The sequence below is a fragment of the Dama dama genome, chromosome 11 (genome assembly GCF_033118175.1).
Source record: "Dama dama isolate Ldn47 chromosome 11, ASM3311817v1, whole genome shotgun sequence".
Taxonomy (NCBI): domain Eukaryota; kingdom Metazoa; phylum Chordata; class Mammalia; order Artiodactyla; family Cervidae; genus Dama; species Dama dama.
Genome location: NC_083691.1, coordinates 62968241 through 63256598, shown reverse-complemented (window position 1 = coordinate 63256598; position 288358 = coordinate 62968241). Strand labels below are relative to the sequence as shown.

Sequence of the window (288358 nt, the reverse complement as noted above, 5' to 3'; positions counted from 1 at the left end):
CTCCTTGATGCATTTATGCTAATCTGATGAACCTTTCAAACTATTTATGTTTATAACCTCCAAGCTATTGAGTTAAACCATATGACATTACTATTTTTTTTTTAAAGGATGGTTGAATATTAGAAACTTTATAGCACTCAGTCTTATTTCACAGATAAAAAAGTAGAGTTGCAAATAATGACTCATTTGGTAAAAATAACAGAGCTGCTAGCATCTCAAAACTGGTATTTTTTTTTTTTTTCAGGGGTTTGTAGATAAAGGAGAATTTTATGAGGTTCATGAATATTGTCTATTAAAATGCCATTGCCCTTGGGATTTCTAATTTTTAGAGCTTTATCACTAATCATATCTGTATGTGAGTCATTTATTCCACTTCTTTCCCAGAGAGTAAAATTTAGTGGGTAAGAGGATGATGAAAGGAAATGAACACCAATGTCCAAGAGGAAAAGAAGGGGTGTTGCTGAGGAAGAAGTAAAGGCACACATGGGGGGGGGATGCTGCAGGGGGGAGAGAGAGAGAAAGAGAGAGAGAGAATACGCAAAACTACAGGGAACACAGCCAGCAATTCATGAGAGTTGAGTGGAATTTTCCTGAAATATTGTTGTCTCTGTAGATGTACCACTTGTTTTATGTGGATTAATAGTCATCAGAATCAATATACTCTAAGTGATGTAAGTGAATTTTAACATTCCTTCATTTAACAGATTCCTAGTGTGAACCATATTTAATGATCAGCCTAAAATTGGAAATAGATATTTATTGCGGGGCTCTGAGTTATGAGTTCATTTTGTAATTGAGTTGGGACAAAGATATGATTACAGTTTGTTCATTATATGCACTATGGCTTAAATAATGCTTCTGAAAATGCATGCATGTAGATGAAACTGCATCTGTGCATCTAAGGAAAAAGAAATCCTGTCCTTTTTGTTCCAGGGTATTGAGAAAGTGGGTTTGCAGATTGATTTTGGCAGTTAATAAAAGTAAAGAGTTACAATATTGTATTGTACTCTAAAAATTAGAGAGCGTAGAGCCGCTTAATTACAAGTGGCCAGTTTTTCAGCTTTATATTTCTATGCTTGTTATGAAATCAGTAGGAATTATTTTTCTGATTTTTCTAGTTCTAAATGTGCCAAGAAAACAATAGCCCTACCCTTTAGTGCTGACATTAATAAATCATAATTGTGTTCTCAATGGTGAAAGTATACAGTATCCTTAAGAGTTCCCATGAAATGAGTATGAATATTGTCCCCATTTCTCAGATGGGGAAGTTGAAGTTCAGTGAAACTGACCTGCTGTGAAATGGCAGGGATGAGATTAGAGTCTGAATCTAACACTGATTCCCATGTGTTCCCCTTTCACAGATGGAGAGAGGAAAGAGGGAAGAACTTTCCACACTCGGGCTTTTTTGAACACCAGTGAATTTCGTGCTCTTGTAACAGGGAAGCTCTTGCCAAAGTTCAGAGAGAGCCTTCAGATTCTGACTACCAGAGCTCTCTAACTTTGAATTTGCTGCTGAAGAATGGCTATTGTACCCTGCCTTCATGGCAGATTGGAACTTATATTGGCATGCTGTCCTTCTGTTTAAATGAGTCATGGCTCTGTGCCTTTTCTTATCTAGGGAAATATCACATTATTAACCAGGGGCACCGAGGGATGTATATGAGAACTAGTGGTACAGATGTATATAGATGGTATTTCCCAGTGGTCTGCTGTGAGAACCTATTCCAGTGTATTGTGGACTTTCAAGCTGCATTAACACGGAAACTCTGTTCACTGTATTCCTTCTGTCCACAAGGGAGGAAAGTGTGTAGGGAAAGAAGTTCAATTTCTCTTTTTCTGTAGCCATAAAATGATGTTTTTTCACATTTTGATAAGGAATATCAGTCTTTGCAATTGAGAAAATTCTGTTAGAATTGTTGAAATAATTGCACTTCTTGGGCAGTTATATGAAGAAGGCTCATTTAAAAGCACATCTTTGGGTGTTTATCTAAAACAGAATTTCCTACTACCCTGTCGCTAGGAGGAGGGCAGTGCTGTGACTGGTGGTTGGCTGATTCGTGAGGGCTGAAAGCTCCTTCCTCGTCTAACATTTTCATCACAGGAAGAGTGAAAGAACCAAGAGGGACTGTAATAAGGGTGTAGGAATTATGGGAGATAGTTTTCCAAACGATCTTATAATGAAGCTACTCTAATTATGCAGAGGAAATATGTTTATAATACCAATGAATAATAAAAGTCTTTATTAGATGCTACAGTTGGGTTATCAGTTGTATACATATTTCCACCAGCATTTAATTTGGGGGAAAAGAAGAAGGACTAACAGAAGTCCACATTTCAATTATATATTTTAAATAGTCACTTAAAAATTGGTCTTTGAATGAGTTTCCACATGTCCTGCCTGGGTTTTTTTGTTTGTTTGTTTGGTTTTTCCCACCCAGCAAAAAAAAAGGAGTATTATAGACCTTATAAAGAAAACTACACCCGAAGTAAATGTATCAGAGTATTAGAGGGAGTAAAAAGACATACCCTTTTTATTGTTGTTTCTAGAACCAAGTTCAGTTTTGGTTCAAGTTAGGAGAGCAGTCATGAAGGAACAGCTATCAAAAAGGTTCTCTATCGTTGTCTTTTCTCTGGCTCCTTGGTCATGATGAAATGACCCTGCTTGAGTGCATTGAAGTTTTTGGTACTGAAATACAGTGTAAGTGATCCATTTTGCCTGTCACAAACCAATATTCATTGCAAGTCTTCAGTGTTTTAGGTGCAATTCAGAATGTAATAGTGAGAAAGACTAGGAACCTCAAGGAAGTTGCAATCTAAAGGCAATCTGTCCTTCAAAGGCGGAGTGTTCTGCCAGGTGAAGTGCCTGCCTCCTCCTCTGGGGAGAGTGTCTTTCATCTTGGCATCATCCAGTGAGAAGTCCCTGACCTTAACTATTAGCTTTATAGAACAATTTGAAGATGAGGAAAGTCTTCAGAATTCTTTTCTAATTTAATATATCCATTTGACTTGTGGAAGATCAGAATTTGTTTCTTTACTTCTGTTGTTTTTGCTTGGAAGAATTGTGGAAGAATTGTGCTTGCATTCAGAATGCTGAAAACGGACCAACTTCTGCTACAGCAAATAATTCAGATGGAAAGTCAAACCGAGAAATTGGTGCTGCAGTGAGCGAGGTAGCCGAGAGGGAGGCAATCAGGACTTGTTATCGTCTTCTTGAACATAAACACTCTTAAGTTATTTCATTCCTCATTGCCTGTGTTCTGGTTTTGGAGGACCCGAGGAGGTGAGGAGACAAGAGCTACCCTTTCTGCTTTTCATACAGTCTCATACAGATGTTTCTGCCCATGGTCTCAATTTCTGGTTATTTCCATGATTCTCAGTGCTATAATACCTCAGGGCCCCGATCACACTTGTACAAGTTCTTGATGCCTCGTTTTGCAATGGAGCTTCTGAGTGACAGCTTGTTTGAGAGTACTGCTGTGGCCAGGAAACAAATAAATAAGCCCTTGAAGAAGCTCCTCAATTCTCATTCTATTTTAATTGTAAAATGCAATTTAAAACAACTAATTTTGAAAACATTTTTACATTTCTATGATCTTCTTAAAAAACATTTCCATTTACAAAAAGGGTCACTTTCCAATCAGGCTGGCATACATGTACATACATACTGATGTGATAATCTGATGTTTATCACACATAGACTTTTAGAATCCTACCATTTTTCTGTTATGACATAAAATATAACACTCACAGTATACATTCTGTGAATGATAGATCCTGATAGATTCTTATATTGTATTTGATAGAGGCGGCACTAACAAGATAGTATTAGGGTTATTTTATGCATTTCATAATATCAACTAATACTTAATACATTTTATTTTATTTTAGCTTAGGTTATAATTTCAGACTTCCTTCTTTCAACATGAAAATGCAACAACTTTTTTGCTAATAAAGTGAAAGCACAAGTCCTAGTGCAGACAAGTATAGGCTGTCTTGCATGTGTGTATTCTGTTGCAAGCTTTGCTTTTTGAATATAAACTAGTGCTGCTAAATATTAAGATAGTTCATTTATGCTATATACTTATCCGATGATGGAAACCATGGAATCATTTCATGGAGAAGTGTTTGTTTAACTACTGGAGGTTATCCCACTGGCAAGTTCACCCTTATTTGATAATAATGAAACATAAGTTTTATGTGTTTGCTTGAGTAAGATTGCCATCTGGTAAATAATATGTTTTGTGAGTGTTTATAACAATCATGGTTTAAGCCAAAATTGACTTATCATGATTGCTACAAATAACACTGGAGTGTCCTAACTGGTTTGATTTTTTTTTTTCTTTGTTGAATTGAGAAAATGTATTTTATGAAGCTTCCTGCATTTATTTTAAAAGTATTCTGTGGGATTTAAAGCTTGAGTTTTCAAAAGCAATAATTACAGCTGATTACTATCTCCATACAGTACTTTTGCTCTAAAGTAGAAAAAAAAAAGATTGTTTATATAGCAGCATAAGTATTGTTTTTTATATATATATATATATATATATATATATACACACACACACACACACACACTTGGTTTCGCCTTCAACAAGTTAGAAGTTTATTTCTTTATGAATTGAAGAACACTAAACATTTTCCCTTGATAGGGTAGTGTGTTAAGAAAGGTGGCTAACAGAGCAACCAGGAGGGTCTTGGTATATTATTTCTTAGGCAATAATAGCATTATAAGCAATTGTGGAAATGGTCTCTAACCCATTATCTCTTCTTAGAAAGAAGAAATTTCTGATAGAAAAAAATTTATTCTCAGTCTAAGTGAAGCTAAGATTGTCTTTTCTCCCTGTAACATGTGAGACTAGCTTTTCTGGTTTTCACGGGATTAATTTTTAACATATCGGTTCAATTTGGAAACGTCAAGTTGAAATTCAGTGACTTGTTCTTGAAAATGTCAATTAAAAGCTTTAACTAGTTGCTTTGCATATCAAAAAGAATCCAAAAAATGAATATTTTGATTATAAATTTGAGGTGAGTTTAGAAAGGGAGTCCATAGTTGGTTAGCAAGTTTTGGTTAGAAGTTCAGGAGTTTGATTCGTCACACTCATCAATTATTTTTACTCTTTTCCAAGGTGCTTGCTCCTTGGAAGAAAAGCTACGACCAACCTAGACAGCATATTAAAAAGCAGAGACATTACTTTGCCAACAAAGGTCCATCTAGTCAAAGCTGTGGTTTTTCCAGTGGTCATGTATGGATGTGAGATTTGGACTATAAAGAAAGCTGAGTGCTGAAAAATTGATGCTTTTGAACTGTGATATTGGAGAAGACTCTTGAGAGTCCCTTGGGCTGCAAGGAGATCCAACCAGTCCATCCTAAAAGAGATCAGTCCTGAATATTCATTGGAAGGACTGATGCTAAAGCTGAAACTCCAATACTTTGGCCACCTGATGTGAAGAGCTGACTCATTGGAAAATACCCTGATGCTGAGAAAGACTGAAGGCTGGAGGAGAAGGGGATGACAGAGGATGAGGTGGTTGGATGGTATCACCGACGTGATGAATATGAGTGTGAGTAGGCTCCAGGAGTTGGTGATGGACAGGGAAGCCTGGCATGCTGCAGTTCATGGGGTTGCAAAGAGTCGGACGTGACTGAATTGAACTGAACTAAAGGCCAAGGTTATGGCGTTTAGCTACTGTTGGGTCTCTTGCTTTTGGACATTGTGACCTGAGAGAGAACTGAGTCTGAGTATAATTAGATCAACAAAAAGCTATATTGTTTTCTTTTTATCTTTTTTTTTTATATTTGGAAGAGTCTTTATTTTATCTTCATTAAAATGGCATTCATCTTTACAAACAGTATGTGTAGATATTTTCCTTGATTCTGTCTTCATTCCGCCTCTCTAATCTTTTCGTTTAGGAAGTTCATTTCCATTTACAGGTTCAACTTTCACTTATATATGGAAATGAACTTCCTAAAGAACTTCCACAATGCAGGTGGATTCTTTATCATCTGAGCCATCAGGGAAGCCCAATATATATGAAAGAACAGTCATTTTCAGTATGGAGTTCAAGCCCCTACCATAGCTGGTAAAGAATCCACCTGCAGTGTGGAAGACCTAGGTTCAACCCCTGGGTTGGGAACATCCCCTGGAGAAGGGAAAGGCTACCCACTCCAGTATTCTGTCTGGAGAATTCCATGGACTGTATAGTCCATGGGGTTGCAAAAAGTCAGACACAATTGAGCAACTTTTACTCACTTCACCATAGCACAAAAGAACCATTGCGATCTGACTCTGCCAACAGGCCAACATCATTTTACACTATCTCCTTAAAGCCATTTGTCCTCCAGGAATTCTGAACCTCCAGCACCTTGAAGGATGGGTCGTGGTGTCTTTCACCTTCATAACTTTGCACATGCCACTTCTTTTGCACGGAATGCTCTCACTTGCATGCTTCTGGCTTAGCTTGTGGTTACTCATTCTTCAAGTCTCAACATGGGCCATCCATTTACTCTTGAACTGGGGAAGGTATCCATCCTCCAAGCCTTATGGCATTCTGGGCATAGCTCTGACACAAGAGTTATCATATCAATTCAGTAATTTACCTATTTGTCTGTCTTACCTGCTCGTGAACTTCTTGCTGATAGTGGTGTGTTTATCCACATTTTCCTGTCTTCTGGGACAGTGGTTGGCACAAGACAGCTCTTCAGTGAACCAACATAATGTTTCACCATAAGGTTTTTGTTTTTGCTCTTTGTTCTTTGAGTTGTCTTCTTCTTGGCTTGATATAATTCAAATCATCTTCATGACAACATTTATGACCTATTTGAACACTCTTTCCTTCCTGTTACACAGTGTATGTCTTAACTCAGGGTGAAGCATGGGCTGGCGTGGGGCAGAACTGCCTTATAGCCAGGATCCTTAGGGTGGGCCCGCCACCGCTTTGAGGTCTGATTTCTTCATCTATAAATTGAGATATTAACACTAGCCTCCACAAAGTTACAGGAGGCATTACAGGTGATGATACAGGAGAAAATATGTATAAAGGTCCTAACACTATTGGTATGAATAAATCTTTCTACCCTTAACATAGTGTCCAAATATAGATGATTTCTGTCTTTGAGAAGATGATAAGGAACATATTTCAAAATGAAAAAATTCATCTAGGAACTTGATCAGTGTCTTTGCTAGAGATAAATTTATACTTTTGGAAAAAATAGAAAATCATTACAGCACATAATCATTTTTGATATCTTTTGTCTCTAGTCTTCCTAATGATTTTGCGAGGTATGTCTTATTTATCCCATCTTGCAGGATAAGAAACTGGGGTTCATAGAGATTGAACAGCTATCAGTGAGCATCAAGATTTTTAAAACCGTTGATATCCTTGAATCACAATTACACTATGGGACTCCATCCTAAAGAAACAAAATCAAAGGTGCATACAAAGATATATGTATTTGACTATTTACCATGGGTTTATTTGTAATTACATGAAATTAGGAAAAAACTCCTGATTTAAAGCAAGTATTTAAACTTAGTATGGCACTTTCCTAAAAGCAAAGACTTAAATCCTTATTCATTAATACTCCAACTCCAATAAATTTGCTTCTTAAAATGTTTTTAAAATGAATATTATATTTTTCTAAAATTTTATTCATATGTATATTTAAAAACTGAAGGTCAAAATTGCATTAATTTTTTTTCTATGCCTGGTCTAGCCAATTTTTTTATATTTACTGATCTAACTTCTTTTTTCCAGAGTTTTATAAGGATTTCTGCTACTTTTTGTATTGGAAATTTTAGGCAAATTCAAACTAGAAGTGTGAATTTCAGCAAAAGAAAAGCCATTATTAGAAAAGGGAGTCACTTATAGTATTCCAAAATAAACCTATCATTTCTGCAGAGTAGAACAGTTTACTTAGCCAATGAGGGTATAAATAGTTGCATATCTGATAGACTACTGTCTCCTCTAGATTTAATACACAGCACCCAGCCGCTGTCGGCTGATGATTTTACTCCTGCACACTCAAATATTAACTAAACCAAATGATAGATTTTTAGCTTCTGTTGATAGAAGTTGTACAAAGTGGCTTGAATACCTGAGATAAAAGACACTCATGTTTTTTCCATTTCCAAGTAAACCTAATTGTTTATAAACACTGTCCCAAATAGTGGTGTTAAAAAATGTTTGATGTCAGAGGAAAATGCATGTAAAGAGACACATGTTAGAAAAATGATATAATGCAATAAACTGGATTTTTCAAACCACCCAGTGTTCTATAACATAGAATTAAATCCTCACTCCCTCCTAAAGGCTCTTCAGACTTTGCTATTAGAAAATGTTAACTTTTCTTATTTCTTACATTTTTTTTCTGTAGATCCAATACATCTGAAATGTATTAAACTTTTTGATCTATAGCAAATCGAGTGTTCTTTATGTTACAGGCGATTTGAAAAACTGATTTTTCAACTTTTTAAAATGATAGATTTTGACACTGATCTCTGAAAAATCCATCCTTTTGCTTGCTTGGTTAACACCACCACAGAAAAAAAAAAAAGCACTCAAAAAATCCTGAGGTGAGGTCATCTGGAGAGGGGCGCGCTTAGGGCAGCCTTGCTCTGCCTGGGCATCCAGAGCTGTGTGATTAAAAAGCAATTTGTGCCATGTCTCCTTCACACTAATAACCATTCCACGTGAAAGCTCTCCAGGAATAAATGTGCCATGGTAAAAAGTTGAGTCAATTTTACATTTTCAAAAATCCAGCACAACAATACACATAAAAAATAGTGAACATGTAACATTTAGTGAATCCTGTGCAAAGAGAACAGCCTACTTTGGTGGTTAGCTTCTGAGTTAGGAAGCCTGAGTTTTGCCTCATTGATCTTGGACATTGCTTATTTTTTTATATTTTATTTCCCCTTTGTAAAAATATGGGGAAATGATCATTCTCAACTTGTAAGGTTGATCGAGGGTATAATGTCAGTGCTATCTCAGAAAATATCTTAATAGTTTCCGAAAGTCTGATTAAATAAATACAGGATATTACTAATAGCATGAAAGTAAAGAGTTATGATAACTGTTTGATACTAGATTTCAGAAAAGAAAGTCATAGACAGATAATTTGGACTTAAATTTGCCCCTTAAAGTAGAATGTCAGCCTTTATCTGAACCAAAAATAAAGGTCAATGTTGAATTGTCATAAGGTTGTCAGACAGGGTGAAGAGAGGGTTTTAATTCTGCCTCTATTAGGTGCGTCTCCTTTGGAAAGTTTTTTAAACTCTTATACCTCAGGTTCCTGTTATGTAAAAATTAGGCTTTGAGCAGATTATATCAAAGACTCAGTTTTAAAATTCTATCCGTAGCAGAATCATAATTTATACCCCTTTGGGAATGTTTTATTTGACATCTTTTTAGGTAATAAAAGCTGATGAAACATTTTAAGTGACATGTTGCAAGAAACTTGATCTAATTGAAAACTAGCCTCTAAAAAAGCATGTGTGTAGGGGTGGAAGTGTGGGAAGGGTTGGTACTACTATGTGTAGGGTAAAACGCTCTTGTATTCCTAGTAGAACATATAAAACCCACTTTAACAAACTAGTAGGAATGTCAAAACATTGTTTTTTATATAACCAATGATGATTAAAAATGTAAATGATTTAATGTAAGAAACTTGATTTAATTGAAACTAACAATGACAAAAGGAGGATGGATCCTAACACCAAATCAAATGTGAAGCCCTTGAAACTCTCATTCAAACTGGAGATTCTTGTGAAGGTAAACTTAGATCTGCCCTATGACCTAGCAACACAAGAGAAATGGAGAGTTACCTCTACAAGAAAAGATTTGTATAGAACAGTTAATAACTGCTTTATTCACAATAGTCCCAAACTGAAGCAATCCAAATGCCCACAAGTAGGAGAATAGGTAATTGTGAGACATTCATACAATGAAATACTGTCCAGCAATACTGAGTCATGGATTCAACAACATGGATGAAACCCAAAAATATTGTGTTGAGTGAAAGGAGCCTGCCATGATAACATATGTTCTGTTACATGAAGTTGAAGGACGAGCAAAGCTATGGGGGAATGATTGATTGAAAGGAGACACAAAGGAACGTTCTTGGGTGATAAAAATGATATGTTTCTCCATTGGGACAATGGTTATACAATGAGTACATTTATCAAAACAAATCAAATTGTACTCTTAAACGATTTGTGCAGTTGACCATATGTAAATTTTACCTGAGTCAAAAAATAAGGAATTTGGGGGGAGGCTTTTATGGTAAGTAGAAAAGTTGACAATGGGAGGATTAAGGGCCTACCTTATAGAAAACAAAAGGATGTTAGTGGTTTATGGGCAGGAAAGTAGATATTATTTACAGCAATGATTGGAAGAGATGAATTCACTTAGTTCTCAAGTGGAGAGTGTTCTAAGTTTAGACAAGTAGCAGTCTGTAGTTATTTCACTCTGCCCTTTGTGCTGACAGGAAAAAAGAAAAAGGAGAAGGGAAATGTCTTCTTTCTGGTATGTTCTTCTTCATAGTCAGAACTTCAGATAACATAAGCACCAGTTCAAGTTTGGAAAATAGAGACGTTTCCTATTCTGAAAGACTGGATTTGTTCTATATTGTTATTATAAAGGCCCCCAAGTTTAGTTTCTATACTTAGTAGAAAACCACAAGAAAGTTGTTAGATAAAACAAGAGGATGAAAATTTACCAGAGAGCAGCTAGCAATTGAGATGTGGCCCAAGCAACCAGCAACTAATCACTGTTCCCTTCCTCTTGCATTTTTGGAAGTGGATGCAGAGTCCTAGGCTTGCCTTTTTCTTAATTTATTTTATTGAAGTATAGTTGATTTACAATGTTGTGTTAATTTCTGCTGTACAGCCAAGCAATTCAGTTATATATTTATGTATTTTCTTATTCAGAGCCCTAAGTTTTAATTGTGTGTTACCTGAGTATCCATGAAAGTGTATGCTTATTAGCATAGCTCTGCTAGAATGCATTTTCTCTGAGCATCTAGGCTGCTGTTGATCAGTATGTTTTGTTATTATTAGGGTGGGAAGTGGGTGGAGAAGTTCATTTGTGACTGATGGGTCAACTCAAACATAAACAGATTTCAACTCCAGGTTATGATGCATAATACATATTTCTTTCATTAATAATCAGTTCAGTAACTTGAATCAGATTTCATAGAATGTAACTTCACAAAACACAAAATCACTGTGTATTCTGTCTTGATTAATCTGCTATAAATCAGCCTGAAAACTCTATTTTGATGTAGATTAAAAACTACCTTCAACAAGTCAACTTCAGACTAGTAAATTAATCGTTCATATAAAGGGGAGACTTGGGTGATTTATAGAGTTCCTTTGAAACACAGAATAGTACTTTAAAGGAGCTATTAAAAATCACTTTTATAGAGAGAAAGTCTCAATATCTTCCTGGGCATATGTCATTGTTTCATTAAAAATGCTTTTCTTTGAATAGCTTTTTGCTCATGTGTTATAAGATTACAGTTTAAACTACAAACAAAATCATATTTATCTCACAAAGTAACTTGTTTATTAAAAAGACATCTAATTTGTGATTTTAATTACTGTTTCCAAATATTTGAAGGCCTGTCATGTAGAAAAAGGAGAAGTAGTTTTCTAGATTGTTCTAGTGGGCAGCCCTTCTAAATGGTAGAAGACAGGGAGATTTCCAGTGAAACGAAAGCATTTGTAATATTTAGAGAATCAAAGTAGGTGAGTTTCCTGAAATAAACATTATCACCAAAGATGTAAAGCCTCTGATGTTAGGTGACTGTGATTCTATCAGAAACAGCACATAGGGAATTCTGACAGGTGTGAGAATCCCAACTCCAGATCTCTCCATCCATTCCCAGCAACTAAAGGCAATGTATATATATACATATATATATATATATATATAAATACATATACCTGCTTGATAGACATGGGTATGTTTAAATGCTACTTCCTTTAAAAATGAACTTCTTTGGAAAAACAGTCTCTAACATTGCCATAGAATGACAGCACTGGATATAGAAGGGATAATGGTTTAACATATACTCCCTTCATCAAACATGATATTCTTGATAAGTGGTAATTCAGCCTTTTTTTTTTCCATTTATTTTTATTAGTTGGAGGCTAATTACTTTACAATATTGAAGTGGGTTTTGTCATACATTGACATGAATCAGCCATGGAGTTACACGTATTCCCCATCCCGATCCCCTCTCCCACCTCCCTCTCCACCCGATTCCTCTGGGTCTTCCCAGTGCACCAGGCCCGAGCACTTGTCTCATGCATCCAGCCTTTTTTTTCAATAGCACCAGGAACTTAGAACTGGTTGTTTCACGAGATAATACACTTCAATTTTTTATAATTCTAATTGTTAATAATTTCTCTTTGTACTAGGCCAGCAGTTCTCCACGTGTCTTCTGGGGATTCAGGGAGTTCCTAAAATCTTCTTGGCCCTCAGGGTCAAAAACTGCTTTCATAATAATACAGAGACATTATTTGTGTTTTTAATTTTTATCTTTCCACAGGAGTACAATGGAGTTTTTCAGTGACATGTGACGTTGTAATAGACTGAATGCAGAAGCAGATATGAAATCTGACTGTCTGCTATTGACCCAGACATTAAAAAAGAGTTGGAAAAAATGAAAAATAATTCCACTTTCCTATTAAGTTATTTTTGTCTTAGAAAGCAGCCGTTTTTCATTCAAAATATTATTTATGTTTACATGTAATAGGTTTATTATTTTTTAAATGAATGAATATTTTTTCAATTTCTCATTTTACTTTCAAATATAATTACCAAAAAATATAGCACAGATAAAGCTCTTCAGTTCAGTTCAGTTCAGTCGCTCAGTCGTGTCTGACTTTTTGCGACCCCATGAATCGCAGCACACCAGGCCTCCCTGTCCATCACCAACTCCTGGAGTTTACTCAAACCCATGTCCATTGAGTTGGTGATGCCATCCAAACATCTCATCCTCTGTCGTCCCCTTCTCCTCCTGCCCACAATCCCTCCTAGCATCAGGGTCTTTTCCAATGAGTCAACTCTTCGCATGAGGTGGCCAAAGTACTGGAGTTTCAGCTTCAGCATCAGTCCTTCCAATGAACACCCAGGACTGATCTCCTTTAGGATGAACTGGTTGGATCTCCTTTTAGTCCAAGGGACTCTCAAGAGTCTTCTCCAACACCACAGTTCTAAAGCATCAGTTTTTCGGCACTCAGCTTTCTTTATAGTCCAACTCTCACATCCATACATGACCACTGGAAAAACCATAGCCTTGACTAGACGGACCTTTGTTGGCAAAGTAATGTCTCTGCTTTTTAATATGCTATCTAGGTTGGTCATCACTTTCCTTCCAAGGAGTAAGCGTCTTTTAATTTCATGGCTGCAGTCACCATCTGCAGTGATTTTGGAACCCCAGAAAATAAAGTCAGCCACTGTTTCCACTGTCTCCCCATCTATTTCCCATGAAGTGATGGGACCAGATGCCATGATCTTAATTTTCTGAATGTTAAGCTATAAAGCTCTTAGGAGTCCGCAATATTTTCTGAGTGTCAAAAGGTTCCGAGATCAATAAGTTTGGCAGCTACTTGTTGCTTTTTAGTCACTAAGTCATATCCAGCTCTTCTGTGACACTCTGGACCTTAGCCCACCAGGCTCCTCTATCCACGGGATTTCCCAGGCAAGAATAATAAAGTGGGTTGCTATTTCCTTCTCCAGGGGATCTTCTGGACCCAGGGACTGAACTTGCATCTCCTGCATTGGCAGGCAGGTTTTGTTGTTGTTGTTGTTGTTGTTTTTACCACTGAACCACCTGGGAAGCCCCTGCCAAGTCAAAGATGGCTTCCCTCTAATGTTTACTCATGGAACTTAGATTTACATAGGAAACATTCAATGTAAGTTTGATCTGAGAGCCTTTCAAATGCATGAAGACACTGTGTTAATCTCCCTTTCTACCTGTCCCTTCTGCAGATAAAGGGCCATCAGTTCCTTTAGTCATTATACAGAGCATATGATTTTGAGTTTCCACATTCTTTGATAGCTCTTTTTTTAATGTATTTTATTGAGTGATATATCATCTTAAATATAGCTCTCAGAAATGTGCAAAATATTGTAGGCCATACTTTTAATAGTAGAGTGGGGCCATCATCATTATTATTGGAATTTTGCTGCTATTCATGCTGCTTAAGATTGAATTAACATTTTTTGGCAGCTAAATCATGATTTTTTTTTTTTTTTTTATTAGTTGGAGGCCAATCACTTCACAACATTTCAGTGGGTTTTGTCATACATTGATATGAATCAGCCATGGATTTACACGTATTCCCCATCCCGATCCCCGCTCCCACCTCCCTCTCCACCCGATTCCTCTGGGTCTTCCCAGTGCACCAGGCCGGAGCACTTGTCTCGTGCATCCCACCTGGGCTGGTGATCTGTTTCACCATAGATAGTATACATGCTGTTCTTTTGAAATATCCCACCCTCACCTTCTCCCACAGAGTTCAAAAGTCTGTTCTGTATTTCTGTGTCTCTTTTTCTGTTTTGCATATAGGGTTATCGTTACCATCTTTCTAAATTCCATATATATGTGTTAGTATGCTGTAATGTTCTTTATCTTTCTGGCTTACTTCACTCTGTATAAGGGGCTCCAGCTTCATCCATCTCATTAGGACTGGTTCAAATGAATTCTTTTTAATGGCTGAGTAATATTCCATGATGTATAAATCATGATTTTTGATGCACATGGAGCTTACAGCTAACTAGGACTCTTAAATGCTTTTCAGTCAAGTCACCACTTCTAGGCCACACTTGCTAAATCTTTTACTTTTTGGAATAATTTTCTTTTTTATCCAGTGGAAGTTTTCACTCCCTATCAAGTTGAATTTTACTTAATTCAATCCTTAATTACAATAGGCTGGGATAGTTCCTAGACCTCCGTTGTGTTCTTTGATGTATTAGTTTCTTCATCTTTGAGGCTTCCAAATACTCAGTAAATAGTATCAACATGAATCAAATAATTCATCCTGAGCAAAAAAAGAGAAAGAGTTCTATGGTTCATTACTATAGACCTTCCTTCATTTTGAAGATATTTTTCCTCTTTAGAATCATCAGCACTTTCTTAAAGGATGGCCAAAATATGAATTGAGAGTTCTTTTGGTGTCCTGAGCAACGTAACTCCTACAAGCCATATAGTTATTGACAACCTCCAGGTGCTACTAACTCTCACCCAGCTCTCCACTTACCCTGAACTTTGCATATCCACTTCAATGTATTTACCCTTTTCTATGGGCTTCCCAGGTGGTGCAGTGGTGAAGAATCTGACTGCCAGTGTTGGAGATGCAAGAGACATGGGTTCAGTCCTGGGTTGCCTAGATCCCTTGGAAGAGGAGATGACAGCCCACTCCGGTATTCTTACCTGGAGAATTCCATGGATAGAGGAACCTAGAGGGTTGTAGTCTATGGGGTCACAAAGAGTCAGACATGACTATATAATAACTTACTATTTTTGACAGAGAAATTAAGAAGAGAAAAAAAGTTGAATGGCTTTATTTTTTCTATCATCATTTATTTTATACCTCGTTTCAAGTAGATCTTCTAACACTTTTCATCTTCCTCTTGCTCTAGATATAGCTTTAAGAGACTTCCTGTTGTCATTAGCGTTTCTCACAAGTCTCCACACTGTTTGAGCTTTCTACACATGGATTTGATCCCTGGGTTGGGAAGATCCCCTGGAGGAGGAAATGGCAACCCACTCTAGTATTCTTGCCGGGAAAATCCCATGGATAGAGGAGCCTTGTGGTCTACAGTCCATGTGGGTCACAAAGAATCAGAAATGACTGAACATGCATGCAATCAAATGATATTCCTTCTTTCTAGAAGGTTCTCTGTTCACCATTAGTGATTTATCTTCCTTTAATCTATTGTGTGAACTTTTACAGAATCTGTAGTTGTCGGATTGCTCCCTGAGCAGCCATGTGACCTGTTTAGACATCTCTCCCATCCATACTGTCAGAATTTTGGTTATAAAAGTATCTCTATTGTCTTGAGCAGCTTTTGCCTTTATGAGTCTCTAGCCTGAGATCTTGCTTATCTTTCTGTGTAACACTTTGAAGTCACCTTTTCTACAGTCTGTGGTACCAACATGACTCTGCTTGGCTCTTTCTAACTTTGGCTTCTTGGACTCTGAATTAGCATGGTCACTTTAAAAACACCTAATGTTCCCAGACTGTAAGTTCTTAAATTTTTATGACATTTAAATGCCACATTTATTTTCAACATTAATTTCTTACCACCACAAATATATTTGTCTTGTCTCTGAGGTAGAAAGCAAGTGTTTTATTTCCATCGCATGTTTGTTTGGTATTAGTACAACTTACCATGTGCTGAATGTCCTACATGTATTTGTTGTCAGAGTGCCAACTTTTTCAAATGTAATTTATTTCAATTAGAAAGTATTTTCTTAGTGTATCCAAGTCCCCAGTATTTTATTAAAGTAAAACTAAGAAAAATATAAGACCTGGTCCCTGTCTTCAAATAATATGCCTATGAAGGAAAGGTGGTATAACAAAACAAAAAATAATATGAAGTAATCAATGTGATGATGTATTAATTTATTTAGCCATTTGTGTAGCAGTAACTTATTGAGCATCTAGTTTAATTTCTTTGATAGGCACCTGGAATGCAAAGATGAATAAAATACAGGACTCGTCCTTGAGATCTATTTCCAATGGGAGTGATGAGAGTGGGGAATGCATATGATTACAAGATGGTATGGAGAAAGCCAAGAGATATGTACACACTGGTCACCATGATAATACAAAGAAAGAAGAAACCAGTGTGGCTTGTACCCCTCGGAGTAAAAGGGCAGGAGTTTCAATCCTGGATTGGCTTTCACTAAACAGCAAGAGGGAGAACAGAGATCTTCATAAAGGGAACAAAGCAAAGAAAGTAGGTAAGCAAAGACAACTGAGCAATTCCACGTGTTTTAGTGTTTGCTCTGCATATTTGGGAGCAAGGACTGGAAGTGAGTGATGAAAATCAGGGATTTAAAATTGAGTGTTTACCAATCAGAATGGTCATCATTAAAAAATCTACATAAAATAAATGCTGGAGAGGATGTGGAGAAAACCCTCTTGCACTGTTGTTGGGAAGTTAATTGATGTAGCCACTACAGAGGACAGTGTGGATATTCCTTAAAAAACTTATGGTGCCAACAATCCCACTGCTGGGCATATACTCTGATAAAACCATAATTGAAAAAGACACATGTACTCCAGTGTTCATTGAAGCACTATTTACAATAGCCAGGACATGGAAGCAACCTAGGTGTCCATCAGTGGATGAATGGATAAAAAAGATTTGGTACATATATACAATGGAACATTACTTGGCCATAAAAGGAATGAATTTGAGTCTGTTCTAGTGAGGTGATGAGCCTAGAGCCTGTTCTACAAAGTGAAGTAAGTCAGAAAGAGAAAAACAGATATTGTATAATAAGGCATATATATGTAACCTAGAAAAAATGGTATTGATGAACCTATTTGTAGAGAAGGAATGGAGATGCAGATATGGAGAACAGACTTGTGGACACAGTGAGGGAAGGAGAGAGTAGAAGGAATGCAGAATGTAGCATAGACATATGTACTCTACCACGTAAAACAGATAACTGGTGAGAAGTTGCTATATAACACAGGGGGCCCAGCCAGGTGCTCTGTGATGACCTAGAGGGGTGGGATGGCGGGGGAGGCTAAAGAGGCAGGTGGCATATGTATAATCGTTGCTAATTTATGTTATTGTATAGAAGAAACTACCACCACGTTGTTAAGCAATTTTCCTCCAATTAAAAGATAAATTTAAAAAGTAGAGTGTTTAATCCAATGGTTTTCAAATCGTACTCTCTGGAACCTTTAGGGACAATGGGATGGGGACTGTAGAACACAAAAAAAGATAGTCTGCAGTGCTGTGGGCTTCTTGGCACCCCCTGTGCCCCACCCCACTTCCACAGGGACAGCTCCTCTTTTGTTTGCCTTAGCTACTAAGTTTTTGAGTCAGCGTTCCTTGAAAGAATTGTTCTGGAGAGTTAAAAAATGAAGTCCATAGCAATGGACAAAGGAGAAATTCTGAGTGTTTAAACAGAAGGGCAATGTGATTATCCTAGAGGTAGAAAGAATAGATAGGAAGGTGGCCATTGCATTTACATGTTCACTCTTTCAAAATGTATTTATTGCACACTAACCATGCACAAAGTGAGGCTGTGATCCAGGACTGTAAGAATCCAGAAGTACAGAGAGAGGCTTGGATTGATAGTTTCATCATGGAAGCAGGACTTGAGGTAGTTCTTGAATGAATCATGTGTAGGAGATGAGGAGGGCTGAGGTTTTTAATTTCTTTTCCCCTCCTTGTAAGCATTTTGTTTTGATATAATTTCAAACTTTTAGAAAACTTGCATGTTACTTATTCTTATTAAGTCATAGAGAATGCCACTTAGGAACATAGACAATTTCTTATAGTGATATATAAGATCTGCTATATTTATGTTTCTATGAAATATTTCCATTTCTTTAATGATGGAGATAAGGATAATTATTGATTCTTGATTAATTCATGCTATGAGCTTTTAGAATCTGAATGCTCAAGTAAAAAATTATTTTTAACCAAGATAAATATGATCCTTTCCATCTCAGTCACTGGACCCTATAGTTGACCTTAATGTAAAGGCCTGATCTGAGCCTGTACCTTGCTTCCTGGTCCGGGTGTACAAGGACCACAGATAGACATCAAGGGCTTCTAAGATTTGCATGTTGAGCTTGACATGGGTTGGGTTATAAGATCCCACATATCCATGGCACTGATGGAACTGAAAATAAACCTGAGAGGCTAATTGAATAACTGGGATTCTGTCTAGAGGAAGGAGTTAACTGAGAGTCCTTTGGGTCTCATCATGTGCCAGGCAATTTGCTCATCCCTTTTCTTGTATTACTTCATTAATTCTCAGGGCAAATGAATGAAGGAAGAACTCTTATTAGTCTCAGTTTTTACATGAAGAAACTGCAACTCAGTTGTTCTGTAACTTAGCAAGACCACAGGTAGTTGTAACAGAGCTGAGATTCAACCAGAGATGGTCATACTCCAAAGACCATACATACTCTTCACAACTAATGTTGTATCATCTCCTGGTTTGAAGCACAGGCTCAGAACAGGGATTTGGTCAGAAACTCCTCTGGGAGAGACTGCTGAGAACTTGACAGCCTTACCCATTTATCTCAGCTGCAGACTGTCACAGCCCTGTCCCTTGGGGTTTGCCTTGCGCTGCTGCTCTATCAGTTAGGAATTGTGTTCTGCTGATAGTAATGGAGATGGGAATGCCTGCGACCTAATAAGTTAGAAGTTTTCCACTCCTGTGAGGGAAGCCTGTAAGCCTGTAAGAGAGAGGATTGGGGTGGTTGGGCAGACTTCCCAGGGGCAGCAGGACCAGGATTTCCTTATATGTTTGTGTTCCACCATCTTTAGTACCTGTCAGTAGGATGATGGTGACTGAATCTCTAGGTGTCATAGCCAGGAAGGAAGGGAGAAGCAAAAAGGGTCTCTATCTGTCAAGTCATGGGAAAGCCTTCTTTGGTAGCTTCTCATTGGCTACAGCATAGTCACAGAATCACATCTAGACGCAAAACGGACTGGGAAATAGAATCTTCTACCTGAGCCCACTCTGCCTTTCTAAATAGGTGCAAGATGATTCCAATAAAAGAAGGAGGGTGTGGATATTAAGTGGACAGGACATTCTCTCTGGCACGTCTTCCTACTGTGAAGTTCACCCAGTTTATTGCTTGGTTCAGAAGGTGTCCATAGCCTGCCAGGCTCCTCTGTCCATGGATTTCTCCAGGCAAGAATACTGGAATGGGTAGCCATTTCCTTCTCCAGGGGATCTTCCTGTCCAGGGATCAAACCTGGGTCACCTGCATTGCAGGCAGATTCTTTACCATCTGAGCCATCACGCAAGCTCTACTGGGTTCAGAAGTGTCCTGTGAAATGTGTGCTGGATCTCTACTCTGGTTTAAGTGCTAAAAATGGACCTAGTGAATTGCAACATATTTTCATAGTCTTGTTCAGGAAATGAACGGCCATTCTCTTTAATTCTGTGTCTGAAGAGTTGGAACCTGATTAGGAATATTATTTTATAGATGTTCTTTGAATCTTTGACCACAGTGGTTCTAAGGGGACAGATAGGCAACTCTTGTCCCCAGCGTATGAGTTACAAATGTGAAGCCAAAGAGATTGACTCGTTTTTTTCAGAGCTGAGGCTAGGCACTGTGGCCTGTTCGAGCAAGCAACTGACTTAGTAGTTGTTTTTGTAGTTCATCTTTTTCTTATGTTTGCAGGTGATTCAGTCAAAAGCATAACTTTTCAGGGATGGAGGAAGACTCAAGATTCTTATTTTGAGAAGAAATTATCCGAAAAAAGCCATACCAAAACAGTGCACCTAAATTGTAACTTTTCAAATATTATCTTTGAGAACGTACATTTTATTTTTTTATTTTTTTTTTTTGTCTTTTTTTTTTTCTTTATTATTATTATTTTTTTTTTTCCCAGTGGGTTTTGTCATACATTGATATGAATCAGCCATGGATTTACATGTATTCCCAATCCCGATCCCCCCTCCCACCTCCCTCTCCACCCAATTCCTCTGGGTCTTCCCAGTGCACCAGGCCGGAGCACTTGTCTCATACATCCCACCTGGGCTGGTGATCTGTTTCACCATAGATAGTATACATGCTGTTCTTTTGAAATATCCCACCCTCACATTCTCCCACAAAGTTCAAAAGTCTGTTCTGTATTTCTGTGTCTCTTTTTCTGTTTTGCATATAGGGTTATCGTTATCACCTTTCTAAATTCCATATATATGTGTTAGTATGCTGTAATGAGAACGTACATTTTAAATGTTTACAAGTAAACATTCATCTTTACAGCCAGCACACACCCACCTCTAGCACACGCCCACCAAACACCCTCAATAACCCCACAATTGTGCAAATCACAATTTATATAAAATGTTAAGTACTAAGTTCAGTGTATTAGAAATAGCTAAGACATGCTGCAGCAACAAACAGCCCTCAAATTTCAGTGCTTTAATACAATCAAAGTGTTGTCACTGTTGTTTTCTTACACAAAGTCCACTGCAGATCTGTATTCTCCAGGGAGACCCAGTGGTTCTGCAGCTTAGGAGGACTAATGCTCCAGTTTGCCATTACTGCACTGCCAGGGACACATGGCCTCCTTCCACAAGGCAGGGACAGAGGGATTCTGGAGACCTCAGAAGTGAAACACAGAACTATAGCTCACTTGTCTTCCTGTAGATCTAGTCATGTGGCTTGCCTTATTGCAAATTAGCTGAGAAGTGAATTTTCTGAGTTCCTGGAAGGAAAAAAAAAGAATTATGATGAAAACTAATAATGGGACAGTGGTTTAAAGTTGTCTGATGAACACCATCTTTCAGCTCTGCCAGTGTTTTTCTCTGTTTATTGAGGCCCTTTGTGCATCTGAGATCAAGACCAAATGGCCCTGCATCTCTCTTGCCAAGTCTCTTTCTGTTCAGCCCCGATAGAGATTGGGAAGTTCAGGAATACCATCAAACAGCAGCAATCAATGTGCCATGTAAATGTGGGATCTGAGAGTGACATGTAATTGTGAAGCAGGTCCTCAGTAGGTAATTTTGATTGAGTGTTGGATGAATGAGTGGATTGTTCTTGGAAACATCCTTCAAGTTCAGGCGTTGTAATCAGATATCATTTCTAGTGACTTACCTTAGGCATCTATTCTATATTTGTTTTTTAGCAGAGTCCAGTTGAAATTTCATGTGAAAATGATAAACTGAAAATCCCTCTCACTCTTTGGGCTGACTCTTTCTTCAGATTACTCCTAGGCAGAGTGTCACCAACAAAAGAGAAGGAAAAATCCATCACCTAAGAGGGATAGTGTATTTTGTGAGCTATTGTCTACATTTGGGACATCTAACATTTTCCTAGTCCTCTTCTTCAGTGGTTGTAGTCCATTAACAGCAGGGTTTTCTATGTCCCTTTATGTTTTCCTCTTTAAAAAAATGGGAATTTTGAGGTGTTACAGGTAAGAGTTTTTCTCCAGAATGTTGGAATTATGTACCATAAAGTTCCAAAGACTGCTGAATCCTTGGCTCTTGAGTTATAATGTTGAAAATAAAACAAAAAAAGTGGCATATCACTGGATAGCAGGTGGTATATTTTTGTAACACAGATGGAAAAGAAAACTAAGATGAGATTTTGGTCGAGAGTATCCAGAGGAATAGACTTCTGAGCATGTATGTGGATTTCCCAAGTAGGGATATACATGCAATGTTGATTCTGTGTTGTTCAGCACCATTTAAGGAAGAGGCATCCATTACCTATTATGGGTAATGAATAAAAATAGTGGCCATGATACCATTGAGTTCTAACTGTATTTTCACCTCAGTAAGACTGGTAAGCACCTAGCCCAAGTGGGTGTGTGTGTGTGTGTGTGTGTGTGTGTGTGTGTGTGGTAAGCACCTAGCCCAAGTGGGGTGTGTGTGTGTGTGTGTGTGTGTGTGTGTGTGTGTGAGAGAGAGAGAGAGAGAGAGAGAGAGAAATGGAGATGAGTGTATCAGGAAGGAAAAAGACATCACTGAATACTGTCTGCCACAAGTAGTAAGAACTAATGAGGAAGACTGCTAACAAATTGAACAGGAAAAAAAAATCTTTCTTACCATAGATGGCAAGTCCAGCTTTTCCTTATTTTGTTTTTGCAAGAGAAGAAATGATCTTGTTATTACTTGATCGATCTTGGCCAAGTTCTTAGATACATTTCTCCCATTTTTGAAAACTAAAGTCTCTTTGTTCTCAGTTTGAAAGGGGCTTCCTTCCCTTTCTTTTGTTGGCCCACTCCTCTGTGTTTCTGCAGTGTGAAACCACCAATGTGACTGCAATAGCTTGGTCACACAAGTGGGCAGATGAGGGACAGACACGGGAGCAGATTGTCCCAGGCGGCTACTTTTCTGTTGACTTGGACACAATTCTAGGGGGGAAAATCTTTTAAAATAAATTCCTCTGTTTAAATCTTCAGAGTTTCTGGGACAGGAGGCAGAGACTTGGCAATGTGCTGGTAATGTGTTTTAGCCAGGATGGTCTTCAGAAATATGCTTGAGAATTATTAACTTGTCTGGGCATAATTTAACAGTATTTACTGTCTGTTCCTCTGAGTCACTGCACAATCTGTACTGTCCCTGGGATATTTAGACCTTCCTGGCCTGGTCTATTTTGTCATGTAATGATATATAAAGATACAACCATTCTTAAAGTGCAAGCTTGTACCCTGTCGTGGTGTGACCTCTTTAAGTTAATTTTTATGCATCAAAGCTATTTGACATTTACCCAAACAAATTCAAGTCTCTTGGAGAGTGGGCTTTTTTTTTTTTTAATGACAAAACACCGTTGATCTGACAGCTTGCTCTCCAGGGAAGAGATATTGTGGGTAGCTTTAAAGCCTTAATGCTTCCAAAGTCCTTTTCTACCACTAGTCCCAAAGCAGTGTGTCTGGAGCCGGGGCAGTGCAGCTTGCCATGGCTGGCAGCTGGGAGTTTGACAGTGTTATGAAGAATTGCAACTGTTGATCAGTGAATTGTTACGGTGTTGATGACAGCGCTGCAAATTAATTCTGAAATTAACTGAGGGGACATGAAGAGGTCCCACTGCTTATCTGAGAGAAGGAGGGCAGGGTAAAAATTATCAGCAGAGCTGAGTAAGGAACACATTCAGAAAATTGTGTCTAGTAGTCAAGGTGGTGGGTACAGTTTGCCAGTCTTTGGGAGAGGCACTCGCCTCCAGAAAACTGGAGACACATATGAAAGAGTTATGACTGAATGTTTTCAGTACTTTGTTATTTTAGAAATGATTTATTGAACTCATTGCATCTTAGAAAGGAAGAATTAATAGGTTGCTATTTTCCTTCTGTTTCAAAATTAATCCAATATTTTATAAAAGTGAAATACTTTTTCAGAGTTTCTCTCATTCCTCCTGTCTCCCTTCACAGTTTGGTTGAAGGCTGTTTTTTTTTCTCCCCTAGTTGAAAATACCTTCCGGTGCTCGGTGTTATTTTGGTTCCGTGTGCAACACGCTGTATACCTAAAACCAGAGATATCCTTCACCAGTTTGGAGTAGCCATTAGCATATGCTTTTCCCAAGGTTTCGTGTACTTATTCTGAGCATGTGCCTTTTACAATGCAGAACACAAGAGACTTGTTTTGTAAGATTAATGAAGGTCACCAAAATTCTCAAAAGTATTCTGATAATTAAGGCTTTGTTTATCAAAAACAAGTTATATTAAGAGCAAAAAGATTCATGGTAATTATTCATAATCTTAACAATTCAAGTGTAGCCACCTCATTTGTGCATTTAATTCTTCTTGTTAATGTTTTGCATAAATCTGCATAATTACTTGAGTTGCCTGTTGTAATTTTGACAGCTACTCAGTTCATGTGCACTAAAGTATATCAAAAGCTTGATGTGCTGAATATTTATAATTTTACGTATGTTCTTGGGATAATATTTTTTCAACAATATTTTTAGTTTTTATAAAATTGACACGGTATACTTGGAAACTTTGCCAAACGTAGCTCTCTAAAATAGAGAACTCATGAGGGAAATAAACTAACATTTAAAGGTATAGAACCCACTCTGGGCAAATTTTTTCGGTAATCCAGATGAATTATGCCTGTCATGAATTATTTCTCTCCCTTGATTTCTCTCTGTCTTTCTTATACATGTATACACACATACACATGCACACACGAACACTGCATGAAATCCTCATATTATTTTTTTTAATGGAAACCTTTTATAGTTAGAGAAATGAAGTTTTTCTTTTTCTTTTTTTGTAATTCTTTTGTAGGAATGAAAATAGAGATGCTTAACTAGTATTCTTCCCTGATGGGTAATGGTAGCCATATAATAAATAAATAAATAAATAAATAAAGTAAACCCAAGAACAACCTGTGAGCAAGTGTAAACTTGCACTGTCCCCTAAATTCTCTTATGGGGTGGGGAGGAGGCCAGGATCCATTTCCTTATGAAGTCATTTAAATGAAGAAAACATCTGAGGCAACGTGTGTTTTCTTACTATGAGGATTTTCCAAGTGACATGAGATGTCCAGGAAATAGCCATTCCTAACCAATGCAGTCACAGGGAAATAACAGTAGTGAGAGAAACCCATCAATAAAGTGTTATTATGCTTCTTCCAAACTCCTGGTGGGGAAAGGATTTTATGGATTGAGAAAATTCTAACCTCGTCCAGATAAATGGAAGCAGGAATGATTTCAGAATGATAGCAGATGTTGTGGTTGTTTGTAAATATCCCCGTGCTTGTGAAATATTGAGACATTTCAAGCCTAGATCTTAGACGAAATTTTATTGTTTTTGCTCAGATATACTTGAGGGAGTTTCATCAGTCAGCTGAAGTTGTATAATTGATTATGCTGATATCAGAATTGAAATAAGATTTTAAAACAAGGTAAGCTTGAAATTCTTGTCACTGGCATTCTCACAGATGATTTTCAAGTATCTCTGAGGTTCTGGTTTGCATGAAAACACTCTGGATTCTTTAGAATGTCTGAATTTAAGACTCATTCTTCGGTGTAAAAAATTCTGAAGAGGCTGAGACTTTCAGGTTGCAGTCTATAACATCTGCATACTTTATTAAATAGAAGATGGCATTCATTGGACAGCAATTTAATAATTTATCTGATGTTTATAGATATTATTCTAAGAGTTGATGTACAATAATATTTATCAGCTATGTACATTGATTGGCATTTTAACTTATAATGTTTTTTTTCCAAATGTGATGTAAATTTATCAGTTTTCTAGTATTAAACATTTTCAGTATTTTGAGTTATCATGATTTAAATAAGGAAACCAAAGAATGAAAATGATTGCTCAAGAGAATAAAGATCTTATTTATTAAAGCTCATCTCCTGTGAGATGGACATATGAATTCTAGAAGAAACTCCCATACAAATAAATTGCACTAGTAGCAGAGTTTTTGTTGTTACTGTTTTTTTAAATACTTCTCAATGCACTGAAAAATACCATTCAAATTTAGTGAATATACGGGAGGGGGGCTGTTAAATACACTACCATTATGGGGTTATTTTGCAGAAAAAAAAAAAGGGGGATTCTGAAGGTGACCAAATATCAGACAAACTTTTTGGAGTCTTTTCCTATATATTTATAGGTGTTTCTGTGTATTTGTGATGTACCTGTTTACGAATGTGTGCATGTGTGTAACACGCATGTGTACATGCAAATTGTGTATTGGCACACACACACGGAATTGATTAAAGTTAAAAATGTAGCTGTGTGCTTATATTTTTCACTTTAATGAACATTCAGATGTTAAGTGAAAAATTAAAAGGTGGTTATATTTAGCTGTAGCTGGATACTCCATGTATGTTGCACCCAGTAGGAAATGCACATAAAACCAGTGAAAGAGCCTCCACATTGCAGCTATATGCATTAATTAAAAGAAGTTTGTTAAACTAAATCTGAAAAAAAACTTCTTTAATTGTGTTTACCCAAAAGCCTTTTCTTCCTAATTTAAATAGCATAAACATCTGGACTAAAGCAATATTAGAATCATGGCAGTAGTCAAGCAAATCTTGTGGAAAATAATGAAATTAGATCCCTGGTGTTGTGACAGAGTAAGGGCAGGATACATCAGTTCGATGTTAATAAAATTTCCATGAATGACTGAATACAATTAAGAAATTGTCAGTTGCGGCAATGAACTTTTGTAGCTCATAGATGTTTGCATCATTTGATTATGCTGGCAATTTAAAATTGTTTGTTAGTGTCTGTGTTGGGATATTAATTATGACCTTTATTACAGCCCACAATTAAACTAGTCATATAGCAACAAGCACTCGGTGTTGCGATACTAAAGGGCCTGAACTATTTAGAAAGAGGTCTGCTGTGTTTGGGCCACCGATGCCCTTTCAAACTGGAAATGATTTTTAAAAGATGCAGTAGCTGAGAAACTGCAACAACTGGAATGAGTAAGCCCTTTAATACAAGAATTTCTTTTTAATAGTGTTTTAACAGTTTTAATTACTAACAACATCTGTAAAACTGGAAAAAAAAGGCATTTTTAACTGTGACTCCAAGATAAGCTTTCTCTGTTTCAGGAAGAGAAAACAATTATTCATTGGTTAATTAGCTGTAAACAACTTTTAAAAGATACATCCATTATATATGTAATTATTTGAAAAAAGGCTTTAATGTTATTTGTACTAATGCATAATTATTACTGCTTGCTAAAAGGATTAACAGCACTTAGATGACCACTATTATTGAGGAGAATCCAGGGAAGAAATGAGATTAACTTCAGGAAGGAATGTGTTATGATGAATCAGATAGGAATTTTTTTGTTTTGTTTCTTTTCTCTTTCTTCTACCCTTTTGTAGAGGTAATGTGGAGTCACGTTACATTTTCAGAAACAATGTATTTCTGACTCAAGGAACAGTAGTTTTTCATCTTTATTTTTATGACACATAAAGAAAATATCTCACCAGACAAGAATGTATTCTTAGGCTTCCACTGCTGCTATGACTTATTTATTTATTTTAACTCTGAGAGCTCTTTAAAAAAATAAAACAAAACAACGTAAATTATATTTTAAACCTGTGGTTATTAAAAACAAAGTAGTTGCTGATAAAGCCTTGAGCTATTTAGAGGCACGTGGGCTCCTGGCAGCCTTTGTATTGTATTCATTAGAGCTTGTGTCTTGTTCCTCCTGGCGTGTTTGAAAATTCACAGTCATTGGTAGAAAGTAAGCACAACAGAAACAAAAGAGTCAAGTCTGATGTTTGAATTTCTGTTGATGAAGTTCATTGTCGACTTGCTTCTAGGGCTCAGTGATTTTGGCTGATACAGAAGAATTTGGATGTTCCAAAATCAGATTTGGGGTTTGGGCCCTTTTCCTCTCCTCTTTTTATTTAGCTTCCTTTTTTCATTACCTTTAATTGGTTACTTGATACCATTATTAAAAAGACTCAAAGTTGTGTGTTTCATTCTGCAGTGATGTTGATAAAGATATTCCATAGCTTGAGGGCAAACTCAGGCTTTTGTACTTGTTGCTACTGTATGTTATAATTAACTCAGCTTAGGTGGTCCAAACACTTGGCATGGACTCCCTTACCACAGATGTCTGGATTTGATTCCATTCAAAAGCCCTCTCTTTTAGACAGAATTGAAGTTCTGGGACTCTGGTTTCAAGATTTGCAAACCTAAATTTCCCAGAATGCCAGTTAAAATCTCAGTGATAGTGTCATCTTCTTTTTCTCCTTAAGACAAGGAAGCTAAATATTTCCTGGGGGAAGCCACTGTGAAATGAGACCTTGCCTGGAGCCCTGTGTAGAGAGGAAAACTCTTGCATATTACTGAATAATACAGTTTTTGCCTCAAAGTTCTTGACCAAGTTTTCTACTCAGAACTGAGACTATGAGTTAGGGTCCTTGGGAGTCTCTTCAGCATCTATTGGAGAGCAATAGTATTTTGAATTTGAAAATTTTTAACATTTGGCATAAATGTCCTATCTATAAGCAATGGAGTATTTTTCTTGGTTGATGGGGAGCAGATTTATTTGGGCTGTCATATTGGCCAAAGGATCTAAGCTGGCTCTCCTGGTTTGAGAGGACATACATGTGACATTCTTTCAGTGGCCATTTCAATATGAGTATACATGACTACTAGCTAATCTGCTGGGTTATCAGATCCCTCCTCTTAGTTTCTCCCTTGTCTTCATCATGTGTCCTAAATATTTGAAAGAGGGAAGGATATCAGGAAAATTCACCTATACAACCTATTCATTTCTTATGTATTTTTAAAATTCCAAATCAAAACACAGCCCAGGACTTTTGACATAGAGGGGGTTCTAAATGGATGCCGTAGCACTGCTATTTTTGTTAGTTAACAGGGAAATTATTACGTTTTTAGGGATTTGTGAATTTAAGCATAGATGATTACTTCGAACGTTGGAGTTTTGCAAATGGAAGCTGTGTTGCTCAATTTACTAATTTATTTTGTGATCTGTGACTAAAATGAGTAAAAATGCAAATAGTACAATAGGCCCTTTCCATTTTATCACCAGATCAGTTTACTGATGGGAGGATCAGAGTCACTAAACACTCCAACACTCTTGTGATTCCTAAGTAGTTGGGCATTAAAAGCAGCGAAAGTGAAGACGATGGAAAGATTGCAGTGCTTCACACAGGGAGGTTTAAATGAAATCTAGTTATTTATTTTAGGTTTAAAATGAAGAGTCTCCAGCTCAGTTTTATTGGCCATTGTGACAGCACAAACAGGTCTGTTCCCCATCACATGCGACAATAAACCGCATTGCTGGGAGGTGGCAAACTCACGCAAAAAGGAAAGCATTTGGCAAAGGCTGAGTGAATAATGCTGCTAGCTTAAAGAGACCCTCTTAAATGCCTTTGTATGTTATCTGTGTACAACTTTTAGTGCTTAAAAACTGAAAATCACGTTTTTGTTTCTTCTTTCACATTTTGTAGGGCTCAAGTAAATTTCTGTTAATATTTATGACATTAAAATGATGGATGAAAACACATTCTTTCATATGTACATAGTAGTATTTTCAACAAAGCTAGGTCATCAAGGGAACAGTAAACAAAGGAAACCTAACGCAAACCAGTGCATTGTTATACATTTAGAAATACAGTGGGTCAAATGAAATCTTAATGTGATATAATCAGCCTTTAACATGGGATTTATTCTGAAAATCTGGTAGAGGGAGTGTGAAATTCCCAGTGGCTGTACATAGATTGAAGATGCCTTTAAGCAGAAATGATGGGAGATGAATTCCCAATGTAAAGAGATCAACAGCCCAGATTCATCATTTCCCAACACTTCATAATATGAAAAGGCCTGATATGGCATGAAAGTCGATTTGTTTAGCATTGTCTCTTCCAAATGTCTCTTCCTTAAAAATTATTTAATTAGACTAAGTGATGTAGCTCATCTGTGAAATAGGTCAGGGATTGAGTTGCAAGAAGTCCTCACTTGCAGGTCTGCAGTGCCTTACCCAAAGCCCCAGAGGACAGATGTATTTCTACATTCAGAAATGTTGTTTTAGAAAGGTAATATGGTGCCTATACTGCAGATTCTGCAATACCTCTAGCTGAGTCTGGGGCCGCACCCTGTAATCGAACAGTTCATATTTCTGCATTGAAGTGTATGAATATTCACACTCAGTGGAATAAGTAAAGACTGGAAATAATCTCCTTGAAATTAGTTCAGGTCTAGTTTTGCTACCATGTGAGTTATGAAAAACCTTTCACAGTTGCAAATGGGAGATTGTGGGTCAGTATTTCTATAACTCACTTGAGCATTCCAGTTATTTTTGCATGTCAGAGTTTTAATTTTCATTTCACTTGGGTCATAACATATTTGCTATAATGAAACAAGCAAATAGGGACAAATAAGGTGAGAACCTTACTAGTAGATCGAATGTTTTGTTTGTAATAAAAGTTCAACAAATATGTATTGATTAATAAATATGAATTAATAAATATGTTAAATATGAATAATAAATATGTGCTGGGTGCTCAGGTTTATGCTAGAGCTAGGTTTATGCATAAACCTAGGTTTAGGTTTATGCTAGAAGCTTGATCTTTGCCCTCAAAGAATTTGTAATGAATTTAGTCACCTGTGACATTTTCTGTCTCTCTTACACACACACACGGTCACACACACACACACACACACACAGTCACACACACACACACAAACTCACACATAGAATAATATCAGGAGGTATATTGTTATTGTTTAGTTACTAAATCGTGTCCTACTCTTTTGTGACCCCAAGAACTATGGCCTACCAGGCTCCTCTGTCCATGGGATTTCCCAGGCAAGAATATGAGTGAGTTTTATTTTCTTCTCCAGGGGATCTTCCCAACCCAATAATTGAATTTGCATCTCCTGCATTTCCAGGTAGATGCTTTACCACTTTTTTTTTTTTAACCATTCTTTAGATTTAGAGCCACCAGGAAAGACCCTCAAGAGGTATATAAACAAGGACTGTACTGAATGTTCCAGAGAATGCATGCTTTAAATCTGCAATGGCAAATAGATTTCAAATCACCTGCCAGATCTGATTGATTGGCAGTGGCTGTGTCCTGTGGAATATGGAGACTTCCCAGATGAGTCTGGGATTAGCTGCAGAGTCTCCTTATTGATTATTGATATGTGCCATAGTAGTAGGAAAGTGGCACAACAACAGACATACCATGTATTTTCCATCTCTCCACATCCAGGTCATCAAAACCAGGAAGGATTTTTTTAACTGGGATGTTTTGTTACTGTTATTGTTGTACAGATATAATAATAATAGTAATTATTATTATTTAATCATTTCATGAAAAATTTTAAAAATGCCATGATAATTATTTTCAAAAATTGAAGAGCATATTCATGGAGACATGTGGTTGTAATCTGAAAACTCTTTAAATAATATCTTTACTTTTTTGTGCAGAGTTCTGATGTGGTAATTTTCTGTGAGTATGGAACAATAAAATTTGATGTAACAAATTAGATTATAGTCATATTGATTATTAATTGAGAATCTCTTCAGCTTAACTTTTTCAAAAATTTTGTTTTGTTCTAATATAATTAATAAAAATGTAGTCATGCTGATTAAATGTAAACTTCTCTTCCAAGAAACAATCCATTTGCGGTTGTTAATCTTTTTTATTTCTTTTTCTCTTCCCTTTGTTTTTTTCAGGAGCCTTATTTGCACTTGCTGTATTGGGATAGGAAGACTTTAAAATCTTATTGCTAAGATGTTTGGCTCCTTAGTTCGCTTTCTGAAATGTTTAATTATGACAAGAGTAGAATATTGGAAAAGACCTCATTCCAATGTGATTATTATGAAATATACATATATGCATTTGCATATATATGATGTATGTTGTGTATGTATAAGTGTGTGTGTATAAAAATGTTAAACATTAATTAAAAGCAAGGGTGTAACCTTCCATGGAACTTTCCTCTGCTTCTCTTACCCCAAGCAATCTCATATGACCTAATCATAGAAAAACGTGTCAGATTTCTCCTAGCTCTGGTGTTTGACCTCTTCCCTTAAGAATTGGGTTTTGACATAAGCTTTCTCCAGTTCTGACTGTAATATCTTGAGATCTACTTGAGAGATTTTTTTTTTCTCTCTTGAAATTGTATTCTCAGGTTGAGAAGGGAAGGGATTCTTTTAGTCTTGTAAATTATTTCATTTTTCACAGAACCCTGGTAAATTCTGTGGTGATATAATTTTATATCATTAACAAATAGTGAACTGAATATTTTTAAATGAATTCTGAGAAGTTCAAAGTTCCCTGCTGCTTGTGTGAAAGGTTAGGCCATCACATTTAAAACAAGACAAAATGGAATAATAGAGGAGCCACAGGCATCTTTTATTTCTATATCTTTGGGAAACAGCAGCAGGGATCAAACAGTTTAGCTATGACAGTGCCCTCCTAACCTGCCATATTCCTCCTTGGGGATGAGAATGGACAATCCAAGGGACCGAAAATGTGCTCATCCGGTGTCTTTTGAACATCAAACTGGGCAATCTTATCTATACGCTAGGGAAGCCGATTCATGGCTGGCCAGAGAATGGCAATGCAGGCAACCGAATGAAATGGATTATAAAATTTGATTGTTATAACAAATTGAACTTAAATTTTCCCCTAGTGCATTCAATACTGAACTGGGAAATAGTGATCAGATAGTGTGGAATTGTGTATTATTTTTGCCAAAAAAGTAGAATATTGACTCATGTACAAAAGACTTTTGAAAGAAATAGAAAAATAAAACTACCATTTTTTTCCAGATATCAACTAACAAATAGATTTTATAATCAGTGTAATGCATTGATTTTATTTTAAAGGTATGAAGTAGATACTATTCTCAAATTCACCCTGACTCAATGGTTCACTGTGGTAGATATGTATAAAGAAAATAATAAATAACTATGTTTCTTATTTTTAAAATAGTGAGTAAAGTGATACTCATCTTAAATTCTTTGTTTTGAGTCTATTTCAGATTCATAAAAATTATATTGGACAATTTAAAGCATATGCAAATGTAAGTAAAATAACACCTCTATAAGATAAACACGAGGAGTATAATTGACCTTATAGTTTAAATAATAAATCAGGTAAAACAAAGATTTGGAGTTAAGTAGTTAACTTGATTTAAGGTGTGTGTGTGTGTGTTTGGGGCTTCCCTGGTGGCTTAGACGGTAAAGAATCTGCCTGCCATGGATGAGACTCAGGTTCGATGCCTGGGTTGAGGATATCCCCTTGAAAGGAGAATGGCTACCCACTCCAGTATTCTTGCCTGGAGAATTCCAAGGACAGAGGAGCCTGGCAGGCTACGGTGTGTTTTATTTTGCTAGATGCCTATAGTACCTAAAAACAGGATCCTGTCTAGGAAGCTTCTACCTACATAGAAGCTGTCCATTTTCCCTCATGTTCAGAGTGCATCGTGGTCTAACGGCTCTCCCAGCCTCTCCTATCATCCTGTCTCATCATCTGTTTCTCAGAGAACCCAGACTAACACAGTCCTTTTAGTTTATCCTGTTCTTTTTGAATTTTAATTATGTGTCAGCCTTATTTCTATCAACTTCAACAGACAGTAAGCAATGAGGTGCTCAGTAAATATTTAATGAATTCATGAATGAATGGACGACTTATAAAGCAGGATTCATAGATCATGAAATTCAAATATGATGTGGTTTTTGTCAACTATGTGCTGCCTGTTTTACATAGCTTCTGTTCTTAAAATGTTTTGACATCTAAAGGTTTTAATGATTTTCAAACCTGAATACTCTTTGGGAGTCACCAGGGCTAGGACCATATCCTTGCATTTTAGTTGTTGACTATTCATTTACAACCAACTCATATTTCTGAAACACTTGTAACTACTACTGGCTGGGAGATGTAGAGACTAACAAAAATGGATAAAAATAGTGCTTGCTTTCAAGATGCTTACTGTCTGAATTGACCAGAGACAAAATTTGCAAACAGCTAAAACCTATTAGCAATTAGGCAGACTAAATATGTATGAGATTTGAAACTCAGAACCTTTAAATGTATAGCCAGAAGCATTCACAGGTAATTGGTCCACCAGCATGCAGAGACAATATGGCTAGGTTCCACAGTTTTCCCAATGAAATGAAATTCTGCAAGCTGCCCACTTGGTTTCCCAAGTTTGTGGATTTCCAATTAGTAATATAGAATACTTGTGTCTTGAATAGAGAGTGCAGACTCGGTCATTACTATCCATTCTTGCTATTCAGAGTTTTGTTGACAGTCTAGTAGCATTAGCATCATCTCAGACCTAGCTTCAGAATCCTTGTTTTTAACAAGGGATGCACATGTGTGTTAAAGTTTGAAAAGCAATGCCTTGGAGTCTAATCCTTAGACTATTACATCTCTAGGGTGAACTTAGATCATGGTGGTTCACAAATTGACAGGAATCTCAGATGGGATGTACTGGATTCCAAACCTTATGATCAATCCTTCTTCATTAAAGGCTATTTATTTACTTTCTATACTCTGCATTGTTACCAAAAAGATTAAGGCAGACTACAAAATATATGTAATATAGTACTTCAAAGAGAATAATAATAGTAACAACAAAAATAATGGTATTATTGGAAATAAAGATAAAGGGAAAATATGATAAGAGAAAGAAGTCACGGGAGAAGGAGGTACACAGACTCCATGCACAGAGATCCAGTGTCCATGTCTTCTTTCACAATAAAAAAGATAATTGAATGAGGTGGGAATTATGCTAGTCAATACCACCTGTATAGTATTCCCTTGAGATAGTCTTCCAAAATTTAGTGCCAGGGAAACCTTCATCTAATTTGAAGAACTGCTGTGTTCCTGTCTTTATGATGATAAAACTTATATAAATTATCATGTTTCTTTCTTTCCTTAACTGCCAGGGAGCACAGGGCCAAATTTTATGACAATCATGGAAACTATTTTAAACTTTACAACTGGAATATTTCCCTTTTCTTTCTTATAATACTTAAGACCATTTAAATCTTATTGTATATATAGAAAATGTATGTAATATTTTAACGCAGTTCACATCACTTTTGGATAGGATTTTTGGTAATGAATAATGACTATTGTTCAAAAAAGCAGAGACTTTTTTTTGCCAACAAAGGTCCATCTAGTCAAGGCCATGGTTTTTCCAGTAGTCACGTATGGATGTGAGAGTTGGACTATAAAGAAAGCTGAGTGCCAAAGAATTGATACTTTTGAACTGTGGTGTTGGAGAAGACTCTTGAGAGTCTCTTGGACTGCAAGGAGATCCAACCAGTCCATCCTAAAGGAGATCAGTCCCGAGTATTCATTGGAAGGACAGATGTTGAAGCTGAGACTCCAATACTTTGGCCACCTGATGCAAAGAGCTGACTCATTTGAAAAGACCCTGATGTTGGGGAAGATTGAAGGTGGGAGGAGAAGGGGACGACAGAAGATGAGATGGTTGGATGGCATCGCTGACTCAATGGACATGAGTTTGGGTGGACTCCGGGAGTTGGTGATGGACAGGGAGTCCTGGCGTGCTTCAGTCCATGGGGTCACAAAGAGTCGGACACAACTGAGTAACTGAACTGAACTGAAGAACTATTGTATCAACATCTAATCATTCAGCATATTTTGTTTATATTCTGTGTGATGTAAGAAATGATGAATGATGACTTTTCTGTACCACTAAGCCAAGTGTGTTGCTCACATCCTGTTAACCAAACCCTAATTCAGTTGGTTTGAGCACTGAGGCATGAGCCTTGAAAGGTGAGTTCTAAGAGAGAGGATATGATCAAGGAATGAAAATGTTGCCAGCTATACATAAAGAAATGAATGAATGCAAAGTTGAACAAATTGAGACATATAGTTGTGTACAATACCCACTAATTAATCTTTATGGATCAACTCCCATGGTGTGCTTATGTCCAACCCACAGAGGTTGGATGGCACCAGCTGAGTCTGCCATTTTCAGTGTAAAAAAGGGGGTACATCCACCAACCAGATTAGAGTCCTACAAGTGGTTATCTCTCCCGCATAAAGATGTGTTCTTATGGGTGGCTGTGGCCGTGGCCATGGGCAGAGGGAGTTAGACTACCGAGTACTGTGCCCAGTTGCAATCCCATCCTTCTTAATACTTGAACATTGCCATTAAACTTCCATTCATTTAAGCATTTGGGTCTAAATTAAATATAGATTGAGCAACGTCATTATTTTCACTATTTTTTCTGTGTTCACTCTTTGGATCAATGAGATGTTTGTGATAGATTTTGTGGTATAGAGAGGGGATTCAGGTTGAAAAAGCTTGAGGGCTTTGGAGAAAAAAGGAGAGTGGTGAAGGAGGTGGTATTGAGAGATAGGAGGAGGAGAAATGAGAATTTTCTTATTAAGTACTTTCTGACCTTCCAGACCAGACAGTGTTAGTAGGTTTCTCTTATTTACCTATTTCTTATTTATTTATTTGTTTGTTTTTTTTTTTTTGTTTGCAAGGCGGTTGTTTGTCAGATGGACAGAGGATTTTTCAGAAAGAATCTCAACAACCTCAATACAGATCTACTTTCCTTATATCCATATATTTCCGACTCAGTTCTGTAAGTTAAGTTCTGGGAATCAGTCTTCATTTTAGATTTTTTTTTTTTTGCTAGTAGCCAATTGTGTTAAACAATCATGTAATTGAAACTATATTTTTTAAAACCTGTAAATAATTCAATTTTGTTTTCCCTAGTATTGACCCTTAAAGAATACTAATTTCAAAATATTAATAATACAATACACAAAATAATAATAATGCAACACACATCAAAACCATGAGTTTAAGATCACATGTGTGATCTGTGAAAAGGATATACAGTGTTTTCCTGTATACTTTTTATGTGAATAATTACTAATGTGTTCCCGTGGACAGAGGAGCCTGATAAGCTATTGTCCATGGGGTTGCAAGAGTCACACATGACTTAGTGACTAAACTACCACCATCACATAATAAATACTGAGTAATTTGGCTTTATTTTTATTCTACTACATTGTAATGATCTTTTATTTTCAATGTAGAATTTTCATTAAATGTCAGTATGTTATTAAAGTCCCAGTATTAACATCGTTAATGCATGTTTCGTGATGTTCAGGTTTCTTGAAAGTTGTGAATACAACTGTAAGCCAAATCTATACAGAAATCTTACAACTATTGTTATTTCCACTGTTGAATAATATTTGTTTTATAATTGATGGTTGTCAAACTGTCATGTTTTGCCTTGTTATACCTTGAATGTTTTTCGGTTTTCATTAATTTTTGTAGTATTGACACCCTACTCTCTCATTTTGTTAATGATGAAATGAAATAAGATAATCTTTATTTAATTATGTCTTATTGGACAATCTGGGCTGCACAGTGGAAACACCTGGGGGAGCTTTTAAAAATCCAATAGTCCATGGCACACCCCAGATTAAGTTAGAATCTCTGGGGTTTGGACCCAGGTATCGGAATTTTTTAAACTTCCCCAACTGGTTTGGGGAACCAGTAGATGGGACAGAAAAGCATATTTGCTCTGAACCACTTCTGATGGCCCCTGGTAGATTCTGCAAAAGATTCCATGCCTCAGGCTTCATGCCCATTTGGTGTGTTTCTGTCCTGCTTCCTAAATCAATTTCAAGCCAATAATAGTTTGAAACAGTGTAGAAGACAGAGGATGTATTTTAGAACAAGTTTTACCTAACAGAGTCATTGAGTTCTTACAGTACATGGAATTCCAAGCTTCGGGTCTGTTTGCAGGCATAATTGATTGCATCTGAAGTTCATTATCAGTGCTCTGTTTATGAAATACCCAAATAAGCATTCCACTGAATTAACATTCAGCACTCAAATTGAGTCTGCTATTCAGAGATCATGTTTGTGAACCCACAGGGCAGGCATATATATAGGAAAGAAAATAGAAGCAGATACATAGATTTATATATAGCACTTTTCCTGGAAGCCCAGAAGAATTGGTTAGTCTAGGTTGGTGCTAAGAGCCCTCAGATTGGGGGCAGAACCCTGAACTTTCCCTCTACCTCTGTGTCTGCTTCTGCCTGAAGATTTTGTCATCTTTATTGTGCAGACAGTTAAAAATGTAAAATCAGGTGAGATTGATTTCTCCTCTCTTCACCGCCCACATTTTTTTTTTTTTAAGTGCAGAATCTCTGGATAAATATCCTTAAGTAAGAAAGTTTAAGTGCCTCCCCTGACAGTTACAAATAATTTTATACAATAGGCAGACAGACAAATTGTGCTGATCGTCTGTGTTTCTTTAAAAAAAAAAAAAAAGAGGAGAGAGGGAGAGAAAGTCTGGCCTGGAGACTAGAGTAAATCACAAAAGTGATCTCAAGTGAACAGAGATAGATTTCTGGAATACGGTGTGCAATGAAACCACTGACCTCTTATACACGGGTTCATGTCTTTTTCTACAGAAACAGATGGGTAATAGCATAATGCCGAAATCATGCTCTACATAATATGGACCTAGTGATTGCAGACCTGATTGCTTGCCATATGGTTGCTGAAGGGTTGAAGAGAAAATGGGATGATATGCAAACCCTTAAAAGCAACATTTTTATTGAATGGCCATTACATTAAAACCCAAACTCTGCAAATGAAGGCAAGAACTGTGGTGAATAATGATGAAATAACGAAGTGATAAAAGTAGCAGCCGCGTCGTATGTATTTGGTTTTCGATATGCAAACTCAGGGCAGACTTATTTTTGTCCTTTTGCCTAGTGTTATTATGAGCATTAGGAGGTGAGGTGGTGGGACATAAATGCCTTTAGGGCGGAAATACTGTATCTGTGGAGCATTGCCACATTCACTAGGTCAGAGAAAGAAGAGAATAATCACTTGTCCCAGAGGAACTGAATTTGACTCAAAAGCTACCTGCAGTACGTGCCTAACCTCTGTGAGGTTCAGTCTATCAGCAAGAAGCTCATAGTAAAAGCCTGGTTGAGAGTCCAGTGTGATAATGCAAAATGAAGATGCTTGTTTACTTTTTGCCTTTGAATTTCCTCCTGCAGATTTTGCTGCTGCCTCACTGTTGGCAAGCAGGTGGATGAGGAAAGGTGGATGCGGTTTCCCAGAGTGTATTACAGTTCAGCTAGGCAGCTGTGATCTGTTTTGCTCTGAGTTTTGTTTTTATTGGGTTATCAAGAACAGATAGGATTTTTTTTTCTTCTTTAAAGAAATGTATTTTATTAGTTGGCTTCACATTTGCATACACTTCATTTCCTGTCTCCTTAATGAATGTTTTTCAATCATGTAAAAATCATAAGAATTTGCGTTCTTAGAAATGGAACTCAAATCCATTAAACTAAACCCACTAAGAGCGTGTGGAGGGTAATGAGGTGAGAGGTAAAAATTCAGTCCTTCAGTGAGAAATCCGAAGCATCTAATTTTATTTTAGCATGTCAGAGCTACTGATCAGGATCAAACCTCCAAACTTAGTATATATTATTTTGTTCATAAATGTATGGGGATTTGGAGAATTATATTTCCCAGTGCTTACCTAAGAAGGGTTAGTCTTCAAGAAATATGTTTTTTTTTTTAAGCCCACAAATAGCAACTTGCTGTGAATTAACTTCTTATTAAACTCTATTTTTTCAGTTCCTAAGTGGTAAACTGTAGAGTAAGCAGTCAGAGTAGTTGTTTTTGCTTTCCTTACATCTCATTTCTTCTGAACAAGTCTTCTGCTTTAATTCATATTTTCAGAAGCAGAAAAGTCCCATGAGAGTTTTCAAGTTCAAATTGGAAAGGGTTTGAGGCCTGTTGTATAAACATTGTACTTGCCCATTGTTTATAAAAAGTTTATTGGAGGAAGAGGTTGATGGCTAATATGAGGTTTGAGGCTGTTCTTTGGTTTATCTTGATTCTTGTCCTTAGTGTAAGTATTATTAACAGTTGATTTGTCATGTTGGAACTGTTAGATCCACTCTCAAGCGTAGTGATAGCTTAGTTCAGGGCTTCTCACACTGGAGGGCCAGTTAAAGCACAAAGCCCTGCACCCCTCCCCTAGAATTTCTGATTCAGTGGATCTCTACAGGGTGGATTGTAACTGGCATTTCTAACAATTTCCCAGTTGCTATTTTATGCTACTGATCCCTGAGATGATGCCCTGAGAACAACTGGTTATGTTTTTAGCATCTAGGGTTCATGCAGAAAGCTTAGCACCATAAAAATTACTGATTTGAGCATGGAAAGAGTATTGTGTTGTTGTTTAGTTGCTAAATCACGTCCGACTCTTTTGCTCCAACTCTTGTGATCCCATGGACCATAGCCCATCAGGCTTCTCTGTCCATGGGATTTTCCAGGCAAGAATACTGGAGTGGGTTACCATGTCCCTTTCCAGGGGATCTTCCTGATTCAAGGATTGAACCTGGGTCTTCTGCATTGCAGGCAGATTCTTTACCACTGAGCCACCAGGGAAGCCCAGAAAGAGTTTTGCAAAACTTCAATTTATTTGATGTTTTAAACCTAACAGCCTGCACACCTAAGGCAACTAATGAAGCCACACTGAGCAGGAACAAGATGACTTTGTCCCAAGTAGGAGGGAGGTAGAGGTAGAGTCACGTTAGCCCCCATGAGCTGGAACCACGTTTCCTCACTGCTGAAAGCAATCAGCCAGGTCTGCATCCTGTTATCACTTAGGTTTGGTAGCTGAGAACTGTGCACCTTTGAAATCTCATTTGCTTTTGCAGGAACAGTAAGAATTTCTATAGCAGTGCTCAAGGGATTCCGTCCACTTAAATGAATCCTGGCATTTCATCAGCCTCATTGTTTTTATTACTTTCTTTGTCCTAAAGACATAGGACAAGCATAGTATAGTATTTAAGACATTTTATGTATCGCAAAAGAGTCTTCCTCCACCCAGTGATGAGGAGCATTTTCTTCCTGCCTCACCTCAAAAGCTGATTTTTATACAGCTTGACTAGTGTCATATCTCCCATGTGGCAGAAATAAGTTTTGCATAACTTTTAAGAGCCCAGGCTGACCTATTTAACAGATACCCGGTGCTACATAATGTATTTAGGTCAAGTATTGTGTTTGAGCTCGTCATCACTCTTGTACCAGGCTTGCTCTCTGTGAAAACCTCAGGTATATCACAGATACAGATGTAGGCCAAGAGATGTTGCCTGATATCAAAATGTAATAAATCTCTATATAACGTAATTATCATGTCACCCAATCCTACCACCAGAGTTAAAAAGGAATCTAAGATTTTAATGAAATATCTGCCCTACTGGTTTTACTTGAAGGCATTCACGATGCTGCTATTAACACGGTGCTGTGACTGGGAACCTGGAAAGCTTCAGTGCAGTTAAAATGCTTTTGAATGTCATTTCTATTTGGAATGCTTTTCTTTGAAAATTAAAAGAAAATGGTGGTCTGCTATCATTTGGAGGTAACTTCTTACTGACGTGGAATGATTAAGTTTTGACACATGTCTCTCAGGGTTGGGTTTTTTCCCTAGCAGAGATTTCTCAGGTAAAGGTTGAAGCCTGAATATGGGCAGTGTCATTATCCTAATATGTTGGAAGATGAATCCATCCATCTTATAACAATACCTCATTGCCTCCGAGGATCTTAAATTGTATAAAAGTACATGGAAATTTGAAATGAGATGTTGAGAAAATGCAATTCAAAATTTTTTCAAAGCTAGCTTTTAACATGCATTTATCTGATACATTCCTTCTGTATAAATGGAGAGTGTTGATGATTTTTTTTTTTTTTAAAGAATTGGTACAAATAATTTTTTTTTTTTTTTTTTTTTTTTTTTTTTGGTTTTCATGCTGCTCTTCCTATCCTCTGAGATACTTAAACACATGTTTTAGGCTTCAGGTCAACCACATCTGGAGAGGATAAGAAGAAAAGCTTCTAATTTAATTCTTTAACTTTGGTATGGAAGACACTATTATTCCCATTTTCTTGCTCACAAACTAAGATCCACTTGCCTCTGAGTGTAAGTCCATTATCTACCATAGGTTGGAAATCAGCTCTCCTGCCTCATCCTGTAGTTATACCTTGGCTGTAGTACCAAGGCTGTAAAATCAGTGGGTCTCAACCCTGGCTGCACATTAGAGTCATCTGGGGAGCTTTTGGAAAAAAAAAAAAACAAAACAAAACCAGTGCCTGTGCCCCACCCTAACCCATTAACTCAGCATCCCTGGGGACAAGACCTGGGCAAGGATTTTTTTTTAAAGCTCCAAGGTGATTCCAATTGTACAGCCAGGGTTGAGAACCACAGTTTAAAATGAAACAACATATAAGATCACATATGTTGTTTAAACAATGCATATGTTGTTTAAAATTAAACAACATATACATTATTAGCGACTGAACAACAACAGCAACACAAGATCACCCTCGTCTATATAGGAATCCCCTTTCAGCATCCACAACTCTAGTCATAAATGGCTATTCTTAAACAAGTGAAAATTCATTATATACATGGAAGGAAAGAGCATCCGTGGTGTGAAATTCCTTTTTGTAACCTGCTTACACAGAGAAGAAGGTGCTTGGCTAAGGCTTCAGAGCAGTAGCTCTGACCAAGAGTAATGAACATGAAGACCATGACCGCACTGGGTGGCTTTCCCTTGCCTTTGATTTAGAACGAGAACCAGTGAGACAGGACACGAACGCACAAAGCCAGACAAGGGCCTCAGCCACTCTCTGCCCTCATCATCACCTATAAAATGGTGATAGGAATAGGGTGGCTCTGAGACTTAAATTAAAAATATTGACATACCGAAGGCATGAAAAAAGTGTTTTAAGATAAACAGTTAACAGTCAGACTTTCTGCTTTTAGGCCAAATGATGAAACTGTAAATTTGTCTCTCATTACTTTTGTTTCTGTCTACCAACGGGATAGATTAAAATGGATTTCAATAGGTAATTTTATGCATCTTAAAACTAGATGTAAGTGACCTTTAAATGAGCTGTTCCTGGGTTTATTTGGGTGTCTCAATTATCACAGCTACTTGAGAAATGAATTCCTCCTCATTTTTCACTTTCTAGTACTATTTTTCCTGGGTGAGTATGATGTTATTGCAGCTTAATATTGTATTGCAGTAATTATGGGAGAAGACCTTTTTGGGAATAGGGCACATGTTCAAGAATTTTCCCCTGGAGAAGGGCATGGCAACCCACTCCAGTATTCTTGCTGGAGAATCCAATGGACAGAGGAGTCTGGCGGGCTACAATCCATAGGGTAGCAAAGAGTCAGACATGACTGAGCAACTGAGCACACCTGTCAAGAGTTTTACTTTGTGACTAGTGGTCTTGGTCTAGCGAATGGGGGATTCTTTGTGAGAGAGACTCTTCCCAATCCCATCCACTGCTCTTGATCATCTTACTTTGGTTTTAGAAACCTGTACATTTTTGTATGTAGGAAGTAAATACGTATTTATTCTGTGTATCTTTTCTTTACTGTGTTTTTTTGTTATTGAGATTTGAGCACATTACTTATTAAATGTTATTAATTACATCATTACTTACCCATCATTTATCAACCCTTGGTGGTGGTGTTGCTCAGTTGCTAAGTTGTGTCTGACTCTTTGTGGACTCCATGGATTGCTGCACACTAGTCTTCTCTGTCCTTCACTTCTCCTGGGGTTTGCTCAAATTCATGTCCATTGAGTCAGTGATTCTATCTCACCATTTCATCCTTGCCACCCCCTTCTTTTGCCTTCAAGCTTTCCAGAAACAGGGTCTTTTCCAATGAGTTGACCTGAATCATTAATAATTTATCACCTGCATATTTTACTTTACTGGTAATTTATCATCTTTTCTTTTGAAAGTATTAGTAAATTTACTGGCACTTTCAAAATAAAAGAAATCTAGCAAATTTTATTGACCTTATTACATTATTAGTTTTGTGTATGTGTGCATGTGTAAAATGCAGCTTTTACATGGCTTATTTCTAATGTTCTGGTCTACAGTCCGATAAATTGGTAGATTTATTATTTTTAAAAGTGCAGTTAAATGGCGTGTGCAATTTTTTTCCCTTAAAGAATGAGGTTTAATTTTCTTTTATGATCGTGACAAGATTTTTACAAATACAGATGCTTTTACATCATTTCATTTAGATAATTTATAGTAATATGCTCCTTTACTCTATAATCTCTTAATTTGGAAGAAAAAGCTACATCTAAGTGAAATGGGTACTTTGAGACTTAGACATTCAAAAGCATTTCCTAAATATCAAACTTGTTTTCATGTAACTGTACTGACGACCCCAGTCTGAGAATCCATATATTAATTTATGGGATGCTATTGCATTAAACCTTTCAGGCTTAGAGTAGGAAAAAACTCTACCATTACAGGAGAAGAGGCATTCCATGTGGTACTCCTTCCTACTCTTCTCTTTGTCCCATTCCCAAGGCTGCATCTAGGAGTCTTCACTTTGATTAACAGCCTTTCTTAGGAAGTGGGAGGCAGAGACTAAGATGCTAAACTCTCTCTGAAGTGTGTGCTAAATGATTCACAACAGTGTGAATGAATCAATTTCTGCAAGCATTCATAACCTTTTAAATATGTAGTCTGCCAAATCTTTGTTGGGTTACATTCAATAAAAAAAAAAAAAGCACCTTTCTCCCTAGCGCCTCTTTCTACATAACCCCCCAGCATGCAAAGTATTCCTTTGTGTATTGGCTTCATTTTACTTGCCCCGGAGATAAACAATGTTTTGGAGAATGATCTAACATTAATATGTCTTTATATTTAAATGTCTTGAGGTCTGCCTCTTTTATTTTTATCATCACTATTACTATTGGGGTTCATTTTAGTGGTCCCAAATATTTATTTTAAGAAAGTGCCAGAAATTAGAGAAATTGAGTTTGGGCTCATCTCTGTTGGTGCACAAATACGTGTGATTCTAAGAGGGATTACCTTGTCCCAAATGAAAGTGAATTATCTTTTTCTGAGGAAAAATAAGTCAGCAACAAATTTATAGTTTACACTTAGCTAATCGTGTATTTAGGGCTTCCCTGGTGGCTTAGCTGTAAAGAATCCTCCTGCCAATGCAGGAGACAGGGGTTCAGTCCCTGGGTTGAGAAGATCCTCTGGAGAAGAGAATGGCAACCCATTCCATTATTCTTGCCTGGGAAGAGCCATGGACAGAGGAGCCTGGCAGGCTACAGTCCACGGGGTTGCAAAAGAGTTGGACATGACTTAGCTACTAAACAACAAAACCATGCCTTTAGGCAAAGGTTACTCCATTTTTAAATGAGCAAAGAATGAGAGTCCGTTCTCAAAACTTATCTGAGACCCAAATCTCCTCTCCAGATGGTATGATTTAATGGACATGTTAATTGCTCAGTCATATTTGACTGTGACCCCATGCACTGTAACCTGCCTGTCTCCTCTGTCTGTGGGATTTTCCAGGCAAGAATACTGGAGTGGGTTGCCATTTCCTTCTCCAGGGGATCTTCCCAACCCAGCAATTGAGCCCACAGCTCCTGTGTCTCTTGCACTGCAGGCGGAGTCTTTACCGTCTGAGCCTCGAGGGAATGCCCAGAGGGTCCCTGTCTATGTCAAGGCAGTTAGTGGCTGTATTTCAAGGACAGCAACATCAACGCTGAGGAGCTGTCTTTTATTCTGACTGGTGATGTTTTCTCCTCATATGGGAGTACCTTTCATGGTAGGCATTATGGTTTTAAATCAAGGAATTGGGTGATAACTTATGTATAAGTTAGGAACAGTCAAGCCTACCGTAATCCAGTTGTCTAGGCTCGAAAAGAGGTTTAGTAGAAGGGAGATTATAAACAACATACAAAAATGGTTCAAAGACTAGTGTTCACCAGAACTGATGGTTTCAAGGTCTGGTCTTCAGACACCTGCATCAGAATTACCTAGAGTACTTCCTAAACAGAGATTCCTGGCCTGTCCTCAGATCTACTGAATCCAAGATTCCTGGGGTGAGGGCCAGAAACTATATTCACCAGGCTCCCTGGGTTAAACTATTTTCAAAGTTGAAAACACCGTTGTTGCATTTGCCCATTCTCTTTGCTGTCTCTATTAATTTTTGCAAATAATCTTTCAATCGCATTGCACAAAAAGGATATTTGTTCTGAGGAAGGGAAGATGAGCTATTAGGTAGTTATCTTTATAGGGAAAGAGCAAGAAAGATTGAATATTAAATGCAAATTATTTTTTAAAAATTACTCATGAAAATGAAAGGATGTTCATTAAGAAAAAAAATTGAAGCCATATTAACTCATGAAAGTTTGTGGTTTGAGCCTGATATCTTCATATTCTCCCCAAGGTCATCCCACTCTCTCTTTCCTCCCCCTTCTTCTGTATCAAACTATCATGAAGTGTCTTAGAATTTGTGATCTGAAAGTTACTGAAGAAAAGTTTTCTTTTTGTGGCAAGTAGTCATCATATTAAGTAGCACCAGGGGGTTTTAGAGAGAAGACTCAGGGAATCTCACCTAGACATAAACAATGGAGACTATCAATGCATTGTATAAGAATACAAGATACCATGTATTTATGTTGGAGTGCAAGAGCAATCTGATTATATTTTGAAAAGAAATCTGAAAGTTTGTTGGTTTCTCAGTAATATACAGTTTTCTTTTTTCTTTTTCATTTCACAACTTACACAGATGTGAATTAGAGTTGGTTTCTTGCAGTCAGCAGGGCTATTTCCTATTAGATGAGAAGTGGAAGTTAGTGATTGGCTAAGCTGTGACACTTTGATGGGGTTTGGAAGGGAACGTCTGAATTGCTGGTAGGTTACTATTCATGTAATAAGGGAGTATTCTGTTTCCCCCCCCCCGCCCCCCCCCCCCCCCACATCCACACCAGGTGAGGGCTTCTTTGTATCTCCCATGCATACTACTGTGGTCAAATTATAAACTACCCCCATCAGTACCATATGGATTTTATTCTTTGAACAATCAAGGCCAAGAAGCCCAGAAATCACATCTAGTGGCCTCCGTGTGTGTCCTGGTTATTTTCGTGTGCACTGATCATTTTATGGGTGAGACTGGGTGAAGTTGCTGTCACTTACCTGTTAGCAGCATGAGTCATCCTTCCATTAAGGTAGAGGAAGACAGTGGCAGCTTGAAATCTTGGGTCAGATCTCCTAGCAGCAGAGCCCAAGGTCAATATGCACTCAAGAGGAGAGAGGAGTGAGGAAGCGTCACAGGGCATGTGGCTTCAGCTAGAGGGTAGCTTCAACTTACCCCACAAAGTTGATGTCCCTCACTTCAAAGGAGCTGGCTTTACTCCATGTCAGGCAGTCCTTGTATGCGTTGGAAGGGAGGAGGTTCGAACCTCTCTGGTAAAGTGGATCCTGAAGGCTGAGGACAGTTCTGCAGTAAAGAGGGCAGCTGAGGATCTTGAGCAGCTAATACTCCCAGCAGTTGGGATAGGGCTGCCGCCGGGGGACAGGGGTCTGGGTGGAGTAACAACAGCATCCATCTTTTGCTTTTTGTCTCTTACCTTTCCAATTCCTGCTTTACTCTGCATTCACCATGCTAGCATTCTCCATGCTAGCATTCTCTTCAGAAACCATCGAAGACTCCTCTCTGCCCAGAGAGTGAGTGAAGTGAAGTCTCTCAGTCGTGTCCGACTCTTTGCCACCCCATGGACACCAGGCTCCTCCATCCATGGGATTTTCTAGGCAAGAGTACTGGAGTGGGTTGCCATTTCCTTCTCCAGGGAATTTCCCGACCCAGGGATCGAACCTAGGTCTCCTGCATTGTAGACAGACGCTTTACCGTCTGAGCCACCGGAGAACACACTCTCAACTTTCTATTGTTCCCATCTTTTTTATATCCAGTCTTTGTCTCATGGCTCTTGCTACTCTCCCTGGAAAAACAATCCAGCTTGTCCTGCACATGTTTCACGAATCCTTCCTCTCCTCTCTACCTGATATACTTCCTTGCTCATCTCACCTCCAATGCTTTCTTACTTATACCTAGAATTTAGAGTCAACAGAACTGTGGAGTCCCCATTCGAATCCATTTTTCTTTGGGTGAGTTATTTTGCATCTTTGACTCTTCACCTCTACATGGGGCCTTTTGGTTCATAAACTGAAGTGTGATTTTGCATTTTAAAGCTTTTTAGTGCATTCATGGTCAGTTGTTCAGTTGTGTCCAACTCTTTGCAATGCTGTGGTCTGTAACCCGCCAGGCTCCTCTGTCCATTTTCCAGGCAAGAATACTGGAGTAGGTTGCCATTTCCTTTTCTAGGGAGTGTGAGAGGAATCCTTTCCTTTTCCATTTTCAACCCAGGATCAAAGCCACGTCTCCTGAATTGGTGGGCAGATTTTTACCACTGTGCCACCTGGGAAGCCCCTCTTGCCCACTTGCCCGTAGGGCCCACTTAATAAAGGAATCTACCCATAAAGACTACGGTGCTGCCCCTGTCTCATCAACTTTCTTGTATTTATTGTGTTAACTGTTTGGTATTTATCATAACTACACTTGAATTATGAAAGTGAAAGAGGAGAGTGAAAAAGCTATCTTAAAGCTCAACATTCAGAAAACTAAGATCATGGCATCCGGTCCCATCACTTCATGGCAGATAGATGGGGAAACAGTGGAAACAGTGGCTGACTTTATTTTTCTGGGGTTCCAAAATCACTGCAGATGGTGATTGCATCCATGAAATTAAAAGATGCTTACTCCTTGGAAGGAAAGTTATGACCAACCTAGATAGCATATTAAAAAGCAGAGACATTACTTTGCCAACAAAGGTCCATCTAGTAAAGGCTATGGTTTTTCCAGTGGTCATGTATGGATGTGAGAGTTGGACTATAAAGAAAGCTGAGCGCTGAAGAATTGATGCTTTTGAACTGTGATGTTGGAGAAGACTCTTGAGAGTCCCTTGGAGTACAAGGAGATCCAACCAGTCAATCCTAAAGGAAATCAGTCCTGAATGTTCATTGGAAGGACTGATGCTGAAGCTGAAACTTCAATACCTTGGCCACCTGATGTGAAGAACTGACTCACTAGAAAAGACCCTGATGCTGGGAGGAATTGAGGGCAGGAGGAGAAGGGGATGACAGAGGATGAGATGGCAGGATGGCATCACTGACTTGATGAACATGGGTTTGAGTAAACTCCGGGAGTTGGTGATGGACAGGGAGGCCTGGTGTGCTGCGATTCATGGGGTCACAAAGAGCCAGACACGACTGAGCGACTGAACTGAACTGAGCACTTGGATTATGTTGCTGTGTTACCTTTGACACACCATCTTCTTTACTAGCCTGTGAGCTTTCCAAAGGCAGGTACCATTGCTTGACCAACCTCTACAATGGCTGACACAGGGAGTTCCCTGGAGGTTTGTAGATTAACATGCTTGATACTGGCAACTTGTGTCTGGACCACAAAAGTGTAGAAAGCAAGAGAGTTTTAAGCCTGTATGATTACAGTTGAAAAATCCAAGTAAGTTTAGGTCTGTAGTTCAAACAGAAGCTTAGAAGCTGATTGTGATATATAATGAATAGTGATGAAAAGCTCACCAGAAAATGGAACTTTTTATGGATGCAAGGGACCTCTAATCCAACTATGTGTAAGAAATGAATGGTTCTAGTAACTGATATATTAGGCAAGAAGTCACAAAAAAGTAATCTCCCAAATACTCGCTCTGTTCACATTTATCAAATTACAGCCAAATACAATATGCTTTTAAAAACATTTTCAATTTCCTTAGAATCTTTCTTTGCGTTAGTATTGTATACCCTTCTTTCAAAACTGGAATATTTAGTTAAGATATCTGATTGAAACTATGTGCCAAAATGATTAGAATCAGTAGGCTAATTATAAAAGGCAGTGGTATTAGGAATTATTATTTATTCTGTTCCTGGTGGCTAGAGTTTATTGTTTTTTAAGTGTATTCCATCATGCCGTAAGGATTTTCACAGACAACACTTCTTAGCAAGTCTGACTTTCATGACCTCACTCCATGCACTGGGCTTGTACAAGTGGCTATTGAATACCAGCCAAAATGATCCACTTTTTACCACAAGATGGAAAACTTCAATCAATATGGTTCTATCTTGAAATATCTGTTTTCTGCTACTGGTAAAATACCAATGACATATAAGGTAGTAAGCATTCATTGAACACTTTAAGATAAGTAGTTCAGACTTTAAAAATCTGAAACTTGGGATGGTGCTGAGAAAAATACAAGTGGACCATATCACAGTAAACTAAACTTACTCATTTTTCTCCTTTACCTCACACCATAACTCTAAATACAGAGATGGGGAGAAAAAGAAATTGTGAGTCCTAGAAGAATGTCTAATTAGCCTGACTATTCCTACTGTAGTTGACAATTTATCTCCTTTTAAAACAATCCATGGTTTATGTGTGTTTCTCAGCTGAAACTTGGAGATGAGAAAAGATAGAATATTTGGAATGTCATACACAAGAAAGCATTTCTGTCAAACACATTATTGAAGCTGGAAAAAAAAAATGAAATTGAAACAAAGAACACCTGCTACTTTAACTCATTTTAAAAAAGCATAATGCTCTTTACTTGCTGACTGGAAATATTGTATTTTCAGAGAAGAGAAAGTGCTAATCTAAATGGGAAAAAAACATAATGATTCACTATGCAATGAAATGAAATAAAAAATATTTTATATTGAGTATTTCAGTTTGTGGAAGGTTAGGTAGTTTGTATAAAAATGTTTTACTCATCAGGTGGTGAATATTTCTCACAAATTGCAATAAAGAGAATAAATCGGCTTGTCACTAAAGATTTCTTTTTATTGACATCTTTAGCTTGTCTTCATGCCAGTAATTAAATTGCTAATTATGTGTTTCTGTTACTGTGGTCATGCTTTTATTGCATAATTGCTTCAAGTTTTGCTCAAATCACTAACAATATTTATTTAACCTTTTTGTGCATTAGATAAATTTTAATATATAAAAGCTTTGGAACGAGTTCATTGACTCTGTTTTGATTAGCAAAATCAAAGGAATTCTAACCTTTCTTATAGTTACATGGGTTGGGTCACATTTTCAATGAGTTGCTGATAATTATTAATTCAAGCAGTAGCAATCACTGAAAGACCAACTGAAATAGAAGAGAAAAAAATACAAAGAAAACTTTTCAAAAACCCAGTGTCCATTCCAGGGAAATAAAATGATCTTTCTTACAGTAATCAGAAATATAAAATTAATAATTTGATCCTTCATATGTGCCTGGAGTTTTACAACAGATATTTGATTAAATTGTGGCTAATTCAGTTACTGAACTTCCCCTCTCCTTTTGAATGTAGGCATCATTTTTGTCAGTGTTTCAATGTATTCATAATTTTTCCCATTTGTTTATTTTATGCAAACCATAAGAGACATTTTTCTCAGTGAAGATTGCCTCTTTATTTTATTTTGAAATATTTGTATATTTATTTCATTAAATGAGATAATGCTTTTTCTTATTAACATAATTTCCAGTACATTAAACATATTTCTCCACAGACAGAAGAGAGGAATCAAATTAAATGACAGCTAAATCACTTGCAGCAATTTCAACTGTTAAAAGAAATAAGTGTTTCTGTTTTCTTTGTGATCACAAGATGTGCTGTAAAGGGAAATGAAATACTAAAGAAAGAAAGGAAAACATAAAGAAATAATGACTGACTTATTGCAGTAATACCACTGAGAGAAGAAAAATTCACTACAAATAAAAGGAAAAATAATATAGTGGATTTGAAAGTTACCAAAATTCATTTCTTATTGATGAGTTCAGTGGAAGCCTAATACTAAGTAAACTGATGAAAAAAAAATCAATGCAATAAACTATGAATGATGAAAGTTGAAATAAATACTTTGCGTATAGAGGACCATTATTCTAAATGTCTTTAATTTTTTAATAATTCATATCCTTATGTTTATAAAAAAGGAGTTATTGCTTGGTGGACTCAAAAGCCATGTAAAAAGCATCTACCAGAATCTCATATTTAGTAATAAGTCCAAATGATATTGGTGACCTTATGGTTTTTAGTCTCATGTCCTGACTTTGACAAAAGTGCATTAGGAGTGGTGAACCTGACTTTTAAAAAATGGTGCTGATAAACGATGCTGGTGCATTTATGCAGCATACTTTCTCCATCAGGGATAAACTGCTTTCCAAAAAGACAATTTTTGAGATACTTAGTTCACAAACATACTGTACAGTATGCTTGTGAATATGTTGGGAAACAGCGATGACACTTTGAAAAAATTCCTTCTTGCCCCTCACTTAACCATATGCTTGCATATGTTTGTCTTGTCTTTATATATGTGACTTTATACTGGCCAATTTGTTAATGTGTTCAAACCAGAACATACAGGTTACCTGGATCTGTGTATTTGCAAGTGAGATTATCCATTTGTTTTCTCACATTTCATACATCATTAAAAAAAAAAAAGAACTAGTTAATTTGATGAATTCAATCAGAAAGTAGTCAATTCAGTATGGGGGAGAAAAATCATTGGAGCCACTTCTCCTGAACTGATTTTGACTGAATTCACCTTCTCACACAGTTGATCTTAAAGCCTTCTCAGACTCCTCTCTCTCCTCGTTGTCGTGTCCCCCAGTGAGTTTGCACCCTGATCCCTCCCTCTCTCTCTTCCCTTTTAGGCCTCCCCTCTGTCTTCCTTCTGCCTTTCCCTGTTCTTCTTCCCTCAGACGTGCTGAGAAAAGCTTCTCCACCTGCCCCCTGCCCTCTGTCCGCTCCCACCACACACAAAGCTTCCCCTGTCCCACTGGTGGGGGTGGTGGGGGGGGAGAATGGAGATAAAGATTCTAAGGATAGTTTTTCTGTTTTTGAATTACAGAGATTTGGAACTATTGCTTTGCTGGAAACATCTGGCTGCCGGTCTAGAACATGACTCCAGGTAATAAATGTGACTTTTCCACTCCTAGAGACCTCTTCTTCCCAAAGGTTCTCAGGTCTCTCTGCTCAGGATACACTTTCCGATCATCCTTGGGATTGTTTTCTTCTCAGCCCTGCATCCTTGTGAGGGTGTAGCATCCTTTTGCTAATCTGAAGCTGGTGCTTAGTCTCTGTAGCTGTGAATGCAATTGTGAGGCCGGTTCTATATACACACCAACAAATTAAAATTGGATCTTGGAAAACACCCTTCTCCTCAGAGTCATATCAAGCAGTGTGGAGCTGCAGAGCCAGCGGTCTTCTAAGGGGAAGGGAGGGCTGGCACAGGGACGGGGCTCTGTGGATGTTCAGGAATCCTTTTGTGTGCCTACTTTGGAAATACTTCTTATCTTTCATTTAGAATGCGGGGGAAAAGGCAAAAGTGCAGGCCACATGCACAAGATTTTGAATTATGCATTAAGCTGATAATGCCCCAGAATGCAAGCTTATGTCAATAAATAGCTAGGCTGGTGGGAGGAAGGAGGTCACTTCACCTGTGCTGAGGGTACCACATAGGGAGAGCTCTACGGGAGGCCCGGGCAAAGGGTGAAAGGAAGTTCACGCGCTTTTAGCTTGCTCCGACGAAGAAGCAAGAAGAGTAAGTTAATATTGAAATTATTGTTTAATGCTTATTTACTTTTAAATTGGTTTAGCCAGGATAACAAGACTGTTTCCAGCGTGGGCCCTATGTGTGCATGTATGCATTTGTGGCAGGGTTAGCCCTTCTGTGGAATCTTACGTAAAGAGATTCTGTCTAGGGGAGAAATTCATTTGGTTGCTTTAATGGGACCTATAAACTCTTTAAAAAGGCAAGATTTTTCGAGACGAAATTTGGCAAAATACATAATGAAACACTCAGGGTTTTGTTTCAGCGGATATCCCTTCCTGATTAATATGTAGCCAAAAAGCAAAAGTTAGGCTAGTGGAAGAAGCAGAAGGATTAAAAGAATGCTGTAAATTATTTTCTGACCCATGATGCAGCACTTCCCAATGATGATGGAGATGAATTCATTCATCCTTGCATTGCTCCTTGTGCTTTAGTAAAGTGCATCCACAGATATGACCATTTTCTACTATGAGAAATTAGTACATGTGGTGCATGTACACAGACACACACACAATTTTTTAAAAAATATTTGGCTTTATCTCCCAAGTGTCTGGGAGCAGGTACCTTAGGATATGAACACTGAACCTTTGCCTTTTTCCTCACCAAAAAAGAGAGAAGAAATTACATGTGAATTTCATCATTTTCCTACTTTTAAACAGTAATTTGCAGCCCCGGGTTCTGCTAATCATAAGCTGGTGCTTAGTCTCTGTAGCTGTGAATGCATTTGTGAGGCTGGTTCTATATGCACACATGCATATATACACACACCAACAAATTAAAAACGGATCTGGGAAAACACCCTTCTCCTCAGAGAGTCATATCAAGCAGTGTTTAAATTAAATAATTTGCAGAGTGTGGGGAATAAAGCTTTTGTAGCAGTATCTGGAGATTATCTTCCCTTGGGAAATTCTTGCCATTTAGTCCAATCTGGTGCATGCCAATGAGACGCACAGGCTGCACACAGTGGTAGATAGATTTTATTTTCCATCTAAATTATATTCATTTCTTTGGGTTATTTGCCATTTTGTGTTCCTGTTGAAAAATTAAAAAAAAAAAAAAAAAAAAGGAGGCAAACCTCTTGTGAAAGGTTGAGGTCATTAAGATCCAAACAAAAGCGAGGAAAGGTTATTAGCAGCAATGAGGGGAGGCTGACTTCTCCTGGAGTAAAGCCAGTTTTCCCACAGCTCCTAGGGGAATATGGCTGTGATCCAGAGGAGAACGTTCCAGCACAGGTCAGTGTTTGATTTTGCTCCCAGCACCATTGACTGATGGCAAAAGAGGAGACATTGCTGTGATGAGGTAATGTGAGTGGGAAACCACAAGTAGAAGAAATGAGTTGATTTCTTGTTACTTATCCTGTTCAACCAATATGTAATCTGAACTGGATGCTATAGAGAAGTTCACCATTTAGAACCTCACACTGTGTCTCTAGTTAACTCATTTCTCTATGGTCTGATATTTCTAGCCTAATCAGCACACCTATCCAACCTGTGGAGAAGTAAAACAAGGCATGATGAATAAAGTCTTAACAGAAGGGGAGAGAGAGAGAGGGAGAGAGAGGCAGAAAGGGAGAAAGTATCTGCCTATCTATGTATCTATGTCCGGGGAATTAAAAAATCCTGGTTATGAAAATTAGGGTATTTTCAAGTGAAAATAGTTATTTTCCCCAGGCTTAAGATTGTTTTTGTATCCTTCAGATTTCCACTTTACTCCTTTAAATTCTTGCAACTTATTAGTAGCCTCTGTAGAAGCCATGAGTTAAATTCCCAGTGAATCTTACATTCTGGTCCACTGTTTCTTTGACAAAAATACTGGTGTTAGTTTGCTAGGTCTGCCGTAACAAAATATCACACAAACTGGGTGGCTTTGACAGTGAAGATTTGTTTTCTCACCAGCTTTGGAGGCTGGAGATCTGAGATCAAGGAGTCGGCAGACTTGCTTTCTTCTGAGGCCTCCCTCCTTGGCTTGTAGACGGCCGTCTTCTCCCTGGGTCCTCACGTGATTGTCTCTCTGATTGTGCATGTGTGGGTTGTCTTTTTGTGTCTAAAGTTTTCTTAAAAGGACACCAGACACACTGAATTAGTATTCAGTCCTGTCCAACTCTGGACAACAGGATGACTCATGACATGGACTATATCCTGCCAGTCTCCTCTGTCCTTGGCTTTTCCAGGCAAGAATACTGGAGTGGGTTGTCATTTCCTACTCTAAGGGATCTTCCTGACCCAGGGACCGAACCTATGTCTCCTGCATCTACTGAATTGTCAGGCAGATTCTTTACCCCTGCACTACCTGGGCTTCCTGTATTGAATCAGCGCCCACCTTAAAGTATTCATTTTAACTTAATCACTCTTTTAAAGACCTTATTTCCAAATGTGAGTATATTCTGAAAACTTTAGGGCTTAGGTGTATAAATTTGGGAGTGCTCAGTTCAGTGTATGACAACTAGACTCCCAGTACATTTGATATTTAAATGATCATTTTTTTCATTTATTTCTGTGAGCTTATTTAGAGATTAGTTTACCCAACCTTCATTGTCTTATGCATTTTTATTATAACTGATTGAAAGTAATTTATTACAACTAACATAAGAGGTTGTATTTTGTTGTTTTAAGAAGTGAGGGCTGGAGAGAGAGAAAAGCTTATTTAAGAAAACAAATCTTGCTTGAATTTTTTAAAAAGGGAAGTCCTCTCTTTTCCATGCAAGAATAGCGGCAGGGCAGACCTGGAGGTTAAGAGGGCAGGTTTTTGAGTCTGCTCCACTATGTACTAACTGTGACCTTCAGCCTGGTTCTTAGCCACCCTGTGTCTCTCACTGATTTCTCCTCTGTATGTTGTGGATAGTAAATAGAACTGTCTCAAAGGATGGGAGGATAACTGAGATAATGCATGTAAAGTGCCTAGCATGTTGCCTGTCTCAGGGTAACTATAGTTATGAACTGAATATTTTTGTCTTTCCCAAATTCATATGTTGAGGCCCTAACCCCCAATATGATGGTGTTAAGAGGTGGGGTCTTTGGGAGGTAGTTAGGTTTAGATTAGATCATAAGAGTTGGACCTTTATGATAGGATTAGTGCCCTTAGAAGCAGAGAGAGAGATTTCTCTCTCAAGGAGTGTCACAGAGGAAAGGCTGTATGAAGACATAAGCTAGAAAGTGGCTCGTTACAATCCAGGAATTGGGTCCTCACTAGACACTAAATCTGCCTGGACTTTGATCTCCAACTTCTAGTCTCTGGAACTATGAGAAATAAATTTCTGTTTATTAATCCACCCAGTCTACATTTAGTTCCCCTAAGAGACTAAAACAGTGTTTGATAAATATTTATCTAGTAAAGAATCTGCCTGCAATGCAATGGACCTGGGTTCAATCCCTGGGTTGGAAAGATCCCCTGGAGAAAGGAATGGCTACCCTTTCCAGTATTCTGGCCTGGAGAATTCCATGGACTGTAGTCCATGTGGTTGCAAAGAGTTGGACACGACTGAGCAACTTTCACTAATAATATTATTTATATATAAATATTTAATATTATATATCTGAAAATCATAATAACCACAGATACTTATAAAATGCTACACTGAGCACTGTTACTGGACAAATTTAATACCTTTCTTGAATCTTCTCTGATTACAGACTTTGATCCTGCTTTTAGAGGTGGAGCTAGGAGCAATTCTTTGTAACAGTTTCTAAGTGGACTTTGATAGAGAGTTGGACTCAAAAAGTGTGCATAAAGCAGGAGCAGGCTTTAATGTTACTTTTTGTCCTTCCCAAAGATCCTTGGCAGAAAAGGAGAGTAATGAATCAGAAGGACAATGGAAAAAGGGGACTGGCATCTTCCAATAGTGTGAGGCTTTTCAGAAACCTGGCCTTTTTTCCCCTGGAGAGCCTCTGCTTCTGCAACATGAGGGACACAGACCAGGGGTATGTCCTCTGGTCTCTCCCAGGGACAAGCCACCAGGCCCTCCATCTGTCATTGGAGATAGTGGCTCAGCCTCCCTGTGCAAGAGTTCTAGACACATCAGGGGCCACCAGACATTCATGACTGGGCTGTGTGACAGACGTTACCCACAAGTCTTTTATAAATACATAGTTATGTGCCAGACATGTTCTTTGATTCTGCAAGTATGGCCAGCAGCTCTCGAAATTCTCCACTGTAATCCATGTGCACCAGCCAGCACTTGGCTCTTACAGCCCTCGGGACTCGACTACTTTAGAAATTGCACGATGACCAACAAAATCAAAGTACCTATCATTTTCACATTGGCATTTCCTTAAGAAACTCTTGGCTCCATGAAGGAAATTTTCCTATGAAAACATTCATCAAGACACAGCCCTTAGTTTTGAGGGAAATTTGGGAAGTAGAAAGACACTTTGAATTGAATACAAAAACCAGGTGTTTGAGCTATGTTAAAGTAGTAATGCTAATGAAACTAACAGCTGATGTTGATTGAGCATTTACTCTGTGGGTGACACCATGCTAGGCTCTTGTCTTTCTTGTCATTTAATTTTGCCACAGTCCTTGAGATGTTTTATTATCTCAAGTTTACAGATAAATAATGCAGTCAAAAGGTTTGCCAGGATGCAAACCATGACTCCATTGCAATCTATGGCAGTGATTGCTGTATTTGGATGGTATAAAGAATCATGGGAGAGTTTTTTTTTTTTTAAATAAAAGCATATTTTCAGATTGTACATAAAAATAAATTCCAGAGATATTAAAAATCTAAACTTTAGACATCATAAAAATATGAGATAATTTTTTATGCTTATCAATTGGGAAAGAATATTCTAAGTAATAAAAAAGCCTCTGTGTATTTACATTATACAAAATTGAAAGTTAGCTTTTTAGAAAGTAATAAGAAAAAGATAAATCTCACAGTATAAAAATACATATAGGATATAAACAGGCAATTCTTAGAAGAAATGAGCATGGCTAATAAACATGTGAAATGAAGCTGAGAATGAAAATTAAGAGTGAGACATCATTTTAAATGCAATATATTGGTAAAATATTAAGCTATGAAAAATATTTAGCATCAGTGAGTTGTGGAGAAATGGGCCCTCTTGTAATTTCTGTGGATGAGAGTAGAAAATGATATAGTTTTTTGGAAGGACAAATTTTCAGGATCCATGAAAATTTTAAGTTCACATATCTTTGATACAGAAATTCCATTTCTAATCTATAGTGGAAAACAACTTCATGTAAATAAAAATACATATATATATATATATATATATGTATATGTGCTTAGTCACTCAGTTGTGTCTGACTCTTTGCAACCCCATGGACTGTAGCCTGCCAGGCTTCTCTGTCCATGGGGATTCTCCAGGCAAGAATACTGGAGTGGGATGCCAAGCCCTCCTCCAGGGGATCTTCCCAGCCTAGGGATCAAACCCAGGTCTCCCGCAGTGCAGGTAGATTCTTTACCATTTTGGTAAAACTAATAAGTTAGGAACAATAGTAAAAGTACAGTAAAGGCTACAAATAATTATGATAATTTATACTATGAAATACTATATAGCTAAACAATAAGAAAAATAGATTTGGATAGATCTATATATAAATCAGAATTACATAAAATGAAAAAGTCAATTCACAGAACAATATATGTAGTCCGATTTTGATCATGTAAAATACAGACACAAATCAATTTGAAATGAATACATAAAGGATAAGAGGCTCAAAAGAGTGACATAGGAAGATTCTGAACTCACTTCCTCCCATAGACACACTGAGTTTACAGCTACCTATGAAACAATTCTCTCTTAAAAAAAAAAACAAAACAAAAAACCTTAAAGGCTGGCTGAGTGATGACGCCACATTGGGCAAATGACAAGAAAACCGCATGAAAGGGTGGGAGAGGCTGGGACACAATCTCACTGTAAATGATGTGGTAAAGACTAAAATAAAGATTGTAAAGATACATCTGTATTTAACAATAACTAACTCTGTGAGAACAGATGCTGAAGGATAGCAGGAACATTCTTTCATATTTTTATTTGCATTGATACAGCATGTACTGATTTTTAGCTATAAACATATGTTTTTTAATTTATATATTTGTAAAGTGACTCCCTAAAGTTATTGAAAATATTATTGACTTGAAAAATTCTACATTCATAGATGAAAAGATAGACATGAATAAAAAGATGGGTCACAGAAATGGTGGCTTTACAGATGATAGGTTTTCTTTAAGCTTTTTCATACTTTATTTTCCATATATTCTCACTAATGTAGTGAGTACATTATGCTCCACCCAAAGTATATTGAATAAAAATCTCAAAGATTGGGACCCAGAGATGGGCACAGCTCCTGAGATAAACCTGGTAGTCAACTGCGTTTGAGAGGAACCCACAAAGGTTACATATCTCTAAACAATTTCAAGGCAACATGGACCTTAGAATTTAAATGTGCTCAGAAAGACTGATTTCACTTAGATTTTGCTTCTAGGTAAATTCTGGAGAACATAATTGTTTCCTTTCCATTTCATGAATACTGATTCAGTTGCTTTTTACTTCCAGATTCTCCATCTACTGTGTGGTGATGCTATTACTTTGGTGAGTTTTCCACACTTGCTGAATATCCTATACCTCATGCTGCTATTTATATTAACTACATATGTTTGCTGCTCTAATTCTAAACTCAACACTTCTGACTATGTATTTAATTGCTTACAGAATAACCAGTGGAGTGGTTTTAGAAAACCCGTGACTCATTCTCCACCTCTTTTCTCTTACCCCTTCTTATTTTCTTTTTTGTTTGAAATATGTCACTTTCTCAGGTTATTGAGCTCTTAGAAAAGAGACAAGATTACTTTTCATATATGAGCGCCCTCTTTTTCCTGTATCTCTCATTGGAAAGGAAGAGCCAGATGTGTGTCTTTTTCAAAGAATATTGAATTAATCTACATAACTTACAATCATGTCTGCCTGCCATCATGTCTTTCTGACACGCCAGTGTGCACACCAAATGTTTGTCCACTTAGCAATGAGACACTTATTTTTGTATTCCCAGATCTATTGAAGTTTGCTTAAGGATGCAGTTTCCTCCTGTCTCAACTATGGCATAGGATCAATTTTCCCTTGTGCGGTCACTAGTTCCGTTGCCTTTTACCTTTGTGTATTTCTTATCTTGGAGGTCAAATGATGACTGGACTGTTATATCCTCCAAAGGCTACTATAGTAGTACTCTTTGGAGACAAAATAAAGTATAACTTTGTGTCTTGTCTGTATCTATCTTGAGATCCTTTTTCACATTCCACATTTTGGAAGCTCATGAAGCTGAAGTTCCTAACCTCTTGCTTACAACATGTACCCCTGGCTAAGTTTCTCTTGCTACAAGAATAGCTACAAGAATGAGAATTATCATAAAGGGGGAGAAAGCGCTTCAATAATTAGGATTCATATACAACTTGAGCATTTTATTAATTACACATTGTAATCACATGGCTAGTCACAAAACCAATCGTGCAAGTCTGTATTTAGAGATTTGTAGACAGAAGACTTAACGTAAACATAGAAATGTTAAGCCTACTCAACTGTAACCTGCAAAGAAGATAACAAGAAGGATTCTGTTCTCTGTATGATTTGTGAACAATGCTAAGTAAATATTCATCATTAATATATAATAACTGTTGCTTTTGGCAGTTCACTTTTCATTTAATTTGATAATGTGTCCAGTAAATGAAGTGGTACAGGCTACAGTGTTTTACCAACACAATTGCATATTTTCAATCATTGTTAAATGAAGGCAGCTCAAGGCAAAGCTTTAACCCCCACTAGTTTTGTGTGTGATAAAAAGAGAAGGCGCTATCAATCTTTATTGTCTGTCTCACTTACTGTAATTGCATTCAATAGTCCACTGATTCTGTTGTCTGTGCTAATGTCAGGAACAGAGGAGAGCCAGATGCTCAGACTTGATCATATGCATCCAGTGGCCACTTTGATAAGTTGGCAGCAAGTCACTGGGTTTGATGATAAATTGTTAACGCTATAGATTATGAACAGCTGAACACTGCAAGTGTACATGGAGGAAACTTCTTACCTTGTTTTAAATCTGGCACCATGATGCTAGCTAAAGGGCATGTCATGTATTATTCAAATGCATCTTGCACTGGAAATGTGCCAATGACTCATTGTATCCCTATGAATAGTAAAAAAAACAACAACAACAAAAATCCACAGTGATTTGAACATGACATTAATGGTCCCAGGATTATGAAAAGCATTTTGAAATGCTGTTTAATAGTTTTGATTATCTAATTCAACAAGAAGAAAGCTTCTGAGTTTTATTCATGTTTAATCCATATTAAATCATGCTCTTCCTGGTCATTTCTGTTATATTAGCTGACAATGAGGATGTTTTCTAAAAACAAACTGGTTTTTCATTAGTTAAAACCCATGGCAGTTTGCTTGTGAAGGGACCTAAATTGGAGCTGGGGGCAAGCAGTGTGTTGAAATTTTGGCCAAGATTCTGTTTGACAGAGATGCTGCTACCTCTGAGAAATGTGATATAGGCCATTTATACAGAATATATAATAGATCTTGTTTCTCTTGAGCCCATATGACAGTTCTAAAAGTTCAGGTCATGGTTCGTAAGTCATTGGATACCTATTAAAGTTTTAAAAAGCTGAGATGACTGGGAACCATACAAAAGTATTATACTGGAGAATGTGAGCTGTTGACCACATTTTAATGGAAAATTCTAAGTACAGCCAGATGAAGAATATTTCTTTATCTTTGGAGGATTTGCTCTTGAAGTCTCTGATCTTATATGGTTCATTTTTCCCTAAAATAAACACATGTAAGAAATGCTGTTGGATTTAAGGATGGGGACCAAAAAGGTCTCTCGGCTAATTGGTATGTTTCCTTTTATTAGATACTAGAAATTTTGTAATCTAAGGTGTCTTCCTTTTTGCTGGTGCTGCCAGGAAACTCAAAAACTCAATTATAGTCACCCTTTTAGCTGAGTTTTCAGCCTTGATGATCTGTGACTATCTCCTTAATTCTTTTCTTGTTACTTTTACCTTGGTTTTCATGTCTGTCTCTAATGGCAGGATGAGTTTGGATAGAAGAGAAAAGGAAGGAGGGAACAAACTTTAATAAGAGGTTTAAAGGAGTCCAGAGGTATTTAATTGTGTCACCAGTATAAGGACTGAGTTTCTAGGAATGACCAGTGTGGAATTCTAGCTGATACTGGGAAAGTCACTTCTACCTGTCTTATGGTCAGAATTCCTCATCTTTAAAAAAAGAAAAAAAATTGGATATAATAAAAGTGTTTAATTCATAAGATCTGGTGAGGGTTAAATTAATATAAAGCAAGTGTTTAATTAACAGCAACTATTATTGTGAAAATCTTTATGTGAACTCTAGAAGGTAAATATAGTCCTTTGCTGTTCAGTTATTAAGTCATGCCTGACTCTTTGCTACCCCATAGATTGCAGCACACCAGGCTTCCCTGCCCTCCACTATCTCTCAGAGTTTGCTCAAATTCATATATACTGAGTCAGTGATGCTATCTAATATAACCCAAATAGAGTTTATTTTTGATGGCATCTGAAATTGAGTTCAAGCCTTAAGGTAATCTTCCCCATGATTTGGTATACTACATATTAAATCCTGCCTTAAGCAAGCTAATGTATGAGAATCTTGGTTTACTCATTTGATTAAGAAATGTACTTTTCATTCATAAAAGATGTTTATCTTCGTAAAATTATGTTAGTGTTCTTAAAGGTGTCAGGCTTTTCTGTGAGAATAAGTTATTTAAATTTATACAAGTTTACAAGAACATATTATTGGTCTAAAGTAAGATACGGCTCCCCTTAGCTCATCGCTTGAGAAAGAGTTCCACCCACATGAACCTTCTCCTTCCTTGTGTATCTCTAGAATTATCACTCATCTTCGGCTGATTGCTCGTTTTAGTTTGCTCCAGTCACTGGGACTACTTCTTCCTGGGCTTCCCTCCTTCAGCTCTCCCCTGCTGAGTCCTATTTGCCAGCATGCCCAGGGGCATGGGCTTCTAGCTCCCTGCTCACTCCACCTACACTCCCTTGTGTATTCGTCTAGTCCAGAGGCTCTAGAGTCCATTCTAGACACTGATGGCTCCAGACTTCTCATCTCCATTGTGACTCCTTTCCTGGCCCTTCAGCTCACTTATCCAACTACCTATTTGACATCTTACCTTCCATGCAAGTTCAGTTCAGTTCAGTCACTCACTTGTGTCCAACTCTTTGCGACCCCATGGACTGCAGCATGCCAGGTCTTCCTGTCTATCACAAACTCCTGGAGTTTACTCATACTCACGTCCATCGAGTCGGTGATGCCATCCAACCATCTCATCCTCTGTCGTCCCCATCTCCTCCCGCCTTCAATCTTTCCCAGCATCAGGGTCTTTTCCAGTGTCAGTTCTTCGCATCAAGTGGCCAAAGGATTGGAGTTTCAGCTTCAGCATCAGTCCTTCCAATGAATATTCAGGACTGATTTCCTTTAGGATGGACTGGTTGGATCTCCTTGCAGTCCAAGCGATTCTCAGGTCTTCAACACCACAGTTCAAAAGCATCAGTTCTTTGGCACTCAACTTTCTTTATAGTCCAACTCTCACATCCATACATGACTACTGGAAAAACCATAGCTTTGACTAGATGGAACTTTGTTGACAAAGTAATGTCTCTGCTTTTTAATATGCTTTCTAGGTTGATCATAGCTTTTCTTCCAAAGGAGCAAATGTCTTTTAATTTCATGGCTTGTTTAATTTCCATGTAAACAAGCATCCAAAACCTAGCTTGATTTTTTTTCCCCCTGAGGCCACCTTATTCTTGTCATTCTTATTTCAGTAAGTATCACCACCGTGTGAAATTGCTTAAGCCAAAACTTAGTTATCATCCTTTCTTCCTCTCTTTCTTCACCCATCACAGTCAACCAGGAAGTCCTGCTGGGTGTGTCTCTGGAAAATACCTGATTCCTTCCCCACCTTAGCCTCTAAGCCTAAGTAAGCTGCCAGCCCCACTTATCCCACTGCAGAAGCCCTCTGGTCTCTCTGCTTCTTTTTTTTTCTCCACTGATTGTCATTATCTGATTACTTTATTCTTTATTTGCTGATTTTCTGTATTCCACTACTAACATATAAACTTCATGAGAACACAAATATTTTTGTCTCATTTATCCATGAGCACTGTGTTCAGCATGGTGGTTCAGGCTCTGGGATCAGATTCACTTGGCTTGGATCCTGCCACTGATGTCCACTGCTCTGGGATTTCACAATTGCTTCATCCTGTGTGGCTCAGTTTTTCCAAGTGAAAATGGAGACTGTGTTAATGTCAGCTCAGACTATGTTGTGGGGAATAAAGGATACCATACGTGTGAAATATTTATGACAGGCCTGGCACTCTATTTTCCTACTCAGAATAATACTTCTACACTATTGATACTTAATAAGTATGTGAATAACATAGGAAAATATACATACTGATATTCTAATGTTTAATTGATTCATATTTTGAATATTATCTCCTTTACTATTAATTTATGAAAAGATCTTATAATAATTTTTCTGACCTCAGTATTTAAATATTTATAATGTTTAACCCAATAACCTATAATTAACAATTATGTTGTCATTTAAATTTCTAAAGTTGATATATTAAATCTTGATACATTAGTCAATAATTTTGGGAAATAAGCTTACTCATGATAAATGATGAAATCACTTGGCTATTTTGATTATTAGAATTTTGAAGATTGATAACTACTTTCTCTTCATATGTGTTACTTATTTGGGAAAATTAGAAAATATAGTTGGACAAAATGAAAAAATATAAAAATAGTTTATAATTCCTTATTTTTTATATCTGCTTGTACTTCCAGATTTCTCTGTATACTGTCATTGTATTATGTTTGATGCTAGCTGTTGGAAAATAATTAATCTGAGGAGTAATCCTAGGGGAATCACTTGTATTGCTATTATTAACTGCATTGCTTTTTTGAAATTAATTTTATTGCTGTTTGCTGTATGTACATAGAACAATTAATTTTTAAACTATATCCTAAGACCTTGGTAAACTTACTTAGTAGCTGTATTATAAAATTTTATATGTGTACAATTATGTTATCTAGACAAAGACTGTTTTACCTAACTCATTCCAATTTTATGCTTTTTATTTCTTTATCTTGTCTTATTACATTATATAGATCCTCAAGTAAAATGCAGTAGTGAGATGAGAAACCTTTGTCTTTTGTTCCAGTCTTAGAAAATGTTGAGTACTTCTTATGAAATGTGATCCTAGTTGTGAGTTTTTAGCTGTTACCCAGTCTCAGATTGAGATAGTTCCCTTTTCTCCATAGTTTCCTGAGAGTTTTTGTTGTGAACAGATGTTATGTTTTGTCAATTTTTTCTCCCTACATCTATTGGATGATGGTATGTTTCTTCTTTCTTGTTCTGTTAAGATGATGAATTTTATTGACTTATTTTCAAATTTGAAACTGGCCTTCAGTGTGTTACTTATGTGCATGTGTGCTTAATCATGTCCAAATCTTTGCGACCCCATTCTCTGTAGCTGACCAGGCTCTTCTGTCCATGGGATTTTCCAGGCAAGAACACTGGAGTGGGTTTCCATTTCCTTCTCCAGGGATCTTTCTGACCCAAGGATTAAACTCCTGTCTCTTGCTTCTCCTGCGTTGACAGGCAGATTCTACCACTGCGCCACCTTATGAGATATTATCATACCCACTTGATTATGATGTATCTTTTTAATATATTTGTTGGATTCAGTTTGCTAATGTGTTGTAATGGATTCTTGTGTGTTTATTCATGATAAGTATCAGTCTGGAGTGTTGTGGTTTTGTTTTTATTTTTTTCCTGAGAATATCCTTATCAGGTTTTGATATCAAAATTCTCTTGGTTCATAAAATGAGTTAGAATATCTCTTCACTTATTTATAAAAAGAATTTGTATAAGATAGTTACAACTTCTTATAAAAATATTTGGCACCATTCGCCATTTAAACCAGCTGGGTTTGGAGTTCTCTTTGTTGGAAAGGTTTCAGTAAAAATATTAATTTTTTTAGTTACTATGGGGCTATGCAGATTTTATTTCTTTAGTGTCACTTTTGGAAAATTGTATTTTATAAGAAATTTAACCATTTTGTATAAATTCTTGAATTTTTAAGCATATATTCATACCTAATATTTCCTTCCATTCAGTTCAGTTCAGTCACTCAGTCATGTCCAACTCTTTGAGACCCCATGGACTGCAGCATGCCAGGCCTCACAGTCCATCACCAATTCCTGGAGTCCACCCAAACTCATGTCCATTGAGTTGGTGATGCCATTCAACCATCTCATCCTCTGTCATCCCCTTCTCCTCCCGCCTTCATCTTTCCCAGCATCAGGATCTTTTCCAATGAGTCAGCTGTTCGTATCAGGTGGCCAGAGTATTGGAGTTTCAGCTTCAGCATCTGTCCTTTCCAGTGAACACTCAGGACTGATCTTTAGGATGGACTGGTTGGATCTCCTTGCAGCCCAAGGGACTCTTTTTTTTTTTTTCCAAGGGACTCTTAAGAGTCTTCTCCAACACCATAGTTCAAAAGCATCAATTCTTCGGTGCTCAGCTTTCTTTATAGTCCAACTCTCACATCCATACATGACTACTGGAAAAACCATAGCCTTGACTTTTGTTGGCAAAATAATCTCTGCTTTTTAATATGCTGTCTAGGTTGGTCATAACTTTCCTTCTAAGGAGTAAGCGTCTTTTAATTTCATGGCTGCAGTCACCATCTGCAGTGATTTTGGAGTCCAAAAAAATAAAGTCGGCCACTCTTTCCACTGTTTCCCCATTTATTTGCCATGAAGTGATGGGACCGGATGCCATGATCTTAGTTTTCTGAATGTTGAGTTTTAAGCTAACTTTTTCACTCTCCTCCTTCACTTTCATCAAGAGGCTCTTTAGTTCTTCTTCCCTTTCTGCCATAAAGGTGATGTAATCTGCATATCTGAGGTTACTGATATTTCTCCTTGCAATCTTGATTCTAGCTTGTGCTTCTTCCAGCCCAGCGTTTCTCATGATGTACTCTGCATGTAAGTTGAATAAACAGGGTGACAATATACAGCCTTGATGTACTCCTTTTCCTATTTGGAACCAGTCTGTTGTTCCATGTCCAGTTCTAACTGTTGCTTCCTGACCTGCATACAGGTTTCTCAAGAGGCAGGTCAGGTGGTCTGGTATTCCCATCTCTTTCAGAATTTTCAACAGTTTATTGAGATCCACACAGTCAAAGGCTTTGGCATAGTCAATAAAGCAGAAATAGATGTTTTTCTGGAACTGTCTTTCTTTTTCAGTGATCCAGCGGATGTTGGCAATTTGATCTCTGGCTCCTCTCCCTTTTCTAAAACTGTCTTGAACATCTGGAAGTTCACAGTTCATGTATTGCTGAAGCCTGGCTTGTAGAATTTTGAGCATTACTGTACTAGCATGTGAGATGAGTATAATTGTGCGGTAATTTGAGCATTCTTTGGCACTGCCTTTCTTTGAGATTGGAATGAAAACTGACCTTTTCCAGTCTTGTGACCATTGCTGAGTTTTCCAAATTTGCTGCCATATTGAGTGCAGCACTTTCACAGCCTCATCTTTTAGGATTTGAAATAACTCAACTGGAATTCAATGACCTCCTTAATAAACATCTATTATCTGTAGAATTTATAGAAATATTCCCACTTTCACTTCTGATATTGGTATTTTGTATTCTCTTTTTCTTAATCAGTTTTGATAGGTTTATCAATTTTATTATCTTTTAAAAATTATATTTGGGTTTGTCACTTTTTTCTGTGACTTATTATTTTTCTATTTTATTAATTATTGCCTTCATCTTTTAAATTTTCTTCTTTCTACTTGGGTTTAATTCAATTCCCTTCTTTTTCTAACATGACTGAGCAGCTAAGTACAAGCACAGCAAGATACAAACTTGGATCACTGATTTTATAACTATTTTTGTGCCTTTCTAAATACTTTCAGTTTCTTTTTAACCACTGCCTAAAAGCATGTACTAGGGACTTCTCTGGTTGCTCAGATGGCAAGCAGTCTGCCTGTAATGCAGGAGAGCTGGGTTCAGTCCCTGGGTTGTGAAGATCTCCTGGAGAAGGAAATGGTGACCCCCTCCAGTATTCTTGCCTGAGAAATCCCATGGACACAGGAGTGTGTCAGGCTACAGTCCGTGGGGGTCACAAAGAGTTGGACACGACTAAGCGACTTCACTTTCAGTTTCAAGCCATGTACTACAACTATTGATATGTTGGATTGTCATTAGTATTCAGTTTGAATATTTTCTAATTTCTTTTGGTGATTTTTTCTTTGATCCACAGGTCAAAGCAGTGTATTATTTAATTTTTAAATATTTAGTGAGTTTTTGGCTACTTTATTTTTAGTGATTCCAGGTTTTAATCCAATGTCAGAAAAACTGCTCTGTAAGATTTCAATACTTTAAAATTTATTTAGATTTATTTATGGTCCACTGTATACATGAAAAGAATGATATTCTACAAATGTTAATTGCATCAACTATGGAAGACCTAAATTACATATCCTTATAGAATTTTGTCTACTTGCTCTGTCAGTTATTGAAAGAGGTGTCAAAATCTACAATTTTAAGACCATGTATATTTCTCTGTTTTTCTCAGGGTTTGTTTTTGGTATTTCAAAGCTCTGCTTACTAGGTACATACAATTTGTCATGCCATGACTTCTTGATAAATTGATCTCTGGCTCATTATGTAGTGCCCCTTTTTATTTCCGGTAATACTTTTTGAATTGAAGTCTTAACTTGCCTAGTATTGTTGTAGCTACAGCCTTTCTTCTGAAGCTTAGGGCCCTTTCTCCTCTTTCTGTCAGTGTGTGTTAAAAACCAAGGCCCCGTATTTCCAAGAAACAGCTCCATGCTGACCTCCATATAACCCTTCCCAGGGTTGGGCATGAGCTTTCTGTTCTAGTTTTTAGGTTTTTCTCCAGTTCTGGCACTGCATACTTGGTTAACTTTCTTGCTCAATTATGTATTAAAAGGATGTTTGGGGAATTCACTGGCGATCTAGTGGTTAGGACTCTGCACTTCCACTGCAGGGGGCATGGGTTCAATCCCTGGTCAGGCAGCTAAGATCCTACCTGCAGTGGCACACCTGAAAAAAAAAAAAAAAAAAAGGTTGTTTGTTGTGTTTCATACAGCATTTCTAGACATTTGTAGCAGAAAGAGCTTATCTTGTCTGCTGTATCGATGAAATTAGGAGGTTCACTGCACCTTTAATTGTACAATTACTTTTTTTAATATTTGAATTTAATTTTCAGTTCTTTAAAAATAAATGTAAAGAACAGTAAGAACTATAGCTGTTATTTAGATATTGAGGTTTCTGATAATGAAGATTGTAATGGAAGCTCATGAAGTATTTTCAGTATTTCAAAGTTCCTGGTATAATTTATTTTATATGACAAAATTGGACAAAAATGCTTGCATGTTAACTAGCATGTCTTGTCTCTTGCTTTTCACTACGATCATATTATCTCAGTATGATAACAATGGTTATATAGTGTTGGTCAGAAACTCCAGCTCTTGATGACATTTTAGACTGAGACATTTTCATTACACCAAATACTGATGAGAGTATTTCAGATATTCTCAGTATTCATTGAGGTGAGAATTTAGCACAGTCCCTTTCTCAACATTTCTCACATTTTCTCCATACTTTCCATTTAGTAATTCAGCACAATAGTTTGTAGTTTTTGCTTTTGATATGACTAACCTCTTATTTATACTGCATGTTGTTCTGTTGCCCTCACCACACATTTTCATGGTAAAAATCCATCTTTTCTATAAAACATAAACACATAACCACTGGGAAAAGTGAAATAAAAGTAGTCTTTGATTATGTGAATATTTTGATCCTATAGCTTTCTGGATCTAAGATGTGAGCAAGATGTGCTTATTGCCAAAATTCACTTGGGAATGTGGATCTCCATCCTTCCATTCTAGACTAATAAGATTATATTTGGTAATTGTGCCGTGTGTCAGAGATGAAATTCTAATAGTCACAGCTATGGAGCACGGATAGGGAGTGTTTGCATTTTATAAAATTTTGTTCTAGAACCAGAAGGCAAAATAATGAGTATCTTTCTGTAAAATGAGCCTTGCTCTAAGCATTTGGATTTGAGAATCCCATAGACAGAGGAGCCTGGCAGGCTACAATCGCACAGAGTTGGACACAACTGAAACAACTTACCACAGCACAGCGCAGCTATTTGGTTAGTACTAAAGTATAATTAGAAGGCTAATTTGCTAATCATGTTTCTCAACTATAGATATAGTTGTAGAGACATAAGCTTTCTACTCTGGAAAGGTCATGAAGGCTAGCTCCTTGTTTGAAAGTTAAATCTCCTCTACAGTATTCCTGCCAAGTACTTGTCAAATCTGGAATTCAGCTCTTGTTCTGTAGCTGTGTAACCAGTGACATAAGATATCCTGACTCATGGAGACCAATTGCACCTCCTGGGATAATAAATAAGCTTCTCTCCACGTGATGCATTCTTGTATCTCACTTTTTCTGAATCTTCATGCTCCTGACTCTGAGTTACTATCCCATGCAGCCCAGGACAATCAAAACCAAACCCCAGTGCTTCTTCAGTTTTCACACACACCAAAAACATCCATTGCTTTTAAGCATTTCATCATTTTATGCATGTACATGTATGTGTTATCGTGGAGGAGAAGTCACATCATGTAGTCTTTAGGGTCTGTTGACAGTTTCTTTTCTACTCTTTAATTCTCTCCCCATTCACTTGAGGTAAAGGCAGGTTTCATTAAGAAAACTTGTGTTCACATTCACTGTCATTCTTGTCTCTAGTTCTGTTCTAGTTTATTAAAGAGTTACTTTCAACAAAGACCATGCTCATCCTGAAAGGAATTCTGGGGAATAGTTTTCTCTCTCATCACAGGTAATAATTATCTTTAAAAATGATATTGAATGTCTATCTATGTGAAAGTTTTAGTCACTCAGTTGTGTCCGACTCTTTGCGACCCCGTGGACTGTAGCCCACCAGGCTTCTCTGTCCATGGACTTCTCCCACTGGAGTGGGTAGCCATTTCCTTCTTAGGAGATCTTCCCAACTCAGGAATCAAACCCACGTCTTCTGCAATGGGGGCAGATTCTTTACCATCTGAGCCACTAAGTTGCCTGCTGGTTATGAATTCTTAAAAAATTGTGGTAAGAATTGATAAATGTGTTTAATAATAAAAATGCTGGGAATGTGGATTGAGGTCCAGGATGGGGGGTTTACATAGGGATAATCATAGCAGGGATATCAACAAGTAAAAGAAAATAATTTGTTTGCAGGTTAGGTTGTGATGAACTATTGTGAAGTGAATACTTTTGTGTTATACTCAAGTAAGTAGAGAATCAGTAGCTAAAACATATTGCCAGATACCTAGTCATTATTTCCTTCCTTAATGGATGCATTAGACTAATCTGTAACGAGCACATTTGCCTTCTAGATAGGAAGTGCTCAAAGTACTTTAAGACATGAAGTGAGTGACTACTACAAGTAAACACTGCCCTGCCCGGCATGACTGCTCATGTGGTTTTAAAAGTGCTTAGAAAACAGATCAGCTTCTAAAGTGCACATATTTCCCTTGACAAATTTTTCTAACACAGAAAGAAAAAACAGTAGCATCTTACTTAAAGTGTAAATTAGTTTGATTTCTAAATTACTGTAAATGCACTTTACTAGCGTGTGAGATGAATGCAATTGTGCAGTAGTTTGAGCATTCTTTGGCATTGCCTTTTTTTGGGATTGGAATGAAAATTGACCTTTTCCAGTCCTGTGGCCACTGCTGAGTTTTCCAAATTTGCTGGAATAGTGAATGCAGCACTTTCACAGCATCATCTTCCAGGATTTGAAATAGCTCAACTGGAATTCTATCACCTCCACTAGCTTTGTTCGTAGTGATGCTTCCTACAACCCACTTGATTTCACATTCCAGGATGCCTGGCTCTAGGTGAGTGATCACACCATCGTGATTATCCTGGTTGTGAAGATCTTTTTTGTACAGTTCTTCTGTGTATTCTTGCCACCTCTTCTTAATATCTTCTGCTTCTGTTAGGTCCATACCATTTCTGTCCTTTATTGAGCCCATCTTTGCATGAAATGTTCTCTTGGTATCTCTAATTTTCTTGAAGAGATCTCTAGTCTTTCTCATTCTATTGTTTTCCTCTATTTCTTTGCATTGATCACTGAGGCAGGCTTTCTTATCTCTCCTTGCTATTCTTTGGAACTCTGCATTCAAATGGGTATATCTTTCCTTTTCTCCTTTGCTTTTCACTTCTTTTCACAGCTATTTGTAAGGCCTCCTCAGACAGCCATTTTGCTTTTTTGCATTTCTTTTTTCTTGGGGATGGTCTTGATTCCTGTCTCCTGTACAATGTCACGAACCTCTGTTCATAGTTCATCAGGCACTCTGTTAGATCTAGTCCTTTAAATCTGTTTCTCACTTCCACTGTGTAGTCATAAGGTGCACAATTGCACTGATCTCACACGCTAGTAAAGTAATGCTCAAAATTCTCCAAGCTAGGCTTCAGCAATACATGAACTGTGAACTTCCAGATATTCAAGACAGTTTTAGAAAAGGCAGAGGGGCCAGAGGTCAAATTGCCAACATCTGCTGGATCGTTGAAAAAGAAAGACAGTTTCAGGAAAACATCTATTTCTGGTTTATTGACTATGCCAAAGCCTTTGACTGTGTTGATCTCAATAAACTGTTGAAAATTCTGAAAGAGATGGGAATACCAGACCACCTGACCTGCCTCTTGAGAAACCTGTATGCAGGTCAGGAAGCAACAGTTAGAACTGGATACGGAACAACAGACTGGTTCCAAATAGGAAAAGGAGTACGTCAAGGCTGTATATTGTCACCCTGTTTATTCAACTTACATGCAGAGTACATCATGAGAAACCCTGGGCTGGAAGAAGAACAAGTTGGAATCAAGACTGCCAGGAGAAATATCAATAACCTCAGATATGCAGATGACACCACCCTTATGGCAGAAAGGGAAGAAGAACTAAAGAGCCTCTTGATGAAAGTGAAAGAGGAGAGTGAAAAAGTTGGCTTAAAACTCAACATTCAGAAAACTAAGATCATGGCATCCGGTCCCATCACTTCATGGCAAATACATGGGGAAACAGTGGAAACAGTGCCTGACTATTTTTTTGGGCTCCAAAATCACTGCAGATGGTGATTGTTGCCATGAAAGTAAAAAATGCTTACTCTTTGGAAGGAAAGTTATGACCAACCTAGACAGCATATTAAAAAGCAGAGACATTGCTTTGTCAACCAAGGTCTGTCTAGTCAAGGCTTTGGGTTTTCCAGTGGTCATGTATGGATGTGAGAGTTGGACTATAAAGAAAGCTGAGCACTGAAGAACTGATGCTTTTGAACTGTGGTGTTGGAGAAGACTCTTGAGAGTCCCTTGGACTACAAGGAGATCCAACCAGTCCATCCTAAAGGAGATCAGTCCTGGGCGTTCATTGATAGGACTGATGTTTAAGCTGAAACTCCAGTACTTTGGCCATCTGATGTGAAGAGCTGATTCATTTGAAAAGACCCTGATGCTGGAAAAGATTGAGGGCAGGAGGAGAAGGGGACGACAGAGGATGAGATGGTTGGATGGCATCACCAACTCAATGGACATGGGTTTGGGTTGACTCAGGGGGTTGGTGATAGACAGGGAGGCCTGGCGTGCGGCGGTTCATGGGGTTGCAAAGTGTCGGACACGACTGAGCGATTGAACTTAACCTAACTGATAAATAACACTATTAAATCTTACTACCACAATTAGTATTTTTGTTCAGAGTTGTGCAGAATTTTTAGAACTTTTACATTTGAAAAGAAAAGAGACATTTGTGTTTGTTTCACCTCTTGACAATGCTTTTCTTTCACCTATCTGTGCATCCGTTTTCTTCATCCTTTCTTTTGGTTTTTCAATGGTGTTGATAAAAATATCTTTAGATCTTACTTAAAAGTACAATGCCTACCTGTTAATAACAAGGATAACTGGAAGCAAACTCGCCTAGTGATTCTTAAGACAATGTCTCCAAGAATTGTGTGGTTATTTTACCTGGATAGGTTTTTCTTAGTTCTTTTCATAGGTAGTATATTGTTCTGGAGACACATTCTCTCCAAATACTGACAAACAAACAAACAAGTGAAAAATAAACAAAACAAATGAAGAAAAACCAGATAAATCCAGAGCTATGCCATGCATGCCAAAACTAAATTTTCATAGTGAAATGGGTGACATATTAAAAAAATAGGAGTTAATAAGAAAGCTATACATTTATAAGAGAGAAGAAATACTGGGAAGGGTAAACTTTTGGTGCTGCAAAAATGAGTGAAATATCCCCAGCTTGTTGATCCTTAAGTGTCTGTAGTGGCAGCAGTGGTGGTTGGGGTTTTAGAGAATATTTACGTCATTAGGGTGTTGTAAGTGACTTGCTGCAGCATGTTGCACAGGGACCGGAACCTAATAAACACTTTATATGTTCGCATATGTATCCCTGTCCATCTTTTTGATTGAAAACAATCCTAGTGTAAAATACTAGTCTACTCTGCTCAATCAGTATGAATATATTTATAGTCATGAGAATTATTTAATTTGTTTGATAATCTCATGTTTTGTTTATACTGAAAAATCATTAACTAAGAGACAGAGAAAACAGAAAAGTGGTTTGTTAAATTCATATTACCTACTGTTCTTTCTTTTCTCCTGTATTTTCTTCAAATTAATCAATTAAAATGCACAGATGTTCAATTAAAACTATAAAAATTTTCCATGGCTACAGATGTTTTGAAGCTGCATTGTTGAAAATTTAACATTTCAAGTAATGATTCCCTCTCAGAAGAAATTAAATTAATGACTCTTTGCTAGATTATTTTCCATTTGATAAATTAAACAAAATTAGAGAAAAAAACCCGAGACTTACACTGTATGCTACATTTATTAATTAGCATGATAGGCTAACAAATATTAATATGAAAAGATGACAAAATGGAAAATGTGTCTTATTTTTCAAGTGAAATACCTTCAGGACTGCAGTTTATCTTATCAGCAAATGGTTATATGGTATAAATTATTAAAATTTACACCTGTAAATAGCAGACAAGTGACACATTTTGTCATTCCATGTAAAAGAGATGGTAGAGATGTGATTATTCAGGACTAATATAACATTTTTCTTCAGAGCTTTGTCCACCCCATGCATGATAGACAGTGACCCTTAAATAATTAAGTAGAAAAATAGGATTTTTTTCTTGGCTGTGTTGCTTTATCTACAAGAGAATTGATTTCTTTTTTTCCTTATTTCCAATTTGTTTAATTTTTGAAGGTCTGCCTACTTATTTATTTATTTATTTATTTTTCTTATGTTAAAACTAGTACCTGCTCATTACATTGGTCAGGGTCCTCTGGAGAAACAGACCAATAGGGGACACACACACACACACACACACACACACACACACATGCATATATATAGAGAGAGTGGGAGATGAAGAGAGATTTATTTTATGGAATTGGCTCACATCATTGTAGGTACTGGAACTTCTGAAACTTGTAGGGTGAACTAGCAGGCTGGAAACTCAGGCAGGAACTGATGTTGCTACCTTGAGTCCAAAATCCACAGGGCAGGCCAGGCAGACTGGTAAGTCAGGCAGGTTTTCTACATTTCAGTCTTGAGAAAGAACTTTTTTCTTAGAGAAACCATAGTCTTTGCTCTTCAACTGATTGGATGAGGCCCACATGCATTATGGAGAGTAATCTGCTTTATTTGAAGCCTATGAATTATATATATTAATCATATTTTTGAAAAAATACCTTCACAGCAATACTAGACTAATGTTTGACCAAAACTGGTCACAATAGCCTAGCTGAGTTGACATATAAAATTGCCCATAACACTCATTAAAGAAATTCTAAAAAAGAAATTTTAAAGAAATTAGAAAAAAAAAAAGACCTGAAAATGATGTTAGAAAAGCACTTAAAATCAACCCCCTACAAAGAATTTCTGCTACATTTCAATGAACACCCTGAGTCTTCCTCTTGTGTTTATATACCTTTTGTTCTTCCAAAGTTAAGAAAATAGTGCTTATTCTACTTCATAACTTTTTATTTTCTTAAGAGAACAAACATTTTCTTAGTACATTACGATTATTTATTCTGGAATTCATATGTAATAGCTGTAGTATAATTAATTTAAGGACTCGTTGGACCCTTAGGTCTTCCATTTTAGAAGGACATTATATCTTTTCACACTTACCCTTTGAACATATTACTAAACATGCATTTGCTAGATAAAAATATGCACATTTTAGAACTTTGTGCATGCGTTGCTAAATTGCCTTCCAGAAATGTTATACCAGTTTGCATTCCTAATGGCAGTATTTCAGAGGTCTCTTTCTCTCCCTCTTTTAAATATTAGGTGTTGGAATGAAAAATATCCCAATCCAAAAGATTAAAAAAAGACATTTCATTGTTTTGTAACTTGAACTTTCTTAATTACTGCTGATGTTGAATGAATTTCTTAAATTTATTGAAATTTGTAGTTCTTTGTGAATTGTCTGAAAAGTGAAAGTCGCTCAGTCGTGTCCAACTCTTTGCGACCCCATGGACTATACAGTCTATGGAATTCTCCAGGCCAGAATACTGGCATGGGTAGCCTTTCCCTTCTCCAGGGGATCTTCCTAACCCGGGGATCGAACCCAGACCTCCCACATTGCAGGCAGATTGTTTACCAGCTGCGCCTCTAGGAAATCCCAAGAATATTGGAGTGGGTAGCCTATCCCTTCTCCAGGGGATCTTCCCAACCCAGGAATCGAACCAGGGTCTCCTGCATTGCAGGTGGATTCTTTACCGGTTGAGCTACCAGGGAATCCCTGTGAATTGTCTATTTGCTTGATTTCCCCTAAGTTGCTTGTCATTTTCTTTCTATAAAAAGCTATATATAATATATAAATTTTGTAATTTTTTGCAAAATTTCCCCAAGTTAATCATTTGCCTTTTAATTTTTATTAAAATTTTTCATTTACTGACATTTTTGTTTTTCTTTTGTGTAGCAAACCCACCAGTATTTTCTGTTATAGCATGCTTTTTGTTTCATATATTATAGTTTTTCTAGCCCCAGAATGTATGCCTTCTGGGTTACTATCTTTTTCCCCTTCTTTTAAATGCTGAAGTTCACTTTAATATATGGTGTGAGACAGGGATTATTTTTAAATTTATGATTGTGTTTAAAATGCAACTTTTTATGTCCTTTTAAACATGAGAGATATTTAGACTTAAAAGGTTAGAAAGGAACAACTTATACACTTCACATCTGGTAGATCCAACATAGATCACAATGGCTCTGTGGCATTATTTGGTTTTCTGTCATAAAGCAGAGTTAAATGTAACAGTACTTGCCTGAGGCTTTCATATGTGTGAATGTGTATGTACAAGAGCATGAAAAAAACATGCCTATGGGATGACAATTATGATTCTAGGACCCATTTCCAGTGTGGAAATGGTTAGCTCACTAGCCACAAAGTTTTCACAGACTTGAAAATTTTTCTTCATGAACAATCCTGTATCTTTTAGTCAATGATCATACTTGGAGGAGGAAATGGCAACCCACTCCAGTATTCTTGCATGGAGAATCTCATGGACAGAGGAGCCTGGAGGTCTACAGTCCATGGGGTCAGAAAGAGCTGAGTGTGACTCAGCAACTGAGCATATGCAATAATCACACTAACTCATTGAACACTAGACTACATGTTTTAACTGCAGGGATATGTGTCAAGGCAGGATATGTCCAGGGGCAATAGACTACCAATGAGCAAATCTTGTAATCAATGAATAATTTGAGACAGAAAGTTTATGACAACACTCCCTAGTACAGTGTTCTTTGTGGCCCAAATATAGTTATCACTGTTGTGTGCGTGTTTGTGTATGTCCCCATAGGAAATGTCTTCCATTTATTCTTTACAAAATTGTATATTATTGGGTAAACTGTCTGTAAGACACCATAGTGACTGAGATAAATCTTATAATAGAAATTTTTTTCCACATCTTAAAAACTCTCATCACTCTCATTTTCAATTTTTCATCACTAGATGTGGGAAAAGAAATAGTGACAGGAAATTTCAAATGAGCCATTTGAAGAGTCATCCTTTGCATGATTTCCAGAAACAGACTTAGTATTTTACCAATAAATTTCGTGGATTCACCAATTTACATTAGATCAGTAGTCTCTCTTTTTGAGGTTACTTTTCAGCGTTATCTTATAGTTTCTTTTTTTCTTTAAAATATTTTTAATTGAAGTATAGTTAATTTATAATATTGTGTTGGTCTTAGGTTAGTTATATGTACAAATATGTATATAATTATATTATTTTTTCCTTGATTTTTTTCATTATAGTTTATTATAAGATATTGAATATATTAATAGTTCTCTATGCTATACAGTTGGAGAAGGCAATGGCGCCCCACTCCAGTACTCTTGCCTGGAAAATCCCATGGATGGAGGAGCCTGGTAGGCTGCAGTCCATGGGGTCGCGAAGAGTCAGACATGACTGAGCGACTTCACTTTCACTTTTCACTTTTATGCACTGGAGAAGGAAATGGCAACCCACTCTAGCGTTCTTGCCTGGAGAATCCCAGGGATGGGGTCGCACAGAGTCGGACACGACTGAAGTGACTTAGCAGTAGCAGTAGCATGCTATACAGTAAATCCTGTTGTTTATCAGTTTATTTTTAATGTAGTGGAATTCCTTACTAATATTTGTAGATTTTGATTGTGTATTGCATTGTTTTAGACTTGAAATTTCTAGGAGATGGGGCTTGGGATTTTACATTTTCTTAAGCTCCCCATATGATTTATTTTATTGAAAATTTGAGAAGCATTAGACTGTTGTTTTGAGGTTTAGAATTAGTTTCTTCAGGAAATTTGTCATGAAATTTTATGAAAAGATAAATAAAAGGGCCTAACATAGTGGCAACCATGATGTAGTCATTGCATACTTATGTATTAAATTATGTATTTAATCTGGATATCAAAAATATTAGTAAACTGATATGTACTTGGTTCCACACTTTTGGCTGTTTCTAAGGAAGCTTTCATTTAAATACATACATTTTGCAGCGTATGCTTTATGTTACTAATCTCTATGAACATAACATTTAGAGGACAATGTTTATTGACTTTTTAGTGTGAATAGCTCATCAGTCTGTTAAAGACTCAATATTCTGAATATCCCAGGCACATAAATATCCACAAGTACTACTTGCATTAAGTAACAGAATCACCATATATTTGCACAGCTGCTAAGTGGTTGTCTTAAAATTAAAAAAAAAAGTTCAGGTGTATGGAATTATTCAAATTATGTTAATATTCAGAGGTTTATACCAAAATAAGAAGATGCCACCTTGTGGTATAAAAAGATTATTTAGCATGTATGTAATATGTAGTTGACAGATCTTTCAAATAACATGTGGTTGATAAATCTATTTGAATAAATGTGAAAAGAAGCTAAAATGCTCATGCTCATAATCAAATGTTTTAATTCAGTAACTACATCACAAATAGAAAGATCTCATGGGGAAAATTATGTGGAAGTGTATTGCTTTATAAAAGCAGTGTCTATCAGCAGTGTACAATAGCCACATAGAAATTAAAAAGGAGCATTTCAGTAATATTTAATATGATAAAATAAACTCAGAACATATATGTTTAAATTAACTTTGTGTTCCTTTTTTAAGAACAACTGCTATATTTTGTTCCTTTAGGTATAAATAGTAACATTATGGTTTAATTTTAATGAGTTTAAAGATAATGTTTTGACTCTGAATAATGTTTATTCATGTTGTAATGATGATTTGTTAAAAAGACAAAGATTATTTTAGATGAATTATGGTCTATGGCATTTTCCTAGATGGTAGTTCATTGTATCAAATTACCCTAGAATTTTTGGGATGAATTAATCTTGGAAACCATGTAATCCAATAGCCCCTATTTTATAGGTTGTAAACTGAGGTGCAGAGATGCTATTTGAGTTATCCAGGAGCTTCTTCTTCCTCAGAGATTGACTTTCTTCATCCTGTGCTCTTTGTACTTCCCATTTTGCATTTGAATTGGTGTCTTATATTGAACAGCTTTGTTTCTCAGAGAAAGAATAGAAGAGAACACATTTCTCTCCTCTGAACCTTTCATTAAATGTTTATTCTGTTGCATTTCTCTATAAGCATTTTTATATTGCCATTTTCTCCTCTTATTAGAATACTTAATATAGTTCCAAATAGTGCATAATTGAAAACAGTTTATCATATCCATTTTTATTTATTAGTGTAATAGTATGCCTGCAATCTGGTGGCAGGAAAGTACTGCACTATTTTACTGTAATTTATCCCATTTTAAATGTTCATGTGGGTCTATGAAATTGCATAATACTTTTCAGAAAAACATTCTCTGAGTGTGTGCTGGGAAAAACCTCAAACATCAGAATTCATTTAGAAAATTTTGTGGGAACAATATTGTGGGATATTCCAAATTTCAAAGTTAAATGGATCAATCAGCTGGTCATTTTAAAGATTTTGAAAATTTGTGCATATGTGAGAGCTCACCAAGATCTTGTCCATAGACAGTTATCCATGACAAATGACAAAAGAAGGTACCAGAGATTCTTGCTATTGAAATTTTAGAGGAGCAAGAACAACTGGGTTTCTGGATTTATAAGGAAAAGCGTCACAGATAGAATTATATTTAAATGGAATATTGAGGACAAAGAATTCAGATAATTAGGTTGTAGTGGGGGTGGACATATTAGGGAGAAATGGTGTGCCCTAAGACTCTTTTTCTTTAGGACATAGAGAATAGAAATTTTCTTAGAGATTTAAGGTGGAGGGGCACTTTAAAAGCTAAGACAATTGAGGATATTAAATGATGAACTGAAAATATTTAGCATTTTTTCTGTATTTATTGAAAGCCATGGTAATTTTTGGTAAGACCTAGTTTCCCCCACAGTAAGTATCTTCCACCAGGAAGCTTCCATAAGCCATTTATCGTTATCCCTCAAAGGGGAGACGGAATGAAAACCACAGTCACAGAAAGCTAATCAAACCGATCACATGGACCACAGCCTTGTCTAACTCAATGAAACTATGAGCCATGCCACGTAGGGCCACCCAAAACGGATGGGTCATGGTGGAGATTGCTGACAAAACGTGGTCCACTGGATAAGGTAATGGCAAACCACTACAATATTCTTGCCTTGAGAACCCCACGAACAATATGAAAAGGCAAAAAGATATGACGCTGAAAGATGAACTCCCCGCTTTGGTAGGTGCCCAATATACCACTGGAGAAGAGTGGAGAAATAACACCAGAAAGAATGAAGAGACGGAGCCAAAGTGAAAACAACATCCAGTTGTGGATGTGACTGGTTATGGAAGTAAAGTCTGATGCTGTAAGAACAATATTGCATAGGAACCTGGAATGTTAGGTCCGTGAATCAAGGTAAATTGAAAGTGGTCAACCAGGAGATGGCAAGAGTGAACATCGACATTTTAGGGTCAGTGAATTAAAATGGACTGGAATGGGTGAATTTAACTCAGGTTATATTTACTACTGTGGGCAAGAATCCCTTAGAAGAAATGGAGTAGCCCTCATAGTCAACAAGAGTCCAAAATGCAGTACTTGGGTGCAAGCTCAAAAATGACAGAATGATCTCTGTTTGTTTCCAAAGCAAACCATTCAATATCACAGTAATCCAAGTCTATGCCCAATCACTAATGCCAAAGAAGCTGAAGCTGAATGGTTCTATGAAGACCTACAAGACTTTCTAGAATTAATGCCCCCAAAAGATGTCCTTTTCATTATAGGAGACTGGAATGCAAGAGTAGGAAGTTAAGAGATAGCTCGAGTATCAGGCAAATTTGGCCTTAGAGTACAAAATGAAGCAGGTCAAAGGCTAACAGAGTTTTGCCAAGAGAACTCACTGGTCATAGCAAACACTCTCTTCCAATAACACAAGGGAAGACTCTACACAAGGACATCACCAGATGGTCAATACCAAAATAATATTGATTGTGTTCTTTGAAGCCAAAGATGGAGAAGCTCTATAAAGTCAGCAAAAACAAGACCAGGAGCTGACTGTGGCTCAGATCATGAACACCTTATTGCCAAATTCAGACTTAAATTGAAGAAAGAGAGTAGGGAAAACCACTAGACCATTCAGGTATGACCTAAATCAAATCACTTATGATTATACAGTGGAAGTAAGAAATAGATTCAAGGGATTAGATCTGATAGAGTGCCTGAAGAACTATGGATAAACATCCGTGACATTATACAGGAGGCAGTGATCAAGACCATCGCCAAGAAAAAGAAATGCAAAAAGGCAAATGGTTGTCTTAGGAGGCCTTATAAACAGCTATGAAAAGAAGAGAAGTGAAAGCATAGGAGTAAAGGAAGATACACCCATTTGGATGCAGAGTTCCAAAGAATAGCACGGAGAGATAAGAAAGCCTGCCTCAAAGAGATGAGGAAAACAATAGAATGGGCAAGACTAGGGATCTCTTCAAGAAAATTAGTGATACCAAGGGAAGATTTCATGCACAGATGGGCTCAATAAAGGACAGAAATGGTATGGACCTATGAGAAGCAGAAGATATTAAGAAGAGGTGGCAAGAATACACAGAAGAACTGTACAAAAAAAGATCTTCACTACCCAGATAACCACGATGGTGTGATCACTCACCTAGAGCCAGACTTCCTGGAATGCAAAGTCAAGTGGGCCTTAGAAAGCATCACTACGAACAAAGCTAGTGGAGGTGATGGAATTCCAGTTGAGTTATTTCAGATCCTAAAAGATGATGCTGTGAAAGTGCTGCACTCAATATGCCAGCAAATCTGGAAGACTTAGCAGTGGCCACAGAACTGGAAAAGGTCAGTTTTCATTCCAATCCCAAAGAAAGGCAATGCCAAAGAATGTTCAAACTACCACACAATTGCACTCATCTCATATGCTAGCAAAGTAATGCTCAAAATTCTCCAAGCCAGCCTTAAACAGTACATGAACTGTGAACTTCCAGATATTCAAGCTGGACTTAGAAAAGGCAGAGGAACCAGAGATCAAATTGCCAAAATCTGCTGGATCATTGAAAAAGCAAGAGAGTTCCAGAAAAACATCTACTTTTGCTATATTGACTACACCAAAGCCTTTGACTGTGTGGATCACAATAAACTGTGGAAAATTTTGAAAGAGATGGGAATACCTGACCACCTGACCTGCCTCTTGAGAAATCTGTATGCAGGTCAGGAAGCAACAGTTAGAACTGGACATGGAACAACAGACTGGTTCCAAATTGGGAAATGAGCATGTCAAGGCTGTATATTGTCACCCTGTTTATTTAAATTATATGCAGTTTATATCATGCAAAATACCAGGCTGGATGAAGCACAAGCTGGAATCAAGATTGCAGGGAGAAATATCAATAACCTCAGATATGCAGATAACACCACCCTTATGGCAGAAAGCAAAGAACTAAAGAGCCCCTTGATGAAAGTGAAAGAGGAGAGTGAAAAAGTTGGCTTAAAACTCAACATTCAGAAAACTAAGATCATGGCATCTGGTCTCATCACTTCATGGCAGATAGATGGGGAAACAATGGAAACAGTGAGAGACTTTATTTTTGGGGGCTCCAAAATCATTGCAGCTGTGAAATTAAAAAGATACTTGCTCCTTGGAAGAAAAGTATGACCAACCTAGACAGCATATTAAAAAGCAGAGACATTACTTTACCAACAAAGGTCCATCTAGTCAAAGCTATGGTTTTTCCAGTAGTCATGTATGGATGTGAGAGTTAGACTATAAGAAAGCTGAGTGCTGAAGAATTGATGCTTCTCAACTGTGGTGTTGGAGCAAACTCTTGAGAGTCCCTTGGACTGCAAGGAGATCCAACCTGTCAGTCTTAAGGGAAATCAGTCCTGAACATTCATTGGAAGGACTAAGGCTGAAGTTGAAACTCCAGTCCTTTGGCCACCTAATGCGAAGAACTGACTCATTGAAAAAGACCCTGATACTGGGAAGGATTGGGGGCGGGAGGAGAAGGGGACGACAGGTGATGAGATGGTTGGATGGCATCACCGACACAATGGAAATGAGTTTGAGTAGGCTACAGAAGTTGGTGATGGAAATGGAAGCCTGGTGTGCTGCAGTCCATGGGGTTGCAATGAGTCGGACACAGCTGAGCGACTGAACTACACTAATAAGACATTATGAAATGCAGTGATATTTATATTTTAGGATATATATGTGTGTAAGTATGTGTGTGTTTGTATGTGTGTATGTATATATACAGATATACTCTTAGCTACACTTTTCTGTATTATTTCTGCTTCTAATAATTTTTTGAGCTTCCCCCTATGAATTAGTATCTTATCAATCTTTAAATATGCTATACATAGATTCTTCAAAAGCAAACTCTGCTTTTAGAGTAAGCAACTCAATACATATATCTATCAACTATTCTATCAATTCTTCATGTTACTATTGTTTTAATTATAATAGTCCAGTTCTCCATTGTGAAATTTTTCATGATCAGCCAAGATGTATTAAAATCTATTATGACAACTTCTTTCCCTTTTTCATCTTATGTTTGTCTCCTTGTTTTACATTTGAATGTTTTATTTGACATGTAAGGTTTCATGGCTGCTATATTTTTCTCATAACTTTTATCAATATAAAATACTGTACTTTCATCCCATTTTATGTTTCTTACCTTCAAAGCTGCATTATCCTGTTAGCATTGCCACCTTTACTTTCATTTAATTTGTATCTGCTTGAGAAATCTCTACTCACTTTTTTATTTTTAGCATTTACCTGCACTTCCAAATTAGATCTATCATAGTAGCAGCATACAGAGTGTGTCTTTTCAGTCAAACTGGTCGTTTTCCAGCTATTTCCAATTTTTTTCAAAAGTGATAAGTTGTTCTTTTTTGTGACTATCTTCCTTTTTATGTTTTATTTCGTTCAGCTTTTGCATTTCTGTACTTTTTGTTGCCTTTGTTTTGTTTGCTATTGTTTTCATGAATTATGCTTTCATCTTCTGTAATTATTAGTGAAGTGGATATCTTGATACTGTCACTACTCGTTTTTCAAAATATCCAACTTGCATTTTTCTAAGTATTACAGTGTAGAAAGAGGGACTTCTCCATCAATCCAGTGGTTAAAACCATGTGCTTCCAATGCAGGGGTTGCAGATTCAATCCCTGGTGGGGGAACTAAGATCCCACGTTCTGTGTGGTACGGCAAAACAAAAGTATAGAAAGAAACAATATCTTGTGTTTATCCAAAGCAAATGCTGTTATAGACCCTTCCCCATCCCCTATTCTCTCTTTGTTCCTATCCAAAGGGATGATGGACTTTGACGGTTAGCATTAAATTATTTTTATATCAGATATATTCTTTTGTAAGTATTTTTTTTAATTTGCATTTAGACTTGAAAATATATATTTGCAACAGTGATGTAAGGCTAACAGATTTTTAAATTGTTTCAGAGCTCATCACTAAATTGTATATCCTAGCTTTCCTATTCATGAGGTTTTTAATTTTAATTCAAGTTTTAGTAGTCTTTTCATCCCACTTTCTTTTCCTTTTGCCTCAAATGTTCCTTATTTTTATGGTATATTGAGGCTGGCTTACAGTTTCCTAAAATTGTTTCCTGGTTTTTATAAGAGAGAGAAATATCTAAAACATGAGTGATATTTTCTTGTTTTACCGTATTTAATCACAGGTCCTTTGTTGTTTTATTTCTCTTACATTCACTCAAATGAGAACTTTTTTCCAGATTCATTACCTTCCATTTCTCCCACCTTGCACCTTTATCCATACTGTTGGATACTTTAACATGTTCATTTTGCTTCCTAATTTCTAATGCCCATGAACATTTACATAGTGTATTCCTGCCGCCTTCTCCTGACTGCACCACCCACCCCAAAATAATGGAGTTAACTGAAACTATAACCTTCAGGATTCATCGAGGGCAGTATTCTTGCAGTTCTTTCTACCACACTTCATTTGTGAGTACAGTATCTCCCAGGATGCAACGTGCTGTAATTATCCTCCCACCCCTTTTCCTCAACTATTATTTTCTGAGAGTTTTTCCTATCTGGGTAGCATAAAAACATGAGTGAACAGGAAGGGAATATAATATTCTGTCTGCCTGAAAATCAGCACCCATTTTGAACAGAATGGCTGTTCAGTTTCCTGTTTATTAAGGGATCTGAATCTCTGAGCTGAGCTGTGCAACAGACAATGGGAACCTAAAAAAATTACCCACTGCTCTTTCAAGGTGGTAGACTTTTCTGTTCTATGAGGTGATGCTTGGATAGGCCACTGACTGTTTTCTCACTCTTGATGCATCAGCCTTATAATCACTCTGAATTTTTCCCAGATTTCTGGCACTGAGTTTCCTGTCAGTCTTATTAGAGTTTTTCATTTTCATATGTATGTTATTGACAATTGGGAGAGGCAGTGCCAGGGGATGGTGGCCAGATGCCATTTTATACCAGAAGTCTTCTATTATCTACTTTTAATAGTTATAAATAATGAGTGCATTTGTTGGAAGTACTGTCACTCATTCCAGCAAACCCTGGGACCAATTTTCTCAGCAATTGATTAAATTCAACACCTACTATGTGCATTTTCAAAAATATGCCCAATAGTAGAAATAAGAAATAGTTTTTGCTCTAGAGTATTTTGACTAGGACTTATAATCTACCCAGGTGGCACAGTGGTAAAGAATCTGCTTGCAATGCAGGAGACCAGGGTTCAGTCTCTGGTTCAAGAAGATCCCTTGGCGAAGGGAATGGCAACCCACTCCAGTGTTCTTGCCTGGAGAATTCCATGGACAGAGGAGCCTGGTAGGCTACAGTCCATGCGGTCACAAAGAGTTGGACACAACTGAACTACTAACATACACATACATATAATAAAGTTAAATTGAAAGGTCTGTAGTACAACAGAGTCAAAACAGTTTTTCACCTTGGGAAATTAGAAAGGCTATTCAGAGAAGATGGATACAGAGAAGTGAATCTTGGGAGGTATGAATAGATAGTCAGAGGCTGGGTAAGGAAGTCAGGCATCCTGAGCAAAAGAAGAAATAGAAAGTGAAGATAGGGTGCAGGTGATGAAGCTGAAGAGGTTTGTGAGACCATCATTTGTGTGGATGGTGGATTGAATGAGGATGGCTCAACGATGGGAAAATTGATATTAGAGCAGTTAAAATCAGCTAGGCAAATAAAGATGGGAGAATGAAGTCAAACCGCAGCAGCAGAATTGGAGAGGAAATGGCCGATTTACAAGTCTGAAGTGGAGAGGGAGAGGAGGAAGGAGTGCATAGTTTGAAGACTCGATCTTCTGATCTGCCAATCATGTACAGGCACATGTGTGATGCAGTGGCTAAAATGATTGTATGTATGAATTAGCCATTTCCATCATTTACTGATCAACTTTTTGCTTGCTTTAAGTTATCACTCATGTGTTTGTGTTGTGATCAAGTAAACCTACTTATTTTAACATGCTCTCTTTGCAGTAGTACTAATATCTTTCTTATTGTGCCAAATAGTTACATTTCTAGTGATGGGAAAGCTAAAGCATAAATTGGATTTGGCATAAATCTTGAGGAATCCCTGAGAAGACTAGTTGGGTAACTAATCCTATTTTTATTTCCCAACTAACATCCTTTTCACGAGAATTATCTACTTTCGTGCTCTAAAGTCCTATAACTCTCTGAAAGCTTGTGATCATTTACAAATTAAAGTGGATGGCATTTTGTACCTTTGTTATATTTGCAATGAGTCCTAATTTCAATGAATATATTTCTTTATCTACTTCATATAGGTGTGATTAAAATGAATCATGAGAGACAACGTAGAATTATTTCCCTAAAGTTTTGGGGAAGCTAATAATCTATTCAGAGAACCAAATGGTATTATCCAAGTGAAAATACTATTTATCCCCCAAAGGAATTTATACTTATTACCCACAATTCAGTTAGATTTGATTTTCATGTTTGAATTTCTTCCCCAATATCATTTCTCTTTTATTCAAGTGAAAAAAATTCTTAAGCTGTATTACTGAGAACTTTACTACTAATGGAAAAGTAAACAGTAAAACAAAAATCCTTAATATATATTAGAATTATTCCAACGACTTAAAGTACTCATTTATAAGCTTGTGATATATTTGTAGGTTTCTAAAGCTAGGAATGAAATCTCCACTTGCTTCAGTCAAATAATTTTTAGTGAGGTACTAGAAATGTATATATATATATATATATATATATATAGATATAGATATATATATATATGTAAACCAGATTTAATAGTATGGTAATGTGCATCATGAGAAATGGCATTCTTCTCACATTCTCACTAGAGGGATAAAGATTTTTAGAAAATACTTAAACTTGAACTGTGATATTCAGTCCAGAAATTAAGACTAAAATGTTTAGTGATGCACTTGTATTAATTTAAAAATGTAAGTTTTTATCCAATATATAGTCTTTGTTTTCAAATATTTAAAAACTCTAATAAAGATTCTAACCCAGTTGTAATCAGCTACCATCTATATGCAGAGGACGGCTTGCATTTTTCTCTTTGCATTGAGAGGCAATCCTTAAAGCACTGAAGACCAAGCTGTACTTGAAAATGGCTGAGATTTACTTGTGCTTAGATCTTTTCTGTTCCTCCTCAATTTTCAAGACATGCTTTCATTTGATAAGGATGCGTTGGAATCTGAATTTTAACATGTAGTTGTGTGCATTTAGGCATGCAAATATACACATGTATATTATTTTGCTTTTACAGTAATTATTTTCACTTATGAAATTCCAAATTCTATGTTAAATATTGAATATTTTGGTTAAGTGACAGCTTGTGCTAGCTTTAGGATATTCCTGCTTGATAATTATTCATGAGAAGAACAGCTGAAAACAAACTAGTTATACACCTTGGCAAATTACTGTGATTGTAATTCTGTGAAATTTCCCCATGGCCATGTGACTTTATTATAAGTACTCTAACAGTGCAGATGTCCAGAATGTTGTCGTTGTCACAAACGTTATTCCTGTATTCAAAGTTTTTGAATTACTCTTTACTGCTTTGGAGAAAACGTGAGGGAGGAGATGAGACATGCAATATGTATGATAGAGCATATGCAACTCTTTTCAGCGCCCACCCTCCCTTGGTTTGGAGTGGGCACGGTGCTTATATACCACGTTCCTGTAAAATACAGAAACAGTGGCATTTTTGTGAAATATAGATATGATGAAAACACTTCCTATTAAATGTTAAGAAAAAGGAAAAATAGCCCCAATTTATCATCCTTCAAAAAAAATTCAGCCGAAAATCAAATGTTATTTCCCTACTCTCCTTCTCCCTTTCAGTTCCTTCCCCATATGGTTCCTGAAATGTTCCTCCATTTAAATGGATTTTAAAGCTCATTCCTTATAGTTCCTAGAGCATTCATTGCTTTTGAGAAAAAAAAAGAAAAACATTTTAGCATGTGCTATTTTTGTTATTCTAATTAGCAAAAACAGCTGGTCCTGTGCAGCTCAGACTGTAGTCTTTTTCAACACATTGTTCAGATTTTTTTTTTTTCTCCTCTTCTGTCAAGCTACAGGCTACCACCTCTCCTCTTCCCACACAAATCAACCCCCAAAACACCTGCACACACAACCTTAAATATCACCTACATCTGCCGTGAAAGGAAAAGGAAACAGCCTCTTCTTCCTGGTGGCTTGGCAGGGCCCACAGACCAGATTATACAGAAGGTGAACCAAAGTCATTCTCAAGGTACTCACCTCCCCATTGATTTTTACATTCCCTAAGCACTTTGTTGTCTCAAAAGTACAGCTGTCTTATAGTTTTTTTGTCTTCTTTCTTTTTTCCCCCTCAACTCTTGGCGAATGGAAGTAGCCTCTTACAGAATCAGAGGTTGAAAAATTGAATAATCAAACCTTACTCACAATTTGGTATCTATCAAAGGCATGTGACTGCCAATGATCATTGAAGCTGATCAAAGTCACACTCTGTTGCCATGGCAACGAATCCCCATTTTGTTTATGTGGAGGGGTACGCACCACAGGAGAATCATGCTGAGACGAATTAAATTTGTGTTGTTGAGAAATTAACATGTGGGGTGTTTAGGAGTGAGTTGAGTGGGTGCTTATCAATGTGATTTTTTTCTTCACAAGGGAGGTGATGAGGACAAAACACTATCTATGGAGGGTGTCATTGTGGAAGATTCCAACAAAATACTGGAATGTCTCAATAGTGCATTTCTAAGGTGAAGCACAGATGTGAGGTGATAGTTTTTATTTGGTTTTGTCACTGACACATTTTGTGAGCTTAAGTATTTCCAGACTCTTTGGTTCATCTTCTGTTTTACAAATTTAAAAAAAAAAAAAAAAAGATTGCAAGAGCATGCCTCTTTCAAGGTTTAAATTTGTTTATTCTGTGAGCTAGAAACAATTCTTAATCCAATACCACTAATCTGCAAAGGAATTTCTAGTATGATTAGTCTGTTTTAATTTTCACTGATTCTAGAACCTACCTTAGCCAAACCTAGGGGTTGAATTAAGCTCTTTGAGTTTTAGTTTGGAAGATAGTACCTAGTCATGAAGTTGATATGTCATTAAAAATTTTTTTCCCCTGATTTTTGGCACTTCATGCTGTTTCAAAAAATTTTTTAATTCTTATTGATGTATTTATTTATTTACTTATAGTTGATTTACAATATTGTGTGAGACTCAGGTGTACAGCAAAGTGATTTAGTTATATATATGTGTGTATATATACACACACATGTGTATATTCATTTTCAGATTCTTTACCATTATAAGATATTGAATATAAATCCCTGTGCTATAAAGTAGGTCCTAATGGTTATCTATTTTATATATAGTGTTATCTATCTGTTAATCCCTAATGCTGAAGCAGAAACTCCAGTACTTTGGCCGCCTCATGTGAAGAGTTGACTTCAGGAAAAGACCCTGATGCTGGGAGGCATTGGGGGCAGGAGGAGAAGGGGATGACAGAGGATGAGATGGCTGGATGGCATCACCGAACTCCGGGAGCTGGTGATGAACAGGGAGGCCTGACGTGCTGCGATTCATGGGGTTGCAAAGAGTCGGACACGACTGAGCGACCGAACTGATTTGAACTGATCTGTTAATCCCATACTCTTATTTTATCCCTCCCCCTCCTTTTCTCCTTTGGTAACTGTAAGTTTGCTTTCTATGTCCCCGAGTCTGTTTGTAATATTTTATAACAAATTATAGTCTGTTTTTTGAAGGAAACACAATAGAGGTGGGTTATTTTAATTTTTTATCACCTTGGAACACTAGCATTCCTTGCCACTTGGCCCGTGGAGAATCCATGCCTGATTCTCCTGCCATTTCCTCTTACTCAACCTTCTGCTTCATGTAGCCTCCATGTCAAAAGCTCGCCCCATAATCCTTATCCATGTGAAGCTATCATTTTCCTCATCTCCTCCAGAAGCCACTGGGAACTGTTTACTAATATTTTCTGAAACAAACAAGAATATCATGTGTCCAAATACTGGTTTCTTTCAGTTGCACTTGCTGTTTTGGCTTTCTGCCTCTTTATACTTCTCTCATTATTATTCAAAATATGAATTCCGCAAATATTTGAAGTCACTGCCTCTTTCAAGGCTGTTCTGACATGTAAGATGCAATCCCAGTCTGGGAGTTTATAATCTTGTTACAAGAAAGGGAAAGAAACCAACACTCACTGACAGTCTCTTCCCTGTCAGCACCCTTGCTCAGCACTTGATGCATTTATACCTTGTTAAATCTTTACAGACACTGGTGATGAGCAATACCCTTTTTATTCAAGTGCAGAAACTGAATCTTGGAGGGATTAGGCAGCTTGTATAGGGACATCTAATGGCCGATTGCCCCTGAGGTTTAGAGTTCATGATACATGTTTTTTGTTTTGTTTTTTTCCACTTCGAGTGTTAAGACAGATATACATCAGTACCACACAAGATGCAAAGAAATGAATATATTACATGAGTGTTAATGACAGTTCCTGCTTCAGAAGTGAAAAATAAGAAGAGACCTCTTCTATCCAAGATGGTTAGTGAGGGTATAATTCTGAGAAGGTGGAAGCTTTTGAGTAAGGCCTTGAGAAATGCAGCATTTACTGGGTGAAGAGAACAGAGAAGCTGTGTGACTTGCCCTCTGTCACTGTAGGTCCAGGCTCAGAACAAACAGGGATAAAATCTTCATGGGTTTTTGTTTTTGTGTTCCTCTGCCTTCCCCGTGAATAATGTTCATTCATAATTTCCAGCTGGGGGGGGGGGGTTGCTGCTTTTTTATTTTTAATACCTTAATTGCTTATCCAAAAAAAAAAAAAAGGTATTCTAGGGTAGGATATGGTGGATGATGTATTCCTATTTTATTGAGCTATAAGGCCCTCGGAACACATAAGCTTTGTTGGTCAAATTAGAGTCAATAAAGAACTGGTACAGACAGCCTTCTACAATTCTGTATTGTATATGCTAATCAAGGATACTGAGAAATGAGATTCAGACAGAATCGTTAACCATCATTTTACTATTTGCTTCAAATCTTTCTCCTACCAAGTTTGTATGACCCGCTAACATTACAGTGAGTCTCTTTTCTGATTGCTGGAGGTGTTATTTAGAAAAAACAGAATCTGGAATTAGAAAATATGCCAAATTATCTGTTAGAGATCGTTAAGGCAGGAACTGAGGGGTCATAGGTTTCTATACCAGCCACTTAGGGGTGCACCTCTTTGAAGGCAGTGAGTGGTCTTTCTAATTCCTCATTTCCTCATCTCTACACAAAGAATGATAGCAACGTGATTATCACTAGAATAATGAAGTATTGAGTCGTTCCCGTGTCATCTTTAACTGAGTTCATATTAATTCACTACAAGAGCTTTACTGAGGTCATTTTGTTAAGAAAATCATCTTGTCCCCCAAAGAGGTCCAATGTGCATTCCTCTCCTTGGAGAAGCAAGAGGCTTCACACTTCCTGTTTCCTTCACTCAGTGGTGTGTGGAGGCCTCCCGTGGAGAGCTTTGTGCATGTCCAGACTCTATCATCTGGTGGGAACCTTTCTCCCACAGGAAGTTTTTGTGTGTGTGTGTGTGTGTGTAAGACTTCAGGGAAAATATATTCAGGATATTTTTCTCTTTAAAAAAAAAAACCACCAATATTTATTTATTTGACTCCACCGGGTCTTAGTTGAGGCATGCGTGATCTTCGTTGTGGCATGTGGAATCTTTAGTCATGGCATGTGGGCTCTAGTTTGCTGACCAGGGATCGAACCCAAGCCCCAGGAGTCTTTAGCCCCTGGGCCACCAGGGTAATCCCTGGAGATTTTTTTCTTGAAGTATATCCTTGGAGGCATCTTCCCCTCCCCTGCTGCCCTCCCTCTCCCACCCTAAATCTCATCCTCAGAATAAAAGCAAAGTGACTAAACTGAGGAATATGGAATTATTTAACCAAAGGTGTTACATAACCTTATTATGTGCTGGTCAAATGTGTTTAAAATACTTAACTCATTTATTTGGTTAAGAGGAAAAGACAATCTGGTCAGTGCCTTCCAGGAAGTGAGTTAAGCAGCTGGCAAACAATGCCTGTGTTGTTATTATGGTTATCTGACTAGGAAGAAAAGGTTTTCACAGCACAGTCCAAACCACCATCTGAGTGGGATTCAGGCTGTTTCAGCCTTATCTAAAGAAGCTGGAAGAATGTCTCCCACTACTTCAGTGTGCTTTTTTTGCACACTTTGGGGAATTTTGAAAATGTTCCTGTCAAAAGCTTCAAGAGGCTGTTGCAGGGTAAAACCTTTAGAGACTGCAGCTCTACAGTTACTAGTTAACTTCATCCCCGCCTAATCCCATTCCCCCCAAAGAGCCTTGTGGAATTTTGAGGTTTCAAAACGGACCTGCAGGCTGGATGGCGAGGTGAGGGGGATTCAGGAGCAGGGGCCTCTAGCTTAGTCCCCTTGTGTGTTATTTGGACCTGAGGAGTGTGCAGGGATGTGACAATAGAATTGTGAATCTAGCTCATAGCTTTGGCACCATACTGTTCCTTCCTGAGGTGGGTCATCTAATTAACAGAGGCATCAGCCCTTCTCTGTTCTTGCTAGGAGACCTGCCACAAATTTCAGCTTAATCAACTTTCACTCCATTGGTGCACATCCAAAGAGTACTGGGACTTCAATAATTGCTCAATTGTTAAAAAATTGTTAAATATATTTTGTGTAGAAATGAAGTTTCTAGAAATGCATTCACCTCATCAGAATCTAAGCTTATGTTCCTGGGCAATTCTGTCCACCCCTAAGTTTCTGAGTGGCTTTTTCACCCAGTGCTGTTTTTATCCAGTGGAGAGGAACAAATACATAAAAGAAATCTCAATTTGTTAAAGCCCCATATTATGGTGTAATGACTGGATTCGACAATGAACCAACTTTTGAATTTTAGTGCGTGGTAAATGAACGGATTGGAAGCTGCTGCTTTTAAAAACGGGCTCCTTCTGTTCCTCTGTTCTAAATTTTATACTAGAAGGAAAGTTATTTTGCAGGTATAGTCCTTTGCCTGGAGGTTGTTTTTAATTTACTTGAAATGGTGGTTTCTCTTCCCTCTTTCCATTAAAGCTTTCTTTCTATTCAATTCTAGAGCATTGAAAAACCGTAGCAAGTATTTAGATCCTTTGTGATTTTCAGGTTTTATGTATATATTCAACCTGTAGTAAGCCAGCAAGTGTTTCCCTTCCCAGGAAAGGAGAAAATATTTTCTAAAAGTAAATGAAAACTTCAGTGGGGCTTAATGAATTTCATGAAGCCTTGGGAAAACAAGAGACCACAGATGACTTTCCATTTTCTTCTGTTCTTTTCTCTTCCCTTCCCTCTTTCTTTTTCCAATGCAAAAAAACAGATTAACTATTAAATATATCAGAACCTCAGCAGAAGATTCTGGTTTCACTAATCAAAGCAGCAAGGTACACACAGACAATATGACATGAAAGACAGATTACAAAAAACAAAGTCAAAAGCCCAAATGAAACCTGCTTGTTCTTACCCTACTCTACAAACTACAGGGATGCACCCTCTCCATTGGTTTTCCTGGGGGATGAGAAGCAGACAGGGTTAACTTTTCCCAGCCTTTTTGTAAAGCAGTAGTAGCCTCCCTCTGCCTTCCTGGCTGCAAATTTGAGGGATGGAAGTAACAGTCCATAGACCTGGAGAAGAGGAAATAATTCACATTAATTGATTTTATTTGATTTATTAGAAAAATACAAAAGTTCACAGTCTTATTTACATAGTGTAACTGTCACTTATCTTTCTGTTGAGAGGTAGTATCATTAGAGAAAAACTTACAAGAAAAGACAGTTGCCTTGGAATTTAGTCCTTGGTTCCTTAGTAGTTGTATAACCTGATGGGATTCTGATTCCTCTGGCCTTCACTTGTCTGATCTATGTGATGGGAATAACATTTTATGGACCAGAAAGTAGAAACTGAGAAAAGATAAGGCCTTAATGTTCCATCCAGATATGTGTGCTGTTTTTATGATGAACAGGTAGCACTAATATTCTCATGCCTTAGCTAAGAGTCAGAATTTCTCATGTGCGATGATAAAATGGGGCTTCATGCTAGGCAGTGAAGTAAGAGGAGTGGGAAAAGCCCTAATGATTATCTAGCCTTATCTCAAAAGGTATTTCAAAACTCTTAGAAAAGCAAAAAGGGATTTTTTTTTTTGGACAGTTGTTAAATTATTGAGGGTACCAGATTAACTCTGTATATTGCTGGTTTACTGGGTTGGTTATTGTTGTCTGTCTCTTTCTGGCTTCCTATAAGTATATATGTAGAACAAAACCTCATTTATTTCTCAAGTTATTATAGCTAACTTTTAACTATCTAGCATGGACTTGACATATTTTTGACATGCTAATCAATTGTACTAAGGGTTTAAAATAACTTGTTCATCTCACTTGTTTCTTTTCATTTTTCCCCTGCTCATGAAACATACAATCCAGCCGGACACTTAGGAAACAACAAGATGCCTAATTACCATTCCAGTTACTATGGCTGCATAACAAATTATCCCTGAATTTACTGGCATAAAACAATTATTTATTAGGCTTATTGATTCTGTGGGTCAGAGATTTAATCAGGGCACAGTGGGGACAGTTCGCCTCCACTCCACTCATGTCTAGCAGTTGGTGGTTACTGTAGGCTGAAACTTTGCTGAAACAATTGATCAGAACACCTACGTGTGACCTCTCCATGTGGTATGTATTGCTGTTCAGTTGTTAAGTCGTTTCTGACCCTTTGTGATCCCATGGATTGCAGCACTCCAGGCTCCTCTGTCCTCCACTGTCTCCCAGAGTTTGCTCAGATTCATGTCCATTGAGTCGGTGATGGTATCTAACCATCTCAATCCACTGCTACCCCCTTTGTCCTGTTGCCTTCAGTCTTTCCCAGCATCAGGGTCTTTTCCAAGGAGTTGGATCATTGCATCAGGTGGCCAAAGTATAGGAGCTTCAGTTTCAGCATCAGTCCTTCCATTGAATATTTAGGGTTGATTTCCTTTAGGACTGACTGGTTTGATATCCTTAAAGTCCAAGGGATTCTCAAGTCTTCTCTCTAGCAACACAATATGAAAGCATCAATTCTTCGGTGCTCAGGCTTTCTTTATGGTCCAACTCTCACATCCATACATGACTACTGGACAAACCATATATGTGCTGCTGCTGCTGCTAAGTCGCTTCAGTCGTGTCCGACTCTTTGCGACCCCATGGACTGTAGCCTACCAGGCTCCTCCGTCCATGGGATTTTCCAGGCAAGATTACCGGAGTGGGGAGCCATTGCCTTCTCTGAACCATATGTGTAGGCCTCCTGAAAGCATGCTGAGAGAAACCTGGGCAGAAGCTGTATCCTTTTGAGTTGGGTGGTCATATAACATCTCTTCTTTCCACTAGGTTGATCTGAGCAGTCATAAGCCTAACAAGTTAAAGGGAAGGGGAAACAGACTCCATCTCTTCATAACGAGTGAGAAGATTCTGAAAGAGAATGTAAGATTCTGAAAGATTCTGAAAGAGAATGACTTCAAATATTGCTGTTGTCACTTCTGGAAAAAGCAATCTGCTATAGTTACTGTCCCCTCAACATTGAAAGTTGTAAAATATATACAGCTAAGTAAATACCCAAAGCAAAAAATAAACTCCCTTTAAACCTAGTGCCTTGTTTCATGTTATGGGTTGGAGAGGTTTCTCTTGGGGAGAAAGGAAGAGGAAAAAGTTATAAGCTGAGATTCATCTGGAACAATTAGATTGCTTGTAAATTCTAAAGTAAATTATTACCAAAATTCAGTACATATAGCAAAACCACATTGCAACACCAAATTTAAATGCTTTTGGATGGATTTTCTTTCTGGGTTATTCAGTATGTCAATTTTACTCTATGGGACTGGATATTCTAGTTGTTGACTTGTCTTCATCTAGCTAAAGATGGTCCTGGAAATGGTGTTTTGAAAGGAAAGGAATAGGGTAACCATCTTGCACCTCTAGACAGGCTTCTAACTCTCTGCTAACTTTTGATAGTCTTCACTGAGCTCAGAAATAATCTTTGAATTATTCACTCACTCATTCATTGTTTCATTCAACACACATTTGTTGCATACCTAGTACTGTCAAAGCAGGCTAAATATTATTTGTTCTGTCAAACACAAAGATTGATAATAAATAGTGTCCACTTTCAATGGTAATCATAGCCATCGTTTATTAAGCACTTATTATATGCCTCTCATTGTGTCAACACTACATACAATATTATTCATCCTCATAGCATGAATTAAGGCAGGCATAATTATCACCCATTTTACAGGTGAGCAAAGAATTTCGTAAAGCCAATTTCTTGCTTAAGTTTGTACAGCTATTTGGTAAAAAATCTTGATATCACACTCAGCTTTGTTGGACTGAAAAGCCTGTTTTTCTCCAATTAGACTAAACTGCATCTTCCAAGGACTTAGTGGGGTGGGGGAAAGGAAATTGATTTATAAATAATTAACGTGCTTCCCTGTGGCTCAGATGATAAAGAATCTGCCTGCAATGTGGAAGACCTAGGTTCAATGCCTGGGTTGGGAAGATGCCCTGGAGGAGGGCATGGCAACCCACTCCTGTATTCTTGCCTGAAGAATCCCCATGGACAGAGGAGCCTGGCCATCTACACCCCTTGGGGTCGCAAAGAGTCAGACACGACTGAGCGACTAAACACACATAAATAATTACAATCCAAGGTGAAATTTGATAAGTATCACAAAAGCTGTGGAGTTAGGAGGACCTTTTTTTGTTTGTTTATTTTGAGGAATAATTAGTGGGAACATCATGGAAATGGTTGCAATAGGACTTGAAGGCTTTTAATACGTAGAGATGGGGATAAAGGAAAAAACCTTGAGAAAATGTAATCGGAGTATATAGAGCATGGTGACATTTGGGGAATAGCAAATCATGCAATTTAGAGAAATCCATGTTTGATTATTAAGGAGTTAGAAGACTGTAAGTGTAGCTTGAGTTTTTGATGTAAAATCATACATGGCAGCTAATGGAAGTTGGACTATCAGTTCAGTAAATAATGGTGAACAGTTGAAAGCATTAGAGTAGAGGAATGACGTGAACAGAGTGGGACATTAGGAGAAGGAATATGACTCGATTACCTCGGATGGCTGGAAAGAGTTTGGAGACAGCAGCACTAGGAGATTTGCAATAATCTGGAATTTGGTGATGAAAGCAAAGATGATATTGCCAATGGGAGTTATAAAGAAAGAGTAAAATGTATTGGCATTTCCCAAAAACACTATCTAAAAGTCTCGAACCAAGAGAAGAGTCATTTGTTATACCTGTATTCCTCACCAACTGACCAGTTGCTCAATTAAAGCACATTTGCCTCTTCTCTTGAATTATCCCTTTTTATTTTATGAATTCATAGTCTTCAGGGGCCCCCACTGAGTACCTGCCTCTAATTTGGAAATGTGTTGTCATGGCTCCTGTTGAGACTGTTCTGCATTTGGAAGTTCGTTTTCTATTCTGTTTCTTTTGATTAAATGCTTTTCTGTCACGCTTCTTACAAGTCATATGCCCTGAATACAAAGTCAGAAAATAATATGAGCAGCCCTGTAATCACAGAATAGCTGGTCAGTGTTGTTTGGAGCAAGAGGCATGAAGGGATAACAGTGAACATTGCAAGCAATTTTGTAGAAGAGGTTTATCCAATTTTTGCCCCTGAAAGAGTTCAGAATTTTTTTTTTTAAAGAAATGATGTGCCTGGTTCATTCTGTTAACATTTCTCTGTCCCTATACCCCTCAAGGTAGGTCTGTGCACATTGAGAGGTTAATATTAATATTGCCTTTTTACAGCTGAATTATCTGGCTCTAGAACCATTCACAGATTCTATTAAAGACCCCTATGGAGGATTGCTTCTTCAAATAGGCATTTTAATTCACCCGGGTACAATAAGGTGTTACCTTGCTTTCATTAATAAAATGGGAACTCATAAAGAAAACCAGATTATCTTGAATTTATGATCAAGTAATTTTGTTTCTCTTAGCCTGGATAATAATTGTGAAACATCATTTTCCCCTTTCTTTCCTTTTCCCTTCATACACTTCGACATTCTTAATTTCTCATGTTTATTTATCTTTTTTATTTTAATTTGACAGGGAAAGCTATCTAGGACCCCAGGAGGCAAATGCTGTGACTCAAGAATTGGCCCTTTCCATCTTCAATTTAATGAAATAATAAGCCAGTAATTGATTTATATTTATATTTACATTTGCCTTACAAATTCTGAGATTTTTGTCATCTTTATTGTAATTCCATAAGTAGTCACTAAATTACTTCCAATCAACTCTATTTCTCCTTTACCTACGCAGTAAGTGAAGTCTTTTATTGTCGTCTAAGGGCTTTGTTCTTCCTTTTGGTTTCTCATGTCATTGTTCCTCACCTCAACTTTTTGTTTTCATTTTAAACTGTTAATGAATTATTATTGTTATTTTTTGCCTGAAATCCTTGGTAGCTTTATCAACAGATAATGTACTCCAAACAGTCTAGCTTTGCGACTTTCTACTTTCTCTATAACCACATCTCAGGTGTTGTGGGGATAATAGGCTTCTGTTGTTATGAATATTTATCGTTTAGGATACAGTTTGGAACTGGAAAGTAAGCAAGCTAAGCTTCTGAGCTTTCAGGTTGGCTTTCACAAAACGTTTTCACCCACACTGTGATTTTCCTGGCCCTTCCTTCATTCAGATACTTTTGTTTTATGCATGCTTATGAAGGGGCATATATTATCTAAGTAATCCCTAAGGAAAATTAGAAATAGCTTATTAGGAGGACTGAAGAAAGAAGCATCTGTTAGATGCAGACAAATGACATCAGAAACAATAGCTGATAGCCTGATATTTGGGGAAAATACAGAGGTGAAAAATTCATAACTGCATTAACGTTGATAAATACAGCCTCGGAATCACCTACTGTGTGTCAGGTGTGTCACACAACATCTAACTTAATTCCACAATTTAGGTATCAGTGTTCCCATTTTACAGATGAGAAAATTCAAGCCGAAGTTGTAAATGACTGAAACCACTATAGCTCATAAATGGGAATACCAGAATTTTTCCAGAATCTGATGTCATTCTGCTACAGTGGATTTCTATGAGCTTGAGTCTTTTAAGAAAAAAAAAAAAAAAATCTATGGCTTCTGCTGGAAGGAAAAAAAATGTGCCTTGAAAGAATACAATTGGAATTTAAAAACAAACTTTTGGTGCTAGGAAATAAATACTTAAGCTATTTGGAAAATTAGTAACCAGTCATGTGAAGCACTTGATTCCATAATGAGGTGAGATAAATTGTTTCAACATAACCTCAAAATCACAGTTTCAAAAAACTTGACTCCTGGGTTAGAGTTTCTTCAAATTAAAAAACAAAACAAAACAAATCCCCATCCTCCTGAGATGATATGTGTTTTCATTCATTCATTCACTCATATCATTTAACAAATATTGAGTGACTGTTATTAACAGGGAAACACTATCATGTCTTTTGAAAATTCTACTAGATCAATAAAACAAAGCAAAATGAAATACAAAACACATGCTTAAATTTCAGTACAATTTGGGTCTGTGTTTCATTTCATCCTATGCATTGCCATCAGAGTTCTTTTTTTCTAAAACCCTCATTTTCTAGTGTCGCTTCCAGGTTTTAAGCCTAGTAAATAATTCTTGGCCCTTCAAAACTTTGCCACCTGCCTTTCTGACCCCCCAGCAGAGCTCAGCCATCCTGCACTGCTCACTCTCCCCTGCAGCTGCCAGGTACCTCTGAGTCGCCTCTTCCTGTTTTCTCCTGGAGCATGTTCTGCCCTTTCTCATTCACAGAGTCTCCATTCATCCTCTAGATCCAACTCAAATGTCCCTCCTCTGCTGCTTTTCCTGATAACCTGCTCCCCCAGCAGAAAAGAAGAAGAAAATCCATCTTCCCAGAGCACTTCATGTTACAGCATTTTACATAGTAATAACATAATGTAAAATTATTTTGATCTGGCTCTGACTGGAGTAAAAATCCCGCCAGACCACAACTGTATTTTATTCATCTTCATACTTTAGGCCCAAGATTTTAGCACGTGCTTGGCCATTTAGAAAAATTGGATGAAGAGAACAGAATGAGAGTAGGTGAGTAGGTACATGCTATGGTAAGAGGAGCCAAATTTTCAGGAGTGGTGGGTGGAGGCTTCCCAGAGGAGTTGTATGTAAGTGGGATTTGAGGAATGAGTAGGAATCTGCAGATGGCTATAAGCAGGGCTTGGGTGGGTGGAGAGAAGACATCACAGCAGAGAGAACTGATGTGTCAGAAGGCTCGGCAGGGCCCGGTTGGAAATTGCAAATACACTAGAGCCTTTAGAGTTGAGCATGCACAAGAATGGAGGAGAGCATGGACTTCCCTGGTGGTCCAGTCCCAATGCAGTTGTGTGTGGTTTGGTATCTGATCAGAGAACTAGATCCCACATGCTGCAACTAAGAGTTTGCATGCCAGAATTAAAGATCCTGCATGCCACAACTATGACCTGGTGCATCCAAATAATTAAATACATCAATAATTTTTTTTTTTTTTTTTAAAGAATGGAGCAGAGCAGGCTCAGAGCATGGAATGGCTTCATATGGCCATGGGCCCATAGGTGTAGAGATATTATTTTCCTAGGCCAGTCCTCGGGGAGCCATGGGAGGTGTGGCAGTCACCCAGGTGGATATGGTTGAATGGACAATGAAAGGACTTGGAAGGGCTTATTGTGAGATGCTGGGAAAAGAGACTGAGGGTTGTCTAAGGCAGGATGCAGGGATTTCATGCCCTGCTACAATTCCTGGACTGTACTGGAAGTTATCTGGCTTAGCTTGCTCCTTAGGGAGCTTTTTTTTTTTTTTTTTGGTACTGTCTGTTTGCATCTCCTATAATCGGATTTTATGCCCTATACATTCTCCCTTGTTCTCTCAACTCTAGCTACCCTGGCCTCTTTGCTGTTCTTTGAACAACCAAGAAGATCTCCATTCAGGGACAGCAAGCATTTTGCTCCCACTGCCTGCACACACACACATAGTCCTTTCCAGCCTCCTTCACTCTGTCCTTGTTGATTCTACTTCACATAGCACCTCTGGTGGCCACTCCTTCACTTCTGAACCTGCTGTAATGTATCTTCAATCTTAGTACTAACAGCTACCCTTCATTACCTATGTGTGGTTTCACCCTATTTCCTTTATTCAGAATTTAAACTCCATGAGATTAAGCATTTTGTCTTGTTCTTTGTTGTATCTCAGCACCTAAAACTAGCCTGACACATAACAGGTGTTCCATAAATATGATTTAATCATTTAATAAATGAATGAATATCACGAATCCCCCTGGTTCCTCCAATGAATTGTTCCACCTTCATGAGGACTGACGACAATCTCTAAGCCAATGTTTTCCAAGGTTTATCATCTTATAGGAAATACAATAACATTTGCTTGGTCTAAGGGTATATTGAAAGGGATTTGGAGAAGTCTATATAGTGCTTGTGACTAAGAAACTAAATATGCTTGCTTTCTTTATTTAATTCTAGTGAGAAAAAAGAAAACCAAGTATTAGGGAAAACATTAAATATTGAATTTTCATAAAAGTTCCAGGTAAAAATTCAGTATTTTTACAAAATTTTCTAGCCATTATTACTGTGTGGCAAGCTGTCATCTATTTTCCACACACCAGTAGGTGTTGGTCCCCCATTGCCTTTTTTTTTCTTTTGTGTTAAAAGTGAAATTTATTACAATAAAGTAAGTGCAAGTGTTATTATAAATGCTAGTTAAAGTTATAAGGTGTCTATATATATAATTTTTCTAACATAAATATTGGAAACAACAACTTTAATGATTCTATATATGTACATAGTAGTTGAAAACATAAAACCATGCACAAGGCTAAAATATCACTTTTCACATTACCCTTTTAGGTGTCACTCTTATCTTTTCCTGATCCCAGCATCATTCTGGAATATGAAAGGGTCACAAACATTAAGGATTCAGTGTTTTGAATGTTTGTCAGTTGCCTTTCCCATGCTGTCTGGATTTGGGGGTTTGCCTTTGGGGTAAGACCTGGTGGTGGCAGTGCTGTGTCCCTGGCCGTGTCCCGTCCCCTCCTCGTCTATACGTGAGCTAGCCGGATCCTTAGGGGCAGTGAGCAGGACTGTGGCCATGCGATGAGGATAGGGACTCTGCTTGTGAGTCGTCTGCTTTCCACCAGCATGAGAAAATAGTAAGTCATGTCTGCGAAAGTTGGGCCTGTTGGAGGCCTCCTGGCTTAACCACAGCTGAGCAGCACCATCTGCTTGGGAACAGCCAATTTGTTGTTTGTTTTACACTGACTTTATTAAAGTTACCCAAGGGAGAGTAGGGAGGGCCTTATTTGGAAACTTGTTTCCTTGAAAACCCACATGATTTAGTGGAAGGAATACTAGAAAAGGCCTCCCAAGGCCCCGGTTCTAGTCCCACCCATGGTCTGAGCTGTACAGTCTTATAAACTGGTAATTCCTCTGAGCTCTGGTGATCTCAACTGCACAATAGGAATAATGCCTCTCCTGCGCCAGTGTCAGAGCTGTGGTGAGAATCACATCAAATCACTTCATGGCTAATGATAAGCGCATTCTGTAACTTGGTATGTTAGTTTCTTTTAAAGGACTGTTGTTCATCTTGGATTTAAATGGTTTAAGAGTTTCTGCATCTGTAGAGCTCTGCTGAGTGAAAATTAGATATCCCATTGTAGATTAACCCACTGAGGTGGTCGCCAGGGCAATTCTTGTGCCCCAGAATGTGTATCGAGAGTCAGTCTTTAAAAGCATTGGTCCAGGCTTTCTTATCTGGAATCTTCAAAAGCGACTACATCTCTTACTCATTAGAAATGAAAGACTCAGGAGTAAGATGTATCCTTCTATTGTTAGACCTAACAGTGAGTTAAGTTTTATGTTGCTGAAGTGAACTCATCAGCACCAACTCATCAACAGTGTTAAAAGGAGGATATAGTTCTACATAGATGAACAGATTCTTATTAAAGGTTACCAGGCCTTTACTGAGACTATGGCACGTGGTTCTCTTTTCTTCTAAGGGTTTAGAATATATAATCCAAGTCATTTATTCTCTTGCTAAAAATTCCAGAAAAAGCGGAAACTTACTTTGTCAGTTTCTTTTCTTACACACTGATATTTTCTAAAGGTGATTCAATTTAAATAGTGAAATGATTTTTAGTTCAACTCTGGCAAGGTATGGGTTCCAGTGAGAAGCCTCTGCTGTAATTTTTAGATATCTTTGTTGTTACTGTTTTGTTTTAACTATTAAGGAGCATCAATGGCATTAAAAATAAACTATCTTTTCCAAGCATTGTATTGCTAATTAGTGTTTTTATTGTTTTGACTATCCTGTTGTTTAGAAGTTGTTTGATTACTATTTTTTTTAAATGTCTCTGTGTATTTCCTGGACATTTTTCCTCCTTTTTATCTCAGTCAAAACTTTCTTTCTTATATCCACAGCAAAAGTATTGAGAGAATGACTATTTTTAAAAATTATCTTAAATTGCTCACATTTTTTAAAAAACACAAATATTTTCAATTTCATGTTTTGAGTTTCAGGTGAAGAGTGTAGGAGTGACTGTAGAAAACATTACTTTTGGAGAGAGTTCTTCTTTTGGTTCCACAGATTGAAAATCAGATTTTCCCTAGGATTTGACAGCATATGGAAATTGACATCTCCTAAAATTTGGAGACACCAAAATAGAAAGTAAGGCCAGATTTATTTTCACTTTTAGTATTCTGGCTCTATTATCTTGAATAAGCTAGTCTTCAGAGATTATTTTTTCTCATCTAAGAATTAAGTAAACTTGTTATAGAAAATATAGAAAATCTAAAAATATCTAAATATAAAATAAAACTTAATGGGCAGTTCTATAACCCATTATATATGGTTATGTTTGATGTTATATAATGGTTGATGTTTCAATATATTTCTTGCTTATATTTTTTTCAGTGTTTCTCATACATCTCTCTATATACATCTATATGTATGTGTGTGTGTATATATATATATATGTAAAATCAGGCCTTTGTTTATACCCTTATATTTTGCTTTTTCTTTTACTATTCCATTGTAAGCATTTGTAAAAGAATAAACTGAAAAAGTCATTAAATTTTCAATAGTATATTAAAAGGCTGTATATTATTCTTTATATGGGCATGATATAATTAATTTTACTGCTCTATTATCATTAGGTAAGGACAAATTTTTTACTATTATTAATAACCCTTGAATGAATACTCCCTAAACAAATTATTTTTAATTGTTTCCTTGGAACTATCAAAGACTTTTTGTATTCCTCTTATCAAATTGGATTTTTTTAATATCAAAGATATTAACCTTTGTTGAAGCAAGTTTTCACTTACTAGTTAGAGTGTTAGAAACATTAGTTTCATTTAGTTAAAAACATTAATTAGAATATTTTTCAAAATGTTCTTAGCTATTTTTCACTCCATAAATATTTATGGAGTTCCTCCTCTGGGCTAGGGATGCTAGGCAGCAAGATAAATACGTCTCAGCCCTCACCAGACACACAGCATAAGTCTAGAGAAGGTCTTACAATTTTTCTTAAACTAAATTCTAAAATCACTTTGGCAAGTTAACAAAGACACAGAGATTTTAATTGTAATAACTCTAAACCCATGAAATAGAGAAGAATTGACACTTAAAAAATTCAGTCTTCTATATCTGAGACACAAATGGCCCATTTGCGTATTCTTTTATTATTTTCAGTGAAGAACTGTACTAGTCTTCATTTGTTCCTGAGTATTTTTTTTTTTTAAATTTGTTTTGTTTTGTTTTCTGTTTGGCCACTAAGTTGTATTCAACTTTTCTGAGACACCATGGGCTGTCCATAGGATTTTCCAGGCAAGGATACTGGGGTGGGTTGCTATTTCCTTCTCCAGGGGATCTTCCCAACCCTGGGAATCTTCCTGACCTGGAAATGGAAACTGCAGCTCCTGCCATGTCTCCTGCATTGCAGGCGGGTTCTTTACCACTGAGCCACGGGGGCGGTGCTTGTTTTTAATTAAAGTTTTCCCTGGGGAGAATTCCATGTTTTTGTAGCACTTTGAAAAAAAACTTTTCTTTTTCCTACTTCATTTTCTGTTAAATGGTAATAGAATCCACCTGCCAATGCAGGAGATGCAAGTTCCATCCCTGGGTCGGGAAAATCCCCTGGAGAAGGAAACGGCAACCTACTCCAGTATTCTTGTTTAGGAAATTCCGTGAATAGAGGAGCCTGGCGGGCTACAGTCCATGGGGTCGCAAAAGAGTTAGACACCACTGATTGACTAAACAAGAAACATATGTAGTGCGTCTTTGAAATTACCAATTGTATGAAGCTCAGCAAGTTATGCAAATCTTGGTCTTGGTTTCTCAGTGTGTGAGAAAGGTCATAAGCCCACCTTATGGAGTTGTTATGGTATCTACCTTATGGTGGCTTCCCTGATGGGTCAGGTGGTAAAGAATCCACCTGCAATGCGAGAGACCTGGCTTTCATCCCTGGGTTGGGAAGATCCCCTGGAGAAGGGAATGGCTACCCACTCCAGTATTCTTGCCTGGAGAATTCCATGGACCCTGGCAGGCACAGTCCATGGGGTCACAAACAGTCTGACATGACTGAGTGACTTTCACTTTACTCATAGAGTTGTTAGGATCTAATGAGCTGTGTAGTAAGGAACTTACCACGATGCCTTGTGCATAGTAAGCATTTAATAAGTGATAGATTATTACCATTTCTTTAAGTTTTTTAAATCATTTACTTATTTATTTTAATTTAGCATAATGTCTCCCACTACAGTAATCATTTTTCCTTTGTAAACTTCAGTTCAGTTCGGTTCAGTTCAGTTCAGTCGCTCAGTCGTGTCCAACTCTTTGAGACCCCATGAATCGCCGCACGCCAGGCCTGCCTGTCCATCACTAACTCCTGGAGTTTACTCAAACTCATGTCCATCGAGTTGGTGATGCCATCCAGCCATCTCATCCTCTGTCATCCCCTTCTCCTCCTGCCCCCAATTTCTCCCAGCATCAGGGTCTTTTCCAATGAGTCAGTTCTTCGCATCAGGTGGCCAAAGTACTGGAGTTTCAGCTTAAACATCAGTCCTTCCAATGAACACCCAGGACTGATTTCCTTTAGGATGGACTGGTTAGATCTCCTTGCAGTCCAAGGGACTCTCAAGAGTCTTCTCCAACACCACAGTTCTAAAGCATCAATTCTTTTGCACTCATTTTCTTCACAGTTCAACTCTCACATCCATACATGACCACTGGGAAAACCATAGCCTTGACTAGATGGACCTTTCTTGGCAAAGTAATGTCACTGCTTTTTAATATGCTATCTAGGTTGATCATAACTTTCCTTCCAAGGAGTAAGCGTCTTTTAATTTCATGGCTGCAGTCACCATCTGCAGTGATTTGGAGCCCCCTCAAAATAAAGTCTGACACTGTTTGCACTGTATCCCCATCTATTTCCCATGAAGTGATGGGACCAGATGCCATAACCTTAGTTTTCTGAATGTTGAGCTTTAAGCCAACTTTTTCACCCTCCTCTTTCACTTTCATCAAGAGGCTTTTTAGTTCTTCTTCACTTTCTGCCATAAGGGTGGTGTCATCTGCATATCTGAGGTTATTGATATTTCTTCCAGCAATCTTGATTCCAGCTTGTGCTTCCTCCAGCCCAGCGTTTCTCATGATGTACTCTGCATATAAGTTAAATAAGCAGGGTGACAATATGCAGCCTTGACGTACTCCTTTTCCTATTTGGAACCAGTCTGTTGTTCCATGTCCAGTTCTAACTGTTGCTTCCTGGCCTGCATACAGGTTTCTCAAGAGGCAGGTCAGGTGGTCTGGCATCCCCGTCTCTTTCAAAATTTTCCACAGTTTATTGTGATCCACACAGTTGAAGGCTTTGGCATAGTCAATAGAGCAAAAATAGATGTTTTTCTGGAACTCTCTTGCTTTTTTGATGATCCAGTGGATGTTTGCAATGTGATCTCTGGTTCCTCTGACTTTTCTAAAACCAGCTTGTAAACTTAGATACTGTTATTCAAAGTATAAAACTTTATTGTTGTAATTATTATTATAATACATGACAGATTTTACCTATTGTGATTCTTCTTGTTCCATTTAAATGTTCCCTTCTAATTCTTCTATGTTTAAGATTATGTTTGGGACCCTAGTTTTGTTTTTATTGTGATTGTGTGATATTGAAGGATATCTTTTACTTTTTAATCTTTCTTTGTCCTTTTAATTTAATGGAGTTTCTATTCGCAGCATACATCTAAAATGGTTTACCCCAATCTTAAATATTTTGTTTAAAATAGTTCTCTGTATTAATATTTTGTGTAGTAATTATTCCTTACCTGTGTTGGAAACATTTTTATGCTTTATGATTCATTTGTTTTCCCTGTTGCTTTAAAGATTGTTTCTTTTTTCGTTTTTTTGTTCAAAAGCATTTATTGTGATATGGACCTCACTCCATTTCCTTACAGCCTTTCTCCCTTTCTTCCTTCTTTTTGCTTTTTCTCCTTCAGTTGCTTATAAGGTATACAATTGTTTTTAACACTAGTAACTACCTTTACATTAAAAAGACACAAAATGAAACTTCTGAAATCTATATTTCTCTGATTACCAGCAGGGAGAAAAAGCTGCTTTTGATTAACAACTTTGTAAGATGAAGAAATGGCTTTTTACTACTTTCCTTTTGTTACATCACTCCAGTTTGTGTTACTATATCTCAGGTATTAGATCTGGATAATACATATAATAATGATTTTTAAAAAACACTATGATTCTTTTCTCATAAGAACTTTTTGAAAAAATAATCATCCTAATAATTTCATTAAAAATTTAGATTTAATATTGCATTCATTTATTTCATGTCAATGCTTTAGTTTTAAAATTTTTGAGTATTCTCTCAGCTTAAATGTGCCTCCCAAGTATTTTCTTTTTTTTAACAATAAAAAAAGGATTATACTTTCCGAGCCCTTATGTATCTGAGAATATCTTTTTGTTGCCTTTGTGAATGTACCACAGTTGCTTGTATATAGAGTTTTTGGGTCACAAACTTTTCCCCGTAAAATTGTGTAGACATTGTTTTATGGTCAAATACTATTTAATGAAGCCCGATAGAAGTGTATGACCAGCTTGACTTTTTCAGTTTGTAAATAACCTATATTTCTTTTAAGATACAAATAGGATAGTCTTATATTTTTAGAGCCCCTTCCTCCCTTTTTATGTAGGTGTTCACATGTGGGCTCTCCACTTTCTATCTTCCATAGTCTTTGTTTCCTGACTCATTTTGTTGTTGTTGTTCTTTTTCTCTAGCCTCTATAGAAATGAACCTAATATTGGCTTCACTGTCAGTGACCATATTTTTTCCACATACTCTGTGCATTTCCTCTTTTTTAAGAAAATAATTTTAATTATTCCTTTCAGTTTTGGCTGTCTTAGGTGCTGGTTCTTTGTTGCTGTGTGGGCCTTTCTGTAGGTTCAGTGAGCGAGGGCTCCTCTCTGGTTGCGTTGCCCGGCCTTATCATTGCAGTGGCTTGTCTTGTTGGGCTCTAGGGCGCACGGGCTTCAGCAATTGTTACTCCTGGGCTCCAGAGCACAGTCAGTGGTTGTGGAGCATAGGCACAGCTGCTCTGCGTCATGTGGGATCTTCCTGGATCAGGGAGAGAACCAGTGTCTCCTGCATTGGCCGGCGGATTCTGTATCACTGAGCCACCAGGGAAGCCTTGTGCATTTCCTCTTTAATGAAGACTCGTTCATAGTAACAGAATTCTAGATCACTTTCAGTCTTTTGTTAATTCGTTCAACTCCTTTATCACCTGCACATGCATCTCAACTAACTCTTTTCAAACTAGTCTATTTCCTCATCATTTTGTCATTGATCTCTTGCTTTTGAGGACAGATTTTCTAAGGTTTTGTTGAGAACATTAGTGAAGTCACTCAGTCGTGTCTGACTCTTTGCGACCCCATGGACTGTAGCCTAACAGGCTTCTCCGTCCATGGGATTTTCCAGGCCAGAATACTGGAGTGGGTTTCCATCTCCTTCTCCAGGAGATCTTTCCGACCCGGTATTGAACCCAGGTAACCCTCATTGTAGGCAGATGCTTTACCATCTGAGCCACCAGGGAAGGGAGGTGCTTTTTCCCCTTCTTTAATTAAGGGAAAAGCCCCTTTATTGTGTTTTTCCTCTGCTTTTTGTGTGCTGTTGTCCTCTGATTCTATGTTGGAGAATCTTCTGCTGAACTGTTTTGCATTGATATACCTATCCAAGAGTGAGATGTGATCATCCAGACCAAGTTTTGTGACTGAACCATGCTGATCAGTGAATTCTTCTTGGAGTACTACTGTCTGCTTTGTTGTTAGAATTCTTCTCAAATCTTAAGCTTATAGCTAACCGTTCAATATCAAATAATCATCCATCTTGTGACACTGGAGTTTTCTGTTTTGGTTATCCAAACTGAGAAGTTTTGAGCATCCTTTAGATCTTCTTGTTCCACAAGTAATACATAAAATCTATAATGTCTCAACAGCATCTCTTCCAAACCAGGGCTCTTTTTGGTTGAGACACCTTTATCTCAGATTCAATATGTCACTGCCTATTTCACCTCTTTGTGTAATGTCTTACTAAAATTGAAGCCTATGGTACTGTATAGCACACAGAAACGGTTCAATGTTACGTGGCAGCCTGGATGGGAGGGGAGTTTAGGGGAGCATGGATACGTGTATATGTATGGATGAGTCCTTTTGTTGTTCACCTGAAACTGTCGCAACATGGTTAATCAGCTATACTCCAGTATAAAGTAAGAAGTTAAAAATAAATGAATTAAAATAAAATTGAAGCCTATGAAAGAACGCAGGACAGGAGGGACTGAAAGGGATTGAGAATGGAGTGGCACAGTGAAAATGGACTAGCTCTGGTGACTTCATAAAACAGCTTCTACTCACGTCCTTGTTCAATGGTCAGCAAGGCCACCATATTACTGGAAAGAGGTATACGGTGAAGGTGACTGGAACATCCCGACTTTTTTACCCTCTAAACTCCCTGTCTTATGTTAGGTCTCCATTCAATTTTGCATGACATGAAATTTCTTCTGGAGTATGTCAGATTATTTGTTAACATATCTGGTTTCCACAGCTATAGAAACTTCTTATTTTTTCCCCTCTATGTTTCAAGAATATGAAGAGAAAGGTGAAACAGATACTCCTGAATAAACCCCTACCTTAACACAGAAACATACATAGTATGATCCATAAAGAGAACCAAGGACTGAAGGTAAAACAGTGAGCCAAAAGTACACCTTCAGTAGTCATTAGAGGATCAGAACCAAGGCTTCTCTGAGGATCCAAGGGCGATTGCTCTAGTATCATTCATGTGAGAATAGTGGATACAATTATTATGTTCATATTAGAGAATCCAGAGGACTTACCACACGTAATGAATAAAAGGAATATATGAGGGAATTGGCAAGGAGCTTTAAGAAGCCAAGGAGCTGGCATTTTGGGTCAGCTGATGATATTTAGAAGATCGTTGCAATTCTATTTATTAACCTGCTTATTTTATAAATTAAATAATCTGTTCATTGAGGTCTCAGCTGTGTGTTGAAAATAACATTTCAGGAAAACTGTCTTTAGATTCTCAAGTTTTGAGCATCCCAGGGGAGTCATTTTTAAAGATATCTCTCATTCATGCATGCAGCTTTTGAATTCACATTCTTGTCCCTGTTAAGCATAGAGCAGCTGTTCCTGCAACTGCAGGAGACTCTTCCACTTAGATTGAGGTCTGTCAGTGTCATTTTATGGCAGATTGAACGTAGTTAGTTGTCAGTTTCAGAAAGAATTAAATATTGCCTACTGTTGTACATCTTTAATCCAAAGCTCCTTTTCAAAGCACAGTTGGGGCCCCTCCTCTGAGCCTACCTCCCTCCTCTTAGTCCTTGGGCTCCCTGATTGGGAGAAATCTGAAGGCATCTTAGTGTCTTGAGATGACCACACTAAAATGGTAGGAAACATGAAGCCAAATCTAGAATCAAGAGGAAGATTTGGGAAGTGGTATGTAAATAAGGGTTGGTGTATGGTCAGTTCCCCCAAGATGGCAGTTCTCTTGCTCTCTGGACATCCTCTGCTCCTCCGAGCATGCTTCAGTGACACCCAGCTCACATGACTGACTTTCGTATATATTTGCTCTGGCCCCAACTAGTGATTATTCTAGCCCATTCATGGCAGAACATCTCTACCATGGAAGCTTACCAAAGGGGTGGTGATGGACATGCTCCATCTACTAGTTTCCATGGTAACTGATAAGGCAAGCTGCCTTCAATCCCCCCTATAACTGCTAACCTTCCTCTTGCCCCAGGAGTGAGGACTCGTGGAGTCTCACTCCAGGACCTTGCTTCAGACATGTAAGATCCCCTAAACCATTCAACCAAGGATGTCAGTGATTGCCGACTCTGGGCTCTTTCTTCAGTCTTGAGGATTGGGAGTACAGGGTATGTAGTCTTGTGGGGTGCAACCCAGTAGTTGGTAACCAGAACCAAAGGGCCAGGGGTTGGACCACCCAATTCACCTGTCCTGCTCACATAGGTGGCTTCCTCAGTCTCAGGGGCTGAGTTAAGGTTGAAGGACAGTAAGGGCTAGAAGGACTACTTAAAAGTCACCCAGAAAGCTGAGCCCAGAGAGCAGGACAGATGGCCCAGGAGACCGGAGAAAAGAAATCTGGTCAAGAGAGGCAGTCTACGGCTGTGACAGACCATTAAACCCTATGAAAGTAAGACTTATGGATGAGTCATTTTGAAAGTTCTGTATTTGGCAGAAACACTTTGCAATCAATAACCTTATGGTTAAAATAAGGTCTTTGTTCAATAAGAGAGTTAGCTGAACACTTTTATCTTTTCAAATGCCCTCCCATTTATTCTGAATTAGCTTGTTCACACTTTAATGGATAAAATTTCCATTTTAGGTTTTTATATATGATTATGCATCGCAGTTAAAGCATCTTTTTGGGAAAGGTTTTACAATGTAGTTTTATTTGTTTGCTAGTAAAATTTATTACCATAATACTTTTACCATCCTCATTTAATCTTTAGATTTCTCTTTAAAAAAAAGTCAATTCACCATTATGTTTTGCTACTCAACTGAGATGGCTGGGGTACGGGTTGGGGTCCAGTTTCACTATGTATACACTCTTACTGGCTTTGCCTTGAATGTTTTATTATGAGGACAGTGAAATCGGATTTTACAGAAATAAATCATTTAGCCATATTAAGATTTGAAAGAGTTGTAAATGGTTTACTGTCAGCCATTATCATGGAAATAGAAAAAGGGAGAAATAGCACCCCATGATATCATTTAAAACATGTCAATTCTTCAAAATTTTGTTGAAGAAAAGCTTTTTTTTTTCTTATTTTGAAACAACAAGATTGGCTGAATAAGTTATATCTGGTTATTTCCTCATCAGCCATTCTCTCAGAGTCACTTTTAATATGAAAATATGAAACAATAATTGTTACTTCTAGGGAGTATACTCCCTGGAGGAGAGCCTGGCAGCCCACTCCAGAATTCTTGCCTGGAGAGTCCTCATGGACAGAGGAGCCTGGTGGGCTACGGTCCATGGGGTTGCAAAGATTTGGACACAGCTGAGGGACTCAGCACAGCACAGCACAGAGAGTATGCTAGGAAACAGTGTATCTTGTATAAGTATAAAATAAATGCTCCTTTATGTGATTTTATGTAGAGATTATATATAGATGGACTTCTGAATTTATTATTTATTTTAAAGCTTAAAATATTTCTGTGGTTCTCAGAAATAAGACATATAGTCCATCTCCATATTTTTCTTTTTATAAAACCTCATATTAAGACCTATATTGTTGTTGCTTCTTTTGCCTATGGATATATCTTTTTCACATATTGATGTTTGTGGATTTGTTTTAACATTCATGGCATGACAGTTTAAACCCTGGGAAGTCACTGAACTTCATGTGGATCAAATGTTTCACACCAAACTCAAGTGCACCTAGAAAACACTCTCTCACGGCCCAGGAAAAATGAGTCCATCACGGTTGACTCATTGGTCATTGATTTAACAGAAAATTTTAATTAATTTAACTTCAATTTTTAGAATTTTTTTTTTCTGAAGTGATGATCAATCTGATTGTGTTGTAGAGTTGTCCTTTAAAAGAGAAGGATCCCCCCAAAAAATTAAAATTAAAATTAAAAAAAAGAGAGAGAAGGAATGATAATTTATCTAATGCTCAAACCCTGTCAAAGTGCCTTTGTACATCCTGTCCAATAAAAGTCTTCTTTAAGTTCTTGATATATGCTGAATTTTTATTTTCATGTTATTAATGCACAGCAGATATTTTAAACTTAAGTTTGTATGATTGTGCCTGAAGATATAGTTAATAGGAAAGGTACTATACGAATAAAATCAAATTCTATATACCACCATATATCCATATACAAATCATCAGTCCAAATTTATATTCTTTAAAAATATTTGTAAATGTTACTCCAAATACTCATTTGGTAGATTCATTATTGAAACTTTATATAAAATTCATCTTCTATAGAAAGAAAGCTGTTCAGGATCTTTAGAATTCTTCAACATGCCTTAATAATTGTGTTTGAGTAATGTTTTACATTTATAGGAGTTTTAAAAAGGCAGGTGCAATGTGACATATCAGAAGAAGCAAATTAAACTCTTGTAAAGCACAGCTGGAATGCTAAAAATGTGTATTTGTAATTTAAATATGTGACACCATCACACTGTAAAATCAGTTCATAATTAGAAAACATCTGTTTTTTCCAATATGATGCCTAATAGTATATTTAAATAATTTAGAATGCAATAAGAAAAAAGTCAAGGAACAATAAGTGATCCATGGACATTTTTTGCCTTTGTTTTAATGCTCTATATAAGATCTTGGATGAACATAGCCCTTTGGCATAACCTATAACTGTGCAGCTACTTTTTGTATAATCATCAGTGATGAAATGCATATGCCAAACATATGTGGTGTTGTGACCTTAGCGTGTTAGTCAAAAAAATAAAATAAATGACTGAAACCAGGTTGTGTAGATTGTAGTGTTAAAAAGGATTTACACACTGCTGGTTTTCTCTCACGCCATTCCTTTTTGTTGTTGTTTGTTTGTTTTAATTAAAAGACATTGAAACAAATGCAAGTTGATTATTTTAACAGAAAATGTATGTGAATGTGTTGCAGATACAGGAGAGCTGTTGAGTTGTATGAATTCTGGAAATATACTTGAACCAGGTAAAATATGGAGTTAAAACTTAGCAGGATCAATTTGAGTTTAGCTAATAAAGTTTGAACAAAACCACAATTTCTCAAATGAAGTTAACATGGTAGATTAGCCACACATCTGTCATCAGTGTTCACATAGGAAGGTATTTATATATGTGTGATGAAAACTCGAATGGGTATTTTTATTCTAACTGAAATGTGCACGCTGAATAGTCTCTTGGTTTATTGGCAGTAAATTGTGTAACTTTTTTTTTTTTTTGGAACCACAGTCCAAGTATTTGTTTCAGATATGGACAAACCAAATGTGTCCTGGAAGGTTCTGTTTTTGGTATTACCAGCCTGTGTCTGGGAAGGTTTGCAAATGTAAAAAATAAATAAATAAGAAGCAAAAAAAAAAAAAGAAAAAAAGCAGTTGCCACAGCTAAGAAACTGAATAAAAGCAGTTAGTAATACAGGTCAAGAGTACTTTTTAAGCTCAGTCACACCAGGCTGTGGTGAGTAAATTAAATGCAGCAAGACCTGCCTGACAAGGAAATTTGCTGGAGGGAGGCGGTATATTATAAAGCACAGACTTACCTTTCTTTTTCGATGCAGTTTTAGCACTTTCATTATTGGGTGGGGTGTGGGGGGGTGAAAATTCACTTTTTTTTGCTGGGTTAGAGTGCACAAAGTTAGTCTGCTACTATTTATGTTCATCTACTTTGAATCGCCTCATATCCACCTTTGCTGCTGCAGCCCACCACTCTCCATTCATCAGTTTACGCATTGTGCGCCAGGGCAAATAATGACAGAATATCTAGCTAAAGAAGGGGTACTTAATCAGCAATCAAGATTCAATTTGTTTTAATTTTAGCAGGTGTTTGTGAGGTACATTGATGGGAGAGATAATATGTGCTGCTTTCATTAGCTCTCTTGTTTTTGTGCTTGAACATTTAAGAGCCAGATGTTCGGAGGTGAGCTGATCAGAATATTAAGTCTCCAGAGGTTGGTTTCCATAGTGTTTTACATTCCTTTCTTTATCTCCCTCTATTCACCCTGAGCTCTGAGGTGCAAGTGCTTGCAATGACAGACTCTATCTCTGCATCCTGCTCAACTAAGGCTTCAAATTACTGGCTAATTCTCTATATAAAATACTTTGGTTTAATAATCTGTCATTAATTCTTGGACTCTAGGTCAAGCCTTGTTTCTCATTGAGAACTCTCTCCCCTGAAAATCTGTTTTAGAAATTATTTGTGTAAGCAGCTAGTATTTCATCAGGATATTTTCCTGAAGCAAAAACACAAGCACTACATAAGCTACAAAGGTAATGACCCCGTCATCTTGTTAAATCAATATCCAAACTTGATCAGTGCTCTGTCATCAACTAGTCAAAACACAACAGTGATGACAACATCATGGCATGAACAATAACAGCAGGGTCATTTGAGATTGGTAGCTTTGTTGAGTCTGAAAGTTATTACTTCTTTCGAGGAAGTGTGAGTATTCCTACATAAAATTATTTTAGAATGTAATTTAAGATTACTATGTTACGGTTTGCAATAAGCAATTAATAGGACTTGAAGAAGATCTAATCAATAGTTAGGCTTTGTTTTTACAATTTTAACTCAATTGTAACTGAATTTGGCTTTTATTTAAGAGCTTTTCTAGTTATGTTTTGATAATCTGCACTTTTTTTTTTGGTTCTCCCATATGTTAGGAACATGAGTTTCCTTTCTGCTGAAAAACAAGCCTACCAATAAAGAGTTAATTGAATTGGCATTGGCAAGATATTTTCTCCCACTATTAATTGTTCTCTGTTTACTTTGATGCTCAAGGATTGTAGTGTTTTACAAGCATATTTTCTTAATTGTGTCACCTTGCACTATAAGTATGTCAGAGGGGAAACATTTGCAAGTGATTAGATATGGACCTGTGTGTCACCAAATGTATGAGGGACATACCCTTATAGGATATAATTGTGATCTTTTAATATGCGGCCATTGACCTAGACTTGTTATTATCTATTATAGTTTATAATAATGTATCTCTTTATGATTAAATGATGATGCCCGGCAGAACACTATGATTAGCATTTCAGTTATTTATAGATTATGTCAGAGCAGTAATAAACATAAAATGCTGTTAATGTGTGGCTAATGAAATCTGGACATGAACAAGTTTATGAATTGATATAATTCATTTGAGTGTTCTAACTGAGCCGCTGGTTCTCGTCATAATTCAAAAGCTTAGCAGGGTTCACCGATTAGGTGGTAGACTAATTTGCTACAAAAAGTCAATGGGTTTTCATCGTCTTGGGCCATCATACCCAGCATGGCTGATTGCATAAGGACTATACAAAGTAATTCTCATAAATATATTTATTAAGCTTAACGTGTTTCGTAAGGGTAGGACAGACTCAACTATTACACACCATATGTAGATCAAAAATCACAGTGTTAATTAAATATCCAAAAGGTATATATGGAAAAAATCATGAAAGGCTAGAGAATTATTTGATTATTAAAGGAGGAAAACTGGAGTGATTCAGAAACAAATGCTGATGAAGGCTGTAAAACGAAGGTGCCTTTTTCTTCCCTCAGGGTGCTCGTCAAGCTCACATTAAATTCTGTTTGACCAGCAATGACTAGAAGCTGCAAGCTGTATTTCTCAGGCTGTTAGTACAAGCTTCATGTCTGGGGCTCAGTTCCAGCCACCAAAGAAAGTTTGTGCTTTGTTCTAATGAGGTTGATATAGCTGTTGGAAAAGGCTGTTTTTAAGACCAAATGTGAATTTCTTCTCAGGAAACAAAATCTGAAGGTGTCTCCTAGGTTCTTAAGAGATCAGTCTTTATGGCTAGAAAGAGACCACTCATCCTCAGCTTATGGAAAATAGTTCCTGAGCTCTCAGGAAGCAAGTTCTATCTCCTTTGCATAGAGTACTACCACACTTGCATAGAGTACTGCTAAGTAAATGTATCTAAGAAGTCAGTTTTGAACGTTATAATGTAAAGAGAAACAATGCGTCGATTTTCCAGCTTCAGTTTGATTGTAAAATATCTGGCTTCTTCACTGTGTTGGTCTGTTTAGTGTAGGCACCATGTCCATAATACCAGATCTTGCTTTTTACTAATTCATCAAGGTTAGGAGGCAAAGCTAGGACAAAGGGAGATGATTCAAGGTGGCAGATTTGGGCTCAGGATGGTAGTAATAACAACTACTATTGTTATTATTTTTTTGACATGCACCTTTTATTTTAATAGAACGAAGACCATAATACACTCTGAATTTATTGTTACATATTTGGGGTGATCTCTCTTAACATTGTATCATAGAACTATTCCAGATGGGCAAGTATGCTTGAAGAGCACATTTTCAACAGAGGCGCCTGGCGGGCTACCGTCCATAGGGTTGCAGAGAGTCTGAGACATGACTGAAACAACTTTAGCACAACTTCTAAAAAGAGATCAAAACTGTTAGAAGTTAAAATTTCCACCATCTCTCTGAAAAGTAAGTTGGCAATATGTATCACATTTTTAAACTTTTTTTTGACTTGATAATAACTACTATTATTATCTCAGCCAACATTACCCATAACAGTGGCTTTTCAATAGTGATGATCAGTGGTTTCTGGCCATGAAATACGTTGCCTCTGATGATACAAACTACCCTTGGGGATATTCAAGTGGAGGCTGAAAAATTAGATTAATGATAGAAATCCAGACTTAATCAGAATTATCCAGTGTGTGTTCCATGGATAATTAACCCCTGAAGATGCTTTATTGGGAAAAAAAAAAAAACAACTATATTCAAATTACTATGGGAAAACAATCTACTTTGTACACCTACTCCAATAATTAATCTAAAATTAATATGACCACTTAATCCATATAACAGACAAGAAATAGTTAATGGACATAGTAGATGTTCAATAATTTGTGTGTGTGTGGAATGAATGTATTCACTAATTACAATTTCTTGGGAAGTTCTTTGTCCCTGGGATTGTAGCAGTTGTAATGCAAGCCAAGCTTTTGCATATTAAATACAGTTGATTTTGTTACTTGTCCTGCAGCTGTAGCATAAGGGTAAATTTTTTATTTTGTTTCTTTAAAGGAACCAGGAAAACATCCAGGAAGATGGAATCTTTTATTCTTGTTGACAGTTTTTTTACCCTAAGGATATTCTGTCCTCAGAGTATACATTTATCCTAAATCTCTGGGGGCAGCATACATAGGCCTTCTCTGAGTTCTGTGGATGGACAATGGAGAGTGAAGGGCTCCTTGGGGTTGGAGAGCTAGGCAGAAAGGGAAGAACCAGTGAGACCTGATATTGACAGCATGTCATGAAGACCCAAATGAGGGATGAGGAAGCTGGTGTTGGTTGGGAGGCCATACTCTGCTGGTGACTTTCTCTTCTTTCATGTTATTCCTTCTGCTTAAAATCCACACACTCCTCTTTTTTACTCTCAGCTTTTCTCTTCCTCATTTCATCTTAGGAAATTCCTGTTTTCCACAAAGCTAATATTACTGCTTCTGTGGATTTCCCAAACTTGCATTCCCACCTGTGAGATTATGTACTTACCTCTACTGTTGACTGTTCATGCTGCATTAGAAGTATGTTTATCTGTCTATAACTATTGCTTGAGTTTATCAAGGTTCTGTGCCCTGTCCTGCTTTCTGTGTGTTCCAGTGCCAATCTTTTGAGTCTGACAGCGTAAAATTACCTAGAATTTTAAAAAAGTGAGATCAGAACCCATTCCTGGACAGTCAATTCATTTAAACTGGGTAAAGACCATAAGCTTGTATTTGGGAAACAAACATACAGAGAGAACATGAAACAAATAACTCCCCAGGGAACTCTCTCCTATTTTAGGCTCAGTTCAGTTCAGTTCAGTTGCTCAGTCGTGTCCGACTCTTTGTGACCCCATGAATCGCAGCACTCCAGGCCTCCCTGTCCATCACCAACTCCCAGAGTTTACTCAAACTTATTTTTTTTTTTTTATTTTAGGCTAGAAGTTGTCAAATATTACTTTTAAAGCCCAGTACCTTACCAGGAAGTATAGTCCTGAAAAGTATATGAAAACCTGGAGGAACCTGAGCTCACCCAGTATTGAGGTTTTGCTTTTATTCAGCTGTGGATGGAAGATTTTACTAAACTCTTAAAAAAGAGATGATTGAAAAAGAAATATACCTGGGAAGGCTATACGTACATATACATGTATATGGTATATGTCTGTGTATGTATAATATATGTATATGTATTATATGTAATGTTTATATGCAAACATATCTTTGTTTATTGCTTGATAAAATTTTATAATGTTTCCCATAGAGTTTTCCTACGCTAAAGCTAAATCAGTAGAGCTAAGTTGGAAATTTCCCTAGTACCAAACTATAGATGTCTACAGGGCCTCAAAGGTAGTAATGACGGTTCTTGAGCTTTTTAAAGTATTTCCAAGGGCTTAACTACCTGTGACAAGGCTGCCTATGCTGACTTAAACAAGTTTGTAGCTTTTTTCCCAATAAAATCAGCTTAAGCTGATGCTCCTGATTTGCTCCTGATGTTCTACATTGAAGACAGAAATATCTATACATATATGTACAGTAAATGTCTTCTCATCTGACTTAACTGGTACTGGTAGTTGTTCAAATTACTGATAAAGCTGATAAAAGAGTCATAAAAATAATATCTATATATAGGAAGCATTTTAACTTAGAACTTTGAATATGAGCCCAAAAATTGCAACTGCAGTCTTTTTTGCATAAAGTATGCTAATACTCTAGCCTTTATGATCTTCAATTATAATTTCTTTAAAGTAGAATAAAAATTACAGACGCTTCTCAAGAAATCTGAAAGCAGAATACTTCAGGTATTTTTTTATATATATATTTTTTCATGGTGGTTTCTCCCAAAGCTAATATCACACACATGTCTGTGTGTGTGGGGTCTTGGGGGTAGTGTGAGGGTAGCTTGGCTTATCTATTTTTCTAAAGCATTGAATTAAGTTTCATGGACACAATTGATTCTTTATTTTGGCCTCATGTCTCATTAGTTTGTGGGCTATGAAAATTGCTTTTACATACAAACATATATTTGATTTACAAAATATTTAAAATTGTTTTAATACAACTTATTTACCTATTAGAATCTTTGGAAAAAAAAGAAGTCTTTGGCAAATAAAGTTAAAATTATTTTTCAATGGTTGCCTAGATTCCAAAGTTACAGTTTAAAGAAACACTTTCTTAGATTGTTGAGTAGAAATGGCTGAGCAATAGGTTATGACTTGAGGGAATAGGTGAGAATAAACTCTGCTCTAACATTCAAATTTCTGCTAGAGATATGCTGTTAGTGCAGCTGATGTTATAGGAAAGGTCTTTTTCTAACTGGGATAGACAGGAATCCAGTTCTTACAAAATTATGTCTCAGTGTATGCTTCTCTTACGGTAATATTTTGCATTTATAGAATAAAATGCTTCCAACTTTTTATTAAGTTCTTCATAAAATTCTTTTTTTTCTCTCATAACATTTCTTATCAAGTCATTGAGGTCCTTTACTAAAGGTCTTAATTGAAAGCCTTTTCTCTATCCTGGAACCTACTCATGAAAATGTTTCAATTCTGTACCCTTTGCTTGAGGAATATACATTTGCCATAAGTACGGCCAAACACTGAGGTCTCGGTGGGCCTTGAGTCTCCTCATCTGTTACAGTTCACAAATTTTAAACTACAAACCTAGCGATTAGGCTGGGATATTACACAGATGCTTGGTCCTTGGAAGAAAAGCTATGACCAACCTAGACAGCATATTAAAAAGCAGAGACATTACTTGACCAACAAAGGTTTGTCTAGTCAAAGTTATGGTTTTTCCAGGAGTCATGTATGGATGTGAGAGTTGCACTATTAAGAAAGCTGAGTGCAGAAGAATTGATGCTTTTGAACTGTGGTGTTGGAGAAGACTCTTGAGAGTCCCTTGGACTGCAAGGAGATCCAACCAGTCCATCCTAAAGGAAGTCTGTTCTGAATATTCATTGGAAGGACTGATGCTGAAGCTGAAACTTCAATACCTTGGCTACCTGATGTGAAGAACTGACTCACTAGAAAAGACCCTGATGCTGGGAAAGACTGAAGGTGGGAGGAGAGGGGATGATAGAGGATGAGATAGTTGGATGGCACCACTGACATGATGGACATGAGTTTGAGTAGGCTTTGGGAGTGGTGATGGATGGGGAAACCTGGCATGCTGCAGTCCATGGGGGTTGCAAAGAGTCGTACATGACTGAGCAATTGAACTGAACTGATTACACCTTAAGGGTATGTTAATAATCAACTATTCACGTCCTCTTCACTTCCCAGCCCTTGCCTATTTAGGTAGGTTGATGTGACTCATTCTTACCCATATGTCTTTTGTTGTTTAGTCATTTAGCTGTGTCTGACTCTTTGCAACCCCACGGGCTGTAGCCCAACACCCTCCTCTGTCCATGGGATTTCTTGGGTTGGAATAGTGGAATGGGTTGCCATTTCCTTCTCTAGGGGATCTTCCTAATCCAGGAATCAAACCTGCATCTCCTGCATTGGCAGGCGCATTCTTTACCACTGAGCTACCAGGAAAGCCCTACCCATAAATAGGTTGGGTAAGGCAGTTAAAGGTGGGTGGACTGTCCACATTCTTGCTGCATCTCTTTCTGCCTTTTTCCGTCCTTTCTTCTGCCTTTCTTCCATCCCTCCCTCACTATCTCCAGTGGTGTATTAGATGTGAAGGACAGTAGATGGAAGATTGCAAGATAAAAGTGGCCCACATCTAGGTCACCCAGTAGAGAATGAGCCCAATCAGAAATGGTGTATACAGGATAGGGGAAATGGAGGGTTAAGTCAATGAAATCTCAGGGGTCATTACTACAGCATATATTAGCCTGTTCTGAATGATCTAGTGTTTCCTATAGCATAAAGTTCATTAAAGGAACCAGAAGAATTTCAGTTTAATATGTTCTCACATAGAACATATTTCTGTAAAATGCTATCAACTATACTGATGAATCACATCCAGCAAAAACAGTTATGAGTAAGTATTTTTGCATGTACAAAGCCTGATTGTGGGTATGTGCGTGCATTCTAAGTTGCTTCAGTCATGTCTGGCCCTATGAACTGTAGCCTGCCAGGCTCCTCTGTCCATGGGATTCTCCAGGCAAGAATACTGGCATGCATTGCTATGCCCTCCTCCAGGGGATCCTTGACCCAGGGATTGAACTCGCTTCTCTTATGTCTCCTGGCATTGGCAGGTGGGTTCTTTGCCGCTAGCATCACTTGGGAAACTTGGTTGTGAGTATACAGGTAATCAAAGAAGAAATCGAAATGGATCAGTTATAGTAGTAGGGCCAACAAACAGCAGCAGAGGCCCTGGTTTCTCCCTCCCCTCCTCTTCATTCTTGATGTTTATTAGGTACCTTCTAGTTTCTGGGTATTTTCTAAAAGCTTTACTTGGATAATCTAAATTAATCCTCACAGTAGCCCAGTTATTTAGGTAGTATTATTTCCCTCATTTTACAAATCAGGAAACTGAAGGCCAATGAGGGGCATTGCTCAAGGTCACATTGCTGGTAAGTGAGAGGATGAGATATAAAACCCAGGGACTGCCTCCAGAGCCCATGAATTTAGCCCCTTCATTGTGTTACTTAAGCCAGAGTTTCTTAAATGATGTCCACCATTGTGGGTTTGTAGATTTATATGCATAGTGCTGGGGCTTTCCAGGTGGTGCTAGTGGTAAAGAACCCGCCTGCCAATGCAGGAGACATAAGAGACATGGTTATCTTGATCCCTGGGTTGGGAGGATCTCCTGGAGGAGGGCATGGGGACCTGCTCCAGTATTCTTGCCAGGACAATCCCTTAGATAGAGGAGCCTGGCAGGCTGTGGTCCTTAGGGTCAAAAATAGTTGGGCACGACTGAAGCGACTTAGCACGCATGCATGCATACATGGTGCTAGGCATGGAGCCAGCACTCCAAAAAAAAGAAAAAAAATTGGTCAATTTCTAGATGCTGCGCTTCCAGAAGCCAACTCTTTCTGGTCTCTGGATTGATAGAGCTGAGGGTGTACTGCTTCATTTAGGACTACTGAGGCACCTGTGCTTGCAGCCCACCTTCGTTTGGCTTCTTTCTTGGTCAGAAATTCTGGTGGCTCCTTAAACCCAGAGAGACACCAAATGTTCAGAGCTCCTTTGGGAGAAGAAGATTATGTGTGGATTGGATTCAAAGAGCCCTGTACCACAGAGAAATGCTTGGCCTGGGGCATACAAATTATCTTAAAGTACCCTATGGCCATCTCCAAAGCTTGAGTACCTTCCTTTGCCCTATTTGCACGATTCTGCTGATCTGACCTTTTTTTTTTTTTTTACTCTCCTTGGACCACAGGCTCTGTAAAACAAAGGAATTGGTATAAATGGCATCCAGGATGCTTTGCCAGCAAGACAGATCATCTCTACCACCTATACTTCTTATTCCTCCTGATACTTTTTTTCCCATGTAGTGAAGGGTATTCAACCATTGGATTAGACAGACCTGGATTTGAGTCCAAACTGTACCACTTAATAGAGGTTTGTTTCTGGGAAACTTTTTACTAAATTTCTCTAAATATTTCTCTTCCATCCCATTTTTCTCAATTATGAAATGAGTATGATTGCACTGATTTAGTAGAGCTTGGCCCATAATTGGTTCTCAATGAGTGGTAACTTCCTTCACCATTTAGTTTCTGTCCATCTATACCTATATCATATTACAAAGCCTAACTTTTAATGTATCTTTTCCTTGAAGCCTTCTCTGATGAATTTAACCCACATCTATTATTTTTCCTCAAATTGCTTTTGCACTTATTTTCCTGTGCTCCACAAATAATCCTTCATTATATGTGACATCTGAGTTGACATCCATAATCAAATCTTGTTTAGTCCTTCTTCCTTGTCTTGATTGTCCAACTGGTGTTCGGGTTAAGGGATAAGAGACTTTTTTGTCTGGCATTTCCCACAGAGCTGGGCACACAGTAGGCGGCCAGTACATACTTCTTTTAATTGTCAACTCATTTATCTTTGCTATAAACCAGTACAAGAAAATGGGGACCGCTCAACAATTGCTTAATTTACTTTTGTAAGACACTGCATGTGAAAATGTGGTGTGTGTGTGCTCAGTTGTGTCCAGCTCTTTGTGATCCCATGGACTGTAGCCCATCCCTAAATGGGGAAAAAGTTGAGATGAAAAAAAAAAAATGAGTGCAAAGTAAATAGTCTAATGCAACTTGAGAAATAGTAACACGGATATCCAAGAGATGGAAAAAGTACATCTTATTTGGAAAATTAGGATGAATGATATGGTTTCCATTGCAATGGGCATTGTCTATTATTACATCCTATCCATCTCTAGTCCAACTGCTTCATCATCAAATATAACTGAAAAACTGCACTAAATTCATTTGGAATCAAACTGGAGGGCCTCTGCCTTGGGTGCAAATAGGAGAGCATTCCTTCTGTCTCACTTGGAATCCAGATACTTAGTCTAATGGACCCTAATAATGTAGACCTCCCCTCACCCAACATATTTCTTTAAAAGTAAATCTTATAATTTAAGGATATTTGTACATAAATTTGGAAGTACCTGTGTTTTAATTTTTTTAAAGCTAAACAGATATGTAGAGTGGAAAAGTAAAGTGTACCCTTATGAGAAAATCATCTATAATCATTCCAGGACCCATGCAGAGGCTTTAACAGTTTTCCTTCTATATGTCTGTGACCCAGCACATTAACTCTGTGAGCGTTTGCACCCTTATCTTCCACGTCAGCCTCTGTTCGGTTACCTTTCAGTATCATTCACACTACACACATTCTTTTCCAGTGGAACATAAATCTTCTTCCTGCCTCAACAAAAAAAGTGCTTGGTGTAATCACACACCATCAGTTCCAGCCATATTTTGCTGGTTCTTTCTTTCCTTTTCTTTTTTAAAATTTTAAACTTCTCAGGATTATTAGTTTTTGTCATATTGTTCCCATGAATAATTTTTGCCTCCCCCTTGAAAATAAACCATACCTTCTTCCTTTTCTTTACTGAGTTAAGTGTGTGGGGGGGGTGGGGGAGGGGAGGGAGGTTTGAAAAGATTTGTAATTAAACTTACTACTTGTTTCAATAAAGTAATCTGTCATGAATCACTCTTTAACAAATTTGACATCTGTAATAAAACTTCACTTTTATATACCTCTTTATGTCAGCCCAGATCTTTTAATATTCTTAGCAAGGGAACCAAAATAATCATAGACTCTTTGTCAGTACAATTAGCATAAATGCCCTGAATAATTTGGAAACATCTACACTTTAAACTTCACTGTGGCCTACTTTGTCTTAACATTTCAAGTTTTCTTTGCAGGGGAGGAAATAAGCCAGTATGTTACCCTTTTCTTGATCCTAATGTGAAATTCTCTTTCTGCATATCTAAATACATATCTGACTCAACCCCTTAGAAACCTTACCCACATCTTTATCTCATTCCCCACTCACTAGCTGGCCCATTCTGTTAAAGTTAAAAAGAATTATGAGTATAAGCCAAGAGAATGCTGAACTGCGGAAGTGTGTGATTTGAAGATGTTGGTGATAAGCATGGAGAATTACAACTACCCTCTTTAACTAGTATGTCACGTGTTTTCCTCACCACCCACAGAATCCCACTGGCAACTTAGAGGAATAGTATTTTGTTTGGGTCTGTGTCTTACTGTTGCAATTGTAATTGAGCAAGCCTGTTTCATATATGAGGCAATTAATTTAAAAAATATTTAGCCCATGTACTTTGGAAAAAAAAAAACCGACTCACTTTAGCAATACCTAAAGAATTTTTGTAATCTCACTATCTAAGACAAAAGAGGACTAATTTGGAATTGGGAGGACAAGGCTTGTTAGGATCTGGATTACCTAAAATACAGGGGAGATAAACGTCTTTAACAATTTTCAGGATGCTTGGACTATAGGCAGGCTTTATACAAATAAATATAAGTGCTGCTTTGCATAATAGGTAGTTATTATATAAAACCCAGTACCTAAAGTAAAGAAAAATCGCTTCAAAATACATTTAATTATATTCACTGATTTGAGGCTGATACCGTTAGGGACCACTACTCCCTTCTATAAAATTATCTCTCTTCCCTCCCTCTGCAAGTCTTATTGTGAGAAAGAGTATGCTGGACTGAATTGACAATCATTGAATCTCGCAGTTTGCTTTTTCTATTTTCAGTTAGTTATTAAAAGATTTGCTAATCATTCTTGTCCCATTTATTCTATCTTTATGGAATATTCCTTGGAGTAAAAATAGGTATTTAATTCTTCATAAGAATCTTTGAATTCATAAACAAAACATTTTTAAGAACTGTCTAAAATAAGGATGCCTTTAAATTCTATCATAGCAGTACAATATTGATATTAGAGTCTGTAAACAAAGTCAGCTCCATGTACCATTTAGAGTTTGGGTTATACAGGAAGCATGGGTGATATGCAGATGTTTTCTTCTTGCTTCAAAATATAATGGTCAGCAACCATGCACTAAGAACACTGCTAGATACTTAGGGACAAAGAAAATGGTTGGAAGATACAGTATTTCTCCCATAAGAGTTTCCAGTCTGATTAGGGAGAAGACTTGGAGCACACGCAGAAGACGACCCTGCTATAGATCATACAGAATTGGTGGGGGAATGTTCTGGTGTAAAGTAGTCAAAGGGATATTCTGGAAGAGAGAGCGTGTGAACCAGGTCTTGGAGAAAGAAAAGAGGAAACCCGGCAGGCAGGGTGGAGGGGAGAAGACTAGAGCAAAGCTGTGAACAGCATACAGGGAACAGCATGTCGGCCCACGTTCTTATGAACATGGGGATGGTGAAAAGAACCCTGGACTGAAAGTCAGAAGAAGTAAGAAATATTTAATGTTTCTGACATTCTGCTTCTTCATCTGTAAAGTAGAATAACTCTACCTACTTGGCTTATCTTATAGGGGAGTTAACGGCTCACAAATAGTATTTGTGGAAGTGCCTTGTAAGTTGTAAATCCAGGTTGTGTTCATCATTGTTACACTTGCGATTGTGTCTGTGGGAGTCAGTGTCAGGGAGAAACAGAAGAGGACACCTAAGAAGGTCATTGCTGGTGGAAAGGAGGTTGGGTTTGCTTTAGGAGCTAGAACTAGCTGCAGGAAAACTTACACGGTACAATTAGATTTTAAAAATATTTCCTGATACTGTAATAGGTGATAATGATGAAAATTCAGTGACTGAGAAGACAGACGTAGGCTCTGCTTTCCTTGATCTTATGATCTTTTTCTTTCCAGAACTTTGACCTTATGCCAAAACTGCAGAATCTTAATCATGACCACACTATTACCTCTTTCAAAAATATCATTTTAATTATGGTCTCTTGAAGACTTAAACACATTGGGAAAAAATGACTAAATGTTAAGTCATATAAAAATGCCAGGTGCTGTGAAAATCTTCCTAGGCTTTTTATAGGGGAAAGAATAGGATAAAAATAGTTTTTGAGGAATATTACTTTGCTGTGGGTGTGAAGAATGTATTAATAAGTGTAACAAAGACATTTACTGTTTCCTGAGTATCTGAGAGCTCCTCTTTATATCCCAGGCCTTTCCTAACTAGCAATGCGGCATTACTAATTCTGGCCTGTGGGCTATGAACTGACATGCTTTTCTTTTAGGCCAGGGGTTCCCAAACTTCGAGATCTAATGCCTGATAACCTGAGGTGGAGCTGATGTAATAATAATAGAAATAAAGCACACAATAGATGTAATGTGCTTGAGTCATCCTGAAACCATCCCCCCACCATCTGTGGAAAAATTGTCTTCCACGAAACCGGTCCCTGGTGCCCAAAGTTTGGGTCCGCAGTTACAGGCACTGCATTCAGGAGTCAGTGTGTGACCCTCCAGTTCTCTTTCCCCTGGTTAGAGTAATTCTGGAGGCCCCTGGTTAGAATGGAGAAACCCCAGATGGAAGCAACTTGTATCTCTGAGTCACTGTGTGCTGGTTGCTGCTTTGGAGAGGTGTTAGAAACTGCAGCAGACTGTGTGTGAGCGTGAAATCAAGTCTTTTGGCTCAAACGCTGAGTCCTAGCCTGACTCTTACAGTGAGATAGGCTGGTGACAATCAGACCTGCTAAATGACAGGAGTCTTCTAGAGATGAGATGATGTAGAGTTGGGAAAGGCCTTGAATGCTCTGCTATGGTTCACGGTCCGTGTGTAATGTCACTCAACCTTTCACCCATTAATAAAATGCTGCAGATTGAAAACCAATGAAACACATTTTTGTTAGTCTTTTCAAGGTTATATAAAAAATAAATTAACAAAGACATAGCAAAAAACTGAGGGCTAAATCCCAAGGGTGGTCATTAGGGCCACAAGATGATATTTGCTGAGGGGAGACAGAAATGTGGGATAATACCTACCCTGGGATATGCTGCTGCAGTTTTCCCATGTTCACATTCTCTACCGATGACAGAGCAAGCCAGAAATGACTCTGCACATCTACTGCCATGTCTTGTGGGCTTTGTTTACTGTATAGGCAGTTTTTCAATGAAGAGAGGCATTTCAATTATTCCCAGTAGCCATGTGTCTGTTGTTGACATCTTGATGCTTTATAGGAATGAGTTAGTGAGCTTTAGCCTCTGGAGCTAAATACATTTTATCAGGAAACAATTTCAGCAATTGACTCTCATCTGGTCATGTTACTTATATCTTGTTATCTCTCAAGGGCTCTGTAATTAAAGCAGGTGTGTGTCCTCTTAAATTAGAGATGTGGCAACTGTAGATATTGTAGTAAGTTCTAACAGGAGACCCTAATAACTGCTGGATTCAGTAACTATAATGAAGCTGGTGGGAGTGTTTGGCCAGGGAAAGTGTCAAAATAGGCAAATATTAATATATCCCAAAGTGATGGGATTACAGGGTACACCATAACTGAACCAGGAAACATTGCAAAGAAGGTCTCAAAGACCCCTTCTTTCATTGCTTCCTTCCTCCCTCCCGTCTTTCCTTCCATTCTTCCTACCTTCCTTCCCTTCTTCTTCTTCCTTCTTCCCTCCCTCCTCCTCCTTCCTTTCTTTCTCCTTTTCCTCATTTCCTTCCTTTCCTGTTTCCTCCCTCTCTATAAATAGACCAAAGAAGATTTTTTAGATGTTTTTCCAATATTAAATGTGACAAGTAAGACAGATTTTCTTGCTTTTTTATTAGCTCATATTACAATAATCAGATGACCCAAAACTACTTTAGTGGCAGTTTATGGAATCGAGGAGAAAGAAACACTATTGAGGAAAGAAGAAAGTAAGAAGAAAAATAGGACAAAGAAGACATGAGAAGGAAAATCAGGATAGAAGAGTGGTGGTATTTGTCTTGAGGCACTTGGAGTGGGGGATAGTAAAGACTTCCTCTGAATATATATGTGTTTTGCAAAGGTAATCCCACATAATCTTTACTGTGCTTTACTGTTATTTACTGTATTTATATATTTACTGTTAATTACTGTGCTCAATGCTCTTACATTTACTTTTTAAAATTAAGACTTAATTTTTTTATTTTTTAAGAGCACTTTAGGTTCATAGTGAAGTTGAGAAAGTACAGAGATTTTCCATGTACTCCCTGCCCACCATGCACAGGGGCCCCTGTCCCCCTGCCCCCCAACTCGAAATCAACCTCTCCTACTAGTGTGGTTGAAGCACTTGTTACAACTGATGAACCGATTGATACATAGACACATCATAGTAACCTAAAGTCCATAGTTTACATTACAGTTCACTTTTGGTGTACATTCTATGGATTGGGACAAATGTAAAATGACATATCTGTCATTATAATATTAGTCAATCATTCAGTCGTGTCCGACTCTTTGCGACCCCAGGGACTGCAGCACGCCAGTCCTCCCTGTCCATCACCAACTCCCGGAGTTTACTCAAACTCATGTCCATTGAGTCAGTGATGCCATCCATCCATCTCACCCTCTGTCGTCCCCTTCTCCTCCTGCCTTCAATCTTTCCCAGCATCAGGGTCTTTTCAAATGAGTCAGTTCTTTATCAGGTGGCCAAAGGATTGGAGTTTCAGCTTCAGGATTAGTCCTTCCAATGAATATTCAGGACTGATTTCCTTTAGGATGGACTGGTTGGATCTCCTTGCAGTCCAAGGGACTCTCAAGAGTCCAACACCACAGTTCAAAAGCATCAATACTTCAGCGTTCAGCTGTCTTTATAGTCCAGTTCTCACATCCATACATGACTGCTGGAAAAACCATGGCCTTAACTAGATGGACCTTTGTTGGTAAAGTAATATCTCTGCATTTTAATATGCTGTCCAGGTTGGTCATAACTTTTCTTCCAAGGAGTAAGCGTCTTTTAATTTCATGGCTGCAGTCTCCATCTCAGTGATTTTGGAGCCCAAAAAAATAAAGTCTGTCACTGTTTCCATTGCTTCCCCATCTATTTGCCATGAAGTGATGGGACCAGATGCCATAATCTTAGTTTTCTGAATGTTGAGTTTTAAGCCAACTTTTTCAGGCTCCTCTTTCACCATCATCAAGAAGCTCTTTAGTTCTTCTTCGCTTTCTGCCATAAAGGTGGTGTCATCTGCATATCTGAAGTTATTGATATTTCTCCCAACAATCTTGATTCCAGCTTGTGCTTCATCCAGTCCAGCGTTTCTCATGATGTACCCATATAAGTTAAATAAACAGGGTGACAGTATACAGCCTTGACATACTCCTTTCCCAATTTGGAACCAGTCTGTTGTTCTATGTCCAGTTCTAACTGGACATTATAATATCATACAGCATATTTTCCCCTATTGACTTTCCCTGACCTACCATCTCCCACATCCCCTGACAACCTCTGATCCTTTTACTGTCTCCCTAGTTTTGCCTTTTCCAGAATATCATGTAATTGGAATCATAGAGTATGTGGCCATTTAAGATTAGCTTCTTTCACTTAGTAATACACATTTATGTTTCCCCCATGTCTCTTCATGGCTTGATAGCTTAAACTTAGTTTTTGAGAGGAACCTAAAATGATCTCTTTAAGTGATTCTACAGCAGGAAATACGTGCATGCCCCCATCCTCATTCCCTTGTTGCTCCCAGCCCTAGTAAGCAATTCCTGTGCTTGCATTTGGCTTCCTACCTCCAGCTGCCCTCAGCTTCTCTACTGCAGGGTTTTCTCCTAAGCCTTAGTTTAAGGTGGAGCCATGAAAGATGGGGACCCAGAGCTCCCAGATCAGGGCGACTCAGCTGTGAACTGGATCAGAGGGTAGATGCCCCATCCTCTGCCTCATCCTGCAGAGGAACAGTTCTGAGCTTCATTTCTTCCCAGTTCCTTAGGGGTCGCAAAGGGAATAAGCCTCAGGTGCCCACAGTGATAATCAGCTCAAAACTCACCCTGGCTTTTCTTTCACTCCGCTTCTGACTCATTCACCCCATTCCTTCACTCCAGCTTCCTGGACTCAGAACCAAGTAACCGCAGTTCATCAAGCGTTGGTCTGCTTTTGCTTTTGTAGACTCCAAATTAAGATACATTATTGCCACCATAAAATGTGTTTCAAATTTGACTCCTTTATTCATTTGATCAGGTTTTCAACTGTTTGGGGGAATAAGTTGTGTTGAAATATATTTACACAGACACACAGCTCCTGAAAGGATGAAAAGCAGAATCATGGGACAGTTTCTTCCCTCCTAAAAACAATTTCACTGGTCAGGCTAGATGCTTAACTAGTGCTTTCAGGGTTATTATCAGAGGTGCTAATTGGCTAGTACGCAACACAGCTTGTTATGGCATTACAAGGGGAAAATGTTAAAAGTAATGTATTATTTTTATTACCTTTTTCTCAGTCCCCACAACTATTGAGAACCATTTAACCTCTCAGTTATTAAGGATTTTTTTTTTCCTTTAGAGATGACAAATGCCTGATGATTTCTCTGTCCTTAGGGCAAGGCTAAATCTTGGTGTGCAGCCTGAACCAAACCGATAAATATAATTATTATTTCTGTATATTTGATGATGAAAGGGTTTCAGGCTCCACAGACCGATCTTTCTGTTGCCAACTGTGTGCTGCCGAAATTTTGATTAAAGGCTCACTGAAGTAGTTTATCAGTATTTGTTTGGTTTCAGGAAGTAAAATATGTGAGCTCAATATGAATGACAGACTACATCCAGCGAGAGCATTTGTTTCATCAGCCTGGGAAACTCAGAATCCTTGCTGTAGATAATGTATGAGGAAGATATTTTCCCTTCTCAGATTTGCATAGTGCTCAATAGTCCTCTGATTCCAGACATATTATGTTCTGTGGTAGCTTTCCTTGCCTCCATCTTCCTCTTGCAAATGTGAATGTGCTAGAATACAGACATCATTAAAAAAAAAATAATTTAAACCCTTCAAATTCCCCTGTCTGGAAAATGTTTATACAATTTGTAACAGAGAAGCCCAAAGCACTGCTGAAGACAGCCAAAATATTTTGCTGACTTTTTGAAGGGATCATTTCTAGGCAGGGAAAAAAAAATATACTGATCCTGATAAAAGGGGAAAGAAGGAGTGAAAAAGCAGGTTCTGATTTTGGTGCTTTCATAAAATAGTAAGAAAAATATATGAAGACATTGTTTGAAAAATCCTAAAATGGATGGGGATAGGCTATGCAATGCCTTTTGGTCTCCTGAATCAAAACAAATAAAAAAAGTTAGGGGCACTCTAATTAGTCTACTGGTTTCTCTGTGTGTATAAGAGAAAGAGGGGGCATGACAGAGAGATGAGCGGAGAGATGGAGAGAGAGACAAAGAAAAGGAAAAAGGAGAGGGAGGGAGAGAGAGTGTGAGATGGAGAGCAAGGAAAGAGAGGGAACAACTTGGTGAAGGAGTTGAGCAACACATACACACACGAAACCATCATATGTGTATTTCCAGGGTTTGCTTAGATTGTAGAATGGAGCTTTCATTTTCAGTGCATACTCTCCTACCCCTCAACGGAAAACTTTAATTAATACAGATAAACTTTTGATAAATTGCAATTATTTACGTCTTATGAAATTTGAACTATTTGTCCTAATCAAGCCTTTTAACATTAAGAATTTTGAGTCATTTTCTCATGATTCTCATGAACCTGAGCCTCTGTCATTCTGTATGTACACACCATGTGCCGGAGTGATTACAAAAACAAAACAAGACAGACATCAAAGAGGGATGCCTTCATTTCTTTCTGTGGAGCGAAACTGCAAGAAGCAAATATATTCACTGTCTATTGTAACTTTAGTGGTTTTCCCAATTGCCTGCAATACAGCAAGCTCTTTGTTCAGACCTTTTAAAATAACACAAACAGAAAACATACAGAACATTGAGAGTGAAGGCTGACAGTGTCTTTTCAGCTGATGAGACTTGAGGGGTAAAACACACAAACAAAAAAGTAATAATAATAAAATCAACCTGCACAATATGAATTAGAAAGAAATACCTGTTTTTACCTTTTAGATTTGGGGGCTTCTCTACATTTGTAATATAATGTTTATATTTTGAAATGGTGGTTTATGTCCTTTTCACCCCCTTTTATTTTCTTTCATTTAAAAAAAAAAGCCCTCTATGTGTGGGATAAGCATACAGTGAGGTGTACGATAAGCACTACAGTAATTTTGAAAATGTGTATTATTTGGCAAAATAGTCTGTAATAATTTCAGCCCATTGTGTACGTCTGTATTTGAACACTTCTTTAAAAGTGAGTTTTTGATCTGATGGACCGTAATAACTTCTTCTGCAGGAGATCCCTCTCTCAGATGCTGAATTATTGGGCCTCCACTGCAGTTATGGTTTATTGGGTAAATAATAGTCTGACTGTACCAAAGCAAGAGTTATGGATGGGCCAATGTACATGTTGGCTGCCTATGAATCTTGCCATAGTTTCACTGAGAAGAATTACTAGAGTATACAGGCCAATGGGAAGGGCAGGATTCCCTTTGGATGATAGAGCTGTGCCCACTACATCTTCAAGGTCTTTTGTTCTTCCTTTCTCATTAGAACATGACAGCAGCTCTGAGGGGTCAGTGTTGGGAGCCAAGGAGAAAGCTGAATTTAGTGACTCACAGGGACCCTTGGGACTCTTCAGATGGAGAACTTGGCTGTGAAGGTGGGTCTCCCTCTGTGTTTGCAGGGCAGCTGCTTCCTCCTCCTCAGAGTCTGTAGCAGGTGTAGAGCAAGGAGCTTTAGATGTAGCATTTCACTTGAAAGTTAAAAAAAAAAAAGATTAATATGACGTTTAAATGTCAACAGTGTTCCAGTCTGGTCACATTTTGAGATCAAAAGAGAGAAAAACCATTTTAAGAAATTAGCAGGAAGAGAGTGGTCATGTTGAAAGGAAGAATTAGTCATTTTATTTAAAAGCTGAAATTCTAGGTTTGGAAATGCAGATGGCAAGGGCCTTCACTGTAGTCATAGGTATATGGAACGAGGTGCCAGTTCAGTAATGTCACCAGGAGTGTTTTTCAGCAAATGGCCAAAATTGTGTATTTCCTAAAATAAATTTCTTTTTAAAAAACAAGACAGATTTTCAGAACTGAGTTTATTCTAGGGACTTACATTCAGGAATTTCAAAATGTACTCCAAGGTGGCCTTATCAGAGCTGATAAATTAAGAATTTCCCAAATTCTCCTTAGTAAAAGACAAAAAGACTTCATCCTTTTTGCCTTTTACTTAGCCTATTTGTTCTTGCTGATGGGATTATATCTCAATTTTTTTTTTTTTTTTTTTTTGCAGTTGAAAGGTAAATATTTATTGCTGCAATCTTCTGTACAACTCACTCAGCTTAGCATTGTTGGATATAATAACATGAGTAAGATATTATTCCTGCTGTATTAGTTTTATTGCTGTTTTATAAATTACCACAAATGCATTAGAGCTTAAATCAACACCCACTCATTAGCTTTTGTAGGTCAGAAGTTTAGTACACTGTGGCTGGGTTCTCTGCTCAGAGTTTCACTAGGGTAAAATCAAGCTGTCAGCTAGGTCATATTTCTGTACAGGGGCTCTGGGAAAGAACCCCCTTCCAGGTCATTCTTGGTAGAAATCACTTTTTTGTGGTTGCAGGACTGAGGTCCCTATATTCTCTCTGACTTTTTTACTGAAGGCTGCTCATGATTCCTAGACACTTCCTACAGTCCTTGCCATGTAGCCGCCTCTGTCTTAAAATCAACAATGAGAATTTCTCAGGTCTCAAATTCCCTCTGTACCTGGACACTCTGACTTTCCTTTCTAATGAAGAAAGTTTTGTGCCTTTAAAGGGCTCAGGTGATTATTTTATGCACACCCATATAATCTATCTTAATGTCAACTGATTTGGGGCCTTAATTCCATTTGCAAAATCTTCACAGCAGTACTTAGATTAATGCTTGATTGAATAACTTGGAGCTGTATGTATACCAGTCACCAGGAATCATTTTATAGTTTTGCTTACCTTATCTACCCTAAGGGAGATTAAAGCCATTCATGATGGATAAAACTAGGATGTAAAGAGATAGGATGCAGGGAGAATTCTAAGAGCTGTAGGAGAGGGATAAATCAGATGTTACAGGAGTTTAAAAGCAGGAGTAATCACTTTTGCTTAAGAAAATCTAGAGAGATTTCATATAAAGAACCTGGAAGGATAGGCAGTATTTTTATTAATGGAGATGAGGATACTCCAGGCAGAGATAACAGTACAAATAGAGGCACAGAGATGGGAAAAGGAAGCAGGTTAGGGAAAGGTTGGTTAGCAGCACTATGTGAACTGATCACAAAATGTGTTTAGAATATTTGGGAAAGACTTCAAATACCAGGCATATTAATTTTTTTCTAAACGGGTAAGAATGGGCTACCTCTAAAAGTTATTAAATATGAGATAGATGTGATGGGAACTATACTTTAGAAAGACTGGAAGCAGAACAGGAAAAAAGTTGGAGCTGGTGGGAGGTGTCCAGAAAGGGTCTTTGCCATTAGCCTGCAAGGTAATGTGGACCCCAATTCTACTAGGAAAAGTGAGAATGGAGGAAAGAGAATGGTTGAATGTGATGAGGGAGTCTGTAAACTTGAAAACAGGCTGGAAATATGGAGGGAAAGGAATGGGAAACTGACTCCATTTTGAGCCAGCTCTCATAAACAGAGACAGGGACATCGGGATAATTTGCTTTGGAAAGAAAATGCAATGAGGTAGGTTGTATATAGCACAGTTCAGATGCCGCCATTGTTGAAAGTGCTCTTGGACCTCAGCAATCAATAGAAGGGCTTCCCTTGTGGCTCAGCTGGTAAAGAAACTGCCTGCAATTCGGGAGACCTGGGTTCAATCCCTGGGTTGGGAAGATCCCCTGGAGAAGGGAAAGGCTACCCACTCCAGTATTCTGGCCTGAAGAATTGCATGGACTGTATAGTCCATGGGGTTGCAAAGAGTCAGGCATGACTGAGTGACTTTCACAATCAATAGAAAGAGGGAGCCAAGGCCTTACTAGACAAAGGGCTAGTGGAATGGAACCACCTGAGCTCTAAGGCTGCCATGAATGAGTAAATACAGAATGAAAATGAATCCAGTCATAGAAGCAGTATGCCGATCATTGGTAGTAAAGATGCCTGGGGTCTTGACTTGATCATTTTGGAGAAGTCAGTGGTGATAGATATTGGATGTATAGTCTAGTCCCCAGGTGGAAGCACTTATTAAAAATTAGTTAGAACAAAGGGACTCAACCACCTCTAAGAAAACCAATGCACTATTCAGAAACTATTCATATAAGTTGTCCAGTCATTTAGGCTACAGAAGCTGGAGGAGGCAACTCATAGTCCAAGGGTTTGCAGTAAGCACATTGGGAACAGGACTAATGTCTGTTCTTTGGGCTAGATTGTATTAATGCAATGATCTGCACAGTCTGTAAGATGAGGATATTACTATCATATTTACAATCAGAAGGTATAGACAAGGCTAACACTATTATTTAATATACTAATTTTCAGAGGATAATCAATCAGTTTCCTGGTAGGTAGGTGGAAATGTGGTTCCCTTAGAAAAGTGATAGTGATTCTATATTCCATAGACTTTTGAAGAAGGACAGAAATGAAAGTTTTGATATATGAAAAAGATAGGGAGGAAATTATTATAAACTACTCTTCATTAAGCACGCCCCACCCCCTGCCAAATGACTCAGACAGTAAAGATTCTGCCTGCAATGCAAGAGACCTTGGTTCAATCCCTGGGTCAGGTAGATCCTCTGGAGAAGGGAATGGCTACCCACTCCAGTATTTTTGCCTGGAGAATCCCATGGACAGAGGAGAAAAAAACTGTGCTCATGAAGGGGCAGGATTGTTTGCTTATTTTAAAGAATCTGGTAGCTTTATGCTTATTTGTAGATGGAGGAAAAGAAGCCAGGAGAACTTCTAAAGATGAGCAGTGAGGAGTGATGGTGTGAAGACCTAGAGGGGAGAGAGAAAGGGATGAGTTCAGAGCAGTGGTGAAGTTAGTGGGATCCTTCTCTCTGGTGGGAGGAAAGGTTAGGTTATGAAAAAATGTAGAACACATCATCCTTAATCAGCGATGTTGTCCATCTAAAATTCATTAATTTTCTCCTTCCTAAAATCTGTTTTTGAAAGTAATTACATGATAAGTATGCCCATATCCTCCCATACATGTGCTTCATATTGAGACTTAGGTTTTCAAACTTTTCCTTAAAGCTTTCCATCGACCCATCCATGTCCATGGGACAGTGAAGGTAGGAATATCCTTGGAATATCTCAACCAGCCCATGTAGCAGAGTAAGACAGAGGTCCCGGCACCAAGTCAAGAATATCAGAATCCCAAATGTTCCACATGAGTCTATGTTAGCAGTGCCAAGCCAAGGGGGGAGGAGGGGAGGTGACAGCCGGAAGATGAAACAGAGGGTCAGCTTCCCAAGGAGACTACAGAGCTGAGGATGGAGTACCTGGGGGAGGAGAGAATGAGTCAGGAGTGAAGGGCCAGAGCAAAGCCAAAGACATAGTGAAGGAGATGTGGACCAGGTGTTGGATCAGTTTAAGAAAGTTGTGCAACTTCAGGACTTAATGATGAATGAAAAAAACTTTTTTTTCATAGCAGAACATTTAAGATGTTCCTATAAAGCTGCAGAAAGTCTTAAAATGGTAGGTTCTTTGAAGAGTCTCCAGGCCTGTTCATGCCCCAGTCTCTCCTCCCTGGTCTTTATGGGCATCGTTGCTTATTCGACTCAGAATACCAGTTTTACCTCAACTTTTCCATGCAGCTTTCATTTTTGCAGGGAATGGCCTCTTAGTACCATCTGCCAAAAGCATTCCATTTAGGCCATAAGTTTCTGAAATCCCAACCTCTCCAGGTAAATATATTGGCATAATTATGGAATTTCTGCCAACTAGCTCTCCCAAACAAGAGACCATGACATCCCTTCCAGCCTGTGTCTTCCAAGAGGCACTTCACCTGTTGTTGTACTTGATGATAAAAAAGTCTTTGTGCATATAACTTGTAAAGAATATGTTCCAACCTTACCTATCTTCCTCAAAAGGTCATTTTAACTTTTGAGTGCTTTGTACACATCTAAATTTCTTGATCTCAGGTCAACCCAGGATCATGCAGTATTTTATTTGTTTTATTTAACATATATTTCTTAAGCACTTACTATCTTTCCAGTGATGGTGTAGTGATGGTGTGGTGATGGTGCTGCTGGTGGTGTGTGTGCCTGTGGTGAAGGAAATAGTGTTTGTGAGAGCAGAGACATGCCTGGAAGCATTGCAGGGGGTGTGCTGTGGCTGGGTGACAAAATGCACGGAGGCATGAGGATGGGCAATTCATGGGTTGGGCGATTCATCTGACAATGTCTGTTGAAAAGGGGCTGAGCTGTTGTTCTAAGGTGCTTGGAGTATGTTCCAAAGGCAGTGAGGGAGCCACAGATTTTCAAGCAGGGGGGTAAAATAACTGTGACCTCTGTGAAGAGATCTGAATCTTTCCCAGCAAAGTGAGGTAATCAGTAAAAGATCTTGCTGAATTAAGCTATGTTTAATGCATGTGAAGTGAATGTAGGGCAGAGGCAATATTGTGGCTGCATGGTAGTGGGGAGAAGTTGGAATCTGGAAGAGTCGATGGACCACTGTGTGCATTCAGATAAGACATGGCGGAGATCACAGGAATATGGATGACTTCTGGTTTTATCTTCGGGTTTCAGATTATTTTACAGATTTCTGTTTTTTCTAATTTGTTTTTACTTGAAGGATAATTGCTTTATAGTGTTGTGTTGGTTTCTGCTGTACTACCGCATGAATCAACTACAAGTGTACATATATCCCCTCCCTCGGAAGCCTCCGTCTCACCTCTGCCTGCTGCCCCCACCCCCCAACCAGGCAAGTCATCACAGAGCACCAAGCTGAGCTCCCTGTGCTATACAGCAGCTCCCCATTAGCTATTTTACACATGGTAGTGTATATATATCATGTTACTCTCATAATTCATCCCCCCTCCTTCCCTCACTGTGTCCACAAGTCCATTCTCTGTGTCTTCGCAGATTTTTTAAAATGAACATGAATTACAATTTATCGTTATAAAAAAACCTCATAGATGTTATTATGAAAGAAAATAGAAATGACTGACTTTGGGAGGATTGGTAGTGGGAAAAGGACAGAGTTGAGAGATATTTTGAAAATACTGGACTTGGATGAAGAACAGACCTCCTGCCACCACATATGTACAAATCCCGTGTTAGATTTGTAGTGTTGGATTTTGACTGCTGAGTTCTTTTGAGACTGTAAGGTAATCTCAGGACTCTGTGAGTGTGGGAGGCTGCAGTGGTCTCCCTAACAGACATTTGGGAAGTTGAGGTCTTCATGTAGGGAGATGAAGTTCATAGGAAGGATTGTACCCAGCTCAAAGAAGACGAGTCTCCCTCAGATCTCGTTCTTTCAGGTCAGCCCTTTATGCAAGGCCCCACTGTGCTGGGGATTTTTGGCCACTTTTCAGGGATGGGGAGGACTACCTACTGATGACTACAATTTGGGAGCTAGGAAGGCTTAGTCATTCCCAGAGGACTCCATGCTAAAATTGACTGAGCTGTATTTCATACATTAGACTATCCAGTTGCTTGTTATTCTTGTATTTATTTCCTTTCTATTATCTTTGCTTAGTGGAATCTTGTCTCAGCTGGGCTTTGAGGAATGGAAGAAAAAGTTGTTGTTTTCATGTTGGGCTAAACCACTCCATGGGGGCTCCTGTTCTTGGTAACATTAATTAGCATGAGTTTCCCAAGGGAGGGTGAGTCTCAGGGTATGTGTGGGAGGCCATGAGTTCCAGATAGCTTTCACTAGGGGTGATTCTCCCTCTGTTACTGTGAAGGATTGGGTCTGATATTTTTAAACGCATCTGCATATGACTTGGTGCCTGTTAAGTCGAAGGTAAAATTGGGAAAGAGAGAGGTTTTGAGTATGACTTGATCTTCTGTTTGCCAAGTGAGACAACAGTTGCCATGAAGTAAAAGGCACTCCCAAAGGACAGGTTTTATGGGGAATAATTGTGTGTGACACAGACATGTAAGGGTGAGGTGTCTTCATTCTTATCAGGTGCGATTTTCCAGGAGGTGGCTAGAATCATATGTTCTCTATGCAAAGAAAGACATTACACACCAGGACCAGAACTCAAGAAGCCATATCCAAACAGGGGATGATAAGACTGTTTTTACTGCCTCAAGATATTGCTGCAAGAACACAATCAATTGCGACAAGGCTGAAGATTGATTTTGGAAGTAGAGTGAGATAATGCATGCAAAAATACCAAAATATATGTTGCTATTATTGAAAATAATAACCAAGAACTCTATTTTTTTTCCTGTCACCTTCACCTTTCTGCAGTGTATTATTACTCTTCCTCCTCTCAGAAGCACTTTTAATTATGTTATTTTCAAACCTAAAGCTAAGATCTATTTGGAGAACTCCTTTGTCCTCTATTAAGAAAGTTTTAGTTTTTCCTGGGAGAGTTGTATTTAAGATGTAATGATTAAAATTGAAATATAGCATGATCTCAATCTGACTAAAATCTGGTTCAATCTTTTTTAAAAAAACATTGTTCTTTAAAGTCTGGAAACTTTTGGTTTCATTCAGTCAAGACTGAGGTAGCTACTTATGTTTGGAATTGAAGGAAGGAAATAATTTATTTTAAAATACCACAAAATCCCAGAATATTACTAATACTATAAGGTTTTTTTCCCCCACTCAATTTATCTGGAGAAACCCTGATTTGCATATGTTTGCATCTATTTACATGTGTAATTCAAGAGACTCTCAACTCCAAGTGTGTAAAATGAAATAAATTAACTCTTTGTTTTAGCCTGCTGTGATTCTTATATAATACTATGTGGTAGGTGTGGACATTTTAAGTGTCTTTTAAAGGAGAAGAATTTAGGAAGTGAGGAGGTAGACATTTAGGGTAGACTTGGCCTCAGGAGTAAGGATGAGAAGGGGAAAGAGTCCTGGGAGAGTGTCAGTATGAGCAGATATATCCCTGAGTGTGGGCTTACAGAGTATCTTCTAGCTGAACAAGGGAGGTCCCAGAGGAGGGTTTTGAGACACTTCCATCTGTAATCAGGGACTTAGATCAGAGTTTATGGAGGTGAAGTTTGTCCATGGTCACCTGCACCTCACCAGTACTGCACTCCCCATATTATAACCTTGCCTTCCTTTCAAAGACCCCCAGGCATGTCTTAATTTTATGCAAATCTATCTTATAAAAGGGCTTCCCAGGTGTCTCAGTGGTGAAGAATGTACCTGCCAATGCAGGAGACATAGGAGACAAGGGTTCAATCCCTTGTCTTCCATCCAAGGGGTTGGGAAGATCCCCTGGAGAAACAAATGGCAAACCACACCAGTACTCTAGCTAGGATAATCCCATGGATAGAGGAGCCTGGTGGGCTACAGTCTCTGGGGTCACAAAAAGTCAGACACAACTCAGCGACTGAAACATAACTGAGCACACATGCATGCACGCAAGTGGATTTTAGTTGAAATACGATTTCTCCTAATGAGTAGTAAAAGCTAATTAGGTTTTGCCATTTATTCACTTGGAATTTTGTCTCATTGAAACCTTGATACTCTATTTAACCTACTTCTAGTTGGCAAATGTCTGCTGCCATGTTAGGTTATGCATTTTTGCTTAAATTAACTCTTAAATAATATCACATAGCAGATATAGGAGATTGGGTGGGGGAGAAAAAGTTTCCTTTATTATTATTTTTTTTAAATACAAGACTGATTTTATTATATTACCAGGGAAATATGTTAGATTGCTCTGGCAGTCTCAATAAATCACACATGAAGTCGTCTTTTTTTCCCCCTAAATTAAATTTTTATTTAAATAAAAGTGTTATGTTTGTATTTGAGCTGACAGCTAAATCTGATAATTAGAGTGCATGAAGTTGGCTTTGATTGGCATTGTAATTGGATTGTCATTGGGCTGAGAACCTATTATCTTTGGATCATGCCCCATGAAATCTGTTGAAGAAACTTTGCTGCCAGTCATTAGAGCCACCATCTTGGCTTACAAATTAGGTTTGAAAGGCTTCTTACCACTGGGAATGTAATTTAAACCACTGCAATTGCACTCCCATTAATTAAAATTATATTAAAATTATGGTTCATTTTCTAAATATTTTTTTCGTATTTTATTAGACATACTTATTACTAAATGCTTTAACAAATTACATAGCAGTGCTTCGTAAAATTATGTTTCGGAGATAATCCATCTCTTCAGCACATGCTACTCAGCACCAGTAGAATTAGTCAGTGCTAATCATTAAAAGATATACTATTTATGTTTTTCATTACAAGTTTCATAAGGAAGCATTTCCATTATTTTAACATAAAATGCAAGCCCAGCAATGTCTGCTCTAAATTAAGATTGGTCCTGCCGATAATGAAATATGCAGCTTTGCTGTAAGGAGATGTCGTCTGTTATGGTCACAGTTCTTCCTGCTTTTTTTTTTTTTTTTTCTTTTCTGAAACAATATAAGCCTGTAAAAGAGAGAAGACTTTTTTTTTTTTTTTTGAGAGAAGATTAAGGGGGGGAAAAAAAGCGCACACATGCCAAAAATCTATGTTGCTCTTTATTCCTATTATTGTCTGCTAAAAGCAGATCAGAGCTGATTAAGACAGAAGAGGAACTTGTAAGGGCTGAGAATACGAATGAGGTGGGAGTTGGGGGTGAGGCTGGTCCGTCCGGTGGAGAATGGGCTGTGTGTGTCCAGGTCCCTGGTGCACCCTCTCTGGCCCCGACCCTTCTCTCTGGCCATGGAAGCCCACATATTCATGGGCAGAGGCTGCCATCAACTTTGTGGATGTGAAGGGTTCAGAGACATACTGTCTGAGATTCAGAACTAGGCAGAGGTTCTTAGGTGTGCTTTACTTATTTTATTTCCTTTTTCTTTTGTTTGATTATTGGGTAATATCCCTCCATCACTCAATTTCTTTCTAATCTTCGGATGATAGTTTGGCAACTTTGATGGGATTTGAAAGGATAAAACAAAGTTTTCAAATTCGTCCTAATTTTATTTAGGTTGCATTAAATATGTGTAACCTCCCATACCCTCCTAAGAAGTCCCTCTCAGCAACAGTTTTACCTGGTCCCTATTTCTATTGTTTCTGTCTCTAGCTTCAGAGTTTTGCTCAGTATCTGACACATAATGAGTGCTCAGAAAATGTTAAATTGAATTGAACTGAATTAGAATTCTGTTTTCTAAAGATTCTAGGTTTAGCTAGAGCCAGACCCCAGGTAAGTTAAAGTGCCTTGCACGGGGATGACTAGGAATAATTGATTAAATACTTTCATAATGTCTTTTTTGACTATGATAAGGCCTTTTTGTGTGAACATGGCTACCTGCTTTCCCAGCCCCCTTTTCTTCATAGATGCAAACACTGAGGGTCAGAGGGCTAAGAGTTCCAGGTCACATGATTACTGAATAAGTAGCAAAGCTGAGACACCACCTCAGAGCTTCTGTCTCCAAGCTCCAGGCCCTTTCCATTCCCCCATGCTGCCTTCTGAAAGAAGGACCACATCCCAAAGTGAGGGAGGCAGGCTTTCCCTTCCTCTCTTACTCACCAGTGGCAGAGGAGCTAGACACGGGCAATATGGATAAAACCCTCGAGATCATTTGGGCCCCATGACCCTTTGATTCCCTTTCTAGAAATATGTTCTAAAGAGGTAATCATATGATGAGTTATTTAATCACAGCCAACTTTTATTGGATGCTCAAAATGAGGCAGGCACAGTGCTCACCACTTTACATATATTTTCTCGCTTAAGGCTCAGAACAGGCCGACGAGCTATGTTCTTACAATTACTCTCCCCTGAAACAGATGGTGAAATGAGGCATGAGAGGATTTTATAAGATAGGTCCAAGTGTCCAAGTTACACAGCTATTTAGGACTTGGAGCCACTCTGAACCTGAAGCTCTTCCTCTCCACTGATCTGCTCATGGCTCAGTCACTGCCGTGATGCTTAAAGCAGAGAAAGCTTGGAAGCAATCTGAAAGCTTGGCAACAGGGAATTCTTTTAGGAAGAATAATCCCACAAACTGTAAAAATGATGCTTGAGATGTATATAATGGATATTGAACGATGATTATGATGAAATTGAAATCTATAAAATATTATTCTCCCACTTTGTAAGCATTTGTCTGTGGAAAAATATCTGGAGGAATTAGAACTTTCTTTTCTTCATCTATTTTCTATTTTTTTCTTACAATGAACATACCTAATTGTATAGTTGTTGTTGTTTGTTTGTTTGTTTGTTTTTTGCTAAAGCACGTAATTGGGGAATAGTTTAGAACTTCTGAAGCATTCAGATAGCATCAATGCATTGTCAAAGAGGTCTGTCCCCAAGCAAGGAATGCGTCTCCTTTCAAAAAGTGGGAAGCTGCTTTATAGCACGGGGAGCTCAGCTTGGTGCTCTGTGATGACCTAGGTGGATGGGCTGGGGGCTGGGAGGGAAGCCGCAGAGGGAAGGGATATTATACACACATATAGCTGATTCTCTTCATTGTACAGCAGAAACACAATACTGGAAAACAGCTATGCCCCAATTGAAAACAGAGAATTATTGTCTGCTCCTGCTACTCCCAGACAGGAGCCGTCTGGTGTCCTCCTCACTTGCCCTTGCACCGGGCCTTTGACCTCGTAGGGCATCAGGGAGGAGCTGGCTTGCTCTGGGGCCGGGCTCGGTTTCTGCTTTTCTGCAGTGGAACCTGTAAGGGAGTCCATCCCAGCTTCCAAGCAGGAGTGTGGTCTTGGGAAAGGAGGTATGACAGCCACAGTTTGGGTAGCGCCACATGAGTCTGAGCTGAGACAGCTCGGAGGAGCAGTAGGAACATCAAAAAGGAAGCTGAGGGGCTAAGTTCAGAGAAATGAGAAGAGAAGAGAGCTGCCTTCCTGCTGACTGGTAGAGTGTGCTTATCGTCCCTGGTAGATAAACTGTGTGTGAAAACTAAAGGCCCAGCTGAGGTGCCAGGAGAATGGGGCTAAGGCAAGGCTGAACTTGCTGGGTTGAAGTCAACCATGAGCAGGCTCTTTTTGTATACATGCCTTGAATATCCATGCATGTGCCATGGTCTAATCTCAATCCCCAAACTGGGTCAAAGCAGTGACTTAGGATCTATTCAGTGTCTCGGTCTCTTTGCGGAATTAGAGGGGGGAAAAGCTCAGCAAAGAAGTGCCAAGTCCTCCACATTTCTATTCATACATCTGAGGTGTGAGGTGTTCAATTAAATCTCATTTAAAAAAAAAAGCATTCCAGAGCTAAAACATGGTCTACAAAAGCTCCCCGTGTTTGGGGAATGGGGCACATGATATGGAAATTACCTTGAATGGTAAAATTGAAAAGAGAATGCAGGCTGGAATGGGACAGTTGGGTGTGGGAAGGGCTGTAGAGTTGGATCCTTAAAGAAAAGGCAAGAAGTGGACAAACGATGTGGCACATTCTCACAACTCTTATCCTCAACTGGTGATGTATTTACAGTTGAGAAATGTCTAGAAATGGTGCCACTATTTCAGTGGCCAAATAGATTCTAAAGTTTCAAAGAATTATATTGCATCAGGGAACATCAGTAATTTTAAGCTAACTGTGGCTGTAACATAGTCTCCATAAACTCCAGTGTGTGTGTGTGTGCGTGTGTGTGTGTGTGTGTGTGTGTGTGTGTGCACATGTGTATGTGTGTGTATGTGTGTAATTTCTTGGTATTCCTAGAGTTTAGGTGTGACTTTTCAGTTTTGCATGCACGCCCATTTTCAGTATGAGACAATAGAATTCAGCTTCTCAATAAAATCATCAATTCTGTTCAGGAATTGTTATGCTGTATAATAAGAGGCAATTTAGCAAGCCATTATGTGACTGGACTCTGGAGCCAGACCCTCTGAATATGAATTCCTTTCTCCATTGATTAGCTCTGTAGCATTGGTAAAGTTTCATAAATTCTCCATGCCTCAGATTCCTCATCTGTAAAATGGGGATGATCATAGTAACTCATGGCAGGATTGTTTTGAGGATGATGTGAATTGAAACCTGTGAAGTGCTTAGAACTGTGCCCAGCACAGAGGAAGTCCTGTAACTGTTAGCTGTCATTGCCGTTATCGTTATCCTTCTACACTTACCAGATAGAAGATAATGGGGGAGATGAAAGGATGAAAAAGATGAATTTCCCTTATTCAAAAATCTTAAATCACAGATTTCTATTTTTCTCTGTTTTATCCTGTTAGGTCATATTACTGCTGCCACCAGTATCTTTCTATCAGAGTTTCTGAGTTTCAAATTTGTATTATTGGAAAAAATCTGGGTTCTCCTTATGGATTTTTTATTCCCTGGGAGAGGTAGTTGCCTCTTTCCTAAGCGAGTCAAGGCCTAGAAAATCACTGCCTCCAAGGTGAAGCAACTCCTACTAGATAACCACAGTGGGATTGTGGTGAAATCCTTTGAGAATAGTGGTGGCCCTGTGCTGTCCTCCAGGTAAATGAAATCATTGATCTGTTTTTAAAAGTAACTTATTTAGGGGTTATCTATATCAACATTCATACCAAAATAGGTAAGGATGTACAGCTAAACATGTATTTGCAGTATACAGTGTATGCACATGCTTACAGAAGCCCCCAGCCCACCACATACAACTGTGATCTCACATTCAAATTTGAATGGTTTTTACTGAATTCATGTACTCTTTCCTGAAACCAAAAAAGAACACAGAATCTTTGCTTTTTTTTTTTTTTTTTTCCAATTTCTGTTAATATAGACATGAGCCTTTATCGGGAAAAGTAGAAAGCAATGTGTATGAAACTTGGACTATATCCAACTGAACAAAAAATTAGTTCAGATGTGTTCTGTGTTAGTTTTCGCCTCACATGCAGATTGTGCTGTTTGTTGAGAGGAATAATTAGTCATTTACAGGTTCATTACATAGTATGGTTAAACCTGACCTTCTCTTCCCTTTGGCTGACTGGTGAGGGACCTTTCTCAGTAGGTCCAGCTGGCTAATGTGGCCCTTATATGTTCAGACCCATGTAGTACAGTCTGTTTCTCACAACTCTAATGCCACTCTCTTTGAGATCCTGATTTTACATATGGCAAGGAAGAGCCTACATGTCATTCATTTTTTTAATTCTTTGTACAGGTTTCTAAATGGGACATCCATCCTCCATTCCACCTCCTACAACAAAAACGACACATTGTTATTTAAAGCAAAAGCTTTATAGATTAGTTGTTGAATGCGATATTCATCTCATGAATAACTAATAACATAAAATAAAGAACAATGAAAATGCAAATTATCTTCACATTCACAGTAGCAGTTAGCAGCATGAGTAGCCCTCCGGAGTTTGTGCAAGGTGGGCAAAAGCCAGGCAATTTTTGATCGTACCTAGTCCTTTGAGTTGCTGAGACAATATCAGAATTCATCTCTTTTAGGACTCATTATTGAGGCATGAAAAAAAAAGAGATTGAAATCTGGTAGAATTTCAATTCTTTCGTTAGTATTATTAATAAACAAGAATTGGCAGGAGCTAAACTGATTGGCACATACATCTGGAGTAACAGAAATAAATAAAGTTTCAGAATGAGAGGATGGCTTCCTGCTAGAAGGATTTTTAGGGTAGAAAATAGCACATGAACGAGGACAGCTTCAAATCTAACCAAACCTCAGATACATCTAAGTAGCACTTTTAGGATGGAAGAGAGTGACAGGTGGACATCTCTCTCCTTGAAAGATATGCCTTACTTTTACTGGGGCTTCCCTGGTGGCTCAGCTGGTAAAGAATCTGCCGGCAGTGTGGGAGACCTGGGTTCTATCCCTGGGTTGAAAAGATCCCCTGGAGAAGGAAACGGCTACCCACTCCGGTATTCTCTCCTGGAGAATTGCATGGACTGTATAGTCTACGGGCTCACAAAGAGTACGACATGACCTAACGACTTTCACTTTATTGGGGCGGGTACAGAAAAAATGGGCTTTCCAGGTGGCACTAGTGGTAAAGAACCTGGCTGCCAATGCAGGAGACATAAGAGATGCAGGTTCAGTCCCCTGGGTCGGGAAGAGCCCCCAGAGGAGGGCATGGCAATCCATTCCAATATGCTTGCCTGGAGAATCCCATGGACAGAGGAGCCTGGTGGACTACAGCCCGTGGCGTCACAACTTGAGTTCATAAGACTGCAGTGACTTAACACGCGCTTAGCACAGAAAGAATGTTACAGGAATGAAGGTAGAGAGTAGAGTACCACAACTATGAAGACCCAGCCTAGAGAGACTCTCTGGGGAAGAGTTTCATTATTCCAAGTTCCAAACTGATCCAGGGCACTATTTTCTGGATTAGCTCTTCAGAAGACATTAATGGTAAAGGATCTTTGGCCTTTGAAACATTTATATTTTAATACACAGAGCCAAGATTTTACTGTATGTGTCCACAGTGAATTAGTCTTATCACTTGATAAAGAACCAACACCTGACAGAAACATTGAAATTTTCTGTCTTTGGCATGTCTGCTCATGCTCTCTGTACGTTTGGGAGGCCTTTTCAGAGTAAGTTGCTGCAGAAAGGCTGGGTTTCCTTTCCCTGACAATCTGAAACCAGAAGAGGACTCTTCACCTTGGACTTTAGTGGTAACGTGTTCTGTATCCATCTTGCTAAGGATCCATCACAACAGTCACGCAATGAGATGGAAGCCAGAGCCCTTTGAACAACACAGTATCTGCCTTTTTAGAAAACATTAAATTGCATTCAATTCTTTTCTCTCCCTGTTGTAAGAGAAAGATGAAAACCAAAGACTCAAGAGGGACATTTCAAAGCACCAGGCCCCACAGATGGTTAAGCCAGATAACTGATAGCACGACTTTACAGCCACACTCTGTGTGGTGAGCTTTGGTAACCCTGAGCCCCTTGGCTGCTTGCCACTAACTGCCAGGCTAAACTGTGCTTCCTGTGACCATTTCAAAGTTGACATTAACCTAATGGAGGGCCTCCCCACCTTCCTCACCCCACCAGGCACCAACATTTCCTTCTGAATCAAAACTCGAGAGATTCGCTCTGTTCAAGAACTTGTAGCCCTCATGAGACTTCTCTCTTGACTTCTACATGGTTCACATCAGTTTTCTTCAACCATTTTCACTCAAGTATCCTTAATGAGAGAGGAGAGGAAAGCACTCAGTTCATGCTGAGTCAACCCACAGCAGGCAAGCCATCTCTTAAAAATACAGAGAAAATATATACTGGACTCCATATATCTGTGTTCTAATTTCTTGAAGTATTTAACAACCGTTCACTGCTGCCATAGCTCTTGGATTTTGGAGAGAAAGTGATACTGAACTGTGGTCTCCAAACCAGGAGTATCGGTATCATCTGGGAGCTTATCAACAATTCAGATTCTCAGGCACTTACTTGCCAAATCAGAAACTTTAGGGGTTGGGCCTGGCTATCAGATTTTGAGCATGCTCTCTAAGTGATTCAGTGGTGTGATAAAATTTTGAGAATCGCACATCAAAATACTCAGTTATGTTAACCCTGGGGCTTTGAGCACTTTCTGCTGAGTGCTCAGGTATGCCATTTCAGAATTGGAGAAGTGTATGATGGTTGATGGGAGCAGGGCTTCTCCAGCATTTCTTAAGGCATGTTTGCACGCAGGGAATACTTAGAAGTAAGTTCAATCCATTGGCCAAAGCACCAGTATGTACTGAGCACTTACTATACAGATACTCTTCTGTGCAGTGGAGACACAGCAGTGGACAGAACCAGCCTGGAGTTTACATTCAGTGGGGGGAGATAGCCAATAAGCCTGGACACTATAATTTCAAGTGGTAATAGGTGCTACAGAGGAAAATAAAGCAGAGTGTAGGGAATTGAGAGTGTCTGAGGTGGGGTTATCTTTTTAGCTAGGGTGATTAGGAACGACCTCTTCAAAAAGGTGACTTTTGAGCAGAGACCTGCAGGAAATAAGGGAATGAGTTATGAGATGATCCAGGGGGAAAATGTTTTCAGGCAGAATGTGGGTGATACAATTGATAGATTCTCTAACTTTGAATATGTGAACCTAGACACTTGGAGTTAGTTCTTGGCTTATCCATCCAGGCAGTCAGTCATTAGGGATCATTCTTTCTGTCATCCTTCAGTCCAACTCCATGCTGAAGGTCCCTTTTATAGGAAAAGATGACTTAACTCTTCTAGGAAATATTCTTCCTGGTGGTTATTCCTGGTCAAGGGGTCAGGCATTGGGTCCCTTGGCTCTATGTGAGAGGGGACATCAACTGTAACCCCGTACCTCCTCTCTCATCTCTCAAGGCAAAAACTTGAAATGCAATTTACAGTATCTCTACTTCGTGGATAACTTTGAAGCTACACTTGTTTATGTCTGTAGCAAAGAAAATCACTGACACACTTTTACACTTTGCTACTAGTAGGACACATTACTTTTGACCTTACCTTGTGAGTACTCTAGGTAAGGCACTGTGTCAAGACAAATCCTGGACTGAATAGTACTGGGATAGAGGTCAAGGTGATAGATTCAATCCCTGTTTGTGGCAGTTACTATTCCCCTGGGGACTTTCAACCCTCCTTAGAATGAGTTCTCTTTTTAAATAAATGTCACTAGTTGCAGGGGGCATGGGGCACAGAAGTACAAACCATTCTGATCAAAAGAAAGGCATCTCAAGTAAATGCACTATTTATTGACAGCAGATGAAGATGGAAATCATGCAGCATGCTTATTGCAAATTGTGAAGGAGGCTGTGATTTAAGATTAGAGGGGAAAAAAATCACTTTTCTTTCCTCAATTCGTAGCTTCTTTGGTATTTTTTTTCTTTTTTGGATGGAAAGGTCCAATGTAAGTGTTATTCAGCAGTGGTTTACTATCCTGAACAATCACCGAAGGATTTCCCTCTTCATCTTGTTGGAAGCGAACCGGGGAATTCGCACGAGGGGTTCACTGAGCGACAGGTGGTAGGATGGCCCAGCGTTTACCTACCTTTGAAGGTGAACAGAGGAAACATCCATTGTCCACGAGGACCACTGTGTTACCAACAGCATAAAGACAGCCATCCATGCAGCCCTGTAAATCCCACATGTATTTCTAATGATTTCCAGAAAAAGAGCAAAAGGGAGTCAACAGTTGTACTCTCTTTCCACTGGGGACAGATAGAAAAGGCCTTCTCACTGAAATCTGTAGCCTGATTCACCGTGTTCTCCCCTCTTTCCATGTGTGCACTTCCCTTCTCACTGCTTCTCTTCCCTGCCTTTTGTTTCTCTGACTCACCACTGGCTCCCTTCTCCTCCCATTCTTTGATACAATATGAAGTTTGAACGTTCAACATTCATTTCCATCAAAGGAAGCATGCAACCTCCACTTTGGAATGTCTTTGGAGCTGTGTGAATAAATGTGTTGAGAAGGCGTAGATGGGTCCCCGGTAATTCTAGCAGACAGAACTGCAATTCAATTCCGGTTCTGCAGTCAAACCATCTACAGAGATAAACATCAGAAGCAAATTTATATTTATGGGGAACATTGTCCTTCACCCTCAACCCAACATTAAATTTGAAAAATTTCCAAGCTTTATTACATGTGGAATTGGTTTACAAGGCTTTGACGTGTGTGTAGGTGAGTGAGAAGGAAGCTGATGAATGTAGTTAACGTTCTTGGATCCATTGGTGACCCGATTTTCTAGAGCCATTTTGCATGTAGAAAAAATAATAGTGATGAGGGAGTGAAATAGTTACTGTCATGGAAAACATATAAAAATAATCTGGCAAGATTCAAAAGTTGGTAGAGATCTGAGGCCAAGCAAGACTCTATCAAAAGAACTCTGAATCCTATCTCCAATTTTTCTGTATCTTGGTAATAATCACATAACATTTTTCAATCTGCGGTCCGGGAGCCAGGGATGCAAAACAGTCCTGGTTTATCACCGGATGAAATTCAGCCAAGGGGTTAAGGTGAAGGACATCGGAAATGTTGTGAGGAGGCAGCAGCGTGGAAATCTCTCATTGCACCAGCAACTGACTTTTTCACAGATGCAGAGATAGAACGTCTCAGTTCTTACCCACCCTACCTTGTGGGATTTAAGAAATTCCAGCTCAACTTTCTAAACAGGTCTGGTGTAGTTCATGCTGCTGCCAAATTGGACACAAGGGGGCACCGGAGTGCCACAAATTTTGCCCTGGGACCTTTCTACATGTGCAAATTCCAATCAACAGAGAAGGCCAGGCAACTCTGGCCCTGCAGGAGCATTCTTCCTCCTAAGCTTACTTGGCAGAGGCATTACCAGGGTGGTCGGAGTCTTAAAACATTGCCCACAGTTTCTGTTTGCCCAAGTGTCCATCTTGGTGCTAGTTTGAAAGTACTCCCCCACCCCCATGGTGGTGGAAGCACCATATTAAACATCTTCTTCTTCTTTTTTCTTTCCTTTAACAAGTTCAATACTACATGGTGTTTTTTTTGTTTGTTTGTTTGTTTTTGTTTTTTTTACAGAAAGTGCTACAAAAATCCATTTGAGAGGAAGCTCTCAGTTTAAAAAGTGGTAGTATACTTTCTAACAATACATTTCAACTTTTGGTGTCCTGATATTCTTAAGAAGGAAATTATTTTTCCTTTTAATCCATCTGTTTGCCAAAGGAGACAGTCATTTGTTGATTTATTTCCTGTGCTTTGTCTTTCTTCTTTAGCTGAGAAGTGAACAATTGGCAGGGTTCTTGCCACAACGTGAAGAACCATGGGATAATTCATGAAGCAACAATAAAGTTATATCTTAGTTTCTCTCACTTAAAAGAAGATGGGGAATTTGACTATTGATTTCAAATTTTCTCTGTCTGGGCAGGAGAGCTTTCATTTTATTAAATGCAGTCAATTTGTGGTGAAATATTCTTTTTATTTTTCAAGCTAGATTGCTGATTTACTGTAGAATGGTGGGAAAATAAGGCTGTGCCTGCTGAGTGCTGAGGAGAAGCATTCATTTGCTTTATTGATTTGGTCCATTTTTGTGAGATGTTTTCCATGTATTTTTCATTTGGCTACAAAATGTATCCACAAATGGTCGTGGCTGCTATAAAGCTTCATTATCCTGGAGAACAGCTCCAAAAAGAGAGTTTGGAACTTGCAAATGATTTTTTGTTGTTGTTGCTTTGGAAAAAGCCTTTTGTTGGGAGAAGCAGTGTCCCTTAGGTATGGACAGGTGTAAGTGCAACCTCTGTACCTTTTTCAGAGATCTTGGTTGGTTTAATTCTGTTACCATTTGAGAGGATGAACAAAATAAAAGTTTTGCCTTCCAAGCTAGGACCCTCAGTTCATTATTTAGTAAGAAGCCTGGTCGATCACAGGTACTGACATCAATTCAAGAGAGATTAAGCTTTCAAATATGATCCTGCTGACCTTGACTTCTTTATTTTCTGTCAGAAGGCAACAGCTTCCTCTTTAAAAGCAAAATGACTATACTGCTTCCGACTGAAAAAAATATTTTAAAAAAATGTATTAAAAAGATAGTCTCTTTGAAGACCAGTTATGATAAGCAAGAAGAATGCCTATTCCATAGCTTTAAGTGAAAAAGTTTGATGCATATGCTGTCTACTATATGTAAAATGTATGCATGTTTAAAATTTGGAAGATGTGGAAAAAATAATATAGATTATTTTGTAGGGTTGGGATAATAGGTGACTTTTTAACTGTTTTGATCCTATTAATGTTATAACATTATTCATGAGAAAAAGGGGGCATTGGATATGTTTCTAAAATGGTGACTCCGTTGGATGATTGGAACAAGCTATTTCATCATTTTCTGGCTTTCCAAATTAAAATCTTTTGACTGTTGGATATTTTTCAAGTGATACTCTATTCTATTTCTTTATAAAGTTGGAGTGAGATTTTTACATCCAGATTAGAAAAGTGAAGCATAGGTTTTGCTGAAATTCAAATTATTAATACCAGCCTTCTAATTTGATGAAATACTGAGGGTCCATTGGCACTTTTGATTTCTTGGCTACTCAGGTGGAGGAAATGCACTGAATAAATTCTAAATTATACTGAAATAGTATACTCAACTATACTAAAAATAGTATATTTAAGCTGTATAATAAAACTTCATTAACTGAATAACCTATGTGGTGACGTATATATGTGTTTAAACTTATGCTTTCATGTCAAGATTGAAAAACACATGTATGTGTCTGTATGCATTTATGTGTCTGTATGCATATGTGTGTCTGTATGCATTTATTAGTCCTTCATTGGAAGGACTCATGCTGAAGCTGAAACTCCAACACTTTGGCCCCCTCATGCAAAGAACTGACTCATTGGAAAAGACCCCAATGCTGGGAAAGATTGAAGGCAGGAAGAGAAGGGGATGACAGAGCATGAGATGGTTGGATGGCATCACCGACTTGATGGACATGAGTTTGAGCAAGCTCCAGGAGTTGGAGATGGACAGGGAAGCCTGGCATGCTGCATTCCATGGGGTCGCAAAGAGCTGGACGTGACTGAGCGACTGAACTGAACTGAACTGAACTGAATGCTTTTATGCGTGTGTGTGTGTTAGTTGCTCAGTCGTGTCCTACTCTTTGTGATCCCATAGGCTGCAGTTGGCCAGGCCCCTCTGTCCCTGGAATTCTCCAGGCAAGAATACTGGAGCCGGCAGCCATTCCCTTCTCCAGGGGATCTTCCCAACCCAGGGATCAAACCAGGTATCCCACACTGCAGGCAGACTATGCGTATGTATTTGTGTGTGTGTGTGTATATATAAACCATGTTCATAGTTTTTTTTTTTTTTTTTTTTAGAAAACAGTTTTATTGTACAATAGTTCATATACATATGAGGTCATTTAACTCTCTTCAGCTTTTAGTCATGCATAGAAGGATAGCTAAAGATAGCAGATCCAACCTACTTCATTTCCTATGTGTGCCTAAAGGCACTGCTGCTGGATCTTGGCAGAGAAAATAAATTCAAATATAAGAGGATGTAGGCATGTTGATTTCCAGACCAGAGGAGGAAGTTAAAGACATAACTTTGTTTTGGATAGAGGTGGGTGGGAAGGACATTCTCCTTGAAGGAATGCTGGGAGCTTAAATAATCTTCTAGGAGCCTTTCCAAATTTAATTATTTTTGTACTCAGTGTTTCATATTTCAAATAATCCCAGCTACCTTGGTTTCAGTACAGGCGTATGGGTCCCCCATTTCCTGCAACTCATAACTGTGCTTGTTTGGGGGAAGGAAGCCTCTAAGGTGGGATTTTTCACTTTTGCCATGGTTGCTTTCATTGTGCACTTGCCTAGGCAGGGTTTATGAAGGCAGTTCAGGAAACTTTGCTAATCGTTGGCTAAAAGGCAACACTTAAAGGTGAGTTCTTGGAGGGCAGAGGAGGAAGTGGTAAAAGAAATACATAAGAAAGTAATCCTGGAACAAAAACCTTGACAATTTGTCAATTCTTGCACTATTGAAAAAAAAACTGAAAAATAAAGATTTGATAATGCTGGATTCCCAGAGCCATGTGTTTCCACTTCCATTACTGAATTTCATCCTGGAGAGCAACTTTTCCATCTCCATGATGTTTCTTATTTATATTCACATATGGGTAGCTATTTCTTTACATTCAGCTTCTCTTAGTGTATGCTGAGGGCATATAATAATATACTTTTCCAGTGTTGCTTCATTGTTGCTGGTTTGGGAAATCCCAATGTTTTATAGAAAATGTAAATGGTATAGGATTTATTTCCCATTTAATTTAATTTTTCCTGATGCAGCTTATCATGGATGCTGGCTTCTGTCTGTGGCCCCTTTCCCTTTTAAATTCTTAAAGAAATAGGTACAAACTCATTTGCAAAGCTTTTTGTTTTGAGTGGTCTTAAGAGCATTTCCTTCAAATTTACTCATACTTAGCTCCTTAGAAATTATTTACCCAGGATTTTTTTGTTGTTTATTTGTTTTTTGTAAGTAGGTATCTCAGCCTCACTTTTAGTTTTTTCTTGTCAAAAAAAAATTGTTTTTCAATGAGAATTCTCACTGATGGGAGATTACTGAGTCCCCTTTATCAAACATGCAGATGAAAAGGGAGAAATGAACAATTGACTAAGCTTTTCCCTTCTCTACAGATGTTTTGGCATTCTGCTAACATAGCCTGAGTGTGTGTGTATGTGTGTGTGTGTGTGTGTGTGTACAGGTCAATGTTATAACCTCCAATCCCAGATAGAAATTGGTGATGTATTGGAATGGTGGGTAGATGGGCGTGTGTGCTTTTGGCAGGTCTCCACGATGCTCAGTTATCCCTTACAGGTTCAGGTATGCTGAGAAGGAGCGTATAAGGGGCTGATGGCCACAAATCTCATTGACCGGTGAAGGGAATGGCTGCTCTTCTGGGATGCTTCTTGTAGTCTCGCAGCAGATCTGACGTTGTTCCATGCCTTTGGAACAGGCACTCATTTTGTGTCAAATTATTCTTCACATCTCCTTGAAAAGACTCTGTTGTGTAGTATTCCTGGAGATATTTCTATTTGTTTGCAGCAGTGTTTAAGCAGTTGCTGTTTAAGGGAGTAGGGAGAAGTGATCCCCACATGTAAGTTAGTAAACCAAAGATATTTCAGACTGTAGTATCAATATGTTATTAAAATCCATTTCTTATATGGTGAGCCATATCTAATTTCAGAAATTGATTTTATCAGCAGTATCTTTGCATTCTGCAGTCCACTGCTACAGAGACACATTCTCTTTAAAATACATTTTTCTCTTAATACTGGGAGTATTATCTGCTGTCTGGATGTGAGTGACATACTCCAAACCCCATCTGCTAATCTACCTTGTGAATATTCCGGTGTCCTCCTCCTCTGCCATTTTTTACTGCTCAGGCCCTCCACAGAACATCATTGTCCCAGCAGACCTTTTATCCAAGGACTGTTGATCACAGCCCAAGAACTGTCATCCTATTTGCATTCTGTGGATGCATCATTATTCACAACATTTGATGTCCATAAAAACACATTAAAACTATTTCCTTGAGCAAAAATAATCAGCTCTCTGCTGTACATATCATTTGTATACTCAAATTGTAAAATGTAAATTGATATATAAGAAAATGGCCCATTAACTTTTTCATTAATGATAATAATACATTTTGTACATCAGCAGCAGGAAGATCTTGCATTTACTTGAGCAACCTGAAGGGTAAATGGAGCCCTCCTTCTCTTTCTTTTTTAATTTCAGAAAAATGATGGGTGTCATCAACACAAACTCTCTTATGTATTTTTATTTGTCTTAAAATATGGAGCTTTTGATGTATTATAAAATTGAAACTATCCTAATATCCAGGGTAAGGGCTTTTTTCAAGAAAAAGAAAAAGAATTATTTGCTATTTGCATATGCCCAAGAAGACAAGTTTTCACCATGGGCTAATATGTCCTAAGTGGTTATTATATTTCAGTGCTTAGTTATATGCTTCTATATTACATCTAAAATATTGCCAAAATGTTAAAGTGTTTTTAAAAAAGGGCATCTTTTTCCCCCACTCTGGCCAGAACTTTCATGGAATGCAAATGTACAATCAATTTGAGAATACCGAATAGAACTTTTTGTTATGAGCTCTGGACATTTTTATTAAATTTCATTAGGATTTACTCTGATTACTTTTTGTTAGAATTTAGTGCACGCTTTTTATACAAGTGAATATGAATTAATCGTCTATCTTTTTCCAGGTATTAATATTAGTCATAATCTTCCAGGATACAGGATTTAACTCCTATACTGCCTACATGACCAGTTGTCAAGCTGCAGCATTTGATTAAAACATAGATTAATAATTTGTCTATCATGGATACATCATGCACTAACAGATAAAGAGCATCTGATATTAACTGAGAAATAAAATCTGCCTTCAGTAAATTGTGTAGAAAAATTACACAGTACATTTAAATTACCATTTGCTTAGCAACATGCCCTTGTAGCCATTCCAGTGGGGCTATAAAATGATCGATTTACTTTAATTTTCTACTGAATCCTGAAAAAAAATGGCTATCAGTAACCTATCCCTTCATCATAGCATGCTGATTCACTCTGTGTATTAAATTTACTGGCAAGGAGCACGACGTTAACAAAAAGTAACAGATAATGTGAACATTTCATGCATAATCTGTAATATGAGATATGTATTAATAGGGAAATTATGATGCATTCAATTATTCTGAAATGCCTTCCAGAGATGTTTTGATTTGGCTGCGCTCTGATAGTGGCAGCACAGCGGGGAGCATCTCAAGTGATGAATAACCTAATCTCCTAATCTCAAAATGGGCACTATTCACAGCTAGCCTGGGAGAGGCTGGTGGAAGAAACCACACTTCACAGCCATGGACACTAAGAAGAATATTAAAAAAAAAAATACAACAACCCAAACAACAACAAAATAACCAGCAGCCCAGCCGGCCACTCTGCCACCGGGCCTTTTCAAAATAAATACATGAAATACACATTTCTAACAAATGCTGTTTCATCCCCAGTGATGGCACAGGGCTTCATTCTAATCCGAGAGGCACCTTCCACTCTTCTCAGCAAAACTTACGAGACAAAAGGCTATAAAAATGATTGCACTTGCATTAGTGCCGTTAGGACTCCAGTATTTATGAGACATTATGTATGCACAAGAAGCCTTACTAATTTGCCACGTTTCACTCGCACCTGGAATGATCTACCCCATGTATACATTTTTTTTCCCCTTAATTTCCGAAGAAAGCCTACTGCAACAGGAAACTGTTCATTTTGTATCCTAAGCCCCATGTTCTGTAAAGCTGCCTGGGTGTAATTAAGCATCTACATTTACTTCTTCGTGTGGAGAACAATGGTCTGGCTCCTTGGAGAGGTCAGGCAGGATTTATTTTATTGTGTACAGAATCTGAGCCATGGAGGAAGCTGTCAAGATAGTAACTGGTCATGCCTTTGCCATTTGTGTGGCCCTTTCTATGTGAAAACCAGGGCTGTATTTTTTTCCCTCTCTGGTTTACTTCCTTTTTTTCATGAGATCATTGCTACAAAACTATTAGTTAATACCCTGCTGTAAGGAAAAGAATTCCTGAGGAAAATATGCCATGCATGCATGCCTTCCCCACCCCCAAATTGCTTGATTGCGGCAGGCTCACTTTTTGATTAATGCAATTTTGCATAAGGTAATATTACACGAGTGTATTACTTTTCAGTAATTATTCAATGGAGTTAATATGGCAGACTTCTTGAAGAAAAATTAGAACCGTGGCGTCTCATTTCTCTAAATCCCCAGCACTGTTCAGTAGGGTAACAATAATAATTATGTATAAATAAATAAATTTCCTTTATCAATGTTCACTTGGGCTGGAAAGAACGGGCAGCCTCATCCCCAATCAGAACACTAACGGTTGTACTTTTTAATTAGCACTGTTCCGAGGGGCAGAAATGATTTTACGTGCAGTTTCGTTATGCTGCAGTTTGAGAGAGAGTGACACAGTGATTTGCTATAACAAGGATCTTTGCAGTTTAATCATCGCGTGAAATTATGTGTGCTATTTTGTTTTCTCTTTCCCCTGCACCTTTGGGTTTGAACCATTCCAAAGGGGGAGAAGTGGCCAGGTTCATGGTGGTCTCCTTTCCGAAAGCAATTTTGTCTCCTCGAGGTCTGATTTCACATAAGCATCATTTTAAACTCCGGCAAGATGTGGTTCTATTTAACTAGCCTTTGCTTACAGAGGTCCCATGCCTACTATTATATTTCCTTACCATGATACATACTTTGCAGTGCATTTTTCTCACTAATCATGGTTTAGCAAACAAGGAAGGAGAAGGGCCCGTTTTATGAAACTTTCTGATGAGTGATGTTCAGTTTATTTCAGTCTTTAGTCTACCAGAATGTACAATTGCTCTGAAGATAAATAAAAGATTCAGCCGGGTGCCGCTGGAGAGCAGAGCAGCATGTCTTTGGCATTGCTTGAGACTTATCTGATTTGGATTTGTATACCTCATGGGGAATGGCAAAATATTGGAACAGACGGCTTGATATTTCCGAAGAATATAGTGGGCTTTATTAGCACCAGTTTCGCTCCCTGACTGACGGCTTTCTCAAATTTTTTATCTTATTAATCCGTGCTACTGTATGTAAATGTTATTCCTCTCTGCATAAGGGAGGCAACCAGCGATTTGTAATAAATGCTTATGAGTGCCTGAGGCTGCACTTAAACTTTAAAACATCTATTATTAAGTTGCAAAAAAACACTGTAATGGCCAATAGTGACCTCATAGGAATTTTAAACTGTGGTCTGCTCTTCTGCATTAAAAACAAAAAAAAAAATTTGCCTCAAGTTAGAATTATGAGCAATGCTATTTTAACAGCTGCATTTTGATTATTAAAGTGTGTTTTACAACTGAATTACAATGCTTTTATGGACTCTAGGTATAAGATTTAAAAAGGTCATTAAACATAGTCGGGTTTTGTCACAGTAGGTGTCATTGTATACAATGGACATAACGCAATCTAGTTTATGTCACCCCACTTAGGATTTAAAATGGCATGAAGGGGCGTGTAAGTTTGCTTAGCCATGAAGATGACTATAGATCTCTCAAGGATTTCTGACAGTTTGCAGTCTGAGATGACCACTTTCATTATTATTTTATTAATTTGACAAGAAGCCCTACAGATTTTCTGTGTATCACAGATCCATTTGTCCCAGAAATAATTAAAAATGCCAGCCTGGAGCAACAGACAACAGATACACTTCTGGCAAATCAATGTTCAAAAATGCATGGCTTGTACAGTAGCCAACTCCTGAGTCCTGAAATGTTTTTACATTTTCTCAATCGGTTCGTATATGGACTCATTGACTATAGGTATTGACCCTTGCCGTAGGTTTTCCAAATGCAGGGCCTTTAAATTGATTTATCCATCATGTCATATGCTGGATACTATATGTAATGTTTACATCTCTGACTACACAAATCCAGGGTAAAGTTGCTTTTCCCAAGGCTTATGCCATACACGGCTCAGCAAGGTGGTAAATGTGAACTTGCATTTGCCTCGCCCGTGCCCTGCCTGTTAGCCACTTCTGTGTAAATCTTTAATTTTCTTTTCATTAATTTGGCACGATGCTGTGTGTGTGACTAGCTCAAGTCCGTGCCATCCGTGGAACTGATTCCTGGGTGCCTGATTGTTGATGAGGACATGGGGATGGAGGTGTGATAAGGAGTATAGAATCCTCAAAATATTTGACAAAATGTCACAAAGGATTGTATTTGCATGTAGTACCGTGGGTAGGACATAATGATTAGTGTGCAGTGCGTGGCTGGCGCTGCGTATCCCAGCTCCTGCAGATAACGTGTCTTCGGTACAGCTTTGAATATTGTATATGTACTTTGAACATATCTGTGACTAGCAAAGCTGTCATTCTGTTGAAAAATGTAGCTGCACGAATGACAATACTGGTTTAAATTTTTTTTTTAAAGAGGACACCTTCTAAATAATTATTATCATGCTAATAACATTTGTATTCTTTTGTGTATAATTAAGATCTGCCTGTCTAAGCATGAAATAGGGTTGAAATCGTGAATAAGGATGCTATCCTTAACCTATTTAGTAAATCAGTTTTAATTTGGCTTTCTTTAGGTTAAATCATAACAATAGCATCCTGTATACAGAAATCCACAATTTCTGGCTGTAAACAATCTTGGAAATATTTTACAGTTAGCAAAGCTTCCCACAGAATTAAAGAAGCCCCTCTTCTGAATGTTAAAAGTACTGAATCAAAAATAATGATTTCACAATTATAGAAGTCATATATTTTTAAAAGTTAACTCTTTATCTCTCAGAGTGATAAATACCCAAGCAATTTTATATTTTGATCTCTTTGACTTTGGCTTGTGATTTCTTTTCTCATGTGATAAATTTAATGAAAGATTCATATTCCACCTACTTCTGGGAGAACTCAAGGCAGCAAACAGGATAAAAAACAGCGAAAAATAAGCCATTTAGGGATAAAACATAACAGGTTATGTAATTTGATGATCACAAACTGTTTTGGAAGACATCATGCCTTTTTGTTCTCTGAAAATAGGAATATCTGTTGTTGGTGTTTGGTTGTTTTTTTTTTTTTTTGCTGCTTCTTCTTCTTCTGTAATTTCATGGCTAATACCTAGCCAGGCAATTATGCTAAAAGACATTATGTTTGTCATTTTGCAAGGGTTATTCTTTATTTTCAAGGTACTTATGGCTTCTGTAACCCAGCAGAGTCCCTCTTCCCTATCCCGACTGTAACCATTTGCATGCTGTGATTTATAAGGTTATTGGAAAACACCTCCATTTATCAATTATGAGAGAGGGCAGACTGCTCAGGAGCAGTTGAAGCAGCATCCCTGGAAAGTGAAACGTTGAAAGGAGTGGGAGGGGAAGAAGAAGGAAAAGAAAAGAAACTGGCAACAGGCAGAAAGGGGGAGTGCAGAGAATGGGTGGTCAGCTACGCTCCTGCTTTTGTTTCCCTGCTGAGGGCCGTTGCTCTCCTTCCCACAACTTTCTGGTTTTATCCACACAGGCCCCTGCCCTTTGATTTCTCCATCCTTGGTTTTGGTCCTCACATTGTTTGTCTATTTACAGTCATCAGCAAAAATGTTCTGAGAGTCTGTGTGTGCTGTGCTTGAGGGCCTGGGGTGTGCAAAAACCCTGTGAGGAATAAGAAGGATGTGATGGTGGGACCTTCTGTGGACCACTCTCATAGGTCAAACAGGATTGGCCCAAAGTGCCAAATGAATAGAAATAAAAGACAACATGAAATGAATGCTAAGTGAATGAAATCGTATTTGTCAAATGTTTTCCATCAGAGAGTCTGACACATCATAATTGCTTCATAAATGATAGCCAGTAATAATACTAATATCTCAGTGATGATTTTTATGACACTGGTACCAATAAGGACTTTAGGAATTGTCACAGGGAAAGAGATTAGAGCAAGTGTTTCCACCACTTTCAAAACCCTCAGCATTTGACTGAGCTAGTCTACGCTGCTTTGATGTGACCTTCCCTACCCTAACACTTGCTCCCTGCCTCTCAGCCCCCCATCTCCCCTAGTCATTTTTCTCTCTTTGTAGCAATTACTATGGTCTGATCTAGTACCTAACTGGCTGCTTACCGTTTTTTTGTCTGTCTCCCCACACTTGAATGCAAGCTCCAGGAGGACAGGGATCTTTGTCCGTTGTCTCTGCTGCTGGGTCCCAAGCTCTCTAAGTGTGTTTAGCACAAGATAGGCTCTTAATAAATATTTCTTGAATGTCTGATGCATGACTGGTGGCACTCTAAGCAGGCTGCTTCTGCTGTTTCCTGATCTCTTGAGGTAACTACTCCCATCTTGTATATCCTAGAATAGCGCTCTTAGGGGCCATTGTGGTGGCTTTTGTTAGTGAGTCCTTGATGGTGGGGAACAAGAGAGGAGGATTCCAGTGCTGGCTCTGTGACTCAAGACAACTGTATGCCCCCAGTGAGCTTCTGGGAATGTCTGGAAAATACAGTTACGGCCTACTGGTTTGTTTGCCCTCGAAGCCAACTTCTCCAGACAGACTTTTTCCTGAGATATTGCCCTGAACGATTCTCTCAAGCAAACACGGTGGTGGAATCAGGCAGACCTGGGTTGATCCTTTTTCTCCACCTCCTAACCCCAGGCGCATTCTTAGCCTCCCTAAGTGCCACTTTCTTTTTTTATGGAACTGAGCTGCCTGCCTCCTAGGTATTTATGAGGAATTAAATAACATGCTATGTGAGCTTTGCACAAGGCTGGACAAGCCAGAGCTCAATAAATGGTAGCCAATGAAATCCTGTCGTGACTAATTATTATTACTTTAGGATTATTGCTGTTGTTGTTTATTTGGACAGCAATCCATTATGTTGCATTAAAGAGTATCTAATATACTGTAATCTGCATTTCACACATTTCTCTTGCTTTATTTTCTACTCACTTCTCCTTTTAATTTTTTTTTTTTTTTTTGGCCAAACCACTCAACATATGGGACCTTAGTTCCCCCACCAAGGAACCAACCTGTACCCTCTGCAGTGGAAACAGAGTTATAACCACTGGACCACCAGGGAAGTCCCTCAGTTCTCCTTTAAGTTATTTTTTCTCCTATTTTTTTTTCAGGGATTTAAAATATAAGAGAGATTTATTTTAAAAAAACTTAGTTTAGGTGAGTATGCTGAGATTTAAAATTATACTTGCTTAGAATTAAGAAAGCATTATTTTTTTCCCACATCATGATTATTAATAGAAAGAGGAGTAAAGTTATGGGATTTGACTGAAGGTCAATGGAGAAAGGAAGGTAGAGGGAGAAATAGTTCTAAACCATTCACCACCTTGATTGTATTTTTAATTTCCATACACGTGAATCATTAAACCTAACTGTGTGTGTGTTTTTAATGGAACCTCATTTTTTCCTCTTACCTATATTTTCTTATAAGTAATTATTATTTGTTACATGATGAATTAATTAAAAAATATTACCTGTGTTTATATCTATAATATAGAGGATAAATATCTCCAAACTAGAAATTATTTTTCAGACAAAAAAACCTTAAACATAAAAAGTTAATTTTGAAAAAGTGATATAGAGAAGTTGCACTGAACACATTATAAAACTGCAATAATTAAAATGAAAAAATAATTTAGAACTCTACTTCACACAATATGTGAACATACATCTAGTTTCATTTAAAAGGTTGAATGTAAAAAATAAATCCTGGAGAAACATCTAGCTGCAAGATATGTTACCAGTTTATAATCTCAATGTAGAGAAAGTCATTTTATCATGAAAGCAAAGGAAAGAGACATAGGCGATGATTAAATAGGTCTAATGACATGAAAATTAAAATTTTATTTATGCAAAAAACTGGAAAGACTGAAAACTTGGTAAAATTTGGAGAGTTTATAAAAGACATCAGTATTCTTAATATTAAAAAGAGTTCTTAAAAATCAATAAGAGAAAAGTTTTGCTAGAAACATGTCTGTGAACTTAACTTTCTTCCTTTGTCTTCTTAGAAACCTTGAAAAAAAAGTAACATGGAGAAAGGAAAGCAAAAAAATAGCTGATATTTTCAGATGAACTGGAATACAGGCTCTAGAATGTATGCAAGGGCGGCCAATAGGAAATGTGTTTGCACAGGAGCTGTTAGGAGAAATGGAGGAGAGAGAACCAACAGTACCAGGTGCCATAATTCTCCAGTACAAGTATACATCCTGTATTCATGGACACACCCTGAGGGACAGTGGCTGGAATCCTGTCTGCAAAGATGGTTCAAAGATGATATTGGTGGGATTGAATGGGGAGGGGACAGTCTTCCTCCCCTAAAATTAAAGATGCCTGAGGATGCAGGGGCTCCATGAGCTAGACCCAAAAAGCCACATTGGCAGGAATTTGCCTGGCTTTATCCAAGAGGAGATTCTGTGAAAACTAGCAAGCCTGGGATATACCTGATTTCTTCACATGTGCAGCAACTTTTTACCAACAGCTCTTCCAGAAAAGCCTTATTTGTACAAAAGCTGCTACTGCCATGTCCGCCATGTCAACCATGTCTGATTCTTTGCGACCCTGTGGACTGTAGCCTGCCAGGCTCTTCTGTCCATGGCATTTTCCAGGCAAGAATACTGGAGTGGGTTGCCATTTCTTCCCCCCAGGGGATCTTCCCAAACCAAGGGGAACCCTTGTTTCTAGCATTGACAGGCAGATTCCTTACCACCAGTTACAGGGAAGCCTATAACTCATACAATACACAGATACAAATGTAAGAACACAAAATGGATACAGCATCTATAAAAAGTACAATTTTAAAAGGAAGAAAAGAACATCATCCTTTAGTGACCAAAAAAGAAAAAAACAAATAACTAAGAAAAAAAATTCACTTTACAGATGAAAATTTACTGGGACAGATGAAAATAGTGAATAAATGTGATGCCATTCATTCAAAAAAACAGTCATCCCTTTAGAGAACAATCACAATGCAGAACTGCAAGAATTCAGGAAAGAAATGGTGATGTGGTAGGAAGAATGAAAAGTGAGCTGGAAGAGCTCAAGGAAGAAGTAAAAGAAAAATAATAAAATACAGACAAGAAGGTGAGAAGGGAAGCCTCATAAAGCCAGGAGACACTGTGGCAGCCGTGTTGAGGACAGAGAGGGTGGGAATAAGGCAAGCAAATGAACTGGATATAAAGAAAGAGATAAAAATGGTCAGAAAGAAGATGGTAGTAATACAAGACATGAAAAGGACACCCACCCTATATTTATTTGGATCCCATATGAAAGAAAACAGAGTACTAATGAAATGAAACAACTGTTTAGAGATACAATTTGAGAAAATTTTCCTAAAAGAAAGAGATGAATTTACCTATTGAACCAGGACCAGGAAAACTGACCATTTCAGTCCACAAAAGAATATTCTAGCAAATTTATACGGCTTGAGCAGCCAGGCAAAAAACAAAACAAAGCAAAAACAAACAAACAGACAAAAAACCTGTTATTTTTAAGGGATTAAAAATCTGGCTGGCCTCAAATTTCTACACAGCAGTCATCAATCCCCTAAGATAATATAATTAATTCTACAAGATACTTAAAGAAAGAAAATATGGGTTAGATGTTTTATAGCTTCTCACATTCTCCTCCTAGTATATAGATGATAAATCAACTCTTTTGAAAATTCAAGAAGTCTAAGTATATTCTTACAATGAACTCTTCTAGAGGAAATTACTAGAAAATGAACTTTAAGATAGCAAGAGATAATGTGGAGAAGCACATCCAAAGGAATGGCAGTGAATATCCCACATATTTAATAGAACTAAGACTAAAACTAACATGGAAAGTAGAGTGACAGCCAGAATGTAAATTTTTTAGCTTAGTGATTCTCAGATTTTAAGGTACATAAAAATCACCTAGGAATATGGTTAAAATACAAATTCTGAAAAATTAGGTCTGGATAAGGGCTGAGATTTTATCTTTCTAATTCCCCTCAACTGATCGATGCTGCTGGTCCCTGGACCATACTTTGAGTAACAAGTATGTCACAGTAAAAATAATACAGCCAATAAAATTAGAAGGGGAAAGCAGGTTGAAAATAAAATGTGTGATTATTTGTTCATCTTTAGTAGCTGTGAATTAGTGAATATCATCTACCACTGATAAATCAACTTGTAGAAATGCAATCACTTACTAGTACAAAGGTAAAAATTAAATATAATACCATTGACCAAAATCAAATTGGGGAAGAAAAGGATGAGATTCCGTGGAAGAGAAAACATGATACTTTTTCATTGCTCATAGCACTTTGTATTTGATACAGCCTCCTGAATTAGAGGACCAAAATATTATATAAAGATATAACTATAAAGGTAATCATTAAAAAATTAAAAACCATATTCTTAAAAGAGCTACAAACATGTAAAAGAGAATAAACCACATAGTGAAAGATTTAAAGCAAACCAGTTAACTACATAGAAACATAAAATAATACGGCAGAATCAAGACCAAATGTATTTATCATAGCAATAATGTAAGTCATCTAAAATCAACTATTTAAAGACTATTTTCACTTGGATCACAAACCTAAATCACTTGTTCTGCCTTTAAGTGTTTCTCAGCCTAATAACTATTGACATTTGAAGCTGGATAATTCTTTGGATGGGTGTGTCGGTAGAGGGCTGGCTTGTGCACTGTAGGATGTTTAGCAACTCTGCTGGATTATTCCTATTAGATGCCTGTAGTACTTCACCCCCACCTTCAGTTATAACAACCAAAAATGTCCCTAGACATTGCCAAATAACCACTTGGGGGGGGTGGTGCAAAATCACCCCTGATTGGGGACCATGGATTGTACATAGTCCAGCATCATGCTCTCTGAGAAAACATTAGAGGCATTCCTGCTTCTGTTAGAAATAAGGAAAGGATTCATAGGTCCAAATGATTTAGAAAAATTGAAAGGATAGGCAAAGACATGCCTTGCAAATATAAACAGGAAAGTTAGATGATAACATGGTATTAATATTTAACAAGAAAAAATTCAGGCCAAAGGCATTATATGAATAGGATGAGGTAAGGTCCTATGTAAGGATGAAATTTACAGTGAAGATATAATTGTTATAATTTTCTATACACCATAGCATCAACATATAAAAATATAGGACAAGCAAAGAAAAATAGAAATACAATAATGGTTCACCTCTTATAGTCTGTGATTAGATGAAGTGAAAAAAATAGGTATACAGAAGACTGAAATAATAATGTAGAAGTATTGTATATTAAGTTCTCTTCCATAAAAATAGAAAATGTGATTTTCCAATATTCATGGACCCCTACCCTGATCATGTTCTGTACAACCAAAGAAACCACAATTGTCTCCAGATGTGTAAATAGCAAAGCAAACATTTTCTGATCACAAAGGAACAAAATTAAAATTGTGAACAAAATAAGAAAATACAATTCTCTGCCTCCTGGAGGAAAATGTCTCAATTCTGGTGTCAATGTGGAAATGAAAACAAATTTCAGAATACGTAACAAACTGATCACTACAGTACCTATGACAGCTGATAGGATATAACTAAAACAATATTCAAAGAAAATTCATAACCTTAAGTTCATATTAGTAAATAATAAAAGCTACAAAAATTATTTATCTGATGTAAAAAGGGACAATGAAATTAATGTAAGAAATAAGAAGGAACGATAGAAATTAAGTTAAAAAATTGCGAGACAAGGGACACAAAAAAAATAATTAAGCTAGTAGCTGATTATTAAAGATAAAAGCCTATAAAAAATTTACAGATAAAGAGATAATCACAAAGTTGAGGGAAAGAAAATATCAGACTAAATGACTACTCAATATTATGCAAATAAATTTTAAAATTTAGCGCAATAATTTAGTTAAATTGACTCTAAAATAATTATAAAGCATAACACAAATATTTTTCCATAAAGAAATAGTTATCTAACTCTCCTCCTCCACCCCCCCCTGCAAAAATACCACAACCAACCAAGGTCTGATGATTTTTAACAGGAGGATTACCACAAGATAGTTCCAATGCTGTTTAAATTTTTCAGATCGTAGGCAAAAAAAAAATAAATAAATTTTCAGAAGTGAATGTAATACTGATTTTAACATAGCAACAATAATAACATTTGAATTTATACAAAAAGGGAATATATAACAATGTTTACAGACTTAGTTATAATACATTAGCTTCCCGGGATGCCCAGGCTGCCCCTTCATAAGTTCTGATGTAATTGTTTGGTGAGTGGTGGGAGTGGATCAGTATTGGTTTGCTAATGTTTTTAAAGCTCCCTACGTATTGTAGTATGTAGTCAGATTAAATAATCACTGTTCTAGATCAGTGCCTCTCTAAAGTATCAATACAGAAATTCTAAATAAATATTAATATTTGGAAGACAGTGACACATTAAAAGAATTATACCATATGATCAGGATATTCAATATTAAGTTGTCTAATAATCATTAAGAGATGAAAAATTGTACCACCATTTTCACAGACATTAAAAGTCATGTTACAAAATTTAATATTATATCTAAATTTTTAAAACTCATTTAAAAAATATGTCCATCTCAAACCAAAGCTCATCATCATGTTTTTGGAGAACATATTAGAAGCATTCCTACTTTTGTTAGAAATAAGGAAGGAATCTCCACCATCCATGTTTGTTATTGTGCTTGATGAACTGGGCAAGTGCAAATAGATGAGACAGAAATAAAAAGAATAAGAATTGAAAATGAGAAGGTAAAAGTATCATTAAGGGAATGATATAATTAAATGCTTTGAAACCAAGAAAATCAACTAAAATTACTACAACAATAAAATCATTCAGGTGTCAGGATACAAATTAATATACTAATGTCCATGGTTATCACATTAATAAGAAATTAGAAGGTACAATGGGAACAATATCTGTTTTACAATAATAATAAAAATAAAATTCATAGTCATGAGCATAACAAGAAATGCAAGACTTATATGAAGAAAATTTTAAAATACTTTTGAAGGCCACAAAAGATTGTATGAACAAATGGAAAGGCATAGCATGTTCTTGGATAGAAAAACGGAACATCATTAAGATGCTAATCCTTCTTGAGTTTACTTATAAATTTAACATGATCCTGATAAAAATACCAGATCTTTTTTTCCCCCAAACTAGACAAGTTGATTGTATAATTCATATGAAAATCAACAAGAATATCCAGGAAATTTCTGAAAAAGAAAACCAATGAGAAGGAATTAGGCAGACATAAAAAATGTATACAGTATGATATGATTTGTACAGAAGGTAAAGAAAAAGTATATGTCTGTACAAAGACACACATACACATGCATACACACACATGTGTGTGTTTGGCATGCATGTCCATACTATTGTCCCCAGGTTTCCTACGTGGCTCAGATGGTAAAGAACCCTCCTACTAATGCCAGAGATGCAATGTAAGAGACATGAGTTTTATCCCTGGGTTGGGATGATCCCCTGGAGGAGGGCGTGGCAACCCACTCCAGTATTCTTGCCTGGAGAATCCCATGGACACAGGAACCTGGCGGGCTACAATCCATAGGGTCCAAAGAGTTGGACACAACTGAAGTGACTTATCATGCTTGCACTCTTGTCCTCTGACAATATAAATACGGACTAAAGAAAGGTGATAACTTAATTGGGGATGTGGTGACTCATCCAATTCTGGATAGGGATAGGAAGGAATTCCTTCACTGGATACATTTTTATAAATTTTGATGTGCAAATCATGTAATTGTATTTATGTATTTCAAAATAGATAAATAATTAAATAAACAAATAGAAAATAGGTAATTGTATTTATGTATTTCAAAATAGATAAATAATTAAATAAACAAATAGAAAATAGGCAAAGAACAGCAACTTAAAGAATTTTCAATATTATTGATCAAGAAATACAAATGAAAACAGTGACAATAGTGAAACTTCACTGATACAATACATTAGCTACTGTGATAAGTACTTTACATGCGTTAATCCTCAAACATAATCTCATAATATAGAACATGTATGCTATAAGGAAATCTTTAGTTTCTTTGTTCCTTTTCATTTCCAAATGTGTTAAAATCACCATTTTTCTCTTGTATTTTCAGTGGAGAAGTAATAAATATTTATAAAGAGATCTACTGTTCTTAACCACCTTGTCACTCAGTTGTACTACATTATTTGCCTGAATACTTCTGAATTTATCTATCAAGTCCCTTCAAATGTTGTGTGGTTTAAAAAGATTTAATGATTTTTTTATCAGTTCATTATGTGTGTTGTCAAATGAATTCAGAGACGTTATTTGCATGCACCAGACTTCATTATTTCAAAACCAGCCATCCAGTATTTTTGGAATCATCCAGTATATGCAAGACAATCTTCAAGGAGTAGAGGGTGGTGGATTTCAAGGGGATGACTAAAAATACAAATCTGGCTGCTGTCAGGGGCAGGTTCATTGGTGGCTTTCTAAACTCTTGACATGTACAGTTTCAGAAATCCACCCAACTTAGCAAGTGTGATAGCTAAGATGATAATAGTGAGAACTGCTTACCTGGGAGAGTGATTATTGTAGACTTCAGATAAGTGGTGACACATCAGAAGCAGAAAAATTGTAAAGAACATGAGAATTGCTTAACTCTATGTAACCACTTACTAGCTGGATGACTCAGGGAAAGTTAACTAATCAAACCAACTAGTCCATACTTCATTGGCTTCATTGATTTAGTGAGATAACCATGCACCTAACTCATAATGTTATGGTGCAAATTAATATGTATACAAAGCTCTTGGGATACTGCCGAGCACCTGGTAAGTGCTCAGTAAGTGAGAGCTATTATATTTTTTGTTATCTTAAAACCCGAGCTCTCCCATATAATTTTTGGAACAGCAGTGACTCCGAGGGCTTTCCTGGTGATTCAGTGGGTGGTAAAGAACCTACTTGCCAATGCAGGAGACACAGGTTCAAGCCCTGAGTCAGAGAGATCCCTTGGAGAAAGAAATGGCAACCCACTCCAGTATTCTTGTTTGGGAAATCCCATGGACAGAGGAGCCTGGCAGGCCACGCTCCATGGGATCACAAAAGAATTGGACATGACTTAGCAACTAGACCATAACAACAAGAGTGACTCCAAAAATACTCCATGTAAGGAGAGAGGTGTTTACAGAAGGTCACCCTTTACCCAAACAATTGACAAATGTGATGCAGATAAAGGTAGATAGTAGAAAGGATAGAGGAGGAGAAGGGAGAACAGGATAAAAGCATAAAAATGTAATGGCTGTCAGCAGTTGTTATTAAAGTCAACCATGAGCATAATAACACAGAAGTTATACAGGGAACAAGATACCAAAGATGAGAGCTTTGCTATACTATTGGGGTGAGCAGAATCTACCCACAGGAAACTGCAGAAGAAAACACAGTGCATCTCTGGTGTGCGTGCTTGTGCGAAGCCTGCTAAACGACTCTTTACACTTTCCTACTATGATCTTTCAAGGCAAGATGTCATTCATTATGTGATATGAAGCAGTAATATTTCCAAGTGCTAATTTGTATAAAAATATTTCGTATCTATGTCTCTGTCATAAGCCATTACATATTCCAGATTCCTGTTTTCCTCTCATAAAAAGCAAAAGACTTAAGGAATATTAAAAGGTATGCCAAGCATAAAAGATAAAATGAGTATCTTCATATGACTTGAAAGGACTAGCCCAGGCAAAATTTGATGAGACTCACTTGACTCCTCTTGCTGCCTTCCAACTTAGACACAGAAGGTCATGGTTAAAAGGCAAGATGGCATTTTGGGCTATTTTAAAAAGTGAGTTCCAGGATGACTGCTGGGATCAATAGCCATTCAAACTCCATTCCTATAGCATAAATAGGTACCTCTCCAACAACATCTGTAGTCCTTCCGGTAACTAATGTCACTGAGATACACAGGCTTGACTCATGGTTTGTGGACAGCAAGTGGTTAGTATTATTATTCGTCAGCTCAAACATGTACTAAGAAAATTGTATTATCCCTTTTACAGAGATGAATAAATTGAGCGTGACTAAATTTAAGCAAATCATCCAAAATCACATAGCTAGTAACTTAGGATTGGACTGCAGGCATATTTGACAACAAATCCCTTCTTTTTCACATATTGGTGCCCAGAAACTTTAGTGCATGAATTTGTAAAATCCATTTTGATTATCAGAGTCCTATATGTTGTTATCTAACATTTTTTACTGTGTTCCAGCTCTTTGAGCTTTCCAAAAACATAAGATGCTAATGTCTTTATAAATATAGATGTTTGCTACATATTGAGAGATTTTATAAATACACACACATACACACACATTTTTGTCTCAACTACACTGAGTCCCATCAGCATTTCAGTATGCTCATCTCTCCCATCTTATACACACACACACGCACACACAGAGAAACCAAACCAAAATACCCTCCTTTCATCCTCTGTCTCCTTCAGCTTCTTCTCAATGTATCTACCACCTTCAGAACAAAAATTGTAAAGCCAGTTGTCTCTCACTGATCCAACTATTTCCTTAACTATCACTTGCTCCTGAACCTACTCTAGTTTTTTTTTTTTTTTTTTTTTTTTTACCACCACTAAAAATGTTCTTGTCATGGCCACATGTTCACTTCATTTTTATAACTCTGAAGGCCATTATAACCCCAGTGTTCTTGGACTTCTCACAGTGATTTGATGCTGTTAGCTACTTCCTCTCTCTTAAAATGCTGTCTTTACTCTTGAAATCCATGCCAACTTAGTTGTGACTTTTCTTTCCCCCCTGTTTCTTCTCAGCCTCTCTGGTGGACCCCTCTGCTTCATGTCTGTCTTCCTGGCTCCCTTTCTGGCCCTTTCTTTTCTTTCTCTGCACACCTCCTGGCCTCATCTCAAACATTCCTGTGACTTTGCTACTGTCTGTGGCTCTGGCTCATACTCCTCTCCTGACTTCCATGCCAACCTTTTCCAATGGCTTATTGGGCATGATTTTCCGGCCCTCAGTCTCAGATTGCCAAAATTGAATTTGACATTTTTCCTACCCCCATCCTCTCAACCTGCACAACTTTTGTATTCCTCTTTGTGAGGGTGAAGTATATGGAGCACATAACTCAGGAAAGTTTTTTGAATGAAGTCAAGAAACACTGAAGGTAGAAAATTCACCTTTATTTTCTCCATAGTTCGGTAACCTATACATGCTTCCCTGGTGGCTCAGATGGTAAAGAATCTGCCTGCACTGAGGGAGACCCGGGTTTGATCCCTGGGTTGGGAAGATCCCCTGGAGGAGGGCATGGCAACCCACTCCAGTATTCTTGCCTGGAGAATCCCCATGGAGGAGGAGCCTGGCGGACTACAGTCCATGGGGTCGCAAAGAGTCGGACACAACTGAATGACTAAGCACAGCACACAGCACAGTGTATCCATAGGAAGGACTGAAGAAATGGTTTGTAAAATAACATATAATCATTCTTTCTGTAGTCTGTGTTGGGGCCTACTAGGAAAACCCCAAGATAAAAGTCCACATCTTGAGTTTGATTCATAATCCTCAGTACCCCCGGGTGACATTCATGGGTGGATGATCAGCCCTGTGAGCTCTGAGGTCTCTCTGTACAATGCTAACAGTTTGTTACTGGGCCTGAAGTTCAGCAATCCCAAAGTGTCCCATCAATTTATAAAGTAGCCCATCAAAATATTTCTACTAAGAATTAAGCACAAGCAAAAAGATCCAATCTGGTAAGTTAATGAATTGATAAATGAATAGAAAAACAAAGGACTCTAATAAAGAGCAAAATGGAGAGTAGGGATATGCCTTTATAATATTGAATATTTTAGGGAAAGTATACTGTTTTTATTGAGGATTTATCTTGCACCAGGAAATGTGCTGAGTTTGGTATGTAAATTGATCCACTTGATGTTCCCAACAACGTTATGAGATGATTATTCTCATTTTAGAGATTAGGGATCCAGTAACAGGGGGCTGAGGTAACATCCAAAGTCATACATCTGTGAGTAATAAAGCTTAGCAAACATGTTGCTGATCAGGTCAGTAAAGAAGGCTTGATCCAATCAAATTATGAATGGGAAAGAGACTTAGGGCCACAAAGAGGAAACACATTAGAAAGTAAATATGTATAACATTGTATATTCTTCTAGGTAAAGAAAAATACCATGCAAGAAAGCAACACTTTTGCTTCTCTTAAATTAGAAAAATGAAGGAAGGATGGGAGAGAGAGAGACAGCTAAAGATATCAGACTCCCTGATTTAAAACTATGCTAACAGAGCTATAGTAACCAAAACAGTGAGGTATTGGCACAGAAATAGACACAGAGATAAATGGAATGGAATAGAGAGACCAGAACTGAACCTACACTTATATGGGCAATTAATCTATGACAAGGGAAGTAAAAACATGCAACAGGGGGAAAGCCTACCACTTCAATAAATGTTAGAAAAACTATACAGCTACATGTAAAAAAATCAAACTGGGATTCAAAATGGATTAAAGGCTTAAATGTATGACCTGAAACCATAAAATTTCTGAAAGAAATGTGGGGAGTGCACTCTTTGACATCAGTCTTAGCAATATATTCTCTTGGATATGTCTCCTCAGGCAAGGGAAACAAAAGCAAAAATAAACAACCGAGCCTCCTTAAACTAAAAAGCTTTTGCATAATGAAGGAAACTATTAACAAAATGAAAAGACCACCTGCTGGGAGAAGATAGTTGCAAACCATGTAACTAATAAGGGGTTAATATCAAAAATATGCAAAGAAGCCATACAACTCAACATCAAAAAACAAACAACTTAATTAAAAAATGGGTCAAGGAACTGAGTGGACATTTTTCCAAAGAGGCCAGTGGGCACAAGAAAAGATACTCAACATCACTAATCACTAATCATCAGGGAAATGCAAATAAAAGCTAGAATCAAAATCACCTCATACCTGTCAGAATGGCTATTATCAAAAAGACAACAAATAGCATGTGTTGACCAGGATGAAGAGAAAAGGGAATCTTTATGTACTGTTGGTGGGAATATAAATTGATATAGCCACTGTGGAAAACAGAATGGAGGTTCCTCAAAAAACTAAAACTAGAACTATCATATAATCTAGCATTCCACCCCTGGGAATATATCTGAAAAAAAAAATGAAAACACTAGTTTGAAAAGATATATGCACCCCAGTATTCATAGCAACACTATAATAGGAAAGATATGAAATCTATATAAGTGTTCATCAACAGACAAATGGATATGGAAGATGTGGTACACACACACACACACACACACACACACACACACACACACACAATGAAATATTATGTAACCATGAAAAAGAATGAAATTTTACTATTTATGACACCATGAGTGGACTTAGAGGGTATTATGCATGTTAATACAAGTCAGACAGAGGAAGACAAATACTATAAGATTTCACTTATACAGTAAATCTTCTACATACAAACCTTCAAGTTGCAAACTTTCAAAGATGTAAATGTGCCCAGACAAAGGATGAAGAGAGACAAGAGAAAGAAGTAACTGAAGAACCTAAGAGATTTACGACCCAGGAAATGTCAAGGAGATTTTCTTTGTTTGAGGAGGCACTGTTCGTTTTGAGGCACAGGACCCAAACATAGAACAGTACACAACAGTCACAGCAATTGTTCAGAATGTAATCCAGTGCTACCATGTCATCTATGAGGAGAAAAAAGGAACTACTACCCAGGCATCACTGGAGAGTTTTTTCAGGAGAATAGACAGAATTGAATCCAGCAAGGAACCAGAACCTGTGCCATTACTGTTAAGCATGAGTGAAATCGCAGCTTGCCCGCCCTCTCCTTTTGCTGACAGTCCTTCAGCTGTACTGTCTCTCACCTCTTCTCCCTCCTACAGTCAGTAACTCTTCTTGCCAATGCCCTCGATGCCAGCCCCTGTATGTCAGCTGTTTGTACAGTGCTATGTACTTGTCAAGGTGCTGTATTATAAGTTTAAAAAAATGTTTTCTTTGTTTTGTGTGTTTGTTTGTTTATGTATTGTGTGAAAAGTATTATAAACCACTTAGTGTTTGTGAAATCTAAAACAAAAAGCAAATGAACAAACATAACTGAACAGAAACAGAGTCATGGAATCAAGGAACAAATACTAGTTGCCTAAGAGGGTGGGGAAAGGAGAAAAATAGATGTGGGGGATTAAGAGGTACAAGTTTTCAGTTGCAAAATAAATGCCCCAGGGGTATGAAATGATATTGCAGATAATCAAAATGCCTACTGATAGGACAACCTTACAGTTCATGAAATCTGTAGGTTATTCAAGCATTAAAATAGCTATTTTAAAAAATAAATAAATAAAATAGCTATTTTGAAGATATTATAGAAATACAGAGGATGTATGTGATGTAATGTCAAAAATCTGAATATAAACTTTATCTTTATCCTGTCTATAGTTAATTTTATACTTATGACATAGAAGGAACATAGAAAAATAAAGAAAACAGTTACTATGTTAAGTTTGATATTGTGAGTTTCTTTATTAAATAGCATTCTTTTCTTTGTTGTTGTTTTAATGTTGTTCATGCAATGTGTGCTATTCAGAAGTAAACCAGTGAGCTATATGTGATACAGGAAGCTTTGCAAATGCTCTGTAGCGTTAGTTTGAAATAAGCAAAAATATCATTATGTACTGGGAAAAGCCCAGGGCTTCGAACACAAATGAACTTGGTTTCTGAATTCTGGTTCCAGCATGTGACTTTATATCAATCACAGATGATTTGACCCTTAGGTTTTTCATTTGGAAAAAAAAAAAAAAAAAAAACCTAGATGCTTAGATTAGTAGTCAGTAATATTTAGTTGTTTCTGAGGTACTCCTGTCTGATTTTCAAGATGCAAAAAGCAAATAAAAACCAAACAAACCCCAAACCCCAAAGCCTGTCAATTCTATCAATTGAAAAAAACTTCATTTGGTAGATTATTCTTCAGATCTCAGCATCAGTATCTTCTTTTTTGGTTTTTGAAGCACTAGAAATTATATCCGTTGGTGGAGTGGAACTTTTCCTTTATCCAAGTATTGAAAATAGACTCATTTCTTTCCAGCATAATGGTGATCACATCCATGTTTGTGACTGTCAGCATGAGCTATATGGAAGATGTAAGAATAGGATGAACATTCTAACTTTCTGAAGACCTCTCTTCTCATCTTCTGATTTTTTGAATTAGAACCTTTTGTTAGAAAGAGTCATCCAATAAGGCAAGGATTTGAAAATGAAAAGACTAATGTATTATTTGAGAATAGGGAAAGTGTTTCTTTTTGTTATGCTCTTTCCTCTGCAAGTAGAAAAGTGTGATATTCATACCACTGATGGTACTCTATTTGATTGTGGGTAGTATATAGCTTTTAAAATTTTAATAGTTATGGTTTTATTTTAATGTATATTAGGAAAAAATTGCCACCAGTGTTTGACACATAAACTCTAGGAATTATGCAAGATGGTATACTTTGGTACAAAAAGAAAATATTTGAACTTCTATTTATATTTATTTCTTAACTTATCCTTGACAATTTTCTGTTTATCATAATGTGAATAATATATTTGTATAGTGATACATGTATATTGTTATAAATAGAACAATACATGACTGAATGTCGAGGCTCAACATTTCTACTTATGGGATATGTAAACTAAAACATTTAGAGACCCCTCTATTAGAGACATATTGGTTTTCCATTTTTAATGTAATATAGAGTTTTCTTTAAGGGTAAAATCTTTAGGAAGAGCTAACATAGAGTAAATAATAGTATAGGAACACAGATATGTCACAAACCACTTAAGTTCAGACACCTCAGCAGAGAATATTGGATGACAGAAGGAGTTTGGCAGCATTCAAATAAAAAGACATCCATCTACTAGACTTGCCTAAGCTCATAGTTTTCTGGGAAAGCCGGTCTCCCTGGAATGGCAAAAGATCATAACCCTGATCAGAAAAAGAGCAAAGTGGACTCTGAGAGCTCTTGGTAGAGCAGAATCAAAAGACTAGTGCCAGGTCATAAGGTGGTCATTGCTTCAGGGCTTAAGCATCATTTCTATGTAGCCTCAATCTGCTAGCTTCAGACCTTGCCTTATTTTTAAAGCTCTGTTTCATGACTGGTATGGAGTGAGAAGAGGCTTGAAATTCCTACAACATAAGGAAAAGATGAGAATAATTCAGTCAGTCAGATACTCTACAGACATCTTTTTTTTTTCTTTGCAACCACCTCCCCTTAGAAAAGTAAAGAGGCAGCAAGAAACTAAAACTGGAGCTGCTTACCAGGGCAAATTGTAAATAAATCCTAAATGGTATAATTTCAACACATTAACGATGAAATAATGTATCCTTTCAAAATGTCAATTTATAAGTTTGTATCTGCTTTGATTTTTTAAAGGAAAAGTTTTTTTTTTTTTTAAGAGAACAAGCAGTATATCTCCCTTAATACATTTGAAGACTAAAATGCTATAAAAATGTCTTCAGATTTTGATCAAATAGGCTAGTTCTGAATCTATATAATCCATTAGAGAAAAAAGTAGCCACTGCAGTGTGAGAATCATTTTTTCTAAGCCACTTGAATTATGTGAGATTGAGGGAAAATAGGTTGTTGGTTGTTTTTGCCAAATAATTAGCTATTATTAACATGGAAACTGTATGTCAACAAGTGGACTGGAAGAACACCACAGTACTTAGGCCAAAGTAAGAAATTGTTGATTTCTGGTTTTTAAGCTCAGGAACATTTTTAAAAACAACAAGTGACAAAAGCTAGCCCATCTGCATGATTATGATTTTGGATCCAGTTTCATTTTTAGTTATCAAATTTGTAAGGAAGTTATTGACCCTGCATTTGTACCTGCCTCCACTGACTTCCCTTGCAGTACTATATAACTAAGTGTGTTTAGATATTTAACCATATTTTTTACCTAAAATTTACCTAAAATTGTCCCTGATGGGTGTAAATACAGGATAAAAACAAGGAGGACAAGGGTGATGTCTAGGAAACTCAAGGTGAACATTTTCCTTTTTGAGCCCTAGAGAGTTTCTAACTACTTAGTAAGTACGACTCACTGAGGACTGACCTTTAATAAATCTGCTGGTCAGACACATTCTTTCACTTAGAGAAAAGAGGTCTGAGATGGATTTTGAGCTATCATAAAGCTCACCTATACTCATTTTGTTCCAGTTTAACCTCAGACTTAGAGATGTTGGCCTGAACACATTATTCTCATTCCAGTGGCTGACAACATTCTTGCTGAACGTTCCCTCTGCTATGACTTATTTATTCTTATCGGTGTTTTTAGGATCATAAACCACTATAGGCCTTTGAAGAATAATTTTTGTATATAGGGGGAAATATCTTGGGGCAACCTCCTTCCTAATATGTGTGTGTGTTAGCCTTTCAGTCATGTCTGACTCCTTGAGACCCCCGGACAGTAGCCTGCCAGGCTCCTCTGTTCATGAAATTCTCCAGGCAAGAATACTGGAGTGGGTAGCCATTCTCTTCTCCAGGGGATCTTCCCAACCCAGGGATTGAACCTGGGTCTCCTGCATTGCAGGCAGATTCTTTACCATCTAAGCCACCAGGGGAGCCCTCTTTATTAAGCACTCACTTAAAAATTCCCTGATCTTTAAAATTCCATGGTGTTTGATTGATAGACTTAAGTGCCTTTTGTTTGGTTTGTTGTTGTTCAGTCACTAAATCATGTCTGACTCTTGCTACCCCATGGACTGCGGCATGCCAGGCTTCCCTATCTTTCACTGTGTCCTGGAGTTTGCTCAAAATCATGTCCATTGAGTCATTGACATGAGTGATGCCATCCAACCATCTCATCCTCTGTCACCCCCTTCTCTTCCTGTCCTCAATCTTTCCTAGCTTCAGGGTCATTTCCAATGAGTTGAGTCTTTGCATCAGGTGGCCAAATTGTTGGAGCTTCAGCATCAGTCCTTCCAATGAATATTCAGGGTTGATATCCTTTAGGATTGACCTGTTTGATCTCCTTACAGTCCAATGGACTCTCCAGAGTCTTTTCCAGCCCTGCAATTCAAAAGCATCAGTCTTCAGTGTTCAGCCTTCTTTATGTTCCTTCTTTATGTTGGAACATATCTGTACGTGACTATATGGACCTTTGTTAGCAAAGTGATGTCTCTGCTTTTTAATACACTGTCAAGGTTTGTCATAGCTTTTCTTCCAAGAAGTAAATGTCTTATAATTTCATGGCTGCAGTCACCATCTGCAGTGATTTTGGAGCCCAAGAAAATAAAATCTTGTTTGCTTTACATTATGCCTTCGGTTTTTCCTCATTGATCATCAATATCTTATAACCCAGTCCATCTTTTTCTTCTTTCTTCATTTCTATGTTAGACAATCCTATAGAAGCACACAAACATAAAGATCCCTTTAAGATGGGGATTTTTACAGATTTTTTTTTTTTTCCTGAATGTCATATGAATTCTGCAAGTGAGATTGGAGGAAATAAACTGAACATAAGAAGAGCGAGCTGATGGGACAAGGACTTTATGGAATATTATTGTGTTTCTAATAGCTTCATGTGGGTTGAAGGCCATCTGGATGGCATTATGGGAAAAGGGCAGCCTGCTGTAATATTTGGAAGAGAATTAGGTTTGTTAGATAATTTTTGCAATGAAATTCAGATTTTGGAACACCTGAAAGGAGCAGAGAAGTCAGAGAACTATAGAAAGTAATATTTGATTGTTCAATGGATTTTTCAGAAATAAATATGATATTACAGATAAGAAGAGAGAGTTATTCTGGAGAGTAGAAAGGAATATTGTTAAAATGACTCCCAAAACCAGCATGGAGTTACTCAAAACAAAGAACATGGAATTAGTGTTTATTTCAGAGAAAGTACAATGACCTTCAAAACTGATAGAAAAATATGCAGTTTACCCCTCTTTTCAGAAACAGCATATTCATTTTCTTTCTAACATTCTGTTTACTTTTTTGAGTTTGGTTCATGTTAAGGATATATTCTGGTTTGAGAATTCTTAAATCTTGTACACTGGTTTAGGATAGAAACAATTTTTTTCCCTTAAATATGGATTGCTTAAATAGGAATGCTATTAAGAAACCTGCTCAGGAAGAAACATTAAATTTGTATTATAGTTTTATTGTTTAGATGACATTAAGATATTACAGACCAGTGTTTATTGAACACAAGAATACGATTTCCAAATTTAGTAGCATTAACTTTAGAAACTAAAGTAAAGGATATGATAGTAGCTTTCAAATCTGAATTTCTAGAAGTTTGGCTTATGTAACGTTTAAAAGAATCCACATGAAAGTGTATGCAGCAATTGGCATTTTTACATTTAGAACATTTTAAATTATGGGGAAGCAATTCATATTTACCAATAAAGTTGAAAGAATATGCTAAACCTTTAGGTAGTTACTTTTTCCCAATGGTATATAACAAAAACACAAATTCAGTGACTGTCCTTGGCTACAAATGGTTATAGTAATAATAATAAATGGTATTTATCTGTAAACTTAACAGTCTATACTGTGTCACACACATACATTATCCTCTAAATGGTGGGTCTTTAAGAGGGTTTTTTAAAATGTGGATTTTTCAAGAAGGGTCAATCAAGATGGCAGAGTAAGAGGATGTGGAGGTCACCTCCCCACATGAACATGTTAAAATTATGTCTACATGTGGAACAATTCACACTGTAAACTAACTGGCACCTGGGAGAAAGAATATAAGAAACAGTCTTGGTCTTACAACCAAGGCTATAAGAAAGATACACATGTAATTGGATAGGAAAGGAAGGAAAATGGTGGGATAGAGACCTGTGCCCTTGAGAGGAGACTCAGAGGAAAAGGGCAGATACCCAGTGGGAAACCCATCCTGGGGAGTGAGTGTTGAGAACCACAGACTGAGTTCCCTAGTTCTCTGGTTCTGGGTGGTGGAGATGAGCCTCCTTGGCTGGTTAGAGGACCAGGAGGGTTGTGAGAAGCATATATTTTCTTGTGAGGAGCATTTGTTCATTGACCTGCACCTGATAGGATGGACAGAGGTCCGCTTTAATAGTTTCTGGGTTTCACGCAACCTCCTCAGTGCACCCCAGCCCAAGCCAAGTGAAGGCTCCAGCCCTGCTCGTTCCACATCACAGTGTGGCACTGGACTTCTGGTGGCTGAAACCAGGAAGAGGACCCAACCGTGGCCCATGGAGATGGCCCAGGCCTGGAGCAGAGCCTATATGGCTGGCAGTGGTCATTGTTGGCACTTATTCAAGCAGTTCCTGAGACGTAGTCCTGATCTCTGATGGTGGGAGGTCCACTACAGTTCACCTCCTGATACATGCTGAGAGTATATGCAGGCTCTACCTGTTCTGTCGTGTGACTCCTTAGCAGAGGAGGAGGTGGCAGAGGCAGAGGGTAGTGATTGGCTCTGAGGGGCAAAGGGGACCTGAGGCAGTGTCTGGGCCAACGGAGGGAAACAACTGCAGGTACCTCAAGAGACGGCACGTTGGAGACGCTTTGGACCTCAGTGTCTGGCCCACATGAGCCGAGATCCCCCACAGGAGAAACTGACAGTAATACAACAATAATAGAGGACTTAAACCCACCACTTGCATCATGGGCAGATCATCCAGACAGAAAGTCAATACAACAACAACAGTCTAAATGACACAATAGACCAGCTGAATGCAATAAATATTTACAGGATATTACATCTAAAAATAGCAGAATACATTTTCTTTTCAAGTGCACATGGAATGTTCTTCAGGATAGATCACAAGCTAGGCCACAAAATAAACCTCAAAAAATTTAAGAGGATAGAGATTATATCTATCTATCTATCTATCTATATCTATATATTATATATATATATATATATATATTTTTTTTTTTTTTTTTTTTTAACCACAGTAGGGCTTCCAAGGTGGTAAAAAACCTGTCTGCCAATGCAGGAGACACAAGAGATGCAGGTTTGATCCCTGGGTCAGGAAGATCCCCTGGAGGAGCAGATGGCAACCCACTCCAATATTCTTGCCTGGAAAAATTCATGGACAGAGGAGCCTGGATGACTGCAGTTCATGGAAGAGTTGGACATGACTGAGTGACTGAGCATGGGAGCACACAGTATGAAATTAGAAATCAAATGCAGAAAGAAGAGTGGAAAAACAAACAAACAAACATGGAGACTAAATAAAAAACCAGTAAATGAAAAATATGGGAGTAAAAAAGCCAGTGTGTCAATGAAAAAAATCATAGATGAAATCAGAAAATCCTTGAGACAAAAAAAAAAAAAAAATGAAAACACAACTTTCCAAATCTATGGGACGCAGCAAAAGCAGTTCTAAGAAGGAAGTTTACAGTGATACTGACCTTCCTCAAGAAATGAGAAAAATCTCAAAAAACAACCTAACCTCTTATTTAAAGGAACTAAAAAAAGAAGAACAAACAATGCTCCAAATCAGCAGAAGGAAGGAAATAATAAAGGTCAGAGAGAAAATACATAAAATAGAGATTTTAAAAAATAGAAAGATCAATGAAACCCAGAGCTAGTTAATTGAGAAATACAAAAAGTGATAAATCATTAGCCAGACTCACCAAAGATAAGAGGGGACCAAATAAACAGAAATGAAGAAGAAGAAATATCAACTGATATCACAGATATACCAAAAATCATAAGAGAATATTATGAACAGTTTAATTATATACCAACAGATTGGACAGCCTAGTAGAAAATGGACAAAGTCCTGGAAGAGTACAAACTGGCAGGACTGAACCAGGAAGAAATAGACAATTTGACAGACCAATTTCTCTTTTGTAGTGAAGTTGATTTTGTAATTAAAAAGAATTCCCAGCAAAGAAAAGTCCAGCACAGGACATTTTCACTGGGGGATTTTACCAAGCATATAAAGAAGTGCTAACACCTATCACTCTCAAAATACTCCAAAAAAATTAAAGAGGAAACAGCACCCCCATATTGTTGATGAATATGCATGCAAAAATCTCAACAATGTATTAGCAAACTGAACCCAACAATGTATAATAAAAGATAACACACCATTATCCAGTGGGGTTTATTTCAGTGATACAAGAATGGTTCAATATCAACAAGTCATTTAATATTGTACACAACATAACATAACAAAAACCACACTGTCATCTCAGTAGATACAGAAAAAGAATTTGACAAAAATTGACATTCAGTCATGATAAAAACTCCCATCAGATTGTGTATAGAGGAATCACATCTCAACATAACGAAGGCCATTTATGACCAACACAGTTAATATCATACTCAACATTAAAAATCTGAAAGCTTTTCTTCTAAATTCAGGAACAAGACAAGGAGACCCAATCTCACCACTTTTTTTTTTAAACATAGTGTTGAAAATCCTAGCCACAGTAATTGGAGAAGGGAAAGACACAAAAGTCTTCCAAATTGGAAAGAAAGAAGTAAAACTTACACTATTTGCAGATGACATGATGCTTTACATAAAAACCTCTAAAGTCTCCACCAGAAATATATTAGAAGTAATAAATGAATTCAGCAAGCTTGCAGATGTAAGATTAGGATATACAGATATCTGTTGCTTTTTTACACAATAATAATGAACTATTAGAACAGGAAATCAAGACAAAAGACCTCATTTAAAATTACACCAAAAAAGAATAAAATAATTAGAAATAAACTTAACTAAGACTGTGAAAGAGTGTGAAGGCTTTGAAATACTGGTGAAGGAAATTAAAGATGATACAAATAAATTGAAAGACACCCCATGCTCTTGGAATGAAAGAAGTAATATTTTTAAATGGTCTTACTACCCAAAGAAATCTAATATAATCTCTATCAAAATACCTATGACATTTTTCACAGGACTAGAACAAATAATCCTAAAATTCGTATAGAACCACAAGAGACCCTGGATTGTCAAAGCAGTCCTGAGGAAAAAAGACCAAAACTGGAGGTATGACCCTCCTAGACTTCAGATCATGCATACTACAAGATATAGTAACCAAAATAGCATGGTACCAGCACAAAAACAGACATACAGATCAATGGAAAAGAACAGAGAGTACATAAATAAACCCATGCACCTATAGTCAATGAATCTATGACAAAAGAGGAGAGAATATACAATGAAGAAAAGTTACTCTTCTCAATAAGTGGTGCCGGGAAAACTGTACAGCTACATATAGAAAAATGAGATTAGAGCATTTCCTTACACCATATACAAAAATAAATTCAAAATGGATTAAATACCTAAATGTAAGACCTGAAACCATAAAACTCCTCGAAGAAAACATAGGCAGAACACTGTTTAACATAAACCACATTTTTTTGGATTTATTCCCTAAGGCAGGGGCCCTCAACCTCTGGGATCTAATGCTGTTGATTCAGGGTGAAGCTGATGTATTAATAATAGAAATAAAGTTCACAGTAAATGTAATGTGCCAGAATCATCGTGAAACCATCCCTCCCCAGCCCCGGTTTGTGGAAACATTGTCTTCCACAAAACCAGTCCCTGGTGCCAAGAAGGCTGAGGACTGTTGCTAAGGCAAAAGAAGTAAGAGCAGAAGAAACAGTGGGATCTAATTAAACTTAAAAGTTGTTGCACAGCAAAGGAAACCATTGACAGCATGAAAAGACAAGTTATGGAATGGGAGAAAATATTTGTAAATGATATGATTGAGAAGGGGTTAATATCCAAATATATAAACAGCTCATATCACTCAATATTAAATGAAAACCAAACAATCCAATCAAAAAATGGGCAGAAGATCTGAATAGACATTTTTCCAAAGAAGACATACAGATGGCTAAAAAGTACAAGAAAAGATGTTCAGCATTGCTAACTATTAGAGAGATGCAAATCAAAACAACAGTGAGATAACACTTCACACTTGTCAGAACAGTTATCATCAAAAGAGAACAAATAACAGGTGTTGGGAAGGATGTGGAGAAAAGGGAACTTTTGTACACTGTTGAGGGGAATATATAAGTTGGTACAGTCACTATGGAATTCAGTATGGATGTTCCTCAAAATAATAAAAAAAAAAAAGCTAAATATAGAACTATCACTTAATCTAGCAATTCCACTCCTGGGTGTGTATGTGAAAAAAATGGGAGCACTAATTTGAAAGGATATATGCACCTAGTATTTACAGCAGCACTGTTTACGATAGTCAATTATATGCACAACAAATATATGTCACCACAAATGGATCTGTGTTTTTCAGCAACACAGATGTCCATCAACAGACAAATGGATAAAGATGTAGTACAATGGACTGTTACTCAGCCATAAAAAGAATGATAATTTGTGATTTGCAGTACATGGATGGACCTTGAGAATATTATGTCTAGTGAAATATATCAGATAGAGAAAAATACTATATAATGTCACTTATATGTGGAATCTAAAAAGTGAAGCAAAGAAATGCATATAGCAAAACAGAAATAGACTCACAGATAAAGAAAAAATAAATAGTGGTTACCAGCAGTGAGAGGAAAGGGAGGAGGGGCAAGATAGGTGTAGGGGATTAGGAGATACAAACTACTATTTTTTTTTTTTATTTATTTTTATTAGTTGGAGGCTAATTACTTTACAATATTGTAGTGGTCTTTGTCATACATTGACATGAATCAGCCATGGATTTACAAGTATTCCCCATCCCGATCCCCCCTCCCACCTCCCTCTCCACCCGGTTCCTCTGGGTCTTCCCAGTGCACCAGGCCCGAGCACTTGTCTCATGCATCCCACCTGGGCTGATGATCTGTTTCACCCTAGATAATATACATGTTTCGATGCTGTTCTCTCGAAACATCCCACCCTCGCCTTCTCCCACAGAGTCCAAAAGTCTGTTCTGTACATCTGTGTCTCTTTTTCTGTTTTGCATATAGGGTTATCATTACCATCTTTCTAAATTCCATATATATGTGTTAGTATACTGTATTGGTGTTTATCTTTCTGTCTTACTTCACTCTGTATAATGTGCTCCAGTTTCATCCATCTCATTAAAACTGATTCAAATGAATTCTTTTTAATGGCTGAGTAATATTCCATGGTGTATATGTACCACAGCTTCCTTATCCATTCGTCTGCTGATGGGCATCTAGGTTGCTTCCATGTCCTTGCTATTATAAACAGTGCTGCGATGAACATTGGGGTGCATGTGTCTCTTTCAGATCTGGTTTCCTTGGTGTGTATGCCCAGAAGTGGGATTGCTGGGTCATATGGCAGTTCTATTTCCAGTTTTTTAAGAAATCTCCACACTGTTCTCCATAGCGGCTGTACTAACAAACTACTATTTATAAAATAAGTAAGCAAAAAGTGAGTATTGTACAGCACAGGGCATTATAGCCCATATCTTATAATAACTTTTAGTGGAGTATAATTTGACAAAATACTAAATCACTAGGCTATATATCTGAAACTGATAGAAAGTTGTAAATCCACTACACTTCAATAAAAAAATTTAGTTAAAAATGAAAATATGGGATCTTATTTTATTATTTAAGCACTTAAATATATTTTTGTTTTGATAGTACCTATAATTATATAAATATCAAAATTATAAAAACATTTTCACAAAAAATAATATTGTTACCATACGGTGACAGATGCTAACTAGACTTACATTGGTGAACATTTCATAATATATCTAACCGTTATGTTGTATAGCAGAAACATATAATGTTAATATGTCAAATGTATCTCAATAAATGTATATATATAATTATATAATTATAGCATATAATAATTAGCATAAAACATATTTTTAAAACTCTCTCCAAGACTTATCTTCTATGACCCCTTCAAAAAAGCTATTGGTAGAAAAAAAAAAAAAAAAAAGAAACAATTTCTTATTCCTGTCAGTTTAGCTATGTGCTATTATCTCTGACACCACCCTTACGGCAGAGAGCGAAGAACTAAAGAGCCTTTTGATGAAAGTGAAAGAGGAGAGTGAAAAATGTTGTCTTAAACCTCAGCATTCAGAAAACGAAGATCATGGCATCCAGTCCCATCACTTCATGCCAAATAGATGGGGAAATAATGGAAACAGTGAGAGACTTCATTTTCTTGGGCTCCAAAATCACTGCAGATTATGACTGCGGTCATGAAATTAAAAGACGCTTGCTCCTTGGAAGAAAAGTTATGACCAACCTAGACAGCTTTCTGAGGCCCAGAATTGTGCAAAATGAAGGAGAAATGTAAATTAAGCATGGCGACTTCAGCCATGAAATTAAAAGACACTTGCTCCTTGGAAGAAAAGCTATGACCAACCTAGTCAGCATATTAAAAAGCAAAGACATCACTTTGAGAACAAGGGTCCATCTAGTCAAAGCTATGGTTTTTCCTGTAGTCGTGTACAGATGTGAGAGCGGGACTATAAAGCTGAGCACCAAAGAATTGATGCTTTTGAACTGTGGTGTTAGAGAAGACTCTTGAGAGTCCCTTGAATTGCAAGGAGATCCAACCAGTCCATCCTAAAGGAAATCAGTCCTGAATATTCATTGGAAGGACTGATGCTGAAGCTGAAACTCTGATACTTTGGCCACCTAATGCCAAGAGCTGAGTCATTGGAAAAGACCCTGATGCTGGGAAAGACTGAAGGCGGGAGGAGAAGGGGACAATAGAGGATGAGATGGTTGGATGGCATCTCCGACTCAATGAACATGAGTTGAGCAAGCTCCGGGAGTTGGTGATGGACAGGCAAGCCTGGCGTGCTGCAGTCCATGGGGTTGCAAAGTGTCGGACAGAAGTGAGTGACTAAACTGAACTGATTATCTCTGTAGAGAAAAAGAGGGGGAATGGGGAAATGAAATAAATCCACACAGAAAATATCAACATTAGATGTTAGATTTCTTCAGCATGTAGCAGTTGCCTAATTAAGTTACCTCCTTTGATAGAAAGTCAACCCCATGAGATAATGTGATTTATTCCTAGTAGCTCAGATAGTGACAGAAGTAAAACTCAGCACCGAGATTTCTGACTTGCAGTTCTGTGCTGTTTGGAGCACAACCATTATAATTATATAATTAGAAGGAAATATAAATGCTATTTTTTTTTTTTATCATAGTATTGGGAAGAAAATGGTATTAAGGAAATGGCAACCCACTCCACTATTCTTGCCTGGAGAATCCCATGGATGGAGGAGCCTGACAAGATATATTTAGTCCATAGGATCACAACGAGTCAAACACGACTGAAGCAACTTAGCACACATAATTGCTATTTTTTAAATCATAGTATGGAAAGAAAATAGTATTAGGTTGATATGAATACAGATAAGAAATTGCATTTTTTATTTCTAAAATATCATTTTTTTGCTACATTAATTAAAAATAGATTTAATTTCCTTCCTTTCACTTTTCTTTGTCTTTCATTATTTTTCTTTCAAGTGCTATAATTCAAAATATTATGAAGGTAAGAAATCCTTTTCTCCAGCTGAAGAAAATATCTCATTTTATAGACTCATTTAAGATATGAATATTGGGAACTGCCAAACGAAGAGTGGATATTGCTATTTGGGGTGATGTGGAGTACAGTGGAAATGCTTTGGGGGTATCAGACCTGGAGCAGCAGATTTGAAGGGAAATTAACTTTCTCCGTGATGTTCTGCTTCATTTTATGCAATTTCATTCAACTTTTCACCCCTCACCAAGCTCTGCTTTACCCAATTGGACTGTATCATACATCAACTTTTGGGGGGCTTCAGTTTCCACCCACTCAAATGCCAGTCATTGGTGTCAGCCCATTGGTTTCCATGTTACCTTTCACAGAACTCAGCTGCACATGCTCTTTCTATCAGAGGCTTTCTTTTTTCCCGAAGACAGAATTTCATGCTTAGTCAAAAGAGGTAATGAAAAATAAAATATCCATTTACCTTTCAGATATATTTCTGTGTTTGTACTCAAAATTGAATATTATTAAGGCATTGTATTTATTAGAGTAAAAATGATTTTTGACGCTCACACTCCTTCCTCTCTTGCTTCTTAACATGCTTATACATAGGAGTCTGTACAAAGGAGACTGGCAGAGTGAGGGCATGACCGAGGTAAGGACATGAGCAAGAGAGAGAGGCCAAATCTGTCTTCATCACAAACTATCCTAGTATTTAACAGATCACACAAGAAGGAGAGTAAATGCAGTTCTAGAAAACACAGTGCATCAAACAGTTAATTCAGTAAAGGTCGTGTGGTGTGATAACCTTGTGTAGAAGGAGATGCAAAGGAAAAAAAAAAGTTTTTTTTGAAAACTTTGAAATTGAATTTAAATTAAATTTAAATTGAAAGTGTCTGGTATATAAATTTCAAGACTGTAAGCATTGACATTTAGAGATTTTATATATTTATATGTGGTTCCTATAATTCAAGTTTTGAAGAAATAAAATAACAATTGCTACCTTTTACTGAACACTGAGCATAGTGAAGCCAGCACTTTACTAAAGCTCCCTAGATATCTAATTTTGTAGTTAGATAATGTCATCATTTTCATTCTATAGATGAAGACACTAACTTTCAGATATGACAAGTGACTCTGCTGAGATTGCACTGCTGTTATATGGCAGAGCTGGGATGTATCTGGGCTATGTAGCCATGATAGTTACTAAATCCCTCAACAGCTACGTAGTGAAGCCACCCAGACATGGTCTCATGAAATCCATATCAGCCATAAAGGGCTCACTGATAGGACCCATGGAAGCAGGACATACTTAAAAACCTTTGGGTTAGACATTTTAGGGTTTGAATATATGATGGAATGTTATTATTCTAAAAGCTAGAGAAACGTTACTGATCTTTTCTTATTCTGTTTCTTTCCTGTGCTAAGAATGCTTGCTTCTTTTTCCAGTTTTTAATGTTAAAAATATCCACCTTTCAAAGCCCAGTTTAAGGGGGCTCCTTGTATTAAGTTGCGTGCGTGTATGCTAAATTGCTTCAGTCGTGTCTGGCTCTTTGCCACCATAGGGACTGTAGCCCATGAGGCTCCCCTGTCCATGGAATTCTCCAGGCCAGAATGCTGGAGTGGGTTGGCATGCTCTTCTCCAGGGAATATTCCCAACTCAGGGATTGAACCTACGTCTCTTATGTCTTCTGCCTTGGCAGGCAGGTTCTTTACCACTGGCGCCCACTTCAGTCAAAAGTGATTTATTCCCTCCCAGCTCTGGTCATTCTGTTACCATTGGGACTTTCATGTCTATATAGTGTTATGATGTCTGATTGCTCTTGTTAGAGGTAATATCTATACAGTTATAGATCTGTCTGATTAATCTTTATACTTTCCATTGCAAGTGGCTTGCTTCTAATGGAATATTACTACAAACTTGTTGAATGAATGAATATATTAATGAATGAATAAAGGGAATGGAAAAAGAGATAAGAATTTCTGAAAGTTACTTAGCACTCTGTAGATGATAATGATGAAGATGATGAACTAAAACTCTGTGGAAGCTGCTACATAATCACTTTGTACCCTCACAAGAATCCTCTTAAGAAGAGATTACTATTCCTATTTTACAGATGAGGAAATAGCCTCAAAGAATTAAAATAATATGCCGAAATTCATAGAGCTAACAAGTTAGCAGAGTTAATACCATGTCCATCTATCTGACTTTTCAACTAAAGCCTCCATGCCATTAAAATCGATTTTTCCAACACCTCTGTTTGCTCCCAAACTTAAGGTTGTAGCAAAATTTCCTCATATAAATTCTTAGCCATCTAGAAGATGGTGCAGCAGGAGAGGTGAAAACCTAGGACCACTGAATGCCCTTGTACAGTGTGTGCATGTAGTACTCAGACCTGCATGTGAATAGCACCCCCTGGAGGTGTGCGGTGCAGTCTGCACAACATTCACAATAGCCTTGAAATCTGTGCTTTATTTGAAACAGTTTCCTTCTTCTCCAATCTAAAGGAAGACAGTATGTTTCTCCTTTCAGGGACTATTTTAGGCAAAAGATATATTCTGAGAGCTCTATGTGTCTTTCTTACCTTATTAATTCTGAAATAAGCTCAAAAGGGAACATAACTTGTATATACTAAGAATCTCATTTACTAAAAAATATTGATAAGGAATCTCCATAAAAATATCTCAAGTAGTAATTATGTAATTATAATTCAAAAGAAATATTTAAAATATTGTGTGGCCTAAACCATTAAGTCACATTGATGACCAGTGTCTCTTGACGTTTTGCAATGTTATTCAGTAAGGATTCTCCTAAAGGTGATTTTGATTCATCATAGGGTAGGCACTGAAATATAAATAACCTGGCAGATGTAATGCCACATGACAGATCTGAAAGCATGTTCACTTAATCTCTGCCTCACTGTTTCACTAATCTATCTTTTTAAATATTTCCAAAGGTCTCCTCAAAGTCTTAGCTTGAGTTAACACTCTAAGCTCTTGATATTCATTCCTTCATTTAGAAACCATTATCCAAGTCTTGAAAAGAGCCACTTAGCCATTCATCCTGGAAAAGTAAAGATTTATTCTGGTTAGCTTTCAAAAATCCTAACTTTCATTTCATAATTCATTCACATATTGTCATAGTGGAACAAAATCAATAGCAATACACTTCCATTTTGTGGGCAAGTGTAGTTCTTATTTGCAAGACTGCATAGAGTATCTAGTGCTCACTCAGTAAGAGGTTTAGGTCATGGTCAAAATTAACCTAGGAATCTATCTTCACTATTTTTTTTTTATTTTTATCAACAACTATTGCTGTTCTCCTGCCAAAGAAAAGTTCACCTTGACCAGCTGTTTCCAGTTGCCTGCCTCATGTGCAGGCAATTTTTTTTCCTGCTTTTCTAATTTTTATAACCTTATTTTTTCAGCTTTCTTCACACCCTCTGTCTCTCTACTGCCATTTTCACTTCAGCCATGATGCCTTTTTGCAGTGTGGTACCTTGGTTTCCTAGCTTTTTGCTTGCATGTTTTTTGATACTGTAATTGCCCTGCCTGGCTGTTCTCTTGCTGTTTTCCACTGCCATCAATTCTTTTTTCTTGGTGTCTAAGTTTCTTGCCACCTACATAGTTTACTTTGTCAGTGCATTGCTGCTGCCTCTCCTGGAAATAACTAATCAGTCACTGAGCTACTACTTATAAGAAGATGCTCTTGATAAATTTAAGATATTGATGACCTTTGTAGAAACTGATGAAGAGATCTTTATGTTGATTATGGCCAAGTCTTTATTCTAACCTTGAACTCTCCTCTAATTTTCTAAATAAAATAGCCAAATCATTTTGGTCAATAATTTCTTACCAGGTTTCCCACATTACACGTGTGTAATATTGAGCTGGTCATCTCCCACAAGCCTGTTCTGTCTTCTGTATTCACTGTCTCCAGTGGTATCATCCTCACTGGAAGTTTGATGATAATTCTTAACTTCTCCATTTCCCTTCATCTCTCCCCTCATAACTAACTTGTGAAGTCCTGTTGTAAACAAAATCATGCTGTCCTCTACATTCTTCCTCTTATTGTGTTGGTTCAGGCCTTAATGTCCATTTTTCAGCACAGTTCATGTCATTTCTTCCAGGCTTGCCTCCTTCAGCATGGTTTTCTTGGCTTCCCCTAATTCTTGGCATAGAGTACATACTACTGCAGTATTCTTGTTGTGAGAACCCTGTGAACACTATGAAAAAGCAAAAGGTTGTGACACCTAAAGTTGAACCCCCTAGGTCAGTTCGTGTCCAACATATTACTGGGGAAGAGCAGAGGGCAATTAATGATAGTTCCAGAAAGAATGAAGGAGTTGGACCAATGCAGAAATGACTTTCAGTTGTGGTGGTGAAAGTCTGGTGGTGAAAGTAAAGTCTGATCCTATAAAGAAGAATATTGCATAGGAACCTTGAATGTTAGGTCCATGAATCAAGGTAAACTGATCATGGTCAAGCAGGAGAATGCAAGATTAAACATTGACATCTTAGGAATCAGTGAACTAAAATGGACGGGAATGGCCATTATACCTATTACTGTGGGCAAGAAATGCTTAGAAGAAAGGAGTTGCCTTCATAGTCAACAAAAGAGTCCAAAATGCAGTACTTAGGTGCAACCTCAGAAACAACAGAATGATCTCAAATCATTTCCAAGGCAAACAATTCAGCATCACAGTAACCCAAGTCAGTGCCTTAATCACTGATGCCAAAGAAGCTGAATTTGACTGGTTCTATGAAGACCTACAACACCCTCTAGAACTAACACAAAAAAAAGATATCATTTTCCTAACACGGTATTGAAATGAAAAAACAGGAAGTCAAGAGATACCCAGCATAACAGGCAAGTTTGACTTTGGAGTACAAAATGAAGCAGGGCAAAGGCTAACTGAGTTTTGTCAAAGAGAACACATGGGTCATAGAAAACACCCTTTTCCAACAACCATGAGTTGACTCTACACACGGACATCAACAGATGGTCAATAGTGAAATCAGATTGATTTGTGTTCCTTGCAGCCAAAGATGGAGAAGCTCTATACAGTCAGCAGAAACAAGACCTGGAGCTGAATGTAGCTCAGATCATCAGCTCCTTATTGCAAAATTCAGGGTTAAATTGAAGAAAGTAGGGAAAACTGCTAGGTCATTCAGGCACGATCTAAATCAAATCCCTTATGATTATACAGTGGAGGTGACATGGATGCAAGGGATTACATCTGGTAGACAGGGTGCCTGAAGAAATATGGACAGAGGTGTATAACATTGTACAGGAGGCAGTGTATAACATCCCAAAGAAAAAGAAATGCAAGAAAGCAAAATGATTGTCTGAGGAGGCCTTACAAATAACTGAGAAAAGGAGAGAAGCAAAAGGCAAGGGAGAAAGGGAAAAAATGTACCAAACTAAATACAGAGTTCCAGAGAATAGCACAGAGAGATGAGAGGGCCTTCTTAAAAGAACAATGCAAAGAAATAGAGGAAAACAGTAAGTGAAAGACTAAAGATGTCTTCAAGAATATTGGTGATATCAAGGGAACATTTCATGCAAGAATGTGCAGGACAGGGACAGAAACAGTAGGGACCTAACAGAAGCAGAAGAGATTAAGAACAGGTGGCAAGAATTCATGAACTATACAAGAAAGGTCTCAATGACCCAGATAACCAACTTCTTTAGCATTACTGGTTGGGGCATAGAGTTGGATTACTGTGATATTGAATGGTTTGCCTTGGAAACAAACAGAGATCATTCTGTCGTTTTTGAGATGGCATCCAAGTACTGCATTGCAGACTCTTTTGTTGACTATGATGGCTACTCCATTTCTTCTAAGGGATTCTTGCCCACAGTAGTAGATATAATGATCATCTGAGTTAAATTCACCCATTCCAGTCCATTTTAGTTCACTGATTCCGAGAATGTGGATGTTCACTCTTGCCATCTCCTGTTTGACCACTTCCAATTTGCCTTGATTCATGGACCTAACATTCCAGGTTCCTATGCAATATTGCTCTTTACAGCATCGAACCTTGCTTCTATCACCAGTCACATCCAGAAGTGGGCCATAGGAAGTATTACTATGAACAAAGCTAGTGGAGGTGATGGGATTCCAGCTGAGCTATTTCAAATCCTAAAAAAATGATGCTGTTAAAGTGCTGCACTCAGTATCTCAGTGATCTTGGAAAACTCAGCAGCAGCCACAGGACTGGAAAAGGTCAGTTTTCCTTCTAATCCAAAAGAAGGGCAATGCCAAAGAATGTTCAGACTATCATAAATTTGCACTCATTTCACATGTTAGCAAGATTATGCTCAAAATCCTTCAAGCTAGGCTTCAGCAGTATGTGAACCTAGAACTTCCAGGTGTACAAGCTGGATTTAGAAAAGACAGAGGCATCACTTTGCCAATAGATGCCAATAGAAGTCCGTATAGTCATAGCTATGGTTTTTCCTTTAGTCATGTATAGATGTGACTGTTGGATCATAAAATAGGCTGAGTACCATAGAACTGATGCTTTCAAATTGTGGTGCTGGAGAAGACTCTTGAGAGTCCCTTGGATCACAAGGAGATCAAACCAGTCTACCCTAAAGGAATTCAATCCTGAATATTCATTGGAAGGACTGATGCCAGAGCTTCAATATTTTGGCCACCTGATGCAAAGTGTTGACTCACTGGGAAAGACCCCAATGCTGACGAAGATTGAAAGCAAAAGGAGAAGATTGCTAAAGAGAATGAGATGGTTAGCATTACTGACTCAATGGACATGAATTTGAACATGCTCCAGGAGATAGTGGAAGAAAGAGAAGCCTGTTGTGCTGCAGTCTGTGAAGTCACAAGGATTTGGACATGACTTAGTGACTGAATAACAACAGCAACTTGTGACTCTTCATTGATCTCATCCCTGGCTCTGCTTTCATATTTTGTGAATCAGCGTCTAATCTTTGTGCTCCGTGAGAGCACTAAAACCCTAAGTTTACCATATTATCATGCCAGCTTTCTCCTTGGTGACATTATGATGTTCCTCAGTATAGAATTAGTTTTCTACTTTTTTGCTCGGCACTTGTTATGTGCCTTCAATTTGAGAAGATGGGATCTTTATTCAATTTGGGAAAATCCTCAGCTATCATCATTCCCATTAGTGCTTGTCTGCCACTCTCTCAATTCTTTTCTATTTGGATGTGCATAACTCTACAGGAAGGATCTCAATCTTCTATGCCTCAGAGCTGCCCTTCCCAGCTTTCATCTTTTTGTGCTGCATTATTGGTTGATGCCTCAGTTATATTTTCCATTTCACCAATTCTTTCTGCAGCTAGTATTTATCTGGAGCTTATAAAATTTTTTGTTTTTCATTTATTTAAAATACTGTTTCACATTTCTAAAATTGTAATTACATCTCTTTGCAAACAGATCTCTGGTGGCTCAGACGATAAATAATCTGCCTGCAATGCAGGAGACCTGGGTTCAATCCCTGGGTCGGGAAGATCCCCTGGAGAAGGGAAGGGCTACCCACTCCAGTATTCTTGCCTGGAGAATCCCAGGGACAGAGGAGCCTGGTGGGCTACAGCCCATGGGGTCGCAAAGAGTTGAACACCACTGAAGTGACTGATCACACCAACAGATACCCATTTTCATTTCTATTCAGTCTGTCTCTTTCAAATTTCCTATTCCCTGTTTCAGTGTTATTTATATATTTTTATTACTTTAAGGTTATCAAATATAATTTTAAACCTATTTACCAATTGTCCCATTATTTTCATTTTCTTCAGTGTGTGGTCTTCCAAATATTGAATTTATCGGTTTGCTCGTCTAGGTTTTCTCTCATATGTCCTGGAACTGGAGTTTTCAGGCTGATCTTGAAATCAGATCGGTGGGGTTTGTTACTTTTCCTTTCTGTCCCTCTGTTCTCATCCCTCCTTAGTCAGGCCTTTGAGGTGACCTCTGTCCAGTCACCCAGATTCTCCAGTCCACAACTAGTTGTTCAGTGGGTGCTGTGGCACTTAAGGGTGAAAACTGATGCTGCCACTGACTCAGTGAGGGTTTAAGGCCGTGTTGGCCATTTCCAGCCTCTTAGGAACCAGATTTTATGCAAATAATAGCCCTAGATAGAGGACACCGTTGAGCAAAGAGGACTGTGACAGGGGATTCCACTCAAGTAATACTTCTGGCTGCTCTCCCATCCTGTCACTCACTCCTCCCCAGGAGAGGAGTGACTTATTTGTTTAGAGCTCCCGGGCATTTTGGGAGCACTGCCTGCACACAGGAGTGAGAGAATTTTCATCAGCCCTCTGTGCCAGGATACGGTCTCTGCTCTGCCTTTGCAGAGGAGAGAGCCGTTTTTCGTTACTCTCTGTTATTGGGTGGGTAAATCTGTTGAATTTGGGGAACTGTTACCAAGTCCAGTGGGCTCTACAGCTAACCTGCATCAGTTTCCCTGTATCTGTAATAAAACGTGCACTTTGTTTTCTGCGTTCCTGACTCTTCATCCTCTCTCGGTTGGTTCTGAACTCGAAGAGGAAACGGGATGCTCTCTGCTGAGCTTTCTTGCAGCCCAGTAGCTGGTTGTGGCCTTTTTCACTGGCAGGCCCCTGTTTCAAGGCTGGCTTTCATGCTCAGTCTTGTATGAGGCATTCTTAGTCTCTGTTTACTCACAGAAGTAGGAGTTCCTGGACTCCTCTGCTGGCATCCACAGCCCATGGGCACCCAGACCCATAGCTTCTGAAAGACTGATGTTGCTTGTTTGCTTTCAGGCCACAGAAATGTCTGATTTGTATTTGAGAGCTGCTGTGCCCTTTGGACTTCGTCTAGTCACATTTGTATTTTGTTATTTATTGCTACAGTTTAATAGTGGGGTGGCTGGCTAGTGGGTGGCCATGGGGTCTTACAATTCCACCTCAGCAGCTCATCCCTCCATGTGACATGCCTTTGCCTCCCCTGTCTCTTTGTGACCTAATTGTCTTTTGACACTCAGCTCTGGTGCCCACCCCCCCTTTTCTATTAGGAAACTTGCACTGCAAACTTCACTTACCACCTGGAAATGATCTTGTTATGTGTCTTCCTCATTAGACTCCAGAGCCAACATGGTATCCTCTACATTTTATTGACTCCAGCATGGGTCTGGTGCCGGGCACAAAACCATCTTTAAAAAATGCTTGTTGACTTATCCCTGCAGTAAAGATGCAATTGTGTGTTTGCAAGACAGACCATACATCGTATTCATGTGCTCAATTTTTCATTTTCACTGGACTGTTGCTTTCATTCCTTCCTCTCCATTCCCACCAATTCTGCCTTCATTCCAGGATTTATCCTATTTGAGAAGAAGCGTAATAAGATGGAAAAAACCCATGGATTTTGGAGCCAAATTGTGTGACTTTGTTCATTTTATTAACTACTATGGCTATCTATTTTCTTGTCTGCAAAATGGGGCTAACAGGATATATTTTGGGTGATTTGACAAGTTTTAATGGCTGAATCACAGAGTAGGCAATGAGTCTGTGCTTCTTGCTCTTGTGTCCCTCCCCAGTCTTCACGTATTGATTGATGTAATGATCTTCTAACAGAAGTACACTTTGTATGAGTTCAGGAATTCCCTACGATCTTGATCTTTCCCCATAAACATGATCAGAGGTGGCTGCTCTGAGTCTATCTTGTCATGTTGATTAGTCCCCGTTAGGTGCTAGTGGTAAAGATCCCGCCTGCTAATGCAGGAGACACAAGAGACGTGGGTTCAATCCCTGAGTCAGGAAGATCCCCGGAAGCAGGAAATGGCAACCCACTTCAGAATTCTTGCCTGGAGAATCCCATGGACAGAGGAGTCTGGCAGGTTACAGTCCATGGGGTCACAAAGATTTGGACACAACTGACCACACATATTCACGCACATGATGCAGGCTTTTTCCTAGTGAAAGATATAACATACTTCCAACAGAATTCTAAAATATAATGCATATTGGAATCTTAGACTTGGAAGCTTGAGAATATAACACTTTACCACTACTTCAAATAAGGAACCATGATAGAAGAATCCTTGTTATAGACTTATTTCCATATGGGCAAGTCATGCTATAAGAAAAATAGGCAAGTTGTATGTACTTGAAGAAGGGCTGAAATGAACTTTTTCAAATCCAGGAGCTGGATATCTTTCCCCCAGTTTCCTTCTACATAAGAGACATGTCAGGGATGGTTTTATTTAATTCTTTAATCTTCTTCATGTTGTTGTTTGCTCTCTGTGAGTAGAAAGAGGGAATGAAATTCATTTGCTTAATTCTCATTAATGTGTTAGAGGAGTGGAATGGGATGAGGTTTGTTCATCCTCATTGCTTCCTTTTTCTGGGCTGGAGGCCATAAGGCACTTGGCTTCTAGAGCTCAAGCTGTTCTGTTCTTCAAATATCCCCTGACAATCAATTTATTGAGTGATCCTGATGTTGCTCCAGGGATGAGTTGACAATTACAGACCCACCAGGAAGCAAAAAGGTGGCAAGAACAGCAGTTACTCTACAATGGTGAGGAATCAGGGATTTGTCAGGATATGGGTGTGAGGCGAGAGTGAGAAAGAACAGGGTGTGTGTGTGTGTGTGTGTGTGTGTGTGGTTTCAGCAGTGAGGATAGGCTAACTTTGATGTTTCGATGTACTTAAAATATGATTCTTCTCCATAATAAGCGTAGTTTTAGAAATTGGAGAAAGAGAGGGGAGAAAACGTGTAAAGAAAGAAAGAACACTGGGACAATGGCCTTTGAATAAGGTCCCTTCTACTAAGGTTAAAAGCACGAGCCACTCCTCTTTCTGCAGACACCACATGTGAGTGTGAATATCAGAGCGGACGAGACAGAACATATTTTACTTTGAACACTGAGTTGAAGCCAAACTTACTTCAAGACTGGCTGAAGATTGTTCAGTTTTTAGAATTTCTGTTTCTCATGCAATATGTATCTCCTTTGGATTCTCTAAGTGATGATAACTGGGAGGAGGTCAGGGAAGGGGGCCATTATTTTTGAAGTCATTTGACTTTCTACTGTTTTCCATAACTGATTGGATAGGATTTGCACTAAACAGCAACTTTAAGGCAAATGATATTTTGCTACTAGTTCTACTGGGCATTTAAGAATAGTAAGGGAAGAAAATCTGGTTATGTTTCTCTCCTCAATTAACATATTAGTGAATCTTTTCTGTGTGTCCATCAAGAAAGCAATTTTAAAAACACATAAATAAGCATAGCAGGTGGATATGGGATGTAACCCATCTAAGCTTGAGCAGTTTATGTTTGTTTATTTCTTCTTTGTGACCCAATCATATCATATGTGATTTAAAAAATAAGGAGGAGCTATGACACCTCCAAGGTGTTGCTCAGCAAGAAACACTTCCCCAGATTCTTTGAGTCAAAACTAAAGGTAAAATAAGTATATTAGGATCCATCTTTTGGAGTGAAATTCCAATGAGTGGTTTGTTTCATTCTGTATTTCATCTCCTCTTATTTGAGTAAGTCAAGGAAATTAGGTAGTTGTTATTTTTTCTCTTTTAAGAAGACCACCTAATAACACACCATCAAGGTGATAGAGAGAAAGCTACTTAATGCTATTGTATGTATTTTTAAACAGATTATTACATTTGAAAGAGGAATTTAATATATACTCACACTTTTTTCTTTTGATTTCATTTTAATAAATTGTGTTTTCTGAGAACTAAGAACAATGTCTAATTTTATGAGAACATTTTGTTTAAAATCAGATCTAAATCCCAGACATACTAATAGCAACTGCACACAGCCTTTTACATAGCTCCTGAGAATATTAAGGCATTCCACACCAAATTTCTATGTTAAAGGCTTGTCAATAGGATTAAATTCAACCCAGAGCAAGGTGGCAAAAATATGTCATCTAGTAGTTATAAAACAGCATGAGTGCAAATGGACTCCGTCCAGTTCTGATGTAAATTATAAACAATTAAAAGTACATGAGCTACAATGCCCAGAGCTGAGCGCTGAGGACATTACTGCACACTTGAGATAACTTTGGGAACTGAAGAAGCAATTGTTTCACAGTATGACATGAAAATAACAGACAATATTTGTGTCTGCAGAGTCAAGTGCAATCTTGTGTGTGGCTTTATCATGTAGAGGATTTTTTTTTTTCTTAGCAAGCTTCTAGGAACATGAATGATGCATAATGGCAGTGGTGAATAGTTTTTGGAATAGATTAGTAGGTGACGTCACAGATAAAGGACTATTTATCACCATAATTTAACACAAGATGCAACACAATGGCTTGATGGATGCATTTTATGGTTTTCAGCCAATCACAATAATGGGCCTATTGACTAAAGTTTTATGTGTCCTTTATACATCCTTCATATTTTAGAAAAAAAAAAAAAAAAAACGGGGACCATGCTGGGGAAGGATGAGTGATAATTCAGAAAGGGCCAGCCCTTTGTGGAATATGTTTTTACCACCTCAAGCCTCAGCCTCTGAGGCTCTGTACTCAAACTGCCAAAGGCCAAGGGCAGAGCCAATGCTGCATTAAAGAAAGCATCTGAGGTGAGAGAGAACGCTGCTGTCTCCCCAAATGAGGTCAATCAGCAGGGAGCAGAGTCATTTGGGGAGTTGAATCACTATCACTTCTCTGATATTTTTCCCTAAACAAGGGGAAGGGTGCAGCTTGGGGAGAATGATACCTCTTAGATCTTTCAGAGTGTATCTTAGCTAGTAGGGTCTCAAAAGATGACAAAGGAGGTCAGAAAATACACCTTTAGAGTAGTCATGTCAAACCAGAGGATTTGCTTAAAGATGGGGAATATCTTTTGTTTTCTTTGCCACCCACCCCGCCACAAAACATACTTAGATTTTCTTACACTGATTTTCATGGACTTTTTGGCTATTGTAAGGGAGGGATAATCTTTTCTTCTTATTATTTTTAAAATAATTCACTTGAGGGTAGCCGGAAAGCCACATACTCCCAACATTCTTTCTTGTACAAAGAGGAACACAGAGAGTAGAGAGGTTGTGTATTATGTGATTAATGTTTAATCATTTCTTTCACAGAGAACCAGGGTAATTTGTTTTTTACTTAAATACAGCAAGCAAGCAACAGGATTACATAATGGATGATGACAATTACCCTGACAATAGGTAGGGTCCTCAGTCTCAAAGCATGTACCCATCTCTTGCTGCTTGTTCTCTACCTTGTCTGCAAAGTGAGGGTGATAATATTATTACCACAGGAAGGTTGAGAGGGTTAAAAAGGGTGAAGTAGCATAAACAATGAATATATTTCACATATCTCTTATGTTGATTGTCCAAGTTTTACCACAGTTCCCAACAACTTCTATGCTGTGGTACCAGGGTGGAGAGAGAAACAGGTGGAACAGGGCAGCTGGGTACCAACCAACCCTGGATCCCAATTATGAGATTTGAAATATCAGGGAAGGTTTAACCTCTGTCACTCTGAGTTTCCACTTTTGTAAAATGGAGTTGACATTAGTAATTGCCTCATTTGACTACTCTGGAAATTAAATATGTTAATGAATGTCAAGGAATTGTCTATAATAAGTAATAAATAACCAGAAGGCATTATTACAATGACTCTTGCTCTTAGATTCTTTTAGGAGGTAGCTTCTTGGTTCAGATCTCCTAGTGAATATATTATTTTCCCAGCTTTATTGAGATAGGACTGACACATAATATTATGTTAAGGATGCACAATGTGTTGATTTGATGTACTTACTTACTGCAAAATGATTATCACCATAGCTAACACCACCATCATGTCACACAATTACCATTTTTTGTGGGAAGAACATTTAAGATCTACTCTTTTAGCAACCGGAGAAGGAAATGGCAACCCACTCCAGTACTCTTGCCTGGAAAATCCCATGGACGGAGGAGCCTGGTAGGCTGCCGTCCATGGGATCGCTAAGGGTTGGATATGACTGAGCGAATTCACTTTCACTTTTCACTTTCATGCATTGGAGAAGGAAATGCAGCTCATTCCACTGTTCTTGCCTGGAGAATCCCAGGGACGGGGGAGCCTGGTGGGCTACCGTATATAGGGTCGCACAGAGTCGGGCACAACTGAAGCGACTTAGCAGCAGCAGTAACAGCATTATGCCGTATATTAGATCCTCAGAACTTATCATAGTGAATATTTTTAACAGTGTAGGTTATATATTTGTACATGCTATTTGTTTTTATTTTTCCCTTGCACAGTCTGAACTGTGAGTGGAATAACATCTGTCTAAATGGACTTGAGTGAAGATGGAAACTTTATGAGTAGTAGGCAGAGGAATAAATACCTTATTTTTCCATCTATCTATCCATTCATTCCCCATCTAAACTTTTTGAAATCATTACATTATGTAGGGGACCAGATGGCTCAGGAAATTTGTAACCCTCATACTTTCATTGGCAAAGTGCTTTTAAATTAAAAATCTCAAGCATCTTACCAAAATTAGGTCATAGCTCATTGGAATTAACCTGAGATCCTGGTTCAATTCAACTCTCTGAGGCTAATTAGCAAAAGAACTCCTTACTCTTGTCCTTTTGGTGGCTTGTAGAAATGGTTACCCTTTGTTTCCAAAGAGTTTGTGCATTGGCACCATAACCAGTTTGTGTTCTGGAGTAGGAAATGGCAACCCATTCCAGTATTCTTACAAGGAAAATCCTGTGGACAGAGGAGCCTGGCCGGCTACAGTCTATGGGGTCACAAAATGTTGGACATGATTGAGAGGCCGAGCACGCACTTTGTAGTTGAACTTTTGTTTTACCAGGAAATATAGAAGTAGTCAAAAGTTGAAAGGTAGAAAGAAAAAAGAAACATAAAATAGGTATTCAATATGTTGAAGAAGGAAATTCCTGGGCAGGAAATGAGAAATAATGCATGTGTCATCATATAGATGGCACGGTTTTATTGATTATATTGAGTGTGAAATAAAGTTTAAAGCAAATTTGAGATTTTAACCCAAGGAGACATACATAACTCCTCAGACTTAGTGGAATGAAATTTCATGATACCAGTTCCTGGTAAGGGAAAGCAGTACCAGTGTTTGAAGAGAAATTGCATGAAGAAAGGGAGGCACAATGCCAAAAGATATTCTAGGAAATCAGTGAAACTGTATTATATTAAAAGTAAAAAAGGGAGAGAGAGAAATAAAAATAGTATCAATGGGAAAATGTAGATGCAGCATTCAGATGCCGCATTCAGCGACTGGATCAGCAACAAGTTGTTTTGCTGATAGTGGAAGGTGACTATTTCTCACTCAGTGCTCACTCATCTCTGAGGAGAACAGGTGAAACATTCTCGACTTACCCTACATTTCATTTCACTGCTTGCAGTTAGCTGAATGTGGGCTTAGTTGCTCAGTCGTGTCCTACTCTTTGTGACCCCATAGACTGTAGCCTGCGAGGTTCCTCTGTCCATGGAATTCTCCAGGCAAGAATACTAGAGTGGGGTTGCTATGCCCTCCTCCAGGGGATCTTTCCAACCCAGGGATCGAACCCTGGTTGCAGGTGGATTCCTTACCATCCGAGCCACCAGGGAAGCCTGTTAAGTCTTGCTGTTAAGTTAAGCCGCTTCAGTCGTGTCCGACTCTGTGTGACCCCATAGATGGCAGCCCACCAGGCTCCTCTGTCTCAGGGAATCTCAAGGCAAGAACACTGGAGTGGGTTGCCATTTCCTTCTCCGATGCATGAAAGTGAAAAGTGAAAGTGAAGTCGCTCAGTCGTGTCCAACTCTTTGTGACCCCATGGACTGTAGCCTACCAGGTTCCTCCATCCATGGGATTTTCCAGGCAAGAGTACTGGAGTGGGTTGCCATTTCTTTCACCATTTTCTTTTTGGGATAAACCAGGGAAAGATCTAGTGAACCTGGGTTTCAGCAACACTTTTGGTAAAATCTATGGTTAGCTTTGTGAACCAAAGTGCTAAAATGTGGGTAGGATAATAAATTAATATGTTTGTAACCATTTAATCACATGCCAAAGACTGCTACCTAATGAAGCATGGTTTGTCTCTAGAGAATTAACTGGGTTTGTGCTTCTGCCAGTAATCTTATTTTGTTCCATATTTTGAATAATGGCTTTGGTGATGACATAGAAGGCTTCTTGTTTGATTGGTAGATGACAGGAAAAAGGCAGGGAACTCATTTATTTGCTTCTTGATCAGAAAGGTCTGGAACTGTTGCAACCATGGATCAAATATAATGAAGTAGAATCCAAAATAGATAAATATAAAGTTATACATGTAGGACCTCCAGGTCTCTCTGCTGTAGTACATGATACACAAAATGAAGCCAGACTCTAGTGGCACACTTTTAAAGACTCAATACTCAACTGATTCTGAAAACCCACCATATGTCAATGCTATGATGCAACTACTAGAAAAACTGTGTGATTCATAGACATTTAAGTAGTATCAGTACCAGTAAGATGACAGATTCACTGTGCACTGTGATGGTCAGATCAAACTCAGAGAATTTTTAATGGTTCATTTTAGAACCCTTGGTTCATTTTAGAATCCATATTTTTAAAAGGCATTGACAAACTGATATATATCTAGAATTACTGTATGTGACTATAGGAGGAAGAATGTAAAATGGGAGGTGACGTGTAGTATGATGAAGTTTTGTAGCAACATCAGGAAGAGGCTGCTAAAGCTGGATAGGGCTAGAAGAGTGGAGAGGGGCTGCACCTCTTGTCAGAAGCTCTGTGAGGAACTTAAGATTATGAATCCATTTAGGTGCTGGACTAGCAACTTCTGATGTTCTCACAACTCGAAGATTCAGAAATCTCACAAAACACAGCATTGAATGAATGAGTCATGGATTTGCAATTTGATATGAAGATATGATATGAAGATATGAAATATCTTAGGGCTTCCCTGGTGGCTCAGATGGTAAAGTATCTGCCTGCAATGCAGGAGACCCCAGTTTGATCTCTGGATCTGGAAGATCCCCTGGAGAAGGGAATGACTACACACTCCAGTATTCTTGCCTGGAGAATTCCATGGACAGAGGAGCCTGGCAGGCTACAGTCCATGGGATTTCAAAGAGTTGAAGATGACTGAGTGACTAACATACACATAGATATCTTAAAGATAGACACCTTAAAGTATCTTACAAATATCTTAAAGATATGAAGTAAATAGAGAGACCATTTGGCTTGCCAAAAATCCTTGAGTCCAAATCTCTGCTTCTCCGCCAAGTGTTTTACAGTGCCTTTCTACACATCCTGTTTCAAAGCAGTACAAAAAAGGAAAAGGTCCTCAGATGGTAATTAGCTTCTGAAGTTTAGTTTGGAGTTTGAATGAGTTTCCTCACTGTCAGGAGGGGCTTTCAGGCTGATACCTGGATCTATCCTGAATATTCTAAATTCTCTGGATGGTTTCAGAGATGACCCAGCTCCCCACTTCATTTGACTCTTACTGAGCCCATTCTGTTGACCAAGCCTTGTTAGGTGTGAGGAGTACAAACACTGACCATGCAGACAGTGCAGGAGCTCACAGTTATGTGCAGTTTCTCTGTTGCTTTCATCCATGAACAATCATTTTTTGTAAGCAAGAATCTTTTGGATTGAGATCATCTTCATTCATGATATCTTTTTTTTCAAATTTAAATAATGTTGTTTTGTTTACTTTTTTCTAAAAGAAGCAATGCTTCAGTATATTTTTCCATGTCTGGCTTTTGAATGACTTGTCTGGCTTTTAGTTTGATTTTCACAATCAAGTGTTAGTGTGTCAAAGGCCAAAACTGTTTTTGAATCCTCAGAGCTTGGCACAATATTGGCACAGCTTCGGTACTTAATGAACTCTTGTTGGATTTAAATATTTGATGATGATCAGATCAAAGGACATTATGGGAATATGGCAAATAAATACCACAAGTGATCCTGTATTGGATCCTGGGCCAATAAAAGTGCATTAGAGGGACAGTTGGTGAAATCTGAAGATGGTCTATCCATTAGATAGTGGTTTAGAATATTTTAATATTAATTTTCTGATTTTGATAGTTGGACTTCAGCTATTAACATTTATTAATATTGTAAATCTATTTCTATTTGGAGGCTCTGGATGATGGGTATAGGGGATCCTTTGTATTGTTTTTGCAAATGGTTTGTATGTTTGAAAAAATAAAATAATAAAAATAAAAGAGAAAAATGTTTTTGATGATGTCTCAGTGGTCATTAACAATAGAACAGGGCAATATAAATTGTGATTTTTCTAAGGCCTGTGTATTTATAAGAGAATAGGAAGTGGTCCTGCATGTGCATAAATTATGATCAAGTTCTAAGGTACTCTTGGTGAACATCACTTGAGATTAGCCGTATCAGATCACAGGAAAGTGATGACTGGGGAGAAGGCCATTTGTCCATCTGAACTTCAAAACTCTTACCAGCCAAACTGATGTGGAATGAATTCTCTGCTTAATTCTATAGAAAGTAGCCTAAAAGATGACTTCAAGCTGACTAGGATTTAATTTTCAATGCTAACCTTCAATTAATTTGTAACTTTTTTGGCACTCAGCTTGCTGGAATGGCTGTAATTATGTTGTTTTCTGAACGGTGAATTCATTCAGGGCATACTCTTCAGACTGTTTATACAGCTGGAAAATAGCAATGGTAATAGATGAGGGGAAAGAAGTTAATAAAGAACTTACTTTAAAAATTCAGTTATCTGTGTGTGTATTTTGAAGTGTCTCACGAGCTATCATTGGTTAGCTTAAACTAAATTTTTCATGGTCGCCATTTTAAATGAGTTAGTAATAAAATTGCTAGATGTTTTAATATTTTAAATGCTATCTTGAGTTTGAATGCATACTTGACGTGGCAAAGGAGGCAACTTAATGCCTTTTTAATACTCAGTTCACCATTTGCTGAAGAAAGTCATGCTGGTTTTCCATTAAGGAAACCAAGCTTGTCATCTACAAATTTCTCCATGACCAGAGCTGCTCTTAGTGTTTTCTGAAATTCTTTCCATGATAAATTCAAATCCAGAAAGGATGTTTTAGCTGAAGAGTCACGAAAGTTGGCTATTGGATGAATGACAAAACTTGCAGAGGAGCTTTTGAGTTTTGCAAGACATCCTCTCACAACCTATCTCCTATTTAGACGAAGAGCATTTTTTAACAGTGCAGATTTCCTTTTGATCATGAACGCACACAGTGTGGTTTGAAACCTTGCCTTTACCAAATTACTGACACCAGAGTCACCATTTAGAGTAAGGTTGATTCTTTCACTGCCAGTAAAATACAGACTGCTGGACCCGAGACCACGAGTATCTGATTCGGAAAGTCTGGGATGGGGCTGAGAATTAGAACTTTAGTCAGTTCCTGAGTGATGCTACACTGATGCTGCTGGTCCCAGGACCACACTTTGAGAACTGCTGCTCTAAGACAGAGATCAGCAAACTATGGCCCAAGTGCAGCTGGCTGCCAACGTATTTTTGGAAGTAAGAGTTTTATGGGAACACAGCTATGCTCATCTGTACATAGTGTCTGTGGCTGCTTTTGAGCTGCAATAGCAGAGTTGAGTGATTCTAACAGAGACCTGATGGTCTACAAAGCCTAAAAGCTTTATTACCCAGTGCTCGATAGGATAACTTGGTTGAATCCTGTCCTGACTTATTTCTCCCAATTCTGTTATCACATGTGACCCAGGTATGAGGTAATAGATAGGGTCAGCTCTGGACAATAGAATAGCTCCCATTGCCTCCCTGTCACTGGCCTTCCTGCCCCTGCTTCCTCTCCATTTGCAAAGATGGCCCTCCCCAGTGACTATTACCTTATTCACTTGTTTCCTCCCTAGAGGGTATTTGCATCTTTATGATTCTCTGTCATTACAGGATTAAAAAACCTTCTCCCCAGTGAAATACATTTGCCATATCACAAGCAAAGGGTGAGTTCATTTTGCCCTGGGGAACAGGAGCTTCAGAGCAGGGAGGTATGCCCTCTTGTCCGTCCCACTGTGAGGTGGGCCCCTTGAATGGGCACCCTCCTCTGCCATAGTGCACTTAGAAGAGAAAGGAGAACTTCTTTTTATTTGTAGCAGCGATTTCTCACTGTGGCCTTCGAAGCTGGATCTGAGGCCGTTCCCTCAACGCGTGAAATCTGTTTTTGACACTGGTGCAGGTTTGAAGGTCTATGTCACAGATGGCCAAATGTTTCTTCCTGACCAAACCAGTCATCATTCCTCCTGTAAACCGGAGGAAGCGTTTATTTCCTGAGGTGGATAACTGAACTGCAGGATGTCTTGACACTCACCATTTCTCTATGTTTCTTGCTTTGTAGTCTACCCACCCAAATGATTTGCATTGCACAGATGTTTTATTTCTTGTGCTGTGCCTTTGTTCCTGAGTCTCTTTTGCCTCGTTTGATTGTCTTCTATTCATGTGGTAATTTCTCTGCATCCTTCATTTAAGTGCTTGCTCCTCCAGGAAGCCCTCCCTGCTTCCCTTAGGAATGTCCATTTGACCTTATTTGTGTTCCCATGATTCCCCAGCACCTCAGCATCATCAAACTTCCTCATTATTGTGTTTTTTTTTTTTTTTTAATTTTTACTGGAGTATAGTTGCCTTACAATGTTGTGTTCATTTCTACAGTACAGCAAAGTGGATCAGCCATATGTATACGTATATCCCCTCAGTTTTGGATTTCCTTTCCATAGGTCACCACAGAGCGTTGAGTAACACCCACTATGCCATACAGTAGGTTCTCATTAGTTATCTGCTTTATATTTAAGTATCAGTAGTGTATATAGGTCAATCCCAATCTCCCAGTTCATCACCCACTGCGCTCCCCCAGGTATCCATACGTTTGTTCTCTGCATCTGTGTTGCTAGTTCTGCTTTGTAAATAAGATTGCTTATACCAATATTTCTCAGATTCCACATATATACATTACTAGATGATATTTACTTTTCTCTTTCTGACTTACTTCACTCTGTATGACAGTCTCGAAGCCTATCCACATCTCTACAGTGACCCCATTGTTTTGTAATCTCTGATCTGTTTCTGTGAATGCACTCATAGCTGGATCATTACTTATTTCTTTATGCTTCATCCCTAGCACAATGCTAAATGTAGTTGATATTTGAAGTTGTGTGTTGAATGACTAAATAATTCAGAGATACATTCACATTATGCATGTACCCAGGGAAGTACCTTGATGATAAATATGCTGATATGATGTCCTCAAAATAGAACTAGCAATCTATTACAGTTCCTTCTTCTTCTCCTTTGCCTTGGGAAAACTTCATCTTTTTATCAACATTTAGGAATGTTCTACCTTTCCTGGTGATGAGTTTCCTCATCTGTCAAATGGGTCTAAGCCAACCTATTCTTTTATCATCCCAAAAGATTCGTTAAGGATCCCATGAGAATTATGAGAAGACTTAGAAAATCAGAAGCACTGTACCAACCTATGGCATGATTACACACACAGTGTAATGGTGCCATTTAACATTTTCTTGTCCTGGGATTCATCTTGACCTTAGGAATTTGTTCTTCAGTCTTAAATTTCATAAACAAAGGTGAAGACTCATTCAATATCCTTTCTTTAGTCTTGAAGAGGAAAGAAGGGGAATGATACATATTTGAATTCTTTGCTTCTTAGAATTGTTAGCAAGTGTGTCTGGAGAGAAGGCAGCTCTCAAGGCCCTGTATTTTAAACATCTGTTTTTAACAGTAGCTTTCTACTTAGAAACACTCATTGCTTTGACATTTGCAGATTTGCTACAATGGAAGGTCAATAACTCTGCTGTGTTAGAAAGTACATCCCTCTCTGTCTGGTCCCTCTGGGGAGAGGTGATTCATACATCTTTTAAAGCTTGGACTGTTGCATTACCAAGGTGGAAGGGTGACTTTTAGGGCCAGTGAGCATGGAATTTTCTCACTTCATCCCAATTATGGAAACACCAGCAGTAAGTAGCACTTTGAAAATTACAGCACTAGGTCCTGTATAGACATGTGGGTGTATATCCCTAAATGAGTAGTATCTGCTCTCATAAAGTAGACATTTTTCCTCCCTTTCTAACTTTGGGGTCACCTGTACCTTAGCCTCATTAGAAAATCCTAAAATTCCCTTTAGTCCCTGGGTTTCCTCCTTAGTCATTCATTTACTCATTCATGCAACCATAGTTTATTAAATTCTGCCATGTGCCAGGGACTGAACCAAGTGCTGAGGATAAAGCTCTGATCTCCCTCATGGATGAGGTTAAAGGTCTAACAGGAAGGAGATTGTGCCTCTAAGCAAGATGATATATGATATAATTGAAATAAGCACAAAAGGAAATGGGACAAAATGGCAGAACCTGTTTTTAGCTAGGACTTATAAGGGAGGCATGCTGATCCTCTATGACCCACCTCCCAGAATATTGGAAATAAAAGCAAAACTAAACAAATGGGACCTAATGAAACTTAAAAGCTTTTGCACTACAAAGGAAACTATAAGTAAGGTGAAAAGACAGCCCTCAGATTGGGAGAAAATAATAGCAAATGAAGAAACAGACAAAGGATTAATCTCAAAAATATACAAGCAACTCCTGCAGCTCAATTCCAGAAAAATAAATGACCCAATCAAAAAATGGGCCAAAGAACTAAACAGACATTTCTCCAAAGAAGACATACAGATGGCTAACAAACACATGAAAAGATGCTCAACATCACTCATTATCAGAGAAATGCAAATCAAAACCACAATGAGGTACCATTACACGCCAGTCAGGATGGCTGCTATCCAAAAGTCTACAAGCAATAAATGCTGGAGAGGGTGTGGAGAAAAGGGAACCCTCTTACACTGTTGGTGGGAATGCAAACTAGTACAGCCGCTATGGAGAGAGGTGATTTTTGGACATTGACTTGGAGAATAAGTTCGCTGGTTGCATAAGAGAAAGAAGAGAGAGCATTTTATGTTGAGGATAGAGTGTATGGTCAAAAGGCAGACAGTGTATCTACTCAGGGAAGAATGAATTTGGGGACACAGAGTGGGAAGAACAAGATGCAGGAAAATTAAACAGAAGCTGGATTTTGGAGGACCTTGAATGCTAATGTTTGATTGTTGTTCTTTAAACAATGGGAAAACATTGAGGAATTTTGAGCTTCATTACAAAACAAAAGTGGGTATTTCATGTGGGATTAGGACATCCAAATACCTCTGAATACTTCTGATCTTAGACTTGTTCTAGTAACTCCAGGAATTGGTCTCTTAATCTTTCCTCTTATTGCTAATTGTCTCCAGATGAGTTTTAGTGCTTAAAATCTATTTTTTCTGATGTTGGCATTATTAAGATGGGTTCTTGCCATTCCATTCCTTAGGAAATGAATACCTTAATGCTCTTGCACTCTACCTGTTCACTTTAAGTACGTTTCCATGTGAAACAAAACCAGAGGGTCTTTGGGGGTAAAGATTAATAGTGCTCACTACATTCAGTTATCCTCTTCGTCCTAGGCCCTCAGGGAATTTTCCCACCTTCGCTTGGCACTAAGTTTGATCTCTATACTAGTTCTGGTCAATAGATTATGATGACAAGTGATTAAGTATAAATTTTAAGCTGGTGTCTTTTCCATGTTTGTCCCCTTGCTGACACAACACTGGAGACCCATGTTGAGATGATAATGTCAAAAGATGGCAAGAGCCTTCATCAGCTGGATCCTTGAGGAACAGAGGATCTGTTCTATATGGAACCATATGGAACAGAGCTACCTGCTTTCTTGTGGAAGCAAGAACCTTGAATAAACCCTTGTTGTGTTATACCACTGAAATTTTAAGATAAATTTGACTCCACAGCTAGTGGAGATGCAGTATTTTTGGGGTCTGAAACTTTTACAGTTTGAGGGGGTGGATGTTTTGTTTACAAAAACAGAAAACAAAAATACCTTACTGTTGGAAATTCAACAAAAGTGATGAAAAGTCATTGTCAGGGTCCTCCCAGGACCTGGGGAGAGGTCTGGATAGCTGAGGGGCCCTGAAACTTAAGTCTCCTTAGCTTCACAGTAAATCACCTCTTCCCCACAGTATAGCCTACTGTGGTATACTTTCCTAGAGACATTTCCATCTAGTCTTTATGTTACATCGTAGAAAGAAAGGCTTTTTTCCCTCATGGGGAAATTTATTCATCTCTGTAAAGGGTAAGGGAGGTTGTTGAGGAGTACTGATGAGTACTTCTATTCCCCTGAAGTCATCACTGTGGTAGCATAGGCACATCCTTATCTATATATCAGCCCAATAACATCCTTTGCCTCTTTTTAAAACGAGCATATACACTTTACCAATTGGAGGGGTAGTCTACAAAACACCCCAGCTTTACTTCTACTAACTTTGAGAATTTGCAAACTTCTATCTGAAACTCTCTACGATTGACTGATCAGTTGATATATCAATTCAGTATTACTTTTTAGACAAATACTCCTTGCTTTTGATACTATGCTATTTGCTAGAGATATGAATAATATAAATATGTTATATATTTAATGATATACATTATTAAATATATTAACATATATTTATAATATTAAATATATAATATATTTATAAATATATGTGGTGACTACACTCTTTGCAGTTAAAAAACCTGGCCAATTCTTTGATCCATTACTAACAGAATTTGTGGAGCCTTAGTGAATTCTTTCTGATTTGGAGGATAAGATTGTCTTAAGCCAAATGGGTTGAATGACCTTTGGCCCTGTCTTACCTACCATTTGAAGTACAGAGAAAGAGTAAATTAGGTCATTCAGGAAAAATTGTTACAGCCTCAGGAAGAAAAGTGCTATTTAAATCCAAATCATTAGCACCAATAAATCTAATAATAGACATCTAAATTCATAATGCATTTGAATAACTCTAAAATAAATATGTGTGGTGATTAAGCGATGCCATAATTGGAACTCTGTAGGTGGAAGTGGGATAAGGGGGAGAAAAAAATATCACTTTTCTTCTTGTCTTTATTAACCACCCAAATTTGGGAAGTGTTACTTGGAAGTGGAATTCTAAGAGTGTCTCTGATTGCAAAGGGCAGGCTAATGAGATCAGCTTCTGTTGAGACATTTTTCCAAGGTGTATGTACCTATCCTTTGAATCTATTTCTCATTGTTACTATTAAAATTTTTGTCAAATTGCCAAAATCTCATAACCATCAAGTAGCTTTATATGGAATAAAGCGCAGAGTTGGGCAGTTTCAGGTAAGCACTGAAATATGAATGGTGGTCATAGATTAACATTCACTTTTTCTCAAATTTCACGCAGTTTGTAGGCTTCAGTGCTTCATTCTTATGGTGTGATACATAAATGCTCGATCCTAACAGATTTTCTGTTTTTAGTGCCAGCCTTTTTCTCCCCCACCCCAATAAGAGCTATCTTTATGACACCCACATATTTTAAATGAAAGAAAACATAAATACATGCAAAACTGTCATTGGCTTTCAAGGTATTATATAAGAGATTAAATTTTATTATGAGGAGACAACCAGCTAATGGTTTTAGTGGAACACATAAAACCTCATAAAATACAAAAGTTAAATTTTGTCATATAATGGGAATCGGTTAGAGAAACCAACAGTTTCCTTTTCCCCCTGAATAAATTCTAAACAGTCCTTAGAAAATGAATTACCAGACTGCAAATCAAGATGAACTATTTTATAGCCATAAAACTAAAGCTACTTTCAGAACACTTAGTTGGAGGGAGAGAAAAAAGGGAGAGTAACTCGTCAACTTGATTGTTGCAGTGCCATTGCCAATGGCATCGATGCTGGGCTCTGCCTCGATTTTAACAGCCTGACCTTGTTTAGAACAACTGAATCCAATCGACAGGCCTCCCTCACAATACCCACCCATAATAGAAGGCACAGCCCCTCCGAGAGGCTGTTCAGCTGGAGCTTTGCCAATTGAAGTAATTACGTGATGAAACTATTTAATTTTGACTAAAATACTCTCACCAGGTTCTTGCAAACGGTGTGTCTTATATCTTGTTGAAGCAATTTTATATCATGCCTTTAAAGTACAGTAATGGCCCCTTGCATTGACAGAATCCCCATAAAGGGAGAGGACCAGGACCTGGCTCATGAAGTAGTATTGATTTTCTGAGTTCCTGCTCTAGTTGCCAAAGATACAGCACTGTTGTTAGGGAGAGGAGATGCCTTGGCCTTCAATATCACAGGAGGGTTCCTGGGTAAGCAGAGGCATCAGGAGTTCCCGGTGATAAGTAATGTATTTGGGTGATAACTGCCTCTATTACTTGGTTAGTTTTAAAGTGACTCAGCGCTTGTTCGTCCCAAATGCTCCTCCCTGTGGCCGGCGGCTCTGGCAGACTGTTCTATTTACAAACAGTGCCCCAACTCCAAGAGAGTGCCCCTTGAGGGTTCATTTACATGACTGATTTATTTGAGGCAGATTTTTCTAACTTTTAATCACTAAGGACAATGAACAGATTCAATGTCTAGCTAGAGTGATGGCTTCAATTTGTTGCTTAAAGAGAGCTTAAACGTGTCTGCAGATCCGTAACTATATCTAATACAGGCTAAGTTGGTTTTGAGTCGCTTCTAGTAAGTCCACGTGAGAAAGATTTATAACCTTGAGCAGAGCACTGCAGATGTCATTACAGACAGCAGGAGAGGGAAGCCGAGCATCATCAGGTGCTGGCAAGTACGCATTTCCATTGAACGCCCTCAATGCAGATGACTTCATCTGTGCTGTTTCTTCAGTCGTATGTTGATAAACTGCACAGTGTCTAATGCTGAATAAAGATGGATCTTTGGTGATTTTCAAGGAAAATCGCAAGTTATGTTTTTTAATCTGTTGAGAATATGAATATCAATATTCAACATCTTTTTTTTTTTCTTTTTGGTAGTAGTGGTGGGAGGGAGTGTGTTATAAAGATGGAAGAAATAGGAATGTTGTTATATTGACCTGAGTTTTGATTGAAATATGTTTTGGAGGAAGCTTAAAATGATGATGGGAGGTTTGGAACAGTGGAGCCAGAATGAAGTCTCTTTGGCAGAAAACCATGCAGTATGTACCCTGACTCTAATCCCCAGAGGCCCCAACATGAATTACTTATGAGAGAAAACAAGAGGAAGGCAGAAGCACATGTGATCACTCCTCATAGAACAGACTTTTGAACTCTGTGGGAGAAGGTGAGGGTGGGATGTTTCGAAAGAACAGCATGTATATTATCTGTGGTGAAACAGATCACCAGCACAGGTGGGATGCATGAGACAAGTGCTCGGGCCTGGTGCACTGGGAAGACCCAGAGGAATCGGGTGGAGAGGGAGGTGGGAGGGGGGATCGGGATGGGGAATACGTGTAAATCTATGGCTGATTCATATCAGTGTATGACAAAACCCACTGAAAAAATAAATAAGTAAATAAAGGAAAGAAAAAAAAAATAAAGTAATTACTGAGAGGGAGGTAAAAAAAAAAAAAAAGGCAGGGAAAACCGATCAGAAGAGTGGGGCAACCAATTTCAACCTTTCCCAGTTAATTAAGAAGATGTCAGCCCATTAGCTTCTCTTTCCACTTTGTTCCAGCAAACAGGAGGAGCTGGCAAGTTGGCCATGAGCAGGTGTTCATGTTGTACACTGTTCATTTTTAGAGATGTCGCTAAAGTAACAGGGCTCTTTGTTGGAATAACTGTGTTTAGTAAAGGGGGTACTATCTGCCTCATCTCTGTGAGCAGCACCACTGGACTAATGCAGTGTCAGCCAGCTGGGCAGAGTGCAGTGGCCTCAGAGAAGAGAAGCTATGTCAGGAGAAGATGGTCCTACCTCGACCTCCCCATCCTCACTTCAGACTGTTAGAGAGAACAGTCTGGGGAGAGCAACTTGGAATCCTGTTTGAGATGAAAACTTTAAAATAAAATAGGAGTGAGTTTTAAATGAGACCGTTCTAACTACAAAAGGGGACTGGAGACTTAAGAAAGAGCGACATATCAATTACGAGAAGCAGGGGGAAGGGAAGTTGAACATACTCAAGTTGGGGAGCAGCTGTAGAAAAAACAATTAAACAGTTTTATGTTTACACTGCAATAATTTGCTATTCTTCGATAAACTCGTACATGTAAAATGAAAAGCTTACTGCTCTCCTTCCCTGCAGTCTTAGAATGTTTTCTTGCAGGTCAAAATACATGCTGATTTTCTCAAGAGTCTAAAAAAAGTTACTTGCCTAGAAATCAGTTTTAGTCAACTTTGTGCTCCATTTCCAGTCAAGAGGCTTCTGCTGGTCCTGAGCCTGCTCTTTGCCCAGTTTCCAGGGATGGGCTCTCCCCTTCTCCTGTGTCTGATATGTTTTCTACACCTTAAGACCCGTACAATCATGACCCTAGCTTACCCTCAATAATTGTCTTAGCATCCATCTCTTCCCTGAGTTTTATTTAATCTGCTGCCAACAGTTTAAGGGTTTGTTGAGGTTCAAGTGGAAAGGCCCTCAAGCTAATTGGCCTAGGGAATGTTCTGGGGCAGGACCACTGGGAGCATCATTGCTTGGGCAGCAGCTCCCCGCCCCCCACCCACCCCAGGACACTGTGTACTCTTATTTCAAGAGGATGGAGGCCTCCTTGAAAAGCCCACACCACCCAACCCTTACCAATCAGTTATGCTGTCATTCGTGAGTACAATTCTGCTCTGGTTCTAAATGTTCTGTCATCTTAGATGGACGATCTAAGGATAGTTAAGGGTCCATTAGCCTGGGGCAGATGAGGAGGTGCTGCCCTCTGGAACTTGATGGAGGTCAGTTAAGGACAAATGAAAGATAACGCTAATTCACATAGTGGGTAATAAAATGAGGGACCTCATTATCCTAAAAGGTGATACTGGTAGGAAATATAAATGGATTTTAAAAGGGTTTGGACAAATTTATGAATGACAGATTTGTAAATGGTTCTAAAGAAAAGTGGGATGCAGTCAGTCTTTGAGGTGGATGTCAGAGAGGATATGCATGCCTTCTTGGGCCCTGCCCCTTAGAGCTTCTTTGGGTAATACGACCCTGAGTTGACGGGGACAAAAGCATGGGTGGTCAGTTTATTCCCAGCTCGGAAACACACAGGCATAAGAATGGTCTAGGGGGGACGGTTGGAGCCACACCACTCTCCAACTAGTGGCCTTGGGAAAAGTATCTGAGAATATGGAATGCACTCAAAAATAGCAAGTATTATTATTATAAGTAAATGTAGAAATTAAAATGATGCACTTTGCTACTTTCTGAGCACTGCCCTGGTGTTAGGCAAGTGGCTTCATTGCATCATTGGATATTTTTTTGTATATAGAGCTGCATAGTTTTAGAACATTACCCATGGAATCTGGATGAACAGACGTTACTTTAAAGAGGTTAATTCTAAGAGTAGTCTTAGGTATTGTGATTTCTTGATATAATTGAGGGACTATGAGAAGTTTTAGGTGCCTATACCCCAGCCTCATACCTCCTATCTTTTTTAAATATTTATTTTTATTTATGTATTTTATTTGGTTGCACTGGGTCTTAGTTGCAGCAGATGGGATCTTAGCTCTTCATTGCAGCAGCATGCAAGGTCTTTCTTTAAAATTTATTTTTAATTGGAGGAGAATTGCTTTAAAATGTTGTCTTGGTTTCCGCCATACAACAACATGAATTAGCCATAAGTATACATGTATCACCCTCCTCTTGAACCTCCCTCCCCTTCCCTCCATCCCAACCCTCTAGGTCATCACAGAGCACCGACCTGAGCTCCCTATGTTTTACAGCACCTTCCCACTAGCTATCTATTTTATATATAATAATGTGTATGTTTAAATGCTACTCTCTCATTTTTTCCCACCCTGTCCTTCCCCTGTTATGTCCACAAGTCTGTTCTGTATGTGGGATCTGTAGTTGTAGCATACAAATGCTTAGTTGTGGCATGTGGGATCTAGTTCCCTAGCCAGAGATCTAACTCGGGTCCCTGCATTGGGAGCGTGGAGTCTTGGCCACTGGACCACCAGAGAAGTTCCCTCCCTCCCTCTTATCTTTTTGCTTAATTTCAATTCTGGAGGGCAAGATTCCCTACAGCTCTGAAAGTTTTCCAATCTCCTCTTTGAGGCAAGAAAAGATATATTTAATGATAGTCTGTCTATACCATCATGACTTCCCAGGTGGCAGAATGGTAAAGAATCCATCTGCCAATGCAGGAGATGCAAGAGACATAGGTTTGATGCCTGGGTTGGAAAGATTCCCTGGAGGAGGAAATGGCAACCCACTCCAGTCTTCTTGCCTGGAAACTTCCATGGACAGAGGAGGAGCCTGGCTGGCTGTAGTCCCTGTGGTCTCCAAGAGTTGGACACGACTGAACACACATGCACTACAGTGCTATTCCGTCATATCCTCTACCACTTTGCCTAAGAGTTTGAACTTTGAGAAGTTTACCAAGAAAAAAGTCTTTGTGTTGCTAAGAATGGTGAGATTTAGGGTTAGGTGATGCTTGTAGACAGGAAAATATTTTGAGGAACCCTATTTCTGGAAAAGACAAACTCCTTTGTACCTATTATTGAAAAGAATTGAGAGAAAATAGTCACAAGTTCTACATAATGAAAAACACATAAAATTAGAGTTTTACCGTGGGAGCCAAAAAATGAAAGGGGAAGGAGACTTTTGCCTAGATGACTAATGAAAGAAATGACTGGTGAGAAATTTCTTGGAACAGGGATGGCCAAGGTACTTGAAGATAAATGATATTTGATTTTTAATTTTGGCTTCTTTCTATTTTGTGCTGATGATTATCTGTTATACTCTATGCAGACTATGAATTAAAGTTAGTTACGTGCAATAGCTTTGTCCTGGTGGTGCTTTGGGGATGCAAAGAGGGAAAGGGAAATGATGCTCGTAGATAAAGTGACCAAGGGAAGCTGAGTTACTTCAGGAGATAGGTCCCTAAGAGGGAAGAACCCAGTGGGAGTGATTAGAAAGGAAAGATCTTCCTTTTCTGGAAACTTTCAAATGTATCAGGCACTGCACTACCTCTGCCATGTGTGGGACTGGGCTTGAGTCATTTCTTCAGGAAATGTAAAGAAAGTGTGGCCCTAGAAGATAGGAGGGCTTGGGACAGTTGGATTATATGGTAGTTATCAATCAAAGCCCATTTAAATGAACATGAGTGGAAGATCCCAAAGATGGCAATCTGTGTTACTTTCATTGCTCTCAATTATGGGGACTCAGACCAAAGGGAGGGGGGGGGGCAGGGGTGGGGGGACACTAGTCAAATATGTGCACAGTGCTTGAAACTTTACAAAACATTTTCACTTCTGTTATTCACTTGACTCTCCATCATTCAGTGAACTAGGTAGAAAATTATAGACACTATTTTTCTCCAAATTTAGGTACCAAGACATCTCGTCATTCAAGAGTTTATGCATTACTGTGTACAGGTAATGCCTTGGATATTGTTAAGGGTTAAACACCTGATTCATAGTTGGTGAGAAAACCCACACAGACTGAAATGTGGGTTTTGTTACAATTTATGAACCCTGGTATTCAACATTAGTACAGAAAATGTTGAGCGGACATTTGCTGAACTAAATGCTCAGGTCTCTGGTATCTTGAACACACAGAACAATATGTAAAGTAATAGCATGAACAAACAGCTTAGAAAAAGCAAAGCAAGGTATCTTTGTAATTCCTGAAAAGGATTTACAACCTATATAAACTTGAATCATAAACCTATTGGCAAATAGTTCCAAGCTCTTTCAGGAAGATGTTTTGTTTATATGTGAGAAGTAAAACCTCAGGATAAGACAGATGGTCAACAACAAAAAAGAAGATTCACATTACTCAGGACACATAATACCATGGTCAGTGATGATCCTGGCATTTTAGTTATAGACATTTGATTTTCATTTCCTCAGCACCTGTGCTCACTTTTGAGGGGCAGGGTGTGCCAATAATCCTCTCAGAAGTTTTTAGGTTATATGTCCTGATGGGAGGCCTTCTCCATAAAATAGTGTACACATTCCTGTCTTAAATTTCTACTTTAGGCCCTCTGGCAAGTCAGCTTCTATCCGTCCAGAGGAACATGAAGTGATAACTAAAGATGTCTAACCCAGGCTTTGCTGCTTACTAGCTGAGTGGACTTGAACAAGTTGTTTATATTGATTATTCATTCAATCAGTAGATATTTATTGATTTCCTGTCACATTAAAAACACTTTATCTGCCACAATGACCTCTATGAATATGAGAAAGTGAAACTGCTTGCCCTCAAGTAGCTTACCATTTAGCAGTGTGTTCAGTCACTTCTATCATGTCTGAGTCTTTGTGACCCCATGGACTGTAGCCCGCCAGGCTCCTCTGTCTATGGTATTTTCCTGGCAAGAATACTGGAATGGATTGCCATTTCCTTCTCCGGGGGATTTTCCCAACCCAGGGATGGAACCCAAGTCTCCCTGCGTCTCCAGTATTGCAAACAGATTCTTTACCGCTGAGCCACTTGGGGAAGCCCATTTAGCAGACTTGAACTCAAACAGGAAGCCAAAACAGGGAAAAAGAGCTGAGAACAGCATCTGGCATTCAGAAAGTCCTCTAAATAATACATCTAATGAATAAAAGGCAACAAAAAATGCATGAAAGCAATAAGAAAGAATGCACATTTGCACATCTTTCATGTTGGTGTATATCCACTCAAACTATTTTCCATGTACATAGAAGCATATATATAGATGGGCTTATACTATGCATTCTATTTTACAACATGTGTTTTTTCTTCTTAATAATATACATAGTAAACATTATTTGACACTAGCGTTAAATTAATACTTTCTTGTAAGTTAATCATGTTAGGATTTCCAAAAACTTCCTATAGTGAGGCAAATTGCAGAATCTGTAATAAACATCCTTTTATTTTCCTATCCTCTATACTTTCACAGGTCACATTTCACATTAGCTGTCTATGCACATTTTATTTAGTCATACATGTCTTTTATTTTTATCTTACATAAATAGGATACATAGGTATTATATAAAATGCATATTATATATGTGTATTATATAATAGCTTCATATATGTGTATACATAGATATATATATGAAATGTGCTTTTTAAGCATTATGTTATTGACACCCTTCAGGTCAATAGGACTTGAGTATTATTAATTATATACCATGTCATGACATGGTGATACAAGTTTATTCAGTCATCCCACCCTCAATCCACCGTGAACATTCAGATTCCATCCACTTTCTTAAGAATGAGTTTAAAACAATTTTCAAAAAAAAAAAAAGTTCATGAAATGTATCTATCTCTGTAGACTGAAGTTTCTATAGGACAGATTCCCAGGAGAACAATTGTTGAGACAAAGAGTCTGTTTATTCTTAATAAATATTGACAGTGTTTTCCCCCAAAGTGTAGCAATTCATATTTCATTAGCCCCATAGAAAAGGGCACTCTTGGGACTTCCCTGGTTAGTCCAGTGGTTAGAACTTCCCACTTCTACTGCAGGGGCATGGGTTCAGTCCCTGGTTGAGGAACTAAGATCCTGCATGCCATGCACAGTGGCCAAAATAAAATTTAAAAATAATACTTAAAAAAGAGGTCACTTTCACCTCTATCCTTGGCAGCATGATGCTCTGAGTGAGTGTGAACTTTCAGGCACCCTCTTGCCCTCTCGGTTAGGCACAGAGATGACCTTTACCTGGCATTGAAGACCCTCCATGATATGAAGTCAACTCAACTTTGGGATTTTATTCCTCATTACTGTTCTGGCCTGCAGAAACCCTTACTTTAGCCAACATGGCTGCATAGTTTCTGAAATGAAACCTGTCTTTTCTTATTTTTTCACCATTGCTCCAGTCTACTCTGCCATCTCTATGTGGATTTGCCTTCCATCCCACCACCTACCTTTCTCTTGCTGGTAAACTTCTCCCTGTTTTTCATGCTCTGCATTCATTCTGCCTCAATCCTTGAACCTTCAACCAGCTCCATCCCTCTCCATTGTTTAGCAGACCTCATGTTTTATTCATGTCTGTTCTGTTACACTTCTGTACAATGCCTTGTATCTTATACAGTTCCTTGTGTAGTTTCTTGTACTCAATAGTAAGATTTTGAAGACAGAGGATCTCTTTATTAATGTTTTTCTTAGTGACACTTAAATTTTCCATCAATTGAATTAAGGGGATTAATGAAAGAGATATCACAGTATACTTGGTGAGTGTAGGGAACAAGGCAGAGGAAGCATTCAATCGGGTGGAGAGGGAGGCGGGAGCGGGGATCGGGCTGGGGAACACATGTAAATCCATGGCTGATTCATGTCATGTATGACAAAAACCACTACAATATTGTAAAGCAGTTAGCCTCCAACTAATAAAAATAAACGAAAAATAATAATAATAATAATATGCTACCTGAGCATGGGGGTTCCTTTCTCTAGAAATCAGTGTCAAGGGGAGAATCTAGTTTGCAGAAGATAATGCAGTTGAACAGAATTCATTTTAGGTCAGTATGATTGGTATATCTGTATGGTAGTTTAAAATAAGGAGGTGACTGCATGCAGTTATGACTTTAGTAAAAGTTGGAACTGGGAATACAGATGTAGACTTTCCTCAATTTATTTCATATGCTTTTATTTTGAAGTTGAAGTGAGGTAACACATGGATAATAAATAGGAGAAATTTGTTCTTTTCTATGTGGGAACACTAGCCACAGTGGAATTGACTGTTAAAAAATTAGCCAAAAGGTTTCAACTTCTTTGTACAGAGATCACAGATTTCAGAAGCCTAGTTTTGTCAAGTAAGGCAAATTGGTGATGGCCACACTTCTGGTGTGTGTGTGTGTGTGTGTGTGTGATATTACTCTTAGTTCTGTCCAGAGCTAGAGGACATTCAGCAGCTGGCCCATAACTGTCTTTCTAGTTATCAAAATAATGAAATCACCCCTATTGAATATTCAATCATTTCTGCCCCATATCCCATAAGTACCTCTTGCCATCATTCTGGTGGCTCTAACCCTTCTCTTAAAACCACTTTTTTTCTCCTACCGGCCCCTCTCCCCCAATTTCTCAAGACCTGGCAAGTACAGTGTTAACAACTGACAAGGTAGAACCCTCTGGGACCCTGCTGTAACTCTGGGGCTGGTCACATCTATGCACAACTGTGTCACCCTCAGAAGCTTGCCTATAATGCCTTTGAATCCATGCAAACTGTGGTCCAGGCTCCTCCTCTCTTATTTGAACAAGGAATTATTCATTTGTCCATCTGAATATGAACCTTCTTCATCCATGGAGCACCACTCAGTCTTGACAGATCATTAATACCTTTAACCAGAGCTGCAAAAAGATTTTGGAGAATAGGTTCATTGGGCATATTGTGAAGAGAATTTGTCTCAGAGCAGACAGATACAAGCAAGCGTGTTTGTTTCAATATTTGCATTTAAAACTGTTGAAGGCAACTTAGTGACAGATCAGATAATGCTGCAATCCCACTCATGAGTTTAAATCTGATTTGTTTTAGTATGATTTTTACCAAGGAAGGCACTGAGGGAGGCTCTGTGCCACTGCGATTGCTGGTGTTATTTAACTCATCTATTCTTTCTAATAAAAAAGCTGAAGAAATAAAAAACTATTGATCTTTATTTATTGACTTCCTTTTGAGTTTAGTGAAAGTTGACACAAATCAATCACAATACAGTTAAATGGATGATACAGTGTAACATGACCTGGGATTGCAAGTGGAGTTTTAATTACAAGAAAGTTAACATTTTCCCATATGCAAATTGGGTTGGGATGGGGATTTTCTGATTATTTAAGAACACTGGCAGTGCAGGTAACAGACTTCTTGCCATCTTCGCACATTCTTCGGCAAAGTTTCCAGCCGCCTTTAGAAGGTCAGGGAAAGGAGAGGAAAGAGACGTCACTTGAGCCATTTCTCAAATTTCTCATTAAATCTGGGCCCTGTTTCTCTTTGGAGATCTTAAGTGAGATTAATATTCAACATTGTTAAGAGGGAGAGAAGGGAGACACATCAGAGGTGGTGGGAAGCAGCCTGGACAAAGCAGTGGTTCAGCCTTAAGCTCCACTGTACACGTCTACCCCTTATGCCAGGTCACAGAGTAATTTTCCATCTGTCTTCTTCTCCCATCACTTTCCTGTTTCTAACTCATAAAGAAAAAAAATCCCCTTTGGAATAAGATAAGGTTTCCAATGGAAGAGTCCTCCTCTCTTCTTCTAAAGTTAACTCAGGGCCAAAATGCTCACGTAGGAAAGTCATCTGGCTGTCAACAGTTGTCTCTGTCTGTTATGCAAATGAAGATGATATTCAGTTCAGTTCAGTTCGCGCACTCAGTCGTGTCCTACTCTTTGCGACCCAATGGACTGCAGCATGCCAGGCTTCCCTGTCCATCACCAACTCCCGGAGCTTGCTCAAACTCATGTCCATTGAGTCGGTGATGCCATCCAACCATTTCATCCTCTGTAGTCCCCTTCTCCACCTGCCTTCAACCTTTCCCAGCATCAGGGTCTTTTCCAAGGAGCCAGTTCTTTGCATCAGGTGGCCAAAATATTGTCATGTCAGCTTCAACATCAGTCCTTCCAATGAGTATTCAGGGTTGATTTCCTTTAGGATTCACTGGTTTGATCTCCTTGCAGTCCAAGGGACTCCCAAGAGTCTTCTCCAACACCACAGTTCAAAAGCATCAATTCTTCAGTGCTCAGCTTTCTCTAATTAGCAGTTCAGATGCTGTGCCTTATTGCTCTAACAGTGGGAATGTTTTTGCCCTGAATCACCCACACGTTCTCATATCAGGCCACACTGTGTGTGTGTGTGTGTGTGTGTGTGTGATAGTCACTCAGTCATGTCCAACTGTTTGCAACCCTATGGACTGTAGCTTGCCAGGTTCCTCTGTCCATGGGATTCTCCAGACAAGAATACTGGGATAGGTAGGGCCATTCCCTTCTCCAGGGATTTTTCCTGACCCAGGGTTCGAACTCAGATTGATTGCAGATGGATTCTTTATTGTGTGAACCATGAGGGAAGCCTAATATCAAATCTCAACTGGCATTAAGCAGTTAGTGGAAAGCAGTAGCTATCTATTGTGGAGACTGAAGCATAAATGCCATTGCCTACTTAGACTAGTGTTCTAAAGTAGACCCACCAAGCACCGTGGTCCTCCGATGGATGTCTGTTTCAGTGACTGCAGTCCCTATGGCTACTCCTATTAGTTGTGTGTCCAGGTAGATTGAAATTGAAGTTTTTATAGCCTCACAGGAGAGAATTATGAATCCTTTGTTGTTCATGCATAAAATAGTAACATGTATGTCTTTTGTATTTGATTTTAATCCCTCAGATTTCATGTTTTAAAGTCAATAGCAGACTTTGAGAAAAGTATATGGCCCTGCTTTAATGAGATTTAAAAGCCTGCAATATTTTTGCTGATGCCTAGAAACAGGTTTTCCAACTTGTGTATGGGCTTTTCTGTACCCCAGTGCCTCCACAAAAATCAGAGCTGACAGAAACTGTCTGTGTGCTTATATAAAGGTGAAAGAAATAGGGCTGTGTCTCAGGGAATAAATGTTTCTTTGCTTTCCTTTCCTTTTTCAGTTGGTCGTCATTAATTTTAAACTTTCCTAGCATTTTCTAGGCAGTAAGAATAGGGAAGGGAGGGGCCCCTGGAAGGGAATTCTGGTCATTTTTACAAAGTGTTCTTAACTGGTTGTCCATTTTGAATGCAGCCTGCCTGCATAAAAAGAGATCACCACCATCTTTCACATTCAAAGACAATTGATGGTTGGTCCAAACGAGGAAATAAGGGTCACAGCAATTGACCTTATTTCAGTAGGAGTTAATGGGATTCTGGCGCTCCTAATGCTGCATAAAAATACTAAATTTTGTGCAACAGTAAGCTTAAGGTACGCACCTATATCATCAGAAAAAATAAAAGAACCAATCTCTTTGGGAAGACTAGAAATCTAGGATGGCTAACTTCTTTTTAGTGGATGGTAACGTCAAGCTTCTCAGCGTCGTCCACTTAAGAGGTTTATTGCGAAGCTCACAGTACTCCTGGGTAAGGAGTGAGAGTGAGGAGAATGTTTGGAGCAAGAGAAAATCGTTTCTTAGGAAATACCAATGCTTAGAGATGTTTGGGGATTCCTGCTTCGTGTAGATATAAAAGGAAATCATGGAACTCTTCTGCTTCTTGATTTGTTATTTTTCTTCAGATTCTTTTTTTTTTGATTGAGTGTACACGAGCCAGTATTTGCTGTGCATTCATCAAATGTTGATGAATAGTGTATTAATTAGAATTAGGTTCAGCTGCTAGTAACAGAAAAAAGAATGGTAGTGGCTTAGGGGATATACATGCTTATTTCTCTTTGACATATTACTCCAGAGGAATGAAGTTTAGGGCTATATGACTGTTCCGTTCTTTCGTGGTCCTTCCAATTCCCCACTTCACCCCACCTTGGCTGGAGTTCTCAACTCACGCTCTCCTGAGGCATTGGCAGGACAGGCAGCAAGATAGAGGATAAAACAAAGGGAAGCTCTCTCTCTCTCTCTCTCTCTCTCTGCAGGATTCTTTAATATGGCAGAGAGATATTTTCACTTCTTTTCCAATGACTGGAACTTCGTCAGCTGGCCAGCTTTACTGCTGAGACACTTTGAAATGTAAGCTTAGTTTTCTGTGGAGTCCTGGCTGACCACTCTGCTACTGTGTAAACATGGGAGAACAGATATTGGGGTACAACTAGCATTCTCTTTCACATGTCATTTCCCTGATTGGGACACAAAAACATAGGTGAGGGCATGTAGGGAAATCCCACTCTGTATTTCTTCAAAGAATACTTAGGAAAACATGGTAGAACTACCAAACATATATACCATTAGCTACCTGAAATGCCAAATAAGTAACCATTCTATTTGTTCCATGTCAGTGTAAAATTGTAATGTCATCAAGAGGGAAAATACTAAACCAAAGAAAGCTGTAAAGCTTTGGTGCTTAAGCAATGCACTTTATTGTACCAGATTAATGTTCTGCACCCCTCCCCTGAATGTGTTTATTTATCAAAATTTCCCCTGACTATGTCACTTTGGGCACAAATATTGTATTCTCTTTCAGTAGTTCCAAATTTTGGCCACTGTTACCTGTGGTTTTATTCATGCTACCTGTGATTATTTGAAAAATATCAACATATTTTTGTTTAGTTCTCCCTCGTAATCTTTTGGTGCCAATGTCTCTCACTCAGAGTTTATCCACTCCTTTTGATCCAGTCTCTTTCACAACTAAATCAGAAATCCTTGTACCACATTGAATAAACTAGATAAATATCATCTGTGGTGTTCCATAGTCAGGAGAAACAGCCAAAACAGGTAGATCAGAACCATGGACAGCAGCAAACACCCCCCCCCACCCGCCACCCCCCGCCCCACACCCCTGCAACCATGCTTCATTCCCAGCCTAATCCCACATTCCCACAAGAGCTTTGTTTATGTCTATAAATGTTGCCCTAACCTTGAGGCCACAGAAATTTAAGAGAGAGAATTTGGAAGGGAGAACCCTGGAGGAAAAGTCAAGGGTGACCTACATACATTTGTACCCAGTCCCCTTTCCCCTCACACACACTTCACCAACCAGAGTAGTTTCTTTCCTAAGCTCTTCCAACCCATAACTAATTTTTAACATCTACCTCTATTACCACAGAGTGTATAGATTGTGAAACGTATAATAAACATAAGATGGTATCTCATAATTTGTCCAGGCTAAGTTTATTTTCAACATCTTAATGGTTTTAGGTTTATTTTCGATTCAAATGAAAGCAAAACATAATTCAAAATATTTGATATATTAGCAAGATTAATTAAGCGGAATGCCTGGACTCCTGAGTCACTGGGGCCTCTCTGAGGCTACTCACCTCAGACACAACTTTTCCTAGTGATTCTGACTCATTCCTTCTTCCTTACATTCATTCTTTATGTAGTGATGCTAAAGAGCAAGTCCTTTATTTTGTAGATAACTAATTTAAAGCTTAGAAAAATCATGAGTTAAAGGTCAAATGGGAGATTAGTGACACATTTAGGCATGAATTCCTTGTTTTCTGACCCCAAACCCACCATTACTCTAACCTAGTTAACACATCACTTCTTTGGGACATGAACATTAATCAGGTATCAGGTGGCTATAAAACATGTAGTTTATGATCACTTTGAAAAATGTCTAGCTCAGCTACCTCTCTGACAAACTTTGCAAACACATGATTGCTTTAACTCTGTTATTCTATTTCATACATAATCCTTTGAAAGTAGAACTCTTTAGTATCACGTTGTGTTTATGCTTAGTAGTGGGATGCCGATGAACCATGAATCAAATGTATCCCTGGAACAGGGAGCTCTCATTCAGGTGTCAGGAGTCAGAGCACAGTGGGTAAGAGCTCCCTCCCTGGACTCTCTCACTGGATGTTCGCCTTAGCTGGTGGTAATCTGTGGCAGTGTGTGACTATAGCAACATGCAACTGTAGCACTGTGCTCATTCCTACTCTGAAAGTGACCTAATAGAGTCTTTTTGTAAATTTTCCAATTTGGAAAATTCCCAAATGGGGGACTCCAGTAGGCATGTTTTCAGGAGTAAAATTTAAGATCATTGAAAACATAACACAGTCATTTTATTCTTTTTTTTTTTTAATTCAATGCAGTGCTCTGGGTCTCTGGTTTGTTTTCTTATTTGAGGCTCATTTTTGTTGTTTTTCTCCTATCTTGCTGAGGGCCATATCTAACCACATCCACCAGACTTCATAAGAATGCTGAGTTGTCATGCAGGAGTTTTACCTCACACTGGGGAGATATTAGTTGATAAGATCCACCTTGTTCAGATTTATTGCTTTAGCATATTTCATGCTAAAAATATTTTTCTACCATCTGCTAAGATTAGCACTCTAGTGGTATAATAAATTTACTCACCCTGTTTCTGTGATGTAGTTTGGAACCAACTTTATACTTTATTCGGCCTAATTGAAAATAGGATAAGATAAATGATGCACTTTGAATTTCTCTCTCAGACATACCATTGTTCATTACTTCAACAGAAAATGAGCACATCTGATTGTAATTTTAGTGGTTCAGTGAAACAAAAGTTCCCATGGCAAAAATACAGCATTAGCTATTGTCATCATTCAGTAGAGTCTTGGAAAAAATATTCAGTGTTGTTTTGCCCTCTAATGAAATGTTGTTTTTCTTTTAAATACAAAACTGGTGGCCATCTTTCTAAAATATTATGAAGACAAATATATTTCAGTGAAGATATGGGACTTAGTATTCATTTACATCTGAGGTTCAAACTTATCACCAAATTTAGAATTTGATATATTCTGGGCTTAGTTGTACATTTGGATTCCCTTCTTTTATTCAGTTGTCTCAAGTTGTTTTGACCATTTTGAAAGATAAAAAGAATATGGAAGGTGTTTATTATGTGTTAGACTGTTATGGATCCCTTTCCTCCAACTTTGATCCTGAACTTGACCATGAGAATTGCTTTGGCCAAGAGGACATCAATAAATGTGATACAAGCAGAGGTTTTTAAAAGTGCTTTCAGATTAGGACTTAGAATGCAGTTTCCATGATAAGGATCTGTGGCCAGCCTACCCAAGAGAGGTGACTCAGATGACAGGCAGCATCGGCCTATAGACAAGTGGCTGGGGACATCTCAGGTCATCCTTTACTGAGTCACCAGACAGCTATAGTTATGCGAGTGATCCCGCGTCAGACCAGTGGAAGAACTGTCTAGTTGAGTTTAGTCTAGATTATTGACCCAGGGAATCATAAAGAAATAAAGTTGTTTTTACTTTTTCTTATTTTTGACTTAATTTTTTCAGTTTTTGACATTGTGGTAAAATACACATAAAATGTTTTAAAAATTTAATTCACAACTTTATGAGATGTTTTTCTATGCACAAATAAATGATAGAATACATGAAACATAAATCTTCCTTTACTGTCAATAAATGCAGAACTTTGTGATTAGCCTCAGGAATGATGGATAGACTAAAGCCTTGATTAAGGGAAAGTGCTGGCTGAATGGAAGTTGCTAAGGAGACTATGAAATATCTATAGAAGATCAGGATAAGAAAAATTGGGAAGCATGTTATTGCTTGTTACTGTTGTAAGCAATATGTGCCTTATTCCCCTGTCTGTGAAAATGGGTATAGTAAGGGTGCCTATATGATGAAGACTGAATAATCTATATAAAGCACTCAAACAGGACTTGGTGTGGAGTAAGCATGCAATACATAAAAACTTATCATCCTATGTATGTTGTTCATTCGCTAAGTGGTATCTGACTCTTTGCAACCCCCTGGACTATACAGTCCATCGAATTCTCCAGGCCAGAATATGGAGTGGGTAGCCTTTCCCTTTTCTAAGGGATCTTCCCAACCCTGGGATCAAACTGTGGTCTCCTGCCTTGCAGGCAGATTCTTTTCTTTTTTCTTTTTTTATTTTTTCATTTATTTTTATTAGTTGGAGGCTAATTACTTTACAATATTGTAGTGGTTTTTGCCATACACTGACATGACTCTGCCATGGATTTACATGTGTTCCCCATCCCGATCCCCCCTCCCGCCTCCCTCCCCATCCGATTCTTTACCAGCTGAGCCACAAGGGAAGCCCAAGAATCCTGGAGTGGGTAGCCTATCCCTTCTCCAGGGGATCTTCCCAACCCAGGGATCGAACACTAGTTCTCCCATTTTTCAGGCAGATTTTTTACCAGCTGACCCACAGGGGAAACCCAATTTGAGCTTGAGTGTCTGAGCATAGGCATGTTCAATGTGTAAAGGAGCCTTCCTCTGCATTTCAGCAGGATGATGTATTTATTTGCCAAAAGGTGTACTGTGTTCTGAGTATGAATCATGAATGGGCAGCCCATGTTTAAGAGACGGAAAAAGTTGTTTTGATTCTTTGACCAGAGCCTTGAGTCTCTACTGAAATGCCTCAATACTTGGTGACTCTCCCCCTCCCTCCCTCTCTTCCTTCCTTCCTTTCTTCTATTTCTTCCTTTGTTACTTCCTCCTTTCCTTCCCTTCTTTCTTCCTACTTTCCTGCCTCCCCTTGCTCTTTTCTTACTTCTCTCTTCCTTTATTTGCAAGTATGCTTAACTGAGAGAGAAGAGGTATTTATGTTTATTAGAATGTTATCTTCTATAACTTTCATATAAACTCATCTTTGTTAGTTTCTCAGTCATTAGAAAGTGAAAGCAGCATCTTTAACCTTTGTATCCCTTTTCTTCACTCTCTGTACAATTTGGGAAACCCTCATAGGAGTGAGGTAGAATACCAAAAGCGATTATTTGTTTGTAAAGCAGTTGTGGTAGTTGAGAGATGGGTTTCTGGGTCTGGAAAAGCTGGATTAAAATACACATTGGTGGCTCAGGTGGTAAAGCACGTGTCTGCAATGCAGGAGACCCAGGTTCGATCCCTGGGTTGGGAAGATTCCCCTGGAGAAAGAAATGACAGCCCACTCCAGTAGTCTTGCCTGGAAAATCCCATGGATGGAGGAGCCCAGTAGGCTACAGTCCATGGGGTCACCAAGAGTCGGACACAACTGAGAAACTTCACTTTGACTTTTCACTTTTCTGTACTTCTAGGAGTCTGACATTGGGCATCATAGTTTGTCTCTTTCAGGATCAGTCCCCCACCTACTAAATAAAGTTGATAACTCCCACCTCAATGGGTGGTTAAGAAGATTACATCACTTTAAATACAATTCCATAAATAGTGCTCTATATATGACAAGGTGCTGTTTATCGTTTTATTTAATAGAATCTGCTGGGCTATATCATGAAAATGTGTGCACCAACCCACTCTCTTCACCCACCTTATACCACTTATTACCACCTGATGTAACACAGCTGCTCAGGGCTGGGGCCAAAGGCCATGTCCACACATCAGTAGAGACCTCACCGAGGGATAAACTCTAACTTTTAGTCACAGTGGCAATCGCTATCACATCCTGAGCCCACTGGCCACATCTGCACTTTCAAACTGTAGCTGATTTAGAATGAAGAGCTTCAGAAGCAACATAGAATCATGACACGTTACAGGGAAAACTCCGGAGATATTTAGTCCTACCTACTCATTTTTCAAACTTCTACTGTCCAATACAGTAGTGCCTAGCCACATGTGAGCACTTGAAATGTGGCTAATCTGAAATAAAATGTGCCGTAAGTATAAAATATACACTGGATTTTGAAGACAGTACAAAAACAAATGTAAAATAATGCATTAACAATTTTGTATGGATGGCATGTTGAAATGATTATACTTTAAATATACTAAATAAGATATTGAAGGGTTCCCCAGGTGGCGCTAGTGGTAAAGAATCCACCTGCCAAGGCAGGAGACATGGGTTCGATCCCTGGGTTGGGAGGATCACCTGGAAAAGGAAATGGCAACCCACTCCAGTACTCTTGCCTGGAAAATTCCACAGATAAAGGAGCCTGGCAGGCCCCCTGTCCATGGGGTCGCAAAGAGTCAGATATGACTGAGCACGCACACGGAAGACATCGAAATTAAAATGCCTTTTTTAAACTATTTTTAATGTTGCTAATAGATAATTTTCAATTCCACATGGGTTCACATTTGTGGCCCACTAATGTTTTTATTGGGCAGTACTGTTTCAGACAAAGCAAGTGAGACACAGAGATGTGAAATGACTTGCCCAAGATAGCTCAGCTTTCATCAGCAGAACACAGATGTGATTCCAAATTGCCTGGCTTATGGAAATTTCTCTTTCAACATGCAATCATCTTTGGCTAAGAATTGTTTTTAGACTGTAGAATTTGGTCCCTGATGACGTCTGGGTCCCTGGAAACTGAGGATCCTTTGAAAAACACTGTCAGCACCTCCTCTGTGAGTGGCTGTGCTTTTTTTCCCCCTCTTTTCTTCTTTTTTCTTTTTTTGTTATTACTCTGCCTGAGAGACTGTGCTGCTGTTATCCATTTCTTGCGTTGGTTACAGAAATTGGTATTGTATCTAAAACAATTGCTGTTATTAACAGGTTAAGCTGCTGGGATGTTAAAATAAAGGCTATCCGGCTTTAGTGCATTTTGTTGTAATCATCTCCCAGATGCCTTGTCGGAAATCAATTCGAGTTCAAAACTGGCTGGAATTGGGAGGTCAAGGCTTTGGCAGACTAAATATTTTATCTTCTGCTCATGTCTGGAGCTTTTAAAGATGTGGACTTAGGGCTCTTTTCTCATACCCCATCTGGACAAAGATGATTGGCTTTGCCATTTTGCCCAGGTTAGGACAAGGTTAAAATCAATTATAATCAATTATTAAGAGTCTTCTGTGGCCGCACTGCTTAAAAGGGGATTTTAAAAGTTTCTCAGTTCTGAAACATGCATATCTTAGTTGTTGCTGGAGATGTTGTTATTCCAGAATGTCAAATATAGATGTTATCAGCATCAGGAGTAAATACGCAGAATTTCTACGTCCTATTTCCTTGATACCTATGTTTCAGGACAATGAGAAAAACCTAAAAAGGCTGAGATAATCATCATTGCTGTACCAAGTTGAAAAATCTTGTTACCTTCTAGCATGCGTTAGACAACTAGAGCTATTTATAATTTGGTCACATTGTCAAATTATTTCTTAGGAATTTCTAGCGAGGCTCTTTGCAGTTCTTATGTGATCATTTGCAGTGTAAATGCACAGGTAAGTGTTCAATCTAAGGTAGACTGAAAGAATCATAGATTTCTAATTCCACAGTAATTTTGAAACCAGATAGATCCAGTACTGCGTTTAACGATAAGGAAACTGAGGCTCAGAGAATTTAAATGATGTTCCCAATTCTCACAGCTATCCAAAAAGAGAACTGTATATCCTAGTTCCTAAGCGCATAAGTGAAGTGAATTGAAAGTCACTTAGTCATGTCCGACTCTTTGCAATCCCCTGGACTGTAGCCTGCCAGGCTCCTCTGTCTGTGGATTTCTCCCGGCAGGAATACTGGAGTGGGTTGCTGTTCCCTTCTCTAGGGGATTGTCCTAACCCAGAGATCAAACCCAGGTCTCCCGTATTGCAGGCGGATTCTTTACCGTCTGAGCCACCAGGGAAACACATATGTGGTCCCTAAATATTCAAATGAATCTTCTCTTTTTACACAGTATTTTCATACACTAAAAATGTTCTTTGTGATGATTTAAGAAAAAGACCAGTTCATACAAAAATGAATATCATCCTGAACCTTGGACCAAGACATGAACTCAATAAACAGAATATAATTTTAAAGTGTTCTCAAAAGGTCACTTAGCTTTATTCTTCATTTCATTTTCCATGAATGAAAATCCGTCATATTTTCAGATTTCATCCAGAGCCAGTAGCTGAGGGTTCAAAATGCTGCCAGAAAAATATGCCATTTTATTCACTCTGTTTAAAAGAAGAACTCTAGAAAACATATCAGAGTTTCTCCAAAGACCTCCAGTACCAGCTATTGAATGGAGAGCATGGACCACACGCTGAGTTAGTCGAGGACAAGCCCACCATTAGCAAGCACTCCGATGTATTTTCATAACAAGCTCCTCTTCTTGTAAAACACTTTTTAAAAAGAAGAAAAACCTTAATATCCCTAATCTGAGAAAACAGAGCACATGACATTTAGGCATTTGGCGGGGCATACCTTTAAATTTTAATACTTGCTCATTTTTTCACCAGCAAAATGACTATCCTATAATGTATACTTACTGTCTCTGAGTTCATGTTGGCAGCAGAACCAAGATATGGTATATGTAAAGCTTTTCAAAAATTAAAATTATAGAGCCACATGCATAGTAACTGTGTAGAAATCAATGAAACATAGAGTAGTATTGAATAAGATTACAGCTTGGACCCAGACAGACCTAGTTTTGTGCCTGGTTCCACCATTACTAGATGTTTAGCCATAGACATGCCACATACCTTTTTTAACTTCACACTTTTCATGTGGAAAATGCAGGTTCTAATTATTAACTACCTCAGGGAGTTTTTGAAGATTAAATGAGAAAATGTCTGTAAAGCATGTGTCACAAACTTTGGTGTAAAGCAAGCTCTCAATATGTGTGAATTAGAATAATGATAACAAATAAAATTATTCATAACAGTTCCAGCCACAGCAGCACTCACATTAAAAATATATTTATTCTCTCTTTCTAGCATGTGATTTTCTTTTGGATCTGTGTGTACACATATGGAATAGAATTGCTTCAATGTCTGTTCAGATCAAACGTTCTGGATGAATTTTTCACCTTGGTTTATTTCACAACAACATAATTCATATGGTTGAACCCTTTAGACTTTCCTCTGTGTCGAAAAGTCCACATTGCTCGTTTGGATCATCGGTTCATTCTAAGAACAGCTGATTCACAGTCTATGCAGGGACAACCTGATTCTGATATTCCAAGGGCTAATTAATTGATGGCACTTTTTGCTCTTTCTTTCTGTGTTCAGTCTATAATGGTATCACATTGTATTAGTACAAGCTTTCAAAACTTTTGACATCCAGTGGGCAGCATAATGCAGTGGTCATGGAATATGTAAGGGGTATGGAGTAAGTCAGTATAGAGTGTTGCCACTTACTGGCTGCATCTTAGGTAAGTCAGTTTGCCTACCTGACCCTCTGGTTTATTATATATAAAATAGAAAGACTCATACTTTACTTCTGTTATTATCTGGAGTGTTAAAATTAAGACAAGGAAAAAAACTCTTTAGCACAATACTTGATGTGCTAAGTGATTCTTAAGTGGCAGCTGCTATTTTGTGTTAGAGAAGGAAATACTCCAGTATTCTTGCATGGAAAACCCCACGGACAGAGGAGTCTGGCAGGCTACAGTCCATGGGGTTGCAAGAGTCGAACACAATTTAGTGACTAAATACCACATTATTTTGTGTATTCGTATAGCTCACAAACTGTGGGAATTTCAGTGTAGTGACTAAACATTTAAATTATATCCACCCTTGTGTCAGTCCACAAATGTTGATTGACTGATTGATAACTGATCTGTGCCAGGCACTGTGCTGGACTTGGTGCCTTAGAGAATGAATGGTGAGCTATATGGAGTACAATCTATAAAAATGTCAAATTGCTATATTCTATACTTGGAACTAATACAATATTGGTCAAGTATATGTCAATTAAAAATGAATGAAAAAGAATGAATGTGGGAATGGGGGGGAGTGATGAGAGGGAGCAAGTAAACAAGTATCTCAGTAAATAACATAGTTTCACTGCCCACCAGTTCTTTAAGGGGAGGGGTTGGTAGTTGATTCAGCTTGTCTCACCACAGCTATCAGCTCAGGAGACCAAATTGTGGAATCTGTGGGTATACCTGTGCTTTACTTTGAAGCTGTGCAAGCCTTTGCCCTGTGTTTACACAGTTCCTCCATCCAAACACCTCAAGTACTTAACATTGGCTCAGGAACTGACTGTGTAACTTGCCAGGTGAGAAGAAACTGAAAATGTACTCTACCTGTAAGAGTGTTGACACAGCAACAGAGAAAGAAGCTGGAGAAAACTCCTGTTTCCAAAAGTGCCCTGTTACATCTTGTTCTTTATCTTCCCTGGTCTGTGTATAGTTTCTGCTTAATTGGTTTTGCATCTGACACGTTGAGCACATGTGATACGTCTGTCGTCTGTTGCTAATTACAAGCTACCAGTCACTAGCTGAAGTGGCCATCCCCTCATTCAGTACCAGCCTTCCCTTATCCTGGGCTTCCTTGGTGGCTCAGTGGTAAAGGATCGGCCTGCAGTGCAAGAGACCCAAGAGACATAGGTTTGATCCCTGGGTCAGGAAAATCCCCTGGAGAAGGAAATGGCAATCCATTCCAGTATCCTTGCCTGGAAAACCCCATGGACAGAGGAGTCTGGTGGGCTATAGCCCATGGGGTCACAGAAAGTCAGAGACAACGGAGCACATCGTTCCCTTATTCTGTTCAGATCTACTGGCTTAGGACCAGGCTTGGAAGCCGAGGGAGGAGTGATGAAGAATGAATAACCCTGTTGAATTTTCTTGGAGTAGAAAGTGTTTGGAAGGAATGACTACTCCAGAAGACCCCTATTTCCTGTTACCTTTGTGAAAGGAACACCCTGTGTTTTAAATAATGATTCAAGTGGTTTGCACCATATCCAAAGAGTAAATGCCGAGATGAAAGCTTCTATTTATTCTGTACAGTGAAAATAGAAATCTGGAAACAGCATCTGCTTCTCATTTAAATGTATTTTTTTCTAATTATTTAGATGTATAGAGGCATCAAGCCAGGTTTCAATCAACAGCAAAAGTCTTATGTGATCTAAACAAAACCTCAGTCTTGGAGCCACTGGTCATAACACTTAAAATAGTTTAAAGACTTGAACGTGCATTTTAATACAGAGGAGTTGTAAAGCCTGAGCATGAGCAGTATTATTTGTTTCAGACTTTCAAGTCTGAAAGTGTGGAGAATTATTGGTTTCCTAATACCTAAAAGTACCAGATAATTTAATCTTGGTTCTGAGTCATCTTACCTTTTGAAGAATAAACCTTGGAAAAGTGACTTATGTCTCTTATTTTTAGTGGGGAAGAATAAAGACCCTTTGGTGTCTTTGGATGATGTGACTATATGGATTAGTTATTGGAAGTACTGGCAAGAATGCAGTACCTAAAATATGAACTGGTATAATAATGATAACTGATACAATGGTTCCCTCGGTTCCATGACTCCCAAATGGAAGTCGACAATAAAGAAACCAGATTTTCAGAAGCTTTGTAGCTGTTCACACTTACACACAGGTGAATAGATGATATGTTCATTTAGGAGAGGATGGAATTAGACATTTGGAGGAAAAGGGCCCTTGAACCAGTAATATCTCTGAGCAGTGGATATGGATATGGGAGCGCAGCCAGTGCGGTTCTGTTTGTAGCTGCTGGACAGATTCCTGCTGCATAAATGACCCCACAGTCAAAATGCAGAGGGCTGAATGAAGAAAGAGGGGCTGGACCGGAATACTTTAGAAGAGGTGTTTGCAAGACAGTGTTAGAAAACTAATCCTCGTTTGCAAGACAGTGCTAGAAAAGCCACCCCTAATTCTGTTAACCCCTTCCCTCCACAAGGATGAGGCTTCTCGGTGCTCCTCCGCTCAGCCCTGACCAAGACGGACTTCTAAGAGGCATTAATCACCTGTCTCCTGAAACAGTGGGTAATGAGTCAAATCCATTTCACCTGCCTTCACTAATCACGGTCATTTTAAAACTTGCATGTTCTCCAAGCAGCACGTAGCCTGAACAAGATATTTGCCCAAGTTGTTTTACAGAAACTTGAAGTCACATTCAAGCTGAGCTGGTTGAGGCTGGATGGGGCCACTGATCCACCAGCTGGGCATGTGCAGGTGTCCACACGGTGACCTCTCAAAAACCCCACCCTTAGACTGCGCCCAGTGCCTCCATTTTTGAACGCGGAGAGGCCCGTAGCTTAGTTCACGTGCATAGCATGAAGATCGCAGCCCCTTTTTCCAGTCGCCTTTCCCCTTGCTCCCCGTGCCCCTATGCCTCAGATCACCCTGCTTCTTTATTCTTCATACCATAAATATCCTGGGACCCTTGCCTTTGCAGAGCCTGAGACTCCTGTCTCCTTGCTCACCTGCCTTGCTTACCTAACCCTCTCTGACTGCAAACCTCGGCATCACAGGCTTGCTCTGCCTCAGATAACAGCAACCTGCTTCAGTAACACTCCCCAAACCAAATTCCAAATAAGTAGGACTAGAGGCTGAAGAGATGTTGATTTTGAGGAAATTGAATTTTCAGTTAATTTTCCGTCTATTCTATGGAAGTAAATGGAAAATCTTCAAAAAAGCTTCTCTCTCCCTGTCTCTGTCTTGCCCACTAGACTTAGTTCAGTCTGCTTTTACCCACTCTCCAGTCTACTGCACTCATGACCCCCTCTGATATATGATAATTGAATTTAGGGCAAGAGTTTACATTTTTGTATCTTTTTATGATATATAACCTGCCTAATTTCATAAAGGATTTGAGGCAGAAAGAGTAAATGGCACTGAGAGTTTCACTGATATTTTTACTCTGCATTTGGCCCATTTTCTTTTAGACTGCATACATTTCCATAACTCTGAGCAAGGATCATATTTGGATGACCTTTTGTCCAGAGTAGAATTCACAGAATTGCAGGAGGTAGAAAATGAATTCCTCAGTATTTACAAAATCACCCCAGGCACATCTGAATGAATTAAATATTCTTCCCAGGCTTGGGAATGTTTCTACTATTTATATTGTTTTGTACTTAAAGATCTGTGTCCTGTTTGGAGGAGGAGAGAAGGAAGGGACCACAAAGATTTAAGGTACCTTTTGGATTGCTGTGTGACTTTGGGCAAATCACTGACCTCTCTGAACTCTAAATTCGACATCTGTTAAGTGGGGATAACGAACCAACAGCATCACTATTGTAGGGTCACTGTGAGGATCAAATGAGTTGATGTACATATAAGAGCTTAGTAAACAATAAGTCAATATGTATTATGCAGTCAGTGTGGGTGAATGTTTTATTTACTTCAATCTCAGCTTCAGATGGTGAGAGAGACCAGGCCCTAGCTCTCGGGGATGCTCTATGGAAAGTGCCTCATTGTGTTTGGGCTTTATTTATTGAATGCATTTGAATGAGCGATCATTCTAAGAGCAGAGAGTCATTCAATTTGATTTCACAATGGGGTGATGGGTGAAGCTGGAAACTACATTCTCAAATGCATTATCCAGAACACAGGAAACAAAACCACTTTTTAAAAGTGACTCATCCTTAATATCTCATAGCAGTTTTGAAATACTTCATTCATTCATTTTTATAGCAAACTCTTAATTGAGAATGTCATAAACTGCTATGCAGAGAGAGGCAATCACGACCTGGGAAATTAAGTGGAGTAATTTACAAATAGGTTTTTGTCTGGCTGGAGGTTTTAGCTTATACACGATCTGCCTTTATCTTAGCAACACTTGCTCCCTTTCCTCCACTCCCTTGGCAGTATGAATTTTGGGTGCCCAATATCTGCTGAAGATGAAAAACAGTTCTCCATATGTTGCTTTCTTCTGGTCTGCATTACAAAGTTCTTCTGATCCTTTAATTTTCAAAAACAAGCACTGATCACTTTCACCATTCTTCAGGACCCTTCATCTTCTCATCTCATCTGTCTACTGTCTGTCCAAATTTCTCTCTCCATGGACCGTACAAATAGGTTGTGACTGAATGAACTTCAGGCCCACATCCAGCTCTTTTCCCTGAAACCACCCTGACCCAAATCCAGAGAGACCTCCTTCTTCTCTTGATGTCTTACAACTTATATTCTCCATAATTTAGCACTTTGGAAAATAGATTATTTTCCCCTTGCTTTTAAACATATCTTATTCCTCCTCCTCACCCCAACTGACTACATTACAAGTTATGTAAAGAGTGCAGACTTCTGAATCAGCATCTGTATTTTTAACAATCCTCGGGTGATTTGTAAGCCCCTTAGAGTTTTTGAACTCTCATTCACCTTTGTAAGAAATGACAAAGTTTAAATGCAGTGTTAGTGCAAAACTAAGGCCAGACTAGCTCTCTGATGCCAAATCCACCATTCTCTTCTGTGCTCAGGCTGTATCAGTAGCTCCCTGAATCCTAGGTTGGGAGTAAATAGCTATTGTCCTAATGATCTACTCCAGGTATGACCTTATGTTGCCTTACTTTGCTGGATGATGTCTGGTGGTCTAGAAAAGTAGACTTCAAGATTAGAAAAGGACTTTCTTGTTCACCCTCATTCCTCTAGTGTGGGAAGCCAGTTATCATCCCATATTACATAAAGCCTCTTAAATAAGAATGAACCCTTGTTGAGACCAGAACCCTTTTTATCTATCATTAACATTTGTTAGTATCTATGATAGGAATTTTGCCATCTGACATTCTTTCCCCAACTCACAACTCACAATGGTGTAGTACATCTCCACTCACACAAGGAGTATCGGATAGACTGAGCCAAACCCTGTTAACAAAACAGTCCCCTGAAGGGCAATAATATTGTGCAGTGGTAATATCATCCCAATGCATTTTATCTTGTACATGAAATCTGGGCTAATTATCATTTTCTCATACAGTACATTTTAGACCATTGTGTTTTTGTGTCCCTTCCTAGTTCATTAAGCAAGGTTTTACAGCTCCTTCAGTAACAGGATTGCTATTGACACTTTCATTAGACCCATAATTCAAGTGCTTGTCTGCCTTCCAAATGGAAGCCTCTCAGTCCAGAACCACAATCTGGCCACCAACCGTATGTTGGCTTTTAGAACTGTCATAAATTCATCATCACGTTGAAGTTCTTGAAGGGTCAAAATCTGCTTTCTTGGTGAACTGTCTCCATCCAACAAACAGTCAATGTTTTCTCCAAGAATAGTCAGCCAAGCTTCTCTGTCACTCTCTGAAAACTCCTCCAGACAGTTCTCAGTATACTGAGACTGCAACACAGATACTAACCATTGTTCATATTTAAATATTAATTCCCTGTTTCATTCATTCATTCTGCTATTTCACCATTTAAGACCAATGTAGCCAGCATTATGGCAGATGCTGTAATGATTTAAAGATGTGTAAGCTGATTTTTGCCTTGGAGTATCTTACAGTCTAATAAATGTATGTATAAATCATTATACGATTAAGTGGAATGTGAAAAATTTCACCACTATGTTGCTAGAAATTTGGATGGCTATACTTGTGGACAGCTGTGCTAAATAATGGCTATTATCAGCACTGTTTTCTCACCAATAGTTCAGATGGAAATAGCCAAGACTAGCCTAAGTAAAACTGCATATACGTATGGAATACACCACAGAATATAACTTGGGAACAGATGAACTTGGAAACAGTTGAAGTCCCCAGAAATGATTCTGATGGAATTTAGAGAAAAAGTGAGGCTGGACCAGAGACAGCTATTGCACTAGTGATCACGAAAAACAGTCTTTGTGTTTTTAAGTGTTTTGTTTTTCTCTCTGATGAGATTCAAGAAAAGATTTAATGTGACTATTGTATTTAATTTACAATAAAGTTTTTAGGAGTGCCTACTAGACAACAAATAATGTCTGTTTTTAATTTTTGAGGAAGTTACTATCTTGGATCTTCATGGCGATTAGGAAATCTGAGCCAACCTATGCAGCCTGTAGTCTGCAGAGGAAGCTTTCAATGGCTTCTCACTCTAACTGAACTTGCAATTGTAGACCATATATTTCAATGTATATTTAATTGTGCTTGATTTAAAAGGCTTCTAATTGGGTACTTTGCTTTTGCTTTCTGGCCAATCATATCACAGGGGAAGTCTTGGGGTAGTTTTTACCTTCTTGATATCTTTGTCTTCAAGAAAAAAGGAGAGTAAGAAATGGAAAAACAAAAATATAGTCTTTTCTTCAAGTTCTTTATTCAAGTACCTTTCTTCAACTCCTTTCTTGGTTTACTTAACGTTACATATATTAGATTACTTACCTTATTTGGTTTCTTCCAACCAAACTCATGGCTGGATTTCTGAAACAGAAAGTTCCTCTGCTAGAATGAACTCAGTCCAGTAAGCAAAAGAAAGGTGCACAGGTGAACTCTATTGGTGATTGGGGTAACGTGACTTCATGTTGTAGTAATGCCGCTGTGGTGTTGGAAAATGACTTCAGTATCTTTCCCAGTGAATTTCACTCTGCTGCGTGTGTCTTCATAAACATGTCCACTCCTGTGATGGAGGTCAACGACAATGTAGGGTTTAGAAATTGTTGCTTGGAAATCACATCACTTAAATACCTGAATCTGTCCATCAGCCGTGCTATAGCTTATTCCAAGCCTGTGCAGAAGAGTGATTTGCAATCTCCTCGCTTTTCATTTCAAGTAGCATCACTCTCTATAAGCCAGATATTCAGGCCTCTTCAGAAGCCTCCAGGGTGAAGGACAAGTAAGAAGAAGCTTATCGAATCTTTCACAACTGTGGCTGGCTACACTGACTACATCAAACTTGTTCAACATCTTTCTCTGCTATTTTATTTTAAAATCACTGAGTCTTCTTTTCAAGTGATAAGTAATGGGAATTTTGCCACATAATTTCACAATCCCAATGGCTCTTTTGTGGTTCTATACATTAAGTTGATCACTGTGCAGGTTAAAAGCCTGGCCAGAATGACTGGGGTTGGTGGAGAGGACATAACACTATTTTTTGCAGGTCTTTCCCCTTTGAGTTATCTTCTCTCATCGTCTATACGCTCAGGTTGCATAATTAAATTCTGTTTTTTTCTTCTTTTTCACTCCCAGGGACCTATCAATTTGGGCTCCTTCCAGAACTGAAAACTGGTTACAAATATGAAACAGATTTCACTACTGGACTTGAACTCCACATAAGAAAAAAAAACAAAAAACCAAGAAGATCCTTAAAGATCCTCATCAAAGAATAGATGCCGTGTGACTGGCAGGGATATCAAAGAGGTAAGAGGTAAATTTCTAATGAAAACATGTTTGCTCTGTGGTCAGGTAAATAGAAAATATGCTTCCAGGCTAAAGGTAGTGTTCTTCCTCAGCTAAGGGTCAAGGCAGGAAGGACCTTTTCTAAGTAGAAAAACACTGCATGATTCAGTCTCCCTTTCCTTTGGATCTGTCTGTCTAACAATTAATTATGGATATACTGCAGAATGCTAGATTCTTTCTAAGGACATCATTTGGGTGGGGAGGTGTATGCTTCATAAATGAAACATCCTCCACAAAAACACTCCCGGGGATATCTGACAATTTCTTGTGCTTCAGAAATCATGGAGCGCCATCTTGAAAACCTATGTCTGGGATGACAAGGAATCAAATCAGGGACAAGGGGCTCCAAAGCTCTCAATCCCTGTTTATCTTGATGTTGGGAAAGAAGGAAGGAAAGAAAGGAAGGAAGGAAAGGGAGGAAGGAAGAGGAAAGGAGGAATAGAAGGAAGGAGGGCAAAGAAGGAAGGAAGAGGGAAGGAGGGAGGAAGGGAGGAGGAAAGAAGGGTTGGAATTTCCAAAATATATTAATATAAAAATCATCTGGGGTACATATTTGCATTTTAGCTTTTCCTGGCATGAAAAAGGAGGGAAGGAAAACATATATGAATGAAGCAGTGTCAATCTTTTCTCTCTTCTGGCCTAAAACATAGTTTAGTGGCTTCATCTGTTCTGTCCGGAAGCATCTGTGAGTCACCAGATTCCTTTCTTAGGAATCTGAAGAATGGGGAAAGGACAGAAAGAAAAAAAAAAAAAAGTAATGGTGACCTATTCTCAAGAGAAAAGCAGTCAGCTTGAAACATAGCTCTGAAAGGAATTCAATCCCCCCAGAGGAAAAGAATAAAAGTGGGCAGGGCAGTATCTGAGGTGTGACTGTGAAAGAGTATACTTGGCCAGAATGGACCCTGAGGGTGGACTGGCTGGTGGGAGTGACTTGGAGAGAGATGATGGGATGAAGCAGTGAGCATGTGCACTCCCCATGTGGGCTGTTCAAGGGGATGAGCGGGGGTGGGGGGGCCGGGCAGGAGGAGGGTGTTAGAAAATAAGAGAAGTGGGAGGTATTAGTTGTAAGTAGCATGGACTGTATTCTTGAATGTCCATTTCCTCAATGAATGAGTAAAAGGTGAGATCCCAAATTTTAGATGAAATGTCATTATGGGTCTGAATACATGGATGTAACCATTGATAAGGTTTCATCTTATCACACATCGTATCCCACCTTGGCAGTGGGATTCCTTTTAAAATAAATCATCATGCCTGCTCAATGTGCATGTGTCAGCCCATGCACCAAATTTCCAGTCCTGTTTCTGTGGCCTAGTTTGTAAAGAGCAGAGCTGGGAGGCAGATGTCCTGACCTTTAACCCTAGGTATGCATGCTCAGTCACTCAGTCATGTTTGACTCTGCAACCCCATGGACTGCAGCCCACCAGGCTCCTTTGTCCATGGATTCTCCAGGCAAAAATACCAGGGTGGGTTGCCATTTCCTTCTCCAGGGGATGTTCCTGGCCCAGGGATCAAACCCACAACTCTTGCATTGGCAGGCAGTTTCTTTACCACTAGCGCCACCCGGCATGCCTCTCGAGATAGCACTAACTAGTCATTCACCTAAGGAAATGATGTGAACTAGTTAAGGACACGGGAGTCATAGGTTTTGCACAAGTTACTTAATCTTTGCTAGGCATTATTTTTCATATCTATGATATTGGAGCATTCAAAGAGTTCCCCTCATAGGGAATTTTAATGAAATTTTATATGTGATGCTTCACAGTGTTGAATTCAGTAAATATTAGCCACCTTTGTTAGAGTTGCTATTATTGTTATGGGCTTCCTGATAGCTCAGCTGGTGAAGAATCCACCTGCAATTCAGGAGACCTGGGTTCGATCCCTGAGTTGGGAAGATCCCCTGGAGGAGGACATGGCAATCTACTCCAGTATTCTTGCCTGGAGAATCCCCATGGACAGAGGAGCCTGGCAGGCTACAGTCCGTGGGGTTGCAAAAAGTCAGACATGACTGAGTGACTAAGCACGTTATTATTATCGGTAGTGATTGTATTACTCACTTCTGACCCTTAGTTTCCTTATCTTCAACATAGGAGAACAAGATAACATTTTCTCAGTGTTACCTTCCAGTTCTAAGAATGATTTATATAATTCCAGAGTTTAAGAACACCAGCCACAAGAAGCAGGTAGTGGTCAGTGAGACAACTCTTTAGCCCTAAATCTCTTAGAAATATTTGAGTTCTTTTATTTTTTTTTTTTTTTTTTTTTTTTTTTTTTTTTTTTTTTTTTGTTTATTAATTTACTTTTTTATTTGTTTTTTTAAATATAGAGATACAATAATTTTATGTTAATAAATTCAGTGATTTTGTTAAAGTAAATTATTGATTCTTACAATTTTGTTATTTCATATTCTTTATATTTGTAATTAAATCACCTGTGAATAATGAAAATAACACTCCCTGAAGAGGATCCAAGATTTTATTTAATGTGTGCTTCACCACTTTCAGTGTCTTGCTTAGTAATACTTCTACACTTACTAAGTACGAAAAAAAAGAGTTTGAGCTTTTCTACTTTCATTTATGAACTAAATTCTACTCGAGCTATTTATGATTTAACCTGAATATATGGTGACAGTAGTTAACAGTTATGTTTTTCCCCTAAGAACATAGATAACCTAAAAAGTGTATTTTCGTCTTTCTTTTCCTCTCCCCCTCCTTCACTTCCACCTTCTCTTCAAGATATTAAAATCCTTTCTGTCATATGAAACAGATCATCTCTTTCAGACTTTGGAGGTATTTTTTTTTTTCTTTTTACTTAATTTGCTTGGTAGCATCTTGCCCACAGAAATGTAGTACTGACAGAGTTGTTGGTCCTAGAATATATCACAGTCCCTAAATACATGAAATTAGAAAAAAGAAATCAACATTGTTCTGAAAGGAAGGTAGTTAAAATTCAGAAAGAGAGATTCTTTAATTAACTTAATAAAATTACTAATGGAAGCATTTTAACTGCTAAATTTAATTTACTTGTCAAGATATCAGGCTACAAAGAGGAGGGAAGAGTAGGAACTCTGCTTTCCATTATGATGTACTCTATTATAGAATAAATTTGCTTAAAATGAAATATATCACCAAAAGCCATCAATGACATCTTAATTTGGAACAGCCAGTTGAAAAGTAATTAGACTATGAAGCAATCAGTTCTAGTAAATCAGTGTTTCCCTTTACATAAACATACTTTTTTTTTTTTTTTTCTATTTATATACAGGAAAGACTTTCAGGTAGTAAGCAGGCAATGATGCTGATTCTTTTGGCTGTCGGTGTTTTTACTTTACATTACCAAGCTGTCAAAACAAAATGTTTTATGATGGGATTAAAAAATGTATAAGCATCTGATTTGATTTAGTGTTTATATTTATATGTTGAACTGAGGAGAGTTTGCTTATCACAGGGGTTTAAAAGATTTACATTTGTCTGCTTCTTACTTCCAAAATGCTTTCCAGATCCACAGGCAGCCCTGACACCTTACTTCAGTGAATGAGACTCGGTCAAAAAAAGTCAAAGAGTCCTGCTACTCCCTACAAGGTGCCTCATAAGTTATATAAATAAAGGTGGAGAGTGTGGTTGCTAATGAGACATGGAGGAGGATAGAGGTGGGAGTGGTTAAGAGGATCCTTTTGTTCAGTGTCTGTTGATCCCTCATTTAGAATCTCTCAAGATGTAACCAACTTGCCTGGAAGTGTGTTTATTTGTTTATTAGTGTGAAAAGCTAATGAGGGGGATGGGTGAAACAAATAATTTATATTTCATCTGTTTTTGAAAAACCTACATGATTTAGCTAAGAGTTATCGAAATTCCATGTATCAAACAACTTTATATTAGGAAGCATTTTTCTGAGTATATCTGCTCTGATCACCTTAGTTTGCCTCTGAAGAAGGCATCTTGATCTTCAATTTATAGACATGGAAATGGAGGCCCAGGGAGGTAAAGTGCCTGATGGAGATGGCAGAGGTAGTTAAAAGGGGACTGAGGCTGGAACAAGGGCTTCTGGGCTCCTGGTACTTTTTCTACAACATCTGCTTTTGATGATGGAATCCCATCTGTTACATACTGAGGGGAAGAGGTGTGAGAAAAATAACTGGAGAAGATATCAATCACACAGCAAAATATTTATGAAGGACTTCATTCAGATTTTAGGGGAGTCACCATTGTCACCATCCTTGAAAAATCAGAGGGGATGATGAATTATACCAAAGAGAACGTTAGCTCAGAAGGCAGAGACTACCTTGCAATGTCATGAGGGTGTTAGTGGGTGTTATTCTCCAGTGGGGGAGGATGAGGTGAGAGAGAAAAATAAAGGACAGTTTTATAGTGAGAAAAATAAGCTACACCTTGTTAGGAAGGCAGAAATGTGAGGAAGCCACTGAAACACAGTTCTGGGATCTCAGTTCAGTTCAGTCATTCAGTTGTGTACGACTCTTTGTGACCCCATGGACTGCAGCACACCAGGCTTCCCTGTCTCTCTAGGCTCTGCCAGCATGTAAATCAATCAACAGTATGCAAATGACCTCACCCTAATAGAGAAAATCATTTTCATTCTTTCTACTGCCTGTGATCATTGATAACAACCCTACAAGGTATTACTTCTAGTTAAAAAACACACTAGGAGGCAATCTGATATGTATGATACAATGGGAGTAAGTATTATGATTCATAATTGGAGATAGGTGTGAAGTACCCCAAGACAATATCATAAAAGTGCAAAAGTCTTGGTTACTCTGTGGCAGCAAGAGAACTGGGCATTGTGGGGGCTATAGTGCCCCTCTGCCCTAGAATTCGAGTAAAAATGCAGTTTGTCTTCCCCAATGACTGCTCAAATCCATGTATAACAAGACAATTGCCCTCGGAGTGGAGAAGGCAGGAACTATATAAAAATAGACAGAGCAACTTAAAGTTAGCAAAGAAAAGATAAGGAGCACAAAAGTGCGAAATGAGATATTGCTAGTAAAAGAGGTTAGATGGAGTAAGGAGGTCTTTTATAAATGTATCAAGGGGGAAAAAAGGAATCCTCAAGAGAAAAAAGACCAGTGAATAAATGAGAAGAGGAGGGCGTGAAATTAATGATGGCTGAGATATTGACCTCCTGCTTTAAGTCAGTTTTTAAGAGAAAAATGAGAAGAAAATTTGGACAGCTGGAAGGCAATAATGACTTTTAAAAATAGGTATCGACAAAGAGGATGAGGGGAAACTTAGAAAAAATTAAACACTGTGGCATATACAGATTGTAAATCTCAGATAATATGCTACCTAGGGAGTTTAGATTCCCTGCCTACTAAACTAGGCACAGATATGGAAGAAGAACAATACAAATAACAATAATGTCAGAAATCTCTCAAAACAAATGTGTTTCATACCATGATAGAAAAATGGTGGGGGTAGTTTGGGTGAATAAACACAAAACAGGATCTCTTAGCTGTGTAAATTTTGGACATGTTTCATTTCACAATTTTTAGAAAATTGGGAAAATTTTTCTCTTTTATTCAGTGAGAAAGGAAATAAATCAAATAACCCATATAGCATGTGTGTATTGGGGATACATTAAAAGTTCAAGAAAGACTGTCATTGTCCTCTGAAAGAAGATCAGAAAAATGATGCAGTCTTCCAAACATTATGTAAGTATTGTTAGCATAATATATTTAATCAAATTAAATATTTAATCAAATTGAAATATTGATTAAATATGCATATAAAATTAGAAAATTCAGAGTACAGTAAAAAAAAAAAAAAAAAGAAAAAAGCATCTGAATGGAAGTTTCAGATCCTAATACAGTTTTCATTTTAAATCCTCAAAATCCACCTACTATTGGGAAAGTACTGGATACTGAGGATAATCATTTAGGGATGTTTTGTTGACATTGTGCTCAGTGTTCAGTCACATCTTAGTTGTGCCCGACTCTTCTGTTACCTTGTGGACTGTAGCCCACCAGGCCCCTCTGTCCGTGGAATGTTCCAGGCGAGAACACTGGAATGGGACGTCATTTCCTCCTCTAGGGGATCTTCCGACCCAGGGATCGAACTTGAGTCTCTTGTGTCTCCTGCATTGGCAGGCAGATTCTTTACCACTGTGCTACCTGAGAGACCCTTTGTTGACATTAGCCAATGCATTGATGTGGGATAAAGATACAATGCTAAGTATTGTCATTTCATATGAAGAGTGATTTGCTGGAAGTGAATTCTTAAGGGAAGATACTGTCTTGGAATATTTGCCCCCGAACAGTTGCCTAGGCATTCCTACCTGATGGCCTATCTTGGTTGACAGATTTTGGTTTCCCTCATTTTCAGTGTTGTCTTTTTTCCTCATGTGTTTCTCTGCAACTGAAATCCCCTGGGATGTGTGCTACACCATTGCTGCACTGTATTCCCTGGACCCACTTTGCAGGAACCCAGCAGCAGCTGCCCTCCAGCCACTTACAAGCATGAACCAAAGTGTGGTTCCTTTCCAAGCCAGCACCACAGTGAGGGAAGAGTGGAGGAGGCAGAAGTCATATGGAAAGACATGTGTCAGGGATGAGACCTGCCCTCCTCTGTGAGGAATGCGTGGAATTTAGGCACATGGCACCAAGTGGGGGTAGAGAACATTCCAGCATCTGCAGCTAGAGCTAGGTCTAGACACAGAGAAGTGTGTCTGCACAGGGAGCCAGGAAATGGATCTTTTCTGGTGGAGCAGATTCTCAAAAAGTGGCAGGTGTGCCTGAGATATGATAGACATGTTTGTGATCTGAAAAGCTGGACACAAATCACAGCTCTGACTTTCAGGAAGGTCATCTTGTATGTGTTATGATCGTAGTCTTTGTAAAATTGGATTCATTACTTGCCTGCAAGGCTGCCTTGTTGGCTAGTGATTCACGGGTTGAAGGGATTGTAGGATCAGCTTCCTGTTTCTCAGCCAATCCTCAGCTTTGCCTTCACTGAAGTTCTGACCCTCAGCAGCTACTTTTATTTCTAAGAGGGATTTGACTTCTGGGCATACTGCAATTAAATCATTTCCTTTCCCTAACTTATTGTTTAATGTCCCTTCCAAGATTTTTTTTAAGTAAGTTTAATGTTTTATACTGACTTTCAGTATTTTATAACAATTGTTCCTACATGGGGTGGGAGGGAGATTGTCTGCTTCCTAGTTGGATTTTGACTGTGTTGTTAGGACAGGGAATTTATGCTGAGAAAAGGAGAGACTCCATTCCGTATAGGGAATGATGGAGACTCTATTTCTGATGACTAGAATAGTGACAGATTGTAAGTGGGAAGTGGGTGGACACAACTGATTCTTTTACATAAATCAGACCCCAAATCCAATAAAGGATATCAGCCCTCCTCACTGAGAGTGGTTTTTAGGAGTGCTATTGAAGAAGGGAGGGAAGAGGGGAGGGTTAAAAAGGAAGGAAGAAAGGAAGTGAAAGAAAGGAGGGAGGAAGGCAGAAAATACCAAAGAGAAATAGATAGCAGCTCACATATATTTTAGGGACCCATTTTGAAGCTTTGTTGTGTTACTTGGGCATAAATGCCCACATAGGAAAGAGACCTTCATTTCATTTTTCCTTTCTTTTTCTGTTGCTCTTCTCTACATTCATGTATTTAAAACAACCTTCTTTACTTTACTTTTTTTTACCCTTCTTTATTGTAAGAACATCTGAAAAAAATTTTTTTTGGTTTGTTTTCACTGGAAGTTTTAGTGAACAGATTGTACATAGAAAATTTTCTTTGAAGTCTTTTGTGTCTCAGTTCCTGTATTCTAGAACTTAGTCCCAAACTCCCCAGGAATCAAATTTGGATAATGTATCAATGTGCATATAGACAGAATTGAAAACTAACTGACTGAAAACTGAGATGCTGATAAGTAACAGATAATGGTAAAAAAATATCTTCCTCTTTGGAAGTTGGAACTAGTGTTACTTAGAATGAACAGTTACTTTCTCTTCTGGCTACTATATAAGTGTTTAAAAAAAGATTATTTTTGTATTTTCAGACAACTGAACCTTACTTATGTCTCACATGACTTGAAAAATAAAACTGTATTATTATTTAGTAAACAATAAATATAAGAATGCTACCTATCAAAACTTATAAGAATCAGCCAAAGTTATACACAGAGGTGAAGTAATAGCTTTGAATATTTCATTTCATTGGGGAAGTAAAGAAAAAATAATTAGAAATGAAAGTAAAACTCTAGAAATTAAATAATAAACAATGAGAAAGCAAGTAATAAAGATAAAAACAAAGAAAGAATCAGGAACCTTAAAATAGTAAAAATGATTCATTTTCTCTAGGTATTAGAAAAAATTGCTATATTTTATTTATGTAATGATATAATATTGATATGTATCATAAATTATATTTATGTATTATATGTAGCATATTTACATATACAACAATAAATTATTTACTAACTTATTTTCAAATTATTTTGTTGTTCACTCACTAAGTCATGTCCAATTCTTTGTTACCCCATGAACTGTAGCATGCTGGGCTCCTCTGTCCTCCACTGTTTTACTGATTGATCAAACCTTGTCAATTTTAATAAAGTTTTAATAAAGAAAATTAGAAATGGAAGCATGAATTTTAGAATATATTCAGGGACAATAAAAATCATAAGAGAACTGTGCAAAGTTATGCTCCTATATGTTTGAAAACTTCAGTGAAATGAAAGTATTTGGAAAAATATAAATTACCAAAATTGTTTGAGAATAATTAGAAAAATATAATTAAAGCAGTAGATGAAACTTAGTAACTGAACACAGTTTTTAAAAGTGATTAGCTGGCTGATTCATGTCAATGTATGGCAAAAACCACTACAATATGGTAAAGTAATTAGCCTCCAACTAATAAAAATAAATGAAAAAAAAGTGATTAGCGTATCAAAAGTATTAGTATTAAAACAAGTCCTGGGAACTTCTAAGGCCATTTAATTTAAAATGGCTCCCAAATATAGAAAAATATTAAAAACTACTTAGTTATGGTGCTAGCATTACTTTGATACCACAAGTAGAGAAAAATAGTACTATAATACAACAAAAAATCTTCAGACCTTCTCCACTTATAAATACAAAAATATTCCTAATATTAATCACCTTCTCATCATGGTTGATTGCTCAGTGTGCATTTGAGAAGGAGGTGAAGAGGTTATTGCATTTTTTATTATTTATCAGAAGGATCCTCACTCCTGAAGAAGTGTCAGGCAGGTGGAATGGCTTCATCAATTCTGTGACAGGACAGAGGATCAGAGAAATGATTAGACAGAATGGGTTTGCCAGGAATGATTTGATTCTGGATCTATTTGCTTGAATATAGGGACTGGGGTTAAAGTCTATTTTTAAACTTACCATTTATGTCAGGGAATGATTATAAACTGGTGTTCTGTATCAAATCTCCAATATAAACAGTCCAGGTGCCAAGCACTGAGCATGATTCAAAGAGGTGAAATTAATTGCTACTTGCCATAAGCCTCACGCACCGTGGGCATCACCATTGTAGTCGTTAGTGATCTGGCCAATCTTTCTACTCTGTGCCATTCTGACTTCACAGGTATCACTGTTCCCCCTGCACCCCAACACCCACCTCTCTCTTCATCCCTTTCTCCTGCCCCATCTCTCTTATTCTTTGTATTTTGGGAGGAGTTTGGTCAGCCAGCCCTTTGTCAAGAGAAACCTTAGTGGCACCCTCTTAGGAGAAAGCTGCCTTTAAGTGCCAGTCTTAATTTATGGGTAAGAGCCGCTACCGTACCTGTGTGAGGATCCCACGAGAGTTTCACTAAATGTGTCTCTGCCGATACCAATGACCGAAAGAGACCTTCCATTAACTTCTGAATTAGCCAAATGGGACAGAGCTTAATCTAATCTGTGTTATTTCATTTTCTAGGTTACTTGTTTTAAAGGAAAGAAAGTATACTCGTAGGTTGTCTAAAACCATCCAGGGAGATGTACATGGAAGGACTCCATCTAAACAGTATCGGCTTCTGAGAAAGCTGGGTGCATATGCCTGAGGGCCCAGTTTAGCTTGGCGGATGCCTTTCTCACAGTAGGCAAAGCAAATCCCTAACTCCAAAGAGCTTGGAGAGAAATTGCATATTAGTGAAAATGATGGGTGCTCACACTGGAGTTTTAAGATGCTGTGGGTAAGGGACTTTTTCCTCTATTGATAGCTCCACCAGTGCCTACTTGTGTTCTCCTTGGAGCTGGTGGTCTTCACAGTGACTGTGATCTCTTCCCTTTGGTCTGGTATGACCAGTGCTAAGAGCAGCGTAGCCATCTTCAGAAGCAGATTGGAAACTGATAGGCTGGAGCCAAAGGCTTCTCAGGAGGCAGCCTGGTGCAGCGGAGAAGGAACCAAACCAGCTGTCTGGAGACTGAGTTTCCTTCTCAGCTCAAGCATTAATTAGCTGGGTAACCTTGAACATAACTCCTTCTGAGTGGAGTATCTTTATCTGTTGAATGGGGGTAATACTATTTGCTCTGCATGTTTCCAGATTATACTGATCAAAATAAGATAATGAATGTGAAAGCATTCACAAACCATCAGCCCTGCATAAATTTTCATTGTTAAAAGTGTGATGGCACGTGGAATGGTCCAACAGGTTAGGGAGATCTTGTAGGTATCTTGGCAAAGCCTTTTTGACTCTCTAGGATTTTCATGAAAGCAAAATTTGCTGAACAGAGCTAGATACAATCAGCTCTCTCTTTTTATAGCCATGCTTCCCAACTGCCAACCCTATTCCTGGGACTGAGAAGTGTGCCAAGGTTAGAAGACTCAGACGTGGGGTGCGAGCCATAACTTCTAAATCAGTTCTGGCAGGGTGCCAGACCATCAGTTTGGAAAAGTGATTTGAGTGTTTTCCTGAGGACAAAGAATTACTTAGAGAGTACATCTTTCAAGAACACGTTATTGAAACTTGGAGGAAAAAAAAAAAAAGAGTTTTAAAATGTGAGAACACTAGTATTAAAGGCACTCTAAACCAATTATAGCATATTTACTTGGATTTCAATGGGGGGATACCCTTTTCATTATTTGCAAGCTTCAAGAACATTAGAAACACTTCGCTGAAGACAATGTAATAGCCAAATCTGAAGTAGGATGTTGTTTGTCCATTTAATCCACTTTCTTGCTTTTACCTCCTTTGCAAAACCAGAAGAGCACTCAGGCGTTCTCAGAATGCACACTGTGTCCTGAGTAGGCAGTATGCCTTTGGGGACTTAGCACCCCTCGTCCCCTGAAGAAATGCATGCTTATTGTACTCACCCTAACCTGTGCTTCCGGGGAGATGCTGTATGAGGAACCACGCTAGGGTCAGGGTTACACCCCTGAGCCCTTAGACCAGAAAGGCCCAATGCTTATGCATTATTCTACATACTTTAAGGAGAGCTCTGTCCATGCCATGGATGAAGGATGGGGATGAAAAGCATGGAGGTGTGAAGGAGACTTCTGGTCAGAGGTGCCCAGTATTCTGAAGATCTGTTGTCCACAAGGCATTGACTACCTTTAGCTTACACAGAGCTTTGAGTTTTAGTGCCCTTTAGTCAGAGGATGGCCATCAGAGACAGAACATCCTCTTTTTCTGGTAACTTCACTGTATGGGTTTGAAATGAGTCTGAAGACTGTACAGTATGCTGTTGAGTCCCTGAATGTCTGTATACTTACTACTCAACATAAAATGAATCTCTCTCCAGCTTTCTTTACTCAGATCACAAGAAACCCTTTCTCCAGTTTGTATAACTTTACTCTGATGCTGGGAAAGATTAAAGACAAAAGGAGAAGGGGGTGGCAGAGGATGAGATGGTTAGATGACATCACGGACTCAATGGACATGAATTTGAGCAAACTCCAGGAGACAGTGGAGGACAGGGAAGCCTGATGTGCTGTAGTCCTGGGGGGGGTCGCAAAAAGCCCTACCTAACTCAGAGACTGAACAACTTAATGTAAAACCTGTGCCTGCGTGACGTGTCATTTATGTTGACAGTGACTGGTTTTCTATCACGTTTAGTGCTACCTTCTTCAGAGTACAGCCTATAAAACAGGGGTGAAAGAGACGGGAAAACCTGTCTACTGCTGGACTCCATGCTTTCGGAGCATAAAACTTGTCAGCTTGGGTCAGATGGTGCCTCCAACAGGACAAAAAAGGGGTGCAGTGGAGGCCACCTGCTGGCTCCTTTGAGGCAGCAAGGTCTGAGCAATGACCGGTGAGTGCCTGCCTGGCACTGTGACAGGTGCTGGGACAAAATGAACTAAGCCCCGCTCCCTGCCTTTACAGCACTCAGGCTGCCTGGGGATGGACACTTAGGAGAGGTGGTTACAATTTCTCTCAATGGTTGTTAGGGAAGAGTAACTTCTGCGGGCTGAGGATGTATAGGAAGGAGCATGTTCCAAAGGAGGCAGTCAGCAAGGGTGACTTAGGGAAGATGAGAGTTGGACTGTGTTTTGGAAGTAAAGTCAGAGTTGCCCAGGGACTGTAGGGAGGAAAAAATCACTCCAGACAAAAACGCAGCGGGTGTGTGGGAGTGAGGGCATGAGCAAATTGGGAAAGTCCAGTCATCTCCCAGGGCGTCCCAGGTGGCTCAGATAGTAAAGAATCCGCCTGCATTGCAGCAGACCTGGGTTCAGTCCCTGGTTCAGGAAGACCCCCTGGAGAAGCGAATAGCTACCCACTCCAGTATTCTTACCTGGAGAGCTCCATGGAGAGAGGAGCCTGGCAGGCTACAGTCCGTGCATGTGTGCATGCTAAGTAGCTTCAGTCCTGTCCAACTCTTGTGACGCCTTGGACTGTAGCCTGCCAGGCTCCTCTGTCCATGGGGACTTTCTAGGCAAGAATACTGGGGTGGGTTGCCATGGCCTCCTCCAGAGGATCTTCCCAACCCAGGGATCAAACCTGCGACTCTTATGTCTCCTGAGTTGGCAGGCGGGTGCTTTATCATTAGCGCCACCTGGGAAGCCTGGGCTACATTTCGTGGGATCGCAAAGAGTCCAATATGACTGAGCGACTAACATTTTCTTTCAGTCATCTCTCCCTCACCCCAGTGTGGGCCCGAAAGGTGGACAGGAGCCTGCTTTAGCGCCTCATGAGAGAGAACCGTAAAAACTGCTGTAACATGGTGTGATTGATGCTATCATAGGGGCTTGAAGAGCATAAGATTATTGTCATGAGAAGGACAAAGACTATTGACATGAGAGGTGTGCTCTAAGCGTCTGGGAAGTCTCACAAAACCTCAAAATTAGCAACGGCTTACTGAACATTATAAAAATGGGGAAATATTAAAAATACAGTTTTCAGCCTTCAGTTAGCTTCTCTTGGTAACTCAGTTTGCTGCTTTCTGTGAAAAGTAGTATTTCCTTGTATTTATCCTAATAAATACATTCATTCAGCTTCAAGGGAGGGAGCAGAGTACAGGGAATGTGGGCAGACACATAGGAGGAAGATCCTGGACTTTGTGAATAATTGCCTATGGAACCAGTCCTATAAAAAATTATGAATTTAGTGCTGTGTCCATTTAGCCTTTGCCATTACAGACTGAAGACTCCTGTTTCTTTATCTCCTGCTCTTCCTTTTCACCTTTTTCAGCTTATCTCCTTCCTCCTTAGTTGGCCTTCCCCTACTCCATCCTGTTCAACTTCTATGCATCCTGAGGATGCGAGAGGCGTGTTGCTCTAAGTGTCCCTCTTGCCAGCTGAGGCTCCTCATCTGGCCACCATCTTCTGAACCCTTGCCTTTCCATGGAACGTGGGCTCTGTGAAAACATAACCCAGAACAACATCTCATCCTGCAGTATGAACACAATACCCTTCCCTCTCTCAATGTCTCCTGAGGACAGTCAGCCCCTATCCCAGTTCTAGAAAACGTCCTGTAACATGTGGGTCCATGGAGCTGCTAAGAGTTCCCAGTTGCCTGTGCCTACGTAGTGGGATTGGGGGCCTCTCTGCCTCCTTCTCTCATGACCTTCTTGGGTAAGCTGAGCCAGAAGAGCTTTGAAAGTGCCCCTGTAGGAACTTGGTTCTGTGAGAATTCCTCAAACCCCTCAGATTAAATCAACTTCATTAGGCAAACACAGAGGTATCAAAAGCTCAAAAACTGAGTTTTTAGTGACCTGCTTTAAAAAGGGCGTGGACCTCACATATAAAAATACTGTTTCACTTCTCAGCTTTCCCAGGAATGTATGTATTATGCAAAATACAACACACCTGTGTAGTTTCCCAAGGCACCGGGCTCTGTGACTACTGAAAATAAACCTGGGAAAGATTTACCACACATGGGGATATTTGAAGCTAATTGGACACAAATAATTTTAATCTGGGGTATGATCCAAGTGAAGCTGTAAGTGAACTCTTATTTTAAGCCAAATCTCCCTCAAAGTGGCCCCACCAATTTTTTTTTTTTCCCCTGCCACTGAAGAGCGTGCTCCTTCTCACCCTGTTAGATTCCACTAGCACGGATATTCTTTAAAAAACAGGTAGGCTTCTCCCGGCTATGTGGTTCTTCTTTGTCTGCCTGGTGCTGTTGAGGGGCAAAGGGCATTTGAAAGCATTGGTCTTCACATAATGCTACCACCTTGCTCTGAGCTTCTTCCATCACCACATGAAAGTTGCGGTTAAAAAACACACATCAAAGTGGAAGTCTCATTGAAAAGGCGAGCGCTGCCTGCTGGGATGGCATTCAGAGCCCGGGCTTTTGTTTCAGTGGCGACTCTCACTTTCCTCCACCAAGTTTCCTGTTAACTCGGGTGTGGGTTCTGACTCGCTCTTGATGATATTGGAGTGTGTGTTTGTGGCACTCACTTTTAATCAGTGCATTTGAGTTTCTGAAGTAAGAACTTCTTTCTCCGGCTAGTTGAAACTTTCCAGTGGAAGGAAGCATCGTGTTTGGCCAGATTTGAAATTAGCCTGGTGATGCAGTCTTAAATCTTGGCCCCCCAAATTTACAATACATTTCAGGAAGGGGGTTTCTTTTTTTCTCTTTCCCCCCCCTTTTTTTTTTTTTTTTTGATGATTTGATAAGTATGATAAGGATGTTCTTCCTTTGGAGGGAGAGATGCTTGAAGAGGACTTTGGAAAGAGGCAAGTCTCTGCACCCACCCTGGTTCTCCCTGTCTTGAGCCTGCACATGTCACCCCGACCCCTGCCATCATGTGAGAGATTAACTAAGACAGCCGAGATGCTGTTCTGCAGCCAGTGGGCAAGGTCAGATGTTTGGGCTGGAGCAGTCTACACGACACACAGAGATTTACAAGTCTCTGAAAAGGTCATGCCTGCATGCTCAGCCTCTTCAGTCATGTCTGACTCTTTGTGACCCTATGAACTGTAGCCCCCCCAGACTCCTCTCTCCATGGGATTCTCCAGGCAAGAATACTGGAGGGGGTTGCCATGCCCTCCTCCAAGGGATCTTCCCAGCCCAGGGATCGAACCCAGATCTCCTGCGTTGCCGGTGGATTCTTTACTGCTGAGCCACTGGGTGATATTTCTTATAAGGGTTCCCAGCCAGCCACAGATGGTTATCAGAACCTCCACCTGCAAATCCTTGCAGATAGCCCATCATTTGTCCATCTTCAGTGTCCAGGATTCCAAACAATCATTTTCTTAAGTGTCAGCCAGAGCCCACGTTAGGTCTAGTTGTGAACAAGACTCAGCCTGCCTTCCCCACTCTTGCCAGTGGTTGTCCTCTTGTGCTGTCTTCATTTACCTTCATTCCCTTCTCACTCTGCAAACAAGACAAGTTCTCAGTCTTGGAGGTGAAGCTGCTGCTGTGAGGGTACCCCAAACAGTGGGTACTCAGGTTACCCAAGTGGCTCAGGTCCCTCAGGTTAGATCAACCTCATTAGGCAAATCCAGAAGTTTCAGAAGTTCTGTTTACTCATCAAAAAACAGAGTTTTCAGCAACATGGTTTAATAAGGACTTTGAGTGCTGAGCTTAACTTGTCTACTGCTGTCCACAGTTCCTATCCTGAGCTCCCATCAGAATGGTACTTCCAGTCTTACACATTTTATCTACTGAACATTTATAAAGAATTAATGGTTGACAAATTAAAGAATTAAAGGAAAGAAGTCTACTGCTGGAAAGTCTTTGAAATCTACCCATTCTATTCCAACACTCTTATTTTACAAATGAAGAAAATGACTTCCTGGCTGCTTATGACTTTTGACCAAGTTGGTTTGGTGACAGAGCCAGAATTAGATTTCCCAGGGTCATCCTCCTGTGAATTTTTTTTTTTTTAAGCACAAAATATTTTCTGCATTTTAAGGGAGTCAAAATTGAAGTTCATATTGTGTGTGTGCATGTATACTCATTTGTTCAGTCATGTCTGATTCTTTGTGACCCTATGGACTGTAGCCTGCCAGGCTCCTCTGTCCATGGAATTCTCCAGGCAAGAATATGGAAATGGGTTGCTATTTCTTCCTCCAGGGTATCTTTCCGACCCAGTGATTGAACTCTAGTCTCCTGAGTATCCTGCATTGGCAGGCTAATTCTTTACCCCTGAGCCACCTGGGAAGCTCATGTTCAATGGCAGAGTTTAACAAATTCTATTGAGGCATGAGCCATCAGATGGAGAGTTAATGTGCTGGTAGATGCAACAGCAGCTTCAAAATCCTCCCCGGAGACTGAAATTGGAAAGTATAGACTGACTGATCTCTTGCTCTGTCCCCAAGAAGTGGCATCCCTAGTACTTATTCTCCCTTTCTGTGATGGGATTGCCAGGGTTTGCCATGCTGGCTAAAGTCTCTGTTGTCTTCTATGAGAACTTTAAATCAAAAGTGGCTCCTGTCTGCAGTGGTTATTCTGCCTCATTAGAAAATTCATGGGTGTGTGCTGAATGAAGAAAGTAAGGGCGCATGAAGTTCTCCAGGAAAACCTGACTCCAGCTCCACCATATGCCCAAGTATGAACAAAGCCTGTCTGGCCTCATTTGGATTCCTTTCCTCATTGATTTTGCACAGACTTCTTTCTTTTAGTGATACCTCCATGAATGACTTATTTCCACTCTTGGGTAGCAGTTCCAACAAGAACAGCTGATTTCTACATATGGAAGAAAATGTCCTATTATAAAGTAAACTGGATTTGCAGTCTACCTTCTAGGAAGGCATGCTGCTTTCTTGAGAGATGGAAGTGTTCCTTTAAGATTTTTGTTGCTATTCCCAAGGCGAATTGTGCATGTAATGATCTTTCCATACACAGAGCATTATAAAATGCACTGTTTGCTGGATCCTCGAAATGTCTGCCAGGTGGTTGAAGCAAGTGGAGCATGGATGCTGAGTTAAAGAGGTGGGATCACTGTTCAGCATAGGAACCTATGTTTTCTGACTTGGCAATACTCCGTTTTCACATTTTCAGAAGCAACCATGGGACAGAGACCTTGGGGAGGAGAAATGCTTGCCAGCCGTGTAGTGAGCTGTAGTTATTGTGCTCCTCTTCCTGCCCAGCAGGAGGCGATAGCGCTAAAGTCTCCCACACAACCTTGAATCAGCGCTGACTCCTCCTAGCACATTTCTCCCTTCACGTTTCTCTCTCGCATCACGCAGGTGTCAGTTCCCCTCCACTTCAACCCAACCTTCTTTGTACAACTAACCTCCCACTTTATTAAATTTGATTTTAGAGTGAAAGGATGGCCCCTTGGGGACCAGTGCTGATTTGTGTAAATCTTGCCTGATAGTCTTCATTCATTCATCCAAAAATATTTAGTCAACTGCACTGTTGTACCCAGGTGACGCTAGTGGTAAGGAACCCGCCTGCCAATGCAGGAGGCGTAAGCGACGCAAGTGACGCAGGTTCAATCCCTGGGTGGGGAAGATCCCTTGGAGGAGGGCATGGCGACTCACTCCAGTATTCTTGCCTGGAGATTCCCACGGACAGAGGAGCCTGGCAGGCTATACAGTCCATGGGGTTGCAAAGAGTCGGACACAACGACTGAAGCGACTTAGCTTGTAGCATGCACCCAGACGCTGTAGAGCAAAGCAGAGATAGAATGTTTAAGAAAGCACAATTCCTGCCCTCATGGAACTTACGGTCCTGGAGTGAGGGCAGATATTCTGCCACTCAAGGGTTTTGCCTATGAGCAGTAAATTCTAAAACTAGTTAACTAAAGCAGAAAAGAAATGTGTAATTGCTCACTTAATAACCAAGTTCAAGTGCAGAAATGGGAATGATCTAAAAGCGATTAGGCAGCTGGTTAATACAGATGAGTCCCCATTGAGAACACCTGCCATTGACACTGCTGTTTTGGACATTTGGTGTCATTGCAGCCCTATTCTCAAGGCTGTTTTTCTTAAGATATAAAATATTAAGTAGGTGTGTTTGATTGTCTGAGCCTGCATGCCAGCTGCTAGTAGTATGGAAGGGGGTACTTGGGCTCTACGCTCCTGTAATGGGATGCAAGGTTCTTCCTTTCATCAACACACCCCTGTTGTGTTGTCCACAAACACTATGCTCTTACTCAATTGTAAAGGGCCATATGAATCATGATAAGAATCTTAAAATACACAAAGTGCAGCAGGAAACCACTGAAATGCTTTAAGGTAGAAAATGATAGAGTTCAGTTTACCTTAGAAAAAGAACTTCCAGGGACATTATAGAAAGTCTAGAACAGACACTTGAAAGCCACGTGCTTTCTACCAAAAAAATATAAATTTTCATTATTTATATTTGAATTATAATTTTTAAATTAAAATGATACATGCATATTATAGTAATTTAGACTGAGTGATGCTAGATGTAACAGTCCCCAACTCTCAGTGGCTTATTTGATTTCTGATTCACGTAAAGTCCAATGCAAGTTTTGCTGGTTAACAAGTGGTCTTCAATATGGTCCATCAGGGACCAAGGCTCCTTCCATCTGCAGGATCCACCATCACTTCTGGCCTTGGATTCTTTTGCTAGAAACTTGGTGTATGGCCAGAAGTTAGGGAAAGAGAGGGTAAAGGATCATGTAATAAATTTTTATAGCCAGACCTAGAAATGCTTCTATTACTTCTTCTCATTTTTTTTTTTTTTTGACTAAGACTCCCTGAGTTGGGAAAATCCCCTGCAGAAGGGAAAGGCTACCCACTCCAGTATTCTGGCCTAGAGAATTCCATGGACTGTACAGTCCATGAGGCCACAAAGAGTCAGACACACTGAACTACTTTCACTTTCACTTTCAGTCACGTGACCATCCAACTGCAAAGGAGCCTGGGAAAGGTAGTCTACATATCCAGGAAATAGAGGAGACGGATTTTTAACAAACACTTAGCCTTTGTCATACAAATGATTTAAAACATATTGGCAAAGAAGTCCTATAACAACCACAAAAAAAAAAAAAAATCAACTTTTCTCCCTCCTCCGTCTTTTCTCAGTTTCCTGGATCAACTACTTTCAACACTTTTTGAGAAGATGTGACAGAGAGCCTGGCCCTATACTTAGATCTCTGCAGCAGTCACATCATGAAGCAAGAGGAATTCTTTTTGAGTCAAGGATTCAGACTTCAGAGAGCTCAGGTGGAAGCATCAAGGTGTGCCCATCACTGTAGACCAGGGCTTCTTGGTGTTGGCACTGCCCACATTTAAGCTCGTTAATTATTTGCGGTCGGGGAGGGGAGACTGTCCTGGGCACTGTGTGATGTTTAGCAGCATCCCTGGCCTCTATCCCTTAGATGCCAGTAGTACTCCTCCCCCTAGTGGTGACAATGGCAGTGTCTCCTGACATCGTATATGTGCCTTTGAGGGCAAAATTACCCCGGCTGAGACCCACTTCCAGAGAGGGTGAACCTAGGAGACCTGCAGAGAAGAAGATGGAGCTCGTTACTATGAGCCTCAGATGGTGTTATCACTGAGGTTTATGGAAGAAATCCCTTTAGCATGAGTTGTAGAGAAAGGTAAGGATGTGGAGGAATAACATCAGTGAAAGATAGCTTCCCTTCCCATCACATGAACTGAAAAATAGAATGGATGCCCATTAAAGTCATTTGCTTTAAAGTCAGGTGCTTTACACCATCACTTCATTTTAAGATCAAGGACTGACTTTCTCCAGGACCCGCTCTGTCTTCCGTCTCACCACTGTCACATTCATTGGCCAGGACCATGACAACACTTGAACAAAAATCAGGAGTCTGAGGAGAGAGCGACCTGGTTGTCAACCCAGTTTATATGCTATGGTCCAAACCATCTTTGTTTTTTGGGAGTAGGAGAGTCCCCCCGCGCCCGCCCCCCCCCACCGGTGTGCAGCCCCCTGGTGGATAAAGATTGACTCTACCTCTGTGATTCAGCTGCCCTGTGGAGACTGAGACATTAAAGAAGAATTAAGAATGAAGACAAGTATATTGATCTCCCTCACCAATTTCCTCCAACCAATACCTCTTAATCACAGGGCAAATTGGAATCCTGGTAAATGACTTTAATGAGCATCCATTCTATTCTTCAGTTCACATGAAGGGAAGGGACGCTATCTTCCAGCCTCCCTCCCCATTCCCTCTTTGTGTTTGTGATTTCGCCTCACATCGCATCTATATTTCATTTTATGTATACATGCATGTATATTTTCACATTTTTATTTGTGTCTTGCTATCGCACTGGAGGTTTATTGTTATAGATCATCATGAGGCACCTGAATATTTCACAAGACAATGAACCTCTAGAATCTGGGTATCGGAGGAACTAATTTTGTGCAGCAAGAGCAAAAAGAGAGAGAGAGAAAGAAAACAGTAACTATACATCTGGTTTCTAGACAGTATTAGGATGGCATAACTTGTTCTTGTCTGAGTGAATTCAGTGGATTTGTATTATACAGTGCCTGCTTAAAATGTGTATCCAAATCAGAACCGTTCTTTAAATTAAAAACAAACCCCACAGCTTTCTCAGCCCTGAGCATACGTCGCGTATTTGCAACTCTGTTCAGGTGAAACCAACTCTTATCCCAAGAGGGTAGGCAGACAGGAGTACTCTTAGTGCGTGAACATAAATTTCTTCCTCCTTCCAAATGATATTTTATAAAATTGTAAAGGAAATTGACACTCTAAAGTGCCTGGGTAATGCCATGTCATAAACTTCGTTCTATAAAGTGGAGAGTGGAACTGGGGTAGACTTGTGTTTTGAGCAGCAGGCTGCACAGCCTACAACTGGGTCTGTGTTCCCAGGTGTGTTTCTGGCTTTGTGTCACCCAGGGGAAATCAAGACTTTTGTCAGGGCTTGAATTGCCCATCTCCCAAGTAGAGATGTATTCTTCCCTCCCTCCCTTTCTCCATCCCCAGCTGTACTTTGCATTATTGGTATTCAGAAAATAGATGAGCCAATGTTTATGAAACACTTTGAAACTCTAAGGAAAATAAGCTTATGCCAGCCTAGGTTGTTATCAACTGTACTGTTACCCTTATTGTTACAATGTACATGCTGTTGCATATTTGTAAATTACATGCAGTAATTACCTGAGTACATCCAGTAATTCAAGTGCCATCACTAGTACTTGACATTAGTATTTCAAAGCAACTTGCTAGGGCAATATATAGAGCTGGGGTTCTTTCCCTTGACATCTGATTATTTGTTGGGGGCTCAAGATTTGTTAGACACAGTGCTAAGAGAATTTAGAGCCATATCTTCCAGGGACTTCATCATCTCTGACATGCTCTGTCTGGCACAGTTCTGTGCTATAAGAAGTTCCCAGAATACTAGAGCTGCCAGAAACATTTGAGCTCATCTGTAGTGATTCCATTTTACAGATGAGGAAGCCAAGGCTCAGAAAGAGCAAATGACTCTCTCAAAGCCAAGTTATTATTTAAGGTGTCAGAACTGGAATCCAAGTCTCTGAATTTCCTGTCTTGCACTACTTCTTTCATTGCCCTGCACTGTTTGGGAAAGGAAAAATAGATAAAAATGGAGTATAAGGCAGATTTGGCTTGGTCATGAGATTCCTCAAGAGTGATAGAGCCCTGGTTTGTTAGGGGTTTAGAAGCCTTCCCCAAATGCACCCTGAAAGAGTCATTAGGTTGACAAAAAAGATGGAGATCAAAATGTAGCCCCTGGGTTAGAGATACTGATGGAATGGTCAGAAGAATACGGGCTGAGTTTCCCTAGATATACCATGGCATCATCTTCTAATAAGAAGTAGCACTTCCTGAGGGGCTTCCCAGGTGGTGCTAGTGGTAAAGAACCCACCTGCCAATGCAGGAGACGCAACAGACACCAGTTTGATCCCTGGGTGGGGAAGATCCCCTAGAGAAGGAAATGGCAACTCACTCCAGTATTCTTACCTGGAGAATGCCTTGGACAGAAGAGTCTGGCAGGTTACTGTCCATAGGGTTGCAAAGGATCAGACACGACTGAAGTGACTCAACACAATAGTATTCCTTAAAGTCATTCTCTTCTCTTTCTGGGAAGAAGGTGGGTAAGGTCCATTTTAGAGCTGGGCTGTCAATGAAGACTGTCAGTTCCTGACACTTAGTTGATGCTTCCTGTAGGAGATATGGTGATTATTTGGGTGGATCCCAGTGGAGGAGTATGGCAGGCACATCACTGCCTGTGAGGCAGTGATTCTTGTTACTGTGTAGAAACACTTAGGTTGACAGATATTCTCCAGGTAGTTCATGGACTAGGCTTTCATCATATTAATATTTTTTTCATAGTACAGGACTGTTCTGGCATGAATTAGTAATGTGCTTACGATATTTAATGCAATTCAAATTATCCAGGTTTTATATTTTTTTCTTTTCTTTATTGGAAGATAATAGCTTTACAATATTGTGTTGGCCTCTGCTATACATCAACATGAATTAGCCACAGGTATACATATGTCCTCTCCCTCTAGAACAAATTCCCACATCTATCTGTTTACAGATGGTAATGTTTTGATTTTTTTCATTAGAAGTTTAGCATCTTCACTTCTTTTTTCTGGTAAGAAAATTCTTTTTTTTTTTTTTTTTTCCCTGAGGTCATTGAAAATCACCCTTGCTTTAGTAGGCTAAGATTTAAACAGAAAGATTGATTTTTGGTTTGGAGATCCATATGATTCCTAGGAACATAGAAGAATTAATTATAGAATGATACTGAAGTTCCATGTAGTATTAGGAAGACTAGACCAGAAGGACTGCAAAACTCATACTGACTTACCTACTGAGTAGCTTTGCACTCTAACAACTTACTTAACATTTCAGGGCCTCACCTTTCTCTTCTGTGAAATGACAGAATTTGATTAAATCAGTTCTAAAGCCCCCTCTAGTCATAAAATTATAGGAATCTAAGTGAATTGAAAATTGATGGTACAATTTAGGAGGAAGCTTCCTGGGATATGGAACTTCTAGAAGATATGATTACAGTTCTTCTGAAACGCATAAATTATAGTAAATGACTCAAGAGTCAGAGCCCTGCAGTATCAAAGCTCCGAAGGTGTATAAGGCGAGCCAACTACCCTTGCCTCAGAAATGACCAGGCTATTTTCAACCATAGGTATGGAGTGATGACATAGCAAAACATTGGCCTTCACAGACTCCATCAATGTTTCCTACACAATGCTCTGGAAGGGTATGACATCTATGTTCTTTCCTGGGGGCCCAGAGGAAGGGAAGGAAAAGAGAGGCAGGAGGGAGGCCAAGAGAGGAACTGAGGCACAGACTTGTTGAGATGGATGTTCGTTGATAAAAAGTGAGTTAAAAACAGCTACTTGGTGTGATTGAAAATTAATAAAGCTGGTTCTGTTGTGGCTCATGGGATCCATCTTATTTTTTCATCATCACATCCCACATACATGAACTACACACACACACACACACACACACACACACACACGCACACACACACAGAGTGAGAGAGTGGAGTTGCTCTTTAATCTTCCATGGACTTGACAAACAAAGAATTTGCCCCTCACGAACTGAGGCCAAACAAGGTAATTTTTCCCTGCAACGTAGATATTCCGTGACCAAGGGGTCCCCTTACTGCAGGTACAATTGCTCGAAAGGTCCCATTGTGTGTGTTTGTTCAGCCCTGAGGTGTGGGAAATTAGAGCGGTTTAGGGAGGAGATGTTGAGAAACCTCTCTTGTTTCTGTAAAGCCATCTTAATCACGCCTGCCTCTTTTCTTTGAGTTGATTTACATAGCGGTGTGACATTTCATCATTAAGGAAGCAGGTCCCAATCTTCTGTGTCTTTTTCTTGGCTTGTCTGGCAAGCAGTTCTCTTTTGCAAGCTATGAAATCCTTAAGGAGAACTTCCTGGCAAGGGAAAAATCCTCAGTCATCCAACAGTCTCTCACTTTTCTATTTTAAATCTTGGCCATGCACATATGGTTGGGCATGTGTGTCTAAAAATTTCTTCCACATTGACTAACTTGAGCTATTTAATAGATTGTGCTGGCTGTGGGCCTCTGCAGCAAATCCTGCGATGCTCATCTGCTCCCTGGGGAGGCAGGAGACAGCCTCCTGCATTTGCCTTTGTACTTCCCTTGTAATCTCCCTCTCTGGCCCTGCTAGACCATGAAAGTTAAAACCCGCTTCTTTGCTCATTTTCTTGCAATTAACATTGTCTCGGCTCTCCTACTTCCAGCAGAAAAGAGAGATCTCCGAATATCTTGGTTAATGTCCCAGCAAATGTGTTTTCCCTAGGGCTTTACTAGGGATGTTCCAACCCACATCTAAGGACAGGAGAGTTTGAGGACATTTTTACCCCATGCTCTTAACGGTCTGATGGTGTGTGTGTGTGTGTGTGTGTGTGTGTGTCTGTGTCTGTGTCTGTGTGTGTGTGTGTGAGTGAGTTTAACGCATCTCAACCATAACTTTCTTCTGAAACTTGGATTCTCTTATCTCCAGCTATCCCAAGTACAGACTTGGGTCCTATTAGGTCCTCGGAAGCGATGGTCGAAGTGAATTTGAAAACAAAGCTGAGTTCTGGCAACTTTGCTTCTTCTTCCAGGTTGTAGGGAACGATGCCAAAGGGACAGGGGAAGATAGGGGGAGGCAAGCACCCAGAGCTGATCCCCAGCTGTGCCTTCTCCAGGCACGAAGCCCAAACTCCCACGGTTTTCTCAGCAATTTAGCAACTCGGAAAAGCTGGCAAAAACGATACCCTGTGATCCAAAAGAATGACTGCCCTGCCAGAAGGTGAGTGGTTCTGTCTTCCCAGAGGAAATTGTTCCTAAGAAGACAAAGAGCAATGATTAACATAACAACAACAAATAATAATGATAATAGCATGGAAGTGTGCTGTAGATTAACACCAAGTGCTTGAGAAGCTTACAGGAATTCCCCCTCCCTCCAGCAGTGATAGATATTGGCCCATCCTATGCCTGGGCTGTTTGGCAGTATCTTAAAGCTCAGTTCTGCTTTAAGAGCAGTGATATTATCCTCCTGCTGGGGTGGCCCCAGAAATTTCATTTTTTGTTGAATGTTAAATATGTCCCCTGAAGTTTATCACAAACAGCATGAAGGGATAAAGCTCCACGTGGCAGGTATTCGGTAGCTCTTCCTCCCCACTGGAATGACAAGCCCTTAAGTAAGAAAAGTCCGAAGGGTGTGTGATAGATGGGAAGCGTGGGCTTACCTTCTTTGAAGGGGGCCTCGGCAGTGCACACGGTCTCAAACTTTATGTAAAAATAATGCTGCCACAGTGAATGAGAAGAACACGCTGTCGTTTTTGGACGCCAGACAAAGGCGAGAGTAAACATGCGTTAAAATGGAATCTCTATTTTTAATTTACCTTTCTCTTTCTAGAAATCGCATCAAAATCAGATGACACATAATACTGCATTTCTTTTAAGGCTGTAGCAGCCTTCTAGTATAACTCACAAGATCGTTACTTTCCCCATTGTTAGTCAGATGTATAATGTCTGAAGGCACCCCCAACATTTCCTTTTGATTCAAGAGCCCAGATTTGTTAGAAATCGTTCATTTCAAAATCATAATGCATTTAACAGCTCTTGCTTTGTGCTGATCCCTGGAATGAAGCGATCTAATATTTCAGTGGCCCCCTTTTCTCCTGGATCTCATTAAGTTTCCTCACCCTTTGGGAAGGGTGTTTATTTCACATCTCTTGTTTTGCTTTTAGTTGAGTACTTTCTAAGTCCAGATGCACCACTAAGGGCATAGGCCCTGAGAGTCTCAGAACACAGGGCGTCTTGGAAATGGGACACACACATATACTGATTGGCTTTTACAAGTGTAAGAGTGATTGTGGGAAGGACTTGGGGTGTTTCTTCTATGGCTCTTCTGTTACTCCACTACCGAGAGGGAGGAGCACCCCTGTTGTGAGATTCAGAATTCCTCTCTGTGCTGTGTGGGGTCTGCTCCTTGTGAAGGAGAGTTGAATTGAAGAACGAGCGCAACTACAGAATCCCTGTGAGTATTGCAGATCCTGAAGCTTCACAGCTAATCCTTGCCTGGCCCTCACTCTCCACCCGACCCTGCTACAAGGGCTTTCCACGGCTTCTCTCTTTGTGCCTGGAGACGGCACCGTGAAGCAGGAGCCCTAATTCTACTCTCAATTTTACCAGTTGGGAAATGGACGGTGGTCATGTAACTTGCCTGGGTCACAGAGCAGTCAAGCCATCTGACACCTAGAGGTCAAACTTATAACAGCTCTGCTCAGCTCCCTTTGTGGACCACACCCCATTTCATCAATGCAAGCAGCTTATCAATTAAATGCTAAGTGCTAAAATGTACTGTCCTTTGATTTCCAAGACCACAAGGCCATCTTTCCATCAGTAGCATGTAAGACTTAATTTTTTCCTTGTTTGTGTTGCTCCTCACTGCTCATTTCCAAAGACCATCTTGAGGCCAGTAGTATTCTTTATTTTTAAACGCTTACCTATAAAGATATATTCCCTATGCATGGAGAACTTCTGTGTGTAAAATAAACACACCCACTTTAGGGTTAAATGCATGATTGTACTTCGTTAGTACCACCTGTTACTGTAGGGAGCTGTCCAGCTCTGGTGAAATGAAATGAGATGAAATCACAACATGAAATCAGACATGATGCTCTCTCTCCATTGTGTGTAAATTCAGTCATAATACAGTGAACCAGGGAATGTGAAGATGGAATAGAGTGTTGCCAATTTGGGGCTTTCATTTTTATGGAAATTAAAAACTTCTCCCAGACATCAGAGAAAGTTACTAATATCCACTCTTCCAATAACTATTTATTGATCCTAACCTTGTATATTGAACTGTACCAAATGAGGCAGAATATATGGTAATACATAAATAAAGGTCCCTTTCTTGGAGGGATCACAGATTAATGGAACAAAATGATAGAGAATGACAGCCCACAAAACAGAAAGAATTGAAAGATATAAGGCAGTAAATATAACAAGTTACTATATCTGAATGCCTTAGACACTAATTTTCTGAATTTGAAAGAGAGAAAGGAGAACTAACATTTATGAAGACTATTTTATTATAGATGTTTTTTTAATGCATTTTTCATATAATTATCACAATAGCCTACTAAGGCAGACACAATTATTTCCTTATTTTACAGACAAAGAAACCAACTGATCCAAAAGAATACGTGCCCTGCTGGATGGTAAATAGCTCTGTCTTCCCTATGACGCTCACTATAGTTGGCCTAAGCATTTGGTGGTAGATTTAGATATTTGAAGCCAGACCTTAGGCTAAAGTAGTCAGGGAAGTCTTCATGGAGGAGGTGAACTTACATGGCTCAAGACAGAAAACATATGGGCAGAGGGAAGTCAGAGTGATTCTTGGTAGGAATCAGCATGAATAATGTGATGGAGGGAAGGCCGCACTCACAGGCAAAGATGTAATGGTAATAGAACGTTTCTTTAGGGGAAGAATTGGAGATATCAGAAGGAGGTGTGAAGCTGGGGTAGTATCCGTATGACTTACATGATAAAGGGAGCACACTACACACACAATCGCCAATCTTTCAATCATATTTCTTCCTTCAGTCTGGTATGTGGCACCAGTGACATTTCAACTCGACATTAAATGTATCTTTAAAGGTTTCTTTTTGGATCAAGATATATAGGTTTCATGGGCTTCCCTGGTAGCTCAGCTGGTAAAGAATCTGCCTGCAATGCTGGAGACCGCAGTTTGATTTCTGGATCAGGAAGATCCCCTGGAGAAGGGATATGCTACCCACTACGGTATTCTTGCCTGGAAAATCCCCATGGACAGAGGAACCTGGAGGGGCTACAGTCCATGGGGTCGCAAAGAGTAGAACATGACTGGGCCAATAAGTGCAGCATAGCACTTATAGGTAAAATAGGGAAACCAGCTCTACTTCCCCCGTCATCATTCACTGAATTGCTCTTTGGAGTAAATAAACTGTGTAAACCCCAATGTTTGCCTTACTCTCTCATCATCCCCATCGTCACTTGCTTTTACCTGAACAGGTCAAGTAAAGAAATCCTTGTGGATCCCAATGTGTCAGTTGCATCCGGCTGGGGTTTCCAAGGGGACTAGAAATGCAGAGCCGCAACCATACAGTCTTCTCTCTGGGACATGCATATCTTTCCACAAATCCCCTCTGCCTGACTTTATAATGTCACATTCTAAAATATTCAGGTTGCTTTTGTTGTTCTCTCCATAAAAAATTAATGATCATGAAAGTATTATCATGTTTATTTTAAAGCAACCATTTTCTACATTTTAATTAAAAGTTGTAATTCACCATCTTTTGACCAAGTTATCTTAAATCTTCATCTTATTGGTAATGGGTATTGGGCTGGATTCAGAGAGAAATACAAGCGTTACTTAATGCAAACAGTAAAATCTCGGCGTTTCTAGAGATATGGTTCTGTTCATTTTGTGCACTGCGCTCGCTAACTCTGCCTTTTTAATTAGAAATATCCTCCTGCTTATGCAAGAATCCTGGGAAAGGAGCATTGTCTTATTCATTATGTATTCCACGAGAATCACAAGTGGACAAAACCAGGCATAATACGATGACTGTTGTGTTATTAAAGCACTTTAATAAAGGTTACTCCCTTAGTAGAGTGAGCGTCTCAAATACCCATTTCTTTTTCAAGAGGTGAGCTGCTTGGAGCAAGATGCTGAGTCTCCTCTGGGTACGTGTGAGGCCCCATTTTGTACATTTTACAGGTTTCCGTGGGCGTACTAGCAGGACTAGTCCTCTTCCATTTTAGTCACCTGTCCTACCTTAGGGAGTGATGTCCTAGAAAGTATTGGATTTTCTATTTTAGGCCTATTATATATATATATTATATATATAATATATATATATATAAGGAAATAGTTTAAAATAATGATATATGGGGGAAAGATCTGTAAACAAAGATTCATAGATTCATGACATTTGGGGCATTTTTGTACCATGCTGTTCTGTTTTATTTATACTCCTCTGTTCTACATCCCCACTGACTAAAAGACATATTAGTTAAGAATTTGATCTCTAATAGTTTTCTTTAAAAGGAAATCTTTAATGGTACTAAACATGTCTTTTAAGAAAGAAAATGCAAGTGGTGAAGAAGGGTGGGAAGCAGGGAAGAAGGCAGAGAAGAAAGGGAGGGAGGATGAAAGGGAGAGAGAGAGGAAAGAAGGAAGGGAGGGAGGGAAGGAGGAGGGAGGAAGAAGGTGAGAGGGAGGGAGGAGGAGGGGAAGAAGGAAGGAAAGAAGGGGGAAAGGAGAAAAGGAAGATTTAAAAAATGGGCCCACCCAGTTGCAGCACAGCAAAGACTTATCTCTATGCAGTACTTTGATTTCAAATTATTTTTAGCATGGCTTTTATTGTACTCATTGTTACATACATAAATCTTTAAAGTAATACGTTTTGTAAGAAATGGTCATAAAAATTTACAGCCAGTAACTTTTCCCCTGTCCCTTACAATGATATTCTACTAAAACCATTAAATGGTTCTCATTAATGCCCTTTAAATGATTGTGTAATGACCCACAATCGCTTGTAAGTGAACAACCATTAAAGAATTACCAGTTCTTAGCATGCTTTTAAGTACAGCTTAAATACATGGGAGGTAACATATAATATATTAGAAAAAGTATTAAATTTGAAATAGTAAAAACTTGATCGTCACAAAAGAATGAGTAGGTGTGCAACCCTACTCTGCAATGACCACGGTTCCCAGTGAACACATTATTATACCAGATTTTATTGCATTTGTCTTTTTTCTGTATTGAATCTTTTCCTTTTTCCTGGGATTAATAATAATAATAATAATAAACCCTGCCACCACAGGAGTGAAAGTGCATATAAAAGCAAATGGTGAAAATAATTAAACTCATGTATAACAAGACAGCCACCTATCTAAACAAAAGGGGAACAATTCTTCCCCCAATATTTTCTACACGACGACACATATTCATTTTCTTTTTTTGGACATACAGATATTTGTTATGAGATTGTCTAAGCACTTGAATGATTGCATTTTTTACATTTCAAAGTGTTCTGCATCATGGGAAGATGGTCAAAGATAGTAAAAGGTAATAACTTTTACCAAAGACATGAGGTCAGAGGAATCCCTTGCTATTTCCAGCATGTTTTTTGGTAAGCTTACCCACTCATGTAGAGTTGGGCAGTTGTTTTACCCTAAAGTGTCAAATAAAGAGTTTGGAGGCATCTGTATTTGAAGTTCTTTCACTCCTGACCTTGTTCTGTTCTCAAGTGATGCTCATGGTGATGTGCTAATACAACTAGGGCCCCAAATAGAGCAAGGCACAGAGTGAGCAGAAAGCAGATTCCACAAGGGACCAGAGAAAATCAGACTTATTAACTGCCACTCACATCTACTTACTTTGAGGGCATTTAATCTAAGAGGGTAGTTGAGGGACAGGGCAGCCACAGAAGTTTGAGGCCAGAAAGCACAGCTATGTATTTTCCCTGTGTCATTTTATAAACTCAGGATCAAGGTCGAATCCCCCAACTGGTGTCTTCTTAGCCTCCCAGGACTGGTGACACACTCCATTTTCTTCCCTCCGGCAAACTCTTGCTTTTCCCCGCAGGTGTAACCAGGTTCTCTTAGTTGCCTCTTTCTGGTGCACTCAGCAAGCAGCAGAGGGAAGGGTCCTGATTTTACAAATGGTGAGATGAGACTCATAAGCATGATCAGAGTTGTTTCTCTATGTTATGAAAGTCTCACCTCAGCTCTTACTCCCTCTGGGGTACCCTCCCTAACCCCACACAGCTGGTCTCCTATTGCTCAGCAAATGTTAGTATAGTGGCAGAAGGTCTGCTGGGGCAGGGATCCTGTCAGTCCTGATCACGGCCAGGTCCCTCGTGCCTAACACAGTGCCAGGTAATGCTGGGCTCAGTCAGTAAAGAATCTGCCTCCAATGCAGGAGACACAAGTTTGATCCCTGGTTCTGGGAGATCCCCTGGAGAAGGAGACAGCCACCCACTCCAGTCTTCTTGCTTGGGAAATCCCATGAATAGGGGAGCCTGGCAGGCTACAGTCCATGAAGTCACCAGAGTTGGACAAGATTTAGCAACTAAACCAACCAAACTTTTCCAGAAAGGTTGCAAGATAAGCTTAGTTGGTCAATTCAAGCCAGATAATTTTAAGTAGATTGCTGTTCAAAATCAAAACAAACAGTTACAAAATTGTCATTAGAAAGTAAAAATCTGGGCCTGTTGAGAATAAAATAAATCTCAGGCAATCCCCAGGTTTTTGTTTTTTATTTTTATTTTTTTCCTTTTCCCTTTTTTTTCCTGTTGGTCCCTCTCAGCCTTCATCCTCTTTCAAGAAACTATGCTGCTTTTATTTTCCTCTCTTCCATTCTTCTCCCTGGATACAAAGCCTCATCCCCTCTGAAAGCTGTTTTTCAAAAAGTGCTTCCACTTTCCCCAGCCCAGGAGTGTCTTTGATTTTAAAACCTGGTCATATCCTGAAAAAAAGAAAGTTTCCCTTCATGTGACTGGAGTTCTGGGTATTGGTGGGTTTGTGGACATCACTTCCTGGGTACCCGGGAATCCTGACAGTGTGCTGGGAGAGAGTGGAGGGAAGGAAGAGCTCTTGGGTTAACTTGAAGTCCGACCTGTAAAGAGCGTGTCCCGTAACTGATATGTAAAATAAATCAAGCATAGAAACAAAGATGAAAACAGAACACACAGACCCTTTATTCTCCTGATATTTTCTTAACTTCATGTCAGCTAGTGTTCTGTCTTCAAGTCGGAGACCTTTCCCATCTCTGACTGCGGGAACAGATCCAACTGTAAGCTTCTTCCTGTCGTGCCTGGCAGTAGCTGCCACACTGTGTGTTATTTAAGAAGCTCCGTTTGGCTCCCTGCTCTGTAGAGGAGGGGAACATATGGCCTCGACTGTTAAAAATATTCATGAGTCATGTTGCCCAGTACTGAAGTACAGCCACCTCAAGGGCAATTTTCCAACAGCTCATATTGGTTTATATAACATGGAATGAAGACCAGATGAAGTTCCAGGAGGTATTCAGAGGAGACAGAATGCAGTGAGGCAAGTTAGAATTTGGTCAGTATGCTGGATTGTATGTCCCTTCTGGAAGCAGGCATGGAGTGTTGGTAAAATCTCAAAGTGAGGGACCTCATTCTCTGGTTCCATTTAGAGACTCAGTGTCCTGCTACAACCTTCTGTGGAGAGAACCTGAGAAGACTTGGAGGTGAGGGTGACTCCATTCATTGGTTCCCCAGTGACTTTCTTCTCTCCCTGACCACCAAGAACTTACCATGCCTCATGGCATTAACTTTGTCCAGAGTACCCCTTCCCCTAACCCCTATGCTCCTAGCAGAAGCTCCTTCCAGGGATAAATGTTCATGATTTTTTTAAAAAATGATCATGGCTTTTAGGCAACTTCTGAAAAAGTTGAGATTGCAGATTGTAGTTACAGTTTTATTTTCACATTTCTGAAAGTTTCTATGGATGTGGTCCTGAGTGGGTTTGGCTTCCCAGGGACATTTTATGTGATTTGTCAAATGCCGATATTGCCAATATTAAGTAAGCCCAGTTAAAACAACCAAGGCTGTAAGATAAAACGATTTAGCTCTCAGATGGTCTAAGAGCAGACAGGCTGGACGTCTACAACAGTTTCATGATTTAGAATACAATGTACTATTTGCCCTTTCTCCTTCTTTCTATTGTAAATTAATCATTAGAGGGCTCTCTCTGAAGCACTTCTTTTCTCACCGTATCCTGTTTCCACCTGCCCCGTGTGGGCGACTGCACCTGACTGTAATTTGGGGAACACAAATTGCAGTGGTTCAGCATTTTGTGCCTCCTCTAATAAGTTAATGTCACTCCCATCTTCTGGCACAATTCAATTCAGAAGGGCCGCAGTGTATCATTAATGCATTAAAAAATGTTGTGTTTTTAGACTGAATACCTGGAATTAGTTGGGAGACTGACGATCCAAAACAGACTTTTTACAGTGCTTGGGAGCCCCGAGGAAGCAATTCGTGTTTTAAGCATCTGCGTTATCAGAGCAGCCCCAGTACTTCAAAGGTCTGTACAGGATGCTCAAAATAGGCACCCTGCCAAACAGAAATTGAAACACATATACGTACTACACTATTTGCCTTACAGAAATTAATTTTCATCCAGCAGCACCTAGGATTATTTAATATTTATCTTTAGCTGCAGGAAGATGAATCTATTATTTTATGAGTTGATTTTGTTATTTTACCTGAATGTTTCAGCCCGTCTTTCCAGTAGGAGACACTTATAGTCTCTTCTATCCCTTGCCTTTCACCCTCTTTTTATTATTACTCTTATTTTTAAGTATCTAGAAGCAATGGTGAGATTCATATTTTTATCACTTGATGCCCCTAGTTGGTTTCCTGGGAAGAAATGATCACTGAATAGATTTTAAGGTCTAGGTTCATATCCATTGCATTGACTCGGTGGTAATAATAGGTACTGAAAAAACAGTTTTGGATTGAAAATAAAGAAACCAAGTTCTAGAGCTTATGGCCACCTTTGTGACCCGGGAGAGATCCTTAAATTGTTTCAGAACCTCCCCTTCATTATCTGCACCCAAGTAGTGTAGAGTCAGTTCCTACAGAGCTCTTTCCCCTAGCGATTTGTCATTCTGAAAGGCCACCAGAGTCCTACAGTTCCTCCTGCTGTTGCTAAGATTCCAAAGGGGGTCTGTCCTACGTTGATTGTTTGCACCTGTGAAATTAAAGCGTCAAGAAAGGCATATGTCACCGTGTTGAATCACAAAATGACTGATAGAGTATCAGGGGGGACTTGAGTGTATAAAAAGCCACAATATTGCAAAGTACCTTGAAGATGGGAACTGTTAAATATCAATGGAGCATTGCTCTGTCTGCACCGTCAGCACTTCCCTGTGACCACAGTGAGAGAGATGCTAAAATGTCATTTCATGGACCACATTATGTGCTGCTTACGATGAATATTCTGGCCATGGTTTATTACATTTTTGATAAATTGTAACTTCTTGGACCCAAATTTGGTTAGCTTATCTCTAGTGCCATTTAAATATCTGAAAAGACTGAATTTGCCCCAAAGATTTAATCATCATTCAGCAGCGGTCTGTAACCATGTGGTACTAATTTAAATTACTGTAGCAATGGACAAGTCTCTATCCAGAAATTAATAAATGCAATTTATAAGGAATGTTAAGTAACAACTAACAATTTAATGCTTTGTGAGTTTCAGCCAAACTGATTAAATAATTAAAACAGATTTCTAGGGATAAGGAAAGAGATTTTACCATAAAAGAGATAAACAGTTTGGGAATTGTATGCATTCTTTTAGACATTTAAGATAATTAAATCCAAAACCTATGTTAAAATAACACTAAAGGTCTGGTTTAAATCAGTAGTGGGAATTGCCAAGTTAAGAGTTGAACATCATCCTAAATGTCTGCTCCATTGTTTTAAATAAGACATTTGGGGACTCTTGGAGCACTGGGTCAATTTATAGAGCCTGCTATTGGTGGGACAATATTGGTCTCAGGCATAAATAAATGTATCCAATGGAACCTTCTTCTTGCTATGGTGTTTCTAGGCTTTTACTAAATAAAACTGGATGTTTAGATTCCTCAACGTTGCTGTACAAATCTAAAACTTGTTTGTAAATGGTTTTCAAACGCTTATTTGTTAAGAAAGGTAAAGGAATTTAGAGTTCATAGCTGTCTTGATTATATATATATATGTGTGTGTGTAGTGAGTGTAATATATACATCTATAGGCTCAAAATAATTCATTTTTGCCACAAATTATTGAGCACTTGTGTATGTACAATACATGGATATCTCTGTGATGTAAAGATAAATAAGACATGAAAGCTGTAGACTTCCATGAAGGCAAGAATGAAGACTCTCTTTTCTGATGAATAATAACTTTCTAGGCAGCAAAAGCAGATGGGTAGCCCCCTTGAGACAAATGACCATGGGTTACAATAGGATATATTTCTTCTAAGACATTTTTTAAAGTGATTTGCCCAAGTGACTCCACAGGTGTCCATCAATCATCCTTTACATTGTATCTGCAGCTCACCAACCCTTGTGGGAACACTACCCAATTGTAGAGCTCTTACCTTAACTGTGGAAAAGCTGGATGGAGGTATCTACAGGACGGAGTGTAATGTGGAAATTGTTGGAAAGCCATCTTTTGGGTGGGGACCTAGTTAGTGAATGTTGGCAAGGTTGAATTTTCACTGACCTGGCCAGCTGTTTGGGAGTTAAGTAGATGCAAATTGTATGTTCTACTGCCCACTAGATTTGGAATTCATTATCTTCCAAATTGAACTTATCATACTTTCCTTAAAATGTGCTTTTCCTTGTATGATAACCAATTATCCTGGTTTGCTTGGGACTGAGTGGTTATGTAAAATGTAGATCTTTTTGTGCTAGAACAGTGAGAGTTCTGGGCAAACCAGATGAGTTGATCATCCTACCCTTTAACTTCTCCTCCTGTCTTCTCTATCTTAATTAATCATATTTTCACCTATCCAGTTATCCTGGACTTTTCTGTTTCTTTTTCCACATCCACATTGTCACTGAATTTTATCAAGTGTTGTATTTTTCCCTCTTCTCCAGACTGTCAGTCAGTTGTTGCCTTGGCTCAAGCAAGGTCATGCTTTTGCCTGAACTGTTGAAGTAGCTACTAAACTGGAAGCCCTGTCTCTTGGCTTGCTCTCACCCCAGTCTTCCCTGGACTGAGCCGCCAATGATATTTAAAATGCTTGTACATGTGGTAAACTCTTCAGTGTAGCTTATTACCCAAAACCTCAGTTTATGTACAGGTGGAGAAAAAAGGCCCTGTCTCATCTGGTTCCTGTCAAAATATCCAGGTTCACCCCCAATCACACTCCTTCCTCAACTCCATTCTCTAGCCATTTGAACCTAGTTGATATTTCATGGGGGCAGAATTCACATGTGTACTGAACACCTTTAGCTAAAGTATTTCCTGTTTTTGGAATGCCCTTCCCACTTCCTTTTCACCTTGGAAGCAACGAATCACTTTTCTAGATCCAGTTCAAGCATCACCTTCCTGTATGAAAATTCTTCCTATCCCCAAATAAGACTGACCATTGCTAACTTGGGACTACATTGTGACTTATATACTCCTCCTGCATCTAAAAACACACACGTTACAGTTATTTATGTAGTTATTAGCCTTCCGTTCTAGATTACATGCTCTTCTAGTAAAGGAAACCTGTTTTATTAATATCTATTTCCAGATTTGGGTATGAGCTGTGACACACAGCAGACAATGGAATGATGTTGATGGAGGGAAAGAAGAATCTGCCTCGCTGTCTCATGGGAACTATTCTGAGACCTCAGGCAGTTTGTGTCTGGTGAGTCTCTCCTCTTTGATAATGTCCTTCTCACATCACCTGGTTGAAACTTGAAGTAGTTATTTACTTGTTCATCATTTTACTACTAGATCTTCAATATCCTCACAGAGTAACTTCCAGAAGGAAACTTTATGTCCACATATTAGGAGATGTGTATTTTTATATCAACTTTTTTGTCTTATGTCATATAAGTCTTGGGGCTTTCCTGGTGGCCCAGTGGTAAAGAATCCACCTGCAATGCAAGAACCACAGGAGACATGGTCTAGATACCTGGGTCAAGAAGATCCCCTGGAGGAGGGCATGACAACCTACTCCAATATTGTTGCCTAGAGAATCCCATGGACAGAAGAGTCTGGTGGTCTACAGTCCATAGAGTCACAAAGAATCAGACTCGACTGGAGAGACTTAGCACACACACCCACGTGTTAGTCTTGATTCAAATCTAACACTGTTAACTGTCTATCCAACATCCATTTCTCTGCCCTCCCTCAATTCCTTATCCTTCCAAGAAGAACCGTGTTTACTACAGGGTTACCTCTTCACCACAGACCATGTACTTCTGGAAAAGCTGCTTCCCCTCCCTGGGGAGTAACTCTTAATTAGCCTAAGGCGGTCACTGTGACCCCATTTCCCAAAGCTATGAAAAGACGGCTTGAGGTTGTGGCTTACGACACAGTTCTGGCCACTGAGATGTAAGACAAGTCTACTCTGGGGGTATTTTGGCAAAGTCCCCTCTCACAACAGAGGTACTGAGGAGGATATGATCTCTTGTTGCCTATGTGTTATTCTGTCTATAAGTGACCTAAAACGACTGAGGCTATTTTGTGACATTGAAGGAGGCCAGCGTTTGGATAAAGGTAACACCAAGACTGGGCTTCTTTGGTGGTCCAGATGGTAAAGAATCTGCCAGTGATGCAAAATACCTGGGTTCAAACCCTGAGTCAGGAAGATCCCCTGGAGAAGAGAATAGCTACCTATCCAGTATTCTTGCCTGGAGAATTTTATGAACAGAGAAATCTGGCAAGTTACAGTCCATGGGATCACAGAGTTGGACACAACTGAGCAACTAAATTTTATTTATTTATTTTAAAACTAAGACCAGCATAGCAACAAAATATAAGGACCCCAGTCTTTGATGCCATTATGGAGTTTCTGATCCTGCCCCTATTACAGCCCCCAGTCTCCTTCTTCTAGACATGTAATTATGTTCCATGTGGCTGAAAGTCTCATTACTGATGCAGACAAGTTTAGCATTGCAGTCTGAGAGGGCCAGGGTCATTTGTTTAATACATACCACATGGTACTTCAAAGGTAAGGATAAAAATGCTTAAAGTATACTTAGAATAAAGGAAGAAACCCAGATGACCATCAGAGAAGATTCAAGTGCCACCATTTGTTCAATAACTATGTTGAATGAATCAATCAATGGGTAAGGATTCCACTGGAGGAATTGTATTAAGTGCTTATAAGGAACACAAACTCTTAAGCGCTGGAAACCTTTCTCTGTATGAGCTAATGGTCTCATTACTGAGCAGGGCAGTGACCCAAATGACTATACAATAAAGAAGAAAGTAATGGATATTATAGTAATGATAACAATCTAACATTTACTGAGCAATTACTATGCACCTGGTGCAATTCTAAGTCCTTCCCAAGGATTTTTATTTGCATCAGCTATGTCTTCTCTCTCAAACGTATTCCTCACAGACCACTTCAAAGCCTAAAAATACTTATATTCCCATATATGTCTTTCTCCTTCTAAAAAGAGAGAGAGAGAGAAAGAAAGAAAATCACTAATTTTCCTGAATTTGCTTTTATGTCAAGATACCACCTTATTTCCCTTTCAAACATCACTAATTGTTTTTACTGATAAAATTCATTTTTAGGTTCACAAAAAACTGAATGGGAAGTCCAGAGATTTCTCATATACCTCCTGTTCTCATAGAAGCACAACCTCCCCTATGATCTACATCCTCCTTCACAGTGGTACATTTGTTACGATCAACAAACCTACATTGACAAGCCATCATCAGCCAAAGTCTGTAGTTTACATCAGGGCTTACTCTCTGGGTTGGATGTTTTGTAGGTTTTGACAAATGCAGAATGGCACACATCTGCCGCTGTTGTATCAGACAGAATACCTTGCCCTAAAAGTCTGCTGTGCTCTGTCTATTCTTCTCCCCTTTGCCAAGTTTTTTGAAAAAATAAATAAATCACTCCTTTTATGAGCCTTTATTGGTCACATCATCTTTATTCTTTGACCCACTGCACTTCTTTTCATTCCCCTCATTTTTCTAAAACTGCCCTGGGAAAGGTCACCATGGAGCGTGACATGGACAATTCAGTGACTCTGCTCCCGCCAGTTCTTTCTTTTGTCTACCCCTCCATTGCAGCACCATCTGCCCAGTTTATCCAAGCCAGAAACTACAGGCCCATACTTGACTCTCACCTCTTTTCTTCTCCCACTTGCTAGTTCTGTCTCCAGAATTTCTATTGCATGAATTTCTCCCAAGAGAAACACAGCTTGTCTCACCCTCCTCTGGGCTTCCTTCATCTCTCCAAGAGACCTCTGTAATAATCTCCTAACTACTCTCAGGCCAACCCAAGCCCTGTGGTGTCGTGA

The 288358-nt window shown here is 38.5% G+C and overlaps 1 long non-coding RNA gene across 1 annotated transcript; it reads left to right on the top strand.

Annotated features, from left to right (window-relative positions):
• The first annotated feature begins 52974 nt into the window (after positions 1–52974).
• Positions 52975–248968, top strand: LOC133065568 (uncharacterized). The gene is made up of 3 exons (XR_009694910.1): positions 52975–53035; positions 60196–60231; positions 248819–248968. It is a non-coding gene; the product is annotated as an uncharacterized LOC133065568 (long non-coding RNA).
• The last annotated feature ends 39390 nt before the right edge of the window (positions 248969–288358 follow it).